Raw genomic sequence first — 221,138 nt, forward strand, 5'->3', positions numbered from 1 at the left:
GCCCCTTCTCGATGCAACCTCAGGCTAGCAGCCTGACTGGAGGAAGGCTGCTGACCTGATTGCCCTTTGGTTGTGGATGACTTCGGCAGTTGGCCTCTGCACGCAAGGGGCCTGGAGGACCCCAGCTGGCTGGGGGAATCCTGCATCATCACAGAACTCTCCTCAGCTGCCGCGGCTGCTGGAGCTTGACTCACAGACGGAGGGGCGGAGGGGCCTGCGTCCACATTGGGATCACCTTGAGGGGGGTCCCCTGATATAGCACGCTGCTTTCCTCCTCCATCTCAGGGTTCACAAGAACCCCTCTGCTCTCCTGAGAGGGACCAGGGGCAGGGACAGTCTCCATGCCCCTGGTCCCTCTCTTGCCTAGCCATTGCTAAATGGATGTCATGGCAGCAGCAAGGGATTGCAGGTCAGCACGTATTAATTGATTCTGATTCACCAAGAGGGTTGCCACTGCCTCAATGGATGACGCCAGGTGCTCATATGCCTGGGACATGGCAGCTGCCATGGCCTGGCTGGACTCCCCCCTGTCTGCTCAAGGCTGCGTATGGCCTTTGGAATCTTTGCCTGCTGTTGCCAATACTTATTCATCAGCTCCAGCATGCCATGTGCTGCCAACAGCAGAGGGTCTTCAATAGCCAAGGGCTCAGCATGGGCTTGGCCACTCACAGCCCTCCGGGTATCAAGGGCCTCGGCTGTCTCAGCCTCAGTCAGCTGCTTGGGTGCATGTGCAGTGTTGTCACCAGACCCATGCTCTAAGGCTGAGTGGATACTCCCGAGGTGGCTGTATCTGTGCTGGTGGAAGGTGCGTTTGAGTCATGGGACTCTGCTTCCTCAGAGGCTGGCTCTTCCTCCAAGGTGTGGGAAGTCACCTGTGCAGCCAGGGTTGGCTCTGAGCTTTCACCTAGAAGACAAGAAGAGGACATTGTCAGTCTTGATGTAGCACATTTCACAATTACAACAGCATTGCATCACAGAACCGAAATTCCACATTGATCATCATTCATATCAATTGGACGTATGTTCACCGTGGACCCTGATGTCTAATTGACCAAATGAGCATGGCAGCTAGCTTGCTGCTAACTCCAGGGCCTCTGCCTCAGCGTCTGTGAACCTTTGGATGTCAGCTGGATCTCCACCGGTGTAGGTAGCCTTCCTCGAATTGTGGGCCCTCTTCGCCTGGAAGAGCAAGGAGGCAGTATTATGGATGGCATTTCACGGCGCCAGATGTTCCGCCCCTCCCCCCACGTCATATGGAGGGGGGCCGCGCATTGCCACTATGTTAATGAGCCCCCGCGTGTAATATAGTGGGGGCTCAGAGGCGGCCAATGCACACGGGCACGCTGCCGAGTTCCAAGCGTGCAGCCGCGATGTGCGGCACACTCATAAAATTCAGCCCATGCATTCACACACATGCACACACACAAGAAAAGATAGAGTAGAGGGTAGCATGCAATTAGAGTTCAGTTGTTGTAAATAGAGTTCACTTTGAAACCTTCTGGATTTTCCAGGAGGAATTTTTAACAGCGTTGCAGACCTGAATGTTCCTTGTCTTGGAATTGATGAATTGTCGCAGACTCCTTTGGTTAAAACTCAGTCTGAAGTTGGTGGTGGAAGTCCTGGTTCAATTTCTCAAATGGGGAGTTTTCAAGGTCACCTTGGAATCCCTCTGCCCAGTAGTTTAAAGATGATGCTGGCAGGGCTACTTGCTTAGCTGGATCGTTCTCACAGCTTCTCTGGCTGGAATGACTTTCTGTCCCCCTCTCTCAGAAAAATTTCTTCTTTTAAGGTAAAAACTTATCAGGTTTTGGTTTCAGTCAAGTGACTCAAGACACTCTCCCCTGGGGTATTCATGCAATGTCCCAAATGTGGGGATCATTGTTACATAATGGCATCTGAATGTGGTCTATTTTGATAAATGGTGTTATTCCACACCTATTATCTTGGCCTTGGCTTTGGACTCAGTCTGTCTGCAAAAGCCTTTGCTCGCCTACTTTTTGATGATAGGAGTCGTTAGCATGGAATGGGCTGTTTTACATATCAATGTGCCTCCTCAAGGCAATTCCAGGCATTAATAATGGTCCCGTCTTCAACAGACAAATATGTTGATTGGCAGTACAGGAGAGGATCACCTGACCTCTCTCTCCATGTTGCTGGGTGGCAAAGTGTCCATTTTCTTGTAGCTTAGTTCAACAGTTTACTTTTGTTTCATAATTCCTCCAGTTCATTTCATATTTCATCATTTTTCCCTCCGTGAGCGCGACAAAGGTAAGAAAGCTACTAATTGACACTCTAACCAAATGCTTAGCCTATTTATTTGAGATAATGGCAACTATTTTTGAAAAGGTATTCAGGTTTTGAATGTGTACCAGAGACGGAGAAGCAAGACTAAAATAATGATCTGTCTGAAGGTCTAAAAAAAGGTTCAAAAGAGGATATTTTCAACGACAGAGAAAAGATAGTGAAAATGGAAACACTAGCCAAGTGATGTGAGAAAATGCCAGGAGAGCTAAGGAAATTGTTACTATGGTGATAGATGCAAAATTCCTGGTTTTAATATGCTACTGTAAAGGGTGATGGGAACAGTAAATGTGTTATTCTTTTTCAAATGTTGGCGTCTCTGCTATGAAAACAGCAGTGCAACTAAACTAAGACAGGATGTTAAAACCACTAATAGCTAAATTGTTCATTGAAATTACAACTAGCAAAGTCCTAACATGCAGCTCACATCAGGCTACAATTCCTAACCAATCACTACTACAACCATCCAACATAATTGTGAAATTAACTCAAAACATCGAATTAACTCGAGCTTCAATACAAATAGCGGAAAATAGATGCAAATATGATAATGCAGTCTCCAATCAAATGAGTTTCGGTTGTTTATGGATATGCTGATGGGAAAAGAGCCTGATTCTGGATGAACATATGGACGGGCCATGCAATGTATTGGAAGCCAAGTGAAGCAGCAGATGGATGATGTGCCTTTTCGCTTGGTCGTTAGATCTTTCAACCTCAAATTTATTTAAACTGACCTGGCAGACATGACATTATTGTGGCCTGTCAGTGACTGTGTCTTCCCAGGTGTAGCAAATAATATTGCAAGATTTTAAGATGACCTGTAGTATGTCCTTAAAGTGTTTCATCTCTCCACCTCTGTTGCAATATCTGGACTGCAGATCGCTGCAGAAGGTGGCTTTGAGAATTCTACAATCAAGCATGCGAATGATATGTCCAGACCAATGTAACTGGGACTTTTTGATCTTGGTCTCAATTCCATTTGTATTGCAAAATTTGAGGATATAACTTAGGTACCTGTCCTGCCACTCGATGCTAACAATGCAAGTTTAGACAGTGCAAGTGAAAATGGCCAAATTATTTGATTTGATGTTGATAACAGATCCATGACTCTCATGCATTTTGTAGGATGGTGAGGTCTGCAGCTTGGTACGTAGCAACTATTGTTAGCAAACTATTCTCTCGTTCCTGCCAGAGTTTTCACTCAGTTTGTCAAAGGCAGAGCTGGATCCACCAATCTGGCGAGTGACATAATTGTCGATTGTGGCATTTTGCAAGGGAACACAACCGAGATAGTAGAATATAACAGCCAATACCAACCTACTGCTTCAGAACACATGGGGTAAAATACACCTGGCACACAAATGTCCAAGACTACAGGAAAGGTTCATTTATTTCCCCTGTCAAAAATGAAAAGCAATAGGAATAGTTCCCCAGTGCAGTTGAATCAGTGCTCAGATACAATGAAATGTCTGGTAGGTGGATTTACAGCAAAAGTTCAAATGTCACAGACTTCAAATATTGACAAAGTTATGATGAAATGTTGTATTTATCTGTAATGACGGAATTTTTCAGGTCAATGTAGAGAATTGGAGTGAGTAAAGTTGCTTCAGCAGCTTTAAAAGCATCCAGTTATGGAAAGGGTCAGTGTTTGAAACTTGATATACATACAGCTTTATCTCAGGGCAGCGGGAGTTAGAGTAAGTGGGAGGGGAGATAAAAGAGGGATTGAAGAAAGAGAATCAAAAACCAAGAAAAGGGATGATCAAAAAGAAGCAAAATAACAGGAGAAAAATATCCCAAAGCCTTTTAATGGTTCTCAATACCACTCCCAGCTTCAGTAATTGTGAATCATGTTAAAGATCTACTATTATTGTGAAGCTGCCAGTAGCAAAACAAAGTCTGAATGCACTATGAATGCACAACATGGGATATGTAGAAGTTAGCACGACAATACCAATGCTTCAAAAATAATATCTTCATGCTGCACCACTCTTATATTCTTGCAAACAGGAAAGCAACCAGATAGAATAGATGTGAGTACAGAAGACGAGGGGCTGAATTTTCAAGCCTGCCGCTCGGGAGAAACAGAACATAGCACCTCAAAAATGTTGCGGAAAGACCGACTAACCCATTCCTGCCATCACTGGAGTCAGGGCAGCCAGAGTGGCTCAAGCCAGGCAGTAGGCTCGTCTGAAATGCGAATGATGACAAAACATATTTTGAATTTCTTGAGAACATAATGGAGCACACCTGTCTGATGATGTACACAAGATGCGATTGCCATTTTTGGACTAAACAGTATCAGCTGGCAACCTGGACAAAAAGAAGATCATTTATTGGTTAATTTTGTGGGGCCAGGCAGAGCAGGAAGTTTCCTCCATGCTCCACAAAACGATTCTGATACACTGACACTCCAGAGATCAGGGACTTCCACAGACCTACCTTCTTCCAATGCATTGCGTCAATGGCTACTACAATCACAGGCACCAACTCAGAGACTGCATCACGTGTAATTTAGAGGTTAGGTTAGAAGAGAAATTCTTACAGTCGGACGCATTGGGCACTAGTGGGCAGCAGCCACGCAGGATAGAAGGGAAATCACAGGTGCCAACTTTTCGGGATGGGGGAGGGCAAGATTGCATACTAGTTCTGTTGCGGAGAAGTCAGATAACAGCCTCACAAGGCCAAACTTCAGAAGAAGGCTAACAATCTAACAAACCAAATGCTTGCTGCAATGGACAATCGGCCTGAAAGCTTCCAGGTTTTGGCTAAAGGGATGACGGAATCCACCTCCACATTGCTCCGTGGCTTGATGCAAAGTCTGGAATCCATCATCTCAGGCATGGAGAGGCTGGTCAATTCCAGATAGTGGCCTGTGGGGACAGACATCATGCAGAGTCTGATGACTAAGGTTGCAGCTTCCAATGCCACTTTTGCAGCTTTCACGAAATGACAAATTAGTGCAATGGAAATTCAAGCAAGTGCCATGGTGGCTCCAGACTCTTCGGTTGAAAGGGGCTTGCAAATTGTCTCCAATGCCCAGACATCAGTCCTCCACTAGATCACTACGCTCGTTGAACAGAGGCCCCAAAGTAGTTGTGACGTAATTGTAGAGTAGGAATCTACTGGCCTCTCTCTGGGTGCCAGCATAGCTTCTCCTTCCCCTGCCACTCCACTGTTGCCCTTGCAAACGTTGCCCTGTCAGCTAGGTGGCCCAGACTGCTGATGCCAATGCTGAACTGGTGCAGTCTGACATGGGGCCAACAAGCCGAACAAGGGAGTCTCAGGAGGACATCTGAACTGCCGTCTTCAGATTCTCAGCAGCCACTCACCTCACCTTTTGCTGTTACTGAGGTTGCACTTTGTAGAAGCTCTAGATTACGCAACAACACTTATAGATAACCACTAAGGGCAAACACCAGAGCCAACAGTTTAATATTTGTAAGTGCTGATAATTGTGTAATGTTTCTCTTATTTGTTTTTGATGGAGATAAAGAATGATAAAGGTAATTTTATGGGAAGGGGTTGAAAGGACTGAGTGCAGATGGTGGACTGCCTGATGCATTGCTAGTTGTGGAAGATATATCACGTGGCAACAGTGTATCAGAGTCTGATGCTGGAGCGCGGCTCTCAAAAGTGTTCTTCAGTTAGATTGCAGCAAGTATCCTCTCAGGTAAGGGCTGTCTACATAGAAGCCTCTGATGCTTGCCGTGGTCCCCCTCAGCTTCCTTCTCCTCCTCTTCCTCCTCCTTGACTGAGGCTCCTCAGGTTGACCATCTGGCACAATTGCTGGTGATAGCTGCTCTCTCATGAATGCCAGATTGTGAAGCATGCAGCAAATTACCATGAACCTGAACTCGGCTGACTTCAGAACATCTCCTGACTGGACAAGGTGTTTAAACCTTTGTTTCAGGATCCCAGTGGTCTGCTTATTGATTGTCCTCGTGAACCAGTGGCTGTCATTTTATGAGTGCTCAGCTTGTGTCTGGGGTTTCTTGGGGTGTCAAGAGCCATGGCATCAGAAGGTATCCCGTTATCTAGTAACCAGTCATGCACATTGCATTGAGGCTCAATGATCTGTGAGATTGATGACTGTCTCATTATAAATACAGTGACAGCTCCCTGGATAGCAGGCATTCACCTGCATGATGCACTGCTGGTGGTTGCAGACAAGCTGCACACTGAGGGCTTGGAATCTTTTCCTGTTCCTGAACACCTCCGAGTTTAAATGTGGGGCATACATGGCCACATATGTGCAGTCAATGGCTCTCTGGACCATGGGGAATCTCTCATTGCACCTGATGTTCCATCTGCTAACTTAGTGTGTCATCTGTCGAGCATTGGCAAGCCAAATATATATTAAAATGAGCTAACTTTGCATTATAATACCAGATCAATAGGCTGCACCATATGCGTGCTGTACCCAAATAAAAGCTTTAAATGTTCTTCTTTCGTAACTTTTACCCATCACAAGAGGTATCACAGCAGAGCAAATAAACCAATTTATATCAAGAATCATTTTTGAATACTCAGCATGAAAAAAGTCAGATGTAAGAATTCTATCTTGTCACTCTTAAATTTCTGCCAGGCTCTCTTTCTCTCTCTGAAGTAAAAATAAGCACTTGAAAATACTTTCCCACTATAATTTCTCAAAAAAAGTTCTAACACTCTTGTTTTTGTTAATTCAGAAGTCATTTGGAAAAATAAACTCAATTGCTGTTACACAGACTCATAGAATCATAGAAATTTACAACACAGAAGATGGTGGCGTGGTGGTAATACCACTGAACTAGTAATCCAGAGGTCCAGGCTAATGGCAGCTGGTGGAATTTAAATTTAATTAATTAATAAAAATCTGAATTGAAAGCTAGTCTCAGTAATGGTGCCATGAAACTATCGTCAATTGTCATAAAACCCATCTAATATCTTTTAGGGAAGGAAATCTGTTGTCCTTACCTGGTCTGGCCTATATGTGACTTGTCACGGAACTGTGTTTTTTCTCCTCTGTTTAAAACAGTGTGCCTTTAAGACTGAGCACAGTGTGCCAGCAGCTGCACCTGTTTCCTAGGCAACGGCAGGAGAGAGCAAAGGTCACATGGTGTACTGTAACTTTTAACTGTGGATAAAGACTGGCTTCAACCAGTTTGAACTAGAGTCCAGTGAAACATGTTCTGAAGGAAGAAGCTGTCTATTTCTCTTAGCAGAAAAACTACTTGGAGTTACACGCTGTGTTATTGCCTAAGGAGAGAAGAAAATCATGGAAAAAGAACATTTGCCTTCAAGAGGGACTCTGTCATTTGTTTATGTTTGCAGGAAATCTCAGTAAAGTTGCCAATGAAAAACTACCAATTTTAGAATCAAAATGGACCTGTGGCTATACTCCTTGTTAAAAGAATTGTGTGACGCCTGCTGCAACCGAAGTGCTTCGAATGCCTATCTATTAAGTGACTGTTTCGTCGAATTCACCTGGAGACGTCAAGTGGCATCTGATTGTTCTAATCTGGGACACCTCACCAACCAGGAACATAACTCACCAGGACTTACAACCCAGCTACTTATTTTATTCCTAAGAAATACTATTTTTAAAAACCGGTTAACCATTGTTTTAGTTTTTGAATGTATGTTTGTGTGCAGGGGGAGGCTTAGGTTAAATAAGAAGTTATAAGGTCTTTAGACATAGGTTTATCTTAATAATGTTAAGATTTAGTTCATAAATAAACAGTTAATTTGTTGTTGTCTAAAGATACCTGGTTTGGTGTATTTTATTCTGGGGGTTAATAAAGTGTTTAATTTGACTGATTTTCGGTTAGGTGGGAAAACTTTACTAATATGCTGCTACCTGTGGAGTACTGGGACAGAATTGATAATGCATTGCTCCCGCCTCAGTTGTAACAGACTCCAGACTACAACAACGTGGTTGACTCTTAACTGCCCTCTGAAATGGCCTACAAGCCACTCAGTTTTCAAGGGCAAATAGGGATGGGCAACAGATGCTGGCTTTGCCAGCGACGCCCACATCCCATGAAAGAATCGTGTCCGTGCCGATAAACAGCCATCCAGTCAAATCCCACTTTCCGGCTCTTGGTCTGTAGCCTTTTAGGTTACGGCACTTCAAGTGCAAGTACTTTTTAAATGTTATAAGGTTTTCTGCCTCTACCACCTTTTCAGGCATTTTACAGATCCTCACCACCCTCTGGGTGAAAACATTTCCTCTTACCCTAAATCTATGCCCCCTGGTTATGGACCCCTCAACCAAGGGGAATGGGGCCTTCCTATCCACTCTATTTAGACTCCTCATAATTTTATACATTTCAATCAGATCTTCCCTCACTCTCCTCTGTTCCAAAGAAAACAACCCTAGCCTACCCAATCTTTTCTCAAAACTAAAATTCTTCAGTCCAGGCAACAAAATCGCCTCTGTACCCTCTCTAATGCAATTATATTTTTCCTATGGTGCAGTGACCAGAACTGCACGCAGTACTCCAGCTGCGACCTAACTAGTGTTTTATATACTTCCAGCATAACCTCCCTGTTCTTATATTCTACGCCTCCACTAATAAATGCAAGTATCCCATATGCCTTCTTGACCACCTTATCTATCTGTCCAGCCACCTTCAGGGATCTGTGAACTTGTACTCCAAGGTCCCTCTGTTCCTTTACACTTCTCAGTATCCTGCCATTTATTGTGTATTCCCTTGCCTTGTTAGCCTTCCCCAAATACATTACCTTAGCCTGAGAAAGCATCACGCTTTAAGCTGTGCTGAGAAAAGCTGATGCATGCTGGAAATTAGAATAAAGTCTCTTCCAGCAGAAAGATTAAGTTATAGAAAGAACTCAAATTCTATACTTTTAATAGGCTGAGGCATTCAAATGTTAATGAATGTCCAAAAGAGAACTTTATAGGAAAGTTTAACCATATTGTAAAATGTGTAATTTTTTTTGTCTTCATGATGTTACAAACTAGATACTTCTTACTGAGAAAACAAAGTTGCAGTCAAAAGGTTTTTCAAACATTTTCAGGGTGATTGGATTGACTCCCTGTCTTACTGTTATAGGTACATTTTCCTGAATACTTATATTGATACATCCTTATTGGTAGTTTTTCCACTTACTTTTCTTGTATTTATTTCATATGTTTCCTATCTCCTCAGCTAGGATAAGATGCACACATGCTATTTCATTTTATTGAAAAAAAAAAGGATAGATTGAATCATATTAACAAGAAGGTGTAGCAGCAGGTAACTGCAAGGAGACAGAATCAACTCTGATGGTTTTTGACAAAACAGATAAATCTGGAGAAATTTTACTGGGTGTTAAAGAACAAGTCAGAAGATATGGCAACAATTTTGGTTCAACAAGTGTTCACACCACCACCCCCCCAACCCCAACACCCCCATAGGTGCCACAGAGATCTAGGCAGGAATACAATCCGGAAAAGAGTTCATGTGGGAAGAGAAACTTTGTACCTGCCACTGTAGTCTTTCTGGATTGATACAAAATGTTGAAACATGTCTACTGCTCCTCATTGGCACCTGATATCCATATCAGTTCTGGCACTAAAGTTAGCAATACAGAGCCACCTAACTGATAACTGTTTAGAAGAAAGATAGTTCAGAGCATTTCTAAGCTATCCTACAGGATGGAGTAGGCCAAACAATATGCTGTGTACTATTTTAAGGGACTTTATCCATTGCTTGCCAAGCAGAGATATGATGTTTCAACATCAGGAAGATGTATGTAACTCAATGAAGAGGTACATTTTGTGAAACATGGACGAGTAAAGCCAAGTTGTTCAAGAATTCAACTCATCTGGTTTCTTCAGCCAACTTTGTCACCTGTTTGCCTCAATGTAGTTTAGATATGATTATCAAAAGTTCAATGTTTGTAACTGAATAAAGTTTGCTAACAGAGGAGAAATGCTTGGGCAATGTCACATTCAATCCTTCTCAACAGAGTATTGGCATGGCTTTCTGAGTGCTAAAAACAAACATGCCCAATACACAATTCTTCTTGTAGGATGTCAGTAGCTTCAAAATAGAATGGGTGGTTAAAATGACCAATGATGGAAGGTCGGCTGACAATTATCAGAAGTAGTTTAATGTTGGCCAAAGTAAATCATGTACTGGGGATAATGGGAAACTACTGATGTTACATTTTGAGATCTATTTGAACATTTTTCCCTGGAAAGAATTTGGAAAGAAGTTACATTTAAGGATAGAATTTTAAAGTGTTTTATTCCCTTTTATGTATATATCCAATTCCCTTTTGAAGGTTACTATTGAATCTGCTTCTACCACCCTTTCAGCCAATACATTCCCGATCATAACAACTTGCTGAGTTAAAAAAACTCATCTCCCCTCTGGCCTTTTCTCCAATTATTTTAAATCTGTGTCCTCTGCTTACAACTAAAATTTTTCATCAAGCTCAAGAATGTAGATAGGTGATTTAGTACAAAAAAAAACAGAACAAGGAGACACACAAATATGCTGAAAAGTGGTAAATTCAGGGAGGCATAAGAAAGAATTGCCCCAACTGAGTGAGCGGACAGTTTTTGGAATAGTCTACCAAGGGACAAGTAGCTCAAATCTTATCAAAGTCAAATTGGACAATATGTTGATGAAAAACGCATCATCTGTTAAAACTGTTCAATCGCAAGATGGTGGGCGGGAAGTGCTACAGCAAAATATAAAAATCTATTTATTGTGTGGTCCTTGAAGAAATCATGGTGTATATTCGAATACTTCAACAGTTTGTCACCAATAAGTTCTGTATCATTCCACACTCGTTTAGTTAATTTGCTCTCTTTGGATTGTCACACTCATAGGAAGTGCAGCGATGGAAATTTAAAAAAACTGGAGAGTTATTAAAAAAATTTAAAAGACTGGTACACTTGCCTTCAACAAGATGGAGGACAAAGTCACATGACATTCACCTTCTCCTGCACTAAAATACACATTCATGTCTGCTAGAACTAAAACTTGTTAACCTCATTTGCATTGAAATTGTAAACACCACATCACACATGGATGTGAGCTAGCCATAAAAACAAACTAAAACAAAGGCACTCGCAGACGTCCCGTCTCCAGCCACAATTACTACAATAAAGTGTGGAAATGCCTCATCTTATCAAAATATATTGCCATCAAAGCTATTGTATAGCCCTCCAGGAACTGAAGCCTAAAGGTACCAAGGCGAGACTAACACTTAATGAGTTTACCTTTAAAGGTAACCTTTTTTAGAGAACATCAGAACATCAAACAGAAATCTCGAACCACTGAGAACATCGAAAGCCATCTTTAATTCCAGCACAAGGCTGAGAGAGAGAGAGATCAATTCCAGCTAAGATAGTTGAACCCTGCTGAGGCGAGTTTGCAACCAACTGCTGCAGAGAGATAAGAGAGTCACTTCTGAACAATTCCTCCACCTGCAAAAATTGAGCTAAGAAATACCAGCACTGTCTTCAAACTAAAATGTTGACTGCCAGAAGTCTTCAGCATCGTAGCAAGTACAAGACAACCAGCAGAAAGGCCTGTAACTTTAAAAACTCACTGTCCCAGAAGATCCCACAGATTTTTCCTGAAAACAGCAGACTTTTACACCTTGAAGTCTCAATGCCTCTTACCCTTTACCTTCTTATCTATCTTTTCTTGAGTGTGCATATGAGAGTAAATGTGTGCGTGGGTGGTGTTGCGATCATTCTGGGTGATCATTGTTCAATAAGTATTTAATCTTCTGTTTCAAACCTACAAGAAAACCTGTCACTGTCAGTTTATTTGGCAAACAAAGCAAAGGGGCTGAAACACTGGTTTAACAAAAACACTATCTGCGGTCAGCTGGGAGGTGATAAGTGGAAACCAGCCACCCCATTTCCCACCTGCCCATAACAGGGTGGAATCGTATTTGCTTTGAAGGCAGAGGGAGGAATTTTGAAAGATGAGCAATGGGTCTTCTATCTGACGCACTCCCACCTTTAGTTTTTAGAGATACAGCACTGAAACAGGCCCTTTGGCCCACCAAGTCTGTGCTGACCATCAACCACCCATTTATACTAATCCTACACTAATCCCATATTCCTACCACATCCCCACCTGTCCCTATATTTCCCTACCACCTACCTATACTAGGGGCAATTTATAATGGCCAATTTACCTATCAACCTGCAAGTCTTTGGCATGTGGGAGGAAACCGGAGCACCCGGAGGAAACCCACGCAGACACAGGGAGAACTTGCAAACTCCACACAGGCAGTACCCAGAATTGAACCCGGGTCGCTGGAGCTGTGAGGCTGCAGTGCTAACCGCTGCGCCACTGTGCCGCCCCTATATGACCTCTGTGTGTTCTTGCTGGAGGAAAGGTCAGACTGGCATCAGCTACCTGCCAGACAGCAACGGGTAGCTAATTAGTAACAAGCAAATTGGAAATAACAAGTAGGGGCTGACTGAGATTAAATCTTAGGAACAGTGCTTGGGACCCATGCTCTATCAGCACCTCGGCAGCTCAGCTGAGGTGGCTGTACAGTGGGAAGGCATTGTTCATTGAAGTTGATATCCAGGCTGCACTACAAAGAGGGGAGGCAGCAGGGCTGATCAACTGCATAGGCAGAGACTTTGTAGTGAGGAACAGTTAGTCTGATAAGGCTGCTATTGCCATAGATGTTGGTTGATCATATTAAGCATGTGTGGCAGCATAATCTTCCAGGTCAACTGGGCTGAGCAGAGCACTACCTTGAAGGGTGCAAGTGGACGTGGAGTCCAGTTATTCAGTGGTTAGCTGGACCATGGAAGAGGAGCAGCATGGCGAGCAGCATCTCTAGCTGCAGGCATCAGAGCACAGCCAGTGGGTTGGTCGAGGGACAGAGGCAGAAGATCACGCACCCATCACCAGAGGGTTTTTCAGCCAAGGGTCAGCTTTCTTGATCTCTCAGAGCAGCAGTGCTTCAGAAGGCTATGCCTCTCATGACAGGTGGTTGCTGAAAGATGCACACCACTGCATGAAGACATCAAGCCGCAAGGATCAGGTGGATATTCCATGCCCGTGGTAGTGAAGGTCAGGGCCGCCCCCAATTTCTTTGCTACCAGCTCCTTTCAGGCTGCGGACATTTGTAGAATATTGCAATTGGCCACACATAGCTGTATAATGCAGGTGAAAGAAGCCCTGTATGCAAAGCCATCTGACTAAAATGAGTTGTTAACGGATGTGGCCAGTCAGGCCCAAAGGAGTGTAGTTTTACTTCATTTGCTGGATTCCCTCACATGCAGGTGGTGATAGACTGCACCCACGTAGCCATAAAGATGCTGTTGGAACAGGTGGGGGCATTCGTTAATAGGAAGGACTTGCACTGCCTGAACATTCAGCTTATTTGCGACCACCTCAAGTGATTCTTACAGGTGTGCGCAAGGTTCCCTGGCAGTTGCCATGACTGTCATCCTGAGGAAGTCTCAAATTCCTCAACTTTTACCACCCTCACCCCCCCCCAATTAGTCTCTTGGGTGACAAGGGATATCCATTGAAGGTATGGCTCATGACACCAGTGCAGAATCCAATGACAGATGCAGAGGAAAGGTACAATCACTGCTATGTCTCCACAACGATGACCATTGAGCAGCCAATCGGGCTCTTAAAGATGCGTTTCCAGTGCCTTGATCAGTCTGGAGAAGCCCTGCATTACAGGCCCTCATGAGTGTCACATATTCGGATGGTCTGCTGTGTGTTGCACAACATGACGATGCAGATGGGCATGGAACTGCATCCACATGAAGGCCATTAGCCATGGCTATCCTTTGAGTAAGAGGAAGATGAAGAGGACAAGAAGCCAGAGTAGCCAGTCCATGCTGAGGTGCCGCTGAGGTGTCAGCACATGGACCTGCATGGCGGGGATGCAGGGATGCCCTCATGCATGCCAGGTTCACATGAGAAGAGCTCCTCCTACATTGGAGGGTTCCCATCCTGCCATGTCTGACATCCCTACCGGGTGCTAGCATTATTCCTTTATCAGCAGCACTTCTGCCCATCATATCTTTCACATAAACATCACTGTGCCATGCCCCGACTTTGTCCCTTCAATATTGCTGTCATTGAAATCACTGCACCCATAACCCCACGTTATAATTGCTTAACAAGGAAGTGCATGACACTTATGGGGTTGACAACAAAACAATCATTCATTCAGTTGGAGCATATAATATTTACATGTCGGTGCAATATGCCACCCAAGTGAGACCCAGAGTGTTTCTACATAAATTTATGAGATCTCTTCCGCAAGCTTCGACATGGCGCTCCACCTATGGATGAGGCTGACGTGGAGGCAGCCTGCTTTTGTTCCTGTTCCAGCAAAGGAGATGACAGTGGCCGTAATCCTCGGGGTCGCAGTGCCCGTGAGGCCACTGTCATGGACTGCCCCACCTGCATCTGTGCAGAACCAGCTTCGGTCATGGTGACAGAAGGCAGCTTGCATGTCTCTGTCAGAGAGGCCAGGGGTCCAGCCGATGACAGCAGGGTGCCTTCAGGATGCGGCTCATAGCCTGCAGGCCTACCTGCCTCAGCTCTTTCAGGGCACACATGCACTTGGCTGCGATCCAGGAGTGGGACAGCTTCTGGCTGCACTTTCATGCCTCTGTGTGCTATAACTGCAATGGAACAATCAATATTCCCAAGTGTTGTAGCCACATCCTTGAGGCCACTTGGCTGCTGCTGCATCCAATCATCGGCCTACCGTATATGACTCTCCATGAGGATGACCACCCTTTCGATGGAGGTACTCAATAAACTGAGAGATGACCCTACTCACAACACTCATAGACTCCTCCACCTACTGCCCAAGGGCACACACGGCCTCAGGAAACTTTGCCAGATGAAAACACATCTCTCATTGCTACTACACTAGAACATGCTTTGTGCATGACTCCCGAAGCTCTGCATTTCCAAGCATGGCTGAGCAATGGTGTCCTCCGTCCTCCAAGGGGGACTGCTCACAGCTTCCACCTCCTCCGTCATCTGCTCACATGTGATTGTGGACCCATCGAAGTACCAGTATCTGCACTGGTGGAGAGTTCACTGGACTCCAGTGATGGTGCATTCTCAGAGTGGCTTCCGACCTCTGAGGCATCAGCTGTCTTGTCCAGTGCTGCCTGGTCTTCCTCTGGCATTGGACATCCAGTGTAGGGAGAACATAAGTTAATGAAGGTTCCATCTCTCCGTGGCTCCTTCTTACCATCTGTAGCACCGTTCCAACAATGTACATCGCATAAATCAACATAGATATAATATTTGATACTCCACAGTCTAACAATTCAGGCATTATATGTTCACCCTCTTCTGGGCACATCTGCTGCTGGCCTCTTCCTCCCATTGTCAGGAAACAATATACGCCTGCAGGCCCTCACTGCCTCCAACATGATCTGTAGGGAGGCATCAGTGAATCTTGGGGCTGCCCTTCCATGCCATGCCTCCATTCTGTTCCTGCCTTTCTTTCCTCACACTCAACACAATCACTCTTCATGCAGTCAAAGTCATGAACAGTGGGTACCCTTTAAATCAGCTGCCCGATTTCCAGTTCTCACCTCTCAAACTCAACCGGCATCTCTAATTGGATGGCAAAGGCAGAAGCTGTCTGTTAATTGGCCGCTTCCCGTTAAGATCTGGCTGTCGGTGCACTTCATGCACAATCAGGGCCGAGACCTGGAAATAGTCCCCACCCTTCATTAAAAACTAAGGCAGTAAGATTCTGCCCAATGTCTCAGTCTAGCTTCACTCTGCACTTTTCTGGGAGATGTGATAAGATACCACATTGACAATGCACTACGGAATATTGTGTCACCCAGTCATAGCATTAGACCCAAGCTCATAAGACATTGAGTAAAGATCGTTCATTAGTTGCTCATGTATTGCTTAATCATGCATTAATTTTCATGTACAGAGATTTAACAGAAAGCTAGAGGTCAGGATTTTACTGAGCTCACGATGTTGGGCTCCATGGCAGGTGGTGGTGGGGGGCAGAAGATCGTTCCAGCAGTTTTTTTTTTAATTTCCAAAATATACTTTATTCATAAACATCTGTAAAAATTACATTGCCAGACAGTTTCCAAACAGCACCAAAAAATACAAACATTGCAAGGGAGATCAGTTTCCTTCAATACTGTCATGAGTTCCTTCCCAACCCTTCCGTTTCACAATTGTCATGTCAATTACAGTTTTACATTTACAGCAATTCAGAATATTAACGATACAGTTCGAGGGGTTTCCCATGGATCCAGCCCCTCAGTCCAGCTTGGTGGGGGAACCTTACACTGTGGTCTTTCCCCATTGAGCCTTTGCTGCGGCTGCCCCAAGCTTTAGTGCGTCCCTCAGCACGTAGTCCTGGACCTTGGAATGTGCCAGTCTGCAACATTCGGCGGTGGACAACTCTTTGCGCTGGAAGACCAGCAAGTTTCGGGCAGACCAAAGGGCGTCTTTCACCGAATTGATAGTCCTCCAGCAGCAGTTGATGTTTGTCTCGGTGTGCGTCCCTGGGAACAGCCCGTAGAGCACAGACTCCTGTGTTACAGAGCTGCTTGGGATGAACCTTGACAAAAACCACTGCATCTCTTTCCACACCTGCTTTGCAAAGGCACATTCCAGGAGGAGGTGGGCGACCGTCTCTTCCCCACCACAGCCAACGCGGGGGCACTGGGCGGAGGGGGCGAGACTTCGGGTGTGCATGAAGGATCTGACGGGGAGGGCCCTTCTCACCACCAGCCAAGCTACGTCTTGGTGCTTGTTTGAAAGTTCTGGTGATGAGGCATTCCGCCAAATGACTTTGACGGTCTGCTCGGGGAACCATCCGACAGGATCCACCGTTTCCTTTTCCCGTAGGGCCTTGAGGACATTCCGTGCAGACCACTGCCTGATGGACCGGTGGTCAAAGGTGTTTTCCCGCAGAAACTGCTCCACGAAGGATAGGTGGTACGGCGCCGCCCAACTGCATGGTGCGTTCCGCGGCAATGTGACCAGGCCCATCCTTCGCAACACCGGGGACAGATAGAACCTCAGCACGTAGTGACACTTGGAGTTTGCGTACTGGGGATCTACACATAGCTTGATGCAGCCGCACACGAAGGTGGTCATCAGGATGAGGGCCACGTTGGGTACATTTTTCCCGCCCATGTCCAGAGATTTGAACATCGTGTCCCTCCGGACCTGGTCCATTTTAGATCCCCAGACGAAGCGGAAAATGGCTCGGGTGACTGCCACGGCGCAGGAGTGGGGTATGGGCCAGACCTGCGCCACGTAGAGCAACAACGTGAGCGCCTCGCACCTGATGACCAGGTTCTTACCCACAATGGAGAGAGATCGCTGCCCCCACATGCCCAACTTTTGTCGTACCTTGGCTACTCGCTCCTCCCATGTTTTGGTGCACGCCCCGGCCCTTCCGAACCATATCCCCAGCACCTTCAGGTAATCTGACCTGACGGTGAAGGGGACAAAGGATCGGTCAGCCCAGTTGCCAAAGAACATGGCCTCGCTCTTGCCGTGGTTAACTTTGGCTCCCGAGGCCAGTTCGAACTGGTCGCAGATGCTCATCAGTCTGCGCACGGACAGTGGATCCGAGCAGAAGACGGCGACGTCATCCATGTACAGGGAGGTTTTGACCTGAGTGCCTCCGCTGCCTGGGATTGTCACCCCTCTTATGCTCGCATCCTTCCTAATAGACTCAGCAAAGGGTTCAATACAGCAAACAAACAAGACCGGGGACAGAGGACAGCCCTGTCTGACTCCAGATTTGATCGGGAAACTTTCAGATTCCCACCCGTTGATTGACACTGCGCTACTGATGTTTGTGTAGAGCAGTTGGATCCAATTGCAGATTCCCTCCCCAAACCCCATTTTGGAAAGCACGTCCATCATGTAGGTGTGCGATATCCTGTCAAAAGCCTTCTCCTGGTCCAGGCTGATGAGGCAGGTGTCCACCCTCCTGTCCCGTACGTAGGCGATCGTATCCCTGAGTAGCGCGAGACTATCAGAGATCTTCCTGCCGGGTACAATACAGGTCTGATCGGGATGAATCACCAACTCCAGAGCAGACTTGACTCGACTGGCTATGACTTTGGACAGAATCTTGTAATCAACATTAAGCAGTGAGATGGGCCGCCAATTTCTGATTTCTGCCCTCTCCCCCTTCTGCTTGTAAATGAGGGTGATGATGCCTTTTCTCATGGTCTCTGACATGCTGCCGGCCAGGAGCATACTCTCGTATACTTCCAGCAGGTCCGGGCCGACCCAGTCCCACAGGGCCGAGTACAACTCGACCGGTAAGCCGTCGCTCCCGGGGGTTTTACTCGTCTCGAAAGACTCGACGGCCTTTGTCAGCTCGTCCAGAGTTAGCGGCTTGTCCAGTCTCTCCCTCCTGCTGTCATCTAGGACCTCTGTGATAGATGACAGGAAGGACTGGGAGGCTCTGCTGTCTGTGGGCTTCGCGTCATACAGCCCAGCATAAAAGGATTTGCTGATCCTTAGTATGTCGGACTGCGAAGACGTTACCGAGCCATCTTCTTCCTTCAGGCTGCTGATAACAGAGCTCTCTCTGTGTACCTTTTGGAAGAAGTAACGCGAGCACGTCTCATCCTGCTCGATGGAGCGGACTCTGGACCGGAAGATGATCTTGGAGGCCTCCTTGGCAAAGAGCGAGGCCTGCTGGCTCTTCACCTCTTGGAGGTCCTCCTTGACCTCGACCCCCATTGACTGCAACCGGAGTAGATTTTGCATAATTTTCTGGAGTCGGGACAGTTCCCTCTGTCTCTCTCTTGCCTTCTGAACACCTTTGTGGATGAAGAACCTCTTGATGTTCTCCTTTATCGCTTCCCACCAGTGAACTGGAGACTCAAAGAGGGGTTTCACGGTCCTCCAACCTTTGTAATCCCTTTTGAGTTCCTCAACGTTCTCTGGGGTCAGCAGTGTCGCATTGAGCTTCCACGTCCCTCTGCCAACCCGCTGGTCGTCCTGTAAGTGACAGTCGGCCAGTAAGAGGCAGTGGTCGGAGAAGAACACCGGCTTGACGTCGGTGGATCCGACCGTGACAGCACGGGACACAAACAGGAAGTCAATCCTGGAACGGGCAGACCCGTCCGATCTTGACCATGTGTATCTGCGCTGTGCTCCGTCTGCAGGTTTGCTGAAGACGTCGTGCAGTTTGGCATCCTTAACTGTTTCTACTAGGAATCTGGACGTAGCGTCCAGTTTGCTGTCGTCACTGCCGGATCGTCCAGCCGCATCGATGATACAGTTGAAGTCACCGCCTAGGATGACCGGCCTGGACGTCGCCAGCAGCAGTGGGAGCTGCTGGAAGACGGTCAGCCGCTCGCTGCGTTGTACCGGGGCGTACACGTTGATCAACCGGAGCGGAGCGTTGTTGTACATCACATCTGCTACGAGGAGGCGGCCGCCCACCACCTCCTTAACTTCGGAGATGGTGAAGTTACCTCCCCGCAGCAGAATACCCAGGCCGGAGGAACGGCAGTCATTACCCCCCGACCAGATCGATGGCCCGTGGGACCACCATCGCAACCACTGCCTGTAGGTGCTGAGGTGTGGTATTCCACACTCCTGCAGAAACAGTAGGTCAGCTTTGACCTTGGCAAGGTAATCCAAGGTTGAAACACATCGCGTAGTAGATTTAATGCTACGCACATTAATGGAAGCAATTCTTACACCCATTTTTTACTAAAAATTAGTTGTTGCTTCCCATACCATTTGTCCTCGCTAGTCCCAGTCCTTCCCCTTCGGGATGTTCCTGCATACCCATCGTATGCGCAAGCAGTTTCACGTTGGTTGGGCTCAGAAACCCCTCCTGATTTTTCATGCAGGGTTTGTGCCGCTCGGGTGACATCGGGGGGGTCTTGTAGGCAGAGAGGATTGGGTTGTCCTCAGCTGCTTCCATCTGTTCCTCCTCGAAAACATCACAGCTCCCGGTCTCCCGGAGCCCAGGTGCGCCAGACGTGTCTTTGCTCCCGGTGTCGCAGAGCTGAGATGCGTTGGCCACTTCGTTACGTGTGGGGCATTGGGGTTGGGGCACGCCGGGCCCATCACAGCTTCCAGTGCCCGGGGGCTGGGATGCTTTATCATCCATCTCGGAGTTCTGCCACCTCTTTTGAAGGGGCTGTCGTTCCAGCATTTCCCCGTCCAGTGAAGAGGAGTTGTTGCAGTCTGATTCAGAAGAGAGCCTCCTCTTGCCACTGGTTTGGGTGGTGGCTTTGGGATGTTTTTTCTTTGTGGTTTTCCTCTGGACCACTTGCCACTGACCTGTTTGTCCATCTGCTGCCTCCTCCTCCATTGATTCTGTCTGTGGAGGAGGGGTTTCCGGGCACTGGGTAGGTGCTGGGTCGTTGGTTTCAGCTGCCTCCCCTTCCTTCTCAGGTTGAAGTTCCTCACTGCGGAGAAGGTTGCTGGTCTCCTTTCGGACAGCGGACGCCTTCGTCGAACCTTCTCCCGGCCTATCCTTGGACCTTGCCGCCTGAGCATAGCTGAGGCAACGTTTGGGACAAGTCTTGTAGAGATGGCCTGCCGCACCGCACAAGTTGCAACACTTAGTCTGCTTACAGTCCTTGGTCTGATGGCCTTCCTCCTTGCAGTTCTTGCAAACAACCGTGCTGCAGTTGGCTGCCATGTGACCAGATTTGCCACAGGTGCGGCAAACTCTGGGCTGCCCAGCGTAGACCAAGAAGCCTCGACTTCCCCCGATAGCGAAGCTGGAGGGAGGGTGGATGATGGCTCCACTGGGATCTACCTTCAAGGTCACCTTGACCTGCCGCTTGCTGGTCCAGATCCCAAAGGGGTCCTTGACATCAGTGCTGCTGCTGGCCACCTCGACGTACCTGGCGAGAAAGGTGAGTACATCCACCACCGGAACATGGGGGTTGTAGAGGTGAATCGTCACCACCCGGTCCCGTTGTGACGGAAGCGTGAAGAGCGGCTCCGCTGTGAGGATCGACAGTGGCGCCCGGTCCCCTTTCTCCTTGAACGCCTTCAGGAACTTGATGCATCCCGCCATGTTCCGGAACGTCACGTCGAAGTATCCACTGCTGGGGAAATCCTGCAGGCAGAAGACGTCCGTCGCTTGAAATCCGCAGCAATCGAAGAGAATTTTCTTGATGAAGAAGGTGCGATCGACCGGTGCATCTCCTTCCTTGTCCTTCACGACCACCCGAACGGTGTTGCGCACTCCCTGGGCCGAAGCTCGAAAATTGGTTATAGCCATTTTACTCAAAGCTTCCCCAGGATCAAAAGGCAATGATCATGGTCTCTTCTCAATCAAATAAGCACTGATAAGAACAGATACTACACTTGATCTTAGCCAAAAGGCCGAGAAGATCGTTCCAGCAGTGGCCCACCACACAGCCCAACGCCGGGAGTGCCGGGCCTGATCTTCCCGCCGGCGGCGAGGCTCCATGGCAGCCCCTACACCGCTGGGTGATGGTATCCAGCTTAACATATTTAAATGAATCAAATGAATACATTTAAATAAAATCAATGGCGATCTTACCTTTGAGCCGCAATCTTCTGAGTGGTGGCTGACACTCGCAGCTTCACTTTCCTGTCCAGGGAAAGCTGGTGCCACCATGTTAGGGAGGGGGGATCTTATAATTTTTAGTGCAGTGGGGGGTGGTGGGGGGAGGCGGGGAAGAAGGGGGGTGGAATGCAGTCAAATGTAAATTACTAGTGTAGGGGATGGTGAGAAGGGATGATCTCTATACTTTGATCAGTTTGTGGTGGGGGGGAAGGTCAAGTGTTGCAGGTAAGTGTTTTGAGTGGGGAGGGCAAATATCACATTTAATTGTTATTGGGGGGGGGCGTGATAGGTTTCAATGCGGAACTTTGGTGGGGGGCTATTCCTTTAAAAGTTTAAATAAGCTGGCAGGGCTGGCTGCCCTTTAAAAATGGCACAGCGCCTCGCACAGGCAGCTGACGCCATTGCCAGCGTTGCAGAGCCCACTGCCCTCACGTGATTGGGGGAGGATGGCCTGACCATCTCCTGTCTCCAGACTGAAATTTCAACCAACAGAGAAATCTACAAACAGCGCAAGCCTGCAACTTTAAAGAAGAAATTGACCTCTGAGAAAATTCAACTGGTTTACAGTGAACCCCGAAAACCTACTGCACTTCAAACTACTTACAACTTTTCCTCTTTATCTGTCTCTTCGTGTGTGTGTGTGTGTGTGTGTGTGCGCACAAGTGTGTGTGCGCGAGTGACTATGTGTGTGGGTGCAGTTGCGACAATTTCGGGATAATGAATGTTGCTCAATAAATAATTAATCTTTTGTTTTAAACCGACAAGAAAAACTGCTGCTGAGTGTTTATTTGACAAATAAAACACCAAGGGGTTAAACCCTAATAACAAAAAAACACTTGCTGTGGTCAGGTGGGAGTTGAACAGTGGGGACTGCCCACACCCGTCACCATGTGGCCGTAACAATGTGGCAAATGTAGCATTCTTGAAAGGAAAAATCTGACTTTGGACCTATGGTTTGCAAAGTTTCTCTTTGTAGATAAAATACTATTTTCTTTCTCTTCTTCTATAGTAATCTTTACCTTGCAGATGTAAAAGGATCCTTTCAAAAGTACAAAGTATAGGCAGGACAGAGTAAAAGGTTTACTGTCAGATTATACAGCTAAAATAGCCAGTCACAGGTAGAGATGTGTGCCACTTAACTGTACAAATCATCTGAGATCCAGGAAGGTGTGAGTTAAGCCAGTCAGCTCAAATATCACCAAGTGTGCATGGAGTGGATACAGCTGGAACACAGGATCTGAGACACCTCCACCAAACAGACTCAACAACTCAACATTCCTGAAACTAATGCCACCATCCTGGGGAGGAAGAAGATCAATTCAACCATGCCACTCATCAGGACATGATTGTGTAAGCTCTGAAAAGGGTTAATTCATTCACTCAGTAGTTAGTGGATATACTAATTGAGAGTTGATAAAGTAATCTCAAATTCAATCCAAACTGGATGAGGTAAAACAGTTCAGTGACCGAAACTTAGGCATCAGTTACTTCTAGACCTAAGTTGTGGTAAATGCATGACAACTCCTTTGTGAGAAGCTAAGTTGAGGGTTTAAAGATTCTTTTGATGTGTTTTATACTTGTGACCATGAAGTAAACATAGAAATACCTGTAATCACAATGTGTGTTTAGAATATTTTTGAATGTTCAATGACACACAGAGCCATAACTTGGTTAAATGCTTCAATTTATGTCATGCAGGTCAAGTAAATGTAAATTTTTATATTTATGATGTTAGCTTCCTGCTTTTGCTCCCCAAGACTTCCATTTGATAATATAATAGGCAGTGTTGGTCTGCTGTCAATAAAACTATGTTTGTGACTGAATAAGAGAATTTGCTATTACCACATCCAGCTGATACCTATGCCTGGAAGAGAGAGAATCAGAGAGTCCTGCGTACAACAAAATAGCTTTAGACGCTCAAGACAGACCATGTACACGAAAAGTCCAAACATCTAGTTATGTAGCAAACAATGGAAATGTTTTCTCACCCCCGATAACACATGCACAGATATTTTTTTTATTATGTCATCGTGGTTTATAAGGAAAACTGTTTCTATTCACTTGCTGTAGTTGGGGAAATACTAGTTTATTTTCCGAGAACCATTCAAAAATACTTAATTTACTGACTCAGAATATATCTCTCACAAACTTATTTTTAAACCCTTACAGTGGCTTTCGATACTCCTTCCCCAACCTCACATGCTGGCAAACCTCGCTCCACTCTTCTGAGACTTCAGACTCATCACAAACATGAGAGATCTCCTATTATAATGGCCTGGATTCTGCTGCCAAAATAATGGCGCGTTTAATGGCGCTTGCCATTATTAATGTGCAAATCGCCCAGCAATTTGTGACGAGGAAGTGATACCTCGTGAATTCTGAATTGCCTCAAGTTGCTGGATGATTTGCATGGTTCCACCGTTAGCTTCGCAAAAACGCAACTCCCCACTGAGTTTCATGAAGTTGCTGTATTTGTGCATTAATTGCCAACTAAACTTTGCCATAGAAAGTTAGGGCTGCTATTTTACAATGTAAGTACCTTTTTAGTGAGGAGAATTAGAATTAGAACATTACAGCGCAGTGCAGGCCCTTCGGCCCTCGATGTTGCGCCGACCTGTGAAACCATCTGACCTACACTATTCCATAATAGATTGATGTTCCTGCAATGCCAATCAATTACCCCAGCCCAGATTTGGAATAATTTAAACTGTGGAGTCTCATTCAGGGCACCATACTATAGGATGTCATCAAGTACCCTTGGAGAGGGTACAGAGGAGATTTACCAAGATGCTATAAGGGATTAGGGACTTCATTTATGTGGAGAGATTTGAGAATCTGGGATTGCTCTCCATAGAGCAGAGAAGGTTAAAGGGAGACTTAATAGAGATATTCAGAATTATGCGGGGTGGGGTGGGGGTGGGGGGTGGTGGTGTCAGTTAGCTCAGTTGCCTAGACAGCTAGAATGTGATGCAGAAAGACGCCAACAGCATGGGTTCAGCACTACCAGCTATGTTAGTGCATGGAGGCCTGCCTCCTCGCCTTGCCCCATGCTTGAGGAGTGGTGCCCCTCAAACTATACATTACCAACTGTCTCTCTCTAATGGAGAGAGATGCCTATGGTTCTTTGCAACTACGGCTACAACAAAATTCAGAATTATGAGGGATTTTGCTAGAGCAAGTAGGGAGAAACTGTTTCCTCTGGCAAGTGGGTTGGGTAACCAGAGGTCATAAATTTAAAATAATTGGCAAAAGAATAAAAGAAAAATTTCTTCATACAGTGGGTTGTTAAGATCTAGGGTGCACAAGCTGAAAGTGTAGTGGAATCAGATTCCATGAGAACCTTCAAAAGGCAATTGGACATGCATTTGAAGAGAATCAATCTGCAGGGATTTGGAGGAAAACTTGGGATGTGGGACTAAATTAGACCACTCTTTTAAAGGGCCGGCACAGGAACAAGAGGCTAATTGGCCTCCTTCTGTGCTATAATGTTCTGTGATTCTATTCCTACAGATAGTAAATTGCTGCTAGAGATTTTTTAAATTTAATTTCTTTTACACTGACTTATTCTTTCTGTCTCTTTTCTATCTCTCTTAATCCAAACTTTCTTTCCTTCTCTTTATTTCTCTTTCTGTATGTCATTTACACCCCATTCCCTTCTCCATCGTTCCTCTGTTTCTTTCTCAATCCTTAAATCTCATTGGTTAAGGAGATCAATTGTTGGTCCTGTCATTTATCAAAGTCCCAAATGTTATGTTGAATGCACGGTGTTGTTATCCACTTCCAGCAACTCACAGGGCAAAACAGAAGGGTGAGGGAAAATGTCTAACATGGCATGCCATGAGATACCTCATTTGAGGAAAATCTAGGCTGCTATAAACAAACACATAAACATTTTAAACATTCTGAATCTGTAATATATAGACAAGATTTTAAAGAACATGAAATGAGGCCAATCATTAATTAAGTACAACTTAAATAACATTGGTTTGGCAATAAAGAATCACATTTTCCCAGATCAGAAAGTTCTTACTTTCAGGCACTTTAATAATAAATGCAATAAAGTTTGATGTTAAAAATGCAATAAGGTCTTTATAAAATTCAATGGAGTGGCAAAATCCTTTAAATAATACTGATGACAAAGCAAGTACTGGGGAATACATAAAATTCTACTGGTAGTAAACTGCATAAAGTCATCAGCATAGCAATGTGATAAAATCATGGGATCATCAGACCATCTAACACCCAATATACTTCAAAGTCAGACTTGTTCTTCTATTCAGATAGAAAGTGAATTTTGCGCACATAAATGCATAAATTCTTGATTTTTTCCAACTTTTTATTAAATTATTATTGAGCATTAAATGATCTTAAAATGCTTGAATTTTAGATGCAAGTTCACCAACATAAATGTCAGTCTGGTTCTTGCTTTCACACCCTCCAGCCGACAGTTAAAGAGCAACCCGAACACAGCCTGACAAAGAGTCAGCTAACTACCATTAGACTGCATACATCCAGCAGTCTTGTTCAGCTGGGCCTCTCTATGCATAAACTTCCCTCAAACTCAGCAATAGCACCTGAAAACATGCAAATTATTTTCAACCATTACCAGGTTATCAAACTTACCAGCTGCTATTGTTTTCTTTCATTCATATCTACAGATACCTTTCCACAATGCTTTGTGTACATAATCAAAAGATTACAGGCCATGAATATGCACATAGTGTGGCTCCGTCATTCTGCTTCGACTGTTTCTATCCCAAACATTTCAGGAAAAAAAGTCTGTAGAGCTGTCCAATGGTTATGACATCAAGATATGGCTAATGCCCTTTAAATATATATGTGATGATACAAGGATTGTCATAGATCTACCTTTGCACATTGAAGATGCAGATCCGACTTCCCAGCAGGTCATGGGTGGTACTCTTTGGAATGTCTGTGAGAAAGTGGCAAAAGTACTTGATATATCAATGAAGGTGCTTTCAAAGTTGATACATACTTGGAAAGCAATGGTCTTAAGGGATGTAAAGAAAGATCAAGCAATCGGTAAGAAGAAGGAACTGCCATGGTTAATAAAATGGGGAAGCAGGTTCATAGGCCAAATGGTCTGCTTCCATTCCTATGCATATAGGATCATTTATTCCTGCACTACCTATTCTACAAATTTGGTCTTCACTTACCTGAGGTGGTGATAGAACGTGTCCGATCTGGCCCGACCCAACCCAAGTCCAAATGCCGGACCCGGAAGTGCGACCCGATCTGACCCGAACCCGACACATGCCGTCAGGTCCCGTCGGGTTTGGGTAGGCTAGCAGGCCTTTACTGCCACTCACCCCAATCCTTATGCAATGTGATACATTTGTCTCTTATTCACCAAATTCACTGCATCCATTGGGTGAATACTCCAACTTCACTCACTCACAGGTCAAATGAGAGCACAAAACACAAGAGAGAGGGATAGGACTGGCGGTGGCTTGCCACATATTGTGCAGCTGACAGATGCAGAGGAGGAAGTCATCGAGATAAATGGCACCTTTGCGTGCCTGATAATCAGGCATGGAGAGACTGGGAACTAACAGTTGCCTGGTGACAGAATTAAAAATATCTCCGACACATGTTGGTTTTATTTCATAAATGGCAGAAATGTGAGACGCCTGTGGCAAGACCGTTATTTGCCAGGACTAATTGACATCGGTTTCTTCTGTCTTCCAGGGGCTTCAGGCGTAGAGCAACAGTCTGTGGACATGCCTGACGATGATTCCTCAGAGGAGCTTGTATCTTCTGAGGATGTACCATCACAGGATGTACAGCCATGCACCAGCAGAAATACTCACACTTCAGTGGGCCCAGTTAAACGGTTAGTTGGGTTTTCACCTTTTCACAATTCACAAAAGTTTCACAATTCAGAAGTAAGCACACACGGATACTGGTGGCAGGGACAGCTGTGGAGAGTCCGCACAGGGGAGGGCACTCTTCTCCAAGCTCTGCATAGTTGGATGCAGATATTGAAGCCCAGGGGCCATCGTTGCAAAGCAGAATGATATGAGGGACAGCAGCAAATTTGCAAGAATTTGGCAAACATTCCATGCCCACGATCCACAATAGCGGAGAGGATGGAGGAGATCAGCTCCAACATTAGCAGCACAGTGACGCAGTGGTTAGCACCACAGACTCACAGCTCCAGCGACCCGGGTTCAGTTTTGGGTACAGCCTGTGCGGAGTTTGCAAGTTCTCCCTGTGACTGTGTGGGTTTCTGCTGGGTGCTCTGGTTTCCTCCCAAAGACTTGCAGGTTGATAGGTAAATTGGCCTTTGTAAATTGCCCCTAGTGTAGATAGGTGGTAGGAGAATTGTGGGGATGTGGTAGGGAGCATGGAATTAACGTAGGATTAGTATAAATGGGGGGGTTGATGGTTGGCACAGACTGGGTGGGTGGAAGGGCCTGTTTCAGTGCTGTATCACTCTATGACTCTATTAGTGAATTGATGTTGCAGGTAATTGCAAAAATGTCTGTCATGGAATGAGTGGCCACCTCCATGGAGCTTCAAGCAATGCCCTCAAATGAGTCTCTGCAGTCCATGACCATGGCCATGCAGGAGATTTCGCCTGCCTTAAACATGATGACAGATTCCTTACCCATGGCCTTACAAAGAGTCACTGATCTATACCAAGCTGCTCCCCATATGAGTGCTATGGCACTGGCCAAGGAGAGGGATGATGGCAAAAGGGGACCTTGGAAATGGGAACTCCACTCAAAGAGCTCCCACTTCTCACCTCTTGCACCAACCCCGCACCACCCCCCCCCCCCCACCCCCAAACACCAGGTAGCCAATATGCTGCCTCAACTGCCGATGGCCAAATCTCCCCTGCACAGGTGCAGGTGGAACAGGCTTTGGTGGGGCCTTTGGGCTCCAAAACCCAGGAGTCGTAGACCAAAAGCATCTGAGCAGTCACTGCAAAAAATCAAGCAGCCTGCCTCTACCTCTGCTGAATCCTAGGAGATGCACCACGTAAAATCAGTGGGAAGTGTAAGAGAAAGCAATTTTAATTCACCAAATTATGCTCGTGATGTTATGTTGTGAAGTTTCCTTTTTTTATACCAGCAAATAAAATTTAATGATTTACAACATTTTCCTGATTTTCCCATTATTGCGTCGCGCGGGCCAACTTGCCCTTTCACATGCTTCATGATGAATGTCAACACATTATGGGACCGACTGGGGAATGTGCACTTGATTGAAGGACTAGTTTATGCAATGAGAGATGGGTGGCAGAGGGTTGTTTCCCCCAGTTTTACTAACTGAGTCTTTGGTCTATGAGGGCATTGCTGACATCCCGAGCAGCAAAGTACGAGGCTGGTCTGCCAATGGGTGCCCCATCTTCATATTGCTTCTTGTCCTCCTTCTCCTATTCAATGGTCTCATCATCAGAAGATGATTAATGAGTACCTTGGTCCTCCTCCACCTCTAATCCTTCCTGCTTTCAGTGCTGTACAGAATGCAGCACACCACTATGATTCTGGAGACACTCGCTGGTGAGTACCTGTCAAAGTACTTGAAGCGCAATTTCAACATGCCGATAGTTTGCTCAATGACACATCTGGTGCTCAAATAGCTCTTGCTGTAGAGCTCTTGTGCCTCATTGGTGGGATTCCTCATGGTTGTCAATAGCCAAGTTTGAAGGGGATACCTTTTGTCTCCTACGAGCTGCCCCTTAAATCTAATTCCTGGTACAAAGACATCTGAGATGTTGGAGTTCTGCTGTATAAATGCAGCTCCCGGGGAATCTGCATGAATCTTTTGTGGTTGCACACTAGAATGAAATCACGTGCATTTGATAAATACTCTTGGTTGCTGTGGTGATTCTTAGCTTTTCACGTGTGTGCACTTGAGTGTGCTCCATACCTGTGGGAAGCCAGCTAGGGATGCAAATCTGACTGTTCATTCATTCTGGTTATTATTGTCGCAGGGGAAGTTGTCATAAGTTGATGCCCTGAAACACATCCCATCTGTGACTTGCCTTATACATTCATGTGCAGCCAACTGAGAGGCTATCTATGTATCCAGTGATGTCCTGGAAGGAGCCAGTGGCAAAGAAATTGAGAACAGTGGCGATTTTGACAGCCGTTGATAACACCTGGTAACCAGGTCCAGCAGGGAGCATTTCTTCTTCTAGGAGGTTGCAGATGTCTGTGACCACCTGTCATGTCAATCTGAGCCTACGGAGGCACTGCTGTTCAGATAGGTCAAAGAAGCCAACCCTCTGTCTGTAAAACATGTTACCTGGGACATGCCCCCTGCTACTTCATTCTCATTGTTCCTCTCTCCTCTGCTGTTCTCTACTTTGTTTTCCTTTCTCTTGGGCAGATCTCTCTTGGCACCTTTCTCTTGTGCTCCTCCTTCAGCTCCCACCACAACATGACCTTTCTGCTGATAGTGGTTATCTTCCTTGTCTAAATTTCAATTTAAAAGCACCCATGGCACCCCTCTCATTGCTGGGGAAAATGATACACCCAATCCCTACTCCCACCAGTAGCTCAAGGGAAGCATTGTTAAATCTTGCAGCTGGCCTTGCTTGTCCTGACCCATTGTCATGCAGGCCCCACCTGCCAAGAATGAGGCATATTAATTTTGTCATATGAACATTGATTTTAAACTGTGGCTGGAGCGAGGAAATGACTTGTTATCAGATCAGACGTGGCTCAAAAAAACATTTGCATACTAACAGACAGTGTTTGGAGGGACAAAGGGGCTATTTTTTGCTCCAATTTAACCCACAATGGACTTTGAGCACCAGGTATTGTATGTAAGAAGAGACATTCCAGGGTCGGCTAAGACAAGCGAATCCACAAACAGATGTGGTCAGACCAGCTAGTCACATGACTAACCTGCTTGGTAACCTGGGTTTTTCTGAATTGTACAAAAAGTTTGAACTGAAGAAAAGACTCTTTGCTCCTGGAGTGGCCCTTGCCTGTCGGCTCCCATCTCTTTCTCTGGACCCACTGAAGACACATGAACTTCAAGAGAGAAAAGTCTCCTACAAGGTTTAAGAAGAATACTGGGCCCAAACGAAAAGCAAGACCGACCTACAATCAAGACCTTTACAGCAAGTTCGAAGAACAGTAACCAAAACCATCTTCAGATATTGCCTCAAACCTTTCCACTTTATTTCTTCTGCTCTTTTCTGTCTCTATCTGCATGTGTGTATCGTGTACGCATGCTAGCATGGGCGCTTCACATATCTGTATGCATTAACCGCATTAGAGTTTAAGTTTAATGAAGTTCAACCTTTTTTCTTTAAACCTAAGAAAACCTGTTTGGCTAGTTTCTTTGCCCTGTAATTGGAAGTTAGTGAACAAGGATTCACTAAGGGGGAGCTAAAAAAATGGTGTGTTTAAAATTAAACCCTATTAAGATAAAACCAGGTTAAGGCTGAGAGGGAAGCATAGGCCCCTTTCTTAACAGATCCTAACACCCATCTTGAATAAATGACATGGATTGGTTGGGCCGAATGGCCAGTTTCTGCACTCTATATTCCATGCAACTGTCACCGTCTCCTTCCAATACCTCTTAGATCCTCCAAATTTCATCTTTGCATTGGCTGTTTCAATAGTGGTGTTGAGATTGTGTCATGTCGGTGCACATTGTGCCCACCGTCACAACTTGGAATCATGAAACCTGGAAGTACAATTTTAATTAGGCAGCCAGGTGTAAATCAGAGATTCCGGCCCACTAAACGTTCTTCAGGGTTTTGTGCATGCAATAGCTATTGTCTGACTTCTTGACTTGCAATCTTCCTCTCTCTGGATTTGTTCTGTTCAGTATATTTCAAAAATTACTACCTTACAAGGTATCCATATTATTAATCAGAAATCACAACTTCCTCTTTTGATGCCAAAATCAGAGGTTGTTGTCAGTGAAATTATTTAAATATTTTCCCCTACACTCATTTCTTTGTTCGCTGTGTATATAAAACAAATGAGATGCAGAGTAAAGATTCCTGTTATAATAATATGAGTCTCAGATGATAACCTATCAATACATCAGTTCAGCATTTCCTTCACCAATTATTTATCTCTTGAGTTACATGGCCAAAACAGGATAGTTTTGTACTGAGGGCTCACACCCTCAAGAAATTGCATTGATGGTACCCAAAATTATTTTATGTAGGAGGATCACTGCAAGCAAAGGTGAGACAATCGTTTCATCATTTCTGGCTGGATTGAAATTCAAGTTCTCAAAACGAGGATGAGAACTTTAAAATTGAAGCACTGCTGGACCAGGAGCAATGTAGGTCAGCAAGCACAGGGGTGATGGGTGAACAAGGCTTGATGCAAGTTCTGATATGGCAGCAGAGCTTTGTGTGCAATTAAATTGCCATCAGAGTGGCAGTTTCTGAAAAGATTCTCTAATAAGATATCGATTTTTAGCTTTTACCAACTTCTTCTACATGAAATGCAACTACTTGCCAACCAACTTTCAGATTTAAGGCTACAAGCATCTCTGGTAAGACATAAACATTTCATCTAAAATGTAAAAGTTAAGTTCTAACACATTTTAACACTCAGTACTTACAAGTTCTCAATATGTAGCATTGCCAAGGTTAATAAAAACAAGAAATGCTGGAATCACTCAGCAGGTCTGGCAGCATCTGTGAAAAGAGAAGCAGAGTTAACGTTTCGGGTCAGTGACCCTTCTTCGGAACTGACAAATGTCAGTTTTGTCAGTCAGATTTGTCAGTTCCGAAGAAGGGTCACTGACCCGAAACGTTAACTCTGCTTCTCTTTTCACAGATGCTGCCAGACCTGCTGAGTGGTTCCAGCATTTCTTGTTTTTATTTCAGATTTCCAGCATCTGCAGTATTTTGCTTTTATTGCCAAGGTTAAATTGTCTAAAGCCAAGTGTTTTAAGTGATATTGATTGCAACCCCATTAAATTAATGGACCGTTTTAATGAAAAATAATATATTCCACACATACAAGAAATACAATGATGGTCAGTGGAAGTAATTGATTATATAGGTCTGAAAAAGTGGAGGGAGCAATACACAACCTAGTTTTGTATCAGTCTACTTTTTTCCCATCCTCATCCAAGGTGTGAACTTAATCAGCTCATTTCCTCATACCTTTAACCTAGCAACCAGTTCAAGTTTTTTAAAAATTCATTCTTGGGATGTCATTGGCAAGGCCGGCTAATTGCCCTTGAACTGAGTGGCTTTCTAGGCTAATAAGTGTGAACCACATTGTCGAGGGTCCGGAGTCACATGTAGGCCAGACCAGGTAAGGGCAGCAGATTTCCTTCCTCCCTGAAAGGGCATTAGTGAACCAGATGGGGTTTTAACCACAAAATGGTACTTTCACAATTATTATTAATGAGTGTATCATTTTTCCCGGATTTTTTTAACTATTTAAATTCCCCCCTCTGGGTATGATTTGAACTCTTGCCTCTGGAGGATTAGTCAAGGCCTCTGGATTACTAAACCAGCAACATTACCACTATACTACCATCCCCCAACGTCAATACATATTCCCTGTATGAAACTTTCAATGCCCAATAACCCAATTAATGAGTGTTAGCATTGTTTCAAAATTTGTAATCGCACAAAAAGGCGCAACGTTCCAACTCAAGAGTGTAATGTGAAATAAAAGCCCCAGATTCGAAGTATGCAGCACTGTATGAACACATTCCCAACATTCATATGGGATTGTCAAGATATCTCGCCCACCCCATAAATGCGACTTAATGAAGACTAGTGGGACAATCCCCTAATGGGACGATCGCAAATATTTAAAAAGGTCAGTGTAAACAAATAGGTTGTTTGTAGTGCAAACTTTCAATACATTCTAATCGCTCATGATTAATTTCACAATAGAGGCAAAAAAAAAACATTTAGTATCCGTTGGTTGCAGATAAAGTTTTATTTTTTATGGGTAGGTCAGTAAAGGGGAAATTAAGCCCACACTGTCATGTTAGTGCCTACTAATTATATGCAAAGTGTAAATTATTCGCCTGTCACTTATCACCTTTTTAGACCATATGTTGTTTCATGTATAATAAAATGGAATTTGGTAGCCCCTCCGTTTCAGACTCAATCCCCAAGAACACAAGGGCTGTGTTCATATTGCAAAGGTTGAAAACTGTAGATTAATATTTAAAGAAAAATAAGTGGGCAAGACTCAACACGGCTACCATTTTGCCTCCGGCCGCTCGCAGATCTATTGGTCTCCGTTTTAAATAGCGACGTGCGCTACGTGCTGTAAATATTACAGTGTCAAGTCCCTGGCAGCGCTCTGCTATGATTGATGGGCGGAGAAACCGGCCGGCGCAGTCCAAAGCCCGTTCACAGACCGATCGCACAGGATCAGCGCCGATCCTTACATGCAACTTTCTCCGAGCAATTCTCAGCGCAAAACAAAAAAACGAATAGCTGCACCTCCCAGGTGGACAAACCAATTAAGTGAGTTACTAATAAACAGACTGAGAACCGGCGGCGGCGGCGGCGGGGGAGAGGGGGTGGGGGGGAGAATGCAATCTTTTAAAATAGAAGAGGCGTAGCTTCTTAAATCCAATGGAATCGAGACTGGATTGAAAATAAATCAAGTGGGCGGGACCAGGGTTAGAAATTAGTTATGTGTACATGTCAATAAAATTAATTGGCTACTTTTCAAATGTTTCGACCCAACTTTGGTTGCAAGAAATAAAAAGGGGGCGGTGGCGCTGAATCTGCAAACTGAACTCTGCTGCCAGGGCACCGAGAGCAAGCTGTCTCGCTAGTGGTGAGTGACAAGTGGCTACACCAGCCGCGCGCCTAGTTGCCACTGTCAGCATTCTTTAATCGAATGTTTATACTGTCCAGGCACCAATCGGTGTGAATGGGAGGCGGGGCCACTTGCCGCTCGAGTTCGGCTGAGCAGAGAGCGAGAGGGGCGGGGACGGTCAGTCGGAGAGAAGCAAAACAATTGTAATCAGCAGGAACGACGGCTGCAGAGTGGGATCGCAGCTTTTTTCTCTGCAAACATCACAATCCAACACGAATGTAAAATTGCATTTGCCTCTTCTGTTAAAAAAAAGATTAATTGACCCCGCCCCCTCCTCAAAAAAAGACTATGAGCTCCAAACGCCTTACCAAAAAATACAAAGTTGTAGGCACAAAGGTTTGCGCGCCAAGTTCAGCCGGCGAAGTCAGAGTTTCTGGAGTGATTCAGGCTTGTAAGAACGACCCTGCGGGCAATAATTTATACACAATCATGTTAGATGATGGCTCACTCAGAGAGTATGCAGAAGAAGAAATAATCTGCATCGATGTCAAAGTATTTGGAAAAGGAAAATCCAGATATAATCAAAAGGTATTTAAGCATTATCTGTTAATTTAAAAAGAAACGGTTAAGTGGCTTTTATCGATTGCAAACTCGATGCATGCTTTCATTTTTTTTGTAATCAGACATATTACTTTTTATATTTGGAATACATTGCAACTAAGATGGCGCCTGAAGTGCACGTCCAAAGTTTAAAGAGAGTAGAGCAAGGAAACCGGTATAATTAAATGCCCGGCCCCAAACGAGACCAAACGCCGGCACCAAGAAAGTGAATGTTTCACGATTATTTATTAATACTGATTCCGTTTTTGGAAGTAAGCAAGCCAATCTAGATGCAGTATATTGGAGTGAACTGCCTAGGCAACTTTTGGGGACAATTTCGCTTACAATATCTGAACACTTAGTTATGTTCAGTCTTGCTTTGCAACAGGTATTGTAAGCAATGCTTTTAGTCATTGGTGGGAAACCAGCCTGCTTTTAAGTTGATTTGCCTGCATTCCAGACGTTTTGTTTTGAATCTTTTGCTGCGGTGGGGAAAATTGACAATAACTGGAGTTTTGTGGAATTTTAGATGCTTCTGAACTGCAAAGGCAGCGAATCAGTTGCAGTGCTTCAAGAGCGAGGAAAAAATGATGTCCCTTTAAGATCCCCAGAGCCACGCGGCCTGACAGCCAAAAAACCAGAAGACCGGTATCTGGAAAACAAATGTAACAGAACTCGCGAGGTGGAGAAGGAGCCTGCGACCCGCCCCCTTGGCTCGGTGACAGAAGAGAAACGCCTCCTCACTTCGGCAAACATAGACGTTCCTCAGAGGTAGGGATTTTTTTTTTGCAAGCTATACGAGCTGCTTTTAGGATTTCGAGGAAAGGATGAGGTCAGATTACATCCTCGAATTGAACTAACCATTCTACATAACATGCTCTGAGTGCATTGAGCAAATGTCCGTTTTTCCCGACTTAAAGAGTGTGTTTTTTCTCTTTGAAATAACGACGTCCTACTTTTTATATGCAGTTAGGTTGTGTTCGAGATCACAAATCATCAGTTACAGTGCTGAAACTCGGGAGAACATACCGTTGTGCTTACTAGCTGCTGAAATCTAGAAATCATTCGACTGTCCATTTTTTACAGGTTCTATCACTATCTACTTTGATTTTGTCATGTATTACTCTTAAGGTTCTAATGGCTTGATATGTGTAATATTGTGGTCAAACATTAGGGTAACATTGGTTTGTTTGAGTCATTTTTGGACCATTATTTGGATTGCTGGGTTTAAAGGCACCAGCCAATTCGGAACAGTAAGCAGCACCTTGTGCTTGCTGCTGTTGCAGTGACTCCACTGTTTTGTTTTACTAATATTAGTTAAGCCATCCACTTGAATTCTCAAGTTCTTGAAATATGAAATTAAGCAGTCGACCTATGCAGATGAAGGTGGCTAGTAGTCCACTGCCAGAAAATGATGACTACACAAAAGACACACATTTACAGATACAAATTTGTTTTAGTAAAGCAGTAGTTTAACTTTTTTGGATGCAAAGCAACAGCACCTACAATATGTGATGGTTGGAAAGCCTAGATCGTCAGCTGTTCAGATTTTAGAAAAGCAGAATGTAGGGAAAACTCATTATTTAAAATGTTCACAATAGACAAAAAAAGTCAGCATTGAGAAGCAGTTATGTGGCCAAGTAAATGGTTGATAATGTATTCTGGGTATAGAGTATTCCAGTTGTGGTAAGTGGTTTGCATACTGTTCTCTACAAAATTTGCAATATTTACGATTGCATTTCGAAATACTTTTGATAACTTGCATATTATATTATATTTAGTAAGATGTTGCTTATCAATATGTATAATGTCCTATGCTCCTAATCATTTCCTGTGTCTGAAATCATGTTTTTTTAAAAAAAAGCACATGCAGTTCATAGTCCAAATTCAGTTAATGAAAATATTCTTTTGTCTCTTCCACACTGAGATTTGAAGTAACTTCAAGACCTCCTTCACTGCCTCAGAAGAAAGTGAAGGTCTGCCTGAGTTTTTAGAGCTCATCAGAATATCTGAAGAAAGGGGATCTGTGTCCAGACCTTATCACTGTTGGGATTTGCACCTGTCACAGGATCCTCCAGGTGGACACCAACTCCTGCTGGTGTTATCCAAGTTGGAGAACCAACCAAAAATGCAGAGGAGCGCTTCTACATAGTAGATGGATTCTGGCTCTTTACCCTACCCTTACCATTATCATACCAGAACATCCATTGGGCAGGTTTGTCAGGCTGTTCAAAATGTCTGTGACCAATTGCCATGAGAATATTGGATGACATGTAGTTAGACAAAACAAATTGGCTATGTAGCTAATGGTCAGGACAGTTCCCCCCACCCCCCCACCACTGTTCCCACAGTTCTGTGCAATTGCCACTCAGAGCTTTCATGGTGTTTCCAACTGCTAGTCGAAATTATGGAGTCAGTTCCAGAGTCACTCCTGTGTTATTAAATTCATGATGTGACCTCTGGAGTGAATGACAATACACAAACTTGTAAACCATTCATTGCGCTTCAGAATTTTTCTTTAGAAAACAAAGGTTAATCTTGTTTTTCCATAAGGGGAGGAGTTGGAAGATTTAAAGTTGTTGCCAATCTACAGATTTTTCCTTCAATTAGTCTCAAATTGAGCATGGAATCTTTCTAGTCAGGTATTTTGTTCACAGGTGATATCTGAGTTAAAGTCTGTCTCGGGTATAAAATTAAAACCTGACTCGGGCCCGACCTGACCACAGCCAACCTGAGCCCTTTAATTTTTTTTCGCGCCCAACCCCACACGAATATCCTTCATCTGTTCCGGCAGCAGGCTATTCCTGCAGCTGGAGTTGTGGGGAATCATGGGTAAGCCTGATCCCGTGGTTTCCCGGAATTAGTGTCCAGCCCGACCCGACCCAAGCCTGAATGCTGGACTCAGAATTTTGACCCGACACATGTAGCAGGGTCTAGTTGGGTAGCCAGGTTTTAATCTGAGTGGTTGCTATAAAGGGACAGGCAGCCTAAACACAACTTCCTTCTTGGCATGCAAATGCCGCAACCATGCTCCAGACCCCACACTAACTCAGCAATGCCACTGGAGAGCAACTTAAAATGGAATTAAATAAAATCCAAAACGGTTTCAGAAAGTTAAAACTTACTGCATTCTTCCAACAACACGATATATATGGCACAGAACATCTGGAATTTTTACTAAGTAGTGTATTGGGAAAAAAAAAGAAGGCTTTATATTTGCCTGTGAAATTTCATGTTTTTTGACAAGTTTTTTTCTTATCTTAGATTATTTAATGTTATTGTCTCAAATCTGCATTGTCTTCTGGTTCCTATTTTTATGACTTATTTCTTAGGACAGTGCCCCTTAGCTTTGAGTTTGTCATTTGAAACAGTTTCTCCAGAGAAATGTTGCAATCGAAAACTTTTCGAAGTGTCCATTTAGGGTACTTCACTAATACATTGTAATACAGGTAGTCTCATTGTACATGGGACAAATAACAGTATGATTGGGAAAGGAGAAAATTTATCAGAAAAGTTTAAGCTCTTAATTTTACCTTGGAAGTTTTCTTATGTATTTCTATGCTTTTAAGTCTTGTCAGTTTAAAATTAAACATAACTGGAATGTTACTTCTCCTTCTAGTGAGTAAAGGGGCTTCCAATATTGAAAAATCACATATAACTTTATTGGGGCTGGACCCAATAATTATTTAAACTGATTGCCAATGAAATCTAGACCATCACTTCACATTGTTAAAACCTACATCTGAATATATGACGGATGATATTGAGGTGCATATACGTTTCAAGTTTAGAGCTGATGGAATGAAAACTTCGCTAAACTTGTGTACTCTAAATTGAATGTTAAGGACTAAGATGTCTCCAAAATAAAGCAGATAGAGACTCTCTTCTCCAGGGAGTCCAAAGCTCGTATCTTGTTAGGCTGTGGCTCTGTATTCAGCCTGCATTTACACTACAGCTGCAGCATCTGAAGTGTAACTATAACTGTAATAGTGCAACTGGACCCTCTAACTGCTAAAAGGTACCCTTGCTGTGCAAGATGGAATTTTCAGCTTGGTAGTAATTGTCCAATGAAATTAATAGCATCCAAATGCAAGATCACCTTGTTCCTCCAACAGTTGTTCATATTTAACCCAATTGAACCTGATTCAAGTTCTTGAGTACAATACCATTTCAAGTATCTTTTGAATAAGAAGTTCATAATTCTTTGAATTCAGGCATAATTCAAAGAAAATTAAACTTCCATTACTGTTAACATTTGCAAATAGTTTTAGATGTAAAGGTGGACTACAGGAAACTTCTCTGAGAAGTGTTTAAAATATAGCCATAGTGTCATGATGGCTTAGAAGGAAGTAATTTAGCCCATCTAGTCCTCGCCGGATCTCTGTAGAGCAATCCAATCAGTCCCATTCTCTTGGTCCATCTCCATACCCCTGCAAGTTTATTTCCCTCGTGCCCATCCAGTTTCCTTTTGAAATCATTCATCGTCTGCTTCCACCACCCTCGTAGGCAGCAAGTTCCAGGTCATTACCACCCACTGTGTAAAAATGTTATTCCTTCACCCACCCATATCTGTTACCCAAAACCTTACATCTGTGTCCCTTGATCCTTATACCATCAGGCTAATGGGAACAGCTTTTCTTTGTCTACCTTATCTAAACCTGTCATCATCTTGCACACTAAAATAAAAGCAAAATACCGCAGATGCTGGAAATCTGAAATAACAGTGCTGGAAATACTCAGCAGGTCAGGCAGCATCTGTGGAGAGAGAAGCAGAGTTAACGTTTCAGGTCAGTGACCTTTCACCAGTTCTGATGAAAGGTCACAGACCTTATAGACCTGAAATGTTAACTCTGCTTCTCTTTCCACTGATGCTGCCAGACCTGCTGAGTATTTCCAGCACTTTGTCTTTACAACATCTTGTACATCTTTATCAAATCTCCCCTCAACCTCCTTTGCTCCAGGGAGAAAAACCCCAGCTTCTCCAACCTAACCTTGTAGCTAAAATCCTTCATCCAGCAGCTCTCCGCTGTCCAGCAGGGTGGGACTGCTCTCACTTGGTTCCATTCTTATCTATCTAATCATAGCTAGAGAATCACTTGCAATGGCTTCTCTTCCTGCTCCTGCACCAGTAACTCTGGTGTCCCCCAAGGATTTATCCGTGATCCCCTACTATTTCTCATCTACATGCTGCCCCTTGGTGATAACATCCGAAAGCACAGCAATGGTTTTCACATGTATGCTGACGACACCCAGCTCTACCTCACCTCTTTTGACTCCTCCACTGTTGCTAAGTTATCCGACTGCTTATCCGACATCCAGTACTGGATGAGCAGAAATTTCTTTCAATTAAATATTGGGAAGACTGAAGCCATAGTTTTCGGTCACCGCTCCAAACTCCATTCCTTAGCTGCCGACTCCATCCTTCTCCCTGGTAACAGTCTGAGATTAAGCCAGTCTGTTCACAACCTTGGTGTCACATTTGACCCTGAGATGAGCTTCCGACCTCCAATTCATACCATCACTAAGACCTTCTATTTCAACATCCGTAACATCACCGACTTCGCCCCTGTCTCATTTCATCTGCTGCTGAAACCCTAATTTATGCCTCTAACGTCTAGACTTGACTATTCCAATGCACTCCGGGTCTCCCACATTTCAATCCTCCATTAAGTTGAGGCCAACCAAAACAAGGCTGCCCATGTCTTAACTCAAACCACGTCCCGTTACCCAATCATCCCTCTGCTCATTGGCCTACATTGGTGCCCGGTCAAGCAACGCCTTGATTTTAAAATTTTCATCCTTGTTTTCAAATCTCTCCATACCTCTATAATCTCCTCCAGCCCTACAACCCTCCGAGATGTCTGCACTGTTCTAATTCTGGCCTCTTGTGGATCCCTGATTTTAATCGCTGTATCATTGGTGGTTGCAGCTTCAGTTGCCAAGGTCCCAAGTTCTGGAATAGCCTCCCTACACCTCTCCACCTCTCATTCCTCCTTTAAGACACTCCTTAAAACTTACTTCTTTGCCCAAGCTTTTGGTCATCCAATCTAATGTCTCTTTTTGTGTTTCAGTGTCCTACTTTGTTTAATAATGCTCCTATGAAGCGCATTGGGACGTTTTGGCACTATATAAATATAAGTTGTTCTTGTTGTTATCTCTGGAACCTTTCTGGTAAATGTCCTCTGCACCCTCTCAAGGACCCTGACATCCTTTCTAAAGTGTGGTGAGCAGAACTGGATGTAATACTCAAGTTGTTCTCTGTCTCTCTCTCTGTCTCTCTCTCTGTCTCTCTCTCTGTCTCTCTCTCTGTCTCTCTCTCTGTCTCTCTCTCCATGTTTCGAGAGACAATGCGTACGCACCTAGAGGTGGTCAGTGGTTTGTGCAGCAGTGCCAGACTCCTCCACAGGCACTGCAGATAAAATTGGTTTGTCGGGGCTGTTACACAGTTGGTTCTCTCCTTGTGCTTCTGTATTTTTTCCTGCCAACTGCTAAGTCTCTTCAACTCGCCACTCTTTAGCCCCGCCTTTATGGCTGTCTGCCAGATCTGGCGATCACTGGCAACTGACTCCCACGACTTGTGGTCAGTGTTACAGGACTTCATGTCGCATTTGCAGACGTCTTTAAAGCGGAGACATGGACGGCCGGTGGGTCTGATACAAGTGACGAGCTCGGTGTACAATGTGTCCTTGGGGATCCTGCCATCTTCCATGCGGCTCACATGGCCAAGCCATCTCAAGCGCCGCTGGCTCAGTAGGGTGTATATGCTGGGGATGTTGGCCGCCTCGAGGACTTCTGCATTGGAAATACGGTCCTGCCACCTGATGCCAAGGATCCTCCGGAGGCAGCGAAGATGGAATGAGTTGAGACGTCGCTGTTGGCTGACATACGTTGTCCAGGCCTCGCTGCCGTTAAGCAAGGTACTGAGGACACTGGCTTGATACATTCGGACTTCTGTGTTCTGTGTCATTGTGCCATTTTCCCACACCCTCTTGGCCAGTCTGGACATAGCAGCAGACGCCTTTCCCATGTGCTTGTTGATTTCTGCATCGAGAGACAGGTTACTGGTGATAGTTCAGCCCAGGTAGGTGAACTCTTGAACCACTTCCAGAGCGTGGTTGCCGATATTGATGGATGGAGCATTTCTGACATCCTGTCCCATGATGTTCATTTTCTTGAGGCTGATGGTTCAGCCAAATTTGTTGCAGGCAGTTGCAATACTGTCGATGAGTCTCTGCAGACGCTCTTCTGTGTGGGATGTTAATGCAGCATCGTCAGCAAAGAGAAGTTCCCTGATGAGGACCTTCCGTACTATGGTGTTCGCTCTTAGACGGGCAAGGTTGAACAACCTGCCGTCTGATCTTGTGTGGAGGAAAATTCCTTCTAGTTGTGGTCTAACCAGAGCTTTACAAAGGTTCAGCATAAATTCCCTGCTTTTGTACTTAATACCTCTGTTTATGAAGCCTGAAATCCGAAATGCTTTGCTAATTACTCTCTCAATATGTCCTACTACCTTCAAAGATCTATGCACATGAACCCCCCCGAGGTTCCTCTGTATCTGTATATTCTTGAGAACTGTGCCATTGAGTATATATTGCCTCTCCCTATACCTTCTGCTGAAATGTATCACCAAACACATCTCTGTCTTATTCCATCTGCCACTTGTCTGCCCATTCTGCTAGCCCATCTATGTCCTGTTGCAGTCGCTTGTATCATCCTCATTGGTTGCCACACCTCTAAGTTTGGTATCGTTGGCAAATTTTTAAATTTTATTCTGTATTCCAATATCTAAGGCATATATTTTATATGCAGCGGTCCTAGCACTGACCATGGGGAACACCACTGTCTACCGTCCTCTAGTCTGAAAAACAACTATTTACCATGACTTGCTGTTTTCTGTCCTTAAGCAAAATTTTTTATCTAATTTGACACTTACCCTCCTATTCCATGAGCCTCAATTTTGTTAACTAGTCTTTTATGAAGTCAAACGCTTTCTTAAAATTCATATAGACAACATCCAACATATTCCCCTCATAAAACTTCTCAAAAATTCAGTTAGATTCGTCAAACACGGTCTGCCTTTTACAAAACTGTGCAGGCTCTAAAGCCTGGCTACCCAACCCGACCAGATCCGACTACATGTGTCGGGGTCGGGTTGGGTTGAAATTCAGAGTCCAGCATTCGGGGTTGGGTCGGGCTGGACACTGCTTCCGGGAAGTCACAGGATCAGGCTTACCCATGATTCCCTCACAGCTCTAGCTGCAGGAATAGCCTTCTGCCGGAACAGATGAAGGAGATTTGTGTCCGGTCCGGTCGGGCGCGAAAAAAAATTAAAGGGCCCGGGCTCAGGTTGGCTTTGGTCGGGTCGGGCCCGGGTTGTGTTTTAATTTTATACCCGAGCCAGGCTTTAGCTGGCTCGCCTTAATTGGGACTAGTAACCCAGAGACCCAGGGTATTGTTGTGGGGACATTGGTTCGAATCCCACCTCAGCAGAAGGTGGAATTTGAATTCAATTAATAAATCTGAAATTAAAAGCTAGTCGAATGATAGCCATGAAACCATTGTCGATTGTTGTAAAAACTCATCTAGTTCCCGAATGTCCTTTTAGGGAAGGAATTCTGTCCTTATCTGGTATGGCTTACATATGACTCCAGACCCACAGCAATGTGGTTGACTCTTAAATGTCTTCTGAAATGGCCAAGCAAGCCACTCAGTTGTATCTAACCACTACGAAGTCAGGAAAGAATGAAACCGGACAGACCACCTGGCATCAACTAGGCACCGGGAACAACATTGGCAAACTCAGCCCTGTCGACGCTGCAAAGTCCTCCCTTACTAACATCTGGGGACTTGTGCCAAAGTTGGGAGAGCTGTCCCACAGACAAGTCCAGCAACAGCCTGACATAGGCATACTCACGGAATCATACCTTACAGATAATGTCTCAGTCATCACCATCCCCGGGTATGTCCTGTCCCGCTGGCAGGACAGACACAGCAGAGGTGGCGGCACAATGGTATACAGTTGGGAGGGAGTTATCCTGGGAGTCCTCAACATTGATTCCAAACCCCATGAAGCCTCATGGCATCAGGTCAAACTTGGGCAAGGAAACATCCTGCTGATTACCACCTACTACTTTCCGTCAGCTGATGAATCAGTACTCTCCATGTTGAACACCACTTGGAGGAAGCACTGAGGGTGGCAAGGGTGCAGGATGTACTCTGGGTGGGGGGTCTTCAATGTCCATCCCCGAGTGGCTCAGTAACACCACTACTGACCGAGCTGGCTGAGTCCTAAAGGACATAGCTGCTAGACTTGGTCTGCAGCAGGTGGTGAGGGAAAAACATTCTTGACCTCGTCCTCACCAGTCTGCCTGCTGCAGATGCATCTGTCCACGTCAGTATTGGTAGGAGTGACCACCACACAAACCTTGTGGAGACGAAGTCCCGCCTTCACATTGAGGATACCGTCCATCATGTTGTGTGGCACTACCACCGTGCTAAATGGGATAGATTTCGGACAGATTTAGCAATGCAAAACTGGGTATCCATGAGGCGCTGTGGGCCATCAGCAGCAGCAGAATTGTACACGCCCACAATCTGTAACCTCATGGCCTGGCATTTCCCCACTCTACTATTACCATCAAGCCAGGAAACCAACCCTGGTTCAATGAAGAGTGCAGGAGGGCATGCCAGGAGCAGTACCAAGCATACCTGAAAATGAGGTGTCTACTTGGGTGCCAAACTGCATAAGCAGCATGCGATAGACAGAGCTAAGCAGTCCCGTAACCAACGGATCGGATCTAAGCTTTGCAGTCCTGCCACATCCAGTCGTGAATGGTTGTGGACAATTAAACAATAACTGGAGGAGGTGGCTTAACAAATATCCCCATCCTGAATGACTGGGGAGCCCAACACATGAGTGCAAAAGATAACGCTGAAGCATTTGCAACAGTCTTCAGCCAGAAGTGCCGTGTTGATGATTCATCTCTGTCTCCTCCTGAAGTCTCCAGTATCACAGATGCCAGTCTTCAGCCAGTTTGATTCACTCCACGTGATATCAAGAAACAACTGAAGGCACTGGATACTGCACAGGCTATGGGCCCTTACAACATTCCAGTAATAGTACTGAAGACCTGTGCTCCAGAATTTGCTGCGCCCCTAGCCAAGCTGGTCCAGTACAGCTAAAACACTGGCATCTACCTGGCAATGTGGAAAATTGCCCAAATATGTCCAGTACACAAAAAGCAGGATAAGTCCAACCCGGGCAATTACCGCCCCATCAGTCTACTCTCGATCATCAGTAAAGTAATGGAGGTTGTTGTCGACAGTGCTATCAAGCGGCACTTGTTTAGCAGTAACCTGTTCAGTGATGCTCAGTTTGGGTTCCGCCATGGCCACTCAGCACTTGACCTTATTACAGCCTTGGTTCAAACATGGACAAAAGAATCCCTTGACATCAAGGCAGCATTTGACCATGAATGGCATCAAGGAGCCCGAGCAAAACTGAAGTCCATGGCAATCGGGGGAAAACTCTCCGCTGGTTAGAATTGTACCTAGCACAAAGGAAGATGGTTATGGTTGTTGGAGGTCAATCATCTCAGTTCCAGGACATCGCTGCAGGAGTTCCTCAGGGTAGTGTCCTCGGCCCAACCATCTTCAGCTGCTTCATCAATGACCTTCCTTCAATCATCAGGTCAGAGTGGGGATGTTCACTGATGATTGCACGATGTTCATCACCATTCGCAACTCCTCAGATACTGAAGCAATCCGTGTGGAAATGCAGGAAGACCTGGACCATATCCAGGCTTGGGCTGATAAGTGGCAAGTAACATTCGTGTCACACAAGTGCCAGGCAATGGCCATCTCCCCTTGACAGTCAATGGCATTACGATTGCTGAATCCCCTACTATCAACATATTAGAGGTTACCATTGACCAGAAACTGAACTAGAGTAGCCATATAAATACCGTGACTACAAGAGCAGACCAGAAGATAGGAATTCTGCGGTGAATAACTCCCCTCTTGACTCCCCAAAGCCTGTCCGCCATCTACAAGGCACAAGTCAGGAGTGTGATGGAATACTCTCCACCTGCCTTAGTAAACAGCTCCAACAACACTCGAAGCTCAACACCATCCAGGACAAAGCAGTCCGCTTGATTGGCACTCCATCCACAAACATTCACTCCCTCCACCACTGACTCACAGTGGCAGCAGTGTGTACCGTGTAAAAGATGCACTGTAGCAAAGCACCAAGGCTCCTTAGACAGCACCTTCCAAATCTGCGACCGCTATCATCTAGAAGGACAAGGGCAGCAAATGCATGGGAGCACCTGCAAGTTTCCCCCCCCCCCCCCCCCCGCCAAGCCACACACCATCCTGACTTGGAACTATATCGCCGTTCCTTCACTGTCGCTGGGTCAAAATCCTGGAACTCCTTTCCTCACAGCAGTATGGGTGTACCTACCCCACATGGACTCCAGCCGTTCAAGAAGGCAGCTCACCACCACCTGCTCAAGGGCAATTAGGGATGGGCAATAAACATTGGCCTATCAACCGATGCCCACGTGCCAAGAATGAATAAAAAAAATTAACTCCAGCCTCTCCAATTGTTCATTTTTTTTTAACCCTAATTATTGTTTCTAAAACCTCTTCCACCACTGATGTTAAACTGACTGCCCTTGTGACACATCTGTCACTTTCGATTCTCTGGCACCTCTTTCATATCTAGGGAAGACCGGAAGATTATGGCAAGCCCTTGCACAATCTCCACCCGCATTTCCCTTCGCAACCTGGAATGCAAGCCATGTAGACCAGGAAACTCTTCCCCCTCTCTTTCTGGAGGCCTATAGAATACCTCCAGTAGAGTGATCATTCCCTTTTTCCTTCTCAACTCTAACCAAGTAGATCCTGTCTTTCCAACATTACATTGTCTTCCCTAATGAGTACTGCCACCCTACCTCACTTTTCCTTCCCTATCTTTTCTGAACATTTTGTATCCATGAATGTTAAGCATCTAGTCCTCACCATTTTTAAGCCACTACCTCATATTTGTATACAGCTATTTGTGCTTGTAGCTCAACAGCCTTATTCACCATATTTAGTGTGTTTATGTGCATGCATTCTAAACAATTGTATTCCTTGTTGTCCTCCTTTGTCTGCTCCTACCTAATATGGTACTACTTCCTTCTCTGGTATTATCCAACACTCTCACTCCTTTATGCACCATATTCCTCTTTTCTGATTTCTATATGCTGGTGCCTATCCTCCTGACAACTTAGTTAAAACTCTCCCCGACCATGCTAGTGAACCTCCCCACAAGGACATCGGTCTCAGTCCTGTTGGAGTGCAGCCCATCCCTTTTGAATAGGTGCCTCCTGTCCCAGAACTGGTTCCAATGTCCCAAGAATCTGAAGCTCTCCACCCTACAGCATGCTTCAAGCCATGCATGATGCTCCTTATCTTCCTATTTTTACTCATGAGCATGTGACACTGGGAGTAATCCAGAGATTACTACCTTCGCAGTCCTTTTTAACTTCCTGCCTAGCTCCTGATAGTCTGACTAGAGGACCTCAATACCTGTCCTCGCGATGTCATTGGCACTGATGTGTACCACAACTCCTGGCTCAGTTACTTCCCCCTGCAGAATATTCCACACTCTCTCTGTGATGTCCTTTACCCTGGCAGCAGGGAGGCAACGCACATATCTCAGATCTCCAAGAATTTTTCAGTATAGAAAACCTTACATTTCCATACACACGTCTTTTTCTCCCCAGGCTCCCAAAACTATAAACCCCAGCATTCTCCCTATGCAGTATTGTTCTAAAACCCCACAGCTCTACCATCACTACTTCCTACCCTTACCTTTTTTTATATTCATTGTCTGAACATGGGTGTAACTGACAAAGCTTGCATTTACTGCGCATTCCGAGTTGGCCTGAGAAGGTGGTGGGGACCTTCTCTTTGAAATGCTACAGTCTGTGTAATGAAGGTGCTGGTAGGGTGAGAGTTCCAGGAATACGGACACAGCGATGAAGAAGGAATGACGATATATATCCAACTTGGGCTAGTGTGTGACTTGAAGGGAACTTTGAGGCAGTAGTGTCCCATGTACCTGCTGCACTTGTACTTCTAGGTGGTAGAGATTATGGATTTGAGAGCTGCTGCCAAAGAAACCTCGACCAGTTGCTGCAGTGGTAGATACTATACACTCTATCCACTGGGCAAGATTGGTGAATGGGGTGATAAGTATGTAGATTTCCTTGTCTTAGATGGTGTCAAGTATCTTGAATATTCTTGGAGCTGCACCAATTTTGGCTATTAGAGAATATTCCATCTCAGTCCTGACTTGTGCCTTGCAACTGATGGAGAGACTTTGGGGAATTGGGAGACGAGCTGTGTGCTGCAGAACAGCCAGCTGCTGACCTGCTCTAGTTATCGCTGAATTTGTGGCTTGTCTCAACTATTTGATTTTTTTGGTCAATGGTGACACCCGAGATATCAAAATGATGGTAATGTCATTCAGAGTCAGGGTAGGGTGATTGGGCTCCCTCCTTGGAGATGATAGTTACACATTTGTGACACGCATGTTACTTTCCCCTAAGATTGGATCTTGCTGCATGTGAGCATGGGACTGCTTCATTATTTGAAAAATTGAAAATGGAGCTGAACATATAAGTGAACAGATCCACTTCTGATCATATGATGGAGGGAAAGTCACCGATGAAACAGTTGAAGATAGTTGGATCTAGGACGATGACCCGATGAATGCCTGCAAGGATGTTTCGGAGCAGAGATAATTGGGCCTCCTAATGGGGAACAAAAATAGGCAATGTGAAACAGGTTGTTGATTCACTAACATCCATTTTACACTACAATTCCCTCTACTTGCACCCTCTTTGTTTAGCCTTGATAGTCAACTATTTCAGGCCTATCTTAGCTAATCAACAGAACATCAATTGTAAAGGCATCACTTAAAACATATTAGCGCACCAACTATTTTATTCAGTTCAGTACTTTTTAAAAGTTTTTTTTAATGGTTACATCCAGTCAACCTCTCACTCTGAAATATAAACACCCAGAAAGACTATTGAATCAAAACATTGTAGCACAGGTTGACCTGATCTCGCATTAAAGGTATCAGCTGATTTGAAGCAACCCAAAGTTTTCACTGCCTCCTGTAGTTGTTAACAACAGCACAGTTTTGGGCAGCTCAATCAGCTGTTCCCACTATTCATAACTGTGAGCTGGTCAGAGTGTGCAACCATGCTGCAACCTTCCCCCGCTCATGCATTATATGTAATAAAAGTTATAAAAGCTAAGCACTTAGTATTTTAACCTTTTTGAATTAAACTTCAACTTTCATATTTAGCACACAGCACACGAAGAAAGTCACTTTGCAAACTTCAAATCTTTGAAACTCACATTTACATTTATTTTTGTCCTGGTTAGCTTTTTTGTTTTAGTATTTGTGTGTTTATATATCATCAGTGAAAAGTTGTCGGGATTCACTTTTAGGCGATGGGGCAACATTACCTATTCTTAATGTGTATAACACTCTAGTATTTTGTTAGTCAAAACTTCACTCTATTGCTTCATTCATGGTTTACTATTCAAGTTAGCTGCTCTCCTGCCGCATGAATACATTTCACCTACTTGAAATAAAAGGGGGGGAAATCCCTACTGAAACTAAATCTTAAGTAAAGGTGAGAATTAACTGGAAACAAGTGTGCATTACTTAGCGTTTAATTTTATTTTGCTAAGTATCCTCTGATGCTTTCAGAAGTTTATGAACATTGCAGGTGGATTAATCCTGTATGTATATCTTTCTGATTGGTGCTGCAGAAGAAAAACTTGTCTTTGTAGCCTCTTGTGAATTTTTATGAAGGTTTTCATATTTCAAGCTCCAGTGTTACCATCATTTGCTCTTCAGCTAGATGCACTAAGACTAGAAGTGCTCTGCCCAAGTAATATATGCAACGTTAAAAGAACATATCCTACTGTGAAAGTGTCCAACAGGTAGCCCACATACCAAATTTAGCACCACTCCTTACAAAGGCACAAAACCAGTTTCAACTATCTAACTTTTACTGGCAGCTGAAACTATTTGTAGTTAAAAGCAAGTTTGGGTGCTTATGAGAAGAACTGGGCCCCATATAATTGTCAGCTGAAGCCCTTTTGAAATTTAAATGTCATGAGCCTGGAAGATTTAAAAAACAAAGCCTGCTTCCTGATTGGGCTAATCAAATACTGCTACTGCTCTAGCTTCATGTAGAGTGGAAAGAGGGTTGGGATGGGAGGGGTCCTTTCTTTAATGTGGGGTCTGGCTTTTTTATGTTTGTATGGGAGGTCTCCATTTTTTGTGTGAATGATGCTGCTTTTTTGTGTTGTGGGATGTTTTGAATTTTGAATCAGTTTGAAGTCTGAATCAGGACTTGCTTTTCTGAAAAATAATAGAACCCACTTATTGGGAATTGGATATTTGTAAAACCAAAGTTAGACATTTTTATTTCCCATACTGACCCGACTGTTTGTTTCCTCTTTGAGTAAGAACTAATTAGAAGAAAGCACAACACAACCAGTGAAGAGCGTTCATCATAAGCACAGCCAAATTTGGGTTGGTTTTCAGTTGTGATATTGTGCTGATATAAAACTGGATTGAGATTGCCCAAAGTAATTTTATATTGACTTCTTAAAACCAGCAGTGAGAAGAGACTTTATATCCCACTTGTATAGTTAAATTTATATAATCCCCAGATGTTGAAGGACCATCTTCTGGTTCATTGCATTTGTTGGTGATCACATAACGTTCTTAATTTGAAATGTAATACAGTTTATGTATCATATGTGGAACAAGCACAGTACTATAATTTATCCTCCTCTCTTCCCCATCCCCTGTTATTCTGACTCTGTGTAGTCTGGAAGTTTCCCTTTTCCCCAAGCATAAAGGTCCTGAATTTATGCCATGAAATACTAGTAAGCAAGCACTGAAGTGCATTTTAGCACAGATTTTAACTCATTTAATTGGAACAAGTTAATGCTTCTCCTGAACTAGTTTGTTTGTTAAGAGTTTCAGACTAATGCTAGTATTTCATGGTGTGATTTTAAGGCCAACTTCTGAAAGATTCTCCTTTTTATCACATTTTCTATAGTACTAAAGCCATGTCTAAGTTTATAGATAGTGTTAAGGATTAGTAGTACTGGAATATGTAGTGTTACTTGGGTTGATTTGAACTCTTTCCCACCTGCTCCTCCCGAATAATTGGCTGAATTTATGTGTCAATCCACTGACAGTGTATTAAATACATATTGGAACAAACCAATTTCTGTTAATACAAAATCTGTTTAAGGTGGTATTTTATAATTGTTACAGTTTATAGATGGTAAATAGATAGGCCCCATTGATACATTAACTGATTATAAGTCAGAATTAATTTTACAACTTTAAAAACTGCTGGTGCTTTTGTTAGTATGTTTGCTATCTAATCACTGTGGTCATGTACCAATTTATCCAAAGGCAGTACTCATGAAATAAATACATAGATACATACTAAATTATTTAATGTTGTATGTTGTAACTGTTCTAGATTATCAGACCCATGAGTCTTACAACTGTAGTGATATGTTATTGAAGACAGGCTTAATTGACTTACCAATATACTGCTCCAGAACCCAATACTAAAACAGATGGCAAAAGCAAAATCCTGTAGATGCTGAAATAGCTGCAACAGTTGTATTGATTCTGTTGCCTAGTAGGACGTGAATGAGGTTAAATGCTATCAGGCATCATAATACACCTTTAAAATAAACTTGTCCTGATTTAGATCTGGGCCTTTTTTCAAATCATCTTGTTCAGCAATAAAGTGTTATGCAGCAAAGCTTTTCAAATTGGCTGACTAAAATATGTGGTGGGCAAATAACTTATTTTATTGCAACTGACCCTGAAGGACTAAGCAAATATCTCAATATCTGAAGATCAAACATGGCGACATTGATTAGCAAAATGTGGCTTGAAATGGAATTTGCGCAAATGGTTTCTGTTTGATGAAGTTATATATCTTGCCAGTGGCAAATAGTTACTCTGTAGAACAAACCTTTGTATATACCTTCCTGTTGAAGATGTTACTTGTCCAAATGGATCATCCAATAAGCACAACTGTTTTTGTTCACTTATAGCATTATGGTTATTAAATGTATATTGGGTGCTGTAATAACAATTAAACTATTACAGAAGATATTTCCACTGTTGTATTGAAGCTTGCCATTTGATATGTTTTAAAAAATCTATATCAACTTTTAAAAAAAAATTACTCACTTGATGTGGGTGTTGTTAGTAAGGCAGACATTTATTGCCCATCCCTAGTTGCACCTAGTTTGATACAACTGAGTAGTTTGCTAGGCCACTTCAGCGGGTGCTTAAGAGTCAGCCATATTGGTGTGGGCCTTGCCTAAGGGACATGTGCAAATCAGTTGGACTTTTTACAACAATCCATCAGCTTCTTAGTTACTTTAATTGATACCATTTTAAAAAACTGAATTAAAATTCTTAGTCATGGTCGGATTTAAATTTGCATTCTCTGGATTATTAGACCAGGCCTCTAAATTACTAGTTCAGTAACATAACCACTGCACTCTAGCACCCATACAGGTTTGAATACCTGATCATGTTTTTAACTTTATTGATTTTGAACAAATGAACAGCTGATTAATGAAACATAAGAACAGAAGAAATAAGAGCAGGAGTCGGCCATTCAGCCCATTGAGCCTGCTCTGCCATTCAGTAAGATGGCTGATCTTGTACATCAACTCTACTATCCCCATATCCTTTGATTCCCCTAATATCCAAAAATTTATCAATATCTGACTTGAACATACTCAACAACTGAGCATCCACAGCTTTCTGGGGTAGAGAATTCCAATGGTTCACAATCCTTTGAAGACATTTCTCCTCATCTCTGTTCTAAATGGCCAATCCCTTATTCTGAGACTGTGACCCCCTAGTTCTAACAGGGTTACCCGTCCTTTTCCATTTTGCCTGTCCATTCTAAAAGCCAAGTGTCCTGAATATTTAGTTCCGAACCTTGGTCACTTTGCAACATGTCTCCATAATGGCTATTTGATCAAACCCATTTATTTCTATCTGCTATTGATTCACCTATTTTGAATGCTTCACACATTCAGATGTAGTAGCATTAGTTTTTACTTTTTTTTTTTTATTTTTCCCAGGTCTCACCTTGGTCACTAATGCCCTATATGTTAAGCTCTCTGCCCCTTTTTGACCCATTCTGATTTTTACCCAAATCACTACTGTGCTGTACAGCCTTAACATTTCTCTTCCTGCTTTTGAATTTACCCTTTCCTGAATCCTTCCACCATCCAAAGCCTGCCAACCCCCCCAAAATTCATCAGTTTAAAGCCCTGTCTACTGCCTTAGTTATTCAGTTTGATAGGATGATTTAAATGGAGTCCATCCCAACAGAACAGCTCCCTCTTTCCTCAGTACTGGTGCCAGTGCCCTGTGAGTCAAAATCCCTGCCTCTTGCACCACTCTTTCAACCACGCATTTAACCTTCTAATCTGTTTGTCCTTATGCCAATTTGCATGTGTTTCAGCTAACAATTACAGATTATTACCTTTTGAGGTCCTACACTTTAGTTTCAACCCTAGCTGCTCAAACACTCTCAGCAGAACCGCATTCCTAATTCTACCTATGTTGTTGGTTCCACGTGAGCTGGATCCGCTCCCTCCCACTCCAGATTCTTCTGTCTGCAAGGAAATGTCCTTAATCCTGCCACTAGGCAGGGAATACAACCTTCGGAACTCACAGTCGCAGCTGCAAAGAACAGTATCTATCCCCCAACTGTACCGTCCCCTGCCACATTGTCCCCTACTACAAAGTAGATTTCATTAATGTCAGCACTGGTTTAACCACTTTCTGTGTTCTTTTTAAAGATTGCTGCCATATTCTGAGAAAGGATCCCAAGATCTTGCATTGTCTGACTTGTAATAGGAAATGGGTACTATAAAATTGCATTCCTATCTGGCATTGTATAAAAATAACGACAAAGAGTGTCTTGTTTATGTAGGGTTTATAAGATGGCATTGTTTTTAATCGAGATATTTTGTAACTGGTGCAATTTTTCTGAGGTACTTTTAAAATTTAGTAAAGGTAATTGCAGAATGTAGTTTTATGAGTGTGTGTGCATGTAACCCTGGTGGCCCATGAGCTACTCAGACTAGACATTGATATCATGGCCCTGAGTGAGGTCCGCTTCTCTGAGCAAGGCAGTCTGACAGAACACAACGCTGGCTATACCCTCTATTGGTCAGGTAGATCTCAAGGTAAACAACACCTCTTCAGTGTTGGCTTCATGCTGAAGAAGACTATTGCCACGAAACTTCCAAGCCTGCCAATCGGCCACTCCAAATGCATCATCTTCCTGTGCCTGCCCCTCCAAGACCAGCAGCATGCAACCCTCATAAGCATTTATGCTCCAACCCTAAAGGCTAACCCAGCTGACAAAGATAAGTTCGACACAGATCTCTGTGAATCCAACCAAAATGCCCCACCTAAGGACAAAATTGTCATCCTTGGCGATTTCAATGCCAGTGAGCCGTGACAGCCTGGCATGGACGGGAGTGCTTGGAAACCATGGAGTTGGAAACTGCAATGAAAACGATGTCTACTCTTGGAACTCTGTGCAGAAAAGCAGCTGTCCATAACCAACTCCTTCTTTCACAAAAGAGATCGCTTCAAGACCACATGGATGCATCCCTGCTCTAAACACTGGCACCTGATAGATTACATCTTGGTGCGCCAGTGTGACCTAAAGAAAATCCTGCACACTAGAGTCATGCCCAGCGCTGACTGTCATACAGACCACCGGCTCGTTTGTTCAAAGCTGAACTTCCACTTCAAGCCTAAACCCAAGAACAGGCCTAGAGACAACCCTTCAAAGAAATTTCAAGTCAGCAACGTGCAAACCTCATCTGGATGTCAAGCAACCTTACAGACCAGACTGGAACACCCTGATCTCGCTGCTGATTCCACTCCAGAAGAGCTCTGGGAACACATCAAAGCTGCAGTACTGGATACTTCCAACGAGGTCATCGGACCCAGCACCAAGAAGAGTAGGGACTGGTTTGATGAAAATGACGAGGAAATTCAAGATCTGCTAAAAATAAAAAGGTCAGCTCAGCTGGCCAGCCAAGAGAAAAAGACAGCCTACTGTCCAGCGTGCAGCATCCTTCAAAGTTAACTGAGGAACATCCAAAATGACTGGTGGATCGCACTTGCAGAAAAAACTCAACTGTACGCTGATACTTACAATATGGATGTTTCTCTGAAGCACTAAAATCTGTCTATGGACTAGCATATCAAACCCAAAACCCTCTGAGGAGTGCCGATGGCAAGACCTGACACAGGAGTCAGTCCTGGATTGCTGGTTGGAGCACTTGGAAACACTCTTCAGCGCCAGGTGCACAGTGCATGATACTGCCATCAATCAGATCCAGCAACAGCCTGTCAAAGAAGAACTGGATGAGAGCCCAACTCTGGAGGAATCTGACCGCCATCAACCAGATGAAGAGCAACAAAGCCCCCGGAGTAAATGGAATTCCACTCGAAGTTGTGAAGCATGGTGGCCCTGTCCTATACGCCAAGGTCCTTGAGTTTTTCACGGCCTGTTGGCTGTATTAATATTTTTTATTATTAAATAAATACTTATGTGATAGAGCCCCTCTCCAAACCCCCCAATGGTCTTTGCATTGCCCTGTATTAACAGAACATAGTTTATGCCTGACCCGAACTTCCCTCCAACCTTCTCACATTTCCTTCAACCCCCTTCCCACTAATCCCACATCCAATAAAAATTGTTTTCCCCACTCCCCCCAAACCAGGTTCTCACCTCGGAACTCCGTACGGAATTCTGAAGGTGCGTGAGCTGCGATCCGCAGCCGTAAAATTGACGTGGGACGGTTGCCACCAGCAGGTAAGTTCACATACATCTATTTAAGGTTAATGTTTAGATGAAGGTGTGGCGGGCCCTTGATGTTGGGGGTCAAGGCGGGCCTCTCACCGCTAAATTTTACCGGCCCCACTGCTGCGACCCACGGCATCGAGGGGCTGGTAAAATTCAGCCGGCTGTCTTTCAGATGAGAGGTCATCTGCCATCTCGGGTGGATGTAAATAATCCCGTGGTATTGTTTTGAAGAAGAGCAGGGGAGTTATTCCCGGTGTCCTGGCCAATATTTATCCCTCAATCAACATCACAAAAACAGATTATCTGGTCATTATCACATTGCTGTTCATTGGAGTTTGCTTTGTGCAAATTGGCTGCTGATTTTCCTACATTACAACAGTGATTACACTTCAAAAGTACTTCATTGGCTGTAAAGCACTTTGGGATGTCCGGTGGTCCTGAAAAGCGCTATATAAATGCAAGTCCTTCTGTCTTTTTTTTTTTAACAGCAGCTTTAGTTAGTGGAATAAGATTAAAGAAGTCAAAAGGCAATGCAGGCACACAAACCTTGGCTTGAGTTTTTAGCTTTTTTTTTCTGAGTAAAATTCTATATTAGCTTAGCCAGAATTTCAGCATAGAAAGATTTTCATTTATATGTTGCCTTTCCTGACCTTGGGATGTTGCAGTGAAGTATTTCTTAAAATGTGTCATGGGATTTTAAAAATCCCTAACTGAAATTTCTGTGCATGTCTGTTTTCAAACTACCTGTCTGAGTAGTAAGTATTGAAACCATGGCACAGAAGGAGAGATAATTTGGCCCATCGTGCCAAGAGTTGCTTAGTCTTTGTGGAGCTATCTACTCTCATTCCATTCTCCTGTCCCTTCTATAGAGTCAGAGTTATTTACGGCACTGAAAGAGGCCATTTGGTCCATGGAGTCCGTGCCGGCTCTCCATGGAGCTATGCTGTCAGTCCCACTCCCCGGCTTGATCCCTGTCGCCCTGCAAGTATATTTCTGTCAGGTGGCCATCCAACTTTGTCTTGAAGTCATTGATCGTCTCAGCTTCTACCACTCTTGTGCGGAGTGAATTCCAGGTCATTACCATCCGGTGCGTAAAAAAAAGTGCTACCTCATATTCCCCCTGCATCCCTTGCCCAAAACTTTCAATCTGTGTCCCCTAGTCCTTGTGCCATTTGTTAATGTGAACAGTTTTTCCTTGTCTAGCTTACCTAAGCCTGTCATAATCTTGTACACTTCCATTAAATCTCCCCTCAATCTCCTTTTGTGCCAAGGAGAACAAACCCAGATTTTCTAACCTAATCATGTAACTAAAATCCTCCATCCCTGGAATCATTCTGGTAAATCTCCTCTGCGCCCTATAAAGGACCATTGTTTATTTTCCTCTTGTCTGAAAAGCAACCGTTCACCACTACTTTCTGCTTTCAGTTCTTCAGCCAGTTTTGTATTCAGGCTGCTATTGCCCCTTTAATTGCATGGGCTTTAATTTTGCTAGCAAGTCTATTATGTGGTACTTTGTCATATGCCTTTTGAAAGATCATATACTCAACATCAAGCACATTATCCCAATCAACCCTCTCCATAATTTCATCAAAGAACTCAGTCAACTTAGTCAAACACAATCTGCCTTTAATAAATCCATGCTGACTTTCATTTATTAGCCTATATTTTCCAAATGACAGTTTTGTTCTGGATTATTGTCTAAAAGTTTCCTAACTACTGATGTTAGGCTGCTAAGCCTGTAGTTACCATCATTACTTCACTTAGTAGCCGAGGATGCATCCCATCTGGAATGGGGGACTTCTAGTATGAGGACTGCCAACCTTTTAAGTACAACTGTTTTTTTTAATCCTGTTCAATATTGGTGCTGCCTCCTTCTTTATTGCTACATTGGCAACATCCTCTTTTCCAGTGAAGTATCTCAGCCAGGCCCTCTGCCTCCACAAGAAGATCACCTTTTTGGTTCATAATCAGCTCCCCTCTTCCTTTGACTGCTTTCTTACTATTTGTGTTTGTAAAAGACTTTTGGATTCCCTTTTTATGTTAGCTGCTGACCTATTCACATTCTTTCTCTGTTCCACTTATTTCCTTTTTTTCATACCTTTTCTGTACTTTCTATATTCAGCTTGGTTCTTAACTGTACTATTAACCTTACAATTTTCATAAGCCTCCTTTAGTCTGTCACATTTTAGTCAGTGTCTTTAATCATCCAAGGACTCTAGCTTTGGATGCACTTCCTTTCCCCTCAAGGAAAGTGTCTACCCCACATCCAAACTGTTAACTGTATATCATTTGGGGATTAATTGTATTCAGATGATGGGCATTAAATGAGGATAGATATGTGCAACGTGTGTCACTGTAAAGAAAAGCTTCAGTGTATTAGGACTAGGCTCCAGTGTTCAATTTTTCACTGCCTGTCTATCTAATTACTAACGTGAACAATCTCCTCTGCAAAGGCCATCCATTGTTGAACTACTGTTCTTCCTATGAAATTTTGATTATAATCCACCTGGGTCAGCTTCCTTTTCAACTCACCTGAAGTTAAATATTTTTATACTTAATTGTACCTTGTCCTTTTTCATAACTATTCTAAACTTGTTGATACTGTGATCACTGTTCCCTGAGTGCTGTCCCACTGAAACATGCTCCACTTGCCCCAGTTCATTCCCCAGAACTAGATCCAGCGGTTCTTCCTTCATTGGGCTGCAAATGCATTGATCAAAAAGTTCTTTTGCACACATTTCAGGAGCTTCTCCCACTCTTTGCCTTTTGTTGGTATCTTTCCATCTACGAAAGATGACTGACTCCCACTCCTTGTCCTTTACATTGTTATTATCCCAGTCTACAGTGAGTGTTGGCCGCTTCAAGGACTTCTGTGTTGGAGATATAGTCCTGCCACCTGATGCCAAGTATTCTCCGAAGGCAGCGAAGATGAAATGAATTGAGACGTCGCTCTTGGCTGACATACTATGTCCAGGCCTCGCTGCCATAGAGCAAGGCACTGAGGACACAGGCTTGATACACTCGGACTTTTGTGTTCCGTGTCAGTGCGCCATTTTCCCACACTCTCTTGGCCAGTCTGGACATAGCAGTGGAAGCCTTTCCCATGCGCTTGTTGATTTCTGCATCTAGAGACAGGTTACTGGTGATAGTTGAGCCTAGGTAGGTGAACTCTTGAACCACTTCCAGAGCGTGGTCGCCAATATTGATGGATGGAGCATTTCTGACGTCCTGCCCCATGATGTTCGTTTTCTTGAGGCTGATGGTTAGGCCAAATTCATTGCAGGCAGACGCAAACCTGTCGATGAGACTCTGCAGGCACTCTTCAGTGTAGCTTATACACACTACTGAGTCAGCGGCGCTTGAGATGGCTTGGCCATGTGAGCCGCATGGAAGATGGCAGGATCCCCAAAGACACATTGTACAGCGAGCTCGCCACTGGTATCAGACCCACCGGCCGTCCATGTCTCCGCTATAAAGATGCCTGCAAACGCGACATGAAATCGTGTGACATTGATCACAAGTCGTGGGAGTCAGTTGCCAGCATTCGCCAGAGCTGGCGGACAGCCATAAAGACAGGGCTAAATTGTGGCGAGTCGAAGAGACTCAGTAGTTGGCAGGAAAAAAGACAGAGGCGCAAGGGGAGAGCCAACTGTACAACAGCCCCGACAAACAAATTTCTCTGCAGCACCTGTGGAAGAGCCTGTCACTCCAGAATTGGCCTTTATAGCCACTCCAGGCGCTGCTTCACAAACCACTGACCACCTCCAGGCGCATATCCATTGTCTCTCGAGATAAGGAGGCCCAAAGAAAGAAAAGTGCGATAATTGAAATCCCCCATTATCACTACTCTGTAGTTCTTGCATCTTTCTGTAACTTGCCTGCAAACTTGCTCCTATGTGTCCTTTTCACTATTTGGTGGCCTATAGCATCCACCCAGTAGTGTAATAGTGTTCCTTAATTCTAAACAAATGAGGGGGAATTTAATGCTCTCCCCCTCTGTGGGTTTGGAGGCGGGGAGAGCATGTAATGGGTGGAATGGTGGGGGGAAATCCCCGCCACCTTACTGCCTCCGCTGAAAATAAGTCTGAGTGGGAAGGCCTGTGGATGGCCTTCCCACCCTGTTGCCAATTGAGGCCCTTAAGTGGGGAAATTAATGCCTAGTTAAGGGTCTCATCCCGCTACCTCTGCTATTAGCCCAGCATCGGGCAGGCCTGTTGCCACACGGGGAGCAGGGCAAATAAAACAGTGCGGGTTGCTTGTCGGATCCGGGGCTTCCTCATTAAAAGGCACTTAGTACCTGAGCGAGGGACCTGACATCGGGAAGGCAGGATGCCAGCTGAGAGCCATTCCCCTGCCCTTGCTGCTGACCCTCACCCCCACCCAACACTGACTTCTTCCATGACCCCCACCCCACGAGACCCCTCCCGCCCTGACCCAACTATGGCCTTGGACTAGCACTGCTCCTAGGCCCTGGGTGGGTACTCCACTGGCACTGCTCAGTTAAAGAGCTGCTGGCCTCTGATTGGCTGGCAGTTCTCAGAGTGTGGGACCTCTGTTGCCTGGGTCCTTGATCCTGTGGAAGGCCAGTTCCAGTTAAGTGCTGAATTGACACTTGATTTGGCAGGCCAGCCACAGAGAGTGCGATGCAGGGTTCTTGCCTTTGCTTTTGCCTGAGGTCAGCACCCCCGTCGCCTGGATAAAATCCTGGCCACAGATTCTGGACCAGATTTTTCAGTCAATGACGAACTGGTACCAGTGTAGAAACATGTCCACAGCTGCGGCCACAGGCCACCCTGTAGAGCGGTTCTCCCTCCACAGTGGCAGTCTGGCAGCTGTGGCCATTTTTATTCTCAAAACATTTGAAGTGCTCGCTCCCTTACCTGCATCAGCAGGCTGCCACCTTCTGTGCTGTAGGGCTTCATATTGGCCTTCCAGCTTCGGGAGCCTGCCCATCGTCCTTAATTGGATGGGATGCACCCTCAGGCCATAATTGGCCAATCCTTGGAAAATCGACTCATGTGACTATTTCCGACAGTGGAGGGCCACATTGGAATTCCCAAACCCAAAAGGATAATCCTTCCCATAGTGTCTAAACCAAGAAAAGCATGCTAGAATATTTAATTCAATGTAAAATCATATACAGGAAGTGAAATAAAGAGATGGAAAGAAAGATGGGATTAAGGCAGAGGAATAAAGACAAAGAAAAAGTAATTTTTCTTTTTACATCTCCAACAATATTTAAAATCTGAAGGAATGAGTCTACTCACTTTTAAACATAAATTTTCATTGCCAGAGTTTGTCTGATCATATTTAGATACATGACACCATTAAACTTACATTTGAATGGACAGGCCACTATGTTTCTGTTATGTTTAGTGTGTATCTCGGGGGTAAGTACAATAACTTCATGCATTTTAATGCTGAATCTCTCGACGAGGTGCCAGTGCAGCGAAGCGTTTCAGCAATTAACTGCACATGTGCAGACACAGGAAGTTGCTGTCTGATTTACTCAATAATAGTGAGCACTGATAGCCTCACAGTTATTTCTACTGTAAAATCTGGGCCTCAGTCTTTGCCCCACAACTACATTATCCCTCCAGTGCTATGATGGTTTCTTTGATCAATCCTGCCAACCACCTTCACACACTGCCATCCTTTATTCCTTCCCTATCTTGCCTTGTAGCCAGGAATATTAAGTTCCCAGTTCTCCCCTTTTTTGAGCTAGGTCTCTGCTTGTGCCTGCAGCTTGCCAACCTTATTTACCATGCTCCATGCCTTTATTACATATACTTCAGACATATCTTGAACTGCTTTGCATTCACCACCTGTCTGATTTCTCCTATTTCTGAACTATTCTTTACTCTAGTGCTATTTACTTGTCCCAGCCCTCTGTGCACTTTGTTCCTCCTCGCATGTTTCATCTCGCATGCTCATAACACCTGCTAAATTAGTTTAAACCCTCCACCCCACTCCCCACCTAGCCCTGTATTTTCCATTATTTTGTTCTTTGTCTTCTCTCCCTGAACATTTCTCTAACTTCAGCCTCTTGCTGTTGTTTACTCTTCCTCCCTCCACTACCCCATTTTCTCTTCTCCTTTCTTAAAAAAAAAACTTCAGAATGCATCTGTTTGACCAATCTTTTGCTAACTCCTAATCTCTCCTTTTCAGGCTCTCTTTCTGTTTCTGGAATCCTTCTGTGAATCACCTTGAGGAATTTTTGTACTTTTAAAGGTGCTGATTAAATGCAAGTTGTATGAGTAATTGCTTTTCACTATCTTATTTCCCAATATGTACTGCATCACATTTCTTGCTATTGAACAGCCGCCCATCTTCTTACTCCATTAATCTTCCTTTTGTCCTACAATATGCTGCATTCTTCCTTACAGTTGGCCTAATTTAGTATCAATACGCATTAATGTAATTCTTCTTGCGCCTTTATCCAAATCATTTTTATAAATGAAAAACAGAAAAGAGTCCCCAGCACAGATTCACCTTCAGAGATGGTGTAGCATATTAAACTGCAGAATTGTGTGACACAGTGTGGAATATCGTGATCTTTTTTCAACAAAGTAAATTCATGAAATGAGGTAGAGAAAATTGGAGGGCAAGTTGATTCATGTTGCTTTTGCATAGTTAGAGTGTGGAAAACTGGCACAGGGTTGCAGCTCTGTCCTTGCCATTGGTGAATGACATAAATCAACTTCTGTAACAAAGAAATGCAGTTTTAATAAAAGGTGGTTAATTTCAGCTTGTCCATGTTGCCTTCCAGAAACAGAGAGCCTATATGTAAGCACTAGGCATTTGGATCACAAATAAGTACTTGCAACTTGGGCATTATTTGTATATAACTTGCCTTTGAAAAACATTGTGGCCTTAGCTGTGGTTATTCTTGATGCAGGTGTGTCACAAATCCATTCCACAGTCAACATATTCAAAACATTCACGTTTTATTAATGTGTCTGACTGGTGTGTAATTATATATCGACATTTTAGTGAGGTACAGACGTCCAGCATGTTGAAATTTCAACATGCAGTGCACTTTTACTCTTTCTACCCCACTGCCTCACACCTCCATGTCATGGGAACAGAGGAAAGCCAAGAATCAGAAGTGTCGGCTTGGCTGAGGGGTAATACCTCTGAGTCGGTAGGTTATGGATTTAACCCCCACTGCAGCACTAATAGCACATAATCGAGGTTGATATTTTAATTCTCCGTTGTTGGAGGTGTCATCTTTCAAGTGAGGTAGTAACCCTTGCTGTGTGCAGTTTGATTACCATATTTCCTATATTACAATGGTAACTACATTTCAAAAGTACTTCATTGGCTTTAAAGTGCTTTGGGACATCCTGAGGTGGTGGAAGGCGATATATGAATGCAAGACTTTTTTTCTTTTCTGTGCTGACCAGTAACCAATTTATAATTCCACACACATCCGCAGTTCATATCTGACTGTCCAATATAAATAGGAATACCAATAGCAGAACGGATCTTGAAATATCCTGTCTATAAGACAGGTTTAAGAGAAACTTTAAATTTTAATCCTAAATTCGTGGTAATGGGCACAATTTGTATTGCACTGATAGTCTTCAGTCCAGTGACTCCTGAGCACTTGTAGTATAACAGTGTTGTCCAGTAGGAACACTGACTAGCCATTGGTATGGCTACACCAAAACTGTTTCAACACTAATTTTAGTAGAAAGAATCTGGAATGCAACACAAGTAAATGCACATCATGAGCATGTTTACTTAACAGTTCCATGAAAAACTTTGCAGTCTTTCTTGTGCATCAAAGTTTGGACTTCTGGCATGAATTTATCAGACAGAGCTCCTCTTCATGCATTTTATAGGGTTTTGTCCAGCAGTTGTGAGTTGTAGTTTGACTTTGTCTTGTGTAAAATAGCCTGTTAGTAACTCCTTCAAGGTTACTCATGTTTTAAAGTTCCATATGGGTCACAGTTAAACCAGTCTGTAATTCACTGGAATAAGTAATTTTGGGAGGCTGGGGTCGGGGGAGGTAACTATGTACAAAAGTCTAACTTTAAGAAAAAGTTTATCAAAATTATATGGGCTATCCCACAACAACAGAGAATAATTTCTAACTAATCGCCAAATAGACCTTCAACCTTAAATGACAGCCCAGTTTACATTGACCTGTCGCTTAGCAACAGAATAGTATATTGCACATTATGATATAATGTTCCATGTAAAACAGCGTATCCTCAGAATTTCTTTTTAAAAATCATTCACAGGATGTGGGCATCGCTGGATATGCCAGCATTTATTGCTCATCCCTAATTGCCCTTGAGAAGGTGCTGGTGAGCCGCCTCTTGAGCCACTGCTGTCCATGTGGTGTAAGTACACCGCAGTGCTGTTAGGATTGAAGTTCCAGGATTTTGACCCAGCGACTGTGAAGGAATGGCAAAATAGTTCCAAGTCAGGATGGTGTGTGGCTTGGAGGGGAACTTGCAGGTGGTGGTGTTCCCAACCATTTGCTGCCCTTGTCCTTCGAGGTGGTAGAGGTCGCGGGTTTGGAAGGTGCAGTCGAAGGAGATTTGGTGAGTTACTGCAGTGCATCTTGTAGATGGTACACACTGCTGCCACTGTGCGTTGGTGGTGGAGGGAGTGAATGTTGAAGGTGGTGGATAGGATGCCAATCAAGTGGGCTGCTTTGTGCTGGATGGTGTTGAGCTTCTTGAGTGTTGGAGCTGCACCCATCTGGGCAAGTGGAGAGTATTCCATCACAGTCCTGACTTGTAGATGGACAGGCACTGGGGAGACAGGAGGTGAGTTACTCGCCACAGAATTCCCAGCCTCAAACTTGGTCTTGTAACCACAGGACTTTTATATCTGGTCCAGTTCAGTTTCTGGTTAATGGTAACCTCCAGGATGTTGATAGTGGGGGGATTTAGCAATGGTAATGCCATTGAATGTCAGGGGGAGATGGTTGGATTGTCTCTTGTTGGAGATGGTCATTGCCTGGCACTTGTGTGGCATGAATGTAACTTGCCATGGTAGATCTGCTGGTAACATTTATATAATCTACTTTAACTTGGATTGTTCAGTTGCTTTCTGGGAATTAGAATTCAATGAGAGTACAGCATATTTATTGCATCTCTTCCATAACGACATCACATTGTTGTGGTTTTTATCTTGGTACAGATGATGCACTCTGGCTTTGTTTCTTGCTATCTTACTGCAGATGGGCACCAAAAAGGGTAGTACAAGCTCATTCTTGGAGCAGCACTATAATCTATCATGTGTGGTGACCTGTGGATGTTTAGTTCGTCCTCGTTCAAAAACTAATGGGCAATGGGCTACAAGGCTGTAAATATTGACAGTAAAAGAAATTTAGATGTGTAAATTTTTTTAGAGTACATTATTGATGCTGTTTTATATGAATAGATGAACATATTTTGAATCGAGTTTCTTTTTTTCTCTTTGATAGACTTTACATCGGAATTGGAATTTTCAGTTATAACCTCTTACGATAGTTGCCCGTCATAGAATCCATAAAATTTGCCTCTCCACAATAGCTGCCTGGGATCTGAATCTAAATATCTGGAGTGGATGCACTGTGCTCTGCCAGACCAGGGCGGCACAGTGGCGCAGTGGTTAGCACTGCAGCCTCACAGCTCCAGGGACCCGGATTCGATTCTGGGTACTGCCTGTGTGGAGTTTGCAAGTTCTCCCTGTGTCTGCGTGGGTTTTCTCCGGGTGCTCCGGTTTCCTCCCACAAGCCAAAAGACTTGCAGGTTGATAGGTAAATTGGCCATTATAAATTGTCACTAGTATAGGTAGGTGGTAGGGAAATATAGGGACAGGTGGGGATGTTTGGTAGGAATATGGGATTAGTGTAGGATTAGTATAAATGGGTGGTTGGTGGTCGGCACAGACTCAGTGGGCCGAAGGGCCTGTTTCAGTGCTGTATCTCTAATCTAATCTAAAATACCTGAATTCATTCATTTGGTTTCTTCCTTCCCAGTCAAAGTGCCTGGGCTCTGTTGGGATTCTTCCCTGTGATGATCTGACTGCGATCATTAATTTAATATGTAGGGAGTCTTGGATCTGCATATTGCACCATATTACTAATATTACCATATTGTTTTGTCTTCACACCTCATCTGCACAGAACTTTTTCAAACTCTGATTCTTTTCTTCCTCTCCTTTACAAAAAGTTTCTTCTTTTATGAAGTTTTGAAAATAATTATTTTAATTCAAACTAATCACACTCTTTAGTGACATATTATTACATAGGGCACACAGCACAGAAACAGGCCGTTTGACCTAACCAATGCATACTGGTGTTTATGCAACAATTTGAGCTTCCTCCCATCCTTCCTCATCTGTGTCAGCGTAACATTTTATTCCCTTCTCCCTCAAATGCTTATCTAGCCTACCCTTAAATGCATCCTTACGATTTGCCTCAACCACTCCCTTGCTATCTGCCGTGGATTGTGTGTTCACATTTGCATGTATTTGCAGTATTTTTCTGACACCTACTGGTGCTGGACATCCCACTATTATATAATTCTATACAAATTCTGTTACCAAAAGAAAGCTGAACTGTCTTCTGGTTGTTAATGTTGGTGCATTTATAGCATCTATGTTTTGTATCTGGTGAAAAGATGGAGGTGGATTTGTGTCTTAGGCCTGCTCCTTTGAAATCTGACAAGCTTCAAAGATCCGGTATTTATATTAACCAGACTCCTACCTTCGTACACAAGTGTTGTAAAAAGCCTGAGCATGAACAGACTACTATTTTGTTCTTCCTTTCCCATTTTAAATAGATGATGGGGTACTTAAGGGTGTATTGGAGGACTGTTTTGCATATAACCTGCCCTTTAGCTTTGTTGTGTACAACCATGTAACTTCTTCTAAAGTACATATTTTTTCTATTGGAAATTCAGTCTTAATGTTGCATAGTAAAAGAAGGCTTAGATTCTGGGCAGAACATTTTGCACAATTGATCCTTGCTTTATGTTTGAGACATAGCCTGTAGCATTACCAAACCACAGGTACTAACACAGTTGTGGTTTATTGCTGGCCACCAGGAAATTCAAGAATGCTGTGCAGAATTTGTACAGGCCCTCTCAGAAATGTCTTTCTTTGAAGCAAGAAAAAAATTCTCTTGATAAACTTTAACATAATGCTGCAGATTTGCCCCATCTCCCGCACCCCCTCTCTCACTACTAAAATGACTATGGTTGATTGCGTAATTGCACATAGCAGTGTGGTACTGAGGCATGCAAACTAAGAAGGTTCCAGATTTGAGCCCTAGACTGTGCTGAGCTCAGCTGGGAGAAGACAGTGCTGAGGCTGTAATTGATCTCAGTGTTCCTAGTCTTTGGCAGGGTGCTAGGTGGTGGTGGGGGGAGGCGGGGGTGGTTGTAGCAGGAGAAGAGAGATGAACCTCCTGCTATTCATTGCCCTCCCTCAGTAGATGAATCAGTACTCCTGCATGTTGAACACTACTTGGGAGAAGCGTTGAGAGTAGCAAGAGCACAGAATGTACTCTGGGTTAAAGGCCTGATCGGGCCTGCAAAAAAAAAACCTGACCCGAGCCCGACCCTGAAGACTTACCTGAAGACAGGAGCGGCGGTGGCTGGCGGACCTGGGCGGAAGCTGATCTGGAGCGGGAGCTGTAATAGAGAGTGCGGGGCCCGAGGCTCTCACTTACCTGAAGACAGGAGCGGTGGCGGCTGGCGGACCTGCTCTATCTCTTGCTGAGACTCGGGCAAGGGGGGTTGGGGGGGGGATGTTGGTGCTGGTCGGTGGGGGAAGAGAAACTTAGTGATATCACAGGAAATCTGCAAGGTGATTGGTTGGGTGAGTAGCAGCTGTTAGTGCATTTAAATAGCTTAAAAAATGGGAAAGGTTTTTTTTGTTGAAAAAAACCTCTGGTGATAAGGTGAGTACTGCTAATGTGTTTTATTTTTAAATTCAGTGTAACTTATTAAGGACTTTAGATTGTAGTGGGTAGAACAAGGCCCCTAGTGTAATTAGTATTTTTTAATTAAGGAAGTAACTAAGTTGAGGGTAAGCCATGGCTGGAGAGCTCAGCCCCGTGATATGCTCCTCCTGCGCTACGTGGGAAATCGGGGACACTTAGTGTGCGCAGGAAGTGTATCCATCTGCATCTACTGGCTACCCACAATACGGAGCTGGAGCTGCGGGTGGATTCACTGTGTAGCATCCGCGATGCTGAGAACATCGTGGATAGCACGTTTAGTGAGGTGGTCACACCACAGGTAGTGGCTGCACAGGCAGAAAAGGGATGGGTGACCACCAGGCGGAGTAGTAGGTGCAGGAAGGTAGTGCAGGAGTCCCCTGTGGCCATCCCCATCTCAGACGGATATACCGCTTTGGATACTGTTGGGGGGGATGACCTCCCAGGGAAAGCAGCAACAGCAAAGCTTGTGGCACCTTGGAGGGCTCTGCTGCAAAGCAGGGGAGGAAAAGGAGCGGAAGAGCTATAGTGATAGGGGATTCTGTCGTAAGGGGTGTAGATAGGCGTTTCTGCGGCCTCAAACTCCAGGATGGTATGTTGCCTCCCTGGTGCTAGGGTCAAGGATGCCATGGAGCGGCTGCAGGACATTCTGAAGGGGGAGGGTGAGATACACATTGGTACCTATGACATAGGTAGAAAGAGGGATGAGGTCCTGCAACAAGAATTTAGGGAGCTAGGTAGCAGATTAAAAAGCAGGACCTCAAAGGTTGTAATCTCTGGATCACTCCGTGTCACGTGCTAGCGATTATAGGAATAAGAGAATAGAGCAGATGAATGTGTGGCTGAGGAGATGGTGCAGGAGGGAGGGTTTTAGTTTCCTGGATCACTGGGACTGTTTCTGGCAAAGGTGGGACCTGTACAAGTTGGACGGGTTGCACCTGAACTGGAACAAGACCAACATCCTTGCTGGGAGGTTTGCTAGTGCTGTTGTGGGGGGTGGGCGGGTGGGGGAGGTTTAAACTCATTTGGCGGGGGATGGGATACAGAGTGGAGGTACAGTAGGGGGTGAGGTACAGCCAAATATAGAAGAGAAACTGAGTCAGTCTGGAAGGTAGAGTAAATATAGGCCTTTTAAGGCACAAGTGAAAAATGCAAGGCTGGATTGCATCTATTTTAATGCAAGGAGTCTCACTAATAAGGCAGATGAATTGAGAGCATTGATTAGCACATGGGATTATGATATTATTGCTATCACACAGACATGGCTGAGGGAGGGGCAGGACTGGCAACTCAACATTCCAGGGTATGGAATCTTCAGGTGTGATAGGGGAGGTGATAAAAGAGGAGGTGGTATTGCACTGTTGATCAAGGAGTCAATTACTGCAGTAGGAGGGATGATCTCTTGGGTTCCTCAAATGCGGCCATATGGGTAGAATTTAAAAACAAAAAAGGGGCAATCACTTGGCTGGGAGTGTACTACAGGCCTCCAAACAGTCAGGGAGAGATAAAGGAGCAGATATGTAGGCAAATCTCAGAGGTGTAAAAATTATAGGGCAATAATAGGGGATTTCACCTTCCCCAATATCAGCTGGGATAGTCTTAGTGCAAAAGGCTTAAAGGGGGTGGAATTCTTCAAATGCGTACAGGAGAGCTTTTTGAGCCAGTACATAGGAAGTCCTACAAGACAAGGGGCAGTACTGGACCTAATCTTAGGAAACGAAGCTGGACAAGTGGTAGAAGTGTCAGTGGGGGAGCATTTCGGGGATAGTGACCATGACTCTAAGATTTAAGGTAGTTATGGAAAAGGACAAAGACGGGCCAGAAATAAAGGAACTGAATTGGGGGAAGGCCGATTTCAATTTGATAAAACAGGATCTGGCCAAAGTGGACTGGGAACAGCTACTAGGAAAGTCTACATCAGGCCAGTGGGAGTCATTCAAAGAGAAAATAGTGAGGGTTGAGAGCCAACATATGTACCCGTTAAAGTGAAGGGCAAGACTATCAAGTCCAGGGAACCCTGAATGTCAAGGGATGTAGAGTATTGGATCAGGAAAATAATGGAGGCTTATGGCAGATTTGCAGCGCTGAAAACAGCGGAGGCATTAGAGGAGTATAGAAAGTGTAGGGGGGGTGCTTAAAAAAAAAAGTTATTAGGAGAGCGAAGACGGGACATGAAAAAACATTGGCGGGCAAGATATAGGAAAATCCTAAGGCGTTTTAATATATTAAGGGCAAGAGGATAACCAGGGAAAGAGTAGGGCCTATTGGGGACCAAAGTGACAATCTGTGTGTGGAGCCGGAGGACATAAGTGAGGTTTTAAATGATTACTTTTCATCTGTTTTCACTGTGGAGAATGACAATGTAGGATCTAGAAATCAGGGAGGGGGATTGCGATATATTCGAACATTTTAACATTGAAAGGGAGGAAGTATTAGATGTTTTAGTGGGCTTAAAAGTGGATAAATCCCCAGGCCCAGATAAGATGTATCCCAGGCTGTTATGTGAGGCAAGGGAGGTGATAGCAGGGGCTCTGACACAAATTTTCAGATCCTCTCTGGCCGCGGGAGAGGTGCCAGAGGATTGGAGGACAATGAATGGGGTAGCAGGGATAGACCAGGTAATTACAGGCCGGTGAGACTAACATCAGTGGTTGGGAAACTATTGGAAAAAATTGAGAGACAGGATTAATCTCCACTTGGAGAGGCAGGGAATAATCAGGGATAGTCAGCATGGCTTTGTCAGGGGGAGATGGTGTCTAACTAACTTGATTGAATTTTTCGAGGAGGTGACCGGATGTGTAGATGAGGGTAAAGCAGTTTATGTAGTCTACACTGACTTCAGTAAGGCTTTTGATAAGGTCCCGCATGGGAGATTGGTTATGAAGGGAAGAGCCCATGGGATCCAGGGCAATTTGGCAAACTGGACCCAAAATTGGCTTAGTGGCAGGAAACAGAGGGTAATGGTCGAGGGTTGTTTTTGCGAGTGGAAGCGTGTGACCAGTGGTGTACCACAGGGATCGGTACTGGGACCCTTGCTGTTTGTAGTGTACATTCATGACTTAGATGTGAATATAGGAGGTATGATCAGTAAGTTTGCAAATTACATAAAAATTGGTGGTGTCGTAAATAGTGAGGAGGAAAGCCATAGATTGCAGGACGATATAAATGGGCTGGTAAGATGGGCGGAGCAGTGACAAATGGAATTTTAACCCTGAGAAGTGTGAGGTGATGCATTTTGGGAGGACTAACAAGGCAAGGGAATATGCAATGGATGGTAGGACCCTAGGAAGTACAGAAGGTCAGAGGGACCTTGATGTACTTGTCCATAGATCACTGAAGGCAGCAGCACAGGTAGATAAGGTGGTTAGAAAGGAATATGGGATACTTGCCTTTATTAGCCGAGGCATAGAATATAAGAGCAGGGAGGTTATGATGGAGCTGTATAAAATGCTAGTTAGGCCACAGCTGGAGTACAGTGTACAGTTCTGGTCACCACACAATAGGAAGGAGGTGATTGCACTGGAGCGGGAGCAGAGGAGATTCACAGGATGTTGCCTGGGCTGGAGCATTTCAGCTATGAAAAGAGACTGAAAAGGCTAGGGTTGTTTTCCTTAAAACAGAGAAGGATGAGGGAGGACAGGATTGAGGTATACAAAATTATGAGGGGCATTGATAGGTTAGATCGGAAGAGACATTTTCCCTTAGCGGAGGGGTCAATAACTAGGGGGCATAGATTTAAGGTAAGGGGCAGGAGGTTTAGAGGGGATTTGAGGAAAGTTTTTTTCACCTAGAGGGTGGTTGGAATCTGGAATACACTGCCTGAAGGGGTCGTAGAGGCAGGAACCCTCGCAACATTTAAGAGGTATTTAGATGAGCGCTTGAAACGCCACAGCATACAAGGCTATGGGCCAAGTGCTGGAAAATGGGACTAGAATAGTTAGGTGCTTGATGGCCGGCACAGACATGATGGGCCGAAGGGCCTGTTTGTGCTGTATGACTCTATGACCTGGCCCGAGTCCTTCCTTTTCTTTCCCATGCCTGACCCAACCATCAGTTAACTTGCCTTCCGTTTTTCACTTTGTTGCTGATCTGCACAGCTTAAAATAACTGTAGCAAAAACCACCTTTCTTGTCCAGAAATTATATTAACATTGGAGCCACTTACCTGTGATAGAGCATGTCCGACCTGCCCCGATCGAGCCCGAATGCCGGACCCGATCGTGCACCCTGACTCGGCCCAAACCCAACACATGTTGTCGAGTCCCGTCTGGTTCGGGTCGGGTGACAGGCCTTTACTTTGGGTAGGGGACTTCAGTGTCCATCACCAAGAGTGGCTCGGCAGCACCACTACTGACCAAGCCATGAAGGACATAGCTGCCAGACTGCAACAGGTGGTGAGAGAACCAACAGAGGGAAAAACCGATTTGACCTGGTCTTCATTAATCTACCTGTCACAGATGCATCGGTCCATGACAGTCTTGTAAGTGACCACCACACAATTCTTGTGGAGACGAAGTTCTGTCTTCAAACTGAGGATGCCCTCCATCGTGTGGTGTAGCACTAACACTGCTACATAGAATAGATTCAGAACAGATCTAGCAGCTCAAAACTGGGCATTCATGAGGCTCTGTGGGCCGTCAGCAGCCGCAGAATTGTACTCGACCACAATCTGTAACCTCATGACCCAGCATTTCCTCACTCCACCATTACCATCAAGTCGGGGGATCAACCCTGGTTCAATGAGGAGTGTGGGACAGCATACCAGGAGCAGCACCGGGCATACCTAAAAATGAGATGCCAACCTGGTGAAGCTACAACACCGGGCTACATGCATACTGAACAGTGGAAGCAACATGCAATGGACAGAGCTAAGCAATCCCACAACCACCGGATCAGATCAAAGATCTGCAGTCCTGGCACATTCTGTCATGAATGGAAGTGGACAAGTCCACAAACATCCCCATCCTCCATGATGGAGGATGCCCAGCACACCGGTGCAAAGGATGAGGCTGAAGCATTTGTAACCATCTTCAGCCAGAAGTGTCAAGTGGATGATACATCTCTGTCTCCTCCCGAGATCCCCAGCATCACAGATACCAGTCTTCAGCCAATTCGATTCACTCCAGGTGATATCAAGACATGACTGAAGGCACTGGGTACAGCAAAGGCTATTGGCCCTGACAACATCCCAGCTGTAGTACTGTAGACTTGTCCTCCAGAACCAGCCGTGCCCTTAGCCAAGCTGTTCCAATACAGCTACAACACTGGCATCTACCTGGCAATGTGGAAAATTGCCCAGGTATGTCCTGTCCACAAAAAGCAGGACAAATTCAATCTGGCCAATTACCATCCCATCAGTCTACTCTCTATCATAGAACATAGAACATAGAAAAATACAGCACAGAACAGGCCCTTCGGCCCACGACGTTGTGCCGATCCTTTGTCCTCTGTCAAGGACAATTTAATCTATACCCCATCATTCTCCTTTATCCATATACCTATCTAAAAGCCGTTTGAAAGTCCCTAAAGTTTCTGACTCAACAACTTCCCCAGGCAAGGCATTCCATGCCCCGACCACTCTCTGGGTAAAGAACCTTCCCCTGACATCCCCCTTATATCTCCCACCCTTCACCTTAAATTTATGACCCCTTGTAACGCTTTGCTCCACCCGGGGAAAAAGTTTCTGACTGTCTACCCTATCTATTCCCCTGATCATCTTATAAACCTCTATCATGTCACCCCTCATCCTTCTCCGTTCTAATGAGAAGAGGCCTAGAATGTTCAGCCTTTCCTCGTAAGACTTATTCTCCATTCCAGGCAACATCCTGGTAAATCTCCTCTGCACCCTCTCCAAGGCTTCCACATCCTTCCTAAAATGAGGCGACCAGAACTGCACACAGTACTCCAAATGAGGCCTTACCAAGGTCCTGTACAGCTGCATCATCACCTCACGGCTCTTAAATTCAATCCCTCTGCTAATGAACGCTAACACCCCATATGCCTTCTTCACAGCCCTATCCACTTGAGTTGCAACTTTCAACGATCTATGCACATAGACCCCAAGGTCTCTCTGCTCCTCCACATGCCCAAGAACCCTACCGTTAACCCAGTATTTTGCATTCGTGTTTGTCCTTCCAAAATGGACGACCTCACACTTTTCAGGGTTAAACTCCATCTGCCACTTTTCAGCCCAGCACTGCAACCTATCCAAGTCCCTTTGCAGATGACAATAGCCCTCCTCGGTATCCACAACTCCACCAACCTTTGTATCATCTGCAAATTTACCGACCCACCCTTCGACTTCCTCATCCAAGTCGTTAATAAAAATCACAAACAGGAGAGGACCCAGAACTGATCCCTGCGGCACGCCACTGGTAACTGGGCTCCAGGCTGAGTATTTACCATCTAAGACCACTCTCTGCCTTCTATCAGTTAGCCAATTCTTAATCCAACTGGCCACATTCCCCACTATCCCATGCCTCCTGACTTTCTCCATAAGTCTACCATGGGGGACCTTATCAAATGCCTTACTAAAATCCATGTACACCACATCCACTGGTTTACCCTCATCCACTTGCTTGGTCACCTGCTCAAAGAATTCAATCAGGCTTGTGAGGCAAGACCTACCCCTCACAAAACCGTGCTGACTGTCCCGAATCAAGCAGTGTCTTTCCAGATGCTCAGAAATCCTATCCCTCAGCACCTTTTCCATCAACTTGCCTACCACCGAAGTAAGACTAACTGGCCTGTAATTCCCAGGGTTGTTCCTATTCCCTTTCTTGAACAGGGGCACAACATTTGCCACCCTCCAATCACCTGGTACCACCCCCGTCAGCAGAGAAGATGAAAAGATCATTGCCAGCGGCTCTGCAATTTCATCCCTTGCTTCCCATAACATCCTTGGATATACCCCGTCAGGCCCGGGAGACTTGTCTATCTTCAAGTTATTCAAAAACCCCAACACATCTTCCCTCCTAACGAGCACTTCCTCGAGCTTACCAGTCTGCTTCCCACCGTCCTCTTCAGTAATACACCCCTTCTCATTCGTAAATACCGAAGAGAAGTACTCATTCAAAACCTCACTTATCTCTTCCGGCTCAACACACAGTCTCCCGCTATTGTCCTTCAGTACCAAAGTGATTGAAGGTGTTATTGACATTGTATCAAGAGGCACTTACTCAGCCATAACTTTCTTACTGATGTCCAGTTTGTGTTGTGCCAGGTCCACTTATCTCCCAAACACATTACAGCCTTAGTCCAAACATGGGCAAAAGAACTGAATTCCAGCGGCGAGGGGAGAGAGTGACTGCCCTTGACATCAAGGCAGCATTTGACAGTGTGTGGCATCAATGAGCACTAACAAAATTGAAGTCGATGGGAATCGGGAGGAAAACTCTCCACTGGTTGGAGTCATACCTAGCACAATGGAAGGTGGTTGTGGTTGTTAGAGGCCAATCATGTCAACTCCAGGACATTGCTGGAGGAATTCCTCAGGGTAGTGTCCTAGACCCAATCATCATCATCAATGACCTTTCCTCCATCAGGTCAGAAGTGTGGATTTTTGCTGTTGATTGCACAATGTTCTTCTATGGTATATGAGAAGAAAGCGAGTAGTAAAAGTGAGCGTGGGACCCTTGGAGGATGCAACTGGAGAATTGATAACGGGGAACAGGGGAATGGCAGATAATTTAAAGCAATATTTTGCATCGGTCTTCACAGTGGAGGACACTATAAACATCCCACAGATATCAGATTAGCAAGGAGCTAATGGGAGGAAAGATCTTCAAACAGTCTCTATCACGAGGGACAAAGTATTTGACAAACTAATGGGATTAAAGGCAGACAAGTTGCCAGGACCTGATGGCCTACATCCAAGGATTTTAAAGGAAGTGGCTGCAGAGATAGTGGAGTGGATAGTGCATTGGTTGAAATATTCCAGAACTCACTGGATTCCAGGAGGGTCCCAGCGGATTGGAAAACCGCTAATGTGACCCCTCTGTTTAAGAAGGGAGGGAGATAAAAAGCAGGAAACTATAGACCAGTAAGCCTAACATTGGTTGTTGGGAAAATGCTAGAGTCCATTATTAAGGAAGAAATAGCAGGACATTTAGAAAAGCTTAACACAATCAGTCAACGTGGTTTTGTGAAAGGGAAATCATGTTTGACAAATTTGCTAGAGTTCTTTTGAGGATATAACAAGCAGAGTTGATAAAGGGGAACCGGTTGTTATAGTGTATTTGGATTTCCAGAAGGCATTTGATAAGGTGCCACATACAAGATTATTGCACAAGATAGGAGCTCACGGTATTGGGGGTAATGTATTAGCGTGGATTGAGGATTGGTTAACTCACAAAAGACAGAGTGTCGGGATTAATGGGTCTTTTTCAGGTTGGAAAGACGTAACTAGTGGAGTGCCGCAAGGATCAGTTGTAGGGCCTCAATTATTTACTATCTATATTAATGACTTGAAGGAGGGGGCAGAGTGTGTAATATATCCAAATTTGCTGACGATACAAAAATAGGTGGGAGGGCATGTTGTGATGAGGACATAAGGAATCTGCAAGGGGATATAGATAGGTTGAGTGAGTGGGCAAAAACTTGGCAGATGGAGTTTAACATAGGAAAGTGTGAGGACATGCATTTTGGTAGGAAGAATCAAAAGGCATACTATTATTTAAATGGAGAGAGACTTCAAAAAAGTGCAGCACAGAGGGATCTGGGTTTTCTTGTGCATGAAACACAAAATGTTAGCATGCAGGTGTAGCAAGTTATTAGGAAGGCAAATGGAATTTTGGCTTTTATTGTTAGGGGGTTGGAGTTTAAAAATAGGGAAGTCTTGTTACAACTGTACAGGGTGTTGGTAAGGCCGCACCTGGAGTACTGTGTACAGTTTTGGTCCCCGTATTTAAGAAAGAATACACTGGGATTGGGGGCAGTTCAAAAGAGATTCGCTAAGCTGATTCCTGGGGTAAAGGGATTCACTTATCAAGAACAGCTAAACAGGTTAGGCCTTTATTCATTAGAGTTTAGAAGAGTGAGGGGTGATCTTATTGAAACTTACAAGATTCTGAGGGGGCTTGACAGGGTAGCTGTTGAGAAGATGTTTCCACTAGTGGGGGAATCTCTAACTAGAGCACATAGTTACAGAATAAGGGGACACTCATTGAAAACTGAGATGCGAAGGAATTTCTTCTCTGAGGGTAGTGAATGTCTGGAATTCTCTACCCCAGAGAGTTGTGGAGGTTAGATCACAAAGTATTTAAAGAGGAGGTAGATAGATTTCTGAAATATTGGGGAGTTGAGGGCTATGAGGAGCTGGCACGAAAGAGGAGTTGAGGTCTGGGGCAGATCAGCCATGGTCTTGTTGAATGGCGGGGCAGGCTCGAGAGGCCAAATGGTCTCCTCCTGCTCCTATTTCTTATGTTCTTCTGTAGCACCATTCGCGACTCCTCAGATGCTGAAGCAGTCTGCATGCAACAAGACTTGGACAACATTCAGGCTTGGGCTGATAAGTGGCAGGTAACAGACATGCCACACAAGTGTCAGGCAATGACGATCTCCAGCAAGAGAGTAACTAATGATCTTCCCTTGATGTTCAGCTGTATTACCATTGCTGAATCCTCTACCATCAACATCCTGGGGGTACCATTGACCAGAAAATGAACTGGACTAGCCATATAAATACAGTGGCTACAAGAGCAGGTCAGAGGCTAGGAATTCTGTGGCGAGTAACTCACCTCCTGTTTCCCCAAATCCTGTCACACTATCTACAAAGCACAAGTCAGGATGGAACTCTGCACTTGCCTGGATGCGTGCAGCTCCAATGACACTCAAGAAGCTCGACACCATCCAGGACAAAGCAGCCTGCTCAATCAGCACCCCATCTACCACCTTAAACATTCACTCCCTTCACCACTGACGCACAGTGACAGCAACGTGTATCATCTACAAGATGCACTGCAGCAACTCCCCAAGCCTCCTTTGGCAGCACCTTCAAAACCCACGACCTCCTATTACCTAGAAGAACAAGGGCAGCAGACATCTGGGAACACCACCACCTGCAAGTTCCTCTTTAAGCCTCACCATCCTGACTTGGATTTATATCGCAGTTCTTTCATTGTTAGTGGGTCAAAATCGTGGAACACCCTCCCTAATAGCACTGGGTGTACCTAAACTATGTGGACTGCAGTAGTTCAAGAATGCAGCTCACCACCACCTTCTCGAGGGCAATTAGGGTTGGACAATAAATGCTGGCCTTGCCGGTAAAGCTCACATCCCATGAAAGAATAAAAAAAGAGAGAAAATCAGAGTTTCCTGCTCCTACTCTTTACATGTTTGGTAGTGTTACTGCTTAAGATAGAATATCAGCAAGCATTGTCTTGACGTATACATGAAGAATGATCCTTTTTGAAGGAAATAAAGGGGTGCTAGCACCAATGGAACTGTAATCTAATATCAGTGACCAACCATAGGAGAATAAGGGGTAAAAGGAGGAAATGTGGCAGCTGAAGCTGAGAGAAGGAGGGAGAATCGTGCGTCCCTTGTAGAACATTCTGTTGAATAGTAGTGCTGCTGGTTTCTTTAAAATTCATTCATGGGATGTGGGTTTCGCTGGCTAGGCCAGCATATATTGCCCATCCCTAATTGCCCTTGAGAAGGTGGTGGTGAGCTGCCTTCTTGAACCGCTGCAGTCCATGTGGGGTCGGTACACCCACAATACTGTTAAGAAGGGAGTTCCAGGATTTTGACCCAGTGACAGTGAAGGAACAGTGATATAGTTCCAAGTCAGGATGGTGTGTGCCTTGGAGGGGAACTTGCAGGTGGTGGTGTTCCCAACCATTTGCTGCCCTTGTCATTCTAGGTGGTAGAGGTTGCAGGTTTGGAAGGTGCTGTCTAAGGCTGAAGTAATTTCATGCTTTTATAGCTTATTTGTTGAACAACGTTCTTATCTTAATATTATGGTGGACTTTTTGTCTGCCACCGTCATTCTCAACATGATGCTTTATAAGCAGTTAGGATCTTCTGTCAATGGAAATTTTAACTTGCAAGTTTCAATTAGGGTTTCAATTGATGCCAAAAATATTTTGGTAAGTACAGCGAGTTTTCTAATGTGAAAATCTGGACTCCTGTTGGCTTGCTGGCAGAGATCTACTAACTATGCAGAACAGGATAAGAGAAAGATTTTATTTCTGAAAATGAGTAAATGGCAATGTGCTATGTTCTACTGAATTGTTCTGACCTCAACAGATTTGTATAATATTGGCAACTGGTTTTTAGTGTCAGATCTCCAATGTGCAACTCACTCCCCAGACAGATGATCTAAACATCATCCAAGAACTGATCAGGTTTATTTTAGATCAAACATTTTAAGCACTAGCATGTTCATTGTATTTTTTCATGTACATCTAGTTGCTGAACAAACTTGTGCAAAACAGCCACACTTCTTATGATTAATAGAATTGATTAACTTTTCCTTCATTCTGTTAACTTTTTTTATTCCCTGTCCCCTTGCTGTCTCAAATGATGTGCTGGAGTATGATTCCATGGGTACTGGCAACCTTCCATTACCTTGCTTAAGTGGCCATTTTTGGATGAGTGTCAGCAAGCTGTTCTCTGGGTTTGGTTATAATAGCCACCCAAATCAGTAGGGGAAAAAAAACTTAAGTTCATATGCTTTACATGTAATGAATTAGTTTGAAATGCAGTGATTGCTGTTATATAGGTGAGGAGAGAACTTGTTCTATGTGTTCTTAAATTGTCTGTACGTTCTAGTGGTCATTAACATTTTATTTGACGGTTGGATCCTCCAAAAGTGCTCACTCCTTCAGTATTGCACTGAAGTATGAGCTTAGTTTGTGCTCAGGATATAGAGTAGGACTTGTACCTACAAACTTCCGACTCCCATGCCTAATACCAAATAAGCCAAATTCCATTGGATAGCAATTGGGAGCAAGATTGAGATTTTTTAAATCCCCTCTCATCTCGACTATTAAGACCAGTTGAGCAGCCGTACCCCAAGATTTGATAACTCACAACAGAACAAAGTTCAGATCTGAGACCTTTTGTGATTTTAATGGTTCAGTTAGTGCTATTTGCTGCATCTACCTCCTGAGCCATGGTGGCAGTGTCTCATCTGTAAAGTTTATATATGTAAAATTTCTCAAGTAGTAGCGAATTTGTAGGGACATTTCAATGAATGTCTGCTATTCTTGTTTAAAGCTGCCAAAGTCTTTTGGCAGCTGGTAGGTTCCAAAAGAAAAAATGACTTTAATCCCATCTGTCTAAACTGAATTTGCATCATCCAATTCCACGGATTTGTTTAAATACTGTTTCCATTTCGTCACTGCCAAACAAATTTCTGTCCATCAGACCTGTTCCTGGGACAAAAGATGGAAGGTTTAATCTTTGGTAGGTCTCCTAATGTAAAGTTATGGACTCTCAACTAGACAGTTTTGGGTTCAAGTGCAAGTCTTGACTAACAATGGAACTTCACAAGTCTTGCCAATTCTTTTCTGTGTCAAGACTGAGCATAGTGCTGGCGAGTTTCATAGGAGAGGGGAAAAATGAGTAGTTGAAGTGCATCTTTCTTTCTTGTTGTAGCGTCCCATTTAAAGTTTTGGTCACATATGCATAATGTTCAAGTTTTGATGTAGCTCCAAGAAGAGGCATAAGGTAGAACCCTAACGTAAGGGACTGAGTTATGTGGAAGAGAATTAGGCTTTTCAGCATTCAGAGAAGTAAATATATGAAGTACATAGATAGTAAATTGTATAGGAAAGAAACTTTGAGAAATAGGGGAGGTTAGAGTAGTTTGCAAAGATAATGTTCATTGGTGGGTTTTTCACGGGATGGGAGCAATATCTGAAGAAAGAGCTGCATTTTCAGAGGTGCTATCTGTTGGATGAGACATTAAAACAAGGCTCACTTTTCCTACTCAAGTGGATGTAACAGATCCCATGCCACTATTTGAAGAGTAGTGGAGTTCTTGTGCCTTAGCCAACATTCCTCCCTTATTGCTTCAACACGACCAAACTGATTAGCTGGTTGTTCTTTCATTTGCTGTTTGTGTTGCGTGCAAATTGGCTGCTTTTTTTTTTTGCTGCATCTCTGCTATAACTGTGCTTCAAAAGTAATCCATTGATGTTACAACGCTGTAACATTCTGAGGATTTGATAAAGTGCTATGTAACTTAATGTGGTCTTACTCCAAGCATGCAATTTTACTCCCATATACCACTGCCAACTGATATTACATGAATATAGTCTTACCAAGAGAAAGCTAAATTGAAAACTCATTATTGGAAATGAAAGGGCAAAGAATGGCTCTCCATCCTCCCCATAATGTTTTGTGGCAGAGTCCAGGCATGACTGCCTGCGCACCTTTTTATAGGAGTTTATCTGCCTGTGATATTGAATTTATTTTTTAAATAATTTAGTAGTAGTGGAGGAGAGAATGTGATGAGTTTACAGGGTAAAATTGTTTATCCTTCAGCTGTTGTCACTATACTTCATAAATATTTAAATTGTGCATAGCTGGTTTGTACAAGATATTTAGTTCTATTGGCAAAATGTTAATTGTTGTTTGGGTTAAAATCTGGTGATTAAGAATAATTGAAGAATCTTCGCCAAGGCCATGGGCTTCATGAACTCTTTTTGTGAACAATATTTTCAAGTGCATTGTGGGTGGAGCTTCCCACCTGGCCCAGTAAAACAAATGCTGTACCCTCCGCCCCAGGGAGATTGAGACTGGTGCATCTACTGTTGCCTGGGGAGCTGGCCATGTGCATTGTGTTGGAAGGGGCAAAGGCCTTGACCAACCACAGGTACTCCAAGTGAAACTCCACAATGTACTGGAAAAAAACAGAGTCACTTGGCTAAAGTGGGTGCAAATGTTTATAATGCCGCCGGAGAGATTATGCAGGATTGTAGAGATAAGAATCTATTTTGTAGCAACACTGACCAAATGCTCAATTTTTGACCTGCTTATTGCTCTGTTCATGAAAATCCCTTAGGAGTCTAAGTAGTGTGACTAAGGAATATTTAAGTTCACAAGGCCGTTTTGGATGATGAAAACCTTTCAGCCCATCAGATCTAATCTTTCCAAAATATCAAGCCTGCCATTTACAGCATTTATTTCGTAACCACAAATCCTGGCCTCAAATAACCCTTTCTGACAACATATTCTTAACAGTCTGTGTAAAGAAATGTTTCCCAGTATTTGTTCACCACACCCCAGATGTGGCCTGACCAAGAACACTGAACAACCTCAGCATTATTTCTGGACTTCTGAGGGAAGTCAATTTTGGCTCATTCATCCCAAACAAACTTGCATTCCCTCTATCATATCATCTAAATGTACCTTGAATGAATGTGACATTTTGTTTTAATGCTAAAAGTGCTACGTTTTCTCCAGTCTTCGTTTGTAATTCATCATTTGACACCAATAAGCCCAGTAGCTCTTCTCTACACCCTCTGTGGCTTGAGTTTGTATTTCGCTTGTGTCTTGCTAGCATACTTAATTTAAGATGTTGTCTGACTAGGGCATTATACAGTTTTCATGTTACATTTTCTGACTTGTAATGTAGTGATCTTGTGATATATTGAACTGTTAAAGGAATCTGATGACCCTGATATTGCAGACTTGATGCTGCTCGTTGAATCCAACGGGAAGTCAGCCTCACTGATGGCTTTTAGTTGTTTGATTCAGAAAAGCAGGAGCCTGGGTGCTGCTCAGCGTCCACTGGCACAGATGTGATCATCTTGCGACTGCGCTCCCATTTGGGCTCACTTTCCATGAACTAAGATGGTGGATAACTAACTGCCTGAAACTACGTGCCTTGTGTCAGGCACATTATGCCCTACTCCCCTCTCATGGTGATCAGTTTTCGACAATATAGCTCCTCCACATCTTTGTTGTTCAGATGCAGTAGCAACATTGGGGAATACATTTTACACAAAATCCTTTTGAAGTACTAAAAAAATTTGTAAGCATTACTATACAATAGTCTTAACATTGAAACTAGGCCATTGCTATTTTTGGTGCTTTACAGGGCCCTTGAATCTTTTGTATGGGAGCTCTTGAAAATTTTGTGGGTGAAATGCTGTATACTTTAATTTCCTAAGGATCTGTATTGTAGTGGTTTTCAAACTTGTGTGCGGCGGACCTCTATAAATATTAACATACTTCCATGAACCCCCTGCCAACATCAGCCTACTCCTGCAGACCCCTTCCATGGCTATGGCTTTGCAAGTATTGACACACTCCAGGGATCCCCTGTAAATACTGATGAGCATTGGAACCCTGGTCCTGATTTCTATTCATTTCAATTAGGTGCCTCATGGCCATGTTTGTAAGACCGTGACGTTTACTAGACCTTACTGTATTAATTTGGCTGTTGCATAGGGCAGTTTTTTGCACAGCTGTCTTGGCAGCATGGGTTAGACTCCTGAACTAGATTCTCAGTCCTGCTACTAGTAATACTTCTCACGCAGTCCTTGCAGAGCATAGAGGAATCTGATTGGGAAAAAAACCTAAACTTTCTGGTAGAGTCTTGGTCAGTTTGTAATGGTGAGCATCCTTCACACACAATGAACTCTCTCTTAACCATTCCCTTAGGCCCTATTGGGTTTCTTTTGGGGTGTGTTTGGGATATTGAGCAGCTGTCCACAGAGATTAGCTTCAGGAAAAAGTAGAAATTGAAATTGGACTGCAGAAAGTAGAATTGTGCCAAGCTTTCATTGTGGGTTGTCTCAAGAAAATTTTGACTATTAGGTGAAGCTTTCTTTTCCTCTTGGGAGAAAAAAAAAGTCTCTGTAGCTCACTCACATATTCTTTTACACTTGAGGGTTAAAATTGTCAAGCCAGATAGTTCAGCATGCACCTTAACTTGTGATAACTTGTTTTGAAATATCATCCATTATAAGGATCTATGTCTTGATGGAATAATTTTGTTTTCCCAGGTTTTTTTTTCAAATGCATGTATTGCATCAATAATTTTTATAAAGCCTTTTATAAATCAAAGGCTGAAAGGGAGGGGTGAATTTTCCTAGCCAATTGGAGGTGGACCAGGAGGCAGGAGGGGCCAGAATATTGCCCCGGAAAACGTTGGGCTGGTGCCTGACGTGTTCATGTCCAATCCATATATTGCGAAGTGTGGCCGGAGGATGTTGCGCCTGCGTGAAGCAGGCAGGTGTAATTGAGCTTGTTTGAAAGGCAATTAACTTGCGTTTTATGAGGGTTTTTTGATTTTTCCAGACCTGCATGTAAACCATGGGGCTTCAGAGCCTCGCCAGATATAGGAGATGGTGAGGAAGTGAGAGGTCAGTTCCGGCTGCAAATGACAGCCATTGTGAGTAATGGCGAGTCTTGGCAGGCAGGGTGGAACAGCATGGACATCGACATATGCAGTGGGGAGAAGGAGAAAAGGTGCCAGACTGTGTGGGCATACTGCCAGAGTGGCATTTCAATGCTGCACTTGAGTGGGTGGAATGGGGCCCTTGACACTGAGTGAATCTACCCGCCATGGGCCACATTCACTCAGGTTGTGGCTCCTCCAGTGAGTAGGAGCATCAGAGAGTGAGAGAACTGCAGCCACAGGCAGCTGGACAGCAACAACCAGAGGGGCAACAGGAGCGCTTGCATCGGGGGTGTGTTGGGGAGGGGTTGGTCTGGGTAGGGTTAACGGAAGAGAAGGGCCCAGATGGGGGCTCAACCAGCCTCATCTTCGGATAAGAGGTTATCTACCAGAGGCGGTCTACAGACCGCAGCACAGCTACCTACAGATGTCAGAGCAGTCGTGTCGCCGGAGACTGTGCCTCTCCAGGGAGCTGGTCACGGAGCTGTATGCCATGATGGAGGATGTGCTGAGGCCCATGCGAAGTGGTGGCCACCCAATGCTAGTGAGACTGAAGGTCACCATGGCACTGAATATCTACACCTCCGCATCATTTCAGGGATCCACTGGAGATATGAATGGGCTCTCCCAGTCTGTGGCTCATCGCTGCATCAAGATGGTCACAGGTGCCATCTACAAGAGGGCCAGCCAATACGTGCACCTCCATACTATTGCATGCTGAGAGGGCTATAGACCTTCAGCCATTGCTGGATTCCCCTGGGTGCAGGGTGTCATCAATAGCATGCATATGGCCATCAAAGTTCCCACAGACCAGCCTGCAGCTTCCACTTACTCGAAGTACAACTGGTCTGTGACCACCGCAAGTGCTTCTTTTGGGTGGGTGCACAGTTCCTGGGAAGCAGCCATGATGCCTACATATTCAAGCAGCCCCAAGTGCCAGAGCTTTTCAAACCACCCCCCCCACCCCCCAACTTGCTTTCAGGGATGTGTACAGGGTGACGACGGCTACCCATTGAAGGCGTGGCTATTGCTGCCTGTGAGGATCCCTAGCACTGCTGCAGAAGAGAGGTACAACAGCTGCTACAGCAGAACTGAAGCGATCATTGAGCAGGCCAAAGGGCTTCTGAAGATGTGCTTCAGATGCCTAAATGGATAGACTGATTTAGTGGAGCCCTACAGTATGCCCCTGCAAGGGTCTTGCGTATCGTTGTGATGTGCTGTGCCCCGCACAACCTGGTGCTGAGAGCAATTGAACACTGAGGATATCGTTTAGCACGATGCCTTTTCCAACATTCAGGAGATAGAGGAAGATGATGAGCAGGCTCAGGATGCTGTAGGAGTCATAGGCAAGTCGCCATGAGATATGTGCAAGGGATGTTCGGAACGTGCTAATTCTGGCATGGTTCATATGATCCTTACTAACAGTTGCATGCAATGCAATAAAGCTTCAGCACTCTGCAACCCTGGTGCTGCCTCCTTCATTGACCTTACCATTAACCTGGTCCCAGCTAGACAGATTGCTGTGGCATGGGAGTGCTTCAGCCTCAGTTGGAGTGGTCCTACCCATCACCCTTTGGAGCTAGGTTGCTCCTGAAATCCAAGTAGCCCATAAGAAATGAAAGGAGAACTTTGGTCTTGAAATATCAGATATTTAATGGCAGAACACATATTTACAAGGCTCCATAGATCCAAAGAAAAACTTGACCCCCATCGAGTGCAGCTGGGTGCTCTTAATTTGCTTCAGTAGGCTCCTACGTGGTGCTCCGCTTGCGCTTTCATCTTAACTTGAGGTAGGCTGCTAGCCTGCTCTGCGGCTTGAGATGGCCTTGGCCATTTTCCTCTGGCTGCCTGAGGCCTGCCAGGCCCCAGCACATTAGAGGCCTCCTGCACAAGTGTGGGAGTCTTTTCTGTCATCACAGCTGAGTGAGGCGCAGGTGTCGCTGACCGAGGAGCCGAGGGACCGTTGTGCTTGCCAGGAGCGGCCTGAGAGGAGCCCGCAGCTGCATCAGGCAGCCGCTTCTCTTCCCCTTCAAGGCGCACCTTCATATCCCTGCTTACCTGAGGAGTGCGAGGACATGGCTGTGACTGCAGGCATCTCAGTCCCCCCTCTCACCAAGTCACTGCTGTATGAAGCTCATGGAGTTGGCGATGGCATGCAGGTCTGTGCACATCTCCAGCTCCATTGGTGGTTTTCTGGATATGGCTGTCCATGACGGTGGTCAGTCACTTGATGGAGGAAACCAAGCATGCACACGCCAGAGACAAGGCGGCGCTCATGGACTTGGCCACCGTCTGTGCCAGGGTACGCATAACCTCTGGAAGTTCTGCCAGACGTTCCCTCACCTCACACAGCAGTTGCCACCTTGCTGATGACTCCAGAGGCATATCATCAGCCTGAGGTGCAGAATGGGCAGGCTTCCCAGCAATCCTTTGAGTGTGGGCAGCTTCAGTTGTTGAAGCCTCTGTCTGCCCTTTTGGCAGGTCTGTGCTGTACTCGCCAGAATGTGACCCCGGATCTACTTGCAAACGCATACCCACTGACATGAGAGTATCTGCACTGGTGGAAGGTGCAGGGGAACAATGTGACGTTTCATTCATTCTCTGAGGCTCAGAGACACAGATGACCATTGTTAGTCACCTGACAAAGACACTCTCTTCTCCTATGCTGCTGGCTGCCTGACTGTCCGTGGTGGTGCCACATGCCTCTTTCATGCGGCCAATTGGCAACGATAGTCACCTGAGACAGACTGGTCCCATTCATTGATATTCTGTTATGCCTGTGACAGCCAATACTGCTGCCTGGCCCCATTGCCAGTGACTGGGTTTGCATTCCTTTTTGCCATATGCAAGTCCCTAAGGAAAGCAGAGTGTGATGCACCTACCTTGGCAGATCGCATGAGGTCATTCACCTGCTTGCGCCACAGCAGCCAGGTTCCAGGAACAACTCCACAGCCGCTGACCTCATCAGTGATCTCCAACCAACTGGTGGGTGGGTCTCCTCCTTCCATCCTGAGGGAAGAGGACCTCTCGCCTTGCCTGAGCAGCCTGGAGGAGAATCTGCAGGGAGGCATTGCTAAACCGTGGGTTCACCTGGGATCTTGTCTCCGCCATTGTTGCACCAGCCTGCTTTTTGCTGCTGTCCCACTCAGGCTTCTTTGCTGCTGCAACTATTCAAAAGAGTGCTGGCAGACCTTTAAATATGGCGTCAGCACTCTCCGCGGCATGACCTTGCCCCACCACTGGCATCCTACTGGACGCCTCTTCTACTTGCCGGCGGTTAATTGCCAACCGCCATATAATTCCACTTTGCAGCCTGCCCCGGCCCAAACGGCCTCCCATTTCTAGTCACAGCGGCAGGATTGGGGGTGGCGCCAAAGACTTCAGCCCGGAATGTGCAGCAAGTCTGGTTCCCATTTTGTTCTTCTCACTTTCTCTTCCATGCCTTTATTTTCTTCCACTTTTATCTATTATCTTGCCCACGTTGCCAACTAACATTGCTATTTAATTATCCTGACCACATATCTGGCTCCTGCCCATTGTTCCAAGCATGTGCATCACATCTGTTTGTTGCCTTCTTTGGTAGTTCCAGCTCACTGGTTCACAATCTTATTGCTCCCATAGTGCAGCACATCAGTGACTGTCCTCTTCCACTAAAATTGGATTGTCATAGATCAGCAGTTTAAGGGAATGAAACAATGCCACAGAATGTTTTCAAAATTGCTGCTGCTTATACCTGTCGGCAGTGACTGTTCTAATTTTTTTTTGTGGGCAGGCTGTTCACTTAAATGCTCGCTACCTTAAAGGGGACAACTTGTGAGTGGCCTGCGCAGTACCTTCCAGATTGCTGTGCATGCACTCAGCTTAGTCGGAACATTGCCTGTCTATCTATAAAGTAAGTTTTGAGCCACAAAAATGCAATTTGCTCTTCTTCCTTTTCTCTTCCACTTGCTTTTGGTCACCTTTTCTCTCCCTTATGCTCTCGTTTTGCTTTCCGGGAATGTGTTTGATCCCCTTTTGTAAACTGTATATATGTTCTAGAGGAAAAATGTGTTGCATAAAAGAAATCATAATTTTACGGAGCAGTGTCGCAGTTGTATGTTTCCTCCTTCCTGGTTTATTCTGCTAAGTTGCAGATGTTGATCCCCAGTTCTTTTAGTTATTAGTTGAAGGGGCAGGGCAGCTAAGATATATACCGTGTTTTGCTTTCACTAAATAAAGGGTATATGCCCTTTGCAAAATCAGTTTTCGAATGGCAAAATCTGGGACACACAGCTGGCAGCTTCAAGTGTAGGCCATGGATATGACATGGAACCACCAGTCACAGTGCTGTGAATTGCAAGGTTGGAACCCCTTCATTATTTTTGACCTGTAAATTAAATTATACTGATAATTGTAATCTGGCTTTGTTGGCTTCCCACCCAGATACAAACAGGTGCATTTAAATTGGGTAGTAAAATTGGACTGGTTTAGTAAAAGTCACCTTTTCTGTCCTCCTCAAAACCACAACCCTGATCATTATGAATGGCAAGATTCTGCAAGCATCCAGCATAATTAGATGACAAGAAATGGAGTGAACATTTGAACAGCACTCCAAGAATTTTGAATGAAGAAAGGGGATAGCCCATCTAAAACACCTGATCCAGGTGCATTTTTCTTCTGAGTGGAGGCAGGCATTGGAATCTCGCAGTTGCAGCCACTTACTGCCACACCCACCCCTCATGAAGATCTTCCAGGTGCAGGTGACACACCACTGGGAGCCGTCTGACTGGAAATTTTGATGGTGTCTGCAACAGGTCAGTCAGGAGTAAAGGCCTGCTAACTGACCTGAACCCGACGGGACCCGGCGACATGTTTTTTTAAATTCATTCATGGCATGTGGGCGTCAGTGGCCGGGCCAGCATTTATTGCCCATCCCTAATTGCCCTTGAGAAAGTGGTGGTGAGCTGCCTTTTTGAACCGCTACAGTCCATTTGGGGTAGGTATACCCACAGTGCTGTTAGGAAGGGAGTTCCAGGATTTTGACCCAGTGACCGTGAAGGAAAGGCGATATAGTTCCAAGTCAGGATGGTGTGTGACTTGGAGGGGCACTTGCAGGTGGTGGTGTTCCCATGTATTTGCCGCCCTTGTCCTTCTGGTTGGTAGAGGTCGCGGGTTTGGAAGGTGCTGTTTAAGGAGCCTTGGTGCATTGCTGCGGTGCATCTTGTAGATGGTACACACTGCTGCCACTGTGCGTCGATGGTGGAGGGAGTGAATGTTTGTTTGTAGATGGGGTGCCAATCAAGCGGGCTGCTTTGTCCTGGATGGTGTCGAGCTGCTTGAGTGTTGTTGGAGCTGCACCCATCCAGGCAAGTGGAGAGTATTCCATCACACTCCTGACTTGTGCCTTGTAGATGGTGGACAGGCTTTGGGGAGTCAGGAGGTGAGTTACTCGCCGCAGGATTCCTAGCCCCTGACCTGCTCTTGTAGCCACGGTATTTATATGGCTACTCCAGTTCAGTTTCTGGTCAATGGTAACCCCAATGATGTTGATAGTGGGGGATTCAGCAATGGTAATGCCGTTGAATGTCAAGGGGAGATGGTTAGATTCTCTTGTTAGAGATGGTCATTGCCTGGCACTTGTGTGGCGCGAATGTTACTTGCCACTTTATCAGCCCAAGCCTGGATATTGTCCAGGTCTTGCTGCATTTCTACACGGACTGCTTCAGTATCTGAAGAGTCACGAATGGTGCTGAACATTGTGCAATCAGCGAACATCCCCACTTCTGACGTTATGATTGAAGGAAGGTCATTGATGAAGCAGCTGAAGATGGTTGGGCCTTGGACACTACCCTGAGGAACTCCTGCAGTGATGTCCTGGATCTGAGATGATTGACCTCCAGCAACCACAACCATCTTCCTTTGAGCTCAGTATGATTCCAGACTGCAAAGGGTTTTCCCCCTGATTCTCATTGACCTCAGTTTTGCTAGGGCTCCTTGATGCCATACTCTGTCAAATGCTGCCTTGATGTCAAGGGCAGTCACTCTCACCTCACCTCTTGAGTTCAGCTCTTTTGTCCATGTTTGAACCAAGGCTGTAATGAGGTCAGGAGCTGAGTGGCCCTGGCGAAACCCAAACTCAGCATCACTGAGCAGGTTATTGCTCAGCAAGTGCCGCTTGATGGCACTGTTGATGACACCTTCCATCACTTTACTGATGATTGAGAGTAGGCTGATGGGGTGGTAATTGGCCGGTTTGGACTTGTCCTGCTTTTTGTGTACAGGACATACCTGGGCAATTTTCCACATTGCAGGGTAGACGCCAGTGTTGTAGCTGTACTGGAACAGCTTGGCTAGGGGCACGGCAAGTTCTGGAGCACAGGTCTTCAGTACTATTGCCGGAATATTGTCGGGGCCCATAGCTTTTGCAGTATCCAGTGCCTTTAGTCGTTTCTTGATATCACGCGGAATGAATCGAATTGGCTGAAGTCTGGCATCTGTGATGCTGGGGATTTCAGGAGGAGGCCGAGATGGATCATCAACTCGGCACTTCTGGCTGAAGATTGTTGCAAATGCTTCAGCCTTATCTTTTGCACTGATGTGCTGGGCTCCCCCGTCATGGAGGATGGGGATATTTGTGGAGCCACCTCCTCCAGATAGTTGTTTAATTGTCCACCACCATTCACGGCTGGATGTGGCAGGACTGCAGAGCTTAGATCCGATCCGTTGGTCATGGGATAGCTTATCTCTGTCTATCGCATGCTGCTTACGCAGTTTGGCATGCAAGTAGTCCTGGGTTGTCGCTTCACCAGGTTGACACCTCATTTTTGAGGTCTGCCTGGTGCTGCTCCAGGCATGCCCTCTTCTTTGAACCAGGGTTGGTCTCCTGGCTTGATGGTAATGGTAGAGTGGGCGATATTCTGGGCCATGAGGTTACAGATTGTGGTTGAGTACAATTCTGCTGCTGCTGATGGCCCACAGCGCCTCATGGATGCCCAGTTTTGCATTGCTAGATCTGTTCGAAATCTATCCCATTTAGCACGGTGATAGTGCCACACAACACGATGGACGGTATCCTCAATGTGAACGTGGGACTTCGTCTCCACAAGGACTGTGCGGTGGTCACTCCTACCAATACTGTCATGGACAGAAGCATCTGTGGCAGGCAGATTGGTGAGGACGAGGTCAAGTATGTTTTTCCTTCGTATTGGTTCCCCCACCACCTGCCGCAGACCCAGTCTAGCAGCTATGTCCTTTGGGGCTCGGTCAGTAGTGGTGCTACCGAGCCACTCTTGGTGATGGACGTTGAAGTCCCCCACCCAGAGTACATTTTGTGCCCTTGCCACCCTCAATGCTTCCTCCAAGTGGTGTTCAACATGGAGAAGTACTGCGTCATCAGCTGAGGGAGGGCAGTAGGTGGTAATCAGTAGGAGGTTACCTTGCCCATGTTTGACCTGATGCCATGAGACTTCATGGGGTCCCGAGTCGATGTTGAGGACTCCCAGGGCAACTCCCTCCCTGCTGTATACCACTGTGCCACCACCTCTGGTGGGTCTGTCCTGCCGGTGGGACAGGACATACCCGGGGATGGTGATGGCAGTGTCTGGGACATTGTCTGTAAGGTATGAATCCGTGAGTGTGACTATGTCAGGTTGTTGCTTGACTAGTCAGTGGGACAGCTCTCCCAACTTTGGCACAAGTCCCCAGATGTTAGTAAGGAGGACCTTGTAGGGTCGACAGGGCTGGGTTTGCCGTTGTTGTTTCCGTTGCATAGATTGATGTCGGGTGGTCCGTCCGGTTTCATTCCTTTTTATTGACTTTGTTGCGGTTAGGTACAACTGAGTGGCTTGCTAGGCCATTTCAGAGGGCATGTAAGAGTTAACCACATTGCTATTGGTCTGGAATCACATGTCGGCCAGACCAGGTAAGGACAGCAGATTTCCTTCCCTCAAGGACATTAGTGAACCAGATGGGTTTTTACAACAATCGACAATAGTTTCATGGCCATCATTTAATTCCAGATTAATAATTAAATTCAAGTTCCACCTTCTGCTGTGGTGGGATTCGAACCCATGTCCCCAGAGAAAACCCTGGGTTACTAGTCCAGTGATAATACCACTGTGCCACCGCCTACCCGGGTTTGGGAAGTCAGGAGGTAAGTTACTTTGAGTATATTGGTCGTAGCCAACCATGGTACATGTCAGGGTAGTATGAACTATAGAACTGGACCAAACTAGGCATTTACTTTTAAACAGCCCCAACCACAAAAAAAAATTATTGATTTTTGTTTTTAACTTAATGGATTTCAACAGTTGGGTGCATCATTGTTGTAGTGTGAAACAATTGGTGACCGTCTGTACCTTAATAGACCATCTTAACCTGATGGGTCCATCAACGTTTGATTGTATGTACCTGTTCTCTTGCTTAACTTCAGGATTTTGTAGTCAAATATGGGGAGAGTTGTATGATGTCATTGCTGCCGAACCATTGTTTTTTAAATTTTCCTATGTTCTATTGTCAGATTACTGTGTTTGAGGTAAGATTAGATATGCCTTGCAATTTGTTGAATGAATGAATGAATGAGGATCTTAGAGAGGTATGTAAGATACTAAATGGAATGGAAAGAGTTAATCCTGAATACTGTTGCAAGTTAAACCACAACTGGGGGCATGGCACATGGTACAAACTGGTAGAAGGCAAGTTCAGCAGGAAGCTGTTCTTAACACAATGATTTAATACTGGAAATGGCTCTCTGTTTTGGGCAGTGAAGGCAAGTGCTGTGGAGTAGTTGAAAAGGAATTTGGACGCTGTGATAGTGGGCCCATAGGTTTCTATGGAAGAATGAAATGGATGGGCTGAATGTGACCCTTCGACTTTTATCTATCTTGTGCATGACCTTTGCATTCTTTTACAGGGATGTAGTCTGTTCATTTTGTTGCTTTTTATCTTCACAATGCTGTCTAGTGCAGTCCTCTTCTTTGCAAATCTTATAGCACAGGAGTAGGCCTTTTAGCCCATTGTGCCTGTGCTGATTCTTTGAAACAGTTATCCAATTAGTCCCAGTCCCCTGCTCTTTCTCCATTATCCCTGTTTCAAGTGTAGTATTTATTTCTATGCAATTCTGTCAGAAGTTCCTTTTTTTTGGTCAGATTTTTGTGGGTTATATTAAGATCAAACTGGATAACAGATCCACCCACATCTGAAAAGAGAATTGGTGGGTCCCCATCAAAGATAGTAACCTTTGCCAGGGCGGCGCAATGGTTAGCACCGCAGCCTCACCGCTCCAACGACCTGGGTTAGGTTCTGGGCACTGCCTGTGCGGAGTTTGCAAGTTCTCCCTGTGACCGCGTGGGTTTCCATCTGGTGCTCTGCTTTCCTCCCACAGCCAAAGACTTGCAGGTTGCTAGGTAAATTGGCCATTGTAAATTGCCCCTAGTGCAGGTAGGTGGTAGGAGAATTGAGGAAAGGTGGGGATGTGGTAGGGAATATGGGATTAATGTAGGATTAGTATAAATGGGTGGTTGATGGTCGGCACAGACTCGGTGGGCCGAAAGGCCTGTTTCAGTGCTGTATCTCTCTATGACTCTATAACTGGAAACTCAGTATTTACAGTATTTTGTTTTTATTTCAGATTTGTAGTTCTTTTTATCTGAACCAGATTAAACTTAGAAGTTTTATTAGAAAATAAACCTCCCAGCAGAGGTTAGCATACCTGATTCACAATGATCTGGAAAATCACTAACCTGTGTCAATTCTTCAATCTGTACTCTTGTCCAATGTGGGAGTGGAGTCTTAAAATTCCTTGGAGGTTTACAATTTTACACCTGAAAATTATGAAATTGATGTGTTTTTTTTCTGATCTTGATCATTGACAATGCCGAGGAAAAACTGGTTTGTGATTCTTTTATAATTCTTTTCGTGATTGACCAGAAAAGAGAACAATTGTACAAAATGTCTTGTAAGTAGAACATTCTTTATAACTCTATCCATATCATGACAGATTGGTATTGCAAGTTCCCACTTATGGTTGTTTGTCCGATCCTGAGAAGACTCAGTTGTTCATGGACAGAAGATAGACAGAAATAACTGTCAGGAGTGGTGTAATAGAATTTAGGTCCATGGCCTCTGCGCTAATTTTAAGTTTGCTTCACCGACATGGCCATGGTTTGCAACTGATAGGCTGTATGTTTCAGGTTAGCAGGGCAGCATTGTAGTACTTAGTTGTTAATAGTAGTCTGCCCAGATCAAATGAAGGTTTGTGAGCTGAATTTAATTTTCTTTTAGTTTGGGGTTTTCTTTGCAGGTAAGATTTTTTGAAGTAATTTTATAATTTTGGAATTATGTACCTTTTCTTTCAAATAGGGGTTAATTCCACTGGTTCATTTTCACCTTTTTAATCAAATTACATCTTGGGTAGCCTTCAAAATTCAATATTTTCTTAAATGTGCCAGTTTTTTCTAGCCTTGGGCCTGCCTGTTCTTATTTATTGTAACCATTGGTTGTAAACTTAGTTTTTGCACTCAAGAATTTGAAGTTGAACTTTCCTTCATTCTGAGAAACTTTGTAATAAGTGACATGTGACCTAAATAAAGCTACTGTTTCCACAACAGTAGCATAGTTTGAAGGTAGTCCGATCATCCGTAATAATGCACAAGTAGGATCACATTACAGGAGTCATGTCCTTTCTGTTTTCAGTGGAGTTTACATGAAAAACAAAGTTATGACTATCCTGGAATTCAGTAGAGTGGTTTCCTAATTTTCCTTTGGGAGAGGCGAAATTCTACAATGTGGAAACACTGACAATCCCCTTCAGACCCCCATTCTAACTTCTGAAACTTCTGTCAGTTACTCAAAGAGAAATAGTACTATTATTGCAAAAAGCATATTTTTATTAGTATACAATAATAGAGAAATTGGGCAAATATAAGTACAGAATTCTCCAGTATACTTGTTCCCAGATTGACATAAATCTAATTATCTCAGGGGACATCTTGTAGTCAAGAGTCTTCGACCCCCAATTTGAAAACCTGTGATTCACAACTTTTTTTTGGACGTTGAGACACCTGTTTAGAACTTGGGACCTTTCAGATAAAGGATTAATTGTTTTCAATAGCCCTGGTAGAATCCTCTGGTGCATTTTGATTGGAAATGTTCTTATTATTACAGCTTTTGAAATGCATAACAGAAGATTAACAAAAATATTCTTGTGATGGGGATGATAATTTTGATTCTCTTCTGTTACCTTGACTGTGCATTAGTAGTACAAAATCTCAGAATACCAAAGGAGAAAGGTATGGTTATTTCCTGTTGCCCAATCGTGCTCTGGTTTCCAAAGACTGATCCCTTGATTGGTAGCAGTATTAATCTGTTCATCAGCTTTCTGTCTTTGGTAATCATCGTCACCACCTTTTTTATTTGGTGTGATAGTGAAGAGGATCAGGGAAAGTGAGGAACAACTAATAAATTGAAAAGGTCTCATACCTGACAATGTAACCAAGCGCTGAATTTGGTGGAGGAGATGGGGCTCCCAGCACAGGGCCGAAACGATGGCGGGGGGAGACCCCACCTCGGCCTTTTCGAGCTCCCGCCCCCCACGGAGCGATCTTCCAGTGTTTTGAAGGTTAAACGTCACAGGGCTGGCAGCGCCACCAGGAGCGGTGTCCACTGCTGATATTGCAGAGGCCTTGAACCCAGGCCCAGCACTGGGAACCCCACACCTCCAGGTAAATGATGCAGGGTTGCTGGGCCCAGTCCAGAAGGCCCTGGCGAGGGGGATTGGGGGGTAGTAAAGCCCAGGGAATATGCATTGTTTCCCAGCCGGGGCCTTCCATGGGCCACAGATTGCCCATGGATGAGGGATTTTCTCCCCAAGCCCACAGTGAGGACACCATGTTTTACAAGGTGTCCTCCCCGGGTGGTGGAGGCACCCCCGACTACTGGTTAGATGCCAGGGGTGGCAGGACGAGGCCCTTAAGTGGCCGTTAATAGGCCATTTAAGGGACTCAATTGGCCTCTGGGTGGGAGGGCTGTCGTCAGCCCATCCCTGCCCTGGTAAGATCGCTTGGTGACGGGGCAGTGACCAGCCCTCCGCACCCGTTGCAATTCTCTGACAACCACCCCCCCCCCCCCCCCCCCCGTCTCCGACCTCACTTCGGTGGGGGGGGGGGGGGGCCATAAAATCTAGCACCAAATCTTCCAAATGTTGTCATGCTTCAGTACTAATAAACTTTTTAATTTTTATATTCACGAACATGTATCAAACGTGATGATACTTATATGTAAATCTAATGTCCACATCCCTGCCAGTCCAAAAATAGCCCAGATTATATCTCCCAAAGCTTTCAGAAAAGCAAGGGAGGGAAAATGGCTGCAACATCCTACCATGGAAATTTTATTTTAACTACAGTGGCCACTGTGCAAAGATCAGTTCAACAAATTTGATCTCTTCCCACCCCCCCCACTACTGCCCCCCTTCCCCACCCATCCACTGCAGAATACTGCTTTATTCATTAACTACATTTGAAGTACAGGTGACTTGAGGAAACAGTGGTTTCATAAAGAGATGGTGTCACCACACTATGAATTGGAGAATTCAGATTCCACTCATTGAAGTAGGAGTCAACCATAGTACAAACTATATTAGTCCCATTGCATGGTGTGGCTTACTTACGAACATACGAATTAGGAGCAGGAGTAGGCCATTCGGCCTCTTCGATCCTGCTCTGCCATTTAATAAGATCATGGCTGATCTGACTGTGGCGTCAACTCCACTTCCCCACCTATCCCTGATACCCTTTGACTCCCTTGTTAGTCAAGAATTTATGTACTTCTGCCTTAAAAAATATTCAATGACCCTGCCTCCACTAAAAGCCTGCTCGGGTCTGCAAATGAAACCCAACCCGAGCCCGACACAACCACATCCGACCCGAGTCCTTTCATTTTTTTCCCGCGCCCAACCCGACCCAACCACTGGAACATAATCAACTTTATTGAAGAGGTTGTGCTCTACCATGGATGGAATCGCTCACTGCAGACCAGTGTGGAGTGTTTCCCGCCTTGACGTCCCGGCTGTCACTGTTTCGGAGCCAGCCCGAGCCCAAATGCCGGACCCGGAAGAGCAACCCAAACCCAACATGTCATCGGGTCCCGTTGGGTTTGGGTCGGGTAGCCATGCTCTAGCCTCCACCACTTTATGGGGAAGAGAATTCCACAGATTCTCAACCCTCAGCGAAAAAATTTCTCCTCATCTCTGTCTTAAATGGGCGACCCCTTATTTTTAAACTGTGTTTCGTAGTTCTGATCTCTCCCACATGGGAAACGTCCTTTCAGCATCCACCCTGTCAAGTCCCCTCAGGATCTTATATGTTTCAATAAGATCACCTCTCATTCTTCTAAACTCCAATGGATACAGACCCAACCTGTCTTCATAAGATAATGTCCCCAACCCAGGTCAAGTGAAGCATCTCTGAACTGCCTCTAACGCACAGGAAAGGTACTTTCACGTTACAATTCAAATGCCAAGAGCAGTTATTGAGACTCTAATTAAATACAATAACATTTGCAGACGGCACAGAATGTCATGTGACAGTCTCCAGGAATGAGTCCCTCAAGGCAACCTTTGCCCTAACTTATTTTGGGTAACGAGGGACAACAGAAAATGGGTAAACCTCTGAAATACATGACCTAATTCATATGCATTTATATCCTTTCTCAAATAAGGACGCCAAACTGTACACAGTACTCCAGATGTGGTCTCACCAATACCCTGTAGAACTGTAGCAAAACATCCCTACTTTTATATTCCATTCCCCTTGCAATAAATGACAACATCCCATTTGTCTTCCTAATCACTTGCTGTATCTGCATACCAACCTTTTGTGATTCATGTACCAGGACACCCAAATCCCTCTGTACCTCAGCGTTCTGCAGTCTTTCTCCATTTAAATAATTTGTTGCTTTTCTATTCTTCCTGCCAAAGTGGATAAGTTCACATTTTCCGACATTAAACTCCATTTGCTAAATTTTTGCCCACTCACTTAACCTATCTATGTCCCTTTGTAGATTCCTTATGTCATTGTCACAACTTGCACTTAATGGTAGTGTAAATGTTACTGGTTTGGTCCTGCTGCAGCTTCCTAGCCAGCACTTTACTGAGAAACTATATATGTACATATACATGCGTACCTTGTATGTATGTTTTGTATTTTTTTTTATTTAATTGAAAATTTATTTGGTTGTTTCTTGTATAAAGTAGCTGTAAGAAAAATTCCCATTTAGAGGCTGAACTGAGTAAGGGGATTGGGAAAAGGATGTGACAGTCATCTGTTCAGATGCAAAGGATTTGGAAGTACAGCCAGTTTGACCAGGACTGCAAACTAGTCCGTGTCTGAAATCAAGACCTGAAATAGTACCCTGGCAATCCCAATTTGTGATGGAATTTGGGAGTTTTGAACATTCAATGCAACAGATATTGAGGTTGACAAAATTGGAATGCAGAAACAACCTTTTACCACACTGAAGTACAAAACTGCCAATAAATGTTACTTTTTCATGTACCCATGCATGCAGACATACAAACACATCTTTATAAAAATACCTTTTTGATGTATGCTCTGCATGTATCCAATAGTGAAAAATATTAGAAACTCAGGTTTGTCAACTAACTGGAAGTCTGGGAAAAAATATTATGAACCAAATTAATTAACCAAATAATGGAATCCCTCTCTATCCTATTTTTAATGCATTGTATCCTTTTTATTATTAGGCCCAGAATTTGCTTAGTTGAGAGGTATTATAATAAGTCTTGCATGTCTGTTGGTCACATCTCCTCCTGTTGTGGAGATGGCAATATGAGAACATAGAGAGCTAAAATGCTTCTGTTAACTGCTGGTGATCAGGCCAGGACCCCCATTTAGAAAAAAACACTTCTTAGGTTCTCGTTGCAGTCAGCATTGTACTCATTGCTGTATTTAGTTCTACCATGACAGCTGAACTGCATCACTCCAGCAGAGCCTTGAACAGCTGTTGAACGGAATGGTTGGTTTATATATAGATCAGAACTTTACAGACACTAACTGAACGAAAGATTTGTTTACATTCAATAGGCAAGATTTTTGGCTTGGTGGAAGCCAAAGCTGTTTATCCACAGCAGTAACTGGTACAAACAACAGCAGAGCAAGCATCCTCTTCCCCTGCAATGTCTCATTGCCAGAAGAGTTATTGCAGTAGACTGGTTATGACAGTGAAAAGCTGGACATGTTTAGATTTCCTTTGGAGGTTCTGCTCCCCCTACATTGGGTGTTTTTCTTTTCCATGTCCCTTTTCTCTCCATAAAAGTTCATACCTATATCTCTGCTTTTGTGTTGCCACATCATCCTCATAATAATGCACAGCCTGGAAGCGATTGCGTTTCTTTCACAGCAGGCTCGCTTCATTTATACTACAAATAGTAATAGCAGAGGAGAAAATCTAGCCAAATATTCCCTTGGTGACTGAGTGCTTAGTGCTTCCCTTTCTCTGAGGAACTTGCTTGTTTCACAATTTTGGAGGGGGCTGTGGTTTGCAGAGAAACAAATCCATTTCAGTTTGTTCAAATAAAATGGCTCAAGACCTTTGCAGTACACTATTTCAACTTCAGATAGTTTAGCTTTTAGCTTTCATATATCTCTTTGTGCTGTACTTTCCACTATAAGTATCTGATAAAACTGTGGACTCTTGGACTCTCAGTAGTCTCTAATTTGCTTTTTTGTTTCTCACTGGCAGAGCAGAAATAAAGTGAGTACTATCATGGGGAATTTCCCCTCCAGTTAGGGCTTGGGATGGTGCTGATAGATGTCAGCCTTTTGATGTGCCAGTCTCTGAGTTTTGTTTTGCACTTACAGTATTAAATGAATTTGCTGCTTCATTTTACTATCTTGTGAAAATGTTTTGCCGGTTATCAGTGTCTAAATGTATACCGTACAAAGTCTAAATGTTTTGTTTAGCACTTAACAGATTTAACCCAATACCTTAGAGTTCAGCTGCCTTAGAAACAAAACTTTGTGGAGGAAGTGTAGAGGAAATAAGAATCTTTTTAATGCTGAGGAACAGGAAGGTTTTAGAGTTATGAGATGATGTCACTGAAACCAGCATTTATTTATAAATAGAGTTTTGATGGGGCAAATTATAGCTTTAGAGCTGCCGAGTATTTCTGTAATGTATGTTTTTTCAAGATCATACTGCAAAGTTAGCTCAGCTAAATTAAGGTGTGTATTTATTTGTTTAACTGTGTGTGTGTCTGCATATGTGAGTAAGGGGGGTGGTGGGGAGAAATGAATTCCCAGCCCTTTTGGCTGAGTTGGGAGAGATTGCGAAAAGCTTGGTTGAAATGATAGATTTTTCTGGTTTTCAAAGGTGAAGTGTGGTTCAGGGAGGAAGTTCCAGACATAGGGCTGGTTAGATGGGTTTATCTTTATCAGGCATTTCATTTTTTAGTTTTTATTTATTCCTTCTCTGGAATTTTGTGGGAGGAAGAAAGGGCTATCATTGTGTTTAACCCCACTGTTGAGGTTATATTTTCAAATTGATTGAAGATTTGTAGGAATGGCAGAGAGCTCTGAAATAGGAAAACACATGTTTCCCCTACAATTACCCACATGAGTTTTTCAACGGGCTGTGTTGGGAGATAATGCACCTCTTCCCTCCCTCGCTATATTGATTCCCCACCCACAAAGAGGGGAAGAGAGAGAGAGGGGGGTGGGGGTAGAGGGGGAATCAAGGGCGGATCCACACTGTCCACACACTACCTGGCAGTCTACTTTTAGAAGAACACAGACCAAATGTTGCTCTTCATTCCTTTTGGGGGTTAGGGGGAATTAGGCAGGAGCAAATAAAACAGTGGCAGAAAGGGAGGAAAGTGTTTGGCACAGTTTTTATTTTTATTTTTTATTTTTTCTAAAAAGCCACTCTGCATTTCTGCCTTGGTAATCAGTCTCTGCTAACATAGACTATTTGCTGAAAAAAAATTGAGTTCAGATATGTAAACATAGGCAAGCCAGGATTAGAGCTGATTAAAGTTGGTTAAGGCAGAACATTGCCCTTACCAGTGCCAATACATATAGCATCAGTAACTTTTCCCGTGACCAATCTGGCTTCACATGGTGAGGAATGTCATTCCTGTGATATAAAACATTCACTTACCTTGTTCTGATGATTATAGCTCTGGCTGCGGTTAACCTTTGCCTACTTTACCGTTTGTCACTTTCTAATCAAAGCTACATTTCCAAATTTTATTTCTGGAATGCCTAAAATCTCTCTCTCTCCCACTACTCATATGTTTGAAGCTTGCCAGTGGGCAGCTAGTTACACTAATTTGGAACTTGGTGTTTATATAGGACTACAGGAAATATGATTGGTAACTGTGGTGTGTGTGTGTATATATATATATATATGGTAGTTCTCCAGTTTCGACCTTTTAAGCCAGCATAGCAATTTATCTTGGATAATTGGTGTCTATAGTTGCACAGAAGTCCTCGAGGCGGCCAACATCCCCAGCTTATACACACTACTGAGTCAGTGGCGCTTGAGATGGCTTGGTCACGTGAGCCGCATGGAAGATGGCAGGATCCCCAAGGACACGTACAGCGAGCTCGTCACTGGTATCAGACCTACCAGAAGTCCATGTCTCCGCTTTAAAGACGTCTGCAAACGCGACATGAAGTCCTGTGACATTGATCACAAGTCGTGGGAGTCAGTTGCCAGTGATCGCCAGAGCTGGCGGGCAGCCATAAAGGCGGGGCTAAAGTGTGGCGAGTCGAAGAGACTTAGCAGTTGGCAGGAAAAAAGACAGAAGCGCAAGGGGAGAGCCAACTGTGTAACAGCCCCGACAACCAATTTTATCTGCAGCACCTGTGGAGGAGTCTGTCACTCTAGTATTGGCCTTTATAGCCACTCCAGGCACTGCTCCACAAACCACTGACTACCTCCAGGCGCTTACCCATTGTCTCCCAAGACAAGGAGGCCAAAGAAGAAGAAGTTACTGAATTATCATGGAGTGTAATATATATATATATTTTATTAAAGCTTCTAAAGCTATTATTTGCATTAAATGCAAATACCTTGGGACGTTTTATTACATTAAAGGAACTATGTAAATGTAAGTTGTTGTTTATGAAAATATCCAAGTTTATCCTTTGCCTTATACAAATTTAGGCCAAAACAGAATTTTGAATGTATTTAGGTAAAGCAGTTTGAAGTAGATCATTTACTAACTGTTGCAAAACTGTGAGGTAGTAATGTTTGCAGAAAGCATTTAAATGGAGCTCATTGATTTAGAATGCTGCATAAACAACACAGAATAAAGGGTGAGATCTTGAGAGCTATGCCATTGTTAAAACTGAACAAGTTCTGTATATAATGCCAGGTTTGATTGTTTACACAGGGATGCTATAAACACACTATGTCAATGGTGTTCATTATTGTTCAAACTCAAAGCAAATATTTGAGTTCAGTCCCATGGGTGGGCAAAACCATGCAAAGGCTTGTGCACTGTTCCTCCCTCTGGAGGTGCAGACTCAATGGACTGAATGGTTTATTCTTGTTTCTATATGCCATAAAAGAACTACTAATCCTTATTGAACCAAATTAGTCTTTTCCTGCACACCCTGGCCACTAGTTGATATTAAGTTCTGGGATCTCTCTTTCATTTTCACCCATGCAAATTAAAAACTGCCAACTGTATACTGTAAGTTCCTTCCGCTTCCTTCCCCATAAAAATCCGTTTGGTTCCATTTATCTTGCTGGCTAATTCCTCCTATGAGTGTCAGCTGTGGCTCAGTTCACCTCTGAATCACAAAGTTCTGGGTTCAAGTCTCACTCTAGACCTTCAGCACAAAAATCAAGGCTGACAGTCCATTGCAGCACTGAGGGAGTCCTGCACTGTCAGAGGTGCCATTTTTCGGATGAGATGGTAACTGTCTGCCTTCTCAGGTGGATATAAAAGATCCCATGGCACTATTTCCAAGAAGAGCAGGGGAGTTATCTCCTGTGTTCTGGTCAATCAACATTACACAGATTATCTGGTTATTATTACATTGTTGTTTGTAGGAGCTTGCTGTGCACAAATTGACTGCCGTGTTTTCTACATTACAACAGTAACTACACTTCAAAAGTACTTTATTGGCTGTAAAGCAGTTTGAGAAGTGCGGTGGTTGTGAAAAGCACTATACAACTGCAAGTCTTTCTTATCTCAGCTGACCAGTTTCTATAATCAAGTCTTGCATACAGCTAGTATCCACAATTTCACATCTCAATATGTAGCCTCAGAGGCAACACACCTTTAAAAACTTTGCATGTCCTTCAGTCAAAAAGTAATGGTTGGTTTACAGGCCTGCTAAATTAACTATGCTGCTAGCTCAGATATCCCATCATTTGGGAACCGAGCAAAAGCCCATTTAGTTTACTGGGCAGATAGGGTAAATTCCAGCCGGGCCCAAGAAAACACCACAAAACTACTCTCTTTTTGTTGAAAGCTGTTGGAGGCCTATCATGTCAGCCCCAGGATATCGCTGCAGGAGTTCCTCAGGGCAATGTCCTTGACCCAACCATCTTCAGTTGCTTCATCATTGGCCTCATTGTGCTAACTAGAAATGGCTTCAGCCAGTGAAGAATTTTCACCCTAATCCACATTAACTTCATTTTATGAGGACACCTTGATGTCCCATTCAGTCAAATGCTTCCTTTGATGTCAAAGGTAGTCACTCTTGCCTCACCCTTCACTTCAGCTTTTTTGTCCATGTTTGGACCAATGCTGAGATCTGGAGGCAAATGGTTCTGGCAGAATTCAAACTGAGCATGTGTGAGCAGGTTGTTATGAGTAATTGCCACTTGATAGCATTATCAACAACACCTTTCATTTGCTTTGCTTTTGGTTGAAAGTAGGCTGATGAAGGGGTAATTTGCTGTATTGGATTTGTCCTAGTTTTTGTGGGCCAAACATACCTGGGCAATTTTGCACTTGGTCAGTCTATTCCAATGTTGTCGCTATACTAGGAAATCTTGGCAAGAGGTGCGGCTAGTTCTGGAGCACAGGTCTTCAGTAGTACAGTCCATAGCCTTTGCCTAATCCAGTGCGCTCAGCATTTCTTGATACCACTTGGAGTGAATGGAATTGGCTGAGGACTGGTATCTTGAATTAGGTTCTCTTTCTTGCTTTGCTGCAAATCCCAGGATTGCCTCTGATTCACCCCTGTCCCCAAAGATCTTTATATATGGTTGCACCTCTGGTTAAAGGAGTATTTGGATACAACTGAAGTTGAATTTGCTGCAGTTGAAGGATTGTTTGTACAGGTAATTCTGAAAGATTAGTCATCATCGTGTATGCCAGGACAAATTGTTTTACTGACAATGATGTCAATGTAGAAGTGAAAACTTGCTCTTTTGGATGAAATTTGCAGTTGTCTAATTATAGGTTTGTGGTTATGTATTGGAGCACTGACCCAGTTCTCATTGCTTAGTCTTTGCAAATTGGAAATAAAGACTTAGTGGTGCAGTCTGTTAGTGGTTCAGCACTTTCTCCCCTGGAAGGGGCCATTATATTCACTTCGAGGTCCTGTTCCATACTGCTGACACTGATGGGGTGGGTGAATCATGCTTGTGGGGGCTTAGCAGAATCTCCTAGTACAATATCAGCAAAGGCTGCAGATTGATGACGACCCAGTTTTTTTTAAAATGACAGTATTGGCATTTTATTTGGATTAATTTGTAAGAAGGCCTTGTAGTTTCAGAAAAAATACTGCTCAAAGGTTGAGAGAAAACTTGGGGTTGAATTTTCCCTCCGGGGGCAGTAAACAGGAGTAGTGACTGTTTCTGGGTCCCGAACCCACCCCAGGGGGAAACAGTCTTTGGAGTTTTCACAGAGGTGCTCCTTAATTGACATGGAGACAGATTCCCTGTCCAATTAAGGGTGGTGGGCGGGCTCTCTAAGCTGGAGGGCTAAACAGAGACCTTCCAGTTTGAGAGGAGCAGCAGGCTGTAATGGCAAGTAAGTAACAGAGAGGGCGCTTCAATGTGGAGATGCCTTCTCGCCAACTTTTTTGAAATTTTAAATAAAAAATGCTTCTTGCAGCTATGCCACTACTTGTGGGGGTGGGATTGTTTGGGGTGGGATCCCTGTACAGGGTGGCCTGAATCTGCTCTCGCACCCAGAGGCAGGCAGGGTGGACCTCTAGGCCGGCCTGGAGCGTAACCCCACCCCACCCCACCCCACCTCCCCGCCCCAGCGTGCCACTGAATGCCTGCCTCCAGGCAGTTAAACTGCCCCCGCTTGTTCAGTCAGCCTCCTTTAATTGCAGATAACAAGGCTATTAATGAGCCTGATCAGCTACCTGCCTCTTGGGGAGGTGGGGGGGGGGGGCAGGGGTAGAGTCATAGAGCACTGAAACAGGCCCTTCGGCCCACCAAGTCTGTGCCGACCATCAATCACCCATTTATACTAATCCTACATTAATCCCATATCCCTTACCACATCCCCACAATTCTCCTACCACCTACCTACACTAGGGGCAATTTACAATGGCCAATTTACCTATCAACCTGCAAGTCTTTGTCTGTGGGAGGAAACCGGAGCACCCAGTGGAAACCCACGCGGTCACAGGGAGAACTTGCAAACTCCACACAGGCAGTACCCATAATTGAACCCGGGTCGCTGGAGCTGTGAGGCTGCGGTGCTAACCACTGCGCCACTGTGCCACCCTGCGGGCCCCAAACATGTCTCTGCAAAAATGGCCAACTCCGGGATTTATGTGCCTATGAAATTCCCTCCTTACCCTTTGTTACTAATTCCTCATCTCTGATACTTTGCGGTTGTGAATTTCTTCTAGGCTTCTTCTAATCTGCTTTAACTTTGAGAAAACTCTTTTAATGCATGTAATCAGTTATGGCATCGGAGTACAAGAAATCCTGGGGAAATGCATCTCCACTTGCAGACTTGGACAACATTCAGGCTTGGGCAGATAAATAGCAAGTAACATTCGCGGCGCACAAGTGCTAAACAATGACCATCTCCAACAAGAGAGCGTTTAACTATCCTCTGTTGACATTCAACTGCATTACCATCAATCAATTCCCCCACCAACAACATGCTGGAGGTTCCATTGACCAGAAACTTAACTGGACCAGCCATATAAATACTGTAGCTGTAAGAACAGGCCAGAGGCTGGGAGTTCTGTGGCAAGTAACTTACCTCCTGACTTCCCAAAGCCTGTTCACCATCTACAAGGAACAAGTCAGGAGTGTGATGGAATACTTTCTGCTTGCCTGGATGAGTGCAGCTGCAACAACACTGAAGAAGCTCGACACCATCCAGGACAAAGCAGCCCATTTGTTCTGCAGTCCATCCACCACCACCTTAAACATTGACTCCCTCCACCACCAGCGCACAATGGCAGCAGTGTGTACTATCTACAAGATGCACTGCAGCAACTCGCCAAGGCTTCTTTGACAGAACCATCGAAACCCTACCACCTAGAAGAACAAGGGTGGCAGATGCATGGCACCACTACCTACAAGTTAGTTCCCCTCCAAGTCACACACCATTCTGACTGTATCACCATTCCGTCACCGTTGCTGGGTTAAAATCCTGGAACTCCCTTCCTAACAGCACTGAGTGTACCTACTACAACAACAACAACAACTTTAATGTAATAAAAACCTCCAAGGAGCACCGCAAGACAAAGTATGACACCAAGCCACAATAAAAGACACTAGGTCAGATGACCAAAAACTTAGTCAAAGTGCTAGGTTTAAAGGAGTGTCTTAAAGGAGGAAAGTGAGGTGGAGAGGCAGAAACATGCAGGGAGGGTGTTCCAGAGCTTTGGGCCTAGGCAATTAAAGGTGTGGCCACTAATGGTGGAGTGATTAAAATCAGGGATTTAGAAGAGCACAGATATCTATGAGGGTTGTGGTGCTGGAAGAGATTACAGAGATATGGAGGGATTTGAAAGCAAGGTAGAAAACTTTAATCTACACCACATGGACTGCAGCAGTTCAAGAAGGTAGCTCACCACCACCACCTTAAGGGCAATTAGGGATGGGCAATAAATGCTGACCTTGCCAGCTACGCTTGCATCCCAAGACTGAACGTAAAAAAATTAAATGATTCCAGGGTTTTTGTTTCTGTCCCTCACCTCAAGTTTATTCCAAGTGTTGTTAATCAGGATATTCTTCTTCACAAGAGTTATCAGTAATAAACTTATCATTTACTACTTTGAATCTGATGTTCCATGCTATTTGCCTTTTATATGCCTTTATAAAGATCATCCCTCTCAAATGCCTCATTTCTGGGTTGATGAGTTTAAGTCTTCCCTCATAACTAGCATTAGGCATTAGCCTTGCACTGTTTCTGGGCTTGTTCATCAGCAAACCGAGCGAGAAGCTGTACTCAAGGTGTGATTTTGATTATACCACTGTATAGTTTAATCGCAACTTCCTCTGACTTGTAGATATGCTACTGTTTTGGTTATATTACTGAGCATTCAATTGGCTTTGTTGTTTGCTGCTCTCCTTGGTCTTTTAAGTTTATCGTTAGCTGTTACAAGACTACTCGTGAAATATGTATTTTGTCCATTTTTCCTCCGATGTGCAGTACTTTACACCTGTCTACATTTTAAACGTTTCAGCCTACTCATATTTTCATAGAGTTTACCATTTGACTTCGGTTGGCATTTCCTCAGAGAAATCAAGGAGTTTGGTCAGGCAGGATATTCATTGTTTAAAGTCGTTTAAACACTGTTTACTTGGTTGCTATATAGATAATCCTCAAGGTTACTCCTGATAATCAATTCCATTATTTTACATGCAAAACTCTACATTCAATGCTTATATTTGAAATGTTTAGGCAGTGTGGACTGATGTTATGCGTGTGCAGTCTAATTTTTAAAAAATGAACTGGGCGAGATTTGGCTTGGTGGTCAAGGGAAATAGGGTAAATTAGAATGCTGTCAGTCTTAAGAGACAAAGATGTCCATGAGTGCGTATACCATTGCTGGTGAGGTTGAAAGGGACAGGGAAGAGAGGTTTGAGGAGATGGTTAATAATGGAGAAAAGAAATAGGGGTTATTATTTCACAGCAGAATGAGTCTGTGTAGAATGCAGTTTTGACAGAAAGTGCAGCCCAAATAGCACTTGGTGAAATCCAGCCAGATGTGACAATGGGTGACTAAAGCCTGTTATATACCAAATACTGTCAAGTCTGTGAAGCTTTGACTTGGGAATTTAGATTTTTTTTTTCACACAGTTATTAGAACATGCATTGCTTTACCAGAAGTGGTCAATAAGGCAGAGATTGGAATATCCTTTTTGAAGAATATTGAATAGGTAGTTGAAAATGGAAAAACATAAAAGGAGATGGGAATTGGCCAGGGAATAAAGTATACAATAACTTAATGGTTATGATACTAGATACAGCCCAATGGTTGAGAGTTCAAATCCCACCATTGCAAATTGTGAAATTGAATTTCGGGCTAGCATCAGTAAAAATGGCTGTGAAAGCTGCCTTCAAAACCCAGCTAACTCACTCAGAAACCTACCAACCGTATCTCATCTTGCCTACATGGGACTCTGACTTTTAATACCCTCAGGGCAACTAGAGATGGGCAATGATTGCAGCCTTGCTAGTGCTGGTCACCTCCCAGGAGCAACTTTTAATAAAAGGGAGTGCATTAGATCCTTTCAGTTGAAGAGTAAGTACCAGCAGAGGCATGAGGAACCAAATAACATCCTGTGCTGTAATTTTTATGATTCCCTGACAGAGTAGCTGGCCAGATCTCAGACTTCTGGAAGTGGCACTTTTACAGGGGCAGTCCCAAGTGGCTCACCTCTATTCACAATCTGTTTTACCTTTTTAAATGTTGTTATTCTGAATGCCTATACTGGTGAGTGTGGAAAATTATTGCTTGGGGATTCATGGCTAGGTATCTACGACCTTCCACTGTTTGATTCATTCATTTTAATCTTAAATGTCAGTATTAGAAACTCTGCAGCAAATGGTTCTTGCAGATATTCACCAAGGAGAATGCATAGGTCACATGCTATATATCTATATACATGATATAGCTATACCGTTTGGTAAGTCTTTGTAATGGCAAAATGGAAAATCAAAGCAGTTTCTTTTTACCTGTAAACATTGAGTGTGCTCATTTCTTTTCAAATAACGTGCTTGCTAACATTAAGTACAATGGAATACAGCATAAAGAGATCATGCCATGTATGGTATGGATAATGGATGACAAAGGAGACGAGAGAATTTTGCACCTCTCCCAAGCAATTGGATTTAAGAAGAACAGTATACCTTAGCAGGATGTGCAAAATAAGTGACTGAATACAATATTAATTTTTAAGTGCTTTAAATAAGTAAAAAAAAATGTTTCCCAGATCAGTAAGGCCTTTTTTATTTTTTCAAAGCTACAACTTTTGGTTTGTGGAAAGATGCAATGAATAATCCACATGTGAGGAGGTTGTGACATGGGTAGGTGTAATTGTGGGTGTGACAATGGGGGTGAAATGAGGATTGTCAGAATTTCAGGGAGAGGAATATGAAGTATCCTTTGAGGATATGAGATGCCCCAATCCCATTCCAGCCATCAGGCCTTTTGCTTGATTCATCCTTGTCTTTTGCTGTTTTGCCAACAGTGAGCTGAGGGATCCAGACTCGCTCTTTCAAAGTGCTTATACTGGGTAAATGTTGCCTAACAACTTTAAATAAATAAATAAATAAATAAATCTGTTTCCCACCTCAGTGTTTGAGGACAGGATCTTTTTTCTTAAACTTCAGTTTTGGGGTAAGTAGAAGGCGCATGGGAAACAGGATTTGATAAGGTGAGAGTCCATAGGCAGTCACTGAGGAGACCATAGGCATTAGTGCAGGTGGAACAAAGACAGGGGTAATCAAAAAGAATGGTACAGATGATGATTGGGAGATGGAGTGGGGAGTACAGTGCAATGTGAGATGACGTACAGATCTAAGGGCTGTCAGACGTTAATGGTAATAAGAAGAGGTCTAATGCTTATAGTGGCCTAAACGGTCTGTTGGATAAAACACTACCTCTTGCTTGCGATGAACAACAGTGTGAGATCAACTACTAAAAATATCTTTTTTTAGGTGAAGACTTTTTTACCTTCGGTTTAAAGGGCAATGGACCCCTAGTGCATCTCCTATTTTTCTTTTCAGTGGAACCATTTGCCTTTGAGAATACAGAATGGATGATTTTCTCTTAGATCACTTCTATACCATTCTTGGGTAGTCCACCAGGGTGAGGTGGCTACAAGGTGTGCATGACTGTTTGTTTTGATGCCTTCCTGCTTAATTTAATTCAGATTGGGGACTGAGCAGTGCATTCTCTCTCTCACTGCTTCCATGCATTATGCTACTTTCCTTTTAAAATGGCTATGGATGACTAGTTTTAAAAGAAAAGTATGGTTATTGTGTTTTATGTTGGAAATATGCTGACAAAGTAGAAATGCTTTATTTAAAATGAACAATTGTACAAAAGGTGACATGTCCCAACTTGTGCTGCTGTGGGATACTTTAGAGTAATGTGAGAACAGGATGTAATGACAGCTAGTAAACAGAGACTTGCTCAAATCACACAAATTGCAGGATTAACAGATTAATTCCTGTGTAATTCTCACATAGTACTGTGTTTCAGGAAGGACATATATGTTTATCTTCAGTTGGACTAATTTAAACCCCTTATTATATTGTTTACAGCTACATAAAGCTTGCTTCTGCGTTATTGAATAATCAATTGCAGATAGTCACCATAGTAGTCATTCCATACTGGCAATTAGAGATTGGTGTTTCAGTTTGTAGGAAGTCAGTTTACTTTATAATTACATTATTAGAATTATACGGTTACGTATTCCCAAGTTTTTGCTTTAGTGTAATGAATACTGTTGTCTATTAGTAAGCGAGTTTTTGAATTGACAAATTCTGGTACAAAAATAAAATGTGATTAAAAATCGTAGGTTTCTAAAACATATATTGTAACAGCATGTTTAAAACAAATTTCAATGTGCTATGCTTCTTAAAAGGAAAAACTTGCATTCACATAGTGCCTTACCACATTCTCAGGACATCTCAAATTGCTTCACAACCAGTGACATGCTGACGTTTTTCTTGCCTGGGTGAACAATGATTACATTGAAAGGCTCAGCTCAGATTTGCTAAAGAAAGGAAGCTATTAAGCTGATTGTGCTTGCATCCCATTTTAATCACATCTCTCCATAATTCTAGTATGAAATACAATTGAGTGGTTATTATAACCAGATCAGATGGAGACCGTTGCAAAATTCCAACATTTTAAAAAACGTTGTTCACTGGTTGTGAGCGGTGTTGTAAGACCACATTCATTGCCCATCACTAGTTGTCCTGAAAAGATGGTGGTAGGTCCTTTTAAAAATCTGCAGTTCCTGTGTTAATGGTGTTGATAGGCAAGTCTACGAAATTGACCCGGCAACAGTGAAATAACAGTCAAATCTAAACCAGGCAAGGTGATGTGTGACTGTAGGTCACAGGGGAGAAGGTGCTGCCAAAGTAATTATAAAGGCTTTGAAAAGTCATCAGAGTACCATGCTTTTGTCACCCCGCCTTGATGTAGGTTGTCTAGTTCAGTTTTTAGATATTGATGATATGGAACTCCAAGATGGTAGTATTGTCGAAGTCATGGGGACGTGGCCGGACTATCTCTTGTTTGAGGTGGTAATTACCTTGTATTTATATGTCACTTGTCAGCGCAAGCCTGGATTTTATCCAAAGCCCACTATAGGCTAGTACAGACTGCTTTATTGTCAGAGAAGTTGTGAATGGAGCAGCACACTGTGGAATCATTGGCACATGATCCTACTCCTGATCTTTATAATGGTGGGAAAGTCATTGACAAAGTAGCTGAATTTTGTGCCTCAGGCACTTTGCTGAGGAACTCCTGTAAATGATATCGTGAGACTGTTATGACTGGCCTCAGAACCACAGCCATCTTCCTTTTGGTCAGGTATAACTCCAGCGACTGGAGGTTTTTTCCTTCAACCTCCATTGACTTCAATTTTCCAACGGCTTCTTGGTTTCATACTCTGTCGAATGTTGACTTGATATTCACAGCAGCTACTTGCAACTCTTCCGACCATGTCTGGATAATGGCTGTGATAAGTTTGGAAGTTGAATATCTCTTGCAGAACCCGAAATGATCATTGGTGAGCAGGTTATTTGTGAGTGGATATTGCTTGACAGTGCTGTTGATGATTCCTTCCATCATTTTCCTGACTTTAGAGTGGTAATTGACTGGGTTAGATTCATCCTTTTTGTGTGGCTGTATTGAGCAATCTTCCATACTGTCTGGTAACTGCCAGTGTTATAGCTGCCCTGGAACAGCTTGGCAAGGAGATCAATTAGTCCTGATGCTCGGGTCTTCAGTGTGTTACGACCGACCACTCTAGTCAAAACCCCCAATCAAAATATACGATTCTGATTGTGGTGGGAAAAATGTATGTTAATTCAATCCCGTCCCTCCACAGATTGCCTAACATAACATTTTAAACTTTCCAAATTAAAGACCCAGCCAAATTGTACCATCTATTAACCACTTCCCCCCCCCCCCCCAACCCCCCGAATGAGGCTAAACAAACCAATCAACAAATTAACTGTTTGATTAGAAAAACTAAATTCTTAAACACTAAGATGTAAACAACATTTAAAGTAGAAAAAATTAGAGTCCTTGCAGATTTACAGTCCTGCCGGATATGGAACATTCCTTGGTTGCTTGAAGTCCTCACAGCTGTCCGATGGGGGGAAAAAAGATTCTTCAACAGTAGAACAGTCTGTAGTCTAATCCAGAAGTCGAAATTGTTGCTTTCCTTCTGCAGCAATGAATTTCTACAATTAACAACTTGCAAACACTTTTTAATGAATCAATTTGGCTTTAGAATTTTTGAGGGATAAAAGATTGTCACAGTTTAATTTCCCTTCCTTCAGTTTAAATTCTCAGAGATTTCTGTTTTGACTTGACCTTTTAGAATTTTGAGAGAGGATGATAAATAAACAGACTAAATTCTCTTCCTTCAGTTTAAATGGTCTGAGTTCATTCCCTTCAGGTGCTAACACACAGCTGTCTGTCTGTTTCTCTGTTCGAACAGGCTGTTTTTCCACTGTAAGCCAGTTCAAAATTAAATTGTAACAAATGTATCTCTCGATGCTCAGTCCAAGTGGCTGTATCCAAGGCAACCAGGATGCACCCTTTGAAGCTGGTTGGTTCCCTCTCTGTATGGTTGTGTCCAACGGCAACCAAAATGCACCTTCTCGGTAACTCCTGAGGCCTGCTTGTTCTTAAAGCAGAACTGATCCTTTGCTGTCTTAAAGACACACCACATATTTCCCAGAGAGGAAAAAAAATTGGATCATGATGTGCTACAGTCGGAATGTTGTCAGGTCCCATAGTCTTTACTGCGTCCAGTGCACTCAGCCACTTAATGTTACATGGAGTGAACTGAATTGGCTAGATGATCTCTTTTGTGTAATTTGGAAAAGGAATAAGGCATCGCATAAGCTTAATTCATAACAACATCTGTGTATAAGAGGGTATTTGATCTTTTGGATTAACTGGAGATTTTTAAAATCAAATTATCAGTTAATATGGGTGTATAATGCTCTTTTTTTTTGTTTGCTCCCTTCCCTTTCTTTTGCTCAAACTAGGCATGTAGCCTGTTGCGTTTTCTCTGCAGTTGGCTCTTAAGGGGTATAATAGTGACACACCGAGTCATTGATGTTTACAGCCATTCAGCTCATTGTGTATGTACTAGTGCCAAACTTAATTCCACTATTTTCTGCCCCCTTAGCTTTGTATATTTGTCTGCTTTAAATATTCATCCAATTATTTTCCCTTGAAAGATGCAATCATTAACCACTCCCTGTGGCAAAGCTATCCACACTCGCAACAACATGGGGATTACCGTTGATTATCCCCCCCTGTCTGACACAGCCTTAGTATGTAGGATTGTATGTACAAATCAACATGGTACCACCTTGTTATAGAACAAAACGGTTGCTGAAGAATCCAATTTAATACTGTTTCTCCTGCCATCCTGTGGCATTGATGCTTTTTCACCTCATGGTTACATCATGCATATTTAAAATAGTCTCCATTTCTAGTAAAGCGGGTCAAAATGGTTGTACTTTTAATTTTAATGCTTCAAGAGTCTAAATTCCATAACCATTATTTTGGCAATGTTCGAGAGAAATGAATTCAGTAGAATCAGTATTTTAAGTACTGTAATGTTAATACATAGACAACATCCGGATGCAAAATTGCTATTGTTTAATTGATCCTAAATTATGGTGTACTTTAATTTATAAGCAGTATAAGGTTGAAATGCAAAGGAGATGATGACTTTTGGATTGCTACTATTTCTGATGTTGGATGTTGAAAGCAAGAGTAAATTTTAAAAATATTTCCTTTCTTCGCCACATTTAGCACCCTCCCAACTGTGGTATGTTGTGTTATAGTAAACGAACTATATAAATGCAGTTTCTATGACTGCATCTGTAATTTTACAGAAATGGGAGTAGGTGGGTGCAGTTTGATGCATTGGACAGCTATACATAAACCTGGTGGTTGTTTGTGGTAGGTACTGAAATTAACTGAAAAGCAGAAAGCTGCACCTCCCATACTGTATCTAAGTCCAACAAGAGACCTAGCTTTAGAAAGTAAGCTTTATAGAATCAGTGGCTTCATCAGGCTGTTGACTGTCACTGTTAATTGACCTCCGGCTTTACCCAAGCACAATTAAATTTTAAATAGACCTTGTGAGGTGTGCATTATATCAATAACTCTTTGTAGCATGAAAGGTTACAAGCTATCTTGCATGCTGGTCTCCTTTAGTAGATCAGTACATTGTATATTACATGGTAAAATGTTTCTGTCATTGCAAAACTATGTTTTCTCTGACATATGAGCAATGCCATGGGAGTTCTTTTTATTAAATATGTTGCAGTAAGTAGGTTGGATTTTTGCCTTTTCTTTACTGTAGGCCTGTGTCACTTGATTAGAAAATTTGATTTGAAAAAGTAATAGTTTAATATATTTGGATATGTAAGGATAGATTATGAATTATCCTTACCTTTGAATTCCCAGTCCTGGTGTTAAACCTTGCCCTGCGCCTCTCAAACTGACCCAATGGCCATCGAAACCATAGCAACAACTTCAAATTATTTTTGGAGAAGTGCAAGCAGCCCTAGGAATCAACAGTTCCTGCTTTTTGTTCACGATCTCCATAGCAATTGACTGGAAGTTGCTACATTACAACCACTTCAGTCATTGACATCCTGGACAATTTATTTACAAAATGGAGTTTGCCGGAGTCCATCACTACAGACAATGGACTGCAGTTTGTCTCTAGTCAATTCACGGAATTCCTTGCCAGTTATGGAATCCATTACTAGCTGACCTCGTGCTACAACCCACAATTGAATGGTGGGGCTGAACGGTTCAACATGGTGATAAAGGAAAGCCTGAAAGCTAGTATGGCGAAGGGAAAACATTTGAACAGTCCGTTCACATCCTTCTCTGCACATACCAATCTACCCCACACTCGCTAACCAGCAAGACACCAGCCGAACTTTTGATTGGTCAGTGGCATCCGAAAGTTACGATCTTTCTCAAGCCCCCACTACCAGTTAACTAGGACGTTGGACTGAAAGCAGATGAAATCGCACGGCAGCAAGATAAAGCAAAAACATACTTTGACAAATGTACACGCGCTAGGGAACCACAGTTTAAAGTTGGAGATTGGTTCCGAATCAAATGGCCAAAGCGTGACCACAAACTTGCCTCATCGCTATCAGGTCCAAAGCAGATTAAACGTTTCTTCGGTACAAATGCTTGTCTGTTGGCTGACAACAGGTGGAATGCAAGACGTTTTAATAGGGAGCAGACCAGGATATTCTGAGGATAGCAGTTTTTTTTTTAGAGATACAGCACTGAAACAGGCCCTTCGGCCCACCGAGTCTGTGCCGACCATCAACCACCCATTTATACTAACCCTACACTAATCCCATATTCCTACCACATCCCCACCTGTCCCTATATATTTCCCTACCACCTACCTATACTAGGGGCAATTTATAATGGCCAATTAACCTATCAACCTGCAAGTCTTTGGCATGTGGGAGGAAACCGGAGCACCCGGAGGAAACCCACGCAGACACAGGGAGAACTTGCAAACTCCACACAGGCAGTACCCAGAATTGAACCCGGGTCGCTGGAGCTGTGAGGCTGCGGTGCTAACCACTGCGCCACTGTGCCGCCCAGTTTTGAGGATACATTTCCTTTTCCTCTGAATGATATTAATAATCCGCTTCATCAAGCTGACCAAACAGATCCACAACCTCAAATTCATAGATCTAATTGAAGACCTAAGAGACTTTCCTATCTCAAAGATTCTCTGTACTTGGAGAAAACCGACAAGTTGAACGCTAAGAAATAACATGATGTATATATGTTTGTTGTTTAGAATATGTGAATGTGAAAATAACGTCTTTAGTCAAAAGAGGGAAAAAATCCCATCCTTGTCGCCAAGCTTTAGTTGTATTTACGCTGGGTTACTGGGTTTAATTTCAATATCTGATTTAACTCTGAGCAATGCAGATATCGCATTGTTATGTTGAATGTTAAATAACCAACTGGTTTATTTAAAGCACATTAACAATAAAAGGTCTTACAGATTGGAGCACATGTCTTGACAGCAGCCTGTGTCTGTGAGAATGTCTCCTGGAAGCTTCCAGAAATCTCCCACATTTCCACTCTTGCTCAGCAACTGCACCTGGAGGCCCAAGTAATCAAAATTGATCAGTCAAACATTACACCTGGCACAATGCTTGCATTGGTAGTGATTAGCAAGAAATTGGATGCAAAATGCATCCAACAGGACTTTCTGTGCATTAATTTTAATGAACGGAAGACCTGAAGGGCCATATGCATTTTCATATTTATGGTAAAAGTAATAGTGAAATGAGCAGACAGCGAGCAGCTGAAATTTAATGCAGAGAAATGTGAAGTCATCTTCGACATCTCCTTTAGCAGATCAATACATTGTACAAAAATGTTTGTCATTACAAAACTACATTCTCTCTGACATATGAGCAATGCAATGGGTGTGCTTTCATTTTGGAGGAAGAATGAGGAACAGCAACATAAACTAAATGGTAAATTTAAAGGGGGTGCAGGAACAGAGAGACCCAGGGTTCACATACACAAATCTTAAAATGTGGTAGGACAAGTTGAGAAGACCTTTTTTTTTGATAAAAGTGTATGGGATCCAGAGTTTTAGAAATTAGAGGCATAGAGTACAAAAGTAAGGAAGATATTGTTACGACCAGGTGAGAAAGGGGTCTAGGGTTCCCTCTCAGCCTTCACTTGGTCTTGCCATAACAGGGTTTAATTTTAAACAGTGTTTTTAACTCCCCCTTGGTGAATCCTTGTTCACTAACTTCCAATTACAAGGCAAAGAAACTAGCCAAACCGGTTTTCTTCGGTTTAAAGAAAAAAGGTTGAACTTTATTAAACTTAAACTCTAATTCGGTTAACGCCTACAGATACGCGGCATACCCAGGCTAACATGCATACGCGATACACACATGCAGATAGGGACCGAAAAGAGCAGAAGAAATAAAATGGAAACGTTTGAGGCAATATCTGAAGATGGTTTAGGTTACTGTTCTTCGAGCTCTCTGTAAAGTCCTTGTTTATTTATTTATTTTATTTATTTAGAGATACAGCACTGAAACAGGCCCTTCGGCCCAACGAGTCTGTGCCGACCAACAACCACCCATTTATACTAACCCAACAGTAATCCCATATTCCCTACCACCTACCTACACTAGGGGCAATTTACAATGGCCAATTTACCTATCACCTGCAAGTCTTTGGCTGTGGGAGGAAACCGGAGCACCCGGCGGAAACCCATGCGGTCACAGGGAGAACTTGCAAACTCCACACAGGCAGAACCCGGGTCCCTGGAGCTGTGAGGCTGCGGTGCTCACCACTGTGCCGCAGTCTTGCTTTTCGTTGGGGCCCAATATTCTTCTTAAACCTTGTTTGATGTAGGAGACTTCTTTCTTGAAGTTCATGTGTCCTCAGTGGGTCCAGAGGCGTGAGAAAGAGATGGGAGTAGACAGGAGAGGTTTTCTCACTCCAGGAGCAAACAGTCTTTCTAGTTCAAAAAACCCTGGACTAGCCAGTTAGTCATCTGACCGGCTGGTTTAACCAGTCCTGGCTTTTGTGGATTGTATCACCTTAGCAGGCTCTGGAATGCTCTTCCTTACACCTTCAATGCTGGTGGGTTGAATTTGAGAGGGAATGGTCCTTTTGTCTCCACAAGCATTGTCGGCTAGTACACAAATGCTTTTCAGCTGAGTGTCTGGCAGCCCTTGTAACAGGCCTTCTCTTTCCAGCAAGTTTAAAATCAATATTCATATGACAATATTAGTATGCCTCATTCTTGGCAGCTGAACATTTATAAATGACTGGTTAGGTGTCAGCTGCAGTGTTGTGTTCAATCTGGGCAGCACATTTTAGGAATGATATTAAGGCCTTAGAACGGGTGCAGAAGAGATTTACTAGAATCATACCTGGGAAGAGGGACGACCGTTATGTTGAGAGATTAGAGATACTGGGATTGTTTTCCTTGGAGTAAGGAAGGTTAAGGTTGATAGAGGTGTTCAAAAAATATGAAACAGTAAATAAAGAGAAACAGTTTCCACTAGCAGGAGGGTTGGTAACCAGAGGAAGCAGAATTACAGTAACTGGCAAAAAAAAAATAATGGACATGATTGTTGTGACCTGGAATACACTGCTTGAAAGGGTGGTGGAAGTATATTCAATAGTAACTTTCAAAAGGAAATTGGATATATGCTTGAGAAGGAAACATTTACAGGGGAGTGGGACTAATTGGATACCACTTTCAAAGAGAAGACATGATGGGCCAAATGGCCTCCACTGTGCTGTACAATTTAATGATTCTATTCCAGATCCCCAGTATTGCACAGTGGCATAATGCTGAATGAAACTTTTTTTAAATCAAAATTAGTTGTGTGTACATGTGACAGAAGTAAAACCCACTGTTGGTTATGTTACAGCCATGCCTACCGCCTTAAAAATGACTGGATTCAGTGAACTGTACCTTACTGGTTTGATCAATGATGATAATGTTGTGTAGCTCACAGTGTGAAAAGGTCATAATTACTTCTTGTCATAAATAGCTGGTGATTGGTGTATTGAGATGAATTGCAGTTCCAGCACTTAAAGAGTTAATTGCAAATCGAGTTGTTTTATAGCGACATACTGCAGAACAGGTCTAGACGCAACTCTCTGCAAAGATAAAATACTTGCAATTGGTGGTAACTCATCTAGTACTCCTAGTTATAGCACTGACGTGTGATTTCTGCATCACTAATGCAGTATGTAGTTAATTTTTAAAGTGCACTTTTGGAACTGAAATGTATAAAGCAACAGAAAAGTTGCTTTAAAGCAAGTGAGCTGCAGCATTTGGGCCCTGCCAACTGTTTGCTTTTTATACTCTCCTATAGCCTTACTTTGACTACAAGCCAACCAATAGAAACAGTTGGATACAACCAGCCTTTTTTTTTTCTGAGGCAGTGGCTGTCAATACTGTGACCTTGTTTGTTTTAAATTGCAGCCAGTCAACATTGGCTGGGGAGGAGCTAATGTGGGAGGCTGCTAAAGCTGCTTTGCGCCTGGTGGAGAGATGTTGCGAGGAGATTAGAACTTTGCTTTTAATGTTTGCATGATACTTTTGATAGTTTTTTTTGTCCAAGCTCCAATAAAGAAACAGTTTGGTTGTGTTCCATAGCTTTCTGAACTCCCCTTTGGCCCGTAGATCAACAGATTGACCTAGAAAATTTTTTTTTTTGGCATTTTGAAATGCTGTAGTCAGCATCCTGCCAAGCCTTTCGGCTGCTTGGCTCAGTTTACAGTCAGAACCAGTTTGCACTGGTTCTAGTGCATGGAGCATATGGGGGATATCCTGTGGATTTTTGTCAACTGACTTTTTTCTATGGACTACTTTTGGCTGCAAACCACTTGACTAGTTTTTAAGTATACTCTGAATTATCTTTTCTAAACAATAAATTGTGTGTGTATCCTGTAACTTTTGAAGAATCAACACCCAAGTGTAATCTTCAGGTAAATGGGGAGTTAGAAAGAAGGGGATAATGGGCCAGTGCATTCAGATAGAATTCAGTCACCAGTTTTGAGCCCCACATTATGTTCATATTTTTGTATAACTTTTTTTGATTTTATATTATAAATAGTAAAACATGGCAATTTGAGAAGCAGAAAACCTCTTTGACCAAGCTAACAGCACTGTGGGTGTACCTACACTCCAAGGGTTGCAGCTGTTCAAGAAGGCAGCTCACCACCACCTTCTCGAGGGTAATTAGCGATGGACAATAAATGCGGCCTGGCCAGCGATGCCCACAACCCATGAACTAATGAAAAGAAAGCTTTTGGTCACCTGTTCTAATGTCTTTCTTTGACTCGGTGTAAATTTTTATCTGATTAAGTTCCTGTTAAGCACCAAGGGACATTTTACTCTGAAGGCCCAATGTAAATGCAAGTTGTTGGGAGTTGGTTGGGGTTAGTCTGCAGTACAGGCTGAGGAGTTGGAAGACTCGAACTGCATGAGGGTATAACTGCAGTATGACGTGTTTACATAAGTAGTTTCCACTATCAATGTGGAAGGGGAATTTATAATGGAAAAAGTTGACAGGAAATATGTGCAGATGCAAGACTTTGGAATGCAAATGAAGGCCTTCATCTTTCCCCCCCAGTGCCAATCCAATACAAACATACGAATTAGGAGCAAGAGCAGGAGTAGGCCACTTGACCCTTCACGCCTGCTCCACCATTCAATAAGTTCATGGCTGAACTGATTACTCCACATTTCCAGCTACCCCCGATAACCTTCATATCAAGAATCTATTGACCTCTGCCTTAAAAATATTCAAAGACTCTGCTTCCACTGCCTTTTGAGGAACAGAATTCCAAAGACTCACAACCCTCTGAATAATACGCTTACACTTGCATTGTTCCTGTTCCAACAGAGAGAAAAGATGTGTATAGAATGCTTTAATCTAACTCCATTGCATTCTGGTGAACGTGATTTTATTTTGTAAATTTTCAAGCTATATTCTAATTTTGGTAGTCTTCTCAGCAAGGATTGAAATTGTAATCTTTTCTTAGCTCATTAATGGTTGCCATTGAACTTGACTGTGTGCATGTTTTATAAATGTTTAATATTTGGTAGGAAGGAGTCTTTGAATGTAAAAGGTCCAAAAGCAATACTCCAACAAAGGATCATCTGGATCTTTAGACTCTTTTAGAGAGTAATAATGTTTGGCTTAGTTGTACAGTGGTGTAAATGTCATTTCATAGGTTTGCAGATCAGATTTATTGCAATGGTAAAATAAACCAATGGAAGATCATAGAATAGTGGAGACATTATGGGGGATGCATGGATTTAGCCAAGTCTGAAGTACAATTGCTGAATGAAGTGCTTAAGTGCTTAATTACATTTCTTGATGTGTAATAATGTAGGTGCATGTGACAAGATTATGGGCCAAAACCAGAATTATACAGTTGATAATGTACCATTGTTCAGTGAACTTTACATCAGATGCAGGATAGAATACTTTACTCTTTCCCTGCACCGATGTCACATCAGGCACTCAAATCTATTATAACCCTGATTAAAAGCAGAGTTATGCTTCTCCCTACACCAGGCCATCCAAGCTTTTTGTCTTTGCGGTTGTACAGCTGCATATCATAGAGCCTCAGGGAATCAGCTATATAAATTTAAATCTGTGTTGCTGTCAATTTGCATATACCTCAAGATGCTGTTAACAGATTTTGGTCTGATTTGTGACTTATTGGGTACCAGTGTTCAAAGACATCCTTTCCAAAGCTGAAAATCCCAACAGAAAAAATCAGCGAGTAAGAAATATTAGCACAAATAGGACAGAGTTGTCTGGGCTTTGAGGGCATGGATTGCTAGGGCTTAGTTTGCAATTTGGACACTTCGCCTTACGCTGTCCAGTAAACAATTCCAATGCTTCTGCCAACCATACTGTTACATTATTTCAACCAGAGGAGTAAGCCATCTTAAGTGACGATGGTTGTTCTTTGGAGGTAATGGTGCTGACAGTAGTGCTTGCTGCTGGCTGAACTGACTCCTTAAATTGGAGAATAAGTGAAAGCACTGAAAATAGACCAATATATAAAACATCCTATTACTGTAATACTCCTTTGTCAGTAGAGAATTTTGGTAAAAGTCAGCAAATATATTGTACATGCTTCTTGTGCACATCTCTCCTCTGCCCCCCCCCCCCCCCACTCCTTCATTGTAGCCACCTCCTGCATTCTTTTCTATGAAGCTGTGGAGCACTGCCAGCAGGATTTGATGCTGTGGGAAAGACAAAAAAAAATATAGAAATGGCTGTGGGCAGTATCAGTAAATGCTTGACATGTTTGTGTATGAATCCTCTGTCTGAACTCCTTATTGATGTTGCTAATAGTACCTTTTGGCTGAAACCACTCAACTCAGAGCGCATCTGATGAAAAAAATGTTTTTCTATAGTGAGCCATTGGGCAACTTGATAGCAAGTGAGCTGCTATCAATTTTAAGATTGTAACTTAGTAAATGGGAATCTGTTCCGGTCTTGTGGCCATCTGGTATGTACCTCCCGAATTTTCAGTAATCTATTGCAATAGTTTGGGAAGGAAACAATCACATACTTTTTTCCCCCGGACTGTAACTGTAATCTTGGATCATGTTTCATGTTTTCCTTTCTTGAAAGGATGTACTTCATCAGAGCTTTAGACTACTGTTTTTTGCCATTTTTCTTTTTTAAAAAAAACAGATGTTTCATAGCATTTTGCGAGATGTATGATTGGATGTGGGGTGGGATGGGGAGGGCGATGGGGACCAACGTTGCAGTTCCAGATGAAAATTATTTTTCTATTTGGGAGGCAGCAGAGTTTTCTCGTTCTAGCCAACAGCAAGCAAGGGTTCTTGTTGAGAGTTAAAAGATTGAGACTACGGTTTAAGAAGTGTGTGCTTTAGTGTGTGCACGCATATTATGGTGATAATTTTCTAAGTACACCTTTGTTGGCAGTACCACCCCCACTGCCAATGCCTATTGGAAAATCATGGACACAGTGCTTGTGATTTTCTGATGAGTGCAGCTAGTGGACAAAATGTTTGCCTCCAGCATGGGCGTCGGAAATCAACCCCCTGGAACTGCACATGTTCTGTTTTTTTTGTTTCACTGCTGTAATTTGTCATTTGCCTCCATGACATTACATTCTGCATTCCAGCGATGAATGAAATCCTCCATATTGTCCCTGTTATTTCCAATTTATATATAAATTAGTGGCATTTTAAATTATAGTTTTAGTTGGTAGCATCCATACGAACATACGATTTAGGAGCAGGAGTAGGCCACTCGGCCCCTCAAGCCTGCTCCGCTATTTAACACGATCATAGCTAATCTGATTATAACCTTGACTCCACATTCTTGCCTAACCCCGATAACTTTTCACCCCCTTGTTTTATCAAGAATCTATCTACCTCTGCCTTAAAAATATTCAGCAACTCTGCTTCCACCGCCTTTTGAGGAAGAGAGTTCCAAAGACTCACGACCCTCTGAGAGAAATGATTTCTTCTCATCTCTCTCTTAAATGAGCGATTGCTTATTTTTAAACAGTGACCCTTAGTTCTAGATTCTCCCACAAATGGAAACATCCTTTTCACATCCACCTTGTCAAGACCCCCTGGGATCTTACATGTTTCATTCAGGTCGCCTCTTACTCGCCGAAAGTTCAGCAGATACAAGCCTAGCCTGTCCAATCTTTCCTCATAAGACAAGCCGTTCATTCCAGATATTAGTCTAATAAACCTTCTCTGAACTGTTTCCAACGCATTTTTACATCCTTCCTTAAATAAGGTGACCAATACTGTACACACTACACCAGATCCAAGTCAAATGCCTCTTGTTTTCAGATAGTTTTGGTAGGCATGCATTGTATAACAACAGATGTCAGCCAATTCAGCCCCTCAAGCTTGTGCTACCAATACAATCAGATCTGACTGGCCTGCACCTCGACTCCATTTACACAACTTCAGACCTTCATTAGATAACCCAGGAATCATCTATACTGAACGACAAACAAGCCTTGTTAATTTAACCCTTTAATCCCCACTGAATCACTTGAGTGCATCAGAGATGTAAAGGACAAGATGATGATTTATGATCATGTCAAATACTTAAGATGTGCCTCTCTTTCAGCATACGATTTCCAATGGGTAGTATTGTAATAGAAATAGTATTGTTTCAGAGACAGTGAATGGAGTGGGTAATTAAATGTCCTCTTTAACTACCTTTTATTTGCAGTCATGTTGCACAGCCCACGACAAGGTTTCGTTCTTCCAAATATAATAGCATGACGCTAATCACGAGATTTCTGAATAGTTGATACAAGTCGGTGGCGATCCACACAGTCATGTGGTCAACTAACTATTCCTTCTTAATCCTGCCTCAGCTTCTAACTCATAGTAAAATAAAAGCAAAATACTGCGGATGCTGGAAATCTGAAATAAAAACAGAAAGTGCTGGAAATACTCAGCAGGTCTGGCAGCATCTGTGGAGAGAGAAACAGAGGTAACGTTTCAGGTCTGTGGAAATGGCAGAAGAGGTGAGCAGCAGGAGTATGGTGCCTTGTTACTGGATACAGTGTCGCAAGAAGTTTAATGACCTCATCAGGACAGGAAAGGTGAGTGGTATGCCACATTCACAAATAAACCCTCTTACTGACTTCCCCAGCCATCTGCTGCATAGCACTCCTCAGACCAACATATCTTGCAGGTGCACCCATTCCTCTCTTTTCATGGCACCTCCTCACATCCCCATCTGACCAGTCACTACTGACGCTCACCCTCGTCTTATTGCCATATCACACCCATCCGCACAATGACTCACTACAAATGTTGTCATTGCATTCTTTCAGCACATTCCATTTCTCACACTCATAACTCTCTCTTCTTTCTCTGCTTGCAGGAGAAGTGGGTACGACAGCAGGAAGGGGCAGAGAACCAGGGGTGGCCCTCCAGTCATCGTGACTCTGACTGTTAGAGGAGGACGTACTGGAGATAAACAGAATCTTGACCTGCATAATCATTGGAGAGATGCAGGGGTCTCGGCTACATGGGGACAAAATTAGATATCACACAGCTACATGGCATATAACACTCACTCATGTTGACTTGATGTCAGCAAGCAATGAAAAATGATGATGTGCACAATGATGACTGATAACCCGTTCACCATGTCAGTTCTCGGGAGCTGGTGGCGGAGGCAAATTGAAAATACTCTGAGGAGGTTGCACACTCTGAGGAAGCGCTGTCACATAACTCGTGCGTACCCTTCACCGGTTCAGCTCAACTCAGTGGGTTGTCACATGGTGAAGCACTCATCACAAGTGAGCAGGAGGTGGTGTTGGAGGCAGTGACAGCAGTGGATAGTCCCTTCAGAGGAAGAAGGAGCTTCTTCTGTTCACTTGGCCGCAGAAGCTGAGCCTTGGTGGTTATAGACAAAGAGGACTATATGGGGCCATCTTCCAGAGCCCCACATGCTGCCTCCTGGTGGTCGAGACTGCTTCTGCACAAGTTACGGTTCAGGTTGGGACCCTCATGAGCTCCAAAATCCGGAGGACTTTGGCTAAGACCATCTGAGTTGTCAGAACAAGCAGCCTGCCGCTCCCCTGCTGAAGACCCAGAGGCTGCAGCAAGTAGGCGTAACAAGAAAAGGAAGAGAGAGAATTTGTAGTTGCACAAGGGAAATCACTTGGGTGTTTAACACTATTAAATTGTCACTTTTATGTTCAATGTTTATGTATCATAAACTTTATTTCAGAGCTCCATTGGCGCCTGCCAAGTGGCTTGAGGAAAATAGTATGACGAGTAGAAGTCGAGCAATGGGAGTCAGTGAAAGGAATGGATTATTGACTGTGGGATTGCTTTATGCTGGGGACTGAGTGGTGGGCACCCTAGGTTCCGCATTGGTGTGCCAGATGGCTGCACTGCCTTAGATTAGCTGAAGCATGCCTGAATGAATCTGTCCTGGGCATCCCTGGCACCTAAGAACATAAGAAATAGGAGCAGGAGTAGGCCATTCAGCCCTTTGAGCCTGCTCCGCCATTCAATAAGATCGTGGCTGATTTTCTACTTAACACCATTTTCCTGCACTATCCCCATATCCCTTGATGTTTTTATATGTATTAATCTATTGATCTCAGTCTTGAACATACTCAACAACTGAGCCTCTATTGCCTTCTGGAGCAGAGAACTCCAAAGATTCACCACCCTCGGAGTGAAGAAATTCTTCCCCTCCCAGTCCTAAATGGCCTACGCCGTATTCTGAGACTGTGTCCCCTGATTCTGGACTCCCCAGCCAGGAGAAACATTTTTCGTCATCAATCCTGTTGAGTCCTGTAAGAATTTTGTATGCTTCAATGAGATCACCTCTCATTCATCTAAATTTCAGAGAATAAAGGCCCAGTCTATTTTATCTTTCCGCATAGGACGATCCCTCCATCCAAGTTTGGTGAACCTAAGTGAGTGGCTGTAGGTCCCCTCGCCACATCAGGCTCCTCATCTTGTTACTCTTCCTCTTCCTCTCCTCCTAAGATACAGAGCGATCATCACCCTCCTCCACCTGTAGCACACCACTCTGAAACTGGACACTCTTGCTGCTACATACTGAAGGATGCCCCCAGATCTGTCCAAGCACCTGAATTGCATCTTCAATGTCCCAATGGCTTGCTCAATGACCACTTTTATGCTAGTGGATTCGGTTGTACCTTTCCTGGGCATCAGTGGTAGGGCTCGTCACAGGTGTCATCAGCCACATCCTTACAGAGTAGTCCTTGCTCCAAGGAGCCGTCGCTGACTCTGCTTGGAGGTGTGAATATCTGTGGGAGACTTGACTGGTGTAGAATGAAGCTGTCATAGCAGCTTCCTTGGTATCTTGTATAGACATGCATGATAATCTTTCAGTGGTTGCATACCAACTGAACATTGATGGAGTGGCATCCCTTTCGATTGAATACTGCTGGTTGATCTGATGTTGCTTTGATTGCCACATGTGCAATTCATGATTCCCTGCACCTGTGGGAATCCGCCAGAGCAGCAAACCTGAGGGCCTTCTCATTTTGACTGCCCTCATCAGTAATGAAGTGGATGTAAGTGGCAGCTCTGGTAAACATGGCAACCGTCACTGGAAGATGCACTTGTGCGCAGCAGATTGTCTTGGGGATATATCACCCTGCGAGCTGGAACTCTGTGTTCATCCCCTCTGTCCTGTGGTGCAGCAGGTGGTTGAGGAGCAGGCTGCTGCTGTTTCTTTTTTTGATTCTTTCATGGGATTTGCCCATCCCTAACTGCCCTTGAGAAGGTGGTGGTAAGCTGCTGCCTTGAACCGCTGCAGTGTAGGTGCACCCACACTGCTGTTGGGGAGGAAGTTGCAGGATTTTGACCCAGCAACACTAAAGGAATGGCAGTATTGTTCCAAATTAGGATGGTGTATGGCTTGGAGGGGTACTAGCACATGGTGTTGTTCCCGTGCATCTGCTGCCATTGTCCTAGGTGGTAGAGGCCTGGGTTTGGAAGGTGCTGTCAAAGGAGCCTTGGTGAGTTTTTAAAGTTTTAATGTTCATGTGGCAAAATAATGTGTGCCTCAGTCTTGGCAGGTGGGGTTTGCCTGACAAAGAACAAAGAACAGTACAGCACAGGAACAGGCCATTTGGCCCTCCAAGCCTGCGCCGATCTTGATGCCTGCCTAAACTAAAACCTTCTGCACTTCCAGGGACCGTATCCCTCTATTCCCATCCTATTCATGTATTTGTCAAGGTGCCTCTTAAACGTCGCTATCGTACCTGCTTCCACCACCTCCCCCGGCAGCAAGTTCCAGGCACTCACCACCCTCTGTGTAAAGAACTTGCCTCGCACATCCCCTCTAAACTTTTCCCCTCTCACCTTAAACCTATGTCCCCTAGTAACTGACTCTTCCACCCTGGGAAAAAGCTTCTGACTATCCACTCTGTCCATGCTGCTCATAAATTTGTAAACCTCTATCATGTCGCCCCTCCAGTGAAAACAATCCGAGTTTATCCAACCTCTCCTCATAGCTAATGCCCTCCAGACCAGGCAACATCCTGGTAAACCTCTTCTGTACCCTCTCCAAAGCCTCCACATCCTTCTGGTAGTGTGGCGACCAGAATTGCACGCAATAATCTAAGCGTGGCCTAACTAAAGTTCTATACAGCTGCAGCATGACTTGCCAATTTTTATACTCTATGCCCCGGCCGATGAAGGCAAGCATGCCGTATGCCTTCTTGACTACTTTTATCCACCTGCGTTGCCACTTTCAGTGACCTGTGGACCTGTACGCCCAGATCTCTCTGCCTGTCAATACTCCTAAGGGCTCTGCCATTTACTGTATACTTTCTACCTGCATTAGACCTTGCAAAATGCATTACCTCACATTTATCCGGATTAAACTCCATCTGCCATTTCTCCACCCAATTCTCCAACCGATCTATATCCTGCTGTATCCTCTGACAATCCTCATCACTATCCGCAACTCCACCAACCTTTGTCATCCGCAAACTTACTAATCAGACCAGCTACATTTTCCTCCAAATCATTTTTTATATATATATATATATATATATATATATATATATATATATATTACAAACAGCAAAGGTCCCAGCACTGATCCCTGCGGAACACCACTAGTCACAGCCCTCCATTCAGAAAAGCACCCTTCCACTGCTACCCTCTGTCTTCTATGACAGAGCCAGTTCTGTATCCATCTTGCCAGCTCACCTTTGATCCCGTGTGACTTCACCTTTTGTACCAGTCTGCCATGAGGGACCTTGTCAAAGGCTTTACTGAAGTCTATATAGATAACATCCACTGCCCTTCCTTCATCAATCATCTTCGTCACTTCCTCAAAAAACGCAATCAAATTAGTGCGACATGACCTCCCCTTCACAAAACCATGCTGTCTCTCGCTAATCAGTTCGTTTGTTTCAAAATGGGAGTAAATCCTGTCTAATAATTTCCTTACCACTGACGTAAGGCTAACCGGCCTATAATTTCCTGAATTATCCTTGCTACCCTTCTTAAACAAAGGAACAACATTGGCTATTCTCCAGTCCTCTGGGACCTCACCAGTAGCCAATGAGGATGTAAAGATTTCTGTCAAGGCCCCAGCAATTTCTTAAATAAAAACAAGAAATGCTGGAACCACTCAGCAGGTCTGGCAGCATCTGTGGAAAGAGAAGCACAGATGCTGCCAGACCTGCTGAGTGGTTCCAGCATTTCTTGTTTTTATTTCAGATTTCCAGCATCCGCAGTATTTTGCTTTTATCCCAGCAATTTCTTCCCTTGTTTCCCTCAGTATTCTGGGGTAGATCCGATCAGGCCCTGGGGACTTATATACCTTAATGCTTTGCAAGGCACCCAACACCTCCTTTTTGATAATGAGATGACTGAGATTATCTACACTCCCTTCCCTAGGCTCATCATCCACCAAGTCCTTCTCTTTGGTGAATACTGATGCAAAGTACTCATTTAGTACCTCGCCCATTTCCTCTGGCTCCACACATAGATTCCCTTCTCTGTCCTTGAGTGGGCCAACCCTTTCCCTAGTTACCCTCTTGCTCTTTATATACGAATAAAAAGCCTTGGGATTTTCCTTAATCCTGTTTGCTGCAGAGCATCTTGTATATGGTATATGGCTGCTGTCACTGTGCGCCATTGATTGATGGAGTGAATGTTTAAGGCGATGGATGGGTGCCAGTCGAGCAGATTGCTTTGTCCCAGATGGTGTCGAGCTTCTTTAGTGTTGCTGGAGCTGCATTCATCAGACAAGTGGAGAGTAATTCACTACACTCCTGACTTGTGCCTTGTGGATGGTGAACAGGCAATGGGGAGTCAGGATGTGAGTTATTTTCTGCAGGATTCCCAGCCTCTGATCTCTTGTAGCCACAGTATTTAATCAGGCTGGTTGAGTTAAGTTTCTGGTCAATGGCAACTCCCAGGATGTTGGTGGGGGTTTCAGAGATGGTAATGTTGTTGAATGTCAAGGGAGAATGTTAGACTCTCTCTCGCTGGAGAAGACCGTTGCCTGACACTTGTGTGGCACAAATGTTACTTGTGGTGCTGCTCCTTATATTTCTCATCAGAGATCCAAGGTAGAGCTGCATAAGCGGCTTCCAAGCTGATGAGAAGGCTGACAGCTGGGAAGTGCAGATCAACAGCAAAAAACCTCTGAAGATAGCAGAAATGACCTCCAACGTCTTGGATATCGCCCATAAAGCGGTGAAAACGCATTCTCACAATAAGTCCTGTGAGCAACAGCCTTTCACTGAGGCAAAGAAGCAGCTGTCATAATTCAGTATTTAAAGACTTTCCATTCTGTAAGGGCTCAGCAATCCTGCTATCTTCTCACTTGTTTGACCTGGTGAGTTTTAGGAAGCCTGGGAAACCTGTGTGTTGATGGTTAAAACAGAATTCAGGGTTAAAAATGCACTTAATTGCTTTTTAGCATATGTTGATAGCAGACCTGCCTGTCCCATAGGGCTTTCTCTTGGCTACCAAACACTCTTGCATTAAATGCAGAAATCGGTGGTTCCTGCTAGCTTTTTAACACATGGCATTTTTCCTCTTCTAACTGCTACGTTAGCACTGACACCCGCCCACTTTGGCAGGTTAAAGTTGCCTCCATGTCTTTAAAAACGTATCTTAATGGCCCAGGGAGTCCAGCCCCACCTAGGCCTCATAGTTGTATTCTAAACGCAGCCTAAATTCAGGTTTAGACCCCAATCTGACACCACGATGAAACATGTCCACTACACTCTGTGGTCAGAATAGGCTTTAAATCTGAATTTTTACCGTGCAAGTTTAGTTTGTAAAAAGTGGAAACCACTTCACAATGCTGCTAAACTTGTGTGGTCTAAATGCAACTAAGAGTTTAGGTTAGACCACATGAAGCACACGTATGGCATAATGCACAGTGCTCTTTTGGCACTAGAGCTCAGAAATACACAATTATATTTGTAAAGGGTGGCATTCATCTTCAGATGAAATAGAATATCACTGACTGGGGAAAATATGTGCAGTTTGAGTCCATGTGGTGTTTATCTGTGATAACTATGGTTTGGGAATTCATACAACAGCTCATGGCATATCTTTTACTTGGATGGGGTTTTTTTTTGCTTAGTATGCAAATAGGACATTCTAGAAAATGGTCAAGAATTATTGTTAACCATCACATTGCTGGCAGGCTATGGGAACTTTTCCGATATCCCTGGCACAAATATATTTTAAGTTATCAGTTCATGCAACATGATCCTAATAGTAATAAAGAGTATTACTCAAATGTCAGAGTAGCTTTATTACAGTAATGATTCTATAACACAAAAAAACCCTCAAAAATACCATTGTAAATGTCTTTAAGTTGAAAAAGTAAATCATATTCTTGCTTGCCATGTCTTCTATTTTCCCTTTTCTCTTCACTCTTTCTTATTTTACCCTTTTACATCCTTTCTAACTAATGTACCTTGATTTAGCTAATATAAGCCTTTTTTTGAAAAAAAACCCCTTTTAAATAATTTGCTTGCCTTTCTTCTTGTGCTTTCTCAGGCTTATCATTAATGCTGGATTTCATGCGTAGGAGCAATGTTTGTGAAAACTTAGCCTAAAAATTGGGTCTCAAAGACCTATTTTTTTCAACTGATCAGCTATCCTTAATTTAAAGATAAAAGTTCTTCTGTCAGGCGTGACCAGTTTAATTTTTGTCCACTTACTTTATGGCAAGCCTTTTTGGTCTGGCATGTATGAAATTTAATTTGATCTTGATAGTCTAATCCCACCAAAACAAGAGCGAGCCACTGCCTAATGAGGTTTAATGTTATTGGCTCTTAACCTTCATCATAGGTGCTGTTTAAGTTTGCATTCATTCTCCAAGAGGAAATGATTGCTTAGTGCTTTATCTATGTAATCCAAGGTGTAATTGTTAGCATACTGGTAAAGCTCAGTGTGCTGGTGATTTATTTTTAATGTGTAATTACAACATAAAAATCAGAACAGCTGAAGCTCGATTTGCCACATTGAGACCTACTCAAGATAACAGCCGAAGAGTTGAGAAATGCTTGCTCTGGTGAAACACGTGAAATTCATGATGTCCACATGACTTGCCACTGTTGTATATTCATCTACTGGTACAAAGGTGACCTCTTCGACTAGAAGAGAGTATGCATTATTTGTGACCAAATTCACACAGATTGCACACGTTGAGCACTTTGGCTTTCACTGAAACTCAGTATTGCTGTCCATGCACTCATGTGTTTATAATGCTGCAAGTGTGTACATGCCTGTGTGAATTGATCAAAATTTTTAGAGGAAGTGCAAGTGCTCAATCTCTACAGTCCGTTGAGTAGGAGTGAGCCAATGTTTATGTAAGGCATTTCAGCTGCCTGGATAATGCTGTTAAGAGTATGAGATTAATACAGATGCAGCTTGAGATGCTGCTACTAGGGGTATTCTATAGGCCTCCAAATAGAGAGAGAGAGGAGCAAATCTGCAGGGAAATCACAGAGATGTGCAAGAACTATCTGGTTGGCATCCTTCCATCTATGAGAGATGATGGACACGCAGTAAGCAATGGGGCGTCTTCTCTTGGTGCATCTTTGCTGATGGCTGTGAAGGCCAATTCTTGAGAGGCAGGTTGTGCCACAAATGACACACGTGAAGCTGCCAAGTGATGCTGTGAGTTGTCGTTTTTGATGTTGGCACCTGTTGCCAAGCTGCTGTAGCAACTAGCTGTTATGGCAGTACACACCAGTCCACCGGATGTGTCGCCATTTCCCTCTTTCGCCAGGTAGTGACTTCCCAGGTGTAATACTCAACATTTAGGGCCTTCATGTCATGCTTGCAAACATTCTTGAAGCAGAGCTTTGGCCACCCCACTGATCATCTGGCCCTGGCTATCTCACCATACAGATACATACAAGAACTATAGAGTGCTGATACTGTGGGACTTTAATTACCCAAATATTGATTTGGGATAATTTTAAAGGGAAAGGAATTTCTGGATTGTGTTCAGGAGAACTTCCTTGATCAGCATGTTCTCAGCCCAACTAGAAAGAAGGCATTGCTGGATCTGGTGCTGGGAAATGAGGTGGGCCAAGTGTCTGTGGGGGAGCACTTGGGTAACGGTGATCATTGTATTATAAGGTTTAGACTTGTCGTGCAGAAAAGCAAGGAATGATACAAGGTAGAACGGCTTGATTGGAAGAGGCCTAATTTCAATGGAATGAGAAGGGATCTAGCCAGGATAAAATGGAACCAAAGACTGACAGAAAAAACTATAATGAAACAATGGGTTATCCTTTAAGGAAGAGATTCTTCAGGTACAGGCTAGGTACATTCCAACAAGGACAAAAGGTAGGGAAACCGAAAACAGGGCTTCTTGGATGATGAGAGGAGATAGAGATTATGATGAAACAAAAAAAAGAGGGTGTATGATGCATGCCAAGTGAATTCTTCAAGTGAGAACCAGGCCAAATACAATAATTTGAGAGGGGAGGTGAAGAGGAAATAAGACTTGAAGGAAATAAACTTTGCAGGGCTACGAAGATCGAGCAGAGGAGTGGGAGTGACTGGATTACACCTTAGAGAGCCAGCATGGACTTGATGGGCTGCATGGCCTCCTTCTGTACTGTAAATGACTCTGTAAAGACAGTAGATTTCAAAATGTGCCATGAATACTGCAGATGATCTTCATTGAACAATCATATATAAAAGGGAACAAACTTTTAAACTGTTTTAGGTCCCAGAAGTGTTTATATTGCACCTCCTTTCCAAAGTGAATAGGATAAACCTTAGCATAAGACACCAATGCTGTTTGCATTGTAAGCAGGCTTGGCAAATGCAAAGTGTTTTATTTGTAGTAGTTCTAAACAATGTCATTGACAGTATAATCCATGTTTTACAGGAAGCCTTCAGAAGAAGCTGACATGGATGAAGTTATGGCAGCTGCAGTTTTGACCAGTCTCTCCACCAGTCCACTGGTGCGCAGTCCACCCTCAGGAACGCACATCTTGGGTAGGCTTTTAAACCTAGATTGTCTTTATGCTCAGTTAGGGATATTCTAAGGTTGTACAGATTATAAAATTGTTTATCGAATAAATAGTTCCACTGACATGGTATACTGACACGTTTGTGGTAAGATGCTTCACGCAGTGAATTCCTAATTTCAGCTAGACCACAAGAAGCAAGGCCTCTTCTGAGGCTAAAAGCTTGTTCTTGAGGAGATCAAGGTTTTGTGGAATCGGATGGAGCTTCAGGAACCTGAAAGTTGCAACTTGGCATCCATTTGTTGCCCAGAGCTCGCTGACAAAATGGCATGTTGGGTTGCTGGCGCAGTCACAGTTGGTGCACTAACAGGAGGTTTCCCTAATGTGTTTTTAAAAATAGGCATTTTGTGTTTGTGCGATGCAGGAACACCCTTTTTGTTTGGGATTTTGAAACCGACAGCCACAGTATAAGGAATTTTGCTGCTGACTGGGATTCTTGGACAAAACCTTTGTTGCTGGAAGTTGTTATTGAAGAATCGTTTTTTTTTTTAAAAAAAGGTGACAGGGAGGAAGTGTACAAAAAGAAAAGGCAATGGAAAGGATAAGGAAACTTTTATTCATCAATATTGAAACATTAAGGAGACGTTTAATAATCAATATCGAAACATTCATGCAGTTTCGGGAGATGATTCTTATCTAAAAACTCCCCAATGGAGCAAAATTCCATGATGGTCTTGACATGGCATCGCTTTGACCTGTATTGCTCTGCCAAAAATATCTGCTATGAACCACAAGATAGTCCTCGGAGGTACTTAAAGGAGATGCTGAGTCTTGTCTTAAAATAATCTGTTTGCTAAAATGAAGAAAATTTAAATGTAAAATCCAAGTTTAAGTGGAAGAAAGAAAATGGTAAAAAATACAATAGAATATATTTTCCAACCCAAGCTATTCATTTATGATTAATTTAACATGCTTGCATTAAGTTCTTCTATGTACTGGTGCTAACCCATTTAAAATAACCAGATTAACACCTATAGTTAAAGTACATTGAGCAGTTTCAGACAAATGTGTTCGAGTTTGTATAAGGCAGCACCTGTAGGAAATATACCTATCCCTTTCTTTCCTTTTAAACTTGCAGAATAATTTTCCAATTTTTAAAAAACTGTTTGTAAACTGTACTGCCCCCCCCCCCCTCCCTTCCACAATCTGGTACTACATTTTTACAAAGTGAGTGGTTATGATCTGGAATGTACTGCCTGAGAGTGTGATGGTGGCAGATTCAATATAAGCCTTCAAAAGAAAATTGGATAATTATCTGAAGAGAAAAAATTTGTAGGGCTACGGGGAAAAGGCAGGTGAGTGGGCCTAGATGAGTTGCTCTTGCAGAGAGCTGGTCCAGACATAATGGCCTCCTTCCTTGCTGTGACCATTATATGACTCTACATCTTTTGTCGTGCCATCTTTCAAATGAGGTGTTAAACCTAGGCCTGGTCTGCCCTCTGTACAAGATTCCATGGCACTATTTTGAAGAGGAGCAGGAGAATTATCCCCAGTGTCCTAGCTAATAATTAACCCTCAATCAACATCAAAAAAATAGATTATCTGGTCATTATCACATTGTTGCTTGAGGGAGTTTGCTGTGATAAACCATCAGCTTGGTCCTAAGGATCAGCTTTGTGTTATTCCATGGGTGTTTCGTAAGTCAGCCAAAGTGGTAGCTGCTTTCCCTACATGTGTATCGAGCTAAAGGCCTGCTCAGGTATGCAATTGACATCCGACCCGAGCCCAACAGAACCACATCCAACCCCAACTCGAACCCGACCCGGCCCGAGTGCTTTGATTTTTTTTTCCCGCGCCCGACCCGACCTGACTACCAGAATGAAGTTGATTATATCAAAAAGGTTGTGCTTTACCTTGGATGGAATGGAGATGTTCACTTGCTCACTGCAGAGTAGTGTGGAGTCCGGATGCACGATTCCCACCTTGACGTCCTGGCTGTTCAAATTTTGCAGCTTTTCCCTCCCTGAGCAAAAGGCAGCACTGTGTCCAACTCGACCTGAGCCCGAATGCCGGACCCGGAAGAGAGACCCGTCCCGAACCCACCACATGTCGTCGGGTCTGGTTGGGTTCGGGTTGGGTAGCCATGCTCTATATCGAGCTGTGCATCAAGGGACCGATTGTCTGTCACCGTGGACCCAAAGTAGCAGAATTTGCTAACCACTTCCAGTGGGGTGTTTTTTACGAACATACGAATTAAGAGCAGACGTAGGCCTCTCAAGCCTGCTCTACCATTCAACAAGATTATGGCTGATCTGTTTGTTTTCGAATTCCACACTCCCATCTACCCCTGATAACCCTAGATTCTTGTTAGGCAAGAAAATCAATCTACCTCTGCCTTAAAAATATTCAGTGACCCTGCCTCCACCACCTTCTGAGGCAGAGAGTTCCAAAGTCGCACAACCCTCTGAAAGAAAAAATTTCTCATCTCTATCCTGAAAGGGCAACCCTTAATTTTAAAAGATTGCCCCCCTAGTTCTGCACTCCCCCACAAGAGGAAACATCCTCTCCACATCCACCTTGTCAAGACCGTTCAGGATCTTTATAAACTTCAATAAAGTCTCCCCTCACTCTTCTAAACTCCAGTGAAAACAAGCCCAGTCTGTCTGTCCAACCTTTCCTCATAAGACAATCTGCTCATTCCAGGTTTCAATCTAGTAAACCTCCTCTGAACTGCCTTCAACGCATTTGCATCCTTCCTTAAATAAGGAGAACAAAACTGCACACAATATTCGAGATGTGGTCTCACCAATGCCCTGTATAATTGAAGCATAATATCCTTCCTTTTATTTTCAATTCCTCTCATAATAAAGGATAGCCTTCTTTATTACCTGCTGTACCTGCATACTAACTTTTTGTGACTCCTGCACTAAACACCCAGATCCCTCTACACCTCGGAATTCTGCAGTCGTTCTCTGTTTAAGTAATACCCTGCTTTTTTTATTCTTCCTGCCATACTGAACAACTTCACATTTTCCCACATTATACTCCATCTGCCAGATTTTTGACCACTCACTCAACCTATCTATATCGGTCTGCAAGCTGCTTATGTCCTCTTCACAATATACTTTCCTACCTATCTTTGTGTCATCTGCAAATTTAGCTACCATGCCATCACTCCCCTCATCTAAGTCATTGATGTAAATTGTAAAACGTTGAGGCCCCAGCACAGAACTCTGTGGGACTCCACTCGTTACATCTTGCCAATCAGAAAAGGACCCATTTATGCATACTCTCTGTTTTCTGTCAGCCAGCCAATCTTGTATCCATGCTTGATACTGTTACCCCCTACACCATGAGCTCCTACTTTGCGCAATAACCTTTTATGTGGCATCTTGTCAAATGCCTTCTAGAAATCCAAGTACGGTACTTCAATGGGCTCCCCTTTAACCACAGCACATGTTACTCCTTCAAAGAACTCCAACAAATTGATTAAACGTGATTTCCCTTTCACAAAACCATGCTGACTATTCCTGATTAGCTCGAATTTTTCTAAGTGCCCAGCTACAACCTCCTTAATGATCAATTCTAACACCTTTAGGGTGATGAGGTGTGGAGATGCAACACCTTGTCCCATGACCACTGTTTTCTTGACGCTTATAGTCCAGGAGAACAAGTTACAGGCACGGGAGAGACAGTCCATGAGTCTTTGTGGCTGAGTTTCTGTATGAGTGACTAATCATCAGCTTAGAGGAGTTCTCTGATCAAGATGCGATGTGTTTTTGGCCTCACTTTCAGCCTTGATGAATTGTAGAGCTTACAAGAGAAGTGCAGGGAACAGAGTGTACCTCTTACCTTACTTTTGTAGATCTCAGGAAGGCATTTGATACTGTCAGCAGAGCAGGCCTCTACAAGATTTTGGAAAGAATTGCCTGTCCACTGAAGCTCCTCCGTCTCATCCGCTCCTTCCATGACAACATGCATGGCATTGTACAGTTTGAAGGCTCCACTTCTGATAGTTTCGGAGTGAAGAATCAAGTGAAACAGGGTTGTGTCCTAGCCCCCACTATGTGTGGCATCTTCTTCTTCTTGCTCCTGACCTTCGTCTTCCCTGCAGATATGTAAGGAGTCTACTTGCACACTAGGTCAGATGGAAAGTTCGTATACACCTTATGGGAAGGAAAATAAAGGATTTTGATTTCGTTCAAAGCATTTATTTTCTGATGTGAACCAGCCTACTCAGTATTGCATATGATTTTCCAAATCACATATGTTTGTGTGTGTGTATATATGGGTAATTATGTTGGTCTCTGTACTTGTCTCATACTTTGGTAAACTGTATGTGTTTCTTTGTTTTCTAGATAACTGTAAAGTGTCAAAGGAGGGGCCTGCTTTGTCTGCCAGCTACGGCAGCAGCACTACCAGTGGTAATTGGAGTTGGGACATTCCAAGTGACCACTCCAATCCATCCACACCATCGCCACCATTGCCAACTGACAGCTCCAAACCATTATCTGGACAATCAGATGATGGCATTGATGAACCAGAGGCATCTCACTTCCCATTTGAAGAACCTACTCCCAGGAAAAGAAAGGTTTGATTTTTATTTCAAGACCAGTCCTGCTCAGTGATTTTATTTTGCAACCAGAAACCACTTAATTGTTCTGTAAATTGCTATACCAATGTCATGTTTAGCTTTTATCCAGCTGAGTCATTGCCCATGCTGGTTCTGCTAATTGGCTTGGTATGAAAATTGCAACCACTAAGCTTTTGTTTTTTTAAACATTTTACTTTTTTCTTTTGTCTCTCTCCTGGTTTTGTGTTGTGTCTGCCTTGAAACCACTGGATAGGATTCTTCTTTCACCCAACGAAACTCATTTTTTTCCTATCTTGACTAAAGTTGTCTCCTTGCTTTTTATTCTATCAGTTTATGAAATAAACAACCATGTGAAGCATAAGAGAGGTCTGCTTAGGAGTAATAGGCCATTGACATGGGATGTATTTCATTGTCGCTGCATCTGCACTGATTTAAACATTTCTTCTGTGGTGGTTTTGTGTTGCTGAATATATTTTATGAAGGATCTGTTATGCAGCAATCTGTAATAATGCTGCACACAATGCAGTGATGGTAGAGACTGTTTCCACTTAGGATAAAGAGTCATTACAGCTATTTGGGGCTTCTTCACACATTTTGTCATTTGAAAGGTTTTGCAATTGGTGTAGCACCTAAAATTTGGCAAAATTAACATGGTAGCTTCTGTCTTCACCCTCCAGTCATACTTGAGTAACAGTTTACAATTGCATACAATCTTAAACATAGCAAAATATCCCACGGTGCTTCATTAGATGTGGGATTAATTGAAAATAGAGGAGCATCTACAGAAAACAAATTAGGATGGGAAGTAACAGGCAGAGAAAGATAAGGAAACATTTCTGAGGTTTAGAGAGAGAATTGTATAGTACAGGTCTGTGATAGTTGAAGGCTATGACATTGATGGTGGAGCACAATTGGTGGGAAAGGAATGAGGAGTGCATCACAGTACAGACACGAAACAGTGGGGTGTACATGCTGAGATGTAATGCTGGGGGAAGTTGCAGAGTTAATGAAGAGTGAACCTATGAGGGATTTGTAGATGAGGTTGGTGAGATTGATATGATAGGTGAGCTGGATATTGTGCAGCAAATGGAGGAGAATATCGCCTGAAACTTGCACCATGACAGCATGTTTTTGTGCAAAATTTCTAAATGTTATCCCTGTATCTGTTGTGTTTTGGGGTGAGTAGAGCTGAGGGGAATACATTTTTCCACGAATCACAAAGGTAAAGGCTTTAGACAGTGAGGTTCATTTGGAGATAATCCACCGATTGATCTCAGATTGAAGTGCTTCAATTGGTGAAATCCACAATTATTGCATACAGTAATGTTTTTTTAAAGACTGGTTTTGTGCAGTGTTGCATGAACTGTTTAAAACATTGCATAATTTGTTAGTTTTGAAGCTTTTGTGCTTACAGATTCACTTTTTAACTGGTGATGTGGATTTAGAAATCTCACAGGACTTAATGCTAACCAACAGCTTTATTGGACAGAAATGTCCAGTTAATAGTCTTGCAAGAAAGTTCATAGAATGAAGTATGTGTGTCCATAGGTTAGGAAACTGAAAAGATGATAAAATTTGTGTCAACATGAAGAAATAACCACTTATTCTGTCTGCAAAGAATATTAAATTGCAAAAATAAGCACTATGATAGCATCATTAAGTTTGGGATGTAGGATCAGCTGCAGGCTATTTGTCCTTGGCACTCTACATGGTTACATTGTTGGAGTGTTTTCAGAGTATTCTGTTCGGCAATGCAGCCTACTTGAAAACTTCCTACAAAGTGAACAATACCTCGTTTTTAAAAAAGTGCTGGAAGTGTAAATGCAATTCCACTGAATTTGCAACATGTTACAGACCAATGCATTAAGTCAAGCTTTTTTTCATTTTTGGACTAGTGGGATGTTACCAAAGCTTTCATTCCCTTCTCGTGCATGTAAGAAAGCTCTGGCTTGTGTAATGGTTTGTCCGTACCATAAATACTGTACATTTACTTTAAAGGAAGTCAGTGCACGTAAATGTTTTCATAGAAATGCAATTAATTTAGATTTATTTTTGCAAGTTATTTCATAGAGAAGTTATTCTATAGCCATTTGTTCTTTTATTTTGGGGAAACTGAAATGCAGGTTAGCAGAAAACCAGCCATTTTCTCCATATAACTGGTATCCACACAATTCTGCAGTGACTGGAATTTCTGCTTTCTTTTATAAACCAGCTGCCAATGCAATTTTTACAGCATAGATTTTTAACATGAATCAGTGGCTCCTTTACATTAAGCTCTCATGCTGGTCTTAAATTATCTCTGTGTATATATGTGTCTTTTGCTGTGTGTGTTTATATCTTCACTTAAAATCTAATTTGAGGCTGTGACATGGCTGGCACTTTGGAATTGCCCCAGCAATGTAATCTCTGCTCCAACCACAATAGAGCCTTCTGCTGTTGAACAGGCTTGTTCACTTCTGGGTTTATGTTTTTTTTCTCTTTCTTTCATATTCACTAAAACTCCTTGCAGCTATTTTCTTTTGTTGACAATGGGAGGGGACGTCTGTTCTCTTTTCTAGACTAGATTAATACTTAACTGAAGAGGGAAGGTCTAACTTCTGTACATTTTTGCAGTCATTGCTTTTTTTAAGTGTATATTCAGCTCATTTTACATGTGGTTAAAACACTACAGATCAAGAATCTTAAATATTAGTGTCTCAAGCTTGGAATGTGATGCATTGGAAGAAACAAGCTGGGATTGTGGAGACTCCGGTTATACAAGTATTGATTTTTATGTTATTAGTGAAAACCACACACGAAGGAGACAAACGTTATATGAAAATTGCAAAGATGTTCTAGAATTATTTTTGTGAAAGTTTTATCTCCAGACAGGGATTGCTGCATTGGACAGTGGCACATTTCTGCTTTTTGTGTGCTGTGTTAACATGCAGCTTTCTTTGGTTCAGGTGTAGGGTAACATTCTTTTACATTACTCGAGCTGTACCTTTTAACTACAGCTTCAAGAGTACTTCTTTCTGCACTTCCACTTTCCATTTTCCCATCCTATGCAAGAGACAGGCATTTGAGCAATTCTGGAGAGCCTTATGCTGTGGACCTGCTTCCAAATTAAGAACTGGTTAGAGACTATCAGCAGATAAAGTGAAATCCCCCTTGCGCATAATTTTAGAATAGACAGGTTGTGTTTATTGCCCAAATTTTGGTGAATCCAAGCATAGAAACTGATAAAGGGAAAAGAGGTTAAGCAAATTAGAAACATAAAGGCACATTGTAAAAGCTCCTTTAGGTACGTGAAAAGCAAAAAATTAGCCAGGATGAATGTGGGTCCATTGAAGGCAGAGACAGGAGAGTTTGTGGCGGAGAGACTAAACAATTACTTTGGGTCTGTCTTCACGAAGGAAGGCACAAAAATCTCCCAGAAATACAGGGAAACCAAGGGACTTGTGAAAACGAGGAACTGAAAGTAATTAGTATCACGAAAGAGATAGTACTCGAAAAATTAACTGGATTGAAACTTGATAAATCCCCTGGACCAGATGAGCTACATCCCAGAGTATTCTTCTTTCTTCTTCTTTGGCCTCCTTGTCTCAGGAGACAATGGGTAAGCACCTGCAGGTGGTCAATGGTTTGTGGAACTGCGCCTGGAGTGTTGGAGGAGGTGGTTATAGAGATAGTGGTGCATTGGTGGTTATCTTTCAAAATTCTATAGATTCTGGAAGGTTCCTGCAGACTGGAAAGTAGCAAATGTAACCCCCACTATTTAAGAAGGGAGTGAGAGAGAAAACGGATAACTACAGACCTGTTTGTTAATTTGATGACGGTAGTGCGGAAAATGTCAAAATCTATTACAAAAGATGAGATAACTGGATACTTGGAAAATAATGATATGATTGGGCAGAGTCAGCATGGATTTGTGAAGGGGAAATCATGTTTGAAAACCTGTTGGAGTTTGTTGAGGATATTACTTGTAGCATAGATAAAGGAGAACCAGTGGATGTGGTGTATTTAGATTTTCAGAAGGCTTTTGATAAGGTCCCACACAGGAGGTTAGTAAACAAAATTAGAGCACATGGGATTGGGAGTAATATACTGCAATGGATTGAGAATTGGTTAACAGACAGAAAGCAGAGAGTAGGAATAAATGGGTCATTCTCAGGATGACAGGCTGTTACTAGGCACCGCAAGGATCAGTGCTAGGGCCACAGCTGTTTGCAATCTTATATAAATGATTTGGATATGGGGGCCAATTGTAATATTTCTAAATTTGTGGATGACACAAACCTAGGAGGGAATGCAAGTTGTGAGGAGGATGCAAGGAGGCTTCAAGTGGGTTTGGACAGGCTAAGTGAATGTGCAAGAACATCAAAGAAAAGAACAAAGAAAATTTACAGCACAGGAACAGGCCCTTCGGCCCTCCAAGCCTGCGCCGATCCAGATCCTCTATCTAAACATGACGCCTATTTTCTAAGGGTCTGTATCTCTTTACTTCCTGCCCATTCATGTATCTGTCTAGATACATCTTAAAAGACGCTATCGTGCCCACGTCTACCACCTCCGCTGGCAACGCGTTCCAGGCACCCACCACCCTCTGCGTAAAGAACTTTCCACGCATATCCCCCCTAAACTTTTCCCCTTTCACTTTGAACTCGTGACCCCTAGTAATTGAATCCCCCACTCTGGGGGAAAAAGCTTCTTGCTATCCAACCTGTCTATACCTCATGATTTTGTACACCTCAATCAGGTCCCCCCTCAACCTCCGTCTTTCTAATGAAAATAATCCTAATCTACTCGACCTCTCTTCATAGCTAGCGCCCTCCATACCAGGAAACATCCTGGTGAACCTCCTCTGCATCCTCTCCAAAGCATCCACATCCTTTTGGTAATGTGGCGACCAGAACTGCACGCAGTATTCCAAATGTGGCCGAACCAAAGTCTTATACAACTGTAACATGACCTGCCAACTCTTGTACTCAATACCCCGTCCGATGAAGGAAAGCATGCCATATGCCTTCTTGACCACTCTATTGACCTGCGTTGCCACCTTCAGGGAACAATGGACCTGAACTCCCAAATCTCTCTGTACATCAATGTTCCCCAGGACTTTTCCATTTACTGTATAGTTCACTCTTGAATTGGATCTTCCAAAATGCATCACCTCGCATTTGCCCTGATTGAACTCCATCTGCCATTTCTCTGCCCAACTCTCCAGTCTATCTATATTCTGCTGTATTCTCTGACAGTCCCCTTCACTATCTGCTACTCCACCAATCTTAGTGTCGTCTTCAAACAGAGATGGAATATTTATGTGAATAAGTGTGAAGTGATCCACTGAAAAAACAGAAGGGCAGAGTATTTCTTAAATAGTGAGAGGTTGGGAAGTGTTGCTGTCCAAAGAGACCTGGTGTCCTTGTTCATGAGTCACTCACTAAAAGCTAGTATGCAGGTGCAGCAAGCAATTAAGAAGGAAAATGGTATGTTGGTTTTCATTGCAAGGGGATTTGAGTACAGAGTAAAGATGTATTGCTTCAATTGTATAGACCCTTGGTGAGACCACACCTGGAGTATTGTATACAGTTTTGCTCTCCTTATCTAAGGAACGATATACTTGCCAAAGAGGGCGTGCAACTGAGGTTCGTCAGACTAATCCCTGGGATGGCGGGATTGTCTTATAAGGAGAGATTGCAGAAACTGGGCCTGTATTCTCTTAGAGTGTCGAAGACTGAGAGGTGATTTCATTGAAACTTACAAAATTCTTGCAGGGTGTGACAGGGCAGATGTGGATAGGATGTTTCCTCTGGCTGGTGAGTCTAGAACAAGGGGACACAGTCTCAGAATAAGGGGCAGGCCATTTAAGACTGAGATGAGGAGGAATTTCTTTACTCAGAGGCTGGTGAATCTGTGGAATTCTCTACCCCAAAGTGCTGTGGAAGCTCAATCATTGAGGATGTTCAAGACAGAAATCGTTAGATGTCTGAATACTAAACATAAATAGATATGGGGATAGTGGGGAAAAATGGCATTAGAGGTAGATGATCAGCCATGATCTGTTTGAATGGCAGAACAGGCTCGACGGGTCAAATGGCCTACTCCTGCTCCTATTCCCTACAATCCTATTTTAGAAACCCTTTTTGATTACTTGTAGCCACACATTGGCTCATATCCAAAAAGTAATTATGACTTCAGATGTTTCAATTGTTTGTGAAGATAGTGAAGTAGCCGTCCTTTTCCTGTGCTTCTATAAATGGCCAAACTAGGAATCTTGCCTTGTGTGTACTTAGTAGTTCCTAAGGGCATAAGTAAAGCTATCCTGTGCCTCAGCAGGATTACATATCGTACCCTGAGGGCAATGTTGATACCATATCCTAATAAAGCAATGTTCTTCCTTCCTGCTATGCAAATGCGTATCAAGTTCTAACCTTGATCGAGTCTGCATCCCAACCAGGATATGGTTGTGCTGCAACAAGTTAAACTATGGGATATTGAACCCACGCTCATAATTTTGGTGGAGTGTGTGAATGGTCAGGGGAATAAAAGTTGAGCAGGACAGTGACTTGTTTCCAGCTACAATAATAAGCCAAAATAAAAACAGAAAGTGCTGGATAAACTCAGCAGTGTCTGTGGAGACAGAAGCAGAGTTAACGGTTCAGGTCTGTGACCTTTCATCAGAACTGGCAAAGGTTAGAAAAGAATTAGATTTTAAGCAAGTGAAGGGAGTGGATGGGGTGGTGAGGAAAAGAACAAAAGGGGAGGTGTGTGATAGGGCAGGAGAGATTAAATGACAAAAGCGAAGACACTGTTAATGCTTGTGGTGAAAGGCAAAGCATTCGTCCAGAGAGAGTGTTAATGGCGGAATAATGAACAGCTCTGTCTACATGAAAAACAAGTACATGGTTAAAAAATAGATAAATGTTTTTTTTTAAAAAAAAGGCCAGTCATGCTCTGAAGTTATTGGACTCAACGCTCAGTCCGCAAGGCTGTAGAGTGCCTAATCGAAAGATCAGGTGCTGCTCCTTGAGCTTGTGTTGATGTTCACTGGAACACTGGAACTGGCCAAAGACAGAAATGTTGGCATGAGAGTGGGGGGGTGGGAAGGAGGGAGGGTTGTTGAATGGGAAGCGACCGGAAGCTCGGGATCATGCTTTCGGACTGAGCGGAGGTGTTCTGCAAAGCGGTCACCCAGTCTGCGTTTGGTCTCCTCAGTATAGAGGCAACCACATTGTGAGCAGCGAATACAGTATACTAAATTGAAGGAAGTACAAGTAAATCGCTGCTTCACCTGGAAGGAGTGTTGGGGCCTTGGATGGTGAGGAGGTAAAAGGGCAAGTATTACACCTCCTGCGATTGCATGGGATGGTGCCGTGAGAAGGGGACGAAATGTCAGGGGTAATGGAGGAGCGGACCAGGGTGTCGCGGAGGGAACAATGCCTTTGGAATGCTGACGGGAGGGGAAGGGAAGATGTGTTTGGTGGTGGCATCGTACTGGAGGTGGTGGAAATGGCAGAGGATGATCCTTTGGATGTGGAGGCTAGTGGGGTGGAAAGTGAGGACAAAGGGAACCCTGACGCGGTTCGGGGAAGGAGGGGAACGGATGAGGGCAGATGTACGGGAAATGGGTCGGACACAGTTTTTTCGGGGTGAGAGCAAGAAGTGGCACCGATACAGTCATCAGTGCACCGGAAAAAGAGTTGAGGGAGGGGGTCTGAGTAGGACTGGAACAAAGAATGTTCGACACATCCCACAAAAAGACAGGCATAGCTAGGACCGATGCGGGTAACCATAGCAACACCTTTTACTTGAAGGAAGTGAGTGGAGTTGAAGGAGAAGTTGTTCAGTGCAAGAGCAAGTTCAGCCAGGCAGAAGAGGGTGGTAGTGAATGGGACTGTTTGGGCCTCAGTTCAAGGAAGATGTGGAGAGGTCTCAGACCATCCTGGTGGGGGTCGGAGGTGTAGAGAGATTAGTGTTTTTATATTTTATTTTTTAACCATGTGCCTGTTTTTCATGTAGACAGAGCAAAAACCAGCCAAACCCAGCTGTCTTTTCCCAGTGCCTGCAGGCAGGGTGATGATATCATGAGCTCCAGTTTTCATCATTATCACCTCAGCAACACTGGAAAGGAGTACCACTTGTATCAAATGGATGTCCAGGCGCAAGTGAATTTTAACCAGCTCAACAGAGACGGAAGCAAATTTTTTTGCAATACCACAGAAATTTCCAAAGATTGGAGACATCTTGCTTTAATTTGAGGATGCTCGATGGACCATTGAGCTGCAGCAGATGTTGAAGACGTGCAGTAGCAGCCATTTTCTTCACCCTTCCTAATGGGAACCCACTGAAAATACTTAAATCAAGCTGATGCTGGATAACAGATTATTCTGCACTTCTGCCAGCAATCACAGCCACGAAGTAGATTCTTGCTTTCACGGTAAAGTGAATAGGTGGAGTTTGTCTATGAAACAAAGACCACCCTAATAGGCTTTAAAAGCCTTATCTCTGTTCCTCAAAGGACAAACTCAGTGAGGCTAAACTCCCAGCACAATAGCATAAAATTATGCCCTGATTCTGTCCCCAACAGGCAGTTGCCGCTAATGAGGCTTTGTGCTGGGAGTGCAGCCTCTTTGAATTTTCCTTATGGCGTTTACTGGGATTTAGTATATATGCTTTGTTCACTTTGCTCCATCTGTTCCACTCTTGCAGAACTCCATGAAGGTCATGTTTAAATGTTTGTGGAAGAATTGTGGGAAAGTTCTGAGTACGTCATCAGGGATACAGAAACACGTTCGCACACTCCATTTGGGGTAGGTCTGAAACTTACACATTCAGGTTGTGAGACTATATTATGACCTTTAAAACTGTTGCTTTGTCCTGAAGTGCCATTTTCTTTCATTTCTAAAAATCTGCAGTACCACACCATCTTTAATCTTCTGCTCAGCATTTATGTAGAAAGACCCTTCTCAAATAAACTTGACCTGTCATATTTGAAGCATTCCTGAATCGTTAGTTCAGTTTCAAATTGAGTGCAGTCTGAGACTGATAGAACACAGAACATAGAACAGTACAGCACAGTGCAGGCCCTTCAGCCCACGATGTTGTGCCGACCCTTTAACCTACTCTAAGATCAAACTACCTACATACCCTTCATTCTACTATCATCCATGTACCTATCCAAGTGTCGCTTAAATGTTCCTAATGTATCTGCTTCTACTACCACCGCTGGCAGTGCATTCCACGCACCCACCACTCTGTGTAAAGAACCTACCTCTGACATCTCCCCTAAACCTTCTTCAAATCACCTTAAAATTATGCCCCGTGGTGATGGCCCTTTCCGCCCTGGGAAAAATTCTCTGGCTATCCACTCTATCTATGCCTCATCATCTTGTACACCTCTATCAAGTCAGCTCTCATCCTTCTTCGCTCCAATGAGAAAAGCCCTAGCTCCCTCAACCTTTCTTCATAAGACATGCCCTCCAGTCCAGGCAGCATCCTGCTAAATCTCCTCTGCACCCTCTCTAAAGCTTCCACATCCTTCCTATAATGAGGTGACCAGAACTGAACACAATATTCCAAGTGTGGTCTAACCAGGGCTTTATATAGCTGCAGCATAACCTTGCAGCTCTTAAACACAATCCCCCTGTTAATGAAAGCCAACACACCATACGCCTTCTTAACAACCCTATCAACTTGGGTGGCAACTTTGAGGGATCTATGGACGTGGACCCCAAGATCCCTCTGTTCCGCCACACTGCCAAGAATCCTGTCTTTAAGCCTGTATTCTGCATTCAAATTCGACCTTCCAAAATGAATCACTTCACACTTTTCCAGGTTGACCTCCATCTGCCACTTCTCAGCCCAGCTCTGCATCCTGTCAATGTCCCGTTGCAACCTACAACAGCCCTCCACACTATCCACAACTCCAGCAACCTTTGTGTCATCGGCAAACTTACTAACCCAGCCTTCCACTTCCTGATCCAAGTCATTTATAAAAATCACAAAGAGCAGAGGTCCCAGAACAGATCCCTGCGGAACACCACTGGTCACTGAGCTCCAGGCTGAATACTTTCCATCTGTTACCACCCTCTGTCTTCTATGGGCCAGCCAATTCTGTATCCAGACAGCCAAATTTCCCTGTATCCCATGCCTCCTTACTTTCTGAATGAACCTACCATGGGGAACCTTATCAAACGCCTTGCTAAAATCCATATACACCACATCCACTGCTCTTCCTTCATCAATGTGTTTTGTCACATCTTCAAAGAATTCAATAAGGCTTGTGAGGCATGACCTGCCCCTCACAAAGCCATGCTGACTATCTCTAATCAAACTATGCTTTTCCAAATAATCATAAATCCTGTCTCTCAGAATCCTCTCCAATAATTTGCCCACCACCGACGTAAGACTGACTGGTCTGTAATTTCCAGGGTTATCCCTATTCCCTTTCTTCAACAAGGGAATAACATTTGCCACCCTCCAATCATCTGGTACTACTCCAGTGGACAGTGAGGACGCAAAGATCATCGCCAAAGGCGCGGCAATCTCTTCCCTCGCTTCCCGTAATAACCTTGGGTATATCCCGTCTGGCCCCGGGGACTTATCTATCCTCATATCTTTCAAAATTTCCAGCACATCCTCCTTCTTAACATCCACCTGTTCGAGCATATCAGCCTGTTTCACGCTGTCCTCACAAACGACAAGGTCCCTCTCACTAGTGAATACTGAAGCAAAGTATTCATTAAGGACCTCCCCTACCTCCTCCGACTCCAGGCACAAGTTCCCTCCACTATCCCTGATCGGCCCTACCCTCACTCTGGCCATCCTCTTGTTCCTCACATAAGTGTAGAACGCCTTGGGACTTTCCTTAATCCTACCCGCCAAGACTTTTTCATGTCCCCTTCTAGCTCTCCTAAGTCCAATCTTCAGTTCCTTCCTGGCTACCTTGTAACCCTCTACAGCCCTGTCTGATCCTTGCTTCCTCAACCTTAAGTAAGCTTCCTTCTTCCTCTTGACTAGCTGTTCCACATCTCTTGTCATCCAAGGTTCCTTCACCCTACCATCCCTTCCTTGCCTCATCGGGACAAACCTATCCAGCAGTCGCAGCAAGTGCTCCCTAAACAACCTCCACATTTCTGTCGTGCATTTCCCTGAGAACATCTGTTCCCAATTTAAGCTCCCCCGTTCCTGCCTAATAGCATTGTAATTCCCCCTCCCCCAATTAAATATTTTCCCATCCCGTCTGCTCCGATCCCTCTCCATGACTTTCGTAAAGGTCAGGGAGTTGTGATCACTATCACCGAAATGCTCTCCCACCGAGAGAGCATTTCCTGCCTGGCCTGGTTCGTTGCCAAGCACCAAATCCAATATAGCCTCCCCTCTAGTCGGCCTATATTGAGTCAGGAAACCTTCCTGGACACACCTGACAAAATCTGCTCCATCCAAACTATTTGCACTAAGGAGGTTCCAATCAATATTAGGGAAGTTGAAGTCACCCATGACAACAACCCTGTTACTTCTGCACCTTTCCAAAATCTGCCTCCCTATCTGTTCCTCCATGTCTCTGTTGCGATTGGGGGGTCTATAGAAGTCTCCCAATAAAGTGACTGCTCCTTTCCTGTTTCTGACTTCCACCCATACTGACTCAGTAGACAAACCCTCCTCGACGACCTCCCTTTCTGCAGCTGTGATACTATCCCTGATTAGCAATGCCACTCCCCCGCCTCTTTTACCTCCCTCCCTATTCCTTTTGAAACATCTAAACCCCAGAACATCCAACATCCATTCCTGCCCCTGTGATATCCAAGTTTCCGTAATGGCCACAACATCGTAGCTCCAAGTACTGATCCATGCTCTAAGTTCATCACCCTTATTCCTGAAACTTCTTGCGTTAAAATAGACACACTTCAACCCATCATACTGGCTGCAATTTTGCCCTGTCAACTGTCTAACCTTCCTCACAGACTCTCTGCACTCTGTATCTGCCTGTTCAACAGCTACTCCATCCACTGATCCGTAGCTCCGGTTCCCATCCCCCTGCCAAACAATTTAAACCCTCCCGAAGAGCTCTAGCAAACCTCCCGCCCAGGATATTGGTGCCCCTCCAGTTCAGATGTAACCCGTCCTTCTTGTACAGGTCCCACCTTCCTCAGAAGGTATCCCAATGATCCACATATCTGAAGCCCTCCCTCCTGCACCAGCTCTGTAGCCACGTGTTCAGCTGCACTCGCTCTCTGTTTCTAGTCTCACTAGCACGTGGCACCGGAATCAATCTTGAGATTACTACTCTGCTCGTCCTGCCTTTTAGCTTCCAACCTAACTCCCTATATTCGCTTTTCAGGTCCTCATCGCTTTTCCTAGCTATGTCATTGGTACCGATGTGTACCACGACTTCTGGCTGCTCCCCCTCCCCCTTAAGAATCCTGTAGACTCGATCCGAGACATCCCTGACCCTGGCACCCGGGAGGCAACATACCATCCGGGAGTCTCGTTCGCGACCACAGAATCTCCTGTCTGTTCCTCTAACCATTGAATCTCCTATCACTATCACTCTCCTATTCTCCCCCCTTTCATTCTGAGCCACAGAGCCAGGCTCAGTGCCAGAGACCTGGCCGCTGTGGCTTTCCCCTAGTAGGTCGTCCCCCCCCCCCCCCCCCCCCCCCAACGGTATACTTATTATTGAGGGGAACGGCCACAGAAGATCCCTGCACTGTGCGCCTGTTCCCTTTCCCTCCCCTGACGGTCACCCAGCTACCTTTATCCTGTAACTTAGGTGTCACTACTTCCCTATAACTGCTCTCTATCACCCCCTCAGCCTCCTGAATGATCCGAAGTTCATCCAGCTCCAGCTCCAATTCCCTAACACGGTCTGTGAGGAGCTGGAGTTGGGTGCACTTCTCACAGGTGAAGCCAGCAGAGACACAAGTGGTGACCCTTACCTCCCACATCCTGCAAGAGGAGCATGCAACTGCCCTAGCTTCCATCCCCTCTGCTCTAAATTGACAAAAGAGATTTAAAAAAAATAAAAATAAAGGAAAACCTTACCTTACCAAACCCTCCACACGAGTCCTTTTTTTTTAGGTTTGATAGGTTTGTATTAGTAAGTTACCCAGTGGCTTCCATGTTCAAAGACTGTTCAGAACCTTTTAAGGTATTTGTGATGCAGAGTTCTTGTACAGTTGAAACTCATCATTGTTGGGACCAGTGACATCCTGGGACATTAACAGGAGTGAGAACTTATGGTCCTACTCGCCAGTTGTTGTTCCTGAAAACAGTTTTGCATCCTCGAATAGGCAGCATAACTTTTTTTGACCAAATAAAGTATCCCACTTTGGTTACAGTACTCTGTATTAATACATTGGCAACAGTGATACTGAACCCTGACCTCAATCCACTGTTTACGTGTTAAGGTCGCTTCTTTTCGCCTTCACGTTCATTTTGACAACACCACCAGTTGTAACATGACAATCTGCACACTCTGTAAGCTGCCTGCTATTCAGTTAACACCCAAGGTTAAATATAAACTCTGACATGAAAGTAGTTCAGACTTTGTACTGAAATTTCTGTTATGCTATGAATATACCCTCATATTAGAGAATTCTTGTACTTTTCAGCAAAGAAAATCTGTTACCTATGGAGAAAAGGAAAAGTAATAGTCACTTTTAGGCGATTTAAAGTTTATGTATGAGTGACACCACAATTTACTTGCATTTCTAACTATTACGCAGTTATTTTTCCAGTCACATTCTGTATCATATCACATACTTTGCAATCACTTGATGCTATCGTGACCTGCTAGTACTGAAACATTAAAAAAAAATTACTGTGCTCCTCATTCCCACCTCTGGTGGAAGTAGCATGGTGTGTGGCAGTAATCTTGGGAGAAGCTGATTGAGGAATGACCTGAGGCGAGGGACATTTTGTGTTTCAAGGGATTGTGGTAGGATAGATGGTAAGTTGGTTAAGAGCCAGAAAGAGAGTAGTGATTAATGGATTTTTTTTTTGGGTGTAAAAGTTTAAGCATTGGTATTGGCTTAGTCTTTGGTCCATTGCCGTTCTCAATATATAACAATCCAGACTGAAGAATAGAGGGTACAATTTCAAACTTTGCAGATGACCCAAAAATAGAGAGTATGGTTAACTGAAGAGGACTGTATCGAATTGTAGGAGGATTTAACAGGTTGGTATGGGAGAGATGTCTTGTAAAATTTTATGCAAATGGGACAATCTGTAAACTAAATGATAAAACTGTAAAAGGAGTAGACGAGGAGATTTAAGGGTTCAGATACAAAAACCCTTAAAACTGAGAACAAGTTGATAAAACAGTTTCAAGGATAAATTTCAGTGTGAGTGGGGAAATGGGAAGAGGAGGAGAGCTCTTTCAGAGAGCCAGCTCAGGCACAATGGGCAGAATCTAACAGCGATTGTTTGTTTATTTTCAGGAGTTGGGTCCATTTCCAGGTCCAGACCCCACAAGGGTCTGCAGTGCGCACTCTAGAGCAGTCTTCTGAGAGGCAGCTTCCTAACTGGCCGCCTCCTCCGCCATCCTGCAGGTTCCTGAGACTGCAGGCCTAATCAGAGAACCTGCAGCCCCACCAGGCACTGCTCAGGCTGAAAGGAGAGCGCGAGGGCACCTCAAATTGGAGGTGCCCTTGGAAACGTTCATAAAATGGATGAAATAATGAGCAACAAAGCCGGTAGGCCAATCGGAGCGGAGGGGAAACCTCTCCAGAGGAATCATTTGGGCCACAGTTGTGCCCTTTCATACCCGCAGCCCTGAGTGTGTGGCATAGAGCCTCTGCTCTGATGGCCACCTAGCTTGTCTCCGAGAGACCGCCTCCACAGAGCTGCCAGGCTTGGCACTCGTTGGGAGTCCGCTTTGACACCGGAGAAATCCTGACTGAGTCCTCCCTACTACCCTGATTAGGCTCTTAATTGTTGGCTACCTGCCACTGCCAGATGAGTAGATGCTGACGTTGTTCACCCGCCTCTGGCAAGATCATAAAGTATATCATGGATGGGATTTTTGGTGTCTCAGGGAATCAAGAGCTATGAGGAGTGGGCGGAAAGGTGGGGTTAAAGCCCAAGGTCAGCCATGTTGGTATTGAATGGCAGAGCAGGCATGATGGGCCATATGGTCTACTCCTGCTCCTGTTTCTTAAGGCCGCCCAGAGGCAGGAATGCATCTGTCCGCTGTTTGAAAGTCGGACCGGGGCCAAATCTCTAATCTCCAAATTTGCTCCTGGTCCCACCTTCAAACCCGCATCCATGGGGCCAAGTAGATTCCGCCCAATGACTCAAATTACCTTTTGTTATGCAAAATTCTGTGATTTCTAGAAGATCAGCTATATGTTTTTTTTTTAAAAATCATTGGAAGTTAAGAAAAATATATGGTGGGGTGGGGGGGGGGAAGGAGGTGATTTGCAAAAAATACTGTAATAAATCAGCATGAATATAATGCATGGAATGATAAAGGGAGGTGTGTTTATTGCTCCGCACTTCATTGAAGTCTTAGTGCAACTGCGTAGTTGTGGGCTGGGGGGGAATGACAGACGTTCCTCTTTCTCCATCTCTTCCCTCCTTTTGAATGAAAAATTTGGAGGAAGAGCTAAGGGCAGCTTGGATGCAGCTGGTGCAAGGTCTGGGGAGACAATGATGAAACTTTAATATCCTCATTGAGTAAAAATTGCAACCACTGCTGCTTTAATGACTCCCTAATAATAGTATTTCAATTGTGTTTTCAAATACATTATCAGCAAGGTTAAAAAGTAATGTTGCAGTGTTGAGTTTTATATCGTACTTCCAAAAACTTTGTGCACATAATATATTAAGAATTTTTGTTTCATGTGTATAGTACACATTGGCACCAACTTGCACTTTAGCCGGGATTTTATCTGCGCAATGGGGGTCTCTGCTACCAGCTAAAGTGCCGGCAAGAGCCCCTGCGTCGCCTCCTATGGGGAAGGCCCGCCGCATTACGTGCCAATTAGGCACTTAAATGGACAGCGGTGGGCCTTCCCTGGTGACAAGTCCCGCCTGCTGAGAGCTGCCAGCCAATCAGAGGCCAACAGCTCTTTTGCTGAGCAGTGCCACCTCTGAGGCAGTGCTGCTGCAGGTACTGGAGGCACAGGAGCCAAGCTGCAGGTGAGTCAGGGCAGGAGGGGTTTTGTGGGATGGGGGTCACGGAGGAGGGGGATGTAGGGGGGTCGACAGCAAGGGCAGGGGGTGACTCTCAGTGGACCCCCCTTCCTGGTGTCGGATCCTTTGATCAGGCACTAAGTGCCTTTGAACGAGGGACCCCCCCCCCCCCAATCCCTCACCAGAGCCGGCAAGTAACCCGCACAGGTTTGCTTGGCATGCTCCCTGTGCGGCAACAGGCTTGCCCACCGCTGGGCTAAGACCGGCGGTGGAAGGATAAGGCCCTTAATTAGGCATCAATTGCTCACTTAAGGGCCTCAATTGGTGGAGGGGCAGGAAGGCCGCCCACAGGCCTTCCTACCCTGGACTTAATTTAGGCGGAGGCAGGAAGGTGACGGGGATCCAAAGTCGCCACGGGAGAGAGCATAAAATTCCCCCCTTACTTGAGCCAGTCTACTCAAACTAATTTGTAACATCAAATTTATCGAGTAAATGAACCTAAATGAGCAAAGTGTTCTCTCGCATCCTAACTAAAAGTTAGTATTTTTGTTTTTACTGATAGAATCTTTAATATATCAAAATATCCCAAAGTGCTTTACAAGAATTGGGGAAGGGGAAATGAGGTACCATACAGAAAAGCCTGGGTGGTGACTAAAAGGCAAGATTTTGAGGAGGTATTTGAAAGTGGGATGACTTGAAGCAAGAAAGGAGGGATTTTAGGAGGGAATTCTAGAGAGCAGGTCTTGATGGGTGGGACACTGCCAGAGGTGGCAGAAAGGGTAAGGGGAGAACATACAGCAATCCAGACTCAGAAAAAACAAACTTGGAGCTGGGTGTAGTGCTAGAGCTAGGCTAGAGAAATGTAATGGAAGAGTAAATAAAACTCCGGTTTCTTGTAACAGAATAAATGGCATGGAGAACAGAAACCACAAATCTGGGCAGCAAAGTGGTTTATTTTTATAAACAATCATATTTGTAACTCATCAACTGAGCAAAAAACTCAGCAATAGTGTTTTGAGCTAATTGTGAAACTGCAATGCTGCAAAGCCTATATAACCATACATGTGTCGTATGTTACAGGCATAATGGTGACTCTGATCACTGTGATGGTGAAGAAGACTTCTACTATTCCGAGATTGATGTGGATGTCGATTCATTAACAGATGGATTGAGTAGCCTTACACCAATGTCTCCAACTACCACAATGCCACCAGTTTTTCCTAATGTGGATTCTGGATGTTCAGATCCAGTTTTGGTGAAGAGTGAGGAGAAGTTAGTGACTCCTTTGAGCCAGTCTGCACCAACTAATTTGTATCATGTACGCACTGACCATGCTTATCAGGTAAGTAATTAGGGGAAAAAATCCAAGCATGATTAAAAGATAGCAAACATTTTTACATCTCCTTCTGGTGTGTCACTCAGTTGTGAAAGCTACAAACTCTACAACAATTATTTTAATACAGTTCGGTCTTGTTTAAAATATCAGACACAATATTGAATAAGCTTTCAATGGATCATTTCTAATTTAATAAAATCTATTTCAACAAACATTACTGAAAGAAAGAACAAACTTGCTTTTATATAGCATCTTTTCATTCCTCAGGGCATCCCAAAGCACTTCAGCCAATAGTTTACTTTTGAAATGTAGTTTCTTTTCTGCAAGCAAACATGGCAGTCCATTTAGACACAAAGAGAAGTGACTTGACTATCTGTTTTCATTGGTAATGGTTAAGAGGGGAAGGATGTTCAGGATGCTGGGAGAAGTCCCTGCTCTTCAAATAATGCCATGGGATCTATTGTATCCATTTACATCTCATTCAAAAGACGGTACCTCCGACCATGCAGCAGTCCTTTAGTCTGTACAGGAGTGTCAATCTAGGTTAAGTGCACAAGTCCTAAAGCAGAGTTTGAACTCACCAACTTGTGACTTAGAGGTAAGAGTATTAGCACTGAGGTAAACTGATGCTGAAGAAAGATTAATATATTTCTAATATACTTCATTCTGCCATAAATCTGTATTTGTAGAAAGAATTCTGGTAAAATACTGTCAATTTAGAGAGTAATTTGTCTGAGCCTCTCGGCACAAGTACTAGTGAGAAAATCAGGACTACAATGTTGTAGTCCTATCCCTGCTACCATGTTCATCACTTGCGAGGCTCTGCAGAAACTGGACCCTGACAAATGACCCCTAAACATGCACACAGATAACAAGCTTGTCATTTCTGTGCACCCCACCCCATCTCCCCCGCCCCCCCCCCCCCTTTCCCACATACAAAGAAGTACAACGCAGTAATCATGGATTGTTGGAGCACAGAAACCAGCCTTTCGGCCTATCAAGTCTCCACATGAGCCACCTAGTGTTATCTGTTTCTCCTATTTGCTCCACAGATCCTTTAATCTTTCTCAAGTAACTATCTAATTTCTTTTTTAAAAGAATATATGGACTCTGCTTCAGGAGTGGTTTGTGGCAGAGAAGTTTATCCTCTGAAAGTTTTTCTAACTTCCCCTTTTTGTTCGTCTACAGTGGCTATTTCAGTTTTTTTTTAAACCGTTCGATTGCTAGAATACAAGAGCCAAGTTATAACTAAATTTTTGTATTTCTGTGGGGATTTCTTAATCTGTAGGTTTTTTCTTCTATCTGTTGATAGAACTATCCTGCTTCATTGCTTACTTTTGCCTTGGCATACCATAATCTAATCACTTAACTGGTTCGGAACTTCCTTTTTCTGCTGTTTTAGCATTGTCATTAACCCATTGATAACAAATGGGGTTAAACACTACCAATAAATTTGCAGAGAGAGGAATTCCAGACTCCTGCTTTAAACAATCACTAATATTCCATAACATAATTCTAGGGCCCCAGTATTTAGATTTACACTTTAAATATCATGCTGTACATTAACATCTTCATTTGGGTACACAAAGTCTCAAAAAAAAACGTCATGGGAAATATCTACAAATATCACGGTGAAATTCCTGTTTCTTGTTTAAATCCGTTCCTTCCTTACAGATGTCCCATTCTGGCCTATTCTCAAGAACCCTAGGTGAAGGGCGAAAGCCCATAGTGCAGTACATGGTCAAATTTGATAAGGGTAAAAGAAATGGTAGGTTAACTCGAGAGCAGTGATTAGGTGGCACCAAGCTTGGAATTTTAATGTCGGCAGGTGGTTTTTGCTGTTTTGAGTTTTCCCCCCCTCCACTACAACAGTGACTACACTTCAAAAGTACTTAGGTAAAATATGGCAGATGCTGAAAATCTGAAATCTAAACAGAAAATGATGGAAATACTCAGCAAGCCAGATGCTGCCTGGCCTGCTGAATAATTCCAGCATTTTCTGTTTATACCTCAGAAGTACTTTATTGGATGTAAAGTGCTTTAGGACATCTTGAAGTTGTGAAAAGAGCCTATATAAATGCACATCCTTTCTCTTTTGTCTGCTTTTGTTGGAATGGTGTTAGCTTGCAAGTGCAGTGATCCTTTTTGAAATTGAATGTACTGAAACTGAATTCCACTTCAAACTTTGAAGTTTATTTTGTTATTCGTTTCTTCAAAATTCATATATCTTTGGGCGGCACAGTGGCGCAATGGTTAGCACTGCAGCCTCATAGCTCCAATGACCCGGGTTCAGTTCTGGGTACTGCCTGTGCAGAGTATGCAAGTTCTCGCTGTGACCACATGAGTTTTCGCCGGGTACTCTGGTTTCCTCCCACAGCCAAAGACTTGCAGGTTGATAGGTAAATTGGCCATTGTAAATTGCCCCTAGTGCAGGTAGGTGGTAGGAGAATTGTGGGGATGTGGGAGAGATTATGGGGTTAATGTAAGATTAGTATAAGTGGGTGGTTGTTGGTCGGCACAGACTCGGTGGGCCGAAGGGCCTGTTTCAGTGCTGTATCTCTAAATATATATAAAATCTGGATTATTTGGATTCTAAATAGTTCATCTGATCAATTTTGAAATTAGATGATTCAGTTGTTACATAAAATGCCCAACAACGTCTGACCTAACAAAGATCCTGTCTGAGACTAATTTGTTTGAGTTGCAAGCAACCTTGGGGTTTGAACTTGCATCTTTCTACTCTCCCAACTAACTCTGTACAAGTTGATTATAAGTATGTCTTGTTTTTCCCTGGTTTTCACTGCCTACCAGTGAGAAAGACTTTTTATCTTAGCCTGCTTACCTGCTCACAATGCTTCCATAGCTGGTCTCTTTAATATGGACCAATGCAGCGAGGTGAGACTGAGGAAGGGGGATATAAGATGAATGATAATAGACTACAGGACACAAAACAAAAGAGGGATTCGGGAGTTCTTTTGGATAGCTTGTAGAACTCATCAGTGCAATGTGCAACAGCATTTTAAAAAAAAATGCAGGCAAGATCTTTAGAACATAAGCGAGCGGACATAAAAGTGTCAGGTGGTGGGGGGGGGGGGGGGAGGGGTGGTGGGGTTGATAGTAACATTGGTCTAATTTGGTTTTGGAGGCAATACCGAGGTTGCACTCGTTCAGTCTCAGCGGATGAACTATTCTGATCATTGTACTGAGATGAAGACATCCTGGGTTCGGAGAGGGTACTGAAGGCCAGAGATTAGGCCTCTCAGCTATGAGGGGAGATCAATGAAATTAAAGAAAAGATGGCTTGTGTGAGATAATATTGTAACTTCCAAGATTCTTACAGGGCTGAACCCGAATAAATAGTTTCATGTGACCACAACTCAAACCAGGGGCACAGGCTTCCATTCAGAATAGGGAAGGTGAGCAGATGGTTTATGATTTAACTACTTCGTGCAGGGTGGTGGATATATGGCACAGACTATCCAGAGGTGCAATAGAGATAGATAATATCAGCAAATTCAGGAGGCAACTGAGTAGTATTTTGGAAAGAGAGGGATGTGAAAGAGTATAGATTTTTCTTTTTAACTTTTGAGACCTTTTTTTAGTACTGCACATCCCTATGTTCCCAACCCTTTGGGATCCTATATGGAATGCAGCATATCGATTCATTATCACGGCAGACTTAAATATCTAATGTTAACTACATGAAATCTAACAAATTAAGAAAATGATTTCCCTAACATCTAACTGGCCTATTGGATACACTTTCCAGTCTCTGAATATTCTAAATCTCCAGAGCTTCAGGACGTAATCCACTGTGGCATTAGTGGTTAAATTGATTCTGGATAGGCAGCAACTCAGTGACTGTAGCAGTTATTCCTGAGCCTTATTCTAAGATTTAATATCTTTTTTTCCCCTCTCCCTCTCTCAACTCTTTTCCCCCCCACTTTCGTCATTGCTCGTTGGACATTTTTTTCCTCATTGTTTCCAAGATGGGAAAACCAACAGCATTAAAGAAAGCAATTCACTAATTAATATGGAGAGCAAGCTAATAGTTTTATGTTGATTTGGTGGTTGGGTAGGGGAGGATGTAGTTTGATGTAGCAGATCATGAATGTGGGGATAAAGCCAGCCATACCAGTTAGGAAATAGGGGAAAAAACTTTCATGTTTGGAATAGTAAGAAGGTTTTTACATTGCATCAGCTGACCACCCCATGTTACATTTTTATTTGTCCCTCTGTCTCTACAGTCTTGCGTTTATTTCCTTATTTTACAGGCTACAGCCCCTGTGAGCATCCCTGTATCATCAAAGTTCATGCCAAATGGTACTGGGTTCAGCATATCATTGCAGTCTCCACCTATAATTTTTAAAGGCTCACAGGTGAGCATTGTACAATCTAGTTTTGCTCATTCATTATTGTTCACATACCTCCAGTGTAACCCAGACTGCCAACCAGGATAATTATCAGGTTGTAACTGTTAAGCCATTTTTGACATTGTTATGGGAAATCCTTCATATCTGCAAATTCCGCCACCTATGGGCTGTTGCTGTCTCCCTTGTCAATATGTTCATAAGGCTGATTTTATGCTGCTTACTGGACCTTGCAAAATCAGCCCTGTAGACTTTCTAATGTTGGAGAAAGAAAAAGATAAACCAGCAACCATTAGCCTCATATAAAAGGTCCCATGCTGACATTCATATCCTTAGGCACTCCTACACCTACAGCACAAGCCTTATTGATAATAACTTGGCTCATAGGCGACCCGGGTCCGGGTTTGCTGAAACAAGCTTCTTGATAATAGGAGGTAAATTTTTCTTTCTTTTTGGATATTTATGTATCCTTTGCTGCCTTTTGTTTCATGTGTTATTTGCTTTTGCTGGATAATCCTCCATATCTAATTTTTTTTCTGCCAATAGTTTGCTTTAGGCTTTGACATCACACGTACGAAGAGCTGAGTGGGATATACAATGGTGGTAATCATAATTTGAAAAATTTTGCGTTTATAGGCTGAATTTTGTCATGCTGGTGCAGCTCCCAACGCTGGGTTGAAAAGGCGGTGAGAATCCCGTCTCGGCCATTTGGAGCCCTCCCAATGTGATTCTCCAGCACCTGGGCAATTAACAGCCTGGCACCAGGAACCCCATCCCTTTAAAGACAGGGATCCCACCTCCAAGAGCGGCCGGCCAATCAGAGAGCCAGAGCTCAGTAGCATCGGCATTGCCACCGGGAGCGGTGCCCACTGCCAGTGCTACAAGTGGCCTTAGAACCAGGCCCAATGCTGGAGAGCGAGACCCAAGGTAAGTGAGGCAGGTCACTGGGGTCAGACCAACAGGCCTCAGCAGTTGGGGCGTTGGGGGTGGGGGGCTGAGGGGGGATTGTGTGGGGGTGGTGGGTTTTGAGAGCAGGGGGGAGAGGGGTTCAGGGAGGTGAGTTGTTTGCTGGTGGGGGCCCTGGCTTAATCCCAGCGGTGACGGGACGAGGCCTGTAAGTGGCTGATAATAGGCCTCAATCAGCCTCTGGGCAGGAAAGCCATCGTTGGGCCATCCCGCCCTCGGCTTAATCGCATTGTGATGGGAAGACGACGGGCCCTTCACCTCATGCCATTTCTATGGGCCCATTCCCCCCAACCAGTCTCCGTGGGTCCATTAAGTTCAGCCCTTGTACTATCTTTCAATTAATTACTTTTAAAGTACAGTCACTAATATGTAGGCAAGCATGGCTGCAAGTTTTCACACTGCAAGGTATCATGTACACCCTATGAAACTCATGATCAGTTAAGTTATTTTGGTGATTGTTAGTTGATGGATAAATGTTGTCCTGGACACTCAGTGGATTTCCTTATCCTTCGGATAATGCCATTGAATCTTTTACTTCCACTTGAATAGGCAAATGGCCTTTGTTGAATTGCTCATATGAAAGATGGCACCTCTGACAATGAAGCACTCCTTTAGTACTGCACTGAAGTGGCAGGCCAGATCCTTTGCCAAAATTCCAGAGTGAGACTTGAACCCAGAACCTAATTCAGAGATGTCATTGCTATTGCTGAGCCATGTTTTAAGATGAGGAAAAAGAGTTTGAGGAACCAACAAAGATTGGTTTGCCATTGGGAATTCCGCATAATGTCTGTTTTTTTGAAGAGGCGGGAGAGTAATGTAGGAATACCCAACACCTTCATTACAACAATGATTACACTTCAAAAGTATTCCATTGACGGTATAGCACTTTGAGATGTCTGGTTGAGAGTTCACCATGAAAGGTGTTATATAAATACAAGTCTGTCTTTTCTTTCCTTCAGTGACTGCAGAGGCTTCACTTTACTGAGAGTGTCGCCATTAAGTTAAGCTATTTGCTGCATAAGACCCCCAGACCACCTCCATCATAGGCACCAGACTGCTAGTGGCTGTTTCTGGTCACAATTGCCCTTAAACTTCAATGCAATGATCTCTGATCTGCTGCAGGCTATAACTATTATGAAATTCCATGGGAAACCAGGCCCTGCATACCTTCTGACATGCAACCAACAGAGGGGCTGACCAGAGGACACACACGTGCTGCTACCCCAGAACACTGTACTTCCCTCTGTATCCATTTCTACCATCTAACTAGTCCTGGGCACTAGCTCAGCATGGCAATGATCTACAGTAAAGCAGGCTTAATGATCCCGAAGAGGCCTGGGAAGCCTTCTGGTGATGCTGTTCCGAATCCATCCACAATTCTTTGAATGCCAGAAAGAACGGCGCTCTCCAAACTGGCACCCCAGGCTTTTTTGACAACAGTTTGAACATCCATGGAAGAACTACAGGCGGCCCTTAAAACTTTTGTCATTGGGATTGGAATGCACATGTCCTTGGAGTCCCATGGTGGACTGCAAAGTTGTGTTGTAGTCCTCCAATGTACTTTTCATGCTGCTGCTGGACTTCCAACACACAAACTGCCACCTAAAATACACTTCTCACATTTTTTTTTAAAAACAGATCGATGAAATTATCCCCAAGCTCTTCAACCAAAGGGGTAAAGAACTTGACCGTCTGTTTTCCTCCTCTTGTGCCTCCTCCAGCTCCTTTTCCTCACTCATGCTGTATTTGTCCCTCAGTGCTGGCACATTCTCTTAACTCCCCTAAGTGATGTATCTAAGCTGATGCTTGGGAGAAATAGAATAGGTCTGAAAACTAGCTTGTATATAGTGGAAGGACCAGATACGTTCAGGCTTTTGCTTTATTATTCAGCATCTAGAGGAAGAGAGGTTGCAGTGTTTTCTTCATGAGCAGAGTTCACATATGGAAGAAATGAAATGAAGATTTCATTGTTTGCTGATGGTTAATATAGATGTCGCACCTGTTTATCACAAATCCACAGCTGTCACAGGCCTTTCTACTTATTCTTTCTGACATGTTGTATGGCTTCCATGCTCAGGATTTGTTGCACCCATCACTCATTGGGGGAAAGAAGTTGGACATTTGCGGGACCATCAGTCACAGTTCTGCTGTGCATGCTGTCCTTTACTTCATGCCCGTTCACGCTTTCACAAATAATAGTGCAGAAAAATGAGAATTACCTTTTTGTTTCTGTGCCTGCGGTAATTCCAGGTGCCAGCATGCATAAAGGGGATGGTGCCAGATGCAAGGAACAAGCTGTCATACTCACAGAGGGAACAGTGATGAAATATGAAATGAAATAGCAGAATTATGAACTAAACTGCAAAAAAGGAGAAATTTGTGCTACAGACAGGATGGAATAGAGGTCAGGTGACCCCTCCTGTACTGTCAGTAATCATGTTTGTCTATTGAAGACGAAACATATTATCCACATCCGAATTAGCTTTGGAGAAAACACATTGAAATGGAAAACAGCTGATTCCATACAAACAACTCCAGTTTGCAGGAATAGAGCTAACAAAGACGTTTACAGATAGACTGACTCCACAGCCAAGACCAAGATAATAGGTGTGAAATAGCACCACAAGCAGAATGGACCACATTCAGATGCCATCATGTAGCAATGGTTCCCATATCCTGAAACATTGTATGAATCACCCCAGGGGAGAGGGCACTTAGTCACCTGACTGAAACATGACTAGTTTCTACCTTAAAAGATACCTATGTGGAGAGAGAGAGAGGCAGAACAGCCAGAGAAAACGTTTTCCAGCCGAAACAGCTGTGAGACCGTTGCAGCTAAGCAGGAGCCCTGCTGATTACAATTTCTTTGCTGTAGTAGTTGAAAGATGTTAAGTGCTTTGGAATTCCCCATCTCCGAAATTGAACCAGGGTTTCCACCATCGACTTTGGATTGAGGCTTAACCACAAGGAGCCTGCAACATTTCATCCTTTTCAAAGAACATTCAGGCCTGCGCCGCTTAAAGATTTCCTCCCGAAAAGCTTCTAAAGGTTTTTTTTAAACAACAAATGGACTCCAAATGCAGGCTTCCCTCTACTCTATCTTTTCTGGTGTGTGTGTGTAAAATTGCAAACATTTTTGGTTATTGTGTAAAAATAAAATAAGTATCTTTTTTTTATCTGAGAAAACCTGTTGTTTGTCTATCTATTTGACCCTTAGAACACTCTGGGACTAACACTTTTTAAAACACTATCTGCGGTCAATTGAGAGGTGAAAAGTGGAAATCATCCACACCACTTCCCATCTATCTGTAACAAAGCAATTACATTCCATGCAGTCACCATGCAAAAGAGAAATTGTGAATGAACCATAAGAAGGCTGTGTTGTAGGGCATATGGCAGCCTCACCGTGTCAATGAGCTTTTAAAGCATTTTAATGTAGTATGACCAGTAGATCATGTGAAAAAGATACCAACTTCTTGTGTAGATTTGTCAAGCTCCTTATACTGCCTGCGACTGAACTCCAGGTAGCGCTTGTGATCTTTGTAGGTGCTACTGCGAATTCTTACATGGTATTGGCTATTTCTATCTCTTTGACCTGTAAGTTAATTAAACTTGAGGTACTACCTGGTCGAGCAAGAATGGTGGAGGTGGCATGTGTGGCTCTCTCTGGCACTGAGCCTCACCTTCTTGAGGAGTATTTCTGCTGCCCCATCAGATAATCTGGAGGTTTCTAACCCCCGATGAACTGGCAGCCAAACTCCAAACTGAGACCTCCTTTCTCTGAACAGTAACAATGTTGACTGGGAGTTCACTCAAAATATGTTCATGAAGTGAACCCTGGAATTTACAGAATAGTTGATGCACATCACATCAGGTGGGTGCAAATTACACTGCACCCTACTTCTGGTCAGGCATGTGCCAGATTGGAAAATCCAAGTTGATACGTCAGAAGTGAAGAGAAAAATAAAATAAAATTAGGTTTGCAGTTGCAATTATCTAAAGGTACCCTTATGAGGCTTGAAAGAATTTAATGTAGCACTGGCATTTCTGTCAAGTAATTTGTTTCTATGTTTCTATAACATAAAACTAGATTAAGCTGATCCTTAGAACCGCCAATGTCTTGAAGTAACTTTGGAACACACATTTTTGTATATGAAAACCTGAGAATTGAGTGTCTAATGCAAATGGAATGTCAACTGACAAATGATACATTCCAGTTTAAGACTCCTTTATGGGCTAGAACCAGAATATAGATCTTCTATGCAGCCATCAGTGCAGAATTGTACTTTTGAAACAAAAACAGATCAGTCAACATCTGCAGAGGGAAACAAGTGGTCGACATTTCAGGCATGGCCATTCGTATTCTGTTGTTTCCCATTTGCATTGTTTTGCTTTTTATTTGTACTTTATGATATTGTGATGTGGAAACTAGAAACTGATCGTGAATCCCTGATTCCCTTTTAGGATCCTTTAACACAAATTCGTCCAATCAGTATTATAGAGAAACGACAGATTTCTCACCCATCCTTAAAAGTACATACTTCTCTCGTGTCATCCTCGAAACCAGGGACAGGAACAAGGTACTATCTTTATTTTATGTTCCATACTTCAGTCTGGTGTAAGGGATTTGATTTTTTTTCTTGTGACTGAAACAACAAAAAATATTCTGTTATCCTACAGTAACACAAGTCATTTTTAAAATTAATTTTGAGCTAATAACCTTTTAAAGAATTTTAAGCTGCAATAATACGTGCATGTGAGGGAAAAAAGAAAATTAATATGAATTATTTGAATGGTTATTAGTATTTGTGGTTGACATTAACCACATGGCAACTCCACAGTGCTTTACAAAACAGATATGGACATAGAATCATGGAATAGTACAGCATAGAAGGAAGCCATTCAGCCCTTCATGCCTATGCCAGCTCTTTGAAAGAGCAATCTAATTGGTCCCATTCCCCTACCTGTGTGCTCCTGCATTCAGATCCATATTTATCGCACCTGCTTGTATATGTTGTTGGAGGCAACTCCTTCAGTTTCTTCCATCTTTTTCAAATACTCCACAGGTTTTTAAAAGAAGATAATATGGACAAAATGAAGCTATATTGATGTTTAGGTCACAGTGTAAACACTGCTGTGCTTCTGAGTAGCAGTAAGTGCATTGCGTTTGCCACTAAAATTCACAGTTTAACAAGGTAGCAAATGCACCAACACTTTTTGCTGATAATAGTAGATTAAAATTGGCCAGCTGTTTCACCAGTCAGCTTAACCTTGTTGCTGGGAAAGTTTTTAGAAACTATAATCAGGGACAAAATTAACAGTTACTTGGACAAATGTGCATTAATTAACAAAACCAGCACTGATTTGTTAAGAGCAAGTCGTGTTTAACTAATTTGATTGAGTTTTTGGATGAGGTAACAGAGAGGGTTGATGAGGGTAATGCAGTTGATGTGGTGTACACGAGCTTCCAAAAGGCATTTGATAAAGTGCCACGTAATAGACTTGTCAGCAAAGTTAGATCCCATGGAATAAAAGGGATTGTGGTAGCATGGATGCAAAGTTGGCTGCGTGACAGGAAACTGTAGTGGTGAATGGTTGTTTTACAGACTGGAGGACAGTATATAGTGGGGTTCTTCAAGGGTTGGTATTAGGAGCACTGCTTTTCTTGCTATATATTAATGACCTAGACTTGAGTGTGCAGGGCACAATTTCAAAATGACACAAAACTTGGAAGTGTTGTAAACTGTGAAGAGGATAGTGATAGACTTCAAGAGGACACAGACAGGCTGCTGTAACTGATGGACACGTGGCAAATGAAATTTAATACAGAAAAGAGTGATAGGAAAAATGAGGAAAGGCAATATAGAATAAAGGATACAATTTTAAAGGGGGTGCAGAAACAGAGACCTGGGGTATATGTACAAAAATCGTTGAAGGTGGCAGAGCAGGTTGAGAAAGCAGTTAATAAGGCATATGGGATTCTGGGCTTTATATAAACAGAGACATAGAGCACAAAATTAAGGAAGCCACGGTGAACTTTCATGAAACGCTGGTTTGGCCTCAACGAGTATTGTGTCCAATTCTGGGCACCACACTTTAGGAAGGATGTGAAGGCATTGGAGAGAGTGCAGAAAAGATTTACGAGAATGGTTCCAAGGAAGAAATAGACAAGTTGCAAAAAAAGGTTTTGGATTGGGGGAGAGCAAATTTTAGTAAAATAAGGCAGGATCTGGCCAAGGTAGACTGGAAAGAGTTACTTGTCGGGAAATCTACAGAAGAGCAGTGGGGGGCATTCAAAAAGGAAATGGGGAGGGTACAGGCCCAACATGTTCCCTCTAGGGTAATAGGTAAGAGCAACAAGCCCAGAGAACCATGGATGACCAGAAACATTCAGGGTACGATGAGAAGGAAAAGAGAGGCTTTTAGCAAATACAAGGAGAGCAAATCAACGGAAGCATTAGTGGAGTACAGAAAGTGTAGGATGGAGCTTAAGAAAGCAATTAGGAGAGCAAAGAGGGGATATGAGAGAGCTCTGGCAAGTAAAAGTAGGGAAAATCCCAAGATATTCGAGAAGTATATCAATGGGAAGAGGATAACCAGGGAAAAAGTAGGACCCATTAGGGACCAAGGGGGAAATCTGTGGGTGGAGCCAGAGGGTGTTGAACGAATACTTCACATCTGTCTTCACCCAAGCGAATGAGGATGTAGGTATGGAACTTCGAGAGAGAGACTGTGAGGTTCTTGAGCAAATTGTCATAGGGAGTGACAAGGTATTGGAGGTTTTGGCAGGCTTAAAAGTGGACATATCTCCAGGTCCGGACGATTTGTGTCCCAGGATGCTGTGGGAGGCGAGGGTGGAGATTGCAGGGGCTCTGACCCAAATTTTTTATTCCTCTCTGGCCACGGGGGAGGTGCCAGAGGACTGGAGAACAACTAATGTGGTCCCACTATTTAAGAAAGGTTGTAGAGATAAGCCAGGGAACTACAGACTCACGTTAGTGGTAGGGAAACTATTGGAGAAAATTCTGAAGGAGAGAATCTAACTCCACTTGGAGAGGCAAAATTTGATTAGGAATAGTCAGCATGACTTTGTCAGAGGGAGGTCATGCCTAACAAATTTGATTGAATTTTTTGAGCATGTGACCAGATGTGTAGATGAGGGTAGTGCAGTTGATGTAGTTTACATGGATTTCAGCAAAGCCTTTAACAAGGTCCCACACGGGAGACTTATCAAGAAAGCAAATGCACATGGGATACAGGGTAACTTGATAAGGTGGATTCAAAATTGGCTTAGCTGTAGGAGACAGAGTGATGACAGATGGCTGTTTTAGTGACTGGAAGCCAGTGTCCCGTGGCGTACCACAGGGATCTGTGCTGGGTCCCCTATTGTTTGTCATTTATATAAACGACATAGATGACTATGTGAGGGGTAGGATCAGTAAGTTTGCGGATGACACAAAGATTGGCCGAGTGGTTAACAGCGAGGTTGAGTGTCTTGGGTTACAGGAAGATATAGACGGGATGGTCAAATGGGCAGAAAAGTGGCAGATGGAATTTAACCCTGAAAAGTGAGGTGATGCACTTTGGAAGGAGTAATGTGACACTGGGAAGTTCCGAGGAACAAAGGGACCTTGGCGTGTTTGTCCATAGATCTCTGAAGGCAGAAGGGCAGGTTAATAGGGTGGTGAAAAAGGCATATGGGATACTTGCCTTTATCAATCGAGGCATTGATTACAAAAGCAGGGAGGTCATGTTGGAGTTGTATAGAACTTTGGTAAGGCCACAGCTGGAGTACTGTGTGCAATTCTGGTCGCCACATTATAGGAAGGATGTGATTGCACTGGAGGGGGTGCAGAGGCGATTCACCAGGATGTTGCCTGGGATGGAACATTTAAGCTATGAAGAGAGGTTGGATAGGCTTGGGTTGTTTTCGCTGGAGCAGAGAAGACTGAGGGGTGACCTGATCGAGGTGTACAAGTTTATGAGGGGCATGGACAGGGTAGATAGGGAGCAGCTGTTCCCCTTAGTTGAAGGGTCAGTTACGAGGGGACACAAGTTTAAGGTGAGGGGCAGGAGGTTTAAAGGGGATTTGAGGAAGAACTTTTTTACCCAGAGGGTGGTGACGGTCTGGAATCCACTGCCTGGGAGGGTGTTAGAGGCGGGTTGCCTCACATCCTTTAAAAAGTACCTGGATGAGCACTTGGCACGTCATAACATTCAAGGCTATGGGCCAAGTGCTGGCAAATGGGATTAGGTAGACAGGTCAGGTGTCTTTAATGCATTGGTGCAGACTCGATGGGCCGAAGGGCCTCTTCTGCACTATTATTCTGTGATGAAAGACCTCAGTTATGTGGATAGATTAGCGAAGCTGGGGTTGTTCTCCTTTGGAGAAGAGAAGGTTCAGAGCAGATTTGATAGAGGTGTGCAAAATCATGAGTCTGGATCAAGTAGATGGGGAGGAACTGTTCCTATTAGTGGAAGTGTCAAGAACCAGAGGACAGTGATTTAAAGTGATCGGCTAAAGAACCAGAGGCAACATGAAAAACTTTTTTTACGCAGCAACTGGTAAGAATATGGAATACACTGCCTGAGAGTGTGGTGGAGGCAGATTCAATTGTGGCTTTCAAAAGGGAATTGGATAATTATCTGAAGAGAAAAAATTTGCAGGGCTATGGGTAAAAGTCAGTGGAATGGAACTCGTTGAATTGCTGTCGCAGAGAACCAGCACAGACACAATGGGCCGAATGGCCTCCTGCTGTATTGTAACCATTCTATGATTCTGTGTTTGTTTCAGTTTTCTCTGTGACCTTAAAAGTTTTGAAATAGATGACTTGGAGTGCCTGGAATTTGCAAAGACTCGAACTGACCACCAGTTTGAAACCAATGACTATATCACAAATTGCCAGAAATCAAATGATCAGAGTGACATTCATTTAAGTTCTCTGAAGTGTTGCTGGTAGTTAAGAGTTATTTTTATTTTTATATTTAGAGATACAGCACTGAAACAGGCCCTTCGGCCCACCAAATCTGTGCCGACCATCAACCACCCATTTATACTAATCCTACACTAATCCCATATTCCTACCACATCCCCACCTGTTCCTATATTCTCCTACCACCTACCTATACTAGGGGCAATTTGTAATGGCCAATTTACCTACCAACCTGCAAGTCTTTGGCTGTGACCGGAGCACCCGGCGGAAACCCACGCGGTCACAGCGAGAACTTGCAAACTCTGCACAGGCAGTACCCAGAATTGAACCCGGGTCGCTGGAGCTGTGAGGCTGCAGTGCTAACCACTGTGCCACACTGGCTGGTGTGATTGATGGGAAGGGATATGTGCTGTCCCAGCTTTCTCTTAAAGAAGTTGGGCTGGATTGTAAGGAGCCCTCATGTCGGGATCCATGGCGGGGTGGGGGTGCCTGAAGATGGCCCTGGATGAGGCCCACCATGGACCTTGACACCAACAGGGCCTGGCCTGATCCTTCTGGCGGTGGCGAGGCACCGTGGAGGCCTCCTCACTGCTGGGCGACGGGATCTTTAAAAATAGCGACAGCACCTCGCACAAGCAGCTGTTGCCATTGCCGGGGACAGACAGTCCACCCCCTCCATGTGATCGGGGTGGGGGGCTACCTGCCCCAGCTATTTAAATGAGCCATAGCACTTGGAATCGTGGTGGCTCTTTGGCATGCGGCCAAAGAGGTCGGCAGTGACCTTAAAATCCAGCCTGTTAAGTGGTGGAAGTCTGAGTGAAAACTTTTCAAAGACTTGTTTTTCACAAATTTCCATGTATCTCCTTTCAGGAAGCCCAGGGGTGAAGGAAAGAAATGCCGAAAAGTTTACGGAATGGAAAACAGGGATATGTGGTGCACTGCCTGTCGCTGGAAGAAGGCCTGCCAGCGGTTTGTTGACTGAAAAATGGCACTTTCTGAATTTTGTACACTCTTTTGACAGCATGCTGTTTCCTGAACAATCAATTGTAATAAGAAAAGGGCAAAGTATGTTAAAAGCAGGGAATGCTTGATGCATGATTCTGTTTGGATGAAGCACTTGTAATTATGTGTGAATACAATCAAAAAAAGTTTTTAAAAACATTTAAGTATGTTGACCGTTTTGCTTTAAGTTCTTCTTTGAACTTGCTGCGTTTTTAATGGCACTTGGACCAGCTGGCAATTTTGCTGGTTTTAAAAAATATTAAATCCTTGCCAATTTGATGAAATTCCTAAACAGCTGGCTTTTTGACTGCTGTCTTTGCACCCTCTAGTCTAATTTTATATTGCTCCCTTGTAAAAAAAAAAAATCTTCAACCTTGGAGATGAATTGACTCTTCATTCCACTGCTGGACCATGGGCTCCTCATGAGACTTGTATTGTTTCAGGAAACACATGCAGATTTTTTTTTTTAAAAGCAAATTGAATTTATTGCTGTAGAGCTTTGCTTTTAGTGCATTTTTAAAAAAATGTACATTTTACAGTTTTGGTTTTTGATAGTGTACAGAGGGGGGGAAAACTTTTAACCAAATTTTAATTGTTTCTATGGTGAAAACACTTGTATATTGTTATCATAAGTTTTTTTTTTAAAACTTCTTTTGTTCTAAAATTTGGCTAGTAATTTGGAAGTGAAAATAGGGTCAGACCTGCCTGGAAGATTTGGAATGTGCCAACGGGAAAACCTCGTTGAATTGCACTAGGCTGTACTGCACAATGAATAATTCTAGAAACACATGGAGGTTGCCAAAGGTGCAACATGATGTAGTTGTGAAGAAGTATGTGAGATGTAAATAATGTCTCTTCACTGTAAAATAAGACTTGTAGCATAGCTTTAGTTGAGTTTTTTGAGAAAGGAGAAGAAAAACCTGATGAAAATGGTTTTGTACTTGCGATCCATTTTCATGAATGTACGACAACCATCCTTTCACAGTGTTTAGTCCATTCTTCAGTGCTGGTTGCCATTACAATTTTTTTTCTTTAAGCTGTTGCATAACTGTATCTGCTCACCACTGCAATTTATTTTTGTTTTCTTGATTGGTTACCGTTAATGACTGTGACCAACAGAAAATGCTGCACCTTCTTTTAGTACCAGGATATTAAGCTAAATCCAATCGAATTTGCCACCAGTTATATCTCGGGTCTTCAGACTTAAGTTTCTGCCAAATGTTTAACAATAAATGGAACTGGCAGCTTAAAACTTTAGCATTTGATTAAAGACAGGGTTTAAGATTTCTTTCCATCCAGGTAGTCACTGGCCAGTGAGTAAGTCACTTATTGAAGGGTTTAAACATATTGAAGTAGCTGGCAGTTTGATGATGAATATTGCCAAAAAATGTTGGTTGATTGCTATACAAAGAAAATATTGCTTTGTATAACATGTTTAAAAAATCAATATCATGCTCAGCTATGAAGTTATGTTTAAGTTGTGCTGACATACTGGCCCCTCCATAATCTCTGCAAAACCCAGCCCTAATGAACCATTTATTTCTGTAGTTTGAGATGGAAATCAGGCATATCTGTTGGGTTTTGATCAGTGTTCATATTGTAGTATTCTAGAGTTAACATACCAAAGTAAGTCTCTCCATGGACAGTTTATTATGATATGCTGTATTCTCAGGATTTAAATGTTTATAACAACTGTAAAATGGAAAAGCAGAGACTCTAATATTTTTAATTATATACTGGATTTTTTTTTGATAAAAAGGGCTTACCTGTAAAATAGATCTCGCATGAGCAGCTCTAAACTGGTCTTTGACCACAACTGGTGACATAAGCAAATGAATGTAAACTGTTAACTTTTGCAGCTTTCATTACATTAATTATTTCTTTGTATGTGGAAAAAATGATCAATGGTTAATTTTTCATGTCATTATGCAAAGGAAACTTCAACCCACAACAAAGCTTGTTTTATTGCCAAACTTATTTGTATTACATAATTGTGGCAGTAAACATTCCAAGAGAGAACTTTATTTCTGCTTTGAAGACAATTTGTATTACCAGCAGTTGTACCAGCTTTGGTTTCAGAACTTAATCATTGAACAGGTGAAGAAATCATAATCCTTTTGGGGAAAATGCACTTTTTGTATGAAAAAAAGTTATGGATGATAATATGTATAGTGTGCTTTTTATTAATGTTGGAGAGGTGCAGCATTTGTTTTCCATACTGTCTTTCAGTGGGGATGTAAAATCCTCATGGTTTTACAAAGGAACATAATTACTAAGATAACCAGAATGGGAAGGACCTCTTATTGCTGTACATACACCTGTAATGCTGTGTCATGTCTTACATGATCAGCAATGCCTACTGCTGAGGTTTACATGCCATTGTAATGCTGGGTTTCATATTTTTTTAAAAAATGCAAGAAATAAAGATCCTCAGAACTGCTTTTGTTTAAATGGTAATGCATTTTTTTTTTTAACTGGTATCAATAGATAGTCTTACTGAACACCAACACTAATAGACATCTGGACTTCACATGGTTAGTCAGGACATATTTACAGCAATATTACCATCACTGGGAGGTGATTTTTTTTTTTTTGCTTTGAAATGACACAGAGCTGGCAATACAACTCTGAATTTAGTAATGATTTGAGTCCTGACTCTGAAGCAGAGTGGTGTAAGATCCCCTGGAAAATACAGTCTCACACCACTTTGCCTTGATGCTGTGTCAAATGTAATGCCATCGTGGAGTCTAGCCAGTATAAAGAATTCATAGGAATCAGGCGTACACTCAACAGTAGCTAAAAGTGGAGTTTTGTGTTTGCACATAAGCAAGGATGTATAGTGCTCTCCTCTGGTCAGGACAATTCATATTAAAGCCAGGAAGTATAAATGAAACATTGCCTGGCTGGAACCTGGACTGTAGTTACTAGTCTTAAGTCCAGCAACGACAATATAAGCACAACCTCAAACCTCAATTGTGTCAGCTGCAAGCAGATTAGGAACATGGTACTGATCAGAGATTATATTAATGATATTTGATCAACCTATTCTAACCATAATGAAGATTTTACAACAGCCAGGCAAAAATTCTTAATATTCAAAGTTTAGTTCCAAGATTATTTTAATGACAGCCAAATGTTCAGATGTATAGAATATAGTTAAAGCAGTAATTAGTAATTTGCTCTTTGAGCTTCATTTTATCATTAATGATAAATATCCATAATGATGAAACTGCACAGTATATATGGATACTTGTTGAATTCATATGAAATTCCTTTGTTATTTTCTGTTTTATTTTGAAAACCGGTTAATATCTGTTAAGATTGCAGGTAAAAATTCATACGCTAACATTGCGACTTTGTTTTAATGTGAAAAAAAGTTGACATTTAATGGACTTTTAATCTACCGGATTCTACTTTTGTCATCATGAAGAAATAATGGTACTTTTTAAAGGAATGGTTTTACGTAGATTAAAGAATTTTCCTCTCGCTGAAAGAGACAAATCTGAATTGTTTAGCGCCTTTTTGTGGCTTATTGCAGTATTACACTTAGCCACAGAAGCAGAGGTTGGGAATCACTCATAATAAACATTTTTAACTAAAAATTGTAATATTGCAAATATTTTCCTTGATTTAGTATTAATACTATAGATAAATCTATTCATGATAAAATACTATTTGCAATTAATGGAAATAGTTTTAGATTTGAATATTGAATTTTACCTTGATTATGGAAAGATGTAGGAGCAACAGGGTGGTGGTGATAGGAGATTTTAATTTTCCCAACATTGACTGGGATTCACTTAGTGTTAGAGGTCTAGATGGAGCAGAATTTGTAAGGAGCATCCAGGAGGGTTTTCTAGAGCAGTATGTAAATAGTCCAACTCTGGAAGGGGCCATACTGGACCTGGTGTTGGGGAATGAGCCCGGCCAGGTGTTTGAAGTTTCAGTAGGGGACTACTTTGGGAATAGTGATCACAATTCCGTAAGCTTTAAAATACTCATGGACAAAGACGAGAGTGGTCCTAAAGGAAGAGTGCTAAATTGGGGGAAGGCCAACTATACCAAAATTCGGCAGGAGCTGGGGAATGTAGATTGGGAGCAGCTGTTTGAAGGTAAATCCACATGTGATATGTGGGAGGCTTTTAAAGAGAGGTTGATTAGCGTGCAGGAGAGACATGTTCCTGTGAAAATGAGGGATAGAAATGGCAAGACTAGGGAACCATGGATGACAGGTGAAATTGTGAGACTAGCTAAGAGGAAAAAGGAAGCATACATAAGGTCTAGGCGGCTGATAAAAGACGAAGCTTTGAAAGAATATCGGGAATGTAGGACCAATCTGAAACGAGGAATTAAGAGGGCTAAAAGGGGTCATGAAATATCTATAGCAAACAGGGTTAAAGAAAATCCCAAAGCCTTTTATTCATATATAAGGAGAAAGAGGGTAACTAGAGAAAGGATTGGCCCACTAAAGGACAAAGGAGGAATGTTATGCTTGGAGTCAGAGAAAATGGGTGAGATTCTAAACGAGTACTTTGCATCGGTATTCACCGAGGAGAGGGACATGACGGATGTTGAGGTTAGGAACAGATGTTTGATTACTCTAGGTCAAGTCGGCATAAGGAGGGAGGAAGTGTTGGGTATTCTAAAAGGCATTAAGGTGGACAAGTCCCCAGGTCCGGATGGGATCTATCCCAGGTTACTGAGGGAAGCGAGAGAGGAAATAGCTGGGGCCTTAACAGATATCTTTGCAGCATCCTTAAACACGGGCGAGGTCCCGGAGGACTGGAGAATTGCTAATGTTGTCCCCTTGTTTAAGAAGGGTAGCAGGGATAATCCAGGTAATTATAGACCGGTGAGCCTGACGTCAGTGGTAGGGAAGCTGCTGGAGAAGATACTGAGAGATAGGATCTATTCCCATTTGGAAGAAAATGGGCTTATCAGTGATGGGCAACATGGTTTTGTGCAGGGAAGGTCATGTCTTACCAACTTAATAGAATTCTTTGAGGAAGTGACAAAGTTGATTGATGAGGGAAGGGCTGTAGATGTCATATACATGGACTTCAGTAAGGCGTTTGATAAGGTTCCCCATGGCAGGCTGATGGAGAAAGTGAAGGCGCATGGGGTCCAAGGTGTACTAGCTGGATGGATAAAGAACTGGCTGGGCAACAGGAGACAGAGAGTAGCAGTGGAAGGGAGTTTCTCAAAATGGAGACGTGTGACCAGTGGTGTTCCACAGGGATCCGTGCTGGGACCACTGTTGTTTGTGATATACATTAATGATTTGGAGGAAAGTATAAGTGGACTGATTAGCAAGTTTGCAGACGACACTAAGATTGGTGGAGTAGCAGATAGTGAAGGGGACTGTCAGAGAATACAGCAGAATATAGATAGATTGGAGAGTTGGGCAGAGAAATGGCAGATGGAGTTCAATCAGGGCAAATGCGAGGTGATGCATTTTGGAAGATCCAATTCAAGAGTGAACTATACAGTAAATGGAAAAGTCCTGGGGAAAATTGATGTCCAGAGAGATTTGGGTGTTCAGGTCCACTGTTCCCTGAAGGTGGCAACGCAGGTCAATAGAGTGGTCAAGAAGGCATACGGCATGCTTTCCTTCATCGGACGGGGTATTGAGTACAAGAGTTGGCAGGTCATGTTACAGTTGTATAGGACTTTGGTTCGGCCACATTTGGAATACTGCGTGCAGTTCTGGTCGCCACATTACCAAAAGGATGTGGACGCTTTGGAGAGGGTGCAGAGGAGGTTCACCAGGATGTTGCCTGATATGGAGGGCGCTAGCTATGAAGAGAGGTTGAGTAGATTAGGATTATTTTCATTAGAAAGACGGAGGTTGAGGGGGGACCTGATTGAGGTGTACAAAATCATGAGAGGTATAGACAGGGTGGATAGCAAGAGGCTTTTTCCCCAGAGTGGGGGATTCAATTACTAGAGGACACAAGTTCAAAGTGAAAGGGGAAAAGTTTAGGGGGGATATGCGTGGAAAGTTCTTTACGCAGAGGGTGGTGGGTGCCTGGAACGCGTTGCCAGCGGAGGTGGTAGATGCGGGCACGATGGCATCTTTTAAGATGTATCTAGACAGATACATGAATGGGCAGGAAGAAAAGAGATACAGACCCTTAGAAAATAGGCGACATGTTTAGATAGAGGATCTGGATCGGCGCAGGCTTGGTGGGCCGAAGGGCCTGTTCCTGTGCTGTAATTTTCTTTGTTCTTTTCTTTATCACTGAAAATGAGCCAAAGCCCTGTTTAATTTTCTGTTATTTGGATAGTGTCCTTTTGACTCATTTTTTAGTCAAGGTTTTTCTCGCAAACGCAGTATGCTGTATCCACTTTTACTAACCACTGAAACTATTCAAGTATACTGATTATTGAATAGTGCACTCAGAACTCTCATAACTACATAATTAAAAGTACTAAAATAGTTCTAATGAAACAGTAACAAATTATGCCCAGAAATGGAGCATAAGGAGTTAATAGCCTCAGCTACAATGCTACATATATTTTTGACATCTATATTCTCATGTTCAAGCAGTGCAGAAATTTCTGATTCCCTATGTTGTGGAGAAGGTCCATTTGGTGATGAAAACTTGTAGATTCTCAACAGCAGCATGTCTGTTACTTTTGATCCATCTGGACCCAAGGGTCTTGAACCATTTCATTTTGAAAAAAACAATGGTAGCATCAATATACTGATGAAGTTGAATGCAGGGGACATTAGTGATCAACTTTAAGCATGCCCATTTTTCATTAATTCCACTAGTCAGTTGTCATAGTGAACTTGGAAACAAGATGACTATGGGCACTTCTGCACTGTTAATAAGAGAATTCCCTTTGCAAGTACTTTTAATGTAAAGGAGGAAGCTACTAGTACAAAATTCTCCTATTCTTCCAATCTGTAGTAGCAAAAGTATTTTCTTTCAAAGTAACAAATCCAGGTAAAGGACCAAGGCTTAAAGAGCAGGACACTACCAAGATCAAAAAGATTAGGGGAGAAGATGAAGCAATTCAAATATTGTTAAATGATACAAGGTTTGATTTTAAAAGTCTGGATTTCACCAAGAGCCAGGTAAGGTACTCCAGTTTGAGGTTCTGGAATAGAACTAGAAAAGGAAATTGTGATGAGTGCTAATTTCCACACATGGAAGGAGAGTGTATAGGATTAGCATATGTGGAACTCTGGAGAATCCAGAGAGAGTTTGAAAAGTTATTGATTAAAGGTAAGATTAGAAAGATGGTGGCACAGATAAGGAAGGTCAGAGGCTATAGATGAAAAAAATATTGATTTGTAAGTCAACAAACTTTTTCTTATTTCCTGTCCTGGAATCAAGTGAGGTGCAAAAAGAAGTTTTGTAGATTAACAGGATAGATGTTGACTTTATAGTATTAATATTTGCCATGAAAGAGGAAACCCAGCTGTTGGCTGCAATACTGAAACCGCTCTTATCAGTCACAAATGATATCCTATATGACTGACGAAGGTAAACGTGCCCTCCTTGTCTTTCTCGACCTGTCTGCAGCCTTTGACATAGTTGACCACACCACCCTCCTCCAATGCTGTTCCACTGTCGTGCTGCTGGGTGGGACTGCTCTCACTTGGTTCCGTTCTTATCTATCTAATCGTAGACAGAGCATCACTTGCAATGGCTTATCTTCCTGCTTCTGCACCATAACCTCTGGTGTACCCCAAGGATCTATCCTTATCCGCCTCCTATTTCTCATTTGCATGCTGCCCCTCAGCGACATCATCCAAATGCACAGTGTTAGTTTTCACATGTATGCTGATTACACCCAGCTCTACCTCACCACCACCTCTCCCGATTCCTCCACTGTTGCTAAATTACCAGACTGCCTATCTGACATCCAGTACTGGATGAGCAGAAATTTCCTCCTATTAAATATTGGGAAGACTGAATCCATTGTTTTCAGTTCCCGCTCCAAACTCCATTCCCTAGCCACTGATTCCATCCCTCTCCCTGGCAACAGCCTGAGATTAAACCAGTCCTTTTGCAACCTTGGTGTCGCATTTGACCACAAGATGAGCTTTTGCCCTCATTCGCACTGTCAGTAAGACTTGCTTATTTCTACCTCTGTAACATTGCCCGACTTTGCCACTGTCTCAACTCATCTGCTGCTGAAACCCTCTTTCGTGCCTTCGTTACCTCTAGACTTGACTATTACAGTGCACTCTGGGCAGGTCTCATACTTTCAACCCTCCATAAACTTGAGGTCATCCAAAACACTGCTGTCCATGTTTTAACTCATGCAAAGTCTTGTTTACCTATCACCCCTGTGCTTGCTGACCTACATTGGCTCCTGGTCAAGCAACATCTTGACTTCAAAATTCTCATCCTTGTTTTTAAATCCCTCCAGGGTCTCCCCTCCCTATCTCCATAATTTTCTCCAGCTATCACCTTCCGAGATATCTGTACTCGTCTAAGTCTGGCCTCTTGAACATCCCTGATTTTAATCGCTCCACCATTGGTGCCTGTGCCTTCAGTTGCCTAGGCCCTTAGCTCTGAAATACCCACCCTACACTTCTCTGCCTCTCTACCTCACTTTCCTCCTTTTAAGACACTCCTTACAACCTACCTTTAACCAAGCTTTTGATTATCTGACCTAATGACTCCTTGTGTGGCTCAGTGTCATATTTTGGTTTTATAATTATGCTGTGAAGTGCCTTGGGAGGTTTTATTAAGTTATGGGCACTATATAAATATAAGTTGTTCTTTATGTTAACCACTCGCTTCTAATATCAAGTGTGAAAGCTTTGAAGTTTGAGACCATGTGTACATCTCATTAAAGTGCCACCTCCCTTGCAGACCCGACCACTCCATAGCTCCTCAATCATGCCACCTATAATCTTTGGCATTCCGCAGTTTATCTCCATCTTCTCCAAATTCATCTGTTCTATATAACCTGCCTCCTACCCTCCTCTCACCTCATTTCTGACCATCCACAGTATTTGCCAGACCATAAGACTTCTTCCTGGAAAAAAGTCGCCTAAAATTGCTGTGGGTCTGACGGTCTAAACGTCATCCCGTTGCACAGATCATTAGCACATGTTTCAGAGTTATGCACACGTAGTTGGCGTGACCCCAATGGGTACAAGAGAAACAACATTTTCTTATCTTTTGGCTTCAAACTGGAAGTTGTAAGGTATGCCAAAGAGCATGAACATAGAGCAGCTGAAAGACATTTTGGCCCTCCTCCAACCGAGAAAATGATATGGGAATGGAAGAAGAGGAAGAACCAGTGAAAACATAAAAGACAAAGCACACTTTTCATGGGCATGCTGAAAAATGGCCACAGCTGGAAGAAATGATGAAAAATTCCACAGGCAAAATGGAATTTCTGTATCTACCAAAATGATTGTATGTGAAGCAAGAGTAGTAGCAGTAGCAAGGGGCATTACTGAGTTTGGTGGGACATGTTGATGCTACAGATTATGAAAAGGCATAGGCAAAGCATATGTACCAGAACCAGGACAGCAAAGAAAATGCTGGTTGAATATGAAGCAAAGATATTTGAATTTCACAGGTTCGTGATCAATGCAAGGAAAAAAACGATAGGCAATCTAAACAAAATGCCCCTAACTTTTGATGTTCCATCGAACAAGACTGTGGATGTTAAAGACGCTAAAGCAATACCAATAAAAATGTCTGGTCATGAGAAGACACAAAACACTGGCATTTGGCGTGTTCTGACGGCCAAAAACTGCCATCGCAACTGATCTTTAAGAGAAAAACTGTACCACATAGAATTCTTGGTTCATGTTCATCCGAAGGGATTAAAGGATGAATGAATGAAGAAGGGATGCAATTGTGGCTGGAGAAAGTGTGGTTGAAGCATCCAGGTGGCCTTAAAAAAAAAAGCCTTATTAGTGTGTGACCAGTTCTGGGCACATACAACTGAGACCACGAGAAGGAGGGTTGCAGAATTGAAGATGCAGTTGGCTGTGATTCCAGGGGGTCTTACATCCCAATTGCAGCTCCTGGACATTTTGATAAACAAGCCATTTAAAGAATTCATGCGTGAGGAGTGGACCAAATGGATGGAGGCGCCAAATCATGACTTGACACCAATAGGGCAAATAAAGTGGCCCACCACTTCGCAGGTTTGCAAGTGGGTAAAAAATTCGTGGCAATTCACAAAATAATTGTGAAGTAATTCAAGAAATGTATCAGCAAAGCCCTCGATGGCACTGAAAATATCGCACTATTTGAAGAACCTGGCAGTTCACATAACACCTGTGATGAGTGTGATAGCAGGGATGAGGAATTTTTGGGATTTTACAATTAGTATGACTTCATGCTGCATTGTTGTTTTAGTTCGGTAATGGTAGATGTTAATAGGTAAGCTTTGTGCTGCATTGTTTTTGTTCCGTGATGGCAAATATTATGAAATACCTATATGCACTGAAATTTTTTTCCTCGATTTTTCTTTTTAAAATCCTGGTGCGTCTTATGGTCCAGCGCATCTTATAGTCCAGCAAATACAGTAATTACCTTTTCCCTAATGCATACCAACCGTGTTGATCATTGCCTCTGTTCACCACCATCATTGCTTCCTCTTCAAAGAGTCCATCCTTGAGCTTTCTGTTCTTTCCAGCTACTTCCTTTCCTCTGTCTACGGTCCTTGAACATGTTGACACCTCCCAGCAGTACACTCACCTCTTCTACAACTTCCTTGGATGATTTTAACCCTACGCACCTTGCAGAAACTATTTGACTCCAGTTTCCACCCTACCCGCAGCACCACAACTACCCCTAATCAAAGTCACTAATGATGTTCTTTGTGTATGCATACATAGAAATTACAATATGGAAGCAAGTAATTTAGCTGATGTAGTCCATGTTAATGTTTATCCTCCACATGAGCAAGAGTCCTAATCACATGTGCATGCCCTGTTCCCATATCTCTATTTTTCTTTCCTGCAACCATCTGTCTGTTCTTTTCTTGAATGTTGACATGGGGTTTCTGTTTCAATCACTAACTTCAGTGATGCATTTCCCCATGAATAGACCCCTTTTTCTGCTGCTCCCCTAACTTGTTGCCAACACGCTTGAGAAATGATTGCATGTCAGTCAGCTGTACTCAATCCTCCCACACTTAAGATCCCTTTCCCAGTCAGGATTTCCCCCCATGCTGTAATATTTGGACATCTTTCATACACCTAACCAATTCATGCCTGCCTTTTCAAATGCTCATAAACACCATGTCCGCCCTCAGTGCTCTCACTTTCTTCAACCTCTGCAACAGCTGAAAGGGGTAGAGATCCTCAGAAGAGTTTTTCACACTGATTACAAAGCTTTGCTGTATAGAAAGTTGTATAAGACACAAAGCCCCCATTTTTAGATGTGAAAGTGCTCCTGTAGGCATTGAGAAAAAAGAGCCCTTGGAATCAGTGGAAGGAAGAAGCCAAGGCTGCAAACATTAATCCTACAAACCTGTGCACTGTCTTTCAGTGCAGGGACAGGTTTAATGGCCTCATTACATCAGGCAAAATAACAGGAGCAAGCAACACTGTGCTAAGCACATCTGCCATATACACTGTCTTCCCCACATATTCTGTTTTAACTTCTGGAGTGGCTACTTTTGGACAGAGGTCAGAGGCTGGGAATTCTGCGGCAGGTAACTCACCTCCTGACTCCCCAAAGCCTGTCCACCATCTACAAAGCACAAGTCAGGCGTGTGATGGAATACACTTGCCTGGATGGGTGCAGCTCCAACAACACTTGAAGCTCGACACCATCCAGGACAAAGCAGCCCGCTTGACTGGCACCCCATCTACCACCTTCAACATTCACTCCCTTCACCACCGATGCACAGTGGCAGCAGTGTGTACCATCTACAAGATGCACTGCAGCAACTCACCAAGGCTCCTTCAACAGCACCTTCCAAACCCGCGACCTCCACCATCTAGAAGGACAAGGGCAGCGGATGCATGGGAACACCACCACCTGCAAGTTCCCCACCAAGTCACACACCATCCTGATTTGGAACTATGTCGCCATTCCTAAACTGTCGCTGGATCAAAATCCTGGAACTCCCTTCCTAACAACACTGTTGGTGTACCTACACCCCAAGGACTGTAGCGGTTCAAGAAGGCAGCTCACCACCACCTTCTCAAGGGCAATTAGGGATGGGCAATAAATACTGGCATAGCCAGCAATGCCCACATCCCCTGAACGAATAAAAAAAAGAGTGGGCAGACTCTGAAAAGTGACCTGACAGGCCACATAGGAGCATTTGAGACCAAGTTCTTGTTCTTTCCATCTATAAAGAAAATGGTTTCCAACAGAAGGAGAAGACAGATTGTGTTTCCTGGACTTGACAGTATATGATACTGTCTGTCATACTGGCCCACTGGTCAAGATGTCAAAGCTGTTACCTCTTATGGTTGTTATGGCTACAGAGATAATGTTTCAAGACCAGCCAATTGCAGGTGCTACTAGGCAACAAACTGAGCACGTGGAGATACAAGAGAATAGATTCCCACAGGGATCTGTTATTGCTCCAACTCTTCAACATATTTACAAATGATTTGCCTCGAACAATCTCCAGGCTATTCAAGTATATAGATGACATCTGCCTGGCTTCAAGAGACAGAGACTTGCAAAAAGATCATTTTTTCAAAGAAAATTACATCATGCTCAATTTTCATCATGCCAACGCTTCATGGGAACATAATATCTTGGATGGAGATTGGCTGATACATGACCCAAAGCCAGTATATCTTGGAGTAACTCTAGATCAGAAACTTACTTACGAGATTACCTCATCAAGGTAGCTCAGAAGATCAAGTGGAAATGGTCTGCTGAATGCACTTGCCAACTCAACTTGGGCAGCTAATGCACAATCATTGCACAGATCAGTGCTAGCTCTCTGCCACTCAGTTGGAGAACTTTATGCTCCTGCGCACACACAAAGTTGATGTACAATGAGATTAATAACTGGGACTATGAGATCAATAAACACCAACTGGCTTTTCAAATAAATGGCCTAACATCAGGTGTCATATTGCAGCAAATAATCTGATTGAGAAAATCCTAGAGATGCCTGAACTGCCACTTCCCAAGGATATATGGAAGGCTCTTTGTCAGCAACTCATCAGCAGATCAATCTGGACTATACTACCAACTATCTTCACAGTGGAATAGAATGGAGACAAACTGCTCCCTCAGTAAGAAGCTCCTTCATCATCACTTAGCCTGATGAGGGACAGCCTAGCACTGAGCTGGCATGCCATGTCTGCTGCAAGCTCAACCAGGAGGCGGCATAGAGTCCTTCACCTGACGTGTTTCTTCACTCACTCCTTACATGCAATCATCATATGAAAAACTTCACTTGTAATCTAATTCTTTGTTGTATACATTTGTCACCACTGTTCCCCAGGCACCCCACCAACCCCTGTTGACATGCAGGCACCTGGATTTTACTACATTTCATAGTAATCAAAGGTCACTCTCAATTTGTGCTTTTTACAAGATATCCCATGATAGCCAGAAGACTTTGGTGACTGGTGGAAATCTCAGACCACATGCTCCTTACGAGGAGGAAGCCATGTACATCCTGGGGATAGAGGCAACTGAAGGTGTTGCAAATGGGGATTTAAGAAGGGATGTGCAAGTTTATGGTTCATCAGGACATTCTGCTTCTCTTCCCATTCTATCTTCAGTAATTGTCAGTGAATCATAAAATTCTCACAGTAACCCTTCCGTTTAAAGTGTCCAGGAAGCAGCACGGTGGCCACTGCATCAGGTAAGTTGTACTCCTCAGAAATTTATTCTAATTTCTATTTCTTTTTTTCCCCTCAAAATGCGCTACAGGCAGAAGACACTGATTCCTTCGTATTTGTTAATGCTAACCCCCCAGCAACACTCCATCTGTCCCAAATTCTGACCCACATATAACCACTTACAGTGAGTTTGAGAGTGAGCAAGAGGACAGTGCATCGACTGAGACACGGCGAGCAGAAGCAGCTGGTGGTGGCATATGAGGAGGAAGGCATTACCTCTCAGCTAAAGAACCTGAGACAGCTTATAGAACCTCCATTTTAAAGGACAATGCTCACACATCTTCAAGCATTAGGGCAGAAACTGGGGAATGTATTAGGCAGTTTGGTGCCGATGGATGCTTGGATTGACAAGTTAACCAGCAGCGTGGGTAGCACTTTGAAGGAACATTTAATAGAAATGCAATCCATAATGAAATATGTGGGATTAGCAGGAACATCCACAGCAGGGACTCCTAAAAAAGAGATTATAAAGGCAGTCTTGGAAAGTGCTGGATCAAACTGATGCCATCAAATTCTCAGATCAGGTTATCCCTTCTGATTTGGAAAGGCTTGATGACTGGTTGCAGATAAACATCTCACAGTGCTTCACTGAGCATTATCACAGATCAGTGCCTATGCAGAGCCATTGCCAAATACTTGTAGGAAGGCACACAGGATATTAGGGCATATATGCCCTTCTGCTATCCCTTTCTGATACCTGCACAGGTAGCTGAAAGTAAAGAGGACCAGGATACCATGAGACAAGATCACCTCAGTTCCAAAAGGCTGTTTCTGACATACAGCCACTCACCTCAATGATGTCTACCATTCAGATCGCACAGATAAGTGCAAGATTACAATCAAGAGCTCTTAGTACCCACACCATCTACAAGGGGGCGTGTGATGGTAAGAAGTCGTAGGCATATACACACTACAAATGGGAGCTGAATAAGTTGATGCCCACAGAGAAAGTCCTGTAGATGATGGTATATTTATTCATGGGAAGGGAACAGAGTATACCAAATATCTGGCAAATCCTCCAAAATGATACCATGGAGATCTTGGAACTCAGTAGATATTGCTCTCTTCATTCTCTCACCCGGGACCTACATCCCACCAGTCAAAGTCTGTACATTTGAATGAGGGCTTGCCTCCAGGCCTCTATGTTTACTCTAGGCTGCTCTGCATTGATGAGAAGCCTTCTCTCATATTGCCACCAAGGATAGCATTGAACTATACTGCCAGCACTTACCTTCCGGGAGAGGAGCAGAGAGGAGTCCAGGCGCGCAAAGTGAACAGTGACATCACAGGAAAACTGCAGGTTAATTGGTTGGTGAGTAACTGCTGTTTGGGAGTATCAGTAAATAGCTGGGTTAGTAATTAAAGTAGGAGAAAGGTAAGGTTTACAGTTTTTTAATATATTAAGTTGTTTTTTTTTTAGGGAATCAAGGTCCTGAATGTAGATAATCTCTAATTTTTCAGTAATTTAAGGGAGTAAATTAAGGGTAAGCCATGGCAGGGCAGCTTGACAGCGTGGCGTGCTCCTCCTGTGCAATGTGGGAAGTCAGGGACACTTACAGTGTCCAGGGCAAACACGTGTGCAGGAAGCGTCTCCAGCTGCAGCTATTCGACAGCCGCGTTTTGGATCTGGAGCAGGTGCTGGGGATACTGTGGAGCATCCGCGAGGCCAAGATCATCATGGATAGCACATACAGGTAGATGGTCACGCCGCAGATAAAGACTGCTCAGGCAGAAAGGGAATGGGTGACCACTAGGCAGAGTAAAATAATAAGGCAGGTAGTACAGGAGTCCCCTGGGTCCATCTCCCTCTCAACAGATTTTCCACTTTGGATACTGTTGGGGGAGATAGCTTCTCAGGGGAATGCAGCAAGAGCCAAGTCTGTGGCACCATGGGTGGCTCAGCTGCACAGGAGGGGGGGGGGGGGGGGAAAGAGTGGGAGGACTATAGTGATAGGGGATTCTATTGTATGGGTTTTGATAGGCATTTCTGTGGCCACAAACGTGACTCCAGGATGGTATGTAGCCTCCCTGGTGCTCGGGTCAAGGATGTCACGCAGCGGCTGCAGGACATTCTGAAGTGGGAGGGTGAACAGTCAGAGGTCGTGGTTCACATTGTTTCCAATGACATAGGTAGAAAGAGGGATGAGGTCCTGCAACAAGAATTCAGGGAGCTAGGTAGTAGATTAAAAAGCAGGGCCTCAAAGGTTGGTAATCTCTGGATTACTCCCGGTGCCACGTACAAGTGAGTATAGGAATAGGAGGATAGAACAGATGAATGAGTGGCTGAAGAGATGGTGCAGGAGGGAGGACTTTAGTTTCCTGGATCACTGGGTCTGTTTCTGGCGAGGGTGGGACATCTACAAGTCGCTCGGGTTGCACCTGAACCGGAATGGGACCAACATTCTTGCAGGGAGGTTTGCCAGTGCTGTTGGGAGGGGGGTTTAAAGTAATTTGGCAGGGGGATGGGATACAGGGTGGAGGTACAGTAGGGGGTGATGCACAACCAAATGTAGAAGAGAAACTAAGTCAGTCTGGAAGGCAGAGCAAATAAAGAAAAAGGCACAAGTGAATAATGCAAGGCTGGATTGCATCTATTTTAATGCAAGGAATCTTACAAGTAAGGCAGATGAATTGAGGATATTGATTAACACATGGAAATATGATATTATTGCAATCACAGAGACATGGTTGAGGGAAGGGCAGGACTGGCAGCTCAATACTCCAGGATATAGAATCTTCTGGCGTGACGGAGGTGGGGTGGTGGTGTAAAAGAGGAGGTGGCATTGCAATGTTGATCAAGGAGTCAATTACTGCAGTAAGGAGGGATGATATCTTAGAAGGTTCCTCAAATGAGGCCATATGGGTAGAACCTAAAAACAAAAAAGGGACAATCACTTGTCTGGGAGTGTACTACAGGTCTCCAGTCAGGGAGAGATAGAGGAGCTGATATGTGGGCAAATCTCAGAGATGTAAAAATAATAGGGTAATAATAATAATAGGGGATTTCAACATTCCCAATATTAACTGGGATAGTCTTCGTGCAAAAGGCTTAAAGGGGGCAGAATTCTTAAAGTGCATACAGAAGAGCTTTTTGAGCCAGCACATAGAAAGTCCTACAAGAGAAGGGGCGGTATTGGACCTAATCTTAGGGAATGAAGCCGGACAAGTGGTAGAAGTGTCAGTGGGAGAGTATTTCGGGGATAGTGACCATAACTCTAAGATTTAAGGTGGTTATGGAAAAGGACAAAGGTGGACCGAAAATAAAGGTACTGAATTGGGGGAAGGCCGATTTCAATATGATAAAATGGGATCTGGCCAAATTGGACTGGGAGCAGCTCCTTGTAGGAAAGTCTATATCAGACCAGTGGAAATAGTGAGAGTTCAGGGCCAACATGTTCCCGAAAAGGTGAAGGGTAGGACCAACAAGTCCAGGGAATCCTGGATCTCAAGGGATATGGAGGATTGGATAAGGAAAAAAAAGGAAGTTTATGGCAGATTCAAAGGGCTGAAAACAGCAGAGGCCCTAGAGGAGTATAGAAAGTGTAGTGGGGTACTTAAAAAAAGTAATTAGGAGAGCAAAGAGTGGGCATGAAATAACACTGGCAGACAAGATAAAGGAAAATCCCAAGATGTTTTATAAGTATATTAAGGGCAAGAGGATAACCAGAGAAAGAGTAGGGCCCATTAGGGACAGTAGTGGCAACCTGTGTGTGGATCCGGAGGACATAGGTGAGGTTTTAAATGATTACTTTTCATCTGCGTTCACTATGGAGAAGGACGATGTCGGTGTAGAGATCAGGGAGGGGGAGTGTAATATACTTGAACAAATTAGCATTGAAAGGGAGGAGGTATTAGCGGTTTTAGCGAGCTTAAAAGTGGATAAATCCCCAGGCCCAGATGAGATGTATCTCAGGCTGTTATGTGAGGCAAGGGAGAAGATTGCAGGGGCTCTGACACAAATTCTCAAATCCCCTCTGGCCACAGGAGAAGTGCCAGAGGACTGGAGGACAGCGAATGTGATACCATTATTTAAGAAGGGTAGTAGGGATAAACCAGCTAATTACAGGCCAGTGAGTCTAACATCAATGGTAGGGAAACTGTCGGAAAAAATTCTGAGGGACAGGATTAATCTCCACTTGGAGAGGCAGGGATTAATCAAGGATAGTCAGCATGGCTTTGTCAGGGGGAGATCATGTCTAACAAATTTGATTGAATTTTTCGAGGAGGTAACTAGCTGTATAGATGAGGGTAAAGCAGCTGATGTAGTCTACATTGACTTCAGTAAGGCTTTTGAAAAGGTCCCACATGGGAGATTGGTCAAGAAGGTACGAGTCCATGGGATCCAGGGCAATTTGGCAAATTGGATCCAAAATTGGCTTAGTGGCAGGAGGCAGAGGGGGTAGCTGAGGGTTGTTGTTGTGATTGGAAGCCTGTGACCAGTGGTGTACCACAGAGATCGGTGCTGGGACCCTTGCTGTTTGTAGTGTACATTAATGATTTAGATGTGAATATAGGAGGTATGATCAGTAAGTTTGCAGAGGACACAAAAATTAGTGGTGTCATAAATAGTGAGGAGGAAAGCCTTACAATGCAGGATGATATAGATGGGCTGGTAAGATGGGCAGAGCATTGGAAAATGGAATTTAATCCTGAAAAGTGTGAGGTGATGCATTTTGGGAGGACTAACAAGGCAAGGGAATATGCAATGAATAGTAGGACCCTAGGAAGTACAGAGGGTCAGAGAGACCTCGGTGTACTTGTCCACAGATCACTGGGCAGCAGCACAGGTAGATAAGTTGGTTAGGAAGGCATATGGGATTACTTGCCTTTATTAGCTGAGGCATAGAATATAAGAGCAGGGAGGTTATGATGGAGCTGTATAAAATGCTAGTTAGGCCACAGCTGGAGTGTTGTGTACAGTTCTGGGCACCACACTATAGGATGTAATTACACTGGAGAGGCTGCAGAGGAGATTCACCAGGATGTTGCCTGGGCTGGAGCATTTCAGCTATGAAGAGAGACTGAAAAGGCTAGGGTTGTTTTCCTTAAAGCAAAGAAGGCTGAGGGGGGACCTGATTGAGGTACACAAAATTATGAGAGACATAGATAGATAGGAAGAAACCTTTTCCCTTAGCGGAGTTGTCAATAACCAGGGGGCATAGATTTAAGGTAAGGGGCAGGAGGTTTAGAGGGGATTTGAGGAATTCTTTTTCACCCAGAGGGTGGTCGAAATCTGGAATACACTGCCTGAAGCAGTGGTAGAGGCCGAAACCCTCAACATTTAAGTATTAAGGTGAGCACTTGAAATGCCATAGCATACAAGGCTACGAGCCAAGTGCTGGAAAAAGGGATTAGAATAAATATGTGCTTGATGGCTGGCACGGACATGATGGGCCGAAGGGCCTGTTTCTGTGCTGTATAACTCTACAACAGCTCTGCCATCTGCATATTTTGGAGGGTTTTTGAAGTACCTGCACATCAATTTGATGTGCTGCTTGTAATGGCATTTTTGTTCACAGCAGCAGCACCAAAGATGGCTATCCAAATGCTTTTTAGCCAATGTCTGACATTTCCTTAGCCTCTGTTCAGGAACATCCTTCTCCACTTCTACTATCTTTTTCTGTGGCTTCCCTGTGTTGTGCAGCACCCAATGTTCACTCCTTATCTATTCAATCTATTGCTCCCTGAGTAAACTCTATCTGGACCAATGAGCGTGACTGAAAGAGTGGGTGAATGTGTGTTGAATGCCCCTGCAGCTGAAAGTGTCAATATGGAATCAGATTTTCTGCTTCTTTCTTGCATCCAGCTTATGTGTAGAGAAATATGACAGAGAAATGAAATGAGTTTCCTGCTATCCCAGTTTTTCCTTCCTGAACTGCTCATCTAAGGGCAGAAAGCTTCACTTCTTTTTTTGATCTTTGAATATTAGAACTTGTTCTGCACAAACCAATTCTGGGTTCAGGAACTTCCACATTTCCATCCCTTATCACCTCAGCTGGATGGTATCCCAACATCTGAATTTCCTCCTTCTCCTATAGGGTTAATGAATGAATGTCTGCTCCCCCTGTTTTTTTTTTTATTTATTCATTCATGGGATATGGGTATCACCAGCAATGCCAGCATTTATTGTCTATCCCTAATTGTCCAAGAGAAGATGGTGGTGAGCCACCTTCTTGAATCGTGTGAGGGTATCCCACAGGGAATTCCATAGGGAGTTCCAGAATTTTGACCCAGTGTTAGTGAGGAAACAGTGATATTTCCAAGTCAAGATGGTGTGTGACTTGGAGAAGGTGGTGTTCTCATGACCCTGCTACCCTTATCCTTCTAGGTAGTGGGGTCATGGGTTAGGGAGGTGCTGTCGAAGCAGCCTTGGCAAGTTGAAGCTGTGCATCTTGTAGATAGCACATACTGTAGCCATGTTCTACCAGTGGTGATGGAAGTGAATGTTTAAGGTGACTGGTGGGGAGGCCCATCATGTGAACTGCTTTGTTCTGGAGGGTGTTGAGCTTCTTGACTTTTGAAGCTGCATTCATCCAAGCAAATGGAGAATATTCCATTACACTCCTGGTTTGTGCCTTGTAGGTGGTGGAAAGGATTTTAGAAGTCAGGAGGTGAGTCACTTGCCACAAAATACCCAGCCTTTGCCCTGCTATTGTAGCCATAGTATTTATGTGGCCGGTCCAGTTAATTTCTGGTCAATGGCAATCCCAGGATGTTGATGGTGGAGGATTTTTACAATGGGAAAGCTATTGGACATCAAGACAAGGTGGTCAGACCTTTTCCTGTTGGAGATAGTCATTGCCTGGCAGTTGTGTAGTGCCAATGTCATTTGCCACTTATCAACCCAAACCTGGATGTTGTCCAGGTCTTGTTGCATACAGACATATACAGCTTCATTAACTGAGGAATTGTGAATGGTACTGAACACTGTGAAATCATCAGGCAACATCCACGCTTCTAACCTTATGTTGGCAGGAAGGTCATTGATGAAGCAACTGAAGATGTTTGGACCTAGGACACTACCCTGAGGTATCCTTACAATGATGTCCTGGTACTGTTATGATAGGCCTCCAACAACCACAACTGTCGTACTTCGTGCTAGGTATAATTCCAACCAGTGGAGAGCTATCCCCCTGATTCCCATTGACTTGAATTTCAATGGGACTCCTTGGTGCTCCACTTGGTCAAGGGCAGTCACTCATGTCGCCTCTGGAATTCAGCTCTTTTCTCCATATTTGGAGCAAGGCTGTAAGGAGGTCTGGAATCAACCAGTCCTGGCAAAATCCAAACTGAGCACCAATGAGAAGGTTATTGCGAGTAAATGCCACATGATAGCACAGTTGATGACACCTTTCATCATTTTGCTGACAATTGAAAGTAAACTGATGGGGTGGTAATTGCTGGATTGGATTTGACCTGCTTTTTCTGGACAGAGCATACCTAGGCAATTTTCCAACATTAGGGGAAGTTTGGGTTGGTGCATTATGGGAAAGGAGGGAAGCAGCTGAGGCAAATAAATAGATGGTCTCAATCTTAGTGACAAAGAAGTCGAAAAGTTCCTTTCACTTATTGTTGGAGGTGAGGGTGGACGGGGCAGGGATAAGGAATTTAAGAAAACTGTTTACATTGGAAAAGAGAGCCGGAGGTTATCTTTGCATTCCAGGATGATCCTGGAATAGCGAGCAATTTTGATAGAAGAGAGTAGGATCCAATAGTGCTTTGTGTGGTGTAGCAAGACCTGACATTTCTTTTATTCATTCATGGGATGTGGCCGTCACTGGCTGGGCCAGCATTTATTACCCATCCCTAATTGCACTTGAGAAGATGGTGGTGAGCTGCCTTCTTGAACTGCTGCAGCCCATGGGGTGCTGGTACAGCCACAGTGCTGTTGGAGTTCCAGGATTTTGATTTAGCGACAGTGAAGAACGGCACTATAATTCCAAATTAGGATGGTGTGAGACTTAGAGGGGAACTAGCAGGTGATGGTGGTCCAGTGCCTTTGCTGCCCTTGTCCTTCTAGCTGATAGAAGGTGCTGTCGAAGGAGCCTTGGTGAGTTGCTGCAATGCATCTTGCAGATGGTACACAATGCTGCTACTGTGCATCAGTGGTGAAGGGACTAAAGGTTGAAGGTGATGGATTTGATGCCAGTCACGCGGGCTGCTTTGTCCTGGATGGTGTCGAGCTGCTTGAGTATTGTGGGAGCTGCACCCATCCAGGCAAGTGGAGAGTATTCCGTCACATTTCTGACTTGTGCCTTGTAGATGGTGGACAAGCATTGGGGAGTTAGGAGGTAAGTTACTCACCACAGATTCCCCAGCCACTGACCTGCTCTCATAGCCACAGTATTTATGTGGCTGGTCCAGTTCAGTTTCTGGTAACCCCCAGGAGGTTGATAGTGGGGGATTCAGGAATGGTAATGCCATTAAAAGGAAATGGTTAGATTCTCTGTTTGAAATGGTCATTGCCTGGCACTTATGAGGCACGAATGTTACTTGGAATTTATCAGCCCAAGCCTGAATGTTGTTCAGGGCACAGGCTGCTTCATTATCTGAGGAGTCATAAATGGTGCTGAACATTGTGCAATCATCAGCGAACATCCCCACTTCTGACCTTATGATGGAGGGAAGCTCATTGATGAAGCAACTGAAGATGATTGGGCCTAGGACACTACCCTGAGGAACTCCTGCAGTGATGTCCTGAAACATTTAAGATACAGACAAATTGCAGCTTGTTGCCATTACACATACCTTTGCTGAGGTTGTGAGGTCAATAGAGTTCTTCCTGCATCGGGGAGGGATCTTGGGGGTGAGGGAGTTGCAACAATTCTCTATGCTACAATAAAAACAAGAAATGCTGGAAATACTCAGCAGCATCTGTGGAGAGAGAAGCAGAGTTAACGTTTCAGGTCAGTGACCCTTCATCAGAACTGGCAGATATTAGAAATGTAAAAGGTTTTAAGCAAGTAAAGCAGGGGGTGGGGCAAGAGATAACAAAAGAAAAGGTGTTGATAGGACAGAGGGTCACAGAGAATAACTAAGCAGGTGGTCATGGAACAAAGGCAAACGGTATGTTAATGGTGTGCTGAAAGAAAAAGCATTAGTACAAAGAGGGTGTGAATAGACTGTAAAGCACAAAGCACTCCAAGTACAAACATTAAAAAAACAGAAACAGTGGGTAGGCACAGTAGAAACAAACTAAACAAACTAAAATAAAATAACCAAATAAAAAATAAGAAAAAATAACAAAACATAAAAAGGGGGGCCTGTCATGCTCTGAAATTATTGAACTCAATGTTCAGTCCAGCAGGCTGTAGCGTGCCTAATCGGTAAATGAGATGCTGTTCCTCGAGCTTGCATTGATGTTCATTGGAACACTGCAGCAATCCCAGGAGAGAGATGTGAGCATGAGAGCAGGGCGGGTGCGGTTGTTGAAAAAGCAAGCAACCGGAAGCTCGGGGTCATGCTTATGGACTGAGTGGAGGTGTTCTGCAATGCGGTCACCTAATCTGCGTTTGCTCTCCCCAATGTAGAGACCACCACATTGTGAGCAGCGAATACAGTATACTAAATTGAAAGTAGTACAAGTAAATCACTTTATTCTCTATACTACCTTGTTCCACATGGTTCTGGCTGCTGTGTTGGCAGAACTCTTACACAAGAACACAAGAAATAGGAGCTGGAGTAGGCCATACGACCCATTGAGTCTGCTCCACCATTCAATACGATCATGGATGAACTTCTACATCAACTCCACTTTCCCACCCTATCCTTATATCCCTGGATTCCTTTAGTGCCCAAAAATCTATTGATCTCAATCTTGAAAATATTCAACAACTTTAATTGTTCGACCATTGGTGTCCGTGCCTTCAGCTGCATAGTCCCTAAGCTCTAGAATTCTCTCCCTACCCCTTTCCTGCGCTCTACCTCAGTTTCCTGTGATGCATGTGTCTGGAAGACAGATGAAACAAAGGTTAGAAAATAAAAAACTGTTTGGCCGTGCTCAAGGATATATATTTTCAATGCAAGGAGTATAGCAAATAAAGCAGATGAGCTAAGGGCACAGATTGACATGTGGTAGTATGATATTATAGCTATAACAAGAACATGGCTTAAGGAGGGATGGGATTAGCAGCTCAATGTTGCTGGTTACAGGGTTTTCAGGCGCGATAGGGAGGGGGATAAGAAAGGAGGAGGAGTGGCAATTTTGGTCAAAGAAGCTATTACAGCTGTGAGAAGGGATGATATGTTGGAAGGTTCATCAAATGAAGCCATATGGATTGAGCTAAGGGACAAAAAAAGGGGGAAATCACACTTCTGGGAGTGTACCATAGACCCCCAAACAGTCAGAGGGAGATAGAAGAGCAGATATGTAGGCAAATCTTTGAGAAGTGCAAGAACAATAGGGCAGTAATAGTCGGGCATTTTAACTACACCAAAATTAACTGGGATAGTTTTAGAGTGAAAGGAATTGGGAGTAGAATTCTTGAGCTGCATTCAGGAGAACTTTTTTGGCCAGTATGTAGCCAAGTCCAACAAGAGAGGGCGCTGTTTTAGACTTAGTCTTAGGAAATGAAGATGAGCAGGTGGAAGGAGTGGCAGTGGGAGAGCATTTTGGTGGTAGTGATCATAATTCAGTCAGTTTTAACATAATTAGGGAAAAGGACAGAGATAGAACAGGAGATGGAGTTCTCAATTGGGGCAAGGCCAATTTTACTAAGCTGAGTAGTGATTTAGCGAAAGTGGACTGGAAACATCTACTTGAAGGTAAATCAGTGTCAGAGCAGTGGGAGGCATTCAATGGGGAGATTCAAGGGGTTCAGAGTAAACATGTTCCCACAAAGAAAAAGGGTGGGATCGCCAAATCTAGAGTCCCATGGATGTCAAGGAGCTGACAGGGTAAGATAAGGCAAAAAAGGAAAGCTTATGCCCGACACAGAGAACTCATTACTACAGAGAGACGAGAGAAGCATAGACAGTGGATGGGTGAAATCAAAAAATTAGGAAAGTAAAGAGGGCATGAAAGAATATGGGTTCACCTTGATTTTGCTTGCCAAAAGATGTTTTATCAATACATTAAGAGTAGGAGGATAACTAAGGAATGAGTAGGGCCCATAAAAGACTAAAAAGGTAACCTATGTGTAGGGGCAGATGATGTTGGTGTTGTTCTTAATGAATATGTTGTGTCTGCCTTCATAAAAGAGGGGGACGAAGCAGATATTGTAGCTACGAAAGAGGGGTGTGAAGTATTGGATGTGATCAATATAGGGAGAGAGGACATATTAATAGGATTAGCATCCTTGAAAGTTGATAAATTACCAGGGCCGGATAAAATATAACCCAGGCTGTTAAAACAAGCAAGAGGGGAAATAGCGGAAGGTCTGACCATCATTTTCTAGCCCTTAATGGATACAGGTGTGGCGCCAGAGGATTGGAGGAATGCCAACGTTGTACCTCCGTTTAAAAAAGAGAGCAAGGGATAGACCAAATAATTATAGGCCTGTCAGTCTAGCCTCAGTAGTGGGGAAATTATTGGAATCTATTCTGAGTGACAGGATGAACTGTCACTTAGAAAGGCACAGATTAATTAAGGATAGTCAGCACGGATTTGTTAAGGGCAGATCTTGTCTGACCAACTTGATTGAATTTTTTGAAGTAACAAGGAAGATAGATGAGGTTAGTGCAGTTGATGTGGTCTATATGGATTTTAGCAAGGCTTTTGACAAGGTCCCACATGGCAGATTGGTTAAAAAAAAAATCTCATGGGATCCAGGGAAATGCAGCAAGGTGGATACAAAATTGGTTCAGTGAGAGGAAACAAAGGGTAATTGCTGATGGGTGTTTTTGCAACTGGAGGGCTGTTTCCAATGGCGTTCAGCAGGGCTCGGTACTGGGTCCCTTGCTTTTTGTGGTATATATTCATGATTTGGATGTAAATGTGGAGGGCATGAACAAGAAGTTTGCAAACGACACAAAGAATAGCCGTGTGGTAGATAGCGAGGAGGATAGTTGTAGGCAGTAGGAAGATATTGATAGTCTGGTCAGATGGGTCACCCGGAGAAGTGTGAGGTGATACATTTGGGGAGGTCAAACAAGGCAAAGGAATACACAATTAATGGGAAAATACTGAGGGGTGTAGAGGAAGTGAGGGACCTTGGAATGTATGTCCACAGATCTCTGAAGGTAGCAGGACAGGTCGATAAGGTGGTTAAGAAGGCGTATGGAATTCTTTCCTTTATTAGCTGAGGTATGGAATACAAGAGCAGGGAGGTTATGCTTTGGTTAGGCCACAACGAGTACTGTGTGCAGTTTTGCTCATCTCATTACAGAAAGGATGTAATTTCACTAGAGAGGGGACAGAGGAGATTTACGAGGATATTGCCAGGACTGGAAAAATGCAGCTATGAGTAAAGATGGGATAGGCTGGGGTTGTTCTCCTTGGAACAGAGAAGGCTAATGGGAGAACTGATTGAAATGTACAAAATTTTGAGGGGCCTGAATAGTGTGAAGGTGAGGGGCCTATTTACCTTAGCAAACAGGTCAGTGACTATGGGGCATAGATTTAAAGTGATTGGTAGAAAGATTAGAGAGGAGATGAGGAAAGGTATTTTTTCATCCAGAGGGTAGTGGGGGTCTGGAACTCACTGCCTGAAAGGGTAGTTGAGGCAGAAACCTTCAACTCATTCAAAAGGGGTCTGGATATGCACCTCAAGTGCCATAATCTGCAGGGCTATGGACCAATAGCTGGAAGATGGGATTAGAATGGGTGGCATGTTTTTTGGCTAGCACAGACATGATGGGCCAAGTGGCCTCTTTCTGTGCCTATGATTCCTCCTTTAAGACTGTCTTAAAACCTACTTCTTTGATCAAGCTTTTCGTCAACGCTCCTAATATCGCCTTATGTGGCTCTGTCATATTTTGTTTTATAATGCTCCTGTGAAGCACTTTGGAATCTTTATTACGCTATATCAATATCAGTTGTTGTTGACTGAGCATCCTCAGCCCTCTGAGGTAAAAAAAAATTCCAAACATTCACAACCTTTGAGTAAAGAAGTTACTCCTCATCTCCATCCTGATACTATGACCCCTAGTTTTAGACACTTCAATCTCTCAGCATCTACCCTGTCAAGCCCCCTATGAATTATACAAGTTTCAATGAGATCACCTCTCATTCCCCTAAACTCCAAAGATTATAGGCTTATTCTGCTCAATCTGTCCTTATTCCAGAAATCAATCGGATGAAACTTTGTTGTACCCGCTCTGAGGCAAGTATACCTTTCCTTCGGTGAGATGACCAAAAATGTATACAATGCTCCAAAGGTAGTCACACTTAAGCCCCACATAATTGCAACAAAACTTCCTTACTCTTATATTCCTGCCTCTTGCAATAAAGGCAAACTATAATTTGCCTTTCTAATTCCTTGCTGTACCGGCAAGTTCATGTTTTATGACTTGTGCACGAGGACCCCCAAATCCTTATGAACACAAGTCTCTCGCCTTTTAAAAATAATTTTGTTTTTCCATTTTTTCATACAAAAGTGAAAGACCTCACACTTGCCCACATTATAGTCCATCTGCCACCTTGCTGCCCAATCACATAACCAGTATATATCCCTTAGCAGCCTTTTTGCACCTTTCTCACAGCTTACTTTCCCACTTAGCTTTGTATTGGTGCCAAACTTGGATATATTACACTCAGCCCCTCATCCCATTCATTGTTAAAGATTGTAAATAGCTGAGGGCAAAGTACTGATCCTTGCAGCACTCCACTAGTTACAGGCTGCCAACCCGAAAATGACCTTTTTATTCCTACTCTCTGTATTCTATCCATTAACTAATCCTCAATCCATGCTAATACACAAGATTAGGGCTCATGGGATTGGGGATAATCTAACAACCTCATGTGTGGCATCTTATTGAATGCCAGCCATCTTCCTCTCTGCCAATTCTGCTTTCAGCGTAGTCCAGGTTCAAATCCTGCAGCTGCACGGTGTGACCATGGACCTCTTGCTTTACATCCCATTCTTCTTCCCTCATACCAACTTTCCCCTCTGATTACCTGCTTTCAGACACCCAAGAACTGCCACCTGCTCAGCCAGAGCAGGCAGAGGGAGAAAGCAACGCAAGAGCAGTGATGAAGAGGGCCAGTCACTTGATCTGACACTTGTAGCCATTAGCTCAGATACTGGCTCTGCACATACCCTGGAAGGTAGTATAGAGTTGGGAGCAGCACATGGTGAATCACCCAGGCACAAGTGGGATGCATCCTGGCCAAACATAAAGGATGGTTCATTTGCCAGCTCCCTGGAGGACAAGGGCATAGACGAGTTCTGCTGCAGAGGACTCAGATGAGGACCATGAGGGGACAGCACTGATGGGCATGCACACCCAGATACTGGGTGCATTAGTTGGCCTGCTAGACAGCTTCCTGTCACTGTAAAGGAACATGGAGGATTCTGGCTCCAACTTGGCAGAACCTTCCCTCTCTGCAGCCTCTGCTTCACCTCCCGGCATCCTGCAAACCCATAGACACTGGCACTGCTGCCCCCTTACCTTTGTGTGGACAACTCACCTACTCCTCTGTCCATCTTGTGAGTATGCAGCAACACTTCGCAACAAATCCAGAAGCTTAACACAAAAGACCAGAGTACTTTTCCACACACTTAGCACTAGAAAAAGTTGTCAAAAATGACCTTGTTTTCAACTTGGGTCCTGGCCCTTTAAAAAAAAAATGCTACTGCAGGGCTCATCTTGCAGGCTCATGCTGGATTTTTGAAGCGTGATGAACAGATACACAAGACCTGACCAAATTTGGAATCACAATCACGTCAGCCAGTTGGGCTGCATGACGTCAGGATAGTGCCTATTCAATGCTTTCTGGTACATGTATGGGACGGACCCACATGCATTCTTCACACACTGCACAGGATATGGCCAGCAGTGGAGCGTACATAACAAAAGTGGTGTTAGGTCTGTGCACCGCCGCTAGAGGGAAGGGAATTTCTAGCCCCAAGTATTACACTCAGAATTAAATATCATGTTACTTTGTGACACAAGATGACTAACTTCATTTTTTCTTTAGTGCAGGTTAAATTTGTAATTTTTTCTTTCTCCCTCCTGTAACTTTGTATTCTAGTCATAATTCTCATAGGTGACATAAACTCTTGGATGGGACAAATCTAGTCATTACTGCCCCAGGAGTTAGCCTTGTTAGTGGTTATTGGTGGATGGATTGCAAGCAAGATTGACAACCCTCCAGAAATTTCTGCAGATTGAAGATTAATCTCCAGGACACTCCTGGAAGCAACCTAGGAGAACAATCATAAGGGCAGTAAAAAGTTGTGTATTTTAATTTTCTTTGAACAATTTAATTTATTAATTATAAAAATATTAGAGATGGAGAAAAAAATGACAGCCTAATAGTCAAGATTAATCAATTGGGTAACAAATACTGCAAGTTACACTTGATAGGATCATATTCATTATTTTCTATGTACTAATGAAAGGTATGTGATTATCCAGTTCTTTTTAGAAAGTCATCTGGAATCTATTTAAAAAGGAGGTAGAGAGAAAGCAGGGAATTATAGACCAGTCAGCCTGACGTCGGTAGTGGGGAAAATTCTAGAGTCCATAATCAAAGATTTTATAGCAGAGCACTTAGAGAACAGTGGAGAATCGGGCAGAGTCAGCATGGATTTACGAAAGGGAAATCATGCTTGACAAATCTACTAGTATTCTTCGAGGATGCAACTAGTAAAGTTGATGAGGGGGAGTCAGTGGATGTGGTTTATTTGGACTTTCAGAAGGCTTTCGACAAAGTCCCACATAAGAGATTAGCATGTAAATTAAAGAACATGGGATTGGGGGTAATGTATTGCGATGGATAGAAAATTGGTTGGCAGACAGGGAACAAAGAGTAGGGATAAATGGGTCTTTTTCCATATGGCAGGCAGTGACTAGTGGGGGACCCCAGCTATTCACAATATACAAAATGTAATATCTCCAAATTTGCAGATGACACAAAACTGGGTAGGAGGGTGAGTTGTGAGGAGGATGCAGAGGGGCTTCAGGGTGATTTGGACAAGTTGAGTGAGTGGGCAAATGCATGGCCGATGCAGTATAATGTGGATAAATGTGAGGTTATCCACTTTGGTAGCAAAAACAGGAAGGCAGATTATCTGAACGGCAATAAACTGAGAGTGGGGAATATGCAACGAGACCTGGGTGTTCTCGTACACCAGTCACTGAAGGTAAGCATGCAGGTGCAACAGGCGGTAAAAAAGGCAAATGGTATGTTGGCCTTCATAGCGAGAGGATTCGAGTACAGGAGTATGGATGTCTTGCTGCAATTATACAGAGCCTTGGTGAGGCCACATCTGGAATAGTGTGTGTAGTTTTGGTCTCCTTATCAGAAGAAGGATGTTCTTGCTATAGAAGGAGTGCAGTGAAGGTTTACCAGACTGATTCCTGGGATGGTGGGACTGACGTATGAGGAGAGATCGAGTCAGTTAGGATTATATTTGCTGGAGTTCAGACGAGCGTGAGGGGAATCTCATAGAAACTTATAAAATTCTAACAGGACTTGACAGGGTAGATGTAGGAAGGATGTTCCCGATGGTGGGGAGTCCAGAACCAGGGGTCATAGTCAAAGGATATGGGGTAAACCTTTCAGGACTGAGATGAGGAGAAATTTCTTCACCCAGAGCATGGTGAGCCTGTGGAATTAGCTACCACAGAAAGCAACTGAGGCCAAAACATTGTATGTTTTCAAGAAGGATTTAAATATAGTTCTTGGGTCTAAAGGGATCAAAGGGTATGGGGCGAAAGGGAGACCAGGTTACTGAGTTGGATGATCAGCCATGATCATAATGAATGGCGGAGCAGGCTTGAAGGGCCGAATGGCCTACTCCTGCTCCTATTTTCGATGTTTCTATCTGTTCTGTTTTTCAGAATGGCCCTGACCTTCCTTCCCCGAGTGCCCGTCAAGCAGAATGCCCTCTGCCTGTTCTGACTGGAACCATACCTACATTCGCAAGTTTAGCTGAATGGTCTGGTTGCACCAATGGTGCACACACAACCCCACTTGGTCACCCCTACCTCCCCATGCAGGCCTTTGTGTCAGGAAATGGGGGCAGAGGTCAAGCTGTCACTGCAAACCTGAAAAGGTCTGCAACAACAGTAATGGCTGCTGTCCAAGAACAGCAGCCAAAAGGCATTGAGTACAAATTCTCTTCTTTCTCCACTTACAAAAGGAAATATTTACCTTTTTCCTGAATTTGATAGCAAAAAGGCCGAGCTCAGATGTTCAGTTCTGAGCAGGGGTGGGCACAAGAACTACTGTGTGTCCAGAAGAAACACGCTTCTAATGGACACGAAGCTGGCATTCAAGAAAAAAAAAAGAGATGGAATTAGCTTCATTTCATCCAAGCACTGACCCAAGACTCAGGTGACCCTAGAGTTACAAAAAAAGTGGATGGAGAAATAGGCTTATGAGTTTTTGCCTGTTTGTCTTAAGTTTTGCAACCAAGATTTGAGTAAGCCCGAGGCATAAAAAAAATTAGAACTAGGCCATTTAGGAGGGGAAATCTGGAAGTGCTTTGCTCAACGTCATGTAAACCTGCCAGCGTGCTTAATAAAGGAAAAATTAACTTTTAGTTAGTAAGTGTGTTAAGTAAAGACTTGCAGGTGATAGGTAAATTGGCCGTTGAAAATTGCCCCTAGTATAGGTAGGTGATAGGGAATATGGGATTACTGTAGGGTTAGTATAAATGGGTGGTTGTTGGCCGGCACAGACTCGGTGGGCCGAAGGGCCTGTTTCAGTGCTGTATCTCTAAATAAATAAATTAAATTAAAAAAAAATAAATACATGATGACATTAAGCCTTTTTAACCCTCAAGTATAGGATTTTACTATAGTTTGTACTTCATAGCATCATTGCATTTCAGCACGTCTATATTGGTATTATAGAATCTACAATACAGAAGGCCGTTTGGTCCATCATGCCTATACCAACTCATTTAAAAAGCTTAGTCCCGCTCCCCAGCTCTTTCCCCATTACCCTGTATATTTTTCCTTTTCAAGTAAATATCCTGTGCCCTTTTGAGGGAGCGCTGCACTGATGGAGGTGCCATCTTTCAGGTGAGATGTTAAGCAGAGGCCACATCTGCCCTCTCAGCTGGAAAGATCATCGACCTGAAACAAAGAACAGTACAGCACAGGAACAGGCCATTCGGCCCTCCAAGCCTGCGCCGATCTTGATGCCTGCCTAAACTAACACCTTCTGCACTTCCGGGGCCCATATCCCTCTATTCCCTTCCTATTCATATATTTGTCAAGATGTCTCTTAAACGTAGCTATCGTATCTGCTTCCACCACCTCCCCTGGCAGCAAGTTCCAGGCACTCACCACCCTCTGTGTAAAAAAACTTGCCTCGCACATCCCTTCTAAACTTTGCCCCTCGCACCTTAAACCTATGCCCCCTAGTAACTGATTCTTCCACCCTGGGAAAAAGCTTCTGACTATCCAGTCTGTCCATGCCGCTCATAACTTTGTAAACCTCCATCATGTCGCCCCTCCACCTCCGTCGTTCCAGTGAAAACAATCTGAGTTTATCCAACCTCTCCTCATAGCTAATGCCCTCCAGACCAGGCAATATCCTGGTAAACCTCTTCTGTACCCTCTCCAAAGCCTCCACGTCCTTCTGGTAGAGCGGTGACCAGAATTGCACGCAATATTCTAAGTGTGGCCTAACTAAGGTTCTGTACAGCTGCAACATGACTTGCCAACTTTTATACTCTATGCCCCAACCGAAGGCATGCCGTATGCCTTCTTGACTACCTTATCCACCTGCGTTGCCACTTTCAATGACCTGTGGACCTGTATGCCCAGATCTCTCTGCCTGTCAATACTCCTAAGGGTTCTGCCATTTACTGTATACCTCCCACCTGCATTATACCTTCCAAAATGCATTACCTCACATTTGTCCGGATTAAACTCCATCTGCCATTTCTCCGCCCAAGTCTCCAACCGATCTATATCCTGCTGTATCCTCTGACAATCCTCACCATTATCCGCAACTCCACCAACCTTTGTGTCGTCCGCAAACTTACTAATCAGACCAGCTACATTTTCCTCCAAATCATTTATATATTCTACAAACAGCAAAGGTCCCAGCACTGATCCCTGCGGAACACCACGAGTCACATCCCTCCATTCAGAAAAACACCCATCCACTGTTACCCTCTGTCTTCTGTGACTGAGCCAGTTCTGTATCCATCTTGCCAGCTCACCTCTGATCCCGTGTGACTTCACCTTTTGCACCAGTCTGCCATGCGGGACCTTGTCAAAGGCTTTACTAAAGTCCATGTAGATAACATCCATTGCCCTTCCCTCATCAATCATCTTCGTCACTTCCTCAAAAAACTCAATCAAGTTAGTAAGACACGACCTCCCCTTCACAAAACCATGCTGTCTCTCGCTAATAAGTTCGTTTGTTTCCAAATGGGAGTAAATCCTGTCCCAAATAATCCTCTCTAATAGTTTCCCTACCACTGACGTAAGGCGCACCGGCCTATAATTTCCTGGATTATCCTTGCCACCCTTCTTAAACAAAGGAACAACATTGGCTATTCTCCAGTCCTCTGGGACCTCATCTGTAGCCAATGAGGATGCAAAGATTTCTGTCGCCCCAGCAATTTCTTCCCTTGCCTCCCTCAGTATTCTAGGGTAGATCCTATCAGGCCCTGGGGACTTATCTATCTTAATGCTTTGCAAGACACCCAACACCTCCTCCTTTTTGATAATGAGATGACTGAGACTATCTGCACTCCCTTCCCTAGGCTCATCATCCAGCAAGTCCTTCTCCTTGGTGAATACGGATGCAAAGTACTCATTTAGCACCTCACCCATTTCCTCTGGCTCCACGCAAAAATTCCCATCTCTGTCCTTGAGTGGGCCAACCCTTTCCCTGGTTACCCTCTTGCTCTTTATATATGTATAAAAAGCCTTGGGATTTTCCTTAATCCTGTTTGCCAATGACTTTTCATGACCCCTTTTAGCCCTCCTAACTCCTTGCTTAAGTTCCTTCCTACTGTCTTTATATTCCTCAAGTGCTTCATCTGTTCCTAGCCTTCCAGCCCTTACAAATGCTTCCTTTTTCTTTTTGACGAGGCTCACAATATCCCGTGTTATCCAAGCTTCCCGAAACTTGCCAAACTTGTCATTCTTCCTCACAGAAACATGCTGGTCCTGGATTCTAATCAGCTGATTTTGAAAGACTCCCACATGTCAGATGTTGATTTACCCACAAACAGCCGCCCCCAATCTAAATTCTTCAGTTCCTGCCTAATATTGTTATAATTAGCCTTCCCCCAATTTAGCACCTTCACCCGAGAACTACTCTTATCCTTAACCACAAGTACCTTAAAACTTATGGAATTATGGTCACTGCTCCCGAAATGCTCCCCTACTGAAACTTCGACCACCTGGCCGGGCTCATTCCCCAATACCAGGTCCAGAATGGCCCCATCCCTAGTTGAAACAGTATGTAGATAGTCCAAGAAGCCCTCCTGGATGCTCCTCACAAATTCTGCCCCATCCAAGCCCCTAGCACTACGTGAGTCCCAGTCAACATTAACTCCTTTTTCTCTTTCCACAGTTTCCGACTGACCTGAGTATTTCTAGCACTTTGTTTTTATTTCAGATTTCCAGCATCTGCAGTATTTTGCTTTTATTAAACTGTCCGGCCACTATCAGGTTGTTTTGTGGGACCTTCCTGTGTGCAAATTGGCTGCCATATTTCCGACATTAAATCAGTGACAATACTTCAAAGGTTGTAACGCACATTGGGACATTCTGAAGTTGTGAAAGACACTATATAAATACAAGGCTTCTTTTATTGAAACTACTTCCACCACCCTTTCAGGCTGTGCATTCCAGATCAAAACAAGCTGCATAAGTTATTTATTATTGATTTGTATATTTTCCATGTAATGATTTTTCAAAAAGAAAAGCATAAAATCTTCAGTGAAAGTTGAAAATGATCCTCCAAAAAAGTGTAACTTTCAGGATTAGCCTACAGTGTTCCTGCTCATTTGAAAACATTTGAGCTGAGTATTATGTTGTCACAGACTTGATTCATGTTGGAGGTTGTTTTACATGTTTTTTTTTAAACAACCTTCCTGTAGCTAGACCTGACAGAACCAGATGCCCCCTGGCTGCTTGGTCATGTGAAAGAGAAAGGAGATCTATGTTAACCCCAGAGGCAATTTAAAACCACTTCAATGCAAACTTATCAGCAACTCTGTGGGTGATGCCAAGTAGCAAAATGAGGTTGAATTCAATGTCTCAGTTCCTGTCATTTACCATGCAACATACATTGCATCAATCTGAGCAGAAAATGTAACTTATTTTCTTAGTGGGTCCTTCTGTACAATTTACTTTGGAACAAACTAGACCTGCATGAGTAGATTATAGGAAGAGCAAGCACCTGTAAGCTGGAATGTAAAAGAACTGAAAGGGAAACCAGAAGTGCTCTCAGTGAAACACAAACATGATTTATAGTTTCATGCTTTTACTGTTACGGATATATTGGGAAACATGTTTTTCATGGTAGAAACATGACAATATGTTGGAAGAAGAAAAATAAGGTAAAAAGTTACCTCAGAAAGCATAGATACAAAGATTGAATTTGTACTAGAATTTTTTAATTGGATGCAATTTGGTAATTACCAGCAGCTCCACTTCAAGCCATTTGTAAAACAAAATGTTATTTTTTTTCCTATAGTAATCAGGGAATCTAATGGATATTTACAAAATCATGAAAGGTTTGGAGAAGTTGAACAATGAACAAGCGTTTCCACTGATTGGTAACAAGTAGTCATAGATCAAAAGAGGAAATTACAAGTTTTCATACAGAGGGCCAAAAGAACAGGAAATGCTTTTCTGCACAGGTGGTTACTGAAGCAGAGGCTGTAGAGAACAATTTAACTTGCTGCCAAATGCTTGGCAAGTCAGTGTAGTGATTGCTTTGCATGCCAGCCTCAGGCAAATTCAGCCTGTTCCAATAGATGACCAGGTAACATTTTTTTTTTAAAGTGATGTTGATAGAAGGATAATCCCTCTGTTCTTCAAAACAGTGCCATGTGATCTTTTCAACCACCTGAAAGACCAGACAGGATCTTGCTTCAACATCTCATCTGAAAGACAGCATCTCTCACAGTGCAGCACTCTCTCAATGCTGCACTGGAGTGTCAGGCTAGATTTTTGTGCTCAAACCTCTGGAGTCAAAGTAATTTACAGCTCAAAAGGAGGCCATTCAGCTCTCCAAAGAGTTATGCTGTCAGTCCCACTCCCTGGCTCGATCACCATAGCCCTGCAAATCTATTTCTCTCAGGTGACCATCCAACTTCCTCTCAAGGTCATTGATCCTCTCTGCTTCCACCACCCTTGTGGGCAGCGAGTTCCAGGTCATTGCCACCCGCTGTGCAAAACAGTGCTTCCTCATATTCCCCCTGCACCTTTTGCCTAAAATTTTCAATCTGCCTCCTACTCCTTGTCCCATTCGTTAATGGGAACAGCTTTTCCTTGTCCAACTTATCTTCCTGTACGCTTGTATAAAATCTCCTCTCAATCTTTTGTTCCAAGGAGAAAAACCCAGTTTTTCCAACCTAACCTTGCATCTAAAATCCTCCATCCCTGGAATGATTCTGCTAAGGACCTTAACATCCTGTGGTGACCAGAACTGGATGCAATACTCCAGTTGGGGTCTTTGGATTAGGACTTGAACCCACAATCTTTTGACTCAAGAGGTGACAGTGCTACCATCTGAACCATAGCTGCACTATACACTGTACTACTGAATGTTATTTTGTTCATTCCAATAATTTTCTAACTGACGACAGTCATGATTTTTGACAATCCAGATACAGAACTTACCTTTAATTGCAAGTGACGCTCATGTTTGTGCACGCAACTGCTGCAAAATCACTACCCCAAAGAATGACAGTCTACTCCATTTATGCTATGTGTGCACCAGAATTGAAACCATAACTGAACTGCAAGCACTCATTCAAGAGGAGCTTTTAAAAGCCTTGGTGAAAGCCTTACTCAAAAATCCATGATGTCACATTATCTCAGACCTTTGAGTTATAGTAATATCAATGTAAATAAAATAATGGTTACCAACCAACACTGTCAGCATATGATTTGAGAGTGTAGCTCTGTTCAAATATAATCAGAAACCTGAAATTTATTTCAGACCATTTTAATGAATTTAGCTGTGGCATGGGAGACTTGTGTCCCAATTTTAACCCTGATGCAAATGGGGCAGTGGATTAAAATGACAGCCAGAAGGTTTGCGTCATGTTCTGCTGCCCCTACCACCCCATCATTTTAACTTCGCAAAACATTTGTACAGGTGGCCAGCACACCACAGGCAGAGTCTCGTAAACATTTCCAAGTTTTGGCCTGATTATATCAGCTCCACAACACACCATTAACGAGAAACATTAGACTGCATGGCATTCTTTGAATAATTTCTATGAGGATTCCTTCTAAGCTAAGAGCAGCAGGAATCCCAAAAGGAAATCTTGGGCTTCCTCAGTCCCAGCGTTGCATCTCCCTCCTAGCATTGGCACCTGTTTGGAAACACCCTTCCCCAGCATTAACCTTATGCTATGGTGGTCCCTTTGTGTTTTTACTCCCGCCCTCCAACCTGCATGCAATTCCCACCAGCTTTGAGGAGGACACATTTCAGAACAATTCAAATAAAACTTGGGAGCTAACATGGCCCACGCCTACGCTCAACTCTCTATGGGGTTTCCTATCCATCCTGCACCCCACCCACATGAAATACGCCCAAAGTTAAAATTGAGTTTTGCATTTGAATCCAAGCCTCTGTTTACCTTTGGCCCCAGGTTATTTCAAGTTTGACCAGGTTATGTCTGGCATCCAGCAGAGGCCAAAGGAAGCAAAAGAGCCACTACTACATTGCCTCCTTGTGGCCCACTACAATTTTAACCACACCTTGAAAAAAGGTCAGACCATCTACTTCAGTTTTCCTTGTCACAATGGATCGAAGTATATACAAGTGAGGGTAGTGTGTGTTTGGAAAAGAAAGTCAAAAACAATTTCTAAGGAATATTAAAGTAAAAATTGAGATTCTAATTTCAGCATGTGAACAGCAAATTAACTTATTTGATGAATGGCAACTGACTAATACTTAATGTTGCAATAATCAATATAAAAGTACATTGTCACAGTACTATATATGAAAATGAATAGTATGAAAGCTGTTGTGAATTAGGTTATTAGGAGTGCGTTCATACTGCAGCACGAGGGGGTTAACAGGTTGGTTTCAGACTGACAGTGCAAATGCACCACAAAGACAGCATCACAACATGCCTGACCTGACACCAGAAGGAAACTGTGTGAGGCTCTGTGGGGTGGCAGGGGAGGAGGGGGGGGGGGGGGTGGAGGGGTGCGCAGTCTCTCATGCCACTTTGATTTGGAGTTAGCTCTGACCTTGGCAACCAATTTACACTCCAAGTTTAGCAGCGTTGTTGAGCAGTTTCTGTTTCGCATCAACATTCAAATGTGACTACACCCCCAAGATTATGACTGGGGAAAAAAGGCTTTTTATTTTTAGTAACATTGAATTGTTGACCTATTTTATGCACACAAAAAAATTCTCAAGAGATGCTATCAGATAGTTAAGCAACATTGCATCTTTACGATTACCTTTCAACATAACTGAATTACAATATAGTATCGACGGCAGTGGGTGGGGGGGGGGTGGGGGGGGGGTAAAGGGGTTGGTCCAAAAAGAGCAGCCGAAGGTATGGGGAGCCCGACAACAAAGTTACCCTGGCTGGAGGGATAGCAGGGGAGGGGAAACGCATGGGAGATACGGAATGGGGGATCCGGATGGCATAGGAAGAGGAGATGGGATGGGAATGCTAAGAAAGACATGAAAGGAATGGGATGGGTACAGCATGAGAAGGATGACATGGGAGGAGTAAGAAGGGATGGCAGGGGTGGATGAGATGATGGATGAACTTGACCACAAATGTTTTGCGGGTCTCTGCTAGTACAGTATTAGAAGTAAGGCTATAGCCATCTCTGGCAGTAGATAGCATTGTTAGATCAGTGCTTGGGCCTCAGCTATTTACACAGGAACATAGGCTATTCAGCCCATCGAGCCTGCCCTGTCTTTCAATACAATCATGGCTGATCTTCCACTTCAATGCCTTTTTCCCACACTATCCTCATATCCCCCTCATGTAATTTGTATTTAGAAATCTGCCAATCTCTGCTTTAAACATACTCACTCAATGACTGAGCTTCCACATCCCTCAGATAGAGAATTCCAAAGATTCACAACCCTCTGAGTAAAGAAATTTCTCCTCATCTCAATCCTAAGTGGCTTCTCCCTTATTTTGAAATTGTGACCCCTGGTTTTAGACTCCCCAACCAGGGGAAACATCTCAGCTGCATCTACCTTGCCTATCCCTTTAAGTATTTTGTAGGTTTCATTGAGATCACCTCTCATTCTTCAGAACTCTAGAGAGTACAGGGCCAGTTTCCCTAATCTCTCTTCATAGGACAGTCCCGCCATCCTGGGAACAAGTCTAGTAAACAATCGTTGCACTCCCTCTATAGCAATAATATCCTTCCGAAGGTAAGGGGACCAAAACTGCACACAGTACTCCAGGTGCAGTCTGACCAAGGTTCTGTACAAACTGCATAAACAGCATGCGATAGACAAAGCTAAGCGATCCCATAACCAACGGATCAGATCTAAGCTCCGCAGTCCTGCCACATCCAGCTGTGAATGGTAGTGGACAATTAAACAACTGGAGGAGGTGGCTCCACAAATATCCCCATCCTCAATGATGGGGGAGCCCAGCACTTCAGTGCGAAAGATAAGGCTGAAGCATTTGCAACAATCTTCAGCCAGAAGTGCCAAGTTGGTGATCCATCACAGCCTCCTGCTGAAGTCCCCAGCATCACTGATGCCGGACTTCAGCCAATTCGATTCATTCCACATGATATCAAGAAACGACTGAAGGCACTGGATACTGCAAAGGCTATGGGCCCTGACAATATTCCGGCATTAGTACTGAAGACCTGTGCTCCAGAACTTGCCGTGCCCCTGGCTAAGCTGTTCCAGTACAGCTACAACACTGGCATCTACCCTGCAATGTGGAAAATTGCCCAGGTATGTCCTGTACACAAAAAGTAGGACAAGTCCAACCCAGCCAATTACCGCCCTATCAGCCTACTCTCAATCATCAGTAATGGAAGGTGTCATCTACAGTGCCACCAAGCGGCACTTGCTTAGCAATAACCTGCTCAGTGACGCTGAGTTTGGGTTCCACCAGGGCCACTCAGCTCCTGACCTCATTACAGTCTTGGTTCAAACATGGACAAAAGAGCTGAACTCAAGAGGTGAGCTGAGAGTGACTGCCCTTGACATCAAGGCAGCATTTGACCGAGTATGGCATCAAGCAGGCCTAGAAAAACTGAGGTCAATGGGAATCAGGCAGCAAACCGCTGGTTGGAGTCATATCTAGCGCAAAGGAAGATGGTTGTGGTTGTTGGAGGTCAATTATCTGAACTCCAGGACATCACCGCAGGAGTTCCTCAGGGTAGTGTCCTAGGCCCAACCATCTTCAGCTGCTTCATCAATGACCTTCCTTCGATCATAAGGTCAGAAGTGGGGATGTTCACTGATGATTGCGCAATGTTCAGCACCAAGCAGTCCGCGTAGAAATGCAGCAAGACCTGGACAATATCTAGGCTTGGGCTGATAAGTGGCAAGTAACATTCGCGCCACACAAGTGCCAGGCAATGACCATCTCCAACAAGAGAGAATCGAACCATCTCCCCTTGACATTCAATGGAATTACCATCGCTGAATCCCCCACTATCAACATCCTCGGGGCTACCATTGACCAGAAACTGAACTGGAGTAGCCATATAAATACCGTGGCTACAAGAGCAGGTCAGAGGCTAGGAATCCTGCCGCGAGTAACTCACCTCCTGACTCACCAAAGCCTGTCCACCATCTACAAGGCACAAGTAAGGAGTGTGATGGAATACTCTCCACTTGCCTGGATGGGTGCAGCTCCAACACTCAAGAAGCTCGACACCACCCAGGACAAAGCAGCCTGCTTGATTGGCACCCCATCTACAAACATTCACTCCCTCCACCACCGACGCACAGTAGCACCTGTGTGTACCATCTACAAGATGCACTGCAGCAAGGCTCCTTAGACAGCAACTTCCAAACCCACGACCTCTACCAACAAGGCGGCCAAGGGCAGCAAATGCATGGGAACACCACCACCTGCAAGTTCCCTTCCAAGTCACACACCATCCTGACTTGGAACTATATCGCCGTTCCTTCACTGTCGCTGGGTCAAAATCCTGGAACTCCCCTCCTAACAGCACTGTGGGTGTACCTACCCCACATGGACTGCAGCGGTTCAAGAAGGCAGCTTATCACCACCTTCTCAAGGGCAATTAGGGATGGGCAATAAATGCTGGCCTGGCCAGTGACGCCCACATCCCATGAATGAAAAAAAACTGAAGCATGACTTCACTACTCCTGCACTCAAATCCTCTTGCGATAAAGGCCAACATACCATTAGCCTTCTTAATTGTTTGCTGCACCTGCACGTTAGCTTTCAGTGACTTATTAACAAGGACACCCAGGTCCCTTTGTACATCTACACTTTTTAATCTCTTACCATTTAAGAAATACTCTGCACATTTGTTCCTCCTACCAAAGTGGATAATCTCACATTTTTCTATATTATATTCCATCTACCACGACCTTGCCCACTCACTAAGTCTGTCCAAATCCCCTTGAAGCTGCTTTGCGTCTTCCTCACAACACGCATTCCCACCTAGTTTTGTGTCATCCGTGAACTTGGAAATACTACATTTGGTCCCCACATCCAAATCATTGATATATATTGTGAACAGCTGAGGCCCAAGCACTAATCACTGCGCTACCCCACTAGTCACAGCCTACCAACGTGAGAATGACCCGTTTATTCCTACTATCTGTTTTCTGTGTTAACCAATCCTTAATCCATACCAGTATATTACCACCTATCCTATGTGCTTTAATATTGCTAACCAACCTCCTGTGGGGGACTTTATCAAAAGCCTTCTGAAAATCCAAATATACCACATCCACCAACTCCCCTTTATCAATTCTGTTAATAACATACTCAAAAAAACACCACACGTTCATCAAGCATGATTTCCCATTCATAAATCCATGTTGACTATGCCCAATCAGATCATTATTATCCAAGTGTCCATTTATCACTTCCTTTAGCAACGAGAGAGCAGAGATGCAGGGTAGTGAAGGGGCATACATTAATCAGAGTGCAACAGGAAGGGACAGAGAATACAAGCATAAGAGTACAGCAGAAATTAGAACCAGAGTAGGTAAAAATGGTAAAAAGTCAAAGCTTAAGGCTCTTTATCTGAATGCATGGAGCATTTGTAACAAGATAGATGAGCTGACACCACAAATAGAAATAAACTAATATGATTTAATAGCTATCAGAGACGTGGTTGCAGGATGACCAGGACTGGAAACTCAATGTTCAAGGTTATTTGACGTTCTGGAAGAATAGGCAGAAAGGAAGAGAGGGGGTAGCTTTGTTACTAAAGGAAGGGATCAGTGCAGTTGTGAGTAATGATATAGGTGGAATAGATTGTGATGTAGAATCAGTTTGGGTGGAAATAAGGAATTGCAAGGGAAAGAAATCACGGGTGGAAGTGGTCTATAGGCCCCCGAGGAGTTGCCTCTCTGTAGGACAAAGTATTAATCAGGAAATAATGGAGGCGTGTAAGAAGGCCACAACAATTATCATGGGTGATTTTAATCTGCATATTGACTGGACAAATCAAACTGGCAAGGGTAGCATGGAAGATGAATTTGTCGAGTGCAACAGGGATTGTTTCTTAGAACAATGCGTTGCAGAACATAGAAACACAGAAAATAGGAGCAAAAGTAGGCCATTTGGCCCTTCGAGCCTGCTCCGCCATTCATTATGATCATGGCTGATCATCCAACCTGTTCCCGCTTTCTCCCCATATCCTTTGATCCGTTTCGCCCCAAGAGCTATATCTAACTCCTTCTTGAAAACATACAATGTTTTGGCCTCAACTGCTTTCTGTGGTAGCAAATTCCACAGGCTCACCACTCATCGGGTTAAATAATTCTCCTCATCTCAGTCCTGAAAGGTTTATCCCGTATCCTTAGACTGTGACCCCTGGTTCTGGACTCCCGCACCATCAGGAACATCCTTCCTGCACCTACCCTGTCAAGACCTGTTAGAATTTTATAGGTTTCTATGAGATCCCCCCTCACTCTTCTGAACTCCAGCGAATATAATCCTAACCGACTCGATCTCTCCTCATACGTCAGTCCCGCCATCCCAGGAATCAGTCTAGTAAACCTTCGCTGCACTCCCTCCATAGCAAGAACATCCTTCCTCAGATAAGGAGACCAAAACTGCACACAATATTCCAGGTGTGGCCTCACCAAGGCCCTGTATAATTGCAGCAAGACATCCCTGCTCCTGCACTCGAATCCTCTCGCTATGAAGGCCAACATAGCATTTGCCTTTTTTACCGCCTGTTACGCCTGCATGCTTACCTTCAGCAAGTGTCCAAGAACACCCAGGTCTCATTGCATATTCCCCCCTCTCAGTTTATAACTGTTCAGATAATAATCTGCCTTCCTGTTTTTGCTACCAAAGTGGATAACCTCACATTTATCCACATTATACTGCATCTGCTATGCGTTTGCCCACTCACTCAACTTGTCCAAATCACCCTGAAGCCTCTCTGCATCCTCCTCACAACTCACCCTCCTACCCAGTTTTGTCTCATCTGCAAATTTAGAGATATTACATTTAGTTCCCTAATTTAAATCATTAATATATATTGTGAATAGCTGGGGTCCTAGCACCGATCCCTGCGGTACCCCACTAGTCACTGCCTGCCATTCAAACAAAGACCCGTTTATTCCTACTCTGTTTCCTATCTGCCAACCAATTTTCTATCCATCACAATACACTACCCACAATCCCATGCGCTTTAATTTTACACGCTAATCTCTTATGTGGGACTTTGTCGAAAGCTTTCTGAAAGCCCAAATAAAACACATCCACTGGCTCCCCCTCATCAACTCGACTAGTTACATCCTCGAAGAATTCTAGTAGATTTGTCAAGCAGGATTTCTCTTTCGTAAATCCCTGACTCTGTCCGATTCTATCACTATTCTCCAAGTGCTCTGCTATAAAAATCTTTTATAATAGACTCCAGAATTTTCACCACTACCGACTTCAGGCTGACTAGTCTATAATTCAGTTTTCTCTCTACCTCCCTTTTTAAATAGTGGGGTTACATTAGCTACCCTTCAATCTGTAGGAACTGTTCCAGAGTCTATAGAATCTTGGAAGATGACCACCAATGCATCCACTATTTCTAGGGCCACTTCCTTAAGTACTCTGGGATATAGATTATCAGGCCCTGGGGATTTATCGGCCTTAAATCCCATCAATGTCCCCAACACCATTTCTCTACTAATACTGATTTCCTTCAGTTCCTCCCTCTCACTAAATCCTGTGTTCCCCAACATTTCTGGTGTGATATTTGTGTCCTCCTTTGTGAAGACAGAACCAAAGTATGCATTTAATTGGTCAGCCATTTCTTTGTTCCCCATAATAAATTCCCCTTTTTCTGACTGTAAGAGACCTACATTCATCCTCACCAAGCTTTTTCTCTTCACATACCTATAGAAACTTTTAGCTAGTTTTTATGTTCCCTGCAAGCTTGCTCTCGTACTCTATTTTCCCCTTCTTAATCAATCCCTTGGTCCTCCGTTGCTGAATTCTAAACTGCTCCCAATCCTCAGGTCTGTTGTTTTTTCTGGCAAACTTGTATGCCTCTTCCTTGGATATAATGCTATCTCTAATTTCTCTTGTAAGCCATGGTTTGGTTACCTTTCCCATTTTATTTTTGCACCAGACAGGAATAAACAATTGTTGCAGTTCATCCATACGCTCTTTTAACGTTTGCCATTGCCTATCCACTGGCATCCCTTGAAGCAACGTTTCCTAATCCATCAGAGCCAACTCGCGCCTCATACCTTCGTAGTTTCCTTTACTAAGATTCAGGACCCTAATCTCAGAATCAACTATGTCACTCTCCATCCTGATGAAGCATTCTATCATATTATGCTCGCTCATCCCCAAGGGGTCCCGCACAACTAGATTGTCAATTATTCCTCTCACATTCCACAATACCCAGTCTCGGATGGCCTGTTCTCCAGTTGATTCCTCAACGTATTGGTCCAGAAAACTGTCCCATATGCACTCCATGAATTCCTCCTCTACAGCATTGTGACTCATTTGATTTGCCCAGTCAATATGCAGATTAAAGACACCCATAATTACAGATTGTTCCTTTATCGCATGCATCTCTAATTTCCTGTTTAATGCCATTCCCAACATCACCACTACAGTTTGGGGTCTATATACAACTCCCTCTAATGTTTTTTGCCCCTTAGTTTTTCTCAGCTTTTTTTTTATTTAGAGATACAGCACTGAAACAGGCCCTTCAGCCCACCGAGTCTGTGCCGACCATCAACCACCCATTTATACTAATCCTATACTAATTCCATATTCCTACCACATCCCCATCAGTCCCTATATTTCCCTACCACCTACCTATACTAGGGGCAATTTATAATGGCCAATTTACCTATCAACCTGCAAGTCTTTGGCATGTGGGAGGAAACCGGAGCACCCGGAGGAAACCCAGGCAGACACAGGGAGAACTTGCAAACTCCACACAGGCAGTACCCAGAATTGAACCCGGGTCCCTGGAGCTGTCAGGCTGCGGTGCTAACCACTGCGCATACAGATTCCACAGAGCTAATATCCTTCCTCACCATTGCGTTAATTGCCTCATTAACCAGCAATGCAACTCCACTGCCTTTTGCTTTTTGTCTGTTCTTCCTGAACACTGAATACCCCTGGATGTAAATTTCCCATCCCTGGTCACCCTGCAGCCATGTCGCCGTAATCCCGACTATATCATACCCATTTACATCTATTTGCGTGATTAATTCATCCACTTTATTGCAAATGCTCTGTGCGTTACGGCACAAAGCCTTAAGGCTTGTCTTAACATTCCTTGTCCCCTTCCCACTGTTTTTCAATGTGGCCCTATTTGATTCTGCCCCTTGATTTCTGTGCCTGTCACTTTTCTTATCCTCCTTACTGTCTTTTGTTCTTGTCTTTGATCCCCCTCCTGTGACTCCTTGTAAAGGTTCCCCTCCCCCTGCCATTTTAGTTTAAACCCTCCCCAATCTACCCGGGAACAGGCTATTTTAGATTTGGTAATGTGCAATGAGGTAGGATTAATAAGAGATCTCGTAGTTAAGGATCCTCTAGGGGGAAGTGATCATAACATGGTAGAATTTCAAATTCAGTTTGAGGGTGAGCAACTCTGGTCTCACCAGTATCTTCAACTTAAACAAGGGCAATTACAGAGGCATGAACAAAGAGTTGTCTAAAGCAGGCTAGGAAAATCGACTAAAGGGAAAGTCAGAAGATGAGCAGTGGCAGACTTTTAGGCAGATATTTCATAACACTCAGCAAACATTTATTCTGGTCAGAAGGAAGGACTCAATGAGAATCATGAACCACCCGTGGATAACAAAGGAAGTTAAGGAGAGTATCAAATCAAAAACAAAGGTGTACAAAGGGGTGAAAGCTAGTGGTAGGCCATAGGATTGGGAATTTTTTTTAGAAACCAGCAGATGACTAAAAAACTAATAAAGAGGGAGAAAATTGATGAGAGTAAGTTGGCAAGAAATATAAATACAGAGCTTCTATGGGTATGTAAAAAGGAAGAGAGTAGCTGAAGTAAGTGCGGGACCCTTAGATGAGACTGGGGAATTAATAACAGGGAAGTGGCAGATAAATTAAACCAATATTTTTCATCACTCTTTACACTGGAGGACACTATAAACATCCTAACAATAGATGAGCAAGGTGTAAATGGGAGGGAGGAACTTGTAACAATCTCTATCATGAGGGAAAAGGTGCTTGACAAACTAATGGGACTAAAGGCAGACAAGACACCAGGACCTGATAGCCTGCATCCAAGGGTTTAAAAAAAAGTGACTGCAGAGATAGTGGAGGCATTGGTCGTAATATACCAAAACTCACTGGATTGGAAAACCGCAAATATGATGCCCCTATTCAAGAAAGGAGGGAGACAGAAAGCAGGAAACTATAGACCAGTGCGCTTAACATCTGTCATTGGAAAAATGCTAGAGTCCATTATTAAGAAATAGCAGGACATTTACAAAAACATAATGCAATTAAACAGAGTCAACATGGTTTTATGAAAGGGAAATCATGCTTGACAAATTTGTTAAGAGTTCTTTGAAGATATAACAAGCAGAGTGCATAAAGGGGAACCGGTAGATGTAGTGTATTCGGATTTTCAGAAAGCGTTCGATAAGGTGCCACATGAAAGGTTATTGCACAAGATAAGAACTCAGGGTATTGGGGGTAATCTGTTGGCATGGATTGAGGATTGGCTAATACACAAGGCAGAGAGTCAGGATTAATGGGTCTTTTTCAGGTTGGAAAGCCGTAACTAGTGGGGTGCCACAAGGATCGGTCCTAGGGCCTCAACTATTCACTATCTATATTAATGACTTAGAGGAAGGGGCAGAATGTAGCGTATCCAAATTTGCTGATGATACAAAATAGGTGGGAAGGCATGTTGTGATGAGGACACAAAGAATCTGCGAAGGGAGATAGATAGGTTAAGTGAGTGCGCAAAAACTTGGCAGATGGTGTTCAATGTGGGAAAGTGTGAGGTCATCCACTTTGGTCGGAAGAATAAAAAGGCGGATTATTTAGATGGAGAAAAACTACAAAATACTGCAGTACAGAGGGATCTGGGTGCTCTTGTACATGAAACACAAAAGGTAAGCATGCAGGTGCATCAAGTAATTAGGAAGGCAAATGGAATTTTGGCTTTTATTGCGAGGGGGTTGGAGTTTAAAAATAGGGAAGTCTTGTTGCAACTGTACAGGGTGTTTGGGGAGGCCACACCTGGAGTACTGCGTACAGTTTGGATCTTACCTAAGGAAGGATATACTTGTCTTGGATGGGGTCTAATTAAGATTCATGTGATTGATTCCTGTGAAGAGATGGCTGTCCAAGAAGAGAAATTGAGTAAATTGGCCTATATACTCTGGATTGTAGAAGCATGTGAGCTGATCGAATTGAAATGTATAAAATTCTTAAAGGGCTTGACAAGTCAGATGCTGAGAGGCTGGTTGCTCCTGGTTGGAGAGACTAGAACTTGGGGTCATAATCTTAAGATAATAGGTCAGCCAATTAGGACTTAAATGAGGAGGAATTTCTTCACTCAGTGAATCTTTAGAATTCTCAACCCCAGAGGACTGCGGATGCTCAGTCAATGAGTACATTCAAGACTGAGATGGATAGATTTTTGGACAGTAGGGCAAATCAAAAGATATGGGGGTAGGGTAGGAAAGTGGAGTTGATGCAGAAGTTAAGCAATGATTTTATTGAATGCAAAGGAGGCTCGATGGACCGTCTGACCTACGGCTGCTTCTATTTCTAATGTTCTTAATAAACGGCCATGATCCTCCTCAGTCGTTGTTCAGCCACCCCTACTGGAAGTGCATGTACTGAAGATAAGTTACGAATAGTATTAGGCTTGTTGTGGTAACACCCACAATTGAACCACCCACCAACAAGTTCACACGAGGGGTTGAATTTTATTCGTGCGCCGCGCTCTGAAGTTTTCAGCCTTCTGACACGGAAGGGGCGCCAAAGAACCCCCATGATATTATGCGCATGGGCTCATTTAAATAGAGGGGGAGGAGCGGCTGCCCGCGATGACATAAAGGGGGCAGCCGCCGCGTCCCCGGCAATGACGTCTGGCACCAATGCGCAGGCGCCATTTTTAAAGGACTTTAAGCCCTTAACAGATTTTAATTTATAAAGTTACATTAATGCTGATTTTATTAAAATAAACACTTCGAGGCCCTTCCCAACTCCCCCCAATGCTCATTTAATTGGCCCTCATCGACCAAACTCACTTTATTGCCTTTACGAACATTCCCCCCCAACCTTCTACCATTTGCCCTTCAACCCCTTCCCAACATCCCCACATCCAATAAACAGTGTTGTCCCGGCTCCGCTACTCCTCCCACCCTAAAAATGTAATTCCTTC

General features: G+C 43.5%; 1 protein-coding gene and 1 pseudogene across 3 annotated transcripts; one reads left to right on the forward strand and one right to left on the reverse strand.

Moving 5' to 3' along the window:
• Window positions 1-21,535: 21,535 nt before the first annotated feature.
• Window positions 21,536-21,644, reverse strand: LOC137378542 (U2 spliceosomal RNA; annotated as a pseudogene).
• A 12,472-nt stretch (window positions 21,645-34,116) lies between these two features.
• On the forward strand, window positions 34,117-174,442 carry LOC137378169 (zinc finger protein 704-like). 3 transcript variants are annotated; one of them, XM_068048316.1, is made up of 9 exons: window positions 34,117-34,291; window positions 35,722-35,963; window positions 134,602-134,711; window positions 139,042-139,274; window positions 147,969-148,069; window positions 156,477-156,738; window positions 161,007-161,111; window positions 166,533-166,648; window positions 171,872-174,442. In XM_068048316.1, the coding sequence occupies exons 2-9, from the start codon at window positions 35,722-35,724 to the stop codon at window positions 171,981-171,983; spliced, it is 1,281 nt and encodes a 426-aa protein (XP_067904417.1). In that variant the 5' UTR covers window positions 34,117-34,291; the 3' UTR covers window positions 171,984-174,442. The 3 variants fall into 3 exon arrangements, with proteins under 3 accessions (XP_067904417.1, XP_067904416.1, XP_067904415.1); XM_068048314.1 differs by lacking the exon at window positions 34,117-34,291 and adding an exon at window positions 34,691-35,180; XM_068048315.1 differs by lacking the exons at window positions 34,117-34,291; window positions 161,007-161,111 and adding an exon at window positions 34,689-35,180.
• Window positions 174,443-221,138: the final 46,696 nt, after the last annotated feature.

This window comes from Heterodontus francisci, chromosome 16 (assembly GCF_036365525.1).
Source record: "Heterodontus francisci isolate sHetFra1 chromosome 16, sHetFra1.hap1, whole genome shotgun sequence".
Taxonomy (NCBI): domain Eukaryota; kingdom Metazoa; phylum Chordata; class Chondrichthyes; order Heterodontiformes; family Heterodontidae; genus Heterodontus; species Heterodontus francisci.

Excerpts from the sequence above, each read along its gene's own strand:
- LOC137378169 (XM_068048314.1), top strand. The coding sequence starts at position 34,941 with ATGAGCTCCAAACGCCTTACCAAAAAATACAAAGTTGTAGGCACAAAG. Across the intron at positions 134,712-139,041 it reads CTCAGGAACGCACATCTTGG|ATAACTGTAAAGTGTCAAAG; the intron begins GTAGGCTTTTAA and ends TTTGTTTTCTAG. Across the intron at positions 156,739-161,006 it reads GCACTGACCATGCTTATCAG|GCTACAGCCCCTGTGAGCAT; the intron begins GTAAGTAATTAG and ends CTTATTTTACAG.